The sequence below is a fragment of the Hetaerina americana genome, unplaced genomic scaffold, assembly GCF_022747635.1.
Source record: "Hetaerina americana unplaced genomic scaffold, ioHetAmer1.1.p SCAF_8, whole genome shotgun sequence".
In the NCBI taxonomy this organism is placed as follows: domain Eukaryota; kingdom Metazoa; phylum Arthropoda; class Insecta; order Odonata; family Calopterygidae; genus Hetaerina; species Hetaerina americana.
Genome location: NW_027287427.1, coordinates 38,819,107 through 39,066,750, shown reverse-complemented (window position 1 = coordinate 39,066,750; position 247,644 = coordinate 38,819,107). Strand labels below are relative to the sequence as shown.

The window sequence follows — 247,644 nt, the reverse complement described above, 5'->3', positions numbered from 1 at the left end:
TATATTTCAATGTTGTCGAAGGTATTTAAATCAAAACTTTATTTATTTTCCTTTAAAGTCAATAGGAAACAATCATAATAAATTGAATCACGCCAATACAACGCATACACTTAGAAATAAAACAGAAAGTGCATTACCATCATTTTTTTCGTGAATCAATCAAAAGTCTGATTGATGTACTGACTGACTGAGACTAAGACAACGTTCGGCCGTCGAATCATTACTCAGGCTTCTCTCCGAAAAAGTTTGTCTCTTTTCTACTGCGATTAAGGTAGATGCATATGTAAATTTTAAAATGCAAACATTTTTACCGATAGTTAGTTAATTTTAAAGACCAAGTAAACTTAATAATTCGGGCAGTAATGAATATTTGACACATCAAACAGAGAATTGGATACAAAGTTTTCCCCACGATCACATTGACTTATTACGCATATCGAGCTTTTGCTTTTCAAGGTGACGACGAACACCACTTATCGTACTTCCCAAATGCAAATTATAATAACGATAGACCAAATGCTCGAATTTCAAAATATTTTTCCCTAAATACATTTCGGAGAACTTTCGGGAAAATGTACCTGAAAAAACTTGTTTCTATTTGAGCGCTGTCTGTCGAAGTATAGAATTCACTGGACTCCCCCCCCCCCCCCGCCCCGCTAGACTATAAGCCCCCGGCAGTAACCCTACCTCATTTTCATAAGTCAAGCGTTGCTTTAAGCAGGGAAACTCTTTTAAACTCCAATAAAATCCAATGAAGCAGCAATAAATGTGGCCAAATTTCCATAACGCCGTAAAGTTTTTGTTATTTTCATAGCAAAACAGACCTTTCAAAGGTGAATTTGAAACATTCTTTTGGCCCAGAGACAAAATAATAAATTTCAATGCCAATAAACTTCTTCATTTCCAAAATCGTAATTCTGAGCATTTTCTCCCAAAACCACAATTTTTCACGGGTAATTATGGGTTTTCAGGGGATACATATATCATTTTTATACCGTATTTCGATAAAAGTTTGCACATGCAATTATTTAGAATATTTCAGCTCATTTAGTGATTCAAAATACAAAAACTACAGCTCAATGAACGTACTCATTTGAAATTTGATACGTCTGATGATTATTTCGAAGAAAAAAGTCACTGAAATCTGTTGAGCTAAGGGAGAAATACTGAGAAGTTCCAGTCTCTACTTTTAAACATAAAATGAACAAGAGTTGGCGGAACGTTATAGGTTTTCGCTGATACGAGAAAGCCCCTTTTTAATACCCAGCCTTTATCTAAAAATAATCACCACCATCGCCTTTGCAGTGCTCATGGCTTCAAGCCACATTTAATAGTCACTCTTAACCATCCATGCACTTCAAAAATAGTTTAACTGCCATTTAAGCTTGCACTGCCTATTAAAAAGACCTCCATCATAAAATACTCCTTAAAAAATTACCACAAGTGTTCAAAATTTTATCAAATAATGAATATTTTATGGTCGAAAATCAAACAGCTATAAAGAGTAATAATCAGCGGGCAGCGAAAAAACAAAATTCCGAGTTTGGCAACAAACTCAATTTATGGGTCAGTGTTGTAAGCGTTTTCATGGTCGCCATCCGAGACTCCATGAAGCATTCCAGACCCATAAACACAGCTAACCTTCTAGGCTAGAGATAACGTGGCTCATAAACTGGTGAACACATGACAGGGATGGGAAAATTCCATTTGCGAGCTCGGTGAAATTTTTCTGACAGGTATTTTTTCCGGGTCATTATTTTGAAAGAAGATTCATACTGCCATCCAATATTCTTTGTTGCCATGGACGATAACAGCAAGAAAATTTGGATTTAAATATAGTTCCATCTCCGTTCCCCGTTTGATAACTAGCGGGGAAATACATCTTTTCTTGAAACAATAATGATAGAAGATTAAATGACACTAAATTTGAATAAAATTGTCTGAGGCGTCACTTTGTGGAAGCGATTCATATCGGAAAAGAAAGAAATACTTAGTTGTTCCACATATATTTTATATGTGGAACAACTAAGTATTTCTTTCTTTTCCGACACTAAATTTAAGAAAAGGATTCCCATTACGCTCCAACGGAAGGAGGAATATTTCGCTGTAAAGTTTAGCCGAAAAAAACGCTGATTCATTTACAAAATTAGCATTTGGTTTCAGTTTATCCCTCGGCTAACACATTTTTTTCAACTTTAATGTGGTGCTTAATTTTGCATGCCTCGCAAACTAGGTCGTTGAGGTAAGAGGGCTTCATTAGATCGGAGGCTTTCGAGAAGCGGATTTGGGGAAGAATGAAAAAACAAAATGAGAAGGAAAAGAAAACCAACGATTTTATTCTGGGATTGATAGGGAGAGAGAAAGTGTTGAGAGAAATTCGAAAAAGGCAGGACAAGCGAATGCAGGAGATACTGAGGGGAGATGGGAGGCTGAAGACGGCAATAAAGAAGAGAATGCTGGGAAAGCGAGGTAGAGAGGAGAAAATGATGGGCATTGTTGATGGAATTAAGGGAAGTAGAAAGGAAGTTTGCAGAATTAAATAATGAGTTATAGTAACATACGGTTTGGGGTTTAATGATATGTTTCTCATGTTAGTTTAGGGCTCACGAATGAAGTAGTGTGTACTGACAGGGTCCATCAAAAACCTCCCGTCAAACCATTACTTCACCGCTACCAATAAAAACACATTTTATCTCAAGCACACAGTCACTCATGAATGAAATAATTTCGAGACGGTAGAAAAGGGAAGGCATGGGTGGATGAGGATTATTGAAAAATTAAGTATAATACAAAAGCGAGGAAGTAGGCTCCGTGAAGTTTTTAATTTGTTCAAATTTTCATATCATCAAAAAAAAGTCGTCTCTCCGGAGGAGACCGGCTGGGAAAATTTTTTCCCTTCCTTCGCAATCGGTCACCTGAAATTAGGCAGAAAAAGAAACGCACATCCAAGGAGAAATATCATCGACGATGAAATATAGAAATTATATTCAATAAATGTAAGATGGCTGACAAGAGGTCTCAAAGGAAAATCGATACCAGAAGTTGGAAAAGAATACGATGTAATTAACGGCACTCAATCAAAAGTCATTAATCTCCTTGGAATTGAGCGCAAGAATTCAACGTAATATATGGGCATTTGAGATCAAATTTTAACGTGCTGAAATGATATTTAATACGACATTGCTTTTGGTGTAAGAGTTTCTTCGATTCGTAGTTAGATATTAATTCGAGCATTCTCTTGCTGGGAACTACTTTCTTCTGAAATTTTCATATACACAATCCCTTTCCCTATGCATCATGTCGCAATGCGCGCGTGTGAGTACACACTGTCCATACAATGTCGAGAAGCTCCTGAGGGTCGCAGCTGAGGGATGCGAAGGAAGATGAAAAGAGTCTAGACGTGAAGGAGGAGAGAGAGAACTGAGCCAGACACCCCTTTAAGCGGGTTCATCTAAATGGGTGCACATGCAACCCTATCTCCTAATGGACTCTGACTTGAGCTTGAAATCTGTGTCTGAGCTATCTTTATCTCCGCCCCTTCTCCAGATAAGGGACAGAAGGTTTCACTACACGAAAAAGGTAGGTGATTTAAGAAAAGTCTCTTTCTATCATCACCACCAACGCCTGTACACCGAGAAATTTTATGCCCTCGCCAAACGTCTGAACAAGCAGACAATGTCGAGAGGCAGCCGGGAACTACTTCCTTTTAAGTCTGTGCTGATGTTAATGGAATTTCTGGTACTAGATCTCGTTCGCGTAATTGTTCTTCTGAGCCTATGCATTCCTTCGCCATTTAACCACTCAATGGTTCGTCGTTCAATCTTGTTTACGTTTAAAAGCTGAGGTAACAAAAAAATCGTATAGATTTTTAATGCGTTCTCGTTGGAAGTGTAAACAGCAGTTTTACCGTCATTTTCATTTGTCTATGTTCAATAACTTTCAGCAAATATTAAATTGATGGAGATAAATAGAAGCAGTTGAAGACAGAGACTCAGGTGAATTACTTCTGAGAAGAAGAGACAAAGTCGTGGAGGGATTTCCACGGCACATTAACATCCGGGAGAAGAAGATAACAAAAGGAAATTCAGAAGAGAATATAAGAATGAATCACGAAAATACGTAAATAAATGAGCCAATTAAATTTGAGTAGGTTAAGTATATCAGAGAAAAGGGAAAAGATAAAAGAAGAAAGGAGGCTGGAAAAAAAGTACCAATACAAAAAAAAATTCTCAGATGGCAAACTGCTTCATTAATCTTGCCATGGCACTTCAAAAGAAATTTAATAGAATATTGCAGTAGTCTACCGGCTTAATGTAGGTTTTGAAGGGCCCTGGCTTTACTCACAAATGTACTCGTAAGCCCTAACTGAAATAACACCAAAATATTCTTCAATCCCATTCCATATACCACGATAACTGGTTTTTTAGCACAGCATACTACCTGCTTACCATACTTCTATTAGAATTGCCTATCTTTCTCCCACTCTACCTCTCTTACCCAGCATTATCCCCTCTTTTGCTGTTTTCTTCAGCATCTATTTGCCTCACATTTTAGTATCCCTTGCATACAATTGTTCAGCTTTAGAATTGCTCCCGACAGCCGTCTCTCTTCCCCTGCCTTGCCTAAGACTACATGTTTGATTTTCCTTTCAATTCATTTTTCCACCACCACATCCTGACCCTCCAGTCTACGTTTAGCCTCTTCTCTCAACGACTAGGTTTTCGAGTCATACAAAACTAAACTCCATGTAAAGTTTTCACTAGCTTTAATGTCAATGTGGGTTGGAATTTGCCTACATCTTCCTCCTCGCGTGTGATAAATGTAATGAAGCGATAGAGTTGATGGTCGTCCTCCTCAACCATGACTGAAGAAGTTGCGCTGTTTCTCATCAGTTTTGGTTTTTGAGATTGGTGGGGGAAGAGAGGAATGCGTGTTGGACGGAACGAAGGGAGACAGAAAGTATGTGAATTTTAAGAAAAGTTTAATGAAGTATAGGATGTCACCTTGTGTATCGAATCAGATAGATTTAATACAGCAACGGCTAATCAGTCAGCCAAAACCTCTCTACTCTTATTTGATAGACTACCATTAATAAAAATGTCGGTTTGGTAATGGGTTTATGTGTACCTGAACCCTAACATCCCTAGGGCAGGCAAGCAACTCCCGACGAAGCGCGTCCATCGTCCCATAACCTCCAATCGAGAACTGAGAGAACCAATCATTAGTAATGAGAGTCACCGTCGAGACTAGGATATCAGGGGAAACTTTGCAATCCAAACAGAAGGTATGACAGTTGGCATCCGTATATTTTTCCTCACTTCACCTCCGAAACGACCTTTCCACTCGATAGAAGTAATTACGTTGGCGGAGATGTGTTCGACCTTCCGAGTCCTTTTGAACTTTGCCAGCAAGAGGAGACGCCTGCGTACGAGGGGTATGGGAAAGCGGAAATGTCAGGTGCACGAGGCACACCCAGAGGGATAAACAACGAGCCTGACCCTTTCCAATCGGGAGGTTCTCACGCGGCATAAATTCACAGAAACATAAGAAGAAACATCTTCACTTCCAGAAAAAACGCCGCGGGCCATAAATTAAACTTGACGGCATCAATGTGAGAGAAAAATCTGACGCGACCTACCGATGGCCACTCCCCCCACTCTTAGAAACGATGATAATACAAGTATGCTCCAGTTAAGAAGCCTGGCGACTGAACGAGTCATTGGGTCACCTTGTGTTCATGTATCACTGACGAGTGATAAAATTAATTTAAAACCCATTTGGGTACCTTCCGTAAAAATATTTGAATGTACGAGACTTAGTTCAGTCTAGTTCGGAGGTGGTAATTTTTCTAATTATGTTATTTCCGCTGTTTTTCCGACTAATTACTTAACATCATTTAAACGAACTCGGGGAGGTGTTGTTGTTAAATTAGCACAATTACAACTCTTATATAATGGTGAATATGCTATTTTTTCGTGAGAACGACATGTATTTTTGCCCCATTAATCCACAATAATTCTGGTGGTAGATCTCCACTGCCATAAAAGTATACATAAAATCTCATATTTCCGAAGTCAATTTATATGAAGACTAAGATCATAAGACCCTATTTATCAACGTCATTTCATCGAGTGCACTTGGGAGTTTTATTAAAATGTCATATATTTTGACTTGTGTCCATCATAGAATCGTGGTATAAATAATTAAGTTGGTTTCGCGTTGCCTCCCTCGATAGTGATTAAACATGTGTATGGGATGAGAATGCATGTGAATAAAACAAAATTTATGAGATTTTCAGAACAGAGGAAGCCTAAGTTAGACGTTAAAATTGGAGGGCATAAAAATAGAGAAGTTAAAACAGTTAACGTACGTATCTTAAAAGTGTTCTGGACCGAAATGATCAAAGTAGTTGGGACAGGAGAACAAATGCGAATAAATTAATTGGAAATTCCATGTGATTGATGTGGGGTGATCAATGTAAATAAACCAAAGGTTATGCGGTTTTCCAGAAAGAGGAAAGCTAAGTTGAACGTTAAAAGTTAAGACCAAAGCTAGAGTAGGTGGAACCGTTTACCTATCTACGCTGTCTTCTAGAACAAGACGGACCAGGAGTTATGGACATATAGAGAAAAATTGCGTTAGGGAAAGAAGCTTTCATAAGAAGGAGGGCATTTATAAGGGACGATATACAAGTAAACAGCCTTGATCAGAAAAGGGAAAACTTTGATATGCCGCTGAAACGTGGTCTTGGAAGCAAGTTGATAGGAGTAGATTGGAAGCTTTTGAGTTTTCGGCGCGGAGATTCGATGAGATAAAATGGATGAAAAGGAAAAACGAATTACTAGGAACGATGGTGGAGGAGAGAATTTTTGGGAGAAATCCAAAGTAAGCAAAAAAGGTGGAAGCAGATAATTCTGACGGGCGATAGGACGTTGAGGATTGTGATTAAGGGGGGAACGTTAGGCAAGCGAGGGAGGGAGAGGAGACTGGAAATTCGGTTCGGGAAAATTTCCGGCAACGACTGCTATCGATAAACATTGTTCAGTCTCCGTTTTCACTCAAGCCTTCACACGCTTATATGGGAAATGTGGCTTCCTAAGCCAGGGGTATGAGTACGAACATTTGGGGTACTTCATTCATCAAAGGCGAATATCAACACTGGGTTTCACGAGGCCCTTCCACCGTCCTCTTATCAATCCAACCTACCCTACCTAAGGATATCTGGTGACTTGTTCCACACCCGATTGAGTTAGATGGACAATTATTATTCACTTGCAAGATTAGTGATTTTGAAAATTAGTCAGAACTGTGACTACGATACCACGGCAATGCCGTAATTTTCTTATGAATAAGTTATTTACAGAAATAGGTATAATCGATTGCTTTGTTCGAGAGTGACGAATTAATGGCATTTATGACTGCGGTAGAAGTCAGCGGAATTCGTTACGCATGCTAACAATGATGGTCGTGGTAACCGTGGAGCATATCCAAAGGACGTTCGGAACTCGATGCAATTTTTCAGGATATTCACACAAACAGGAGTTAAACGCTGATTTTCAAATGTGAATCACACACAGTATCACCCGATAAAACCAAACATATGTAGGTGCAATTTGAAAATCTTCTGCAGTCACTGAATAACTGCAGTGATACAGTTCGTGATTTCTGTTTCCTAACAACACAAAGATACAGGAAAATGTCGGTGATCGTAACTTACACTACAATAGCGTAATAATCTATCACTTTTCTACAATTGGTGGTTAACTTATTTTAGTCAAAATGCATGATATTTCACAGCTCACCACGAGTAGGCTTTTGTTTGGCCCCGGCATTATTACGTATTGGTTGCCTCCAGTGTAAAATCATGTTCGTCCAAGTAATCAAAAACTACAAACATTTGCAAAATAGATCCCTCTCAATCGTAACTTCGTAAAAGTCGTCTCATAAATCGATTGCCTCTCGTTATCAGTAAATAAACTACGGGGTGTCCACTTGGCTTTATCCCCATGCCATTGACAATAAACATCACTGAAATTTTCTAACGCCGATACGAATTAAGTAAATTTTTTTCACTACTCACCATGTTAGCCGTTTTGAAAATGTAAACCATGTCTGACTGGAGACCTAGGCACCTTCCAAACAGCTTTTCTGGGCAGACTTCAATCTCTCGAGTTTAATTCCCTCAAAAACAAGGATGCCGGGTAAAATGAATAACAGTTGCGCAAATTAAGTTTTGAATTCCACATTATATTACATCTTGATAAAAATACAGCTACACATTCCTGACGCTCCACATGATTCCATCTTTTCAATTATCGTCATGCTAATTTATTAGGATTATTTTGTTGTGATTCGCAACTTAGACCATATCATGGATAATATTAATTTACCGATTATTTTCGCTTAAAAATGCTGCAAGGTTGGTACATCCAAGTTTTTCGTTTGAGAACAATAAAGCAAAATGATGGACAGGAAAAAGGTAATAACCTTTAATTACGACATTATTCGCCAATAACCGAGTCAATTTTAACTTAACTAGGGAGGAAGATTAAAATAATACCTTTGACGAACTACAGTCAGAAAAATGCTATTTCCAATTTTTTTAATTAAACTGCATAGTCACCCAGTATTTGGAAATATTCCAAATATGACCCCTTTTCCTGAATCAATCATGATCAACTTGACCGTGTCTTTGGTATGGTAGCTCAGCTGAATGCCTATATTTCTATGAACAATCCAAGTCTATTAGTTTACCTCATTTTTATTAAAAATATTTTACAGGATAAATATTAAAAAAGGAAAGAAAAGATAGCACATGAATTTCATTCAGCATATAAAAATTGTTTCATTTTTCATATAGAATTATAACCTTAGTGAATACTTTTTCAGGTAGTGAGTTATAAATCCTTCCTCATATTTCTTGAAACAGTCTGAAGAACCTTCTTAATATTTTTCCCAAGTGAGTGACAAAATAACATCTATGACAGTAGTCTTATTGACCTGGCCGTGCAAGTGAGATAGGCTAAACAGCACCTAAATAGTCATAATCTTGAGCTAGAATACAGAACAATCATTACGGGAAGGTGTATGTGAAAACATTTAGAACTTTCCCAGTCGCAAACATACAAAAAGTATCTAAAAACAGAAAGATTTGGTAGCATACAATTCTAATAGCCTAAAAGATATAATATTGTGGAATGTAATTCTAAAGATCCATTTAAAGTTGTGAATGAACCAAAATAAACTTTTGCTGGAAACTCTTGCAACTAAAAAATCAATTTTCAGTAACTTTTCTTTCAGCTCACAATGAGTTGAAAACAAGCAGTAATCATGTATACACTTTTTCATAGTAGAATAAAAATATAGGTCACATCCACTTCCTCACCATCAGTCGGACCACTGAATCAATACGAGAAAGGAACCTGACAGGGAAATGATAGATAGAGATCTTTATTTTGGCAAAATTGAGACCTAATGGTCCCTTCTTCCATTTGACCCATAACTGAATAGGAAATCAAGCGCCTACAGATTAATGATATGTATGCCAGCACTTAAGGATGTATGATTCTAATCTTTAACCATGTTAGATGAGACTGCAATGAGATAGAAAATACAGAGTTTGTTGAATAATACAAAAGGAATTCTTCTCATATTTTACTATGTGATTATGACTATGGAAAAAATGGAACGATTAAATCACAGATACAATAGAACTTTTCCACAGATCTTACAGGAATAAGGTAACTCAAGAAATGTCATTGTAAATGTTTTACTATGTATAACCAGAACCGTAAAGCCTGATGCCGGGTTTATTTAGAATGAGTAGAAATCAAGCAACTTAAGAATAAAGTTTCACCTAATTTCATTATAAAATGATAGATACCCCTTATGGGTGGGAAGGAGTGCCACTTTACAGGCTCTTATCAGGACTACCAATACAGAATATGCCTGGCTGTTTTCATTACATAGGATAGATTACTTAATAATTAGTTTCTGGGACATATATGGAACTGTACTTACACTAATGTATATTAAACAATAATATACACCCTCAGTTAAGGATGGAAAAAATTCATATAATAAGTCTCAAAATTTTAGAAACTTCTTCTTTCATTAACAAATGATTGCATGTACAAACTGCAAAAATCATATCATGTTCAGAGTAAATCAATAATCATAACAAGATCATAAACTTACAAAATGCAGAGGATGTCAGAACAGTAAACATAGTAAATGACACAAAATAGTAAAAACAGTAAATATACAAAAAGTAGATAAAAACGATTCTTCATAAAAAGGATGAAAAACCTAAGCGTACGAATATTTTGGCAATATGAAATTCTTGCAATACAAAACATTGCACTTTGTCTCACAAACAATCACTTTTATTATTGCTTTCCAAAAGAAGCACGAGCACAAAATAATTGACACTGAATACACTAGTCCAACCATTGGCATTACACAGTACTAATGTAGAATGAAAGGATTCTAAAATATACCATCAGAGAGAAGAGTCCATATGGTTAAGGGCCACATTACTCCAAAAACTCTTAGGTAATCCAAATCATATAGATCTAATTTTATAAATCTTGATATCTTACATGCAACATGTTTGTACATATGTATGCATACATGTTCGAGAAAACCTGTCCATTAAAAAAAATGAGAAGATTCATGATTATGACAAAGGAAGTGCATGTATTACAGCATTCCGCTACATTTCAAACAGGACCAAAGGGAATACGCTGGCATTCAAATTTAGCAGCCATAATTTACCAGCAGTAAAAGAGGATACCAACTAACATCAGATGTTTAAATGTAGTTTAAAATCTTTTTTGATCAAGAATTGTTTTTAAGGCCAAATTAATATTTTTCATCGAGGTATTAGATGTATTAATTCTATTATAACCAGCTCTCGTTATGTACGTATACATTTTTTTCTGTTTTTGTGGGATGTATCTTATATTTTACCATTGCAAAACAACAAGAAGAAATAATAATGAATTAATTAATTAATAATGCAAGTAGTGACTCCACATTTGGGCAAGAAATATTTTTCCAAAGTAGTAATCAGCATTTTGCATTATTGGTTTATGTATACTCTCTTAATCACAAGTAACGGGCTGCTCTCATTCTGTTCCCTCTTACCACCTCCCCCTCTTGTAGCCAATACAGGCCTGAATATCAATTTCATGCAAATGAAAACAACCACGCTATTTTAAGAAATATTTTTTTATTCTTTCTTTATATATTTTATAACATAAGAATAGAAAATAACTAATACAATAAATTTAAAATGATTTGCTTATAAACAAAGGAAAATGTTTTCTTGCGTGGCACATGACAACAAAACTTATGACTTTACCTTCCTGATTGGCACATCACTATAGCCATTCTCTTCCACTAGTCTGAAATTAAATTAAAAGGATATGGTAAATTCAGAAATTCATATGAATCAGGTAACCCCCCACACAGAAATTGAAACACAAACTAATATGGTATCACTTACGCAGTTCCAAAGACTGGCCAGGTTAGCCAGAAAATAAAGTACTAGTGATTATAAAAACTCCAAATCCAAACAATTTAAAAGTGGTTCACCACAGTTTCATCATTAAAGTCATAACCAAGTCTTCACTGGGGCATTTATTAGCCTTCAATTACAATTTATTTATTCAAATAATGGTGTATAGTCATGAACTAAAAGACCAAGTTTCTTTCGTTTCTGTTATACATGATTAACAACTCCACTTACCTATCTTAATTGTGAATAAATTAAAACATTTTCATATTAAAATTTCTTAAAGAATACTAAAATACCCAGGTCTAATGAATTACAGACAGATATTCAAATTAAGTCGCCAAATCGCAATTCCAAAGATACTTTTTTCAAAAACAACAACTCCAAAAGTGATGCATCTAATAAAACTGTACAAGGTTGAGAATGTCACATCCCTCCAATTATCTCACACAATGGTCCCCCTTAATTACATTTCCAGTTGAAAATCCTACCTAACAAACTTTAATTCAATTAATTATTATTCAACTGTAATTAAAATTTCAATTTATTAAGAAAGGAATATTTGAAAATATTTGAGTTCCATGAGATATGTTTTCCCAGTTGAAACAGGAACGCATAACGATGTACATCTTTCCTGCAACTAACTCCAGTGTAAGAGTTTATACAAAGACAATCGTGCATAGACTTAACATATGATGAACAAAAATAATTATGTACCTTGAATCGAATTCAAACGGAAAATATACTTATTCTAACATTTTAAAAAACTACCATAGGTTATTCTACATTTATAATTCACTCAGAAATAAAAATATCAATGTCCAGACCATTTCATCTTTATTGTGAAAAAAACTACAGTAGATACAAATAAACAGACATATACTTCAAAAGACAAAACAGAGAAGAACATATACCATTAAATTTCCATGCAGGAACACAAACAGATTAAGCAAGGAATGTGCAGGTTCTATCTCCATGCATACATACACACTAATCACAATCAATTTCACAAATAAAGCAGTGAATAGGTAAATGTTTACAAAATCATTACAACAAGAAAAAAGTATTATGCATGCAATACAAGTATGGCCTTTTGAAATATATTGGCAAACGCTGATGATTACATTTTTCAGGACATCAAATAGTTGCCTCTGATTGAAAGACCTCCAAAATCAGCACCAACCTATTGGAGATCATATTCAGATAATATTTGCATTTCCCATTCTTATTATGACAAAATAAAATTTTCTGGCTCTTTTATTCACTTTTTTGACAAATACTACATGAAGTTTTGATATTGTAAACCTAAATATTCACAACTAAAAATTGTTGATATTGCCGTGCGAAAACACATGCGTTAGTAGCAGGGTTGGAGGGGACTTTAAGGGTAGAGAATATGAAGAATCATGCAATGTTTAGTTCTGTTTTGTAGCAAACAACTTCAGTAACACTTGACGAAAGATGTCACTGAGCAAAGCAAATGCAAAAAGAGCAAAGGTCACCGACAAAGTTATAGCATACCTGTACACTGTTACACAAAACTTCTGCAAAGGTAACGTAATAGGAAATTTGCTTTACTTCATTTTCTTCACCGAAAATGGGACATTTATTAAATACAACTCATTATATTACAAATGTGGTCCGAGTACCTTTTGAATGAATGAAGTCCTTAAAAAATAATCCAGTGAAGTGATATACCTGTATCTCTATCCAAAATCACAAAAAGAAAATATAACTTGATATCAACACAAAAATGGGAACAATCATTTTTCACAAACCCATTTCATAGGATCAATGCCTGGGCTATTATGTTGTTGACTCTATGCAGAATAAGAGTTCACCATGTTAGGCTATCTTTTTCCTTGGATTATATAACATAGGCAAAATATTCAATTTGCAAATAGTCATACATATTTTTAAATGGTGGAACAAAGGCAAAAATTAGAAAAAATAATTCATGCTTCACTCAAAGACATTTCATGCAAATGCTTAGGAGAATTTAAACAAAATTAGAATTATTTTTTAAAGTGATTTTTACATGCATTCAGAACACAGTATTTTTCAGACTATAGCCTCCCCTTTTTTGCCCAATATTTTGTAGTAAATATAACATTCGCACCCAAAAAATAACAAAAAATATCAATATCAGCAATGATGATGGGAAATAACTAATGTTCTGACTTGATTTTAATGTTTTATGAATAATATCTACGGGCAAAGGCTTTCAGAGTTAGAGCTTTAGCTGCTATATGACATGAAGAATTTTGCAATTCAAATTGTTCCTGCATAACTAACGAATTTCAAAGGTATTGAAATGTAATGAAATAATTGACTTTGTAATTCCACACACTTTATTTTAAAAAACACGACCCAGGTTTCGACGTTGAACGTCATCATCAGGTGGTCCTCATAGAAGCACGCTGGCTATATATACCTTCTATATATACGCTGGCTATATATACCTAGAAGGTATATATAGCCAGCGTGCTTCTATGAGGACCACTTGATGATGACGTTCAACGTCGAAACCTGGGTCGTATTTTTTAAAATAAAGTGTGTGGAATGACAAAGTCAATTATTTCATTACATTTCAATTTGTTATGCCAATTCCATAAAGTTATGCCTGACACAACGAATTTCAAAGGGATTGGATGGTTGTGATGGTAATTTACTTCTTTCTTACTTGCTTAATACTCGCTTCCAATTCCAAGGCCTGGATTCAAACCTCAACTGTGGTTTGCCATTCCATGGTATTCCCACTTCTGGGCACTTGACGATGGTTAGAAAAAATAATGCTCACATTTCATGCATAGCGTGCGTTCCAAATGTAATGCAATTGAATTTCCTGCACCACTCCTATTGGTCTGAGTGGGATCGAAACACTTGGATTAGATGGGAGGGATGCTAAGCTTTGCCGCGAACCGGTCTCAGTGCTCTTCAAGCTGTGAAAGGGGTGGGACGTTAGTTACAGTAAACCACTGTGTGCCGACTGTGTCACGAAAAAAATGGAATCGATGATCAAGCAACGTTATGCGATTACTAAGTTTTGTGCTTAACTGAAAAAATCTCCTGAAAAAACTAACAAAATGATTCATGAGGCTTACAAGGACCCGGCTCCGTCTTACTCAAAAGTTTTAGGGTGGTTTAAGGCCTTTAGGGAGGGCCAGAAATGGTTCACGACGAACAACGCTCTGAGCAGCCATGGTTGCCAATTAACTGAACTTGTCGTCTACTGTTGCGTTTGCATTGTTACTGGAGATTTGGCGATGAGGAAAGTGTGCGTCAACCTCATGCCCCAGGTGCTGTCAGATGACCAAAAGACTAACCTAGTGGAAATTTCAAGTGAACTTTGGCAACAAATTGAAAATGAACCTGATTAGTTGGACAAAGTAATCACTGATGATGAAACCTGGGTTTTTGAATACGACCCAGAAACAAAGCGCCAAAGCTCTGAATGGCACACCGACCAGTTCCGCAAGCCCAATAAGGCAAGAATGAGCAAATCAAAAGAGAAAACAATGCTCATTGTCTTTTTTGACAGTAAAGGAATGGTCCATTAGGAGTTTGTTTCTCAAAGACAGACAGCGATGCCTACTGCATGGATGTGCTTGAAAGACTCCAAAAAAGGGTCATCAGGACAGGAAAAGACATCTCCGCTACCTGGCAACTCCATCACGGCAACACACCTTGCCACAACGTGCTACGAGTCCTTGAGTTCCTGGCCAAACACCAGGTGCCAACGCTGCCCCACCACCCTATAGTCCTGATGCCACCCCCAGGAGACTTCTTTTGGTTTCCTTGGATTAAGGTAGCCCTAAAAGCAACCAGTTTTTCATCCATAGAAGAGATCCAATCAGCCGTGACAAAGACCTTGCGAGAGGTCCCCGAAGACGCCTTCCAGGGCATGTACCGGTCATGGCAAAGTCGCTGGAAAAAAATTGTCAAGGCCCAAGGACAGTACTTCGAAATATTTTTAGTGTTTGTGCAAATCTGTTCAATGAATTAGTTTTAAAAAAAATAATTGCATTACTTTCCAAATGCACCCGGTACAAGAAGCTACTTAGGGGGAAGGAAATGGCCCTCATCTTCTATGCATGAATGGCAAAGAGTTCAAGAGAAGCTTTTACTCTATCAAAACCACCCTTCAGCTTGATTACTATTGGATAAGCATAAAAGAAGAGAAAATGTACTGTTTATGATGATACAAAGGACTCACTTCTGGGTAATTTCAAATCTAGTGTAAACTGCCTCACTGAACCTTTACTTCACTAATTATTTTTGGTTTAAATATCACATTAAATAAGAAATGAAAATAAAAGCACCAATAAATCTAAAAAATTGTCAGCTTTTGTAGGTCACTACACCCATTAGTAATATTTGGTGCTTAGATTTCAAGACCTACTGTTGACTAGAAAACTATCCTATCATAGTTGTGGACTTTTGTTGACTAGAAAACTTAAATGACTAAGGCAGCTGTACTGCAAAGTGTGGTATTCTTAAAGATGTTACAACATCTTTTTTAACTTTCTCCTTCCTCAGGAGCATCCTGAATGGATAAAGATAACACAGAAAACAGTAAAGTTCATTATCCTAAAAGTATGAAATAGCATAATATACTAAACTGTATTAAGTTTTCTCATTCAAATTCCCTGAATTATGAATCCTTGAAAGAAGCTAATGAGCATTGGCAGAATTCCAAAAAATTCCATCCAAACATGCTTTTCTTTGCAATCATTACACCTATAAAAATATCAAATTCTTAACTGTGTACTTCAAAGACATTTTTACCACACAAATATATAATTAGCAGCAGAAACATCAACATCATGATCTTTTAAATGAAATAAAAGTATCAGAAAGGAGTATCTACAGTGAGAAATGAATGTCATTAGAATACACTTTGCGTGCAGTGGATGTGAGCCATCAGACCAATCATTCCCCCTGTTTTTAGAAAAATAATCGTAGGAGGAAAATTGGACAGTCACACCTTCTCATAAAGGGAGAATTAATAAAATAATTGGCTTCCCGTAAAAGGACAGAAAATAAAAATTTCAAAAATGAAAATATTTAAATCAAGCTGAAAAAACATGAAAAATGGCAAAAACATTCTCATTAAAATGAAGCAGAGGGGCATCCTTTGTGATAGGATCACATTTGCCAATAATTACGAAAAATCAAAAAGTTTTCCAGAAAATAAATTGTATGCCAGCCATCTTTGAGGCAAGCCATAATTCTATTTTTTTGCATTTTTTCTTCTCTGCTCTCCTTCCTTTTATATTTGATGGAAAATCAGTAGGGATTCTTAAATTAATCCTTTGGTGCTCAACAAAGGATCACATAAAATAAAGATTTAAGTGACTATTTAGATCCAAGCTCAGCTCAGCACAACTACCAACAGAATAATTTCAAAATACTAATTATGTTAACCTTTCAAATTTACCGCCATCTTTGCTTAAAATTTGCAAAATAGTATTACCATCATAACAAACACAAGATTTTTTATGGTAAGCTATATGCACTCATTTTCCTAATTTATGATGCATGACCTTGGGTAGGTCAGAGGCTGATATACCTAGCATACTTTGCCAAGCAGATGTGCACCATGTAATGGATGGTTTTGTTTCTCTTTGACAGCATTGGTGCTTAATTCATTACATTGCCAGCATAAAATATGTTCAGAAGAGTGCCCACAGGCCAAACTTAATGCAAATTAAAAATCCAAAAATGGACCCTATAGCCAATTACCAATATTGATATTTGATGAAATTAATTCCAAGTAATATAATTGTACTGTTATGCATATTTTATTGACTCAGTTCTCTGCTAAGATTACATTCCAAATGATGGAACACAGGTGTGCGGAAAAAAATGTAAGATGTTGATTTTACATGTGCCCAGTCTCTAATTTACAGAGGGCATGTTTTAAGCTATAACTGACATTTCAACTAGTGTATAGTTCCAAAGGCATTTAAAACATTTTTGATAGAATATTAATCCACTGTTAATAATTACAAGTTTATTAGTTTTTACTGATCACAAGCATGTTTTTGAAACAGTCAACAGCAGAAATAAACAAAAAGAATATGGTATTACCATGATATTATAGCAATAATGATAATAAAACTGAATTTAATGTTTAATTGAAGAGTAAATAATTTTCAGTCGCAAATAATTAACAGTTTAATAATTCACCATAAATTTGTTTTTCATGAATTCAAATCAAACACTTATGTTCCCGGTTAACCACGGAAAAATTCTAGCCAAAGCATTCCTTAAATCAATGGTCCTTTTCTGAATTAACCAGTTACATCATAAATTGCAAAAAATTCAAAGGTACCAACATACATGTATTTGCTTATGAATTACTTCAATGCACTTATTATCCCTTGCAATTTAAAGCAACTTGGAACCCCTTAATTTGCAAACTAATTATTTTTCTAATTTTCTCTAAGTTCAAGAACAGGGCCGTTTTTACGGCAGTTTCCTAATTATGAAGTTAATCCCATCAAATAAACAGCACTTGAAAATCAAACAGCCAACATGGGCAAAATATGTGAATTTACATGATAGTATCCTATTATTCATAAAAGAGAGAATAGTTAACATGCATGTCTCAGGAATATTTGAACTGGCTGAAATTTCCAATCAAATGTTACCGCATGCACACATCATGATTTAAAATATTGGACACTTACTGAGACTATGAGAAGGTGTAGAAAACCAGTCAACCATTAAAATAAAAACTGTTAACCAGAGCAATTATTAACCAAGGGTCCATTGAAAATCCACTTGTTTTCAGATTAAATCTACAAATTCACACACTAATTATGACAACAGTAAACAATATCAGCGGACAACAAATCTAAGGGGATATTACTGGTTGCCTCTGACATGGAAACAATTGCATGAACAGAACATTATTAATCCTATCACATCATTTTCAATTTTTCAAATAAAAGTTATTAAGATATTACTAGATAGCCTACCTCTCCTGGTAGGGTTTGCATGGGCGTAGAATGAACACAGCTACATGTCTAAGCCTTGCCTGGCAAGGCAACCTGACACTTCACATTACAATAAATCAGTATTGCATTCCACATTATATAAGCATTAGGATAATAGACATGCACAAGCTGACATGTTCATGCTTTAATTCAAATAATCACCTCACACAGACATGGGATATTGATATACCCTCCACCGGCCTTTTTGGATTCATTTAATTACCTGTGAAATTTCTTCCTCCACTGGACCTAATTCTTTACTGGCTCCAGAGGTTGCAGGGGCTAGCTGACTTTGAAATGGTGTACCTGGTATCCGATCATAAGGTTTGGATAACTTTGCTTTGCTGAAGTCAAAACCAGGATTCTATGAAAATAAAAAAAATACGTTAAATATTGCCCAGATGACCCTAAAACATGCAGATAAATCTTACACTTTCAACGTCAGACAACAGAGAATTACAATGTTCTATTACAAAGAAAAAAGAACTTGGTATCAAAGGACACATTGTGGAGTTAAATTACCCCTGCTACGGAGTAATTTGTAGTCAATACAAGGGATTCGGGTTATTTAGGACCCTGGGGAAAAGAACATTTTAGCCTAAATAAGCTGTTGCTCCAATAATTAAAGTTTCACCTTCATTTGTATATGCATACATAGATATGCACATGAATAGCTGAAACGATATATAGAAGATAAAGCTCATCTTTAATGAGAAAAAGAGTATTTCTTCAGTAACATATTTATTGCACCGTAAATTGGAGTCATATTAAAAAAACAAAAATCTTCTTGAAATACTTTAATTCTTCCCTTAACACCACTTATACCCAGCAGTCAGCCGGTCAGTTATAGTCAGCAATATGCCCTCCTATGCCATATCGTTTCTATCCTTCTAAATAAATAAAAGAGACCTTTGCAACATTTACTTTACAAAATACATGCTTGAACTTAATCTTAAATTTGTAATTAGATGGGAGGAAGTTTTTTAATATACTCTACACCATCCTCTTTCCCATCATTAAAGAATGAATTTTGCTGTAAGCCTTAACAGTCAATTTTTCAAATTGATAAATATGAAATTTTCATGGGCAATTTTCAATTTTATTAATTGGTAAATCAGGTATCACAATTTGTTCAAGAATGATTAAATAATGCAAGACATGAGGAGTCATTTGATCAAATTACAAGATAGGAACATACAGATCACACACTCACAGAACCTAATGGTAAAAGTTAAATAATCGTTTCAATGCACATTAGCGGATGACTCCGTTAAAAGTTAATGTTGCGGCATCTCCCGCAGTTTCTTTGGAATTTTTAAATAATCATATTACCTGAAAATATCACATGATCTAAATGATGAACCTGAGTATTTTTTCAATCCCATTCATTAATTATCCAGTATCAGGGTGGTTACGATGACAAAAATATTTCACCTGACTTTTCCAGGACTTGCCGATTGGGTCTGAGTGCAAAGGGGAGGGAGTGAATTCCAATATGGGGAAAGGGAAGAGGCTACATGGATGACATCATATGAAAAACACCACAATGGTAGGACATGTATGCACCAATATTACAGGTTACCTCTTCATTCTCTCCACCACAGACAAGGGCCATCATACAACTATTAAATATACTTGAATGAATCATATTTGAAAAACTTGGATCTTGAATGGAAGAATGGCAGTTAATAGATTGTTTTCTTCTCCTCTGCAACTTATATGAAGCAGGAATAATGAAAACCATTTCAAGCAATACCACCGCACTATCCCAATACTAGTACTCTGTCAACTCCTCGCGGATTACGAATTTTGACTTACTTCTATTTGAAACCATTCCAAGTCCATTTTCTTCCTCATTTCGTGCAATGTGAATGGGTCCGCTGCATAATTATCCTTCAAAAGGGCTTCCCAAATTTCATCTTTCCTGTTCTGAGGAATTTTCGAAAGTATAATCCATAACTTATTTCCATCTTCAATTGTCCATATCATCTCATCTGACCGGACAACTCCAAATAGTTTTCCCTGAAATTATAAAGAAGGTGTCGAGTATTACTTAACCTGTAAATTCCTAGTAACACACCGGCATGAAATGTATCCTCTATTCGGTAACAAACCACCTTGATTTTACCATTTACATAATCACAAATTATTTTCTCTCGAGCAGGTGGTTAACAAATCAATTTCTTCCAAAGTTAACAAAAATACGAAAACTTGGCTTACTTTGAAGACTAGTTGATTCATAACTAAACATTCAATTTCGTTTGAGGAAAGTTTAACTTTAATTTCCTTGCTTTTCGTTCCATTGGGTATGTTTACTTCAATGTTAACTTCTTGAACTGTCTGCCACCATCTACCCCATGGTGTTGCGCATGGAACAATACCGCTCCTTTCATCAAAATGACTTAAATCTTCTAAAGGCATTGTCAGCTGGAACAATTATAATCTTCAATTTACTATTGCCGACTAAAATGATATCAAGATAACTCAGAACCTACAAACGTACCTGTAAAACAAGATAAGATTTGATATAATTAAATTATGGAAGTCATTTGTCACGATACAATTCGTCACCACACCCAAACATAACAAATTCTAAAGTAACAAGTAAAAAAAATGTTCACCAGGAGGATGACATACTGGAGAAGATACAGCTTTCAATCAATTCATACTGATTAAGCCAGAGCAATACATCTCATAAATGAAGAATTAATCAGAAAACCTACAACCGGAATTTTGACAAACGGCAACACAACTCTGCCATCTATTGAGCAGGTCGACTTCCGGTTAATGGAGGCATTGTTGTCATATTTTGCATCGGTGCTCTCGTACTAATGGCTTGTGTGTTATTACAGACAGCTATTTTCATCAAATAAGAGGAAATCAACATTTACAAATGTTCTAAATTTAATTGGTGCTGTAAATTAAAAGGTAAGCATTGCCTATATCCGCAAATATAAGTGTCAGTTTCTATGATCATCCTACACAAAGTGTGACCTTGCAACTGCACTCGTTTGTCAATTGTTAATTTTGATGGCTTTCTTTGGGCTACTCTACACGTTATGTCAATGTTTACATTATGATTTTCAAAATAAATTTTATGCTAACATCAAACCTCCCTATCTTGACTATAAATATATGAAATTCTCAATTATTGAAAAGAGATGCCAAAGGCAACTAAGTGAAGATGGTTTTGCCTCATCGCTTGGTTTTATAATTATATTTACTGTAATGTCACTTGTTAGCTCACTACTATGAATCATGACGAGAGTCTTACAGCTGATGATGCTGTTTCTATTATGATATTTTGTTAGAAACTTGAACCATGATATTACGGAAGGGATTTTATGTTTTAGGTCTATTGGCCATTCCAAGATTTTTATGGGAATGAGGACACCAGAATGGAAAATCCTGAGAGGTCAGGCGAGTTAATGACGAACGTGCAACTTGTCTCTCACCTTAATGAAGAAGTAAAAATAGTCCATGATGGAGTGAAAGGTAGTCGAGAGGTTGGTCTCATATCATCACATGATGTTGGCTCTCAGTATATAACCATTCATCCTGAGCCTAGTATTTCGAAGGAACCCCAAGAATCTTTGGGGGATTGTGATTCGCAGTCCGACACTTTGACAGCCTCAACTCTGTCCGGAAATGGAGGACAAGGAGAAGAAATGCTTGCTCACGTTGTGCAGATGCCTTTGGGCCAACATGCCCTTGTTGAGATTATGGAAGCTGTTCCCAGTGAAGCCAATAAGAATCAGCCTCATGCTTCATCACAGCTTAAGGAGACTGCTTATTACACCACAGTTCCTAGCAGTGGAACTTCTGTCAGCAATCGCGTGACACTCCTTAGTCCTGTTTCTGCAGGGAATACTGACCACCACATCCAACACCATTCCGTGCATCACAGTACTGAATCTTTGCCTGTCGTCTCGCGGGCCTACATTCCAGATACAGATGGTATGGTTGTGGCCACCAGTAGTCATTACAGCGAAACAGCAACAACGGGTGTGGTAGAGGAAGACATATTAACGCATGACTTGACAGATGATGATCGAAGATTGGCTGCTGCATTAGTTGCCGTTCAGTTAGTGCAACAACAAAAACAACAGCTTCATCAGCAGCAACTGCTGCAGCATTTGCCTGTTTGCGTTTCTGATTCCACGAATGTCATAATGAACACCGCTGAGATTCAGGGGTTGATTGGAGTTGGCAAGGGTCTCCACCCAGAAGACACTCATGTAGTGGTCACCACTGATAAACCAGTGTCGTCCGCAATGGTAGCAGATTACATTCAGGCTGTGGAAGATGGTAGTGTTGTGAGTGGTAATCATGACAAAGCTGATGAAATGGTGGTTTCTTCTCCGCGTATTCGAACGAGGGATGTGGATGGGCCTTATGGTCAACCTCATCAGGATGACAACACTTATGCAAAACTTCATGTCATCCTGCCACACCCAAAGAAGGCCATTATGGGGCATGGTTCCGCTGTTCGTAATCGACTCAAAAGATTTCGGACTGAAATTGAAGACTCTTCCGTTGTGCATATGTTAGATACTAACTCTCCAGTAGTTGATGGTGTTCAGTATGTCACCGTATCAAATTTAGGGACCACCTTAAAAAATGAACACGGGGAGGTCATGGAAATGATGGAGGTCGGTGAGGAAACAGATGAATTGGGCGAGGGGATTGTTGAAGAGGGAGACGAAGAGGAGATATTGGAGGAACTGGAGGACGAAGATGAAATGGAAGAGGTTTGCACAAGAGAAGATCTTGAGGCTTTAGATTATGAAACGGGGGCCTCCGAGGGCATTTTGGGCCCCTCTGATCGAAGTTTGCCCCATAAAAAGAGGATCCCGCCTAAACTCAAGGGAAACACCTTGGTCATGGACAGCGACGAGAAAAAGAAGCTCTCCCAAGTCCACGTCAAGTGCTACAAATGTGAGATCTGCGGTGAAGGACTGGCTTCCCAAGGTGACTACGAGGCACACAAGGAGCAAATGCACCCGCAGGAACAATCCATCGACGGTGTTAAGAAGAACCCATTCACATGCCTACTCTGTGGCCAGACTTTCCCTAGCCAATTTAAGTTCTTCGAGCACCTCAAGTGTCATTACGAGCCCCTGCTCGAGAACGACAACTCCCAGAGAAAGGTCAAAGAGGAGGACACCGAGGTGAAGCACGAAGACGAACCTCTGAACCAAGTCGAGGGAGTGGAGATGACCCTGGTGGACGACGGCCATCACAGCGTAAATCGTGCGCCGGAGGAGATGGCTCAGAAAGAGATACACATCATTCACCATCAGGAACAGCCCCCTGGCGTGGAACTGCCGGCCTTCCTGTGCACACACTGCAACAAGACATTCCGACGACAGAAGGCTTACGAGACCCACATGAATCTCGTGCACGGCCCGGAGGATGAGGACGACGAGGAGGAGCAACAACAACAGCACACCATCACCCACGGGACTGTCATGGAGGAAACCGTGGTCGTCTCCAAGAAGGACCAGCAGACCGATTGGATGCCGGAGTTCCTTGGCGACGATGATGATGATGATGACGACGAGGAGGACGACTGGGCGGACAACGATGTGCTCGACCGCCCCGTTCGGCGCCGCCAGCAGCACTCCGGGAGCGGCGATGCCACCAACGACGGCACTGGTGACGGTCAAGGCATCGGGCTCCATCACCACGTCTGCGACATTTGCGGAGGCGCCTTCCAGAGCAGGGCCCAGCTGAACCATCACATGCAGGAGGAGCACCCGGATGCGGCACACTCCGGAAACCAGAGGAAAAAGGCTAGGAAGGGCGGCGGCGGATCGGCCGGGAGTGGCGGTAGCACCCGGAAGATAGAGCACATGACGTGCTCAACTTGTGGTCGTGTCTTCAACCACCGAAACTCCCTCGTCTATCACATGAGGAGCCATACGGGCGAGCGCCCCCATCAGTGTGAGGTCTGTGGTAAGAGTTTCTTTGCCGCAAGTGCCCTCAAGGTACACATGCGACTCCATTCGGGCGACAAGCCGTACAAGTGCGAGTACTGTGGCCGCCACTTTCGCCAGTGGGGTGACCTCAAATACCACTGCATCTCCATCCATTCGGACGAGAAACAGTACCAGTGTGAGTACTGCGGGAAGGACTTTGCTCGCAAGTACAGCCTGATAGTCCACAGGCGAATTCACACTGGAGAAAAGAATTATAAGTGTGAATTTTGTGATAAAAGCTTCCGTGCCTCGAGCTATCTTCAAAACCATCGCCGCATCCACACAGGTGAGTTGTTTTTGCTGTGCTTTTAGTCAGCTGAACGATTGGTGTGTATTCCTCTAGTCATTACCCATTTATTGTCTGTAAAAGAAATAGAAAGCATCATTTGGATATTTGATACCCCATTCAATTCATATTTAAGTAATTGGATCCGTACTTGAGAAATTTAGTACCATATTCTGGTATCTTGTTTTCAGAAGACACCTAATTCTTTGTTTAATTTGATTTGTCCTCATTAGTAAATAGTGAATAGTCATTCATTAAAGGCCAGTCTTGCCAGTCACTTCTTATTTCATTGTCAGAAATGCTGATGTCTGCCATTCAAATCTTTTGTGGAGTTTTTTTTATCAGGGATTTTTTTCATTCATACCTTACAAATTTTATTTGTTGCAAATATAAAACTTCTTCCTAAAGCTATTATTTCTCCTGAAAGAAGACATTCCGATCTTTCTTGTTAACAAGCAAGCAAACACTCGACTCAGCTTTTGGTCCTCCATCAAGACGTTCTGGACGTTAAGTGCTGTTACATAAAACCCATCTTCTATTCCACATAAATTCTATCCCCCTACATGCCATCTAACATGTTCATCCTTTTCCTCCCCCTTTCTTACTTGCATAATGTTCTCTCCTATGTCACAAACTTCAACATTCCATTGCCAATCAAAGACTGCATCCACATTTCCTGCCTGCTTTGGCTTTCTCTCAAAAATCCTCTCTTCCCTCATGCCATTGGTACTTGATTAATTGGCACTATTGTGACCATCTTGTTCTGAAACACTTCCAAGATATGTAAACTTTTCCACCTTGTCTTGTGTTTAACCTCAGCTTGAATACAAAATAACAGAATACTTTCAGTAAAATTGAGGATGCATTGAATGAATGACAAAAAGATTCAGTGATGGGTTGTGTAATTCAGGGCATTTGGTTTGATGCTGTGATAAACTAAGAAGAATGAGTTTAAGAAGCTATTCCAATGTTTTTGCCTTCCAATTTTATTAAAATTACCTGATGTAGAAATATGTAGACATGAAGAGGTTTGCAATAGAAAGATTATCTTTGAGTAAAGAGCTGTATTAAACTGTCTTAGAATTGGTCTATTTTTTATGATAATATTTGAGCCCAAAGAATATTTTGCCCCTCTTAAATATATGGTATATTTATTTCACTAATTTTGCATTTTCATTGTTACTCCCTTGTGAGTTAATATAATTTGTGGATTATTTTGGATAGTTATACCAATGTAATGCTATTACTAATATAGCCTTATTCAAAAATACTATCTCCACCATAATGAATTAAGTCAGGAAGGTGATTAAAACTCCTCCATGATTGTACATGTGGAAGTAAGAGTTAAATAAACAAAAACTCACTAAATGTTTTTGACAGAACCTAAAGCATTTATATTCAATGTGTAAACCAATTCCTGGCATAGTTCAGGCCTCATGAAATGCTTAACATAAGCCCAGAGTATTAAATGTTTGGTTTGAATGAGCACTTCTATCAACACTCAGAAATATTCATTAATATGACCTTTCAGAGCAGCAACAACATTTATTCTCAAGGCTTTCATGACATTAAGCTGGTGAAGGCTCAATTTCTCTTCTGGGAGTTTCCTTCACACACGTTGTGTGACAAAAGAGCCCACGGTCGTGAAGTCGTCTGCTTATTTAAGTAGAGATGAAAACTCCTGGAAGAAGGATTGAAGCCTTCTTCAGCAAAGTTATTCATTGCATAATTCTTTTAATCCTTGTTTCCACGAAGCTTTAATTTTACTTAATAATTCACAAAATTTAATGATGAGAACTCTGTGAGCCAATGAACTGGTTTTTACGAAGACAGCTCCTATATCTGTATTTTTAATTTCATAAAACCATCAGCTCTCCTTAATTTCATTCTCCAAATCACATCTGACCCAATAAGGTGGCCATTTATTCATGGTATCACGATTGAAAATATTATTGAGTGTGGCATCACAAAACTATCTCATTCCTGCTGAAAATGAAGAAGATATTTGGCTGTAATGTTTCGAGTAATTACTTATTGCTAATCATAAAATCAATAAGTTACTTTTTACTCATTCTGATGAGTGATTTTATAAAACTTAATCTCCTCTCCTTGCCAAAGTAGACAGTTGCCTAGTTGGCTAAATATTCTGGGCAATTCATAGTATTTGTTGATTCAGGAAAACAATAACATTAAAATATATAAAGCAACAGCCTGACTGAATCATTCACTCCCTTATTTATTCCTAGGTACTTTTACTTAAGTTAGAAATTTTCAAATTTCAAATTATTTCCTTATTTATCCATCTAGTAAGGAAAAATATAAAATTCTAAAGACACCAGGGTTTTAACTCATAAAGCAGTACTTTTTCAATATTAATATATTAAAATACGTTGCAATATTATAACATAAATGAGTGAAATCAGATAAAGTTAGTCAAGGTTGGGAGGTGATTCCTCAGCCAGACGAATAGCATAAAGATGTGTCCAACTGGAACATGCTCTATTCTAATTACTGTGTACTTCCCGACATCTTGAAAGATAATTAGTGAATGATTTGTCGATGCTAACTCCTTGAGGTTTCGTAATCATTTTCAATGGTTAAGGATTTCACGTTCTTAAATTACTTTCACCTTATTCACAAAGATTCATTAAATTTTTCGTTAGTTGACATTTCTTAATTTGCTATGCCATTTAATTATGACTCATGATGTCTGATTCTGTCACAAAATTTAAATAGTGAGGTGATAAATTCAAACAGTTTTTCACAAACAAATGGCAAATCATGTCAAAATATTTCTGTGTCAAGAACATAATGAGATTGCAAAATTCGATGAAGCTAGCCGAGGAACTATGAAGAAATTAAACGTTGCCCAACGTATGTATATCTTTTATGAATGCTAATAAGTGATGGCTTCTTACCCTCATACCCTCCTATTAGAATTGTGATTCTCCGGAATTTTTATGTCAGTAAAATTGATAGGGATATGGTGATGTTGGCAATTCACCATCCCAGTACACCTCAGAGAGACCTAATTTGTTATAACCTTGGAGCAGGGAGTAGGAACCTTGGGCATTCACCGTGTGGTGAATACCCAAGTTAATTGTACACCAAGCTTGTCCTTGATGAGGATAAAAAAGAAATTTTACTCTGCCGCAATAAAGATTTAATATTTCACGACCATGGTTTTGATGCTGCTCATCATCATCAGACAACATAAATCAAAATTCTTCAACTTATTTAGTCTGGCTCAAGAGGGGAGTAAGGTAGGGGAATTATGGAGAGGGGGTAAGTTGCGTGCAGATGTAGCAACCTATTATTGATTAAAAATTTTGATGCATGTTGCCTGAAGATGATGCGCAGCATCGAAACCATGGTCATGAAATATTAAATCTTTATTGTGGAAATGTAAAGTATCTTTTTTACCCTCATCATGAAGGAGTAGCATAAAGCTAAACCTAAAACTGTTATGTTTCAACTCGTCCTTGCCTTTGAAAGTTGGTGCCCTGAGTGGTCACCAACTTAACTTTTCCTGCTGGCTCTCAATAGACGCATCACCACTTTGCCATTTGGTGTATACAAATGGTTTGCCCTTAAAACCATTTGATTTATTCTATGAACTATTTTGTTTTTACAAAATAATTCTGATTTACCTCTCATTGTGTAAAACTCTTGGCTTATTGTCATTGTCACACGTTAAGTTAGTCTTCTTATCACTCTTGCAGGGGAAAAGCCTCACCCATGTGAAGTGTGTGGCAAGCCATTCCGTGTGCGCTCTGACATGAAGCGGCACATGCAGACGCACAACAGGGAAACAGTCCAGACCATGACTACCCACCCACAGGCAGCAAACGGAGGCCCAGCCATGGCCTCTGATGGTGATCCATCTCCACCCCCAGACAGCCAGGATCACCAAGTTCGCCATTCCAGCCTGACAGGGTCCCCGCACCACCACAATATTGACCCATCTGGCAGCCTCCTAGGAACCGAACTGGTTGTGACCACGGACACCAGCAAAAATGAGCAGATAACAGAGGAGGAGGTAGAGAGTATCTTGCCCGACGATGGTCTTGGGAACCACCAGGCCGTGACAACAACCGTGACCTCAGCTCAGCATACCGTCTCACAGCATGTTTCCACTCAACCCATTGACTTGAACTTGGTTCCAGGGAGAGCGGGCGTGTCAATCCAACAGAGTCACCTGTCAGCTGCCGTGACAGAGCAGGTTGTTCAGGAAGTGCTCCATTATGCCAGGGACCCCCTTGAACAAAGGGACACAGCCAACATCTATGTGTGGCCCATATACATGTCATAGCGTCGACCCCTCCCCACTCCCAAGTGCCAAACTGCCACACTCTCGGGTTCCCCATGCCAGAAGGGCAATGGGAAAGAGGTTGCTAGCAAAAGTGGACAAAAGGGAGGCACACTGAGGTGTGGAATTCTGCCGTCTTAAAACTCTCCGTCCAAGAAAGGGATGTGGGGAGTGCAGTCCCAAAACAGAATTTAACTTTCCCTTTCCAATATCACAAGTGCCACATTATATGTAGAGAGAGAGAGAGAGAGAATATCGAAGATAACTGCTACTTCAAAATATGTGATGCCTGAAGAGGTTATACACATTCAAATCAGTGTATTCATTGTATCCGTAACTAACCGAAGTGCTGATCTCAAGTGGTAATTCTCTTGATGAATATACTGAAAAGTGAATATTCAGAAATGGTAAGGAGTGAATTTTGCTTGAGAGTTTCAACAGCTTCCATCTTGACTAAATATATACTTCCCTGACTGGTCCTGAAGTCAGGGTACATCACAGACTTTATCACATGGATTTTTTCATCCAGGGTAATACAATTTGTTCCTGATATTTGCTTGAAATGTCTTCCGCATCATTCATAGTTTGTTGTAAAGTATACTTTCCCCATGATAAGGCTCTCCTCATTTGTTTTACTATTACATGCCACTCATGTAATTAAAGTTGAAACTTGCCAAGGTTAAGTTATTCCATAATTAAGCACAATACTCTTCAATTAAGTAAGTCAATTGTAATTGGCTCTTTTTTTTAAAAAAAATTATCCTCGGTATATTTTCATATTTAACATCACTTTATTTAGAAATTTAGAATATATATTAAATAGCAATATATAATTATCATACTTAATTTTGTATATATAAAATCTTGGTTGCATAGTTTTTGAACTGATAAAATCAACATTGTGTGTGGGAGATGACAGCTACTGCTAAAAAATGGCAAAGATAGTGGCGTGATAATGTTAAAATATCAATTAGATTTTAGGGTATTTTATGACCCCACTGAAATAATCAAGAAAGTGCAAGGAATAAGTTCTTTCTTATAATTACTTTCATTTTTTTCTATTTCAGTTGCGTAGTTTAAAATTTGCTCATATTTTTTTATTATATAGAAATAGCTTTAATACAGATGAAACTCATGGGGTGATTGATGACTTAAAAAATTAAGAAGGCACATTTTTTGTCACCTTTTGATGAATCTCATGAAATTCATTAGTGAGGCCCTGTTGACATTGGCCTAAAATGATAATCATTTTATTGCATGTTGAAGCTGTCAAATTCAAACAGTGGCAAAATTTACTTTATTTCTTGAGACTGATATTCGAATATTGTTAATAAATAAGTTATTCAATATATTTGTTAGGCAACAGAGCAATATATGACAAAATTATGTACATGAAAAATCATATTAGGTTGTATGCTGCCAACAAATCATGTATGTGCAAAAAATGGACACCGAAGTAGGACCAATATCATTTATTTATAATGATATTATGTGGTAGCAAGTTGAGCTTGCTGTCTGATGACATTTTCGTCAAAAACCTTCACTATGTAAAAGAAAATTTAAATGGTGTAATACATGCAAGGAATCATGTCAGAGGGGAAGATTTTGTAAAGAGATTATATCTTCTAATAATATAAACATTTTGGTAAATGCATGTTTAATTTATTTCGCAATAAGATCAGCACATCACTAACTAACATTATTTAATATGAAATACTTATCTCATAGAAAAACTTATATCTTCAATTGTAAAAGAAAACTTAAACTTGAAAATTTTTAGCATCCTTATGTGAATTCCTACTGCTAGGAGCGTAGGAACAGTGCTACACCAGCCTGAATCCACCTTGGTCGGTCTCCAGAGTTACAAGGAACATTGACATTGATGACAACTATCTCCCGTCTTTCATTCTGATAAATTGGGAGAGAGATGCTTTCTTCAGAGTAACTTCTCAGATTCTGAAATTAATATGCGAAAGATGAATAGCTGATACAATAATGTTTAGAAGGGTAGCGGACCATGGGCAATATATTGAAATCTATCATTAAATTTTGTCAGTGATAATCATTGTGGTAGTCATATATAAAATACCTCATCCAAAGGACATAAGTAATTGTTGGAAGGCAAAGGTTAAAAGTGCTTGTTCAGAGATTAATTGGATACCATTATCAAAATAAAAATTTTGCCTAGTCATAAAAGGTATGGGGATGATCCAAATTTAATATTTTGAAAAGGGAAGTTGGGGAAGTGCAAAGAGTAGGTCAAATCTAATGTCAAAATATCATGATGTAACAAAAAGAAGAACCTGTAAAATAAGTAAAAATGCACTTCGCGAGACTATTAAAAATAGCTACAATTAGCCTGGTGACTTAAACTTCTTATGAAAATTTAAAACTATTGTGCCACATTACTGCTTACATTTGAAAAATGGTGGTGTAGCTTTGCCCTAGAACGCAAGGGTGAGGACATTTAGAAGTACAAAGCAATAAGTAATTCAAGAAGTATTTCAAAGCAATCAGAAAGACTGCGGAGTGAGACTGTGCTAAAACTAAAAGAAAGAAGTATGCATCATAGCTTATGCTAAGGGACAGTAATAACATAAGAAAAAGGATACTGAAGTTAATGTTCCCTGATTAACTTAGGCTTAACAAGCATAGTGACTGACTAGTACCAAATATGAGCACATTTCGTGGAGTATTCAAATGATTAAGTTCTATAACACTACTTTGAAATTTCATACATATGTGAAAATAAAATTTATTAACTGGACTGTTGATCACACCAAATTGAAAGTTGACTTCAATTTTTGCCTAGACAAATGCTTTCTTGATTGCTTGCTTTATCCAGGGGTAGAAAATATTACATAATACATAGATTGTTACATAGGTTTGAATAAATATAGATAGTTACTACACCATTATAAAAAGCAACATATGGTCATAAATTATTTTTTGGTAATGTTGTGGACAGGGAAGTTAGCTTGTTGAGTGAATAAACATCCAAGTAACAAGAGGACTTAAACCAAAAAGGGTAGGTATCCTTGCAGTGCAGCATTATAGCTCTCATGATTATGATGCAGAAGAAGACCAAACCTGTTACCATAGGAATTTTAAATGTGAGGAAAACACTAATGACAGAGAAGAATTAATTACAGAGATTGAGTTAATAAACGCCTAAGGGAAATGTTAAGTTCATAGAATGCAGTGTAGTATCTTTACAATGCATACTCAGTTGATTCTGAGCTTTCTAGGATTATGTTACATACTTATTTTACCACATTTAATATGGATGACCCTTCTACGGACTAAAACCATGTAGTGGTGGAAGGGCTTGCACGTTCCGATGATCCATAGAGATGTACTGGTGGGGGAAATGATTATTAATCCTGGTAAAATCTCACCCATGCCAGGTAGGTCAAAGGTTAGGAGCCAGACCAAGGTAGTCCACCTGGTGTCTGTTCCCCAGAGAGGCAGTTGCAAAGGTACCTGACCCCAGAGGGTCAGCCATTATATGCTGGTGTCACGTTAGAAACACTATGAGGAAGGCAATGGGAAACCACCTCAATTATTATTCTTTAGATTTATATGATGGACAGGATAGAGAAAATGAGTCTTGGCAACAATGGGACTCCACCCAAATGGCCGTTGGTCGTGCCCAGCAGCGGAAGAGGCAAGGCTTCTATGGTCGTCATTTCATGAAACCCTTAGAAAGCAATTTCGACAGCCACAATAGAAGATGAAGATCGAATTACTTAGCATCGGAAATTGGAATGTGAGTGTCACATATAAAGGGTGAGTGAGAAAGAGGAAATATAGATATTTTAGGTCTATGCTATGTGAGTTGGAAGGACAGCAGAGATTACTGGAGTGATAGTCATAGAGTAATATACAGTGGAAGGGATGAGGGGTTGCCATTATACTGAATAAAAAGGTAGGAAGAAGCATAGCCAAATTAGAGCATATCATATAATATATCAATCGTAAGGGGAAAGAAGTCAATAGAGTATACAATCATTCAGAGAATATAATATGTTGTTTATCTGCAGGGAAATATTTGATAGTGATTGGGGATTGAAATGCGATGGTAGGTGAAGGAAGAGATGTGAGAAGAAGTGATGACATGGGGGATTATGGTTCAGGTACGAGGAATGACCATATGGAGAAAGCAATTGAATTCTGTAGGAGAGAAGGGTTAGTCATCACCAACAATTATTTCAAACACCACAAAAGACGTAGGTATACATGAAAAATGGCAGTTGACTCAATAAGGTATCAGTTCAATTATATTGTGGTTATGCACAGATTTTGGAACAGCATTATCAATTTGTGCAGTTTACCCGAAATGGATGCAGACTCTGATCACAATTTAGTGCTCATGAAGTGTAGGGTCGGATTCAAAAAGATAAGCAGGGGGGGAAATGGAATTCATAAACATTAACTGGAATGAAAAGGAAGGAGTATCAGCAGGTTGCAGAGAAAATCTTGGGTGATGGAAAAGAGCTGAGTCCTATTGATGAAAAATGGAATGGTATCATGAAAGGGAATTCAAATGCCACAAAAGAAACTATTGGAATTGTTAATATGAAAAGGACAAGAAAACCAAGGATCACGGATAAGATGATTAGAAAGATAGATGAAAAAAGGAAATGCAAGAATGTAAATGCAGACTTAGGAAGAACGAAGTATACAAAGAGTTAAATAATAAATTGAGACTGGTAACAAATAAAGCAGAAGAAGAGTGGTAGAAGACTCTATGCTAGGATACGGGAAGTTTGCAGAGGAAAGGTGGAATTGATGCTCTTCACAAGAAGGTTAAAACACTATCGGGAAGTAAGAAGGGAAGATCTACATTAACAGTTAGAAATAAGTTGGGTAAGATAATAGTTGACACAGAAAGGGTTCAAAAAATATGGAAGGAATATAAAGAAGAACTGTATGGTAAAGAACTTAGGCCAACAAACTTAGACATAGAAAGAGAATATGATGTTGATGACGATTTCTTAGGTCCAGGTATACTCAATGATGAGATAAAAAGGGAATTACAGGAGATGAAATCAAATAAGGCCATGGCAGTAGACAGCATTCTTGCAGAACTACGAAACGGTTTAAGAAAATGTGGAAGGAAGTCTGTATGGACTGATTCGTAGCATCTATGAGAAAGGAATCTGGCTGGACAACTATGATATCAGTGTTAGTTCCTATTATGGAAAAGATAAAGGCTACATCATGTGAGGAATACAGAATGATAAGTTTAATTTCACACATTGGGAAGTTGTTCCCAGTATCATCAACAAAAGTATAGAGAGGTCAAATGATAGTTTAGAGGATGAGGGGATTACTTATATCACTGATTGAGAGGATTATAGAATATTATCAGGACATAATTGCCTGTTTTGTAGATTTCGAAAAAGTTTTTGAAAGAGTGAATTGGGATAAACTAATGAGTATATTGCAGAAAATAGGAATTGACTGGAGGGATAGGGGGCTCATTCGTAACCTGTACATGTATCAGACTGCTAAGGTGTGAGTGGGGGATGGAGAATCCTGATGGGCAGTGTTATGAAGAGGCCTAGGGCAGGGTCGTCCATTATAACCAGTGCTGTTGAATGGATATGTGGAGGAAATGATTAAAGAGGTAGGTGAAGAACTGGAGATAGGAATGAAAGTCGGCAGGGAATTCATAGTTGGTTCGGTGTACTGTTGACTAAGTCTGGATTGTCAGTCAGTCAAGGGGTTGCAAGCATTGTTGAGTGAATTGGAAATTTAGTGCAATAAATATGGGATGAAAATCAATATAAATAAAACAAAGGTTATGTGGTTTCCCAGGAAGAGAAATCCTAAGCTTAACATTCAAATAGGAGGACAAAAACCAGAGCAGGTGTGACATTTTACACATATTGGAAATGTTTTGAACCAAAATGGTATTAGAAGGGACGGTTTGGAGAAGAGTAAGTAGTATGGACGTAAGGAGAAGAATTGCACTGTGCAAAGAGGCTTTCACAAGGAGGGAATTGATGATTGGGGCAGTAAGGATGTTAAGAAAAGGCTCATCATAACTTTGTTATGTAGCACAGTTATGTATGGCATGGAGACATGGTCACTGAAGCAGGATGATAGGCATAGATTGGAGGCTTTTGAAATGTGGGTGTGGAGAAAGTGAAATGGACCGAGAGGAAAACAAATGAGAAGTACAAGTTATGGTGGGTGAGGAGAGGGGATTTGTTGGGAGAAATTATGAGGCAGGAGAAATGAATGAGAAGCATATTAATCTGCAGTGGGATGTTGAAGACTGTAATACAGGGTAGAATGTTAGGTAAATGAGGGAAGGGAAGGAATTGGATAAGGATGCTGGATGGAATGAAGGGAGGAAGGAAGTACACAGATATGAAGAGGGACGTGTTGTAAAGTAGGATGTTGGGTTGCGTTTTTTTAGGAGAAACAAAATATTTATTTGGTAGTTGTGTCCATCCAAAACCTACCATAACCAGAAGATTACCAAACAATAATAACTTATTGCATATGAATGGTCAAATTAAAGAGTGAAATAGAAAGGCAAGGTGCATACCTCAGGAATCCAAGCGATAAAACAATCAGGAGCAACAGAAACACTCGGAGAGTCTTCACCACATGGAACAAGCCCTTGATCATTCAGTACTGCACCCTCAATTTGGATACCTGTTACTTTAACAGGAAGTTTTGCTGATCCAGTGAGACCTGCTACATTTTCACCCCATGTACTAGCCAGCTTCAGAGTATCAACAGTTGTCCCATATTCCCTAAAAATAAATGAAATAATTGTTATTCAGAGCAGACAATATCACCATGGCATAAGAAGAACAGTGCACTGAAAACATTTAGGATAAGAAATTTTCCCATCTTGCATTTAATGACCTGCAACCATTCATTTTTTTCCTTAAAGCAGAGGGTAACCAATTTTTTAATTCCTTTTTTTCTTTCATGGCATATAAAGGAAAACTCTGATATAGTTTCAATACCTCAATAATAAGCATTTCCATAGAAGCATGCTTATAATAGAGTTGTCACAGAATGATTAGAGAACCCTAACATTTGAAATACTTCAGAAATTAGAGAGCAGTTTATTGGTCAGCAGCTAATATAGACCAAGTTCAGCAAGCCAAGTTCTCCAGCTCTATGATATGAGATACCTATGATGGCATCAACCCATTTAATATCCATTTTAAAACACATATCCAATCACAAAAACATTAACGCAAGAGTCAATTGTGTAACTGGAGATGCATGTCTGCTAGATGCGCTTCTCACTCAAATGGAAAATAGATCCAAAATTGGGTTTTCAGTTGCTGAAAGGATCATTTGACTCTGCCTAGAGACTCTCCTTTCATGATTTTGACTTCTGCCTGCTTTTGAATCGCTTCCCTCCTATTTTTCAATCATCCGCATGGACCTTCTTACTTTTCTGTCATCGACCTTCGTGCTTCCTTGGACTCTCAGGAGAGAAAAATGAAAGGTATTTGAAGTACTCAGGTGAGGTGACTAGCAAAGAACCACCTTCTATCCCTGAGTGGCACTCTTTTGCCTCTACAAACCCTGGTCACCTTGTTGAAGGAAGAGGGGTTGCATCTCCAAAACACACCCTTCTGATCTGGTTGGGACCACTTGTCAGGACTCCTACCCCCCCCCCCCCCCACTACCCTTTTACTACATTTGAAGAGATAAGCTGTTAATTCTACAGAGGAAAAAATTGGAACTCAAGAAGTTGAACACATAATGCTCAACTTTTTCAACGTCAATGGATCATAAATCTCCTGGTTCCCTGGCTTCAATAGCAAGTGACAACTCTTCATTAATCAAATTCTTGCTAAACACTGCCCGAAACTATGGCACCAGCATCATTTGGAAACTGGGGGTCAAAACATGGCAAATTTCCCCTTATCTACCCTTTTCTCACTCCTACCCAATGTAACTCCTTCATTAACAACAATGTGCAACCTAGTAACTTTCCAGGTGCCGACTTACTTTCTCAGTGACCCCAGGGGATAAGAGTTTGTAAAACCCGACGACACCACGCCGCTGATTATAGACCAAGGCTCTTTAAAGAACTATTTAGCTGGGGTGTGTATACCAATGGAAAAACCAGCAGTGACTTTAAAAATCTAAAATTTAACCAATCACCATCAGGCAAGAACTCATAACACCCAGTGCAACTCCATAGTCTGTGCAAGAAATCATGAAAGCCTAGAATGATGATTTCATCAGGCCAAACAAGTGCTAAGCTGGATGCCTCTTCCCCAACATCCTAGTTAAAAAGCTAATTACAATGGCAAATTCTTTCATTGTTCTTGCCGACCAAATCCCATCTCCCTCTAAAGCTAACCTCTCTCATTCAATGGCAATTTCTAGTACCTTGCCTCCTGCCTGTTATATAATCAAAAATCTTTCCATATTCCTTAAGGATACGAGGAGCTGGCCAGAAAAAAACGAGGCTATAAACACTAAATGTGTATACACGCTAATAAGTTGTCTGACCAGGAGGCAAATTGAAATTCAATGCTTGCATATCCCTGATTTCAGGATCATTGCAAAAATGTTTACTGGGAAAGGCAGGGAGTACTTTACCTACCAGTTAGAAGCTGATAAAGAACAATTTCTCATGCTCTGAGGTCTGCTTGAAGACACATCCATCCAAGATATTATGGACAGCTTTGCTTCTTAAGGACTTCAAGTAGATGACATCATTCAGATACATACCACAAAACCAGCCCATTTAATCCAACAAGAATGCAACAACTTAAGATTGCTAGATCCAAACTGCAAACTTCATCAGTTTGCAGTCAGCCTTCTCCCACTATTCCTAATAAAACTACACCCCAAACTAAATGAAGAAAAATTCCTCAATGTCACAAACATCTTAAGCCTGACGGTCACATTAAAACCTCCATCTGGTGCACCAAAATGATCCAAGTGTCAACGCCTTGGCCACACCTACAAGACCTGCGGCCTTGAACCAAGATGCATCCACTTTGGTGGACCACACAGCCATCAATCCTGCCAGGGTCAAAAACCTGAGCCCACTAAGTGTGTCAACTACCGAGAAGCACACCAACAATTATCAGGGATGCACGCATTACTGAACCTGTGCCAAAAACTCAGGTTTTAACTTAAAGGGCCGCATGGAACTCTGAACCCAACACTACACCAACTACCCAGCCACCACCTGTAACTAAATCCCCCTCTCTACCAAACACACTGCAACCCTTCCCATAAATTAAGTTGCATGTTCATGAATGTTTACTTTACAGCATGTAATAAGAATAAAATCTTTTAAATAAATATGATGAATACGGCTATACATGGTAGTACTTTACCTTGCACTTTTTTGCTTCAAGGCACTTAGAAACCCCACTGGATGAAGAAGATTAGATAGATCGATTGACCCAGATATGCTAGAATTAAGGTCCTTAAAAAATTTCTGGGCAATAGCAGTTCTAAGAAGTAATCCTTGTAGGTAGAGAGAAGGATCTTTGGGACCATCCCATTGGGCCAACCAAGATGAAGGTATCTGAAATTGAAAGCAAAATAAGACATCACTGATAACTAATAAAATTTTCATATGAATATTGTGATAGGAAACTTTTTTACATTAAAAGATAATCTATTAGATAAATAAGAAAAGCTAAAAATTATTAATCAGAGAAACAAAAAAGAATATTTTTCTTTTTCCACCACCCTCCTCACTGATGTTTCCTTTACCCATAGACAAATAGCATCTCCTCACCCTTACAGACCACCACCCAGATCCCTCTTCCCCCAACCAAAGATCTGAATTCCTTCTAACTACTTCATGCAAAACCCAACCATAGGTTGCACTAAACTCAATCCATTAGCTCCCAACACTGTCCAACCCACCCAGCATGCTCGCCAAGGAGTAAGGTGGGGAGGAACCTTATTCTACTGATTACAAGTATAAATGCCACATCAAGAAAGCAGGGGAGGTGAGTAACCACAAGACAAAAGGTTGTCCGCAGCATTATTTATACTTCTAATACAGAACTGCAGATGGCCATAATGTGATATCGTTGCTATTTATTATACACCTACAACAAAGTACAGTTGAACATCAACATCAGTATTGCAATTCTATGAACATTAGTGCACTGAAACCCTCTATTCTTCTCTATTCGCTTATTCCCTCACCCCCTGATATTTTCTCTTTCATGTCTTCCTTAATGTATCCTATGTATATGTCCCTTAATCTTCCCTTCTCTTTATTTCTAGCGCATCCATTAAGCTTGTGTCCAATCCATCTATTTCTTCTTTGCGGCATTATTCTCTACATTGTCCATTCCTCTTCTGCTATCTCATTTATTGCAAATTAATCCGAAAACAGTAATTTGGCATGTACATCAGACTTTTAAAAATAATATTTATTGAAATAATTTAACAATTGAATTAATTACAAACACCCACCCCCTAGTTGGAGAAAAACCCACCACGACACTAATCAAACCTGTGGCCTCTGTCTTGAGGTGAGGATGTTACCTCTGCGCCACCGACGCCGGCACATATACTTCCTCTTTCTTCACTTTCTCTGTCTTTTAAATGCTCAGCACCATATTTCAAAGGTTTCTTCTATTCTTTGCGGGCCCATTTTCCAAAGTTTCATGTTTCTGATCCGTAGAGTGCCACACTCCATGCGAATGTTTTGATGAACTGCTTGATTGATTTCCTCATAGCAGCTTTCTATCCATTCTTCCCAGACCTCCTCGCATTCCCTCATGATTTGGCTCCAAAATTTCTTATAAAGTGTTTCCATTTCTTGGATCCTTATGTTTTCTATACCTCTCTGTGAGGTACCTTATTTGAGCTGTCATTCATGGCTATTTCGATTTGACCACCTTAATCACGAGTTGCTCATCTGCTCCTTTGATTGTGTTATACATGGATATAAGAAAATTTTCTTATTTCACTCATTAAAACAGGGATGTATTTACTATTAATCCCTAGATTTTCATGATGGGCAATATAGGAAAAATGAGTCCTGGTGACTAAGGAACTAGGCCTAATCAGCTGTGTGTTGGGCCCGGCAGAAGAAAAGGAAAGGCTTCCAAGGTTGTCATCTCACAAAAACCTTGCAAAGCAATTTCGAGATCAGCAGCACAGACGATGCAGAAGAAGAAGACCAAATAAGTTAGGACTGGAACTTGGAATGTTAGGACAATTTTGAGAACTGGAAAATTATAGTATATAAAGGGTGAGTGAGAAAGAGGAAATATAAATATTTTAGGTCTATGCAATGTGAGAAGGATAGCGGGGAGTACTGGAGTAACAGATATAGAGTAATATACAGTGGAGGGGATGAGGGCCAACAAGGGGTTGCCATAATATTGAATAAAGAGATAGGAAGAAGCATAGTCAACATAGAGCAGACAATGGATAGTGTATTACTAGTTTAGATAGAAGTAGAACCGACGAACTTGGTCATGGTTCAGGTATACATGGCACGAAGCAACCATAAGGAGGAAGAAGTCAATAGAGTATACAATCATTTAGAGAATATAATAGGGTGTGTTACTGCAGGGAAATATTTGATAGTGATGGGGGATTGGAATGTGACGGTAGGTGAAAGGAGAGATGCTGTGAGAAGAAGTGATTATGTGGGGGATTATTGTTTAGGTATGAGGAATGACTGTTTGGAGAAAGCAATTGAATTCTGTAGGAGATAGGGGTGAGTCATCACCAACACTTGATTTAGACACCACAAAAGGTGCAGGCATACATGGAAAATACCAGGTGACTCAGAAAGGTGTCATTTAGATTATATTATGGTTAGGCACAGATTCAGGAACAGTGTGATCAATTTGAACAGCTTCTCCGGAGAGGATGCGGACTCTGACAACAATTTTGTTGTTATGAAGTGTAGCATCCATTTCAAAAAGATAAGGCAGGGGCAGCGGGTTAGGACATGGAATGTAGAAGCATTAAATGGATCAACAAGGAAAGAGTATCAGCAGACTGCAGTGAAAATCATGGAGAGAGTTAATTGCTAAGTACTACTGTGGAAAACTGGGAATACATCAAAAAAGGGATATTGAAAGCCGCAAAAGAAACTATGGGAACTGTCAATGGGAAAAGGACAAGGAAACCATGGATCACCGATGAGATGATTAGAAAGATAGAGAGAAGGAAATGGAATAATGTAAATACTGAGTTAGGCAGTAGGAAGTATAAAGAGTTAAATAATAAATTGAGACCGGTAACAAATAGAACAAAATACGAGCGGTGGAAGACGTGATGCTAGGATATGGAAATTTTCAGAGGAAGGCTGAAATTGGTGCACTATATGGGTTAGAGATAAGTCGGGTAAAATCATAGCTGGAACAGAAAAGATTCAAGGGAAATGGAAGGAATATATAGAAGAACTGTATGGTAAAGATCATAGGCCAACAAGCTTAGACATAGAAAGAGAATATGATGTTGATGACGATTGCTTAGGTCCAGGTATACTCAATGATGAGATAGAAAGGGAATTACAGGGAATGTAATCAAATAAGGCCATGGCAGGATACAACATTCCATACGGAACTACTGCAAGGTTTAGGAGAATGTGGGAGGTAAAGTCTACATGGACTGATTCATAGCATCTATGTGGAAAGAATCTGGCCAGAATACTTGGTGAGATCAGCGTTAGTTCCTATTCCAAAAAAGGTAAAGGCTACATCATGTGAGGACTACAGAACAATAAGTTTGATTTTGCACGCAGCTTAAGTAGTTCTTAGAATCATCCACAAAAGGATATTTAGAAGAGCAAATGATAACTTAGAGGATGAAGGGATTACTTAGATCACTGACTGAGAGGATTATAGAATACAATCAAGACATAATTGCCTGTTTTGTAGATTTCACAAAAGTTTTTGAAAGAGTGATTTGGGATAAACTAATGAGTTTATTGCAGAAAATAGGAATTGACTGGAGGGAAAGGGCGCTCATTCGTAACCTGTACATGAATCAGACTGCAAAGGTGCGATTGGGGATGGAGAGTCCTGATGGGCAGTGTCAGGAAGAGGTGTAGGGCAGGGTCGTCCATTATCACCAGTGCTGTTGAATGTATATGAGCAGGAAATGATTAAAGAGGCATGTGAAGAACTGGAGATAGGAATGAAAGTCGGTGAGGAATCCAATAGTCACTTAGGTTTGCTGATGATTAAGTTCTGGATTGTCAGTCAGCCAAGGGGCTGCAAGCATTAGTGAGTGAATTGGATATTCAGTAAAATAAATATGGGATGAGAATCAATATGAATAAAACAAAGACTATGGGATATTCCAGAAAGAGCCTAAAATTAGAATGGGACAGCAAAAACTGGAGCAGGTAGAAAAGTTTATTTATCTCGGAAGTGTTTTTGAGCAAAATGGTCAAAGTAGTGGGAACATAAGGAGAGGAATTGAACTAGGCAAAGAGGCTTTCACAAGTGGAATTGATGACCAAGACATTGAGTATGGATACTAAGAAAAGGTTCACTAAAACTTTGATATGGAGCGTAGTTATGTATGGCACAGAAACATGGTCATTGAAGCAGGATGATAGGCTTCGGTTGGACGCTTTTGAAAAGTGAGGGTGGAGAGGAATGAAAAAGATTAAGTGGACAGAAAATAATACAAATGAGGAAGGGCTAGGGATGGTGGGGTAGGAGAGGGGAATGTTGGGAGAAATGTTATTGAGACAGAAAAAAATGGATGCAAAGCATATTGATTATCAATGGGAATTTGAATACTGCGATAGAAAGGAGAATGCTAGAAATTCGAGGAATGGGCAGGGAAAGGATAAATGAAGGGAGAGAGGAAGCCTACAGAGATGAAGAGGGACTTCGTTGTACAGTAGTATGTTGGGTAGGGTTTTGTTAGGAGAGACCAGATAATTATTTGGTAATTTGTGCCCATCCAAAACCAATCTTAACTGGTAGATTATCTAATAATAACCTAGGAGATGTTCCAATTGCAGTATACATACTCCATTCATCTATTTACCATTTACTTTTCAGCAAAATTTCATTTTTCAATCAATTCTTTCCATCCAATTAACAAGCAAACATTAGTTATTATATAGTTTGTATAAAATAATTTACCTGTTGCCTCATCAAGGAATCAGCAATATTTAGGGTTTCAGAGTCAGCAGAAGTGAAACCCCTGATAACCTTGCTGATACTTGTCAAACATCTATGAATTTCTTGGACCAAAGTAACACCTTGTGCATATTCAACGTGAAAGAAGTCCGCAATCGGGTCACCAACTATTTCTGGACTTTCAGCCTTAGCCACTGCTTTGCTAGAAAATATCTTCATGTTACTCTGCAAAAAATATTCAGGGTCAATTAATAATGTATATTCCCTCACAACTTTTACAAGAAAACCAATCAATGCTCTACTTGTAGCAAATAATTTAAGTGATAATTTTACACTAGATTCTTTTTTAGTTTTAAACCAGTTTTAATATTCAAGTTTATTTTACACTTCTGAAGTAATAAATCCCTGTTGAAAATAGTGCATACATTAAATGCCTGATGAGTGTCTTTAAATGCTCTTTTATACAATGAAAACGGGATAGCTAAGACTGTAAACTTGATTGGCACAAAGCTGAAAGGAGGTGGGGAAAAACAAAGTTATGAGTAAAGGGTGGGACAGGGAACACACACTAGGTCACTAGGGTGTGTTTAAGAAACAGTGACCTGCGTATACCTGAATCACACACTAAAAAGTCAAAATAAATAAAAAATAAATAATAAAAATTAAAACAAACTCACAGCCTCTCGATCACTAGGGTGTGTTAAGGATTAACAGCACTCCCGTAAATTGCATTCACACACACAATCAGGGTTTGCAAGGATCTCTCCTCTGACAGTGAACCGGCAGTCACACAAATGAATGCCAAGTAACAATACAGATGTAACAAAATAGGATGGGCTTAAGTAAATAAGTAATCACTCAATCACTCGGGTGTGTTAGACCTTTGTGAATCACATTTACACACATACTCAGGGTTTACAAGGATCCCTCCTATGGCAGTGACCCACCAATGGCACAGATGAATACAAAATAATAAAACAGATGCATGCACACTTTCACTCATTCAATCAATCACTCAGGTGTGTTTTTCTCCGAAAACAGTGACCTTTGCGATTCACAAGTACTCACTCTTTCAGGGTTTACCAGGATTCCTCCTAAGCCAGGGACCCGCCAAACATGCAGAAGTAACAAACGAAACAGAATGGACGTACATCAACACGCAATCACTCAATCACTCAGGTGTATCAGACCTTTGTGAATCGCACACACTCACTCTTTCAGGGTTTGCAAGGATTCCTCCTATGTCAGGGACCACCGGTCTTGGCTATCCCGTTTTCATTGCTTCAAGACCGTAGGTTCGTTCATTTTATATTTACACTCTTTTATACACTTTTTATTCATTCTTAAAATTTATATTTTGATTTCCAAAGCTCACTCATTAAGCATAATTAATATTTTTCGGATTCCAAGAAACTGGAGGAGATACCACATCAATAACTTTTAACAGAGTCATCCGCTAAATGTGCATTACAACGTAAAAATTTCAGATTGTAAAATTGTCTCTTCTTTTTCCCTCTTCACCTACCGATGATAAATTAATGAATGCACAAGTGTTGCAAAAAAATTACAACTATTCAGTAATATGAATATGTACAGTGCAATGTGATAAGATCATAATTTAAATTTAGACACAGCTTAAAATAATATATTCTCAATGATAAAAAACCAAGCACTCATAGCTATAATCCTTATTTAATTCAACCTCAAGTAGTATTGCAGTAGCTTCAAGAGGAACTACATCATGTATACCTATCAACATTTTCTCCATTAAATTTGCACACCAAGCTAATACATAAACTCACATTGTGATTGAAATGAATAATAAAAGAATTATTCTCACCTGAATTAGTTTCTTCCACATAGTTAAAATGGGAGACATTTGTGCTCTTAATTTATCCCTGTCAACATCTATCTCACTTTTGTTTGAGTGGATAAGACCTAAAATTTACATAAAGATGCACACATATTAAACAAGCTCATATTTTGCATGCATGGAAATTTTGTCATTCATAATGTTATGTTGTTGTTGATTACACTGGAATGATTAATATGGTATAGAACTCATAGGTAAGACCATTAGTGCAGAGATTTTATGCGGTATCATTGGAATTGATGAGGCTCCAAAATTCACCAGGGCAAATAACCACTGCAGCAAATGTATTCAAGGGCTGAATTAAAAATTCTAATGATAGCAATAAATGAATTAAATTACATATTACATGTCTATGTTAAAATTACCTTTTAGTTTTTCAATTATTTTTTGGCTTGCAATTCTTTGCCAGGAGCATTCAACATTTTTTGGCAAACCAAACTGTGAGGGGTTGTCACTGTCTGGGAGCTTCTGAACCAAATCCAAAAATTCCTAAACCATGTATCATAGAAATTGAATTAATATTTTGGTACACTTATAATATAGACCCTTTCATCAATAATTTTACAATTTTTTAACTGAGCAAATATTAATTGATTGTTACAATTTTGGCCAACTAAGAGTAAATTTCAAGATTAAATTAAACAGATAAAAAACTTCTGAGAGAGTAAAATAATATAATTACCTAATTACAGCTTTGAGAAAAATTTTCATAACACTAATAACTGACTGGGTTACATGTATAACTGGGCTCATGTTGTAAATTATAAGTTTGGAAAGTAAGCATATAATATTAATAATTATCTCAACCATAAAACTTAAAAGTCATGCATATTGCCCAAGACTTAGCAGTGCCTTGTATTTTTGCTATTTCAACTTACTGATACTTGGATTAATTGATCATTAAATTAGGTAATCACTATGAGGTAGGCTTCATATAAAATAAGTTGACAAAAAAAAGATTGACACACAATGTAAAAAGCATCATCCATGATAATTAAATCAATTAAACTGCAATCCAGCTCTTATTTAACCCTTGGTCCTCACTCCTCCCTTGCTCATGAACCCAACCTAGTTTGGACACTTAAGTTAAAGCTTTGAAAAGTGACACTATTGTTTATATGTTCCCATTTATCATTTTATTTGGTTATTCTAGATCAGTGAAATTTCAAAAAATTTCCTGACCACTCAGTTTCTATTCAGAGTAACTTAACATACAAGGATGCTCATTGTCCGAAAATCTAAGTTGCCAACTCTCTTAAGATACATACTCGATAATTTTCTTTCAAAGGCAGATCTAATGTAGGGCCAAGGAGCTTTTTTTGGCCTCTTCCTGTGAGCATGTTGTATTCAAAATATTCATGAAGGTAAGATAATAATACTTTTAGGTCATACACATTATCAATATGACCTCCATAAATAGCAGTTCCACATAGACCATGAACACTTTCCAATCCAACCTCCACATCTGTAAGTTGTAAAAATAAGAAAAATCAGGAAAAAACACTTGTTAGCTTTCAAATGGAAAAGTCATTTTTAAACTTAACATGACTTTTTGTCATCATTAAATTTAATCTCAGTATACATGGAGCATACTGTCACACACTTAATTTAAAATAATAATTACTATTATTTATAACTGATAATAATGAAAATATTTTTTAATTTAATTCTTACAACTCATTCATCCATTCTATTTCAATTCATCACACCCACCTTTGCTAAATATGCCATCGAGTATGAAAGAGGCAGCACGCAAATCACTATCGCCAAATTCATAGTGCTTATACCATCCTTGCGGTATGAAATTTCTTCTCTCTTGCACCACAGCATGAAACCATGCCAGTGTAAAAAGAGCTCTAGCTCTAAGCACTCCATTGCTGCCTCTTCCAGGACAAAGGAAATTGGATCCCCAAGTTGTGAGGGTTCGTTGCATATTCTTCTTCACTCCAGGAGGTGACTGAGGGTAGAAAATCATTAAATTTTACATATACTTAAGTTGTAAAAATATCAATTGCCATATTATCAGATGTTTGCCAATGTGCATTAGCAATTGGGCAAACTCCAGGCAGATCAATATAAAAGATGGTCCACATGCTCAATAAAAATGCTATGCTCTATTAAAAAATATGATCTGTAAACATATGCTCAGACATACTAATATTAAAATGCATTCACTGGAATAAGGGGCAAATAAATATTCAAGGGTATTCTACTCAACTAAATTGGGCTGAGTTAGCCACAGCTATGCAGTTCATTGCAGCCTCAGTTCATTTTGTTCTCAAAACATTATTACCATACAATTCATTGGCTCCTCAAGTAAACATTTGAGCAATCAAAGGGATAATTAGTTAATTAAGACTAACATGGCTTTATTTCTAATTTCAGAATGATATTTTTAGATATTCAGAGTTAAACTTGATGAACTAAGGGTTACCAAGAGACCATGATACCTATGGAAGACTCTTTTGGTTGGTAAATTTCAATAAACCATGTTTTTTCATACCACATGAATAGATTTATTATTGCTCATCTTCCGGACCCCCTACAACTATTGATTCATTATAAAATTACAGAGGCACTAATGCACATTTTCAGCCCAGTCTAGATTAATCCCTAAATATGCATAAATTGATTTGAAGTGATAAACTTTACCACCAAGGCTGTTTGGACCACATCACTCCGCTAAAGACATCCATCTAATCAGCCTCACAATTCTAGATGATAATTCTAAAAAGATTTTGATCCTTACCTCAAAGGTTACTTTCAAAGATGACCTTGCTAGAGTTTGGGAGAACTCTGGATGAGGTTCAGTAATCAACCACACTCTGAAATTCTCAGTTTGCTTCTTCGATGAGTAAAGGGATCGAAGTTCCCTTTCCAGAAAGGGAAGAAATTCAGTAGCTAGGTGCAGATTTTTTAGGCAAACCCATTCATCCATACTATGGGCTTCCCTCAGCTGCTGGGCCAAAGCAGTCCAACCAACACTTCCTTGCTGCCCCAGTGCTACCTGTGAGTTGATTTTCAATCCTTATAATTTATAAAGAAAAACCTTTACAGATTTGTGTGTGTGTGTATGTATATACACACACACACACAAAATAAATATATATATTTATATATATATAGATATATATATATATACATACGAGGGTCATCCGGAAAGTAGTACCCGTTCGTGCCGCATGAAGTGCTGACGACGCGAGTAGCCGCTGGACGAGGTCAGATAGCTTCAGTGGCTTGTCTGCCTTCTCTGAGCCAAGTTGCGTGACGCTAGTATTGCCTGTGTTGTTTCTGTGATTGTTTACAATGTTTAAAAAAATTGAGAACGCCGCCAGTTGTGAAGTGAGGGCAGTGATTAAATTCCTCAATGCAAGAAACGTTCGCCCATGTGATATTCATCGCCAATTAAAGGAGGTGTATGGAGACAATGTAATGGACGAGTCGTCTGTTCGGCGGTGGTGTCGCAACTTCAACATGGGGAGGGGGAACACACACGACGATGAGCGTTCGGGGAGACCATCTGTCATTACAGACCAACTGGTGAGCTCAGTTGACGAATTCGTGAGGAACGATCGGCGCGTCACAATTGATGACATCTGTGAGCATTTTCCCAATGTTTCTCGAACAATTGTTCATGAAATTGTTAAACACCATCTGCATTATGCAAAAATTTGTGCAAGATGGGTCCCTCGCGTATCTCAATGAGCTGGCGGCGAAGGACTATGCAGCAGGAATACAGAAACTTGTCACACGTTATGACAAATGCCTTAATTTGCTTGGAGATTATGTTGAGAAGTAGTTTAAAGTATCCTCTTTCAAATAAAATTTTTTATGTTTGTTAATATTTACTTTTGTGTCTTTATTTCACGAACGGGTACTACTTTCCGGATGGCCCTCGTGTGTGTGTGTGTGTGTGTGTGTGTGTATATATATATATATATATATATATATATATATATATATATATATATATATATATATATATACTCATTTACATAGAAACAGATATAAGGAAAAGGGATAGGAACCCATATAAATGACAAACACAGGAGAATTGGGGAAGGGGGAATCAGGCAGATCACATATGTAAAAATATTTCCAAGACCGGGACTTGAACTCCAGATCTTTCCACTTGCCGGGAAGAGGCTCTTAACCCGCCCGGTAAGTGGAAAGATCCGGAGTTCAAGTCCCGGTACCATTTTTTGCCTTGTCACACCCTCAACCCCTACATTCCCACTTACCACAACAGTAATCAACACATGTTTAATTAAGACATCTGGGGTAAAGGAGCCAGGTCCCTTCCTTAGGCCACATACTAGTTCTCAGTATATTCTTGGATCCACAAAACTGCACAGCTTGAGTATAACTGCCAGTATTCAGGGTAATCACTTAGCTTGAAACTAGGGACCCTCCAGTTAGATAGATAGTTAAACAATATCCACTGGGCTACCATACCCAGCCTCACTTAAGTATCCACCCATTGGGCTCTCAATCAGCCATACATTTTTTTTGCACAATAACAAAATATTATTGGCCATTTTCGGGTTATTAACAGCAAGGCTTAACAGCTTTTAACCATGGAACTTCTAGCTGGACATATTTCTAAGTCTCTTCAACATAACCTCTTCTGTTCAACACTACCATCAAGAAATAACCTCATCCAGCATTACCAAAATGAAACTAGTAACTTCCTCATACACCAAATCTTCCATTTCCTATTCCCATATCCCCCATTATTTTACCTCATCCGAGTGGTCTCTTTTGTCTACTGGAAAAACTGGCTGGTCCGTGGTTGAGGCTTTTAGGGTTCATTATCATACAATGTCCCACCATCTTTGAACTGTGGTACCCACAAATGTACATTTTTCTCATCCATAACATCACCACCGCATGCCTCACTCAATTGCTGATTGATTTCAATGGGCATTATACCACACAAGTAGAGAAAATGGATGATGCACTGCTGTTGAACTCTAAACAATGCCATTTTACAATTGAAAATGCTTCTCACTCTTGCAACAGCTATACAAACCCTGTGATCTGTATGGTGAAACCTTCTATTTCTTCATCGACATCAAACCACACAAGCTGCTGCAACAATATGTGGTAGGGGTGTCAGGGAACTAGCCATACATGTAGAAATATAAGTTCATGCGTACAATTTAATACACGTCTTCCACTCACAAAGATTATTTTCAGCTCACCCACAGTTTTCTATTCTGTCCTAGTCCATAGGATAAAATTAAGTGATCTTAGAACTTATACCTCATAATATGTCAATTTACCAATTATTAAACCCTATAATTCCATCAATAATGAATCAGAATCGTCAGCAGTTAATAAAAATGATAGATTATGAGATTGAACACATGCCAATGAAATTGCATAAATTTATTTTGGCAGAACAAAAGTATCACAAAACAAATTTACCTCATGGTAGTGACCATCTCCAACCACATCATGAGCAAGTGCTCTTAGCTCCTCCGATGGATCTGTTCCAGGGGAAACAATAAACAATATTGGCTCTGTAGGAAGGGCCTCTCTTAATAACCTTCGCAGGCTGATAGGAGGTGGAGAAAGGTCATTCAGCCCTGTCAAAACAATGGTTTTTCATTACTTAAACTAAAACTAATGATGTCAAAAAGAAAGGAATGATTGGCCAGTCCCAGGGTTAAGAAATCTGGTCAATATTATAAAATGAAAGAACAGCATACATGTTTAAGGGCAGAGTAACACTTTGGCAAATGCAGCTTCCAACACTGTAGATTAACATGATTTATATGGTACTTGAATGTATGATGAGCTTAAATGAACACAAGAAGTAATTTACTTTTGTGTGATTTCCTTGAAGTGAGTACCTATTTGCACTTTAAATGCCAAGCAATGGCTGCCAAGCCTACCAACTCTCAATAACAAATAATTCAGTGCTTTTCACGACTATTTTTAATTTCAACTTCAACCTGAGTTTTTTTTTTAGTTTTTATATCACATTATGCTTATCAGATAACTTCCATCATTAAAATGACATCACATTCTTAATGCCAAAGGATTTCTTAGTCCCAAGGATTACTTTGCGTTGAAAATATCTTTCTTCCTAAAAATGTAATGCAATTATTGCATACTGTATAAGTTGTCAAGGCTTACTGTGAAGGTACAATATGATTTATGAACATTCAGCACTTAGCAAGATGTCCAAAATGTTGGCCCACAGTGACAGCTATCCAGAGAAGCAAAGAAGTTCTACTCCAGAGCAATCCTAATATCTTTTTATCTCTTCCCCCTCCTATCTTCCTCCAAGGGAGAGAAATGGAGGGAGAAGAAAAATATATAGCGAGGAATGAGCTTTCTGCCCCAGAAATATGTAGTGATCGACAAATGGATGGCCCAAAACTAATGGGTGTAGTCATAATTACCTACCAAGAGCATGCTGTGAAAAATGTGTCATAGCAGTATGAAGCTGATCTGGAATCAAAGTTTGGGCAACAAGAACTTTCTGGAATGGTGTCAATTTGCTCATTTCATCATCTTTCTCATTCTGTTCCATGTTCAACTTTGGTTTGGAAGAATCTTTACTGAGATTTAACTTAGCATACAAATTTGGGAGCAGTACCTATAAAAAATAATGACAAGGTAAAAATTCCATAATAATTCTAAAGTTACATAAAAAAACACATTCAACACCTTGAGTACAGTACAAATTATTGCTAAGAAAGAGGAAAAGATTGCTATGCACACACACACACATACATACATACATATATATATATATATATATATATATATATATATATATATGTATATATATATATACACACACACACACACACACACACACACACACACACACACGAGGGTCATCCGGAAAGTAGTACCCGTTCGTGAAATAAAAAGACAAAAGTAAATATTAACAAACATAAAAAATTTTATTTGAAAGAGGATACTTTAAACTACTTCTCAACATAATCTCCAAGCAAATTAAGGCATTTGTCATAACGTGTGACAAGTTTCTGTATTCCTGCTGCATAGTCCTTCGCCGCCAGCTCATTGAGATACGCGAGGGACCCATCTTGCACAAATTTTTGCATAATGCAGATGGTGTTTAACAATTTCATGAACAATTGTTCGAGAAACATTGGGAAAATGCTCACAGATGTCATCAATTGTGACGCGCCGATCGTTCCTCACGAATTCGTCAACTGAGCTCACCAGTTGGTCTGTAATGACAGATGGTCTCTCCGAACGCTCATCGTCGTGTGTGTTCCCCCTCCCCATGTTGAAGTTGCGACACCACCGCCGAACAGACGACTCGTCCATTACATTGTCTCCATACACCTCCTTTAATTGGCGATGAATATCACATGGGCGAACGTTTCTTGCATTGAGGAATTTAATCACTGCCCTCACTTCACAACTGGCGGCGTTCTCAATTTTTTTAAACATTGTAAACAATCACAGAAACAACACAGGCAATGCTAGCGTCACGCAACTTGGCTCAGAGAAGGCAGACAAGCCACTGAAGCTATCTGACCTCGTCCAGCGGCTACTCGCGTCGTCAGCACTTCATGCGGCACCCACGGGTACTACTTTCCGGATGACCCTCGTATGTATATATATATATATATATATATATATATATATATATATATATATATATATATATATATATATATATATATATATATATATATATATATATATATATATATATATATATATATATATATATATATATATATATATATATATATATATATATATATATATATATATATATATATGAAAGAAGTCCGGTGGTGCCAAGTCCGGGCTGTAGGGCGGGTGCGGCAGCGTTGCCACGCCGTGCTTGGCCAAGAAGTCCGACACGACAAGCGCGGTGTGAGACGGCGCATTGTCGTGATGCAGCCGCCAGATGTTTTTGATCGCTGGCCGGACGCGGGCGACTCGTTTTCGAAGCCTGTCGAGCACTTGGACGTAAAATGCAGCATTTACAGTTTGTCGTTCAGGTACAAATTCGTAGTGGACGACTCCCCTTTTGTCAAAAAAGACAATGAGCATCGCCTTGGTCCGAGATTTGCTCATGCGAGCTTTCTTTTGACGGGGTGATGATGGGGTGTGCCACTCCGCACTTTGTCTCTTCGACTCCGGGTCGTGCTCAAAGATCCACGTCTCGTCACCCGAACCAACGTTTTCTAAAAAATGTGGATCATTTTTGCAGTGATCCGCAAGTTGTGTCGCGATTTCCAAACGATTGAGTCTTTGATCATCACTGAGCACTTTCGGCACCAACTTTGCACATGTTTTTCGCATCTGTAATTGCTCCCTAATAATCTCGTGCACTATTGTTTTTGGCACATTACACTGCTCTGCTATCATCCGAACACTAAGACGACGATCAGACTTCAGTAGGTACATCGCGAACTTTTCGCACATTTTCGTCGGTGAGTGTCGTTGATGGGCGTCCAGGCCGTGGTTCGTCGTCGACCTCTTCTCTGCCCTCCACGAACATCTTGTGCCACCGAAAGATCATGTTTCTGGACATGGCTGACTCCCCGTAAGCCTGGTTAATCATACCGACAGTTTCGGTAGACGATTTCCCAAGCTTTACCACAAATTTGATGGAATAACGCTGCTTCGGCATCGCGTTCCGTGACGTGGGTCGAGCGTGGAGGTTCGCGTTAACAGAGCTCCTCACTACACCACAGCTCAGAGCCGACTGCCTTTTTCAGCGTCGCTTGCCAACATACCCCCCTCCAATCGCAGCCCGTCAGAGCGGTGCTGGGCGCACCTGGAGCGGCGGGAAAAAATCAGTACACTTATTTTCCGGACGATCCCTGTATAGTTGCGTTAGGTAAAAAAGCGTTTACAGAATAGGGTAGTTACTGACTGGTGCTCTAAGTGAAGATGTAAAAAAAGACCCGTGAAAACTGTAATTTTAACAGTTCTCATAAACAAACATAACTTGGAAACTTGGTCGTTATGACGAAAGGTTCAGCCGTACATAAATGTATGTGGATGTATTTAGGAATGAAGCAATACATATTATGGACGAGCGGAACACAAGAAAACAAGTTTTTAGCACGTTAAAGGTAGACAGACAATGGGTGAATTTCGATGGGTGACGATAGTTGATGGTTTAATATATATATATATATATATATATATATATATATATATATATATATATATATAATGGGTTCGACATTAACGCAAATTGAAATGTTTCAGAAAAGCACTTCGATTTTTTAAATAAATAAATCAAATTGATCAAATTGGACAATATTTAGACAATGGCATATAAAATTACCTTCGACTGACATAAATTATACACTCTATCTTCTTCTACCCATTCAGGGAGGTTTAATTTCACTTTGGCCATTTCACCTTTGACATCAGCAACAGTCTGGCTGGTAAAAAATTCCCATTCCTAAATTTTTGGATAAAAATCAGGATTAGTGAGAGTGCATGCCTACACATGACAATTAAAATATGTAGCAGATGTCAGTGAATGATAATAATAAGCACTTATTAAAAATAAAATCACAGAAAATTATAAATAAAACCACAAATCAAAATTCCTGACCCGAAAACTAAAGTCGGTAGTACATAAATGTAGTTGTTTGCCTTGCATTGATGTCACACAAATATTTATCCATCCTTAAAATATAACTATCCAAAGAAATATTACATGAACATGGTATGGCTTGAAAAAAAAGAATAACATGAAATGAAGTTTTTGCAAAAAAGAGATTTAAAAAATTACTTTTACAATTTTCCTTAAGCATAACAACTGTATTTTACATGTGTGTGGAGTTTTTGCTCTTTGAACTTAAGATCACTTTTACCAATGTATTAAACTATAAAGTACTAATCAATCATATGATGATTAAAGGAAAGTCATTACATGCCACAGAATAGGAGTTTAGCAAAAAGTAATGCCTCTGAAAAATCAAGGGCTTGAGATTTTCTCAACTAGAAATTCATGATTAACATTACGTTTCTTCTCAAAAATGCTCATAAGACATAAACAGTAGCCAAAGAGGATAGTAATGATTCCAAAAACTTCACAACCATCTTGTTAATAAGCACCTAAATCTCCCGAGGACAGCAGACAAATCTAGATTAAGCTAGCAGAAAGAACAACTCTATGTATGACGCTATGCATATGTGACCAACTGCCAAAAATCAGGTCTGGTTGATACTATTCAGGACGAGTGTGCAAAATTTAGGACTGGCTACCATAATTCAGGACTGGGTGCCATTATTCAGAGTATACAGTATAAGAATGTCACGCTAAGTCCAGCTGGTACAATAAAATTCTATTTGCACACTAAAGGGAGGAAATATTCTGTTCATGTTTACTCACTTTTCACACCATGTCAATTATTTACTTGTATTCAACTAATTCCTAAAAAAAGGTACACACAAACACCTACATATGCATAGAAACAGTATAAAACCATAATTATACATAATGATGATAGGCATAGCACATAACATGTTAAGGCTTTTAACTAATGATTCAGTCACAATCAGAACTCCAAACAAAAGGAAAGAATTAGTACATGAGAACTTTCAGAATTGAGAGAGAATAACTAATACCATGATTTTCATGGACAAGAATTGACTTAGCTTCCATGATGTGGGAGAACACCAGTAAGAACTAATAAAAATCTCTAGGGGACTGTAATAAGCTCAGTATGTACTCTAAAATGATAAAAAATAGCTATAATAAGAGTGGGATAAACATAAAGTACACATTTGTAAGAACTTACCTTGTCCTTAAACATATACGGAAACATTTTGTGTGCCAAATGAAGGGCAAACATTAGCCTATCACATTTGAACAGTGAACGACTTATATAATAATATGAATGGCCAATTAATTTATTTTGAAGGTCCTTAGTCCTCAAATCTTCCTTGTCCTACATTTCAAAGAACGATAATAAATGAAAATCATATTAGTGCCATATAAATAATGATCACATTGCATTTTTCTAGCTCAAAAAGAAGCAATTAAAATCTAAAGTTTAATTAATATACACTTTTACCTCATTTTCTGCAAGAGCTTTGTTCATTAAAGACATCAATGCAGATGTGGAGAATTGATATATGGAATTTATCCTCCTTAGTTCAACAGTGGCAAAATACAAAGCACTGCCAAAATCTGCCAATGGGCAATAAACGTCATACTCCTTCTTGAGTTCAGCACGGAGATTTGAAGATGCTGAGAGAGACTGAGTCACTGCAGAACTGCTAGTTTTTGTTTCATTTAGTGAGTGCAGGAGCTCCTGTGAGTAAAGAAATAGAACAGAAGCATTTCTAAACTGAAAACTGAATTCCTACAACTCACACCTGTATAGCATAGTTGAAAATACATAGCCTCCACTGGCCACTTTCTTGGATCTTTTCAACTATTTCTTTCTGTTTCAACTATTATTTTTCCTGACTTATCTCTGATTGTTAACACAGATTTTCCCGTCTTGATTCCTGACGGCCAGTCTAATTATATAACTCAATTGGGCTAATGCCAGGTGCATAAGGTATCAACCAGAATATATGCCAAAATATATGATGATGTGTTATCATTATCTTTCAATGAAGTTATTTTGCCTGCACTGTTGTGGCTAGTTGTTAAGAAACAGGGAAAGAGATAAAACTATACAATAATAAGGCAAAGTGATCTACAAGATTTTTATGCAAAGGGCATGACAATGGTCAAATTCCTGAAAGACTAAAGAGATAAATATAGTGGCAATGATGGAATGTGATCTTGATGTTAATCAATGAAATGGAATATGAATACAAAAATGTAATAAATGGGAATGTATCAGAAAATTGGCAGAAAGTAGTTTCAGATTGAACACAGAGTTTTACGCATGAAATTCCAATATCACTAATTTACAGTGAAATGGTACATGATGAAAAAGGCAAACAAAAGTTCTCACAGCGACATCCATTGGTCTATGGCTGATATACTCTGTCAATAACATTCATCCATAGAAGCTTCACTAAAATTCAATGGAATCAAATGTCATTAGCCAAGTTGTGAAGCAAAATCAGAGATCAGCTGTAATATTTTTACATATTTTAGCAACAAAAACCAATGTTATCATATATTTTGATGGTGGAAGGCAAAAGTTAAGCATGCAGGAGATCATTGGTGAACACCCATTGCATCATCACAACTGAAAATTACAAAAGGAAACTATTACCATTTTTCTGAAGTTAAGCTCTCTTATATTTAAGACAAGACTTGAGTGATCAATTATCTTAGTATTGGAAAAGATTACATAAATAGGATTATTCATTTAAGTATGCACTATCACTATTATAAGTATGCACAAACATTATTTTTTCAAAGGTAAATAATAAATAAATCACTACTTGCTAAAGTTATGGAATAAATCAAAATTATATTTTATTTCATTTTTAAATGGGATCTTCTGGCACTTTGGGACTCTAATGCATCATATGGAGTCATTAGAAGTTGATGGAGATTAATAAGGCCAACAAGATTAAAGGGGGAAATGTTCCACGGGGTTAGGTGTCAAAATTCCAGATTATCTGGATTTTGCCTAAATTGGACAACCACCAGCCTGATATACTCTGGATTACTGAGTTTTTATAGACTATAATAAATTGTTTGAAATGTTGCCATCATACGTTAGGGAAGGATTACTGGAAAACACTATGACAACATACAGGATATGTTTTACGTACAAGGAACAGCAAAATTGATTTTTTAAATATAACTTGTGATACTAAGTTAGACATCTTTAAGAGTAAAACATTCACATTTCAAAAGGCTATGAGGAACCTCCAAAACCTCATAAAGTTATATATCAGAAATAATGACATTTTTTATCTGAAATTTTCAATGTCAATGACATTTTAGGCAAAACTGACTGGAAAATCTCGGGTTCTGAATCTTGCCTATGCTTGGAATCAGTCAAACATAAGACATCATGATGACAGGTATATTTGATCAGAAAAATCATTATTGTTAATCATTGATAAATTTCAGTTTCATCAACAATGCCTTTCCTGCTGATGGGATGATTTGACACAATAGGTCACAAGTTCCACATGTAGAGTTTTATGGATTTCAACAGACTTGGGCAAATTTTCAACATTCAAATGAATTTCAACACTTTTTTTATTTTGATGCAATTTGCCAAGGTGAATTTAATAACCCATATAATAAGAAAAAACAAGAAGAAAAAATCTTTCCACCAGAGGCATTTGAAAATTCAACAAAAAGTCAAAATTGATCCACTCTTATGAGGATGACATCAAGTAATGTAGTAGCATGAAACAACTTTGGCCATTGGCACTCATAACTTATATTTGTACTTTATAGGAACTATATTTTCACCTTATTCTGCAATATATCTCCTTGTGCACCAGTCAATTCCTGCAAGAGGTTTTCCTGAAGTCTCTCTAATTTTATATTCCATTGTTCTTCTTCCTTTAACAGCTGAACTCTTCGAGCATCCAGTTCTGGCTTCTCATGTTGCAGTACTCCATTGAGTAGCTTTAAAAAATCAATTGGGTAAGTCAGCTGAGCGTAAAAGTTAAGTTTTATCTGTAAAAATCAATGCTAGTTTTTATTACTAGAATTATTTTAAATTTTTAGGCTAAAAGAGAAAATTTGGAAATTTTTATGTTGAAACTGGGGGAAATTCCATTTTTCAGGGGTTCTCGGCTACAGCTAACCAGCTATTGAAAACTTCACTCTACTATCTTCAGCCACTTGGGTCCAAAATTAATATCCTCTTACCTCATGACATCTGTCTATACTGCAACAGAATAGAGATATGATTTTCTTTCCCTTATTTTTTTAAAAGTCAGGGTTTTAAATTTGTTTGAAAGTAACAGTTGGCATTATTCAAGATATTTTTAGAAATTAAATTTTCATTTCTTTTACTTTTTATATCCTTTGTTTCCATCATTAAAAAATATATCAAGTCAATATAAATGACAATGATGAAAATGTTTTTATCATCAATTTCTGAATCCTGATTTTAATCATGTTGTCAAAAACTGGAAAAATGTGAAAAATACTTTATACACATAAATTTTTTAGCTAGCCTCTAAGTAAATCATTCATGTCATCTTTTGCCTGAGTTATCCTAGTGATTTACCAGTAAATGTCATCCATTCTTATTAATGATCACTCCAAGTATAACTTATAAAATCTGTGCAACCTTTCATTCGTCTTAAAAAAAAATTTTGATCCATTTTCTGCCTGAAAAATAGTTCCATTTGGATGAAGTCTTAGAAATAGTCAGAGAGAAAGAGAGTAACATTTAAACTAACAAACATTCCAGATGTTCCCCCTCCTCTTTAGCTGTAGAGAAGTGGGACCATCATTCTACAAGAACTACAATACAAGTATTGCAATAACTCTGTGGTCAGTCAGCTTAATTTTTTGAGTCATATCTTTTCTCATTGAAATTCTAAGATCTTTTCATAACTTTTTCCAAAAACATTACTGAAAGGCATTTTTTTTAAATTCAGCTATCAGAGTTGTATTAGAAACAATGAGAAGGGATGATGAAAAATGAAAAAGCTGATTTCACAGTTATGAGCAGCTATGGTTCAATAATCTAGAATGTGGTCTGTTTAAAAGGTTCCCGAACTTTTTGAATAGTGCATCACCAGTTGGTTATTTTTTAATTTGCTTGGAGTGGGCCTGTTGAAAATTCCTGCATAACCACCTTCAACCACTACATTGATCTCTTGTTTTATTGATTAGTTACAGCTGTTTAGGTAAAGGGGTGTTTGTGGTAAGCAGCAAAAAATTGGATCTGTGGAAACGAGCTATTTGAAGGAGCAGCATTGTTCTGTGAAATTCTGCATGAAACTCTGCAAATCCTCGACGGAAACTTTTGAGTTGATTACCATGGCTTACAGTGAGGATGCTATGAAATGTGCCACATGTTATGAGAGGTTTACCCAGTGCAAACAGGGGCAAAAATCAGTGGAAGACAAGTAGCATTCCAAAAGACCAACAACGTCAACTCATGACCCCCACCTCAAGAAAGTCAATGATCTTGTTCACGCAAATAAACATTTCACTGTTGGAGAACTTGCAGAAGAGTGTGGCATCTTGATTGGTTCATATAATGAAATCCAGATTGAAAAATTGAGGATGCACTGAGTCAATGTCAAATTCGTGCCTTGCCTGATGACATCAGACCAGAAACAAGTACCTTGAGTTCAACTCTATCAAGAACTGTTTGATTGAGCTGAGAAGGATGAAACCTTCTTGTCCTGGATTATAACAGGTGATGAGTCATGGGTTCATAGGTATGACATCAAAACAAAAGTGCAATCTTCACAATGGATTGACAAAACATCCCCCTAGCCCAAAAATACTCAACAAGTTTGCTTGAACATCAAGGTGATGTTGACTGTATTTTTCAATGCAAAGGGGGCTGTGCATCACAAATGCCAACCTAAAGGCCATATGGAGTACTACCTGGGGTCATGAAACACCTAAGAAAGAATCAGGGGAAAATGACCTGAACTCTGGAGGAGCAGCGAGTGGTTCTTTCGTGTCTCAGAACTCATGAGTTTTTAGCCAAAAACAAGACCGCTGTGCTTCCTCACCCACCCTATTCCCCAGACATGGCCCCATGTGACTTTTTCCTGTTCTCTAAACTAAAAATCCCACTCAATTGAAAAAGATTTGCCACCATTTCAGAGATAGAGAAAAATTAGACGAAGGAACTAATGAGCATTCCAAAAGAATTGTTCCAGGACTGTTTCAAAAAGTGGAAACACTGTTAGGACAAGTGTGTACATTGGGGAGGAGACTATTTTGAAGGATACCCTGAGCAATAATTAGTTGGTGAAGTATTTTTTTGGAATAAAACGTCCGGGAACCTTTTGAACAGACCTCGCATAATGGTGATAAAGAGTTAGTTGAATTAGTAATACTCTATCCGATAAAACTTTGTGGAAATGGTTCATATTGAAATGAAAGTTGTAACTAAGTTTTTTCACATAAAATTTATTTCTCGTAACCCTGGATTTATTTAAGTTCCACATCATTAAGCCATGAGAAATATATTATTGGTATGCTAGGGATTAAGTTAGGTTTTGGATGGATAAAGACTATACAATGGTAAAACAATACAATTACTAGCCTCTCCTAACAAAATACAACCTGACACTGAACACTACAACAAGCCCCTCTTCAACTTAATACTTCCTTCTACCCTTCATTCTGTCCTATCTGCCTATCATATTCCCATCCCTTAGTCATTTGCCTAATGTCCTCCCCTTTATCACAGTCTTCAACTTCCCATTGCCAATCAAAATGCTTTGCATCCATCTTTCATGCCTCCTTTGGATTTCTCCCAAAATTCTTTCTCCTCTTTCCGCCATGCCTAGAACTTCCTTGTTTTCCAGAGAAATGTAAATTATGTAGAAATATTAAGTTATGCATTTCATTTCAATTGTTTGTTGAATGCCAAGTTGAAAAATTGTCTCCATAAATTTTTTGAGTCTCTTAGTTGGGTGTCAGGTACATCTTTTGCATTTCATAGCCTTCAACTAAGACCCAACCAAGACTAATTTAGGGACTCTCTTTTCTATTGAAAAGTGAGAATGATTGAAAAAGATTTCTCGGCACCCTAACAAAAATTCAATTTTTTTACTTTTTTCCTTGAAATCACAATGGAAGAAATCATTTTCAAAACTACAATATACTTATTTCTGGTGAATAATTCAACTAACATAATGATATTATTTACCGCAATGGAGTATATAGAGTTTTTCTAACTTGAGTACAATTAACCATGCTCAGTAACAAGTGAGTAATTCATCAAAATTTACACTTAATACTATGAAATGAAACAAACTGAGGACTTTGACATTATATACAAATAATTTAGAACTTTATTTTTTTTTGTTTTTCCAAAAATGACAAGCAAGATATCAATCTAGTTTTATTCATAGAGAGTTTAATTATTTGTAGCAATGGCATTTGAATGTTCAAGGTAATGACCAGCTCAACTGGTGTAGCAATATTCTCTGAGAAGATTTGCCATTCTGATTAGTTCTCAAGAGTGCTGCCAAATTCCAGAAATAATAAGTTTTGCACTAATATTTGCACCATTACACATTAAACCTAAAAAGAGAAAATTATTATTTGAGCATACACAAAAATTATTTCTCACCTGACCAGAAAGTCCTGCTTCTGTCGTAGTAAAATTCACATAAGTGATAACTGCTCCAACACTGGGCAGTATCTTTGGGGAATCATTATGAGTAATTAAGAAGAGCCTGAAATTTTCATTGAAATCCACCAGCTTGTCCTCAATGGGCACAACCCGCCGAGTACCTGAGTAAAATACATAACAATTTTACAATAAAAATGTCTAACCTGATAAAAAGTTTAAATAAAGACATTTTCATTTTCCATTACAACATCAAGTTGCACCATAAATTTGATATGTAATCGCCAAATATTATACTACAACCTTGATATATGAAATCCCTCCGAAGTATAGGAATGAGAAGGGGGTGAATGTATTCAACATCTTCCACAATCAGCACTTTCCCAAATCTGTAAGTATAAAATCACATTACCTATCGCATGTAAAAACACAAGTTATATCACATTAAATTCCTTTTTCAAGAGTATATTGCATTACCTCACTGCCAGTTCTAATGTTGTGTCAAACCTTTCCAATTCCTGAGAGACAACCTCAACAGTCTTGTCTTGCATATGTTTGGTCAGCCAGTCTTGAGCAAGTAAGCCAGGGTCAATCAAAAGAGGACACATTGGAATCTGTAAAATTAAAGGTTTCACTAAGAATATACTTTCCTTGAATGCACAATAGCAAAATTTCTCTCAAGCTGATTAAGGACAAAATTATTTCAAGTACACAACATTCCTTCATAAACAAATACATTTTTAAGTCACTAACATTGTTTTTCATGTTTGTTTGCACACTTATGTCTGCCCAAAAAAGCCATAAAACTAACTATCTTGATGAAAGTTTAAGCAGAAACATTTCAATATTCCGGCCCAGCCATTCATTGTGCCAGCAGAATACCAAATTTACTGAAGGGAGAATTTTCTCCAAATAATCAAAAAAATTCACTTTATATTATACTCTGCTGTTAAAATAAAGATCTCCTATATTAATACACAATTAATTCAATACATTGGCTGTTTGCGCTAAACATAAAATTTTACGGCAGAGAAAGAATGATACCAATGGCTATTTCCCATTCTAATGAGAACATCCATGATAGCAAAGCTCAGTAATATTTTCATTACCATATTTCTTATTCATTTATTGTAGTTCATTGGTACCTTATAGGTCAACTTACCTGCAAATTAAAATTTTTAATCCCTTATTGATCTAATAATATTGCTTTTATGGTATACCTGATAGGTTCTGGACCATCAAGATCACTACTTGCTAATTTATTTTGCACCACAGTAAAAATGTATGATTAAAGGGACCCAAGAAAAGACAATGTTCAAGAGAATGTAATCAGCATCACTTTTTGAAAGTAACTCCACATTGCTAAATTCAAATTCCAAAGTTAATTTTCTCATTAGATAATAAAGACTGATCACAATAAATGAAAACCAAAGTTTGATATTTATTAAACCTAATGAATATTAATTGTGTGATTATATTTAACCAATATGGCAGTATTTTCACAAATTTTCACATTGAGAAGGGGGTTGCACGTACATGGGTTTAGCTTTGTAATGCAAACATAAAAAAGTTGAATAACATCATGCAAGATGAGAATTGGTATGCCCCATTTATTAGATTTACATAGCTAATTAAGTTAAGAAAGCAAATCAACTGAGAGAGAGAGAAACTCATATTCACAGAATTTTAGTATCATTCATTCAATTAAAAGATTTGGATTTGTGAGCTCTGGATTAGGTCATAAATATTTTAAATAAGTTTTAGCACTCCAAAACTTTGATTCTATTTGCTAAGATGTAAGCCAATTGAAGTTTTTATCCTTCTAAATGGTTCAAAGAATGTTTGATCCTCATAAAAAAACAGAAATGAGAACCTTGAGAATAGCCACTGCATTCTCAGAGGAGAGAGAATCAGTAGAGAGTCCCTCAGCTTGCCACTGAAGCAACTCTCTTTCAGAAGACAGGAATGAGCAGAGATCAAACATAACTGCTGGCTGTCCTTGCTCTCCTCTCCATTGAGACACCAATTGTTCCCATCTGCTGGAAATGTTTTTACGCAAATCTTCTGAAGAAGGCAACAGGTATGTTACAAAAGCTGAAGCAAGTAGAGCTTTCATAGGTAAATCATTCAACTCTTGCGATAACTCCTTCACCTGTTAATCACAAGAAAATCAAGTAGATGATTAGAATATGAATATTCTATGAGGAAAACACTGAAATCAAAATTCCTTTACTTTAAGCTTCACCATACAAACATGTTCAATGCATTTAAAATTAAAACATGACTTACTTTTATTGAGGAAGAGTGGTAAGTAAATACATGCTATTTTCTTGAATTTTCAAAGGTATTTGACAAGGTTCCCCATGGTAAACTAATTAATAAATTAAAGCACACCAGCATAAATAGGAGTACAACAATTGGGTTGAAGGCAATGCCAGAACAGGAACAGAGTCTTTGAGGGCACTACTCCTGACAGCATATGATTGACCTTGGGTGTACCTCAGGGAAGTGTAATCGGGCCCTTGCTCTTCTTAATTTTTGTTTACAATTTGAACCATGAAGTGAAAAGCAAGATTAGGATGTTCGTGGATGAAAAAGTGATTTAATAGGAGATTTCTGGGCAAGAGAATAAACTAAAAAAAGCAGGGGATGTAGATTGTATTTTGAACTGGTCTACAAAGTGGGAATTGACACAAAAACATAACAAATGTTTATTAGTAAAGTTCTTTAAAGAGCCCATAGTATTTGTTTACAAACTTGCAGAAGTTGACATGGTAGTAGTTACTTCGGTAAAATGCCTAGGTATGATTATAACTTACAACTTATCATGGGGCCCCCATATACATAAAATATACAGGCAAGCAAATAAAAAATTGGTATTCATTAGATGCATTTTAGGTAGGAGTTATTTTAAGATCAAGGTTCATTGCTACCCTGCTCTGGAGAGACGCCATTAAGAATATGCTTGCAGTTTATGGGATCCAATTGAAAAATGCCTCTTTCAGGAAATTGAGAAGGTTGGCGAAAGGTGGCACAATTCATTAAAAGCTATTACAACAAAACAAAAAGCATCACAGAAATGCTTCTTGAGTTAGTTTGGGAATCATTAGAATAAAGGTGATTTATTGAACCGTTGGACTTATTAAATAAATTCAAAGTTACTTTTTTCAGTTCCAGGGTCTCATTAATTATTCATATTCCAACAAACATTGGTCCTTTAGACCATCAATATATAATTTGAGAAATAGACACCAGAACTTCTTCTTCCAATGGATAAGACAGAAGAGTAACTACTGGGTTGGAGCAAACAAAAATGCTACTTGCCACCTCCTTTGCCAATGGAATCATTAGTTTTACTTATATTCATGCATTTTACACCAATGTCATGTGTTTTGTTGGCAAATCCCTTCCTGCATGGGACTGTCACCTATTGAATTTGGAGCCCATTGCAATATTTCCTACCTTTTTTGTTGCTTTCAAATTCCCCCTTCCATCCCTCGTCCCCCTCGGTGAGGATGATGCCTCACACAGTCTACTGACAACAGCAGTAGTAATTTTTATTTGGGGAGGTGACAGCTGAGGTCATTTGCACCATTAGGGATGGACAGGAGAGGGATAAAGGGTGGAGAGAAACCTGGTGTTGGCATTAGCTTTCTCTTAACAAAAGGTGCCAAGGGGTCCGCAGCTAAACGTCCCATCTGACAGACGGTGTACTCACTCAAAGTGCCCTCCACAAAGCACCTCAAGTAGGGATCAGGATACCACAGAAAAATATCAATATCTGCCGCCGCTGGAATTTGAACCTGGGCCCTCTGAGGTGGAAAACCTGAGCATAAGCGACTGCTCTATCCCGATCCCCCCCAACAGCAGATTGTCACATTTCCTACTTTTGACATTAGGATGGGAACCATAAGTTGCATGGTCATGGATTAACACAACTTTTCCCCTTCTTACTTTCTATATCTGCATGCCCTGTCTTGGTTTGTGGTGGTCTATTGTGTAAGTGGTTGTAGTTCATTTTTATTCTCGCCATTTTAGTATACCTGAGAACTTATAGAGTGGATGAAATTAACACTTGTCTGGAAGAAAGGTTTCTGCTAGCATGTATTTGGATTTGGAACTTTTCAGGGTTTTTTAGTGAATGTTTATCTCTTTTCCTAGACCTTTAAACAACCTTACTCTCGCTCATCCCTGGCCAGTGAAGAATGGTAGGCAAGTGGATGTTATTTTTCTTGGATTTTCAAAGCCATTTCATTTCCAACCTAGTACTTTCACCCCCTGCCACACACATTTTTGATGGAACATTAGGTATTTATGTAGATGTAGATGAAATTTAGAATCAGATTCCTCCAATAGCTAGTGTATGGCTTGCCACCCTGAGGGCCAAGGTTCAAATCCTGGCAGTGGAAAAATTTTTCAGAGGTTTCCTAATCCCTACTTGAGTACCACCTGGGAATCATTTCACTATTTGGATAGGATATTAACTTATGGCCCCTTGATATTATTTGTGAAGAGTAGACATAATGCCAAAACCAAGTTTCTCTCCATTCCTTTACCAATTCCCTGAACATCCTATGTTCCTCATAACAAAAGACACCTATCGCAAATGGCACAAATTATTTCAAATATTGTTCTCCTATGCCAATAATAACAACACGGTATTTATTAAGTTTACAAAATTGAGCATCAGCCAGATGAATTTTAACCAACGACTTTTCAGGTTTCTGTCATTTTTGGGTTTATGATCTAATTGAGCATTATTTTTTCAAACTCAAATTCCTTTAACAGTGCCCATGTCATCACAATATAGTTTAACTTGTCTGGTATATAAGTGCCCTTAGAAGAAGAGTAGAGCCAATTTAATCCAACAACACACTTTGAAGAGATATTTCATTGAAAAATTATTTCAATATTTAAGATTATTATGAATACCTGTAGCTTCCAACGCTGGTATTCATCTTCTAATTGAGAGACCAATCCTTCAGCAGCCTTCAGTGTATTTTGAGCATCACCTAGTCGTACCTCAGTTTCAGCAGCCTCTCGTGAGAAAGTGCTTAGTTGAGCTTGCAGTTTTTGGACATTTCCCTCAACATCAGCCAATCCTGAGGCCAAATTAGCAAGTTGATGCTCAGCAAATTTCAGATTCCTGTAATTAGAGTTCATACACAGTTCATATAATGAAAATATGGGAAAATACAATCAAATCTTGATCCGAGTAAATGGCATGCACATCCATTTAGCGTAGAAGTATGAAGACTATGATGGTTGTATCAAGTTGTAACATTTCAGGGGCAAATAAAGTCTGATTAATAATTTACCAACTCACATCTGTGACCAATTGAAAAGGATTCATTCATGAAGACAAAGCAAAATCGAGTATGATAGCCTTGATTATATAAGTTTGACTGAGGTTACCTTGAATAACCAAAATAACCAATTATATGGATGGAAGGAAATTGTGTATGAATATAAATTATGGCATACAAGATATTGAAAAAAAAATTTGTCTCCAGAGTAACTTTATGGAATCTACATAACAAATTGAATGAAATTATTGATTTTGTAAGGGTGGTCCTCACAGAAGCCAACTTAGTATATATATCTTCTGAGCGGGGAAGGGGAGATTGATCAGAGAGGGAGGGGAAGGGAGGGTGGAGAGGTACAAAGGTTAAAATGTAGATAGGAGAGAAAGTGAATTACAGCTTTCGGTGTCAATCATTGGCTGTTAATGGGGGTTTAGCTTGGGAGGGGGATACACCTTATGGGGAGCACTGGACTTGAAAGAGTAGTAGATCCAGGAGTGGAAAGTGGGAAGGATACACAATTTTGTTGGAAAGTTCATCCTTGCAACAGACAAATTTTAAAATTTCCAACTGCTCTAATGTAGTCTATGTCTATGACTTTTACTTTTCAAATGGAGAATTTTAGCCACTAAGTCACTTTTGTGGTCATGTTTGATGAGGTGGTTTGCAAAGAGAGCTGTTATGTTCTTATTCTTTACATATATTTTGTGCTCTTTTACCCTTTCTTTAAATTTCGGTCCTGTTTGACCAATATACTTTTTGGAACACTCTGAGCACTTTAATTCATACGCTCTACTCCTCTCATCTTTGGGAACTTTGTCTTTAGCGTGGGAGATCAGGTTCTTAAGGCATGAACTATTTTAAAAAGCAAATTTAATTTTTTCTTTTGGTAAATTCTTGATTACTTTTTGAGAAATATTCCCTAGATAGAGAATTCTTCGCCATTCGGCAGTGGGATCTTTTAAACATTCAGGGTTGTATATGCTGATTATGGCTATTTTAGTATGCATCATCAATATCATACAACATATATTTACATTAAAGTAAAAAACATCAAAAATATCACCTTTAAAATGAAAATAATTCTCCTTTCTTTCCACCAAAAGCGTCTGTTTTCCTACACCCACTTACAATTTCTAACATTTGCTTGTCTGAATTGAACAGGCTTCATGCTGCCATGACAAAAATAATTTATGCACTATGCTGGCACACATGGGAAAAGATAAACCTATACCTCAGATAGCATAAATAGAACGTTGGAAAATTGGGACTCAAATAATCAAGACTCTGCACAATATTATGAGGATTGTTCAATAACCCCTTAGAAAATCCAAGAGCCAAGCTTGTAGTATCAGAAAAGTTTTCCTTTTAGTAAGCCTCATCTCTCACTAGACTGCTGTCAAAGGTTCAGCTATAGCCATTCCATGGTTTCATTTTCATAGTAGATTGAAGCAAGAAACTTTTGTCTGTTTATAAAAATTGTTAAAATGAGCTTTGTGCAGTGATTAAATACTTCTATTGAGAAGACTTAAAACTGAAAGAGATCAAAGGCAAGTTGAACAGTTTACATGTCACATCTGCAGCTGTGTTTGCGACTGTTTACAATTGGGTAAATGAGTTGGACTAAATTGAGTATATGAGACAACATCCACCATATTCATTAGATGGCCTTCAGAGACTTTTTTAATTTCTAAACTTGAAAGAATCACTCAGCTGAAAACAATTGATGCCAAATGAGGAGGTCATTGCCAACACAGATGTCTATTTTGAGGATCTTCCAAAATCCTACTTTTTTGGATGGCTTAAAAAAGTTGGAGAAATGTTGTCAAAAGTGTATTGAGCTAAAACGACATAATGTTGAGAAATAAAAAAATATCTACCAAAATAATTTGTTTTTCCATTTTGCCAAAGGACTCATTGAAAGATTTATGTGCATTAGTTACCAGCAGTTAGAATAAAATCGGTTAAAATTGTCTCAGTTTAAACTAGAAGTTCTCATGCATTTCCTAAATAATCAGGAGAATATAGAAATTTTGAGGAGACAAGACCTCACAAATACATAAGTGATCCATCTGAATGCTTTCTCAAGTACTATAAATTACAGACACATCAAAAATATTAATAATTACCACAGTGCATAAAGTGTACATGATTCATTGGTACAGGAATTCATGTCCTCACTAGTTAGTACCACAATACTGATGATTGGGGAAGTTCTGTAGGAAGTTTAGCATGGAAATTTCAACAGATTATATATGCAAACTCATGTACAGGCACACATCAAAAGAGTGAAGAAATTAATTGTTAAGTTAATATAAAAATTGCTTAAACTCCCACTAAAGTATACCGTCTTGAAAACCTTCCTCATCCTTTCAATTTCCTTACTTGCTAAGCACTGCTTGCTCCTTTTCAAGAGGTCGAATCTTCTCAAGGACATGGGCAAAGCGCACATTTGCTCGAACCCAAGTAGCTAATGGGGCAGCAGCTACGGAGGCCCTTTTGGCAACTTTTGGATTGAAAGACTCAGCACGTTCCTTCAACAATTCCTCTACTGCTTCACGATTGTCACGGAGAACAACATGGGCATCAAAGGCTCTGTGTAAACAAGCATGCCAAAAATAATTCAATTAATTAAAAATACCATTCATTCTTAGAGTTAAGGAATAAGAATTAAACGCTCTTTTTTAAACTCAGTTGTTTCCACCAACTCTTTGCTAAATATGGATAGCAAGAATGCCAAACCTATTCATGAGATGCCATTTAGAGCAAAACAACATAATTTTTGTACTCATAGAACCTGGAGCACATGATTTTCAGGAAACAAAGTTCTTAATTTTTCTTGTTACACAACATTGATATACACACTGAGAAATTTATGTTAAATCCTTAAAATTTTATCAAATCCTAAGTTCCCCATAAGTCTAGTGCACACACATGTATTTGACTAGCTAAATACTTGCATGTACATTTTAGAAAACCCTCAGATGGGCAATCTAACAAACATTTTGCTATCGATAGGCTGAATTTCAAAAGCATTAATTGGTAGCAAGGATGATTCAAATTTCCATACAGGAAAAAGGGATTTGAATAATTTGAAATGATTCGTTAAAATGTACAATGTAATATAATAGTAACTCAAACATATGCTGTCATTCACAGTTATAAATATTATTGGTCATATTAAAAGAAGCTGCAGGAGATGCCATGACAGTAACTTTTAATGAAGTCATCCGCTTAATTAATTTAAAATGTGGATTACAATGCAAATATTTCAGAGTGTAAAATTCATGGGCCTTGACTGGGATTTGAACCAGGAACTGGCCAAGTGCTTTAGCCAATTAAGCTATCTAGGCATCCTCTCACACTCTGAACTTTTGGTGGATTTAAAGGAACAAAAATTTCAGTATGTGAGAGGATACCTCAGCAGCTTAATTGGCTAAAGCACTTGGCAGCACATTGAGATTTCCGGTTCAAATCCCAGTCAAGGCGAATAATTTTTACAGTCTGAAATTATTCCATTGTAATTATTGGTCATCTTCAGATGTAATTCAAACAGGCCCCAGGTTTTAACAATCATTTTATGTGATACAACTTGATAAATAATCATCTGCCCTATTGGCAAATGAGGAGATTTGTCTAGTCCTTCTTGACTATGTGAGTATAAAAGAAAGGGGGAAACTGGATTTTCAATAATTCACTAAATGTTTGAGAATAGACATCATTAATTGGTAATTATATCATGGATGTACAGGTGGTTCCTAAACTATAGATGAGATGTTCCTATGAACATCTTTTAGTCAGATTTCTGTGTTAGCTGCATCCGTGATGTGTGTGCATATATGGTAGTAATGAGTAATAATGAAAGGTATAATGTATACAAACGACAAATATTAAATCGACTTAAAAAGGTATGTCTTTTACAGCAGATGTGCAAACTGCGTGATCACCTGATTTCTTCTTTTACACCACGTTTTGCCAAAAATATCTTCATGCTATTCCAAGATGTATCTTGTATTCCCATTAATCTGAGCACTCCTTCTAAGATGTCTCTCACCACATCTGGAGGAGCACGCAATGACCGAATCTCAGACAAAGCCTCCGATTTGATTTCACCAACTGCCTTTGAAGCCTCCCTGACAAGAGGTTCCACTTCTGACAGTTCACTATCAATTGCAGCTTTCCTGAAAATGGAGAAATTGAAATCAAGACATACATATTTATTCCTATTGGTCAACAGAAGTGTCTGTTGAAAACTGACACTTTTTCATTTTACATCTTTAAAAATGTTCCTATTTCATGCACAACACTGTCATTTTACTGAGAACAGTTCACCACAAAAATGCTAATTTTTATTAAAATAGCCACAAGATGCACATATCATTTAGTAGAATGATTATAAAGTCATGAAAGTCCTGAAATAGTGCTGACTTATGTGAGGGTCGCCTTCTGTGAGTAATGATGAAAGAGCCTTTGCTCAAGAAGCAATTTCAATGGAGGGGAGATTAGAACAGCGGAAAACATGACATAAATACAAGAAGCCAGAGAAGAAGCAACTTAAAAAATGAGTAGCTTCAATATATGCTCCAAAAACAACTGTGCTAATTTAATGATTTAGGCTAGTGAACATAGGTCTAGTTTACTTCAATTCACACTCATATCTGGAAGGGGAAAGACATGGTAAAGGTAAATGACTCATGAATCATCAGCTTTAACTCCTCCCCTTTAAAATTGAGGAGTTTTCCACTAGCAAATATTGCTGTTAGCTGCCATATTAACAAATCATAGTGCAGCTGAAATTTATGGGAGAATAAAAAATCTAAATGGACTTATGACCCCTCTATTGGAGGTCATGAATTGAATCTATAATATATGTACATCATATATAACTCTGTGGCATTTTCAGTAATACAGTGTTCATTTATGCACCAAAATGATACAATCATGACCTGAAAAGCCAATTGACTTGTTACTTCTCACCCATGTATTGATAGACTGGCATTATATTTTAACAAAACTTATTCAAAAATGAAACTTTTCACAGAAATTTGTTAGGGAAATCTATCCATGACAAAATGAAAAATTAAGAAATTTCAACAGGTGAAATGCTAGAAACAAAAAAATATTTGACGTTCATAAATCTCTAATCTCCTACCTTTCCACCAGGACTTTGTTTTCTTTGATCATTTTCTCCTGCAATGCTTCCATTTCACCCTTGTGAACATTGGCGCCACGCATAGTTTCAGCAATGGCCTGCAGTGCTTCACTGGCTTTCTCTTGCTTCTCAGACAATATGGTTTTCTGAGCTGCTGCCTTAGCTTTCAGGCCATCCACTACTGCCCTTGCCTCAGTTAGTTTGGCAACTCCGGCCTAATCTCCATAAAAAGTAGAGAGAATCAGAGGACCAACAAATTATGAAAAAATTGCTGAAAAGTAAGTTGGAAAAAACTATCAATGGATAATTGGCAATATTAATTTAATGTGTGCACAAGGCACGCCCCTTATGCCTTGCATTTCTCAATTATCTGTCCAACTCTGTACTTCCACTACCTATTTATCTACTGGCAACCTATCTTCAGATTAGCTAGCCGAAATGGTATAAGAAGGCAGGATGGTCCAGGAAAGACAATCAGTCAGATTCAACCAGGAAGCAACAAAACACTGTATCACACCAAGTAACTATTTTTTATCAATTCCAAATGCAATTTTACAAGGTCATGGTTTTGAAAGAACACACGCCAACCCTTAGTGCATAGAATACTGATTAATTGTCAGGATATAATTATGTGTACCCTGGAGCCATTGCCATAGCATTTGTTACGGCCATTGGAGCCAAAACATCCTTTGACATGGTAAATAACTCTCTCCTCATCAAATGTCCAGATTTTTACAAAATGAAATTCCACTAGCCATGGTGTGGTACCACTGTACACATCAATGGATATTAAAAAGTTGTTGAATGTAACTCTTTATGCCATATTTTCTAATCATACAGTATCTGTAAACACTTCAAATTCCTTTTAAACCATCTCAGATGAAAAAATATGGTAGCTGAACTATAAGGATGCACCAACTAATGACACCTGTGACTCTAGGACGGCTGGGAACAGTTGAGGTAACACTATAATGACATAGTGCAATATCAGTGTGTATAGTTTTAGGGGAGGAGACACAGTTTCATATTACAATATACCATATTGAAATGTAAGTTCACATTCAAGAGCATTTAAAAAGGGAAGATGGATGAGAAAATTTAACAAATATGCTATAAATGGGACAAAAGGGATAAGTCATATGACATACTGAAACATGGAAATGAAACCATAGGAAAGGTAAATAGGAAAAGGATAAGAATGCCGTGTATTACAGATGGCATGATTAAAAATATGGATGCAAAAGGTATTATGAATATCAAACCATAATTGAAGTTGAAAGAAATGATGCGCAGCCAAACAAAAAATAAACTTGAGAAATGAATAAGGATAAATAAACATGGTGAAAAGGGCAGTGTGAGGAGATTAAGTTTATAGAGACAGAGCAACACTTTTGAAATACACATGAAGATGTAGGAACTGCCAGGAAGTAAGAAAGTAAAAAACTTTCACATTATGACAGGCAACACCAGAAAAGTAAAATCAAACAGTAAAATATTTAGGCAAGATGGAAATAAGAGAGAGAACTACAGGTCTACAACCTGCCATAGAGATATAAGGCCAGGGTATATAGAATACAATATGTCAATGAGGACAGCTTATAACCAAGAATATTGAATTGCAAAAAAGAAATATTATTAAAGTAAATGAAATTGAGCAAGGCTGCAGAGCTAGATTATATAATATCTCTATGAAATTACTTCATAGTTTTGGAAAATAAGGTAGGAAGAGTTTTAATGGGCTGCTTCATAGTGCTTATGAAGAAGATCATAGGTCAGAAGACTTGAACTGATCAGCTTTAGTACCATCCCGAAAAAGGGGAAAGCAACTGTATGTGAGACTATATTCATAATGTATAATAGGGCAATAAGGTTGATTTCACATGTAGCCAATTTGTACTGAGGATCAGAGCAGTCACCAAGATTAACTTAAAAAATATCAATTACGTACAATGCATACTATAAAAACCCCATACAGTCATTAAAATGTGTGATTAATGACTATTAAGTTTCTTGGTAAAGTGCCATATCTAACACATAAAGTAAACACAGTGACGGCGACCCTGTCCTGAAAGTCAAGAGGAATAAGAAGTACTAATGATTAAAACAGTAATAATGGGTGCTTCATATAGTGATTTTTTAAGCATTGTGAATACCCATTATATCAAGTTTCAATGGAATATAAAGATGTGATCCACAGGAAAAGGACCATTTTATAAAACTTTATAGCTAAGCTCTCTACATATAAATATAAATCAGTACAGAAATATACCTACCTTGAGCCTCTCCTGCCTGGATGAAATGTTTTCCTTCTTGAAAGCAAAAATATGTTGAAATGTTTTGATTAGTGATAAATATCTCCATGGAGTAGTTAAACCTTTGGGAGCAGAAGAATGTATTGCACCAAATAATTCCCAAGGAACTATTTCCTGAAGTTCACCTAGTTTATTCTCCAATTCTTCAGCGCTTCTAAAATAAAAGTATTTATATAAAAAGAAAATCAACTTATTACATTAATTTCACCTAGAATTTACAAAATGATTAGCCTAGATTATAATTCTAAACCATATTCCTCATTTTCAGGATTTCAATCTCATAAAATCATGTCACCATTCAATAATAAAATACTTAAAAAATTAAGGACAGAAGTGAACTGTCACAGCTTGATTCTGTTTCAGATTTATATGGTAGAAATGAAGAAAGCAATTAAAGGAAAATTCAATAATTCAAAAGTTTAAAAAGCCATAATGGGTTTTTGTCACAATTTTATCATAGCAAATCTTCTACATTATATAAAACTACCTAGAATTGATAATAATAATAGCAGCAATATTGTCTTGATTAAGCATTATGTAGCATTGAATGATCATAACAAAATATCTATATCTCTCCATGGGAATCAATGCATCAGAGTTGAATTTTGGTGACCCCTAGTTGGTATAATGCCATGATTGGATCCCCTGGCACCTTTTTATCTGACCAATTTCCTGGAATCATGAGTCAAACATGCATTTGACTATGGACCAAGAGATAGTGCCATAATTGGCCTGACCAAAACCATTAATTTTTTCAATTGAACAAATGGAAAAAATGCTACTGGCTTGATATGCTTGTAACATAGAGCACTATAATATTAAACAATACAGAATGAAGCATGTATGATCAATAGTTTTCATACTGCTCAAGCTTTCCCATTCACATTACCTGGCAAAGAACCAATAATAATTTAAGTAGATCAGAAGTAATCACTCTAAAGATTTGCTAATTTAGCCAAACTTCAACCAGCAGCTTACATAATACTTATCCCTCGATTACAATAAACATATGACTGATCTTATCTAATATATAACATGCACAAATAGGAGATGCAAGTAATGGCACAATGTTCACAGTGAAAACATACACTTTATGAGAACTAGAACTACAATTACAGTTATCAGTTAAGTGATGAATAATTTTATACTGCGTTCAAGAAAATACAAACAAACTTAAGAAGCATGACCAAAATAATCACTACCTTTCACACATCATTCGAGGGATGGAGGCCATGCTGAAGTCACTCCAGCTATCAAGCCACTGCATGGAGCACTGCCTCACCAAAGCAGGATTGCTTTCTAATTTTGTGACAAAGGAAGGGTCTGTGATGTCCATTACTATAATAGCATGTAGATTACTTCTAACCCCTGAAAATATTAATTCAACATTGAAGAAATGCTAGTTATGAATAAATATTTTCAAATGCCATAAAACATGAACATAGTGGACATTTCAGTTTTCTTCTTTCCAGTTGAAAGTAGGAATTCATTACATTTGAAAGGTCATTAACATTGGTCATTAATGCTTTCACTGCAGGTGACGCACTAGTGCATCCCCCAATATCAGATGGTACATTCAGTGGGCAGCACCTCATTTTGAAATGCTATCAGAATTTTGGCAAGGGCACTCAAGTTTTCTTTCTGCACCTCATTTACTGCTCAAAATCTCAAGGAGTGGCAATGAGTTAAAGTTCCATGCTTGTATATATTTCCACTCAAGAGCTTATGAAAAAATTCTTGCTAATGAGGGAAAAAATAAATTTGGAGCATTTTGAAATGAAAGCATGTTCATAAAAGTTTGGAAGTGAAATTACTTCTCAACATTACTCCCCAAAGCTTTCATTGAAAGGGGGTTAAACTAAAAACAATGAAAAAGTATGAAACGGATGGGAAGGTTGCCACCCTACTGTCCGACACCCCTATTCAAATCCTTTTCTCCCTTCCCGTTACTATGTGGTCAGAGGCCGTGCATAATAAATATCTCATAATGCTTACAAACCTGTGAGTTTGCTGGAGTAGGGAGAGTTGGGAACCTGGGGAGGCCAGTTGCACCAGAAACTCACATATTAAAATAGTCACAAGTGATAATAGACACCCCTGTCTTACTCCTCTATGCAATACTGCCCATCCTGACTCTACATCCCCCACTCACACCTGAGCAGTCTGGGACATGTACAGGTAGTGGATTAGCCTCTTATCCCATCAATCTACACCTATTTTCTGCAACAAATTCATTCATTCCACCCAATTCACTCTATAAAACACTTTATCAAAATCTAAGAAACAGACAAATACATCTTGCTTGCATTCTATACTCCTCTCTATTAGTGACATCATTACTGCTGTGGTATTATGTGTACCTCTACCCTTCCTAAAACCCATAAAATTGAGGCTCTCTGAAAATGCAAATATTCAGGAGGAACTGGGAAAGAAAGTGTGCACACATATAAAGCCATTTGATAATTACTGCTGCACATTTTCAAATACTACTACTATATTAATAATACCAGTGGTAAAAGCGTCACCTCCATTTAGTTTTCAAATTGTATAAAAATCTAATTCTTCTTAGAGCCCTTGGTGACTAAATAAGAAGTGTCATCATGTATTATCATGTAATCATTACATACTCTCAGTAAAGTAAGATGGAACAGATCCAGGGTAGTCATCATTGTTAGCCAACTCTTTTAGAGGAGAAATAATAGATTCAAATTCTTCCACTGTATAAAGTCCAGGAACCTGAGAAAATGTAAATATGAAGTACCAATAAATAAAACAACAATCTAATGTCCAATTTTAATTTCCACACACCTAACTGGTATGAATGCATGAACTTACCTCACCAGATGAGAGAAGGCTATTTATCATATCCAAAGCAAGTGAATCCTCCAAATGGTGGTCTTCCAATAAAATGTACACTTGTTCCCCATCAATACCAGCCAACTGCATGGTCTATGATTATATAATTTGAATGAATCATGAAGTGAAAATTCAGGATGAAACATGCATCCAAGTCAAACAAGTCAAATAAATGGATACAAATGGGTAATTGATTTTTATATTTTCATTATCCTTATTTGACAGGGGATGTTATACAATTTTAGAAGTTGATAATGATCCCTAAAAATGATTGCACAATGTTATCTATTCCTATTTCTCTGAGATATTAAACTTCAAAGCAGGAGGGTGCATTCAGGCGAAATTATGTGAATGTGGAATTCATGCATGTGAATTTTATAGTTTTGCTACAAAATATTTGCTCATTACATGCATAGAGTTTGAAACATACATTTTATAGATATTTCATAATGTTCCATCTTTTTGTAATTTAAAGAGCAGCAAATCATAAAGAGCTAACCAATTTAAAACAAAGGCCTTAGCCCAATTAGGCAATAACTATCCACTAAAACATGTGACTTGATAATAAAAATTGAAGTTCTCCAAATATCATCATCAGAAAATGAGTCACAGTCCATAGGTAAATAGTTTGCATAGCAATACTTTTGAAGAGACTAGAAATAAAACCTGAAAAAAATGCTGCTAAATACCTAGCAACTTTTAGACTAGAAACATTTAGACAGCACATTTCAATCTTTAGACATGGCCAAAAAAAGTTAAGAGTTGACATTTGCCCATATTTATTTCATAAGGGTGTAGTCAACAGGATGCCATATTCTATAGTGTTGCTAAATATCAATAAGCATGAAAAGAATGGAAGACAGTGAAGGAGAATGCAAAACTTGTCCTGTCAAATAAAATGAAAGGGATAACTGACCAAAAAATGGGAAGTCTAGCAAGTATCCAATTCAATAAAAACACTCCTAATTCAGTATATATTAATCATGGTAGTAGTGCAAAAATCATGGACTCTAGGTGGACAATGATTTTTAAAAAATTACTGACTCTCATGGTCTTTGAATACAACTGGAAACATTTCAGTTGGTGTTTTAGGGAGGTATTGACAGGGTAGTGAATACTTGAGATCATAAATTTTATTATTAATTCCTTTTCTGGGGATGATTACAACTCCCACCTTCCCTACCTCATGGTCCTTATGACCCATTGGAATCTTTTGGCAGAGTGGGTAGAGGGGGGGGGGGGCATGGACCTTTAATTAGAATTTTCAAAGTTTCATGCAGTTTCATTCAAAGTTTTATCTCACCACATGTGTATGTATATGCTCCCAGTGACATCCTGCATGAAATCATTGATGTAAAGTGAAACATTAACATTGACACAATCTGAATTTATGTTTCAATCAGAGCTCAAATTCATGTTTCTGAGTCCAGAATTCATTAAACTGTCATGGTTTGGTGCTTTTCTGTCACAACCCTGAAGAGTTTCTTCATCAATAAATAACTGTAAATGAAACAAGGATATACCACTAAACAACAGGAACAAAGGAACAGTTGAAGAAGTGGGTCTCTAAATGTTATCCAGCTCCAAAGAAGGCAAAGATGGTGAAATCAGCTGACAAGGTTATAGCTACAGTTTTTTGGGATGCTCATGGAATCACGTGAATTAATTACTGGCAAAAAGAACAAATGATATTCATAGAGATTTATGCGTTGCTGTTGCAGTTGTTGAGCAAAAAAATCAAGAAAAAACATCCTCAACCAAGGCAATGCAAAGGTGTACACATGCACAGTTTCAATCACAAAGACTATGGAATTAGAGTCTGAATTATTACTTCCACCAAATTCACCAAATTTGGCCCCAAGTAACTTATTTTTATTCCCAAACTTGAAAAATGGCTCGGCGGAAAATTATTCATGTTGAAGGTGAAGGTCATTGCAAACACAGATGACTAATTTTGAGAACCTTCCAAAATCCTACTTTTTTGATTGCTTAAAAAAGTTGGAGGAATGCTGGGAAGTGGGTTCATCTAAAATAAGATCATGTTGAAAAATAACAAATGATTCAGCCAAAATAATATATTTTTCCAATAGACATTTTGATTGCTATTACAGTGAGTGAAGAAAGGTAGCTACGAGAGAATTCTGAAGGCGGCAGAAGGAGAGGGTGAAAGAAATGTTGAAATGGATGGAGAGAACATTGAATGGATTTTGGATGTTTAAAGGTGTAACAGAAGAAAGAATATTAGATGGGTGGGGTATAGAAAGGAAGGGAATATTCTTTTTAGACAGAAAGTAGAAGTTACAAAGAAATGAAGAAAGAAATAATGTAGGGCTAGCAAAAGAAAGTTCTCGCAAAATGTAGAAGATAATTGTCATTATGAACTATAGAAAGCCTACCTTTTTACATAAAAATACCTTGAAAGAAAGAAGTTATCTAAACTAATCCAAGTTTGAAATAAAAAACTAAAAACATGCTCCAAAACATACCTGCTTGAGATCCTTAGAAAAGCGACGTTGGCCAGATCCAGGGAAAATGAGCCTTGCTCCTAGTCTGGATGAAACAAGCCTAACTGCAGACTTACGACCAAAGCCACTCCTTCCAGCCAAAAGCAGTGATCCACCATGGGTCGTCAGAGCCCTTTCTGCTTTGGCTACTCCCTCCATGAGCTCAGGAATCATGAGAAGGTCAAGTGAATGGCTCTCACGCTCTGGTGTGATAAAGAGATTCATTCATGATGTATTAATAGGTAGTATGTCCTGAATGTACATATAGGCATACTAAAGCATGATTTGATTGATACTTAATACAAAAACATCATAATCATGTTCATATCAATTCATGCTTTTGCTTCTATAAAATATTTCATGAAAAAAGTATATGTAGTTTGGTATGGAATGAGTGAGGTCTTAGCAATAGGCAAATGCAAATAACTATTTCTGGGAATTACTTTTCTGGTATGCCTTAAATCTGTTCCACTTGAATAAAATGTGATAATTATTTTGTATAGATTATCAATTAATATAATTATAATTCACATTTTATAAATATGTTGCAAATCATGAAAAGTTTGTTGATTGTTACATTTTTCCAATCTATATCGGTAACTCCTGGGAGAAAGAGAAAATCCAATGTTGGATTTTGACCTTTTTTGCTTCATATATATAACAGGAATTTATATGACACATGATATATCACAAATATGTTGCACATCATTTGCCAGGAAGTTGCCCAGATTTGAAATTAAATAATAGCAGATCCCATAGAAGTTGTGGTATGTCTCATCACAGCTGTTTGGATTCATTTGGTTGGCTGCTTAAAATATCATTAAGTATTAGGCCATTATAATTTTTTGAACTTAATTTGTAGCAGATTTGGGCAAATATTTAGGACTATTCAATTGGTTTTCCATTGACATTTATAATTTTAACAGGATAGGCAGAACTTTCTTTTTCAATATCACAGAAACCCCAGGAGGATTCGAAGCCATGCTACTAAGGATAATAAAAACTTACCATATTGAGAGATTGCTTTTTTCACAAATTCTGACCAGTCATTAAAATGAATTTTGCTCAGAGGCAAACCAACTGATGTTACTCTTGTGCTCTGCCTAGGAAAGGACTTAGTGCTTTGGCCTTCAGTAATATAGAATACCCCTATATGAGGGAATAAACAATCAATATTAGTACAACCGATAAAATATACATTTAAAAAACCAAAACATGAGAGTTTTATACAATCAATACATATATCCAAGCTTAGAAAATAAAATAGACACCTACAAGACTATTCTCTTACTTTTATGCAAAGTTGAATGTAATTTTTTTAATTATTTACAGATATTTCTGAAAAATTCCAAAGAAACTGCGGGAGATGCCGCAACAGTAACTTTTAACGGAGTCATCCGCTAATGTGCATTTCAATGCAACAATTTCAGAGCGTAAAAATCATTCGCCTTGACTGGGACTCGAACCCAGATCCCTCAATATCCGGTCGAGTGCTTTAGCCACTTAAGCTACCGAGGCGTCCTCTTAAACTCTGAAATTTTGGGGCTTTTAAAGGAACTAGATGTTATGACGAAATACCGTACAGTTTTATTTTCTAATTGAAAAGATAAGCAAATGAAACTAAAAGTCAAACAGGATTTTTGGCAAATTTTTTCAAGTTAATTAATCACCTAACTGATAATTTTATCATGTATTTTCATTGATCATCTGGAACCAATGTATTTTGTTCTGAATCTGTTCTAGTCTTGTAAGTATGATGGAAATGGGAAATTACCAAAATGACCATCACAAGTAGAAACTAATCTAGTGACATGGTATATCACAGTTACTGTCAAAGGCATTTATATAAATTTCAAATTAAGACAGAGGGAATGATATACAGAAGTTATGATGTCAGAATCAATCATAATGGAAATTGTGCTACCAGGAGTTAAACTGATGCCTACATGCAAGTGGCTGACTGGAGTATGAAGGAAACCCACACAAAGGGAGTTTTTTATGCACACTACAGTGATGGAGGAGTGTGCGTAAAAATAAATTATATAGCTCCTGGGATAATAGAGGTCCAACTTGGAAGACCAGTGATTCAGGATTGAGGAATATTACACTGGATTGGTGTTATAACACTTAGCTCCGAAACACCTGTAAAGGCATTACCATCATTGTTTGATCGATTACACCCAGAGGAAAATGGTGGCCACATCTTAAAGAGTGTCCATTCAACTCTGGGACAAGGAATAACTAGAGAAGGATTAAATGGAAAAGGAAGGTGTTATCTCTCTGGTGGACAAGTTGACTGAGTGGTGTTCACTGATGGTCGCTGCACCCAAGATAAATCAAATGATAAGAATATATAATGATTCCCCAAGGCTAAGCATATGCATAAAGCATTAATGATACTAGTTACCAATATTGGATGAGATTTTGCCTCATCTTAGAAAAGCCAAGGTGATGAGTAAAATCAATTCCCATTGAGGGCATTTTCAAATACCTTATGAAGAAAAAATCAATAAAATAACCACATTCATAACACCATTCGGAATAAACTATTTCAACCATCTTTCAATGGGTTTTTTGGGAGAGTATTTTCAAAAAAGAAGGTTAAAAGAATGTCATGAACATAAGCTGGGCTAGAGGGCAACGTGGACTCACTTGATATTGTGCTTATTATCAACAAATGCCAAAAGTAACATGATAAGTATAAAGAAGCAATATCATGGGGATTGCTGAGGGAAGGACTTACGCTGACTGAGAAGAAATGCTATTGGATAGTAAACACAGAGCCCAGGCAATAACTGAATTGAATCCAAAGGATCACAAAAAATCACTCAGGAGAAATATCGGTTCAACTTCAAGCAATTCTAATCAGCATCTTAATGAAAATGTCAAAAAATTATTTTGCCAGAGTCAGCATTCACTTTGAAATCAAAGTCTCCAGCGCATAAAAATATGCAAAACCCCAAGCCACCTGCAATTACTTTAAATTAGCATAATATTACTTTCCATAAAATAATATATAAAAACCTTTTAAGTTGTCCAATAAATTTGGCTTATTCCAATCTTCTTTCATTATTTCAATGACAATATCATCAAATTTTGCTCTGTCATCATTAGACACAAGCTTGTCACGAAAAATACGGCATGCTTCAAAGATGAGCACCTGAATTAAATAATGTAAGGTAAAGATTCATCAAGGTGTTTAATAAATATCATAAAATTAAGTAAAGGTGTGTTGCTGAATTTAAGTAAAAGTATTACCACACTAAATTGAATACAAATTTAAATTTAATTCAATGTTTAGTTATTCAAAATGCATACAAATACCGAAAGAGATATTACCTCAAGAATTGGATCCATAGATGATGACAAATCTTTTTCAGATATTTGGTACCTCCTTAATGCTAAACACCAGCGAGTGATATCCACTGGCGAAAACACATAATGGCTTTGATCTACTGCCGAAAAATTATTTTTTACCTACAATTAATGTAAATGTACAACAAAGGAATTAATTTAAGACATATTTATCTAACTGTGAATAAAATATGTTGAACAAAATTCAATCATAAAACTGTAACAGTACTTCTCCCACGCATGCAAATAGTATTCATCATAAAGAGATATTAGCGGTCTTTGTTATCAAAAAGATCTATTCATTAATACCTTAGCAGTAGGTATGCCAAGTATATAATTTATTTTGCACAATATGTGCTCAATATTTAAAGGTTTAAATGAATGCATGGACCTGCTGAAAAGCTAAAATATTTTCCAGGTCCAACACTGTTTTATTAATATTATCTGTGATGCATTTAATAATAATTTTAAATCATGAAGAAAATTAGTGATAATACAGAACATCATTACTTTCAAGTTTAAGGTCCTTAGGTTTAAAATTACCTCTAAGTACACCCTTATAATGCACTCCACCATCAGTGATAGCTTTCCAGAAGATTTCAAATTAGAATGCTTGGGAAGCCAATCTCCAATAACATGTGACATGCAGGTATTGTAGATAGCTGACAACTGCTCTTTATCAGGATATCTAAGAGAGAATAAAAGATTTCACACACAAGCACACCTAAATATTAAATAATGATGGAATTACTTTTGAGTTTAGGTTGTAATAGTTTATTCACCTCATGCTGTAAATATTAACCAGAGACATGAACCGTGGAGACAGTGGAATCCTCTGAGCTTCAGTTGAATTAAGACTCATTGTAGCAACAATTTGCACTTTATCCAGTCCGATCCATTCCAAATTCCCATCATGAAAGCCACTGTATGAAATAACCTGAACAAAAACAAAAATCACATTCATGCTTGTATACACCAGTATGTAAAACTTTCTAGATGACAGAAATCAAAGAGAAAAGTGAGCAACAACAAGAATTCTCACCTGCTGCAAGAAGGCAATGAGCATACTTGTGCCCCATTTATCAGGCTTCACCATGTGCAAATCTTTAAAGTAGAGAATTAAGTTTTCTGTATCGCGAGGCCTATAAACTCTTCCACTGGGATTTGAAATGGCCATGCACACCTAATGGGTATAAAACGTAGTTTAATGATAAAATCATATTAAAATTTCAAATATCTCATTTCATTCCATTATCATATTTTTATAATGTTAATGATTAAAAAAAAACCATAAGCACAGTAATCAACCTCAAGGTAGGTTTTCTAGGTGATGGTAAAGTTCACCCTATACTAAGCCCAACAGAATGTGAAATTCAAACATCAGGCAACGGGGTCAGTTTATTTTCCTGCACCACTATGGTTTCACTGGAAGATCTGGTACCCAAAAAATCACACAGCTGGGGTATGGCTGAGGGTGCCCTAGGAGGCATACCTGGGAATCAAATGTGGGCCCTCTAGTCAGGAGTCCAATGCTCTACTCCTGGACTACCACATCACCAATGTTAATGTATAAGAAAATATAAAAAATTCTCACAATTTTAAAGAGACTATTTGCAAAAAGGTTCTCTTGAATTCAAGTAACACAACATTTTTGACATAAAATCACTCTTGATAATAAGTATTTAAGCAATTTTACATAGTATAACACTATCATAGGTAGACTTTGGATGGATGCATTGACCAACCACTGCTATATTTCTAAGTCATACCAAGCATATGAAAATATGAAACACCACCCAAGAATAATCCCTTTAATAAAATTAAGAATACAAAGTAACTTTCCACTGTCCTTTATTCGCGTACAACCGGTTTCAATGCTCAAGCGTCATCATCAGGTGCAATAATCCCTTTCCCAATTCTGCATACTTTCTGACTCTCTTCATTCCATTCAACATGCCTATTATTTTCCTCCCTTACCTCATCTGAGAAATATTTTTCCCTCAGTTAAAATTTTATCCAAAATTAAATTTGATTATAAAGAACATTGCACAAAACTATGACATTGGATACAGGGAGGATTATACAGGAAGATCATAGAAACTTTCATCATAAGGTAATGGGCTAGAGTACATGAGTTATAAGTTATTTTATAAAATAACTTACCTCTCTGAAGGATGAAAAGTTGCTCTTAAGTTTTAAAATGGAGTTGAAACAATATTTTAGAAATTGCTTTTACATAGTTGAAGAATTCTTAAACCAAGACTAATTAAATTGTATATTACTGTAATTTGTTCAATTATTCAGCATCAGTTGACTTGAATAATGATTATTATTGCTTAATAGTGTGTTGATTATTGCTAATTATCTTCAGCCATCTTGCATGGTGACAATTATTGACAGGTCCTATGTATGTATCTTTATAGCATCTAGAGAATATTTAGCTATTATCACCATTATATTCTGATTAACTCCACTTCCAATGATGAATAGGGAAGAAGGAGTGAGGAGAGGAAGCATGCTGTGAACTTAACATCACATGCAACAAAGAAATGGAATTTGAGCAATAACGAATGAAGAAGGATAAATAAACTGTTTCAATCCATGCTGATTTCATCCAAGTCAGTGAGTAATTTGATTGCAGTGGCATGAGAGACAACATTGACAGCACAGAGCCGTGTTGCCAGGGTCTACCATATGGACAAGTAATATTACCTAATTTAAGTAGGGGCCAATTATTTATTTCATTCATGGGGAGAAGAGTGAGCCATTCTCCACTGCTTTTTAGGTTTAGTATTATTGTCCAATGATTGTATGAAATTGTATCAACTCCTGCATAACTTAAAAACAAAGCATGAGAGAGCAAGCATATCAAATTTTTCAGAAAGGAATTAGGCTTAAAGATCAGTTTATAAATATAAGCTACAGAGTCAATGTAGGATATACATCCTCATTTTTGACAGCAATTATTATTATTATTATTTTTTATTTGCCCAGATATCACAATGCAAAAATAACAGGTGGGTGGTGTATGTACGTGATAAAAGGAACGTCAAATGTCAAGGAATGAAAAAGTGTATCATACAAATCTTTATGCTTTGACTATATATGTTGAAATATCACAAGTTAGCCTTACATAGTGATGACTAGAGTGAATTAATAGCCATATGAGCTCTAAGAATTCAATTTAATAACAAAATATAGGCGACTTCTAAGAATTAAAGAAAACATCATGAATTGCATTTTAATGAAAATGCAACAAATTATCCAGAGTGGGAAAGATAACAGACAACTACTGAGGTTAGGTGAGTTTCAGGGGTATGGTAATAAGCTTTAAACTCAGTAATAAAAAATACATTTATAGCTTAAATTTAGTATTTTCGTCACAGTTAAATAAGTAGTAAGAGTTCCAGGTAACTGATTTATTCAGGTTTCCAATTGGGTAATCATTTCTCATTTGAGATTTGTAGATAGGTGAGACAGCCACTGCAGAAGCTAACCTGACAATCACTAGGGTCTAATATGTGTAATAACTGTGAAAATTTTAGAAGAGTTTAGTTATGCTTAGCTGTGTAGGCAGATTGTTGGGTCTTTTTCAAGATAAAGGTCCAGTTATCTTGCATAATTGGTCATAAAGGGTAAAAATATTTTTATTTCATCATTATATAAGAATGCAGTAAGCATTATATCAATTATTGCAAAGTTATTTTACCCTACAATTTATGGTCCAGGTAGTCCAGGGATGGGGGTAGGGCTACTGACCAAAGGGCCCAGGTTTGATTCCCGGCCTCTCTGGGCACCCTCAGCTCTGCGCAGTTTTGTGATTTTTAAGGTACCAGATCTTCCTGGGTAACCATCGCTCCTACAGGGAAAGGAACAGGCCCCCCTACCCTGATGCATGAATTCCATATACCATCAGGCTTAAAGCTAAGTGAACTCTACCATCACCTACCAAACCAACCTTTGGGTAAATTACTGTGCTTATGGTTTTAAGTTTTTTACTAATTTTGTAAAATATAATAAACACAAGTGGTTATAGAACCAAATGTATGCATTGTCCAGAGTGAAGTACAGGAACTGAACCAAGAAATCTATATATTTCCGAGTTCATTTTAAAATATTTTGACTTTACAATAAGTTGTATGGAATGGATAAATATCATGAAGCAAAGGCACACTGCATTCACAACATCTCAATTACTTTGTCTAAGACAGGTTCTGACACAGTTACCTTTGATTTTCCTAGCTATTATGTGACCTACTACAGTCTTTGAGTGTGCCTATACATTAATCCACCTTGTTTTTAAGCTTGAGATTAAAGTATTTGAGCAAAAAACCCTGAATCAATTTATAGTGTTACATATGCAGTTTACATGAGGACAGTGAAAGGATTTGCTTAGGAAATTGTATTACAATAATGATGATAAAAAAATTATAAGCAGGAACTTACATGGTTCAATTTCTGTAGAACATGTTGTGGGGTTATCTGAGCACTACAATGAATGACTGCTACTTCTGTTGACCTTAGTTGGCTGAAACAGTGCCTGAGCAAAGAGCTGAGAATAAAATTTGAATTAATCAAAATCAAACTTTTCTTAAGTCCAAATATCATATTTAGGTACTATAATTTATAATGGTCACAATTATGACTGAAATGAAGAGGATGTGAACTATTGGCTGCCAGTTTGTATGGTGCCAATCCTACAGCCAATACTGATTGTGGTGGAACTCTGTACCAATATTTAAGTCAAATATTACTTAAGTTATTCACTATTATAAGTCAAGTTATTACTTTTTGCAAGCAGAGATCAACAGCAGTGGAAGGTACTTCATAACAGCAGTCAATGTAACACTTTAATTAAGACAAAAGCCAAGTTCATCGGCAAGAAAAAATATGAGATCTAAATTCTTCCAATGACCAACTAATTGGCTCAAAGGAAATGTACTTGTATGAGGGTGGGGTGAATAGAGATGGTGCCAGCAGATCTAATTTTTGTCTAGTTTCCATGGTACTATATTGCACTAGCTTGTATATTGATGTTAAGGTCAATTGCTTTTTTGGCATGCATTTGAGAGTCGACTGAACAAGATGCCTCGATTGCTTAAGTGAAAATGGAAAAATTGGAAAAGCATGCGGTCATCAAATACTTCTATTTAAAAGGACTAACACCACTTCAAATTAAAGGGAAACTGGATTCCACACTGAAAGACTTCTCCACCATATTCAATGGTTAAACAGTGGGTTTCTGAATTAAAGGTTTTGGATGCCCCGTTTAGGTCACAATTCCCAAATTGATTGAAAAAATTCATAAAATGGTGAGAGGACCATAGATCAAAAGTGAGTGAAATGGCTGAGATTACTAGGAGGTCAATACTATGCAGAGTAATTGCAATGTTTAAAGGAAGAAGAGAAAAATAAACAACCTCACTTAGTGAAGAAAAAAATCATGTTTCGCCATGACAATGCACCTGCTCATTCGTCGGTCTTTAAGATGGCTAAAATCTTTTAATTTTTCCCCCATCCACCATATCCACCAGATTTACCCCTTAGCGACTATCATCTGTTTGTCTACCTCAAAAAATGGCTCGGAGTAAAACCTTTGAGAGCAACGAGGAAGTCATCGATGCTGTAAATGAGTATTTGGAGGGACTTGATGAATTGGACTATAAATCTGGTATCACTACATTAGAACACTGTTACAAAAAATGTATTGTCTTGATGGAGATTATGTTGTAAGATGAAGCACAAAATGAAAACTTTGTCTTTCTTTATCACAATGGAAACTTTTCACCCCATCATCATACATAGAGAGCCAAAGTTTAGACCCAATATGAATGATCCTCAAACAACATTACATGATTACAATATAAGTACTCCTATGATATGATGAAAATAAAAAAGGGTTCTAAAACCTCTTTTCTAACAAAATACTTCCTAGATATGTGCTTCCAAAAGGATTATTCTGGTAATCAGAAAAATAAATTCTGTCATCCACCTTTGGTTTTAGATCTGCATTTCCACATTAAAATAAAGGTTGGCAAATTGATTAAATCAATTTTTTATTTCAATGTTTGCGCATCTAATCTTTGGTCATCACCAATCATCAGGCAGTGATATTCAAGAAGAGTAAGGCTTGGCACTAGATAGCAGTACTGCGAAACATATCAAGCAATGGATAGGATGTAAGTGATTGAAATATAACAGACATATGTTTCTATTTTGCTTGTGTCATTCAGTTAGTTCTATGGTTTGTTTAAACATTAATAAAAGTTTTCAATGTAGCTTTTCAATAGGTACTATTGTGACCGCAACCCCAGGCTTAAGGAATGTTTGTGTCATTAATATGGTGACAAATATAATACAGAAACATTCACCATACCATTTGACATTTTCAAATGTGAATGAATAAATTTAAAATTAAAGTAAAACAGTAAAAATTTTTCACACCAATATATAAAATTCTCAAACTCATTCTATGACACAATATATGAACTCAGGCCAATGACATGTTATGTTCATGGTATCAAATAAGTGCGCCAAGATCAAACATTAAAACTGTTAAAACATATGGCTAATTACAATTTGACAATGTACCATGCAAACCATCAAAAATTGTAAAAATGTAAGATAAATCATTATTAAAGTTTACCTTCCTGATATTATTACACAAGTGATGTAAAATACTTGAAGAGATGGCTTTAATAATTTGAATTCATGGAATTATGAACCTAATAAGTGATTGTAAAATCACTATCAGTAATAAAAAGAACTAGATATAGCATGTAATTTTCTTAGGGAATAACAACATGGGCTCTTAACAATTGTTATATGAAGAATCTCCACTATTTTCTATCAAGAGTTGGTTCAAATTTGGTATAATGTTGCCATTTGATCCAAAACATTTGGTGGTTTGGTTCATTTTGGTATATCATTAATACCTATATTAATTTTCTACAAAAACTGATCATCCTAGTAGTCCTATAATCTTTGGAAATTAGTTCTTAAATAAAACATTCAACCTGTTCATAACAAAATGCATACCAATGTTTGAGAAGTTTAATTATTGAACAATAGCAATTATTACTCCTAAAACTAAACAGATGTCACATTTTTTAGATAGCGAAAATATTTATGATGCATTATATTACTATTTTATTGTTATTATCATTTACAAATGGGGTAAAATTACAACCCCTTAAATAGTCCTTTGATTCCTTCAGAACCACCTTAACTTCCCTGTTTTTTATGATGCCTTCATGATGGATTTTTCATTTGAACAACCAATTGAGAATCTAGCTTAATGCATGATTGTTGTGATATATGATAATGAAAGCATGAAAATTAGGAATACCTGGGAAAAACACAATTACATGAACAAATAGGTGTATCAGACTTTAATCTTTCCTTTCGTAACACATGTTCTCTAAATTTTATTCAGTTTGGTATATGGTAATGCCATTTTTCTCCAATGCATACTTTCAAGAATGAAATTATGCTAATTTTAGTGAAAACTTTGAAATGACTTTAACAGAAGAGTAGCTATGGGAATAAGAATTTCAAGAATGTAAAGGGGATAATGTTGAATCTCAAAATTCATTCGGCTCAAAATATTCATGCACACATTTATTAGGTATACATTAGAAATGTTCTCATGGAATCAATGTAACCAATGAGTAGCTATATTTGAGAGTTGATAACCAGATGCCTCTCATAATAAACTTTGAACTGATAGATTTCACGAAAAGGATATTAAGCTAGAGCAGTCTAAGTCTGAGACAGTTTGAGTTTTCACGGGGCAACTGTGGTTCACACTTCATCCCTCCTGGGCCACAACCTCGAACCCCATTCACCGAAGCCACACAAATTTACCTTTTCCCACATCCTGCAGGTCCCACAAGTATAAAGGGATTTTTCCTGTCCGACTTGAGCCAAGGTCCAACTTGATCCAATGCACCCTTGACGTCAGCTGTCAAAATTAGAGGAAGGACTGCAGAAAATGCAGAGGGAGTGGAAGAAGCTGATGACAAAATGTTCCCAGGGCTTTGAAGCCTTTTCCCTGCTTCCCACCTTTCTGTGTGATGTAAATCAATGCAATCCCTTTCAGAGTTGTAGAAGCAATGCAATGACAGACTAGAATAGTCCATAGGAGCTGATGGATTCTCACCAGCCCATTCAAATACCTGAAAAGAGTAGAAAGGGACTTAAAATTATTTAATTGATCACAACAGTATTTTGCCCATAATTTTCACCCATAGTTATAGCCATATGACATGATTCTATAATCATTTTCAAGCATAATGCTAATAACTTCAGGTTATCCTCAAAATTTAACATAACTTATGTACAACACAAAATCTGAAGAAATCGCCACATCTGTTACCACATTGATTTTTTTACAAAACAATTTTTTGGCATACTGCAGCATAAAAAATGTCACTTATGACAGTGGCTGAAAATATATGTCTACCACTATGATTTACTTTTTATTTTTAGTTTCCCTTATGTCACTATTGTCTTTTATCAGAGTGATTTTGGTGATGTCATCTTCATACAAAACTGGCAGTGTTGATGCACGATGAAGTACATTTTTTACTAGAATGTAATGGAAATTGTGGCGGAGGGATAATGCCCTTGCCTGCCAACCAGGAGGTTATGCCTTCAATTCCCATCTAGGTGAGTTTGCCCCCAAATAGGGCTTGGATATTTATAAATGTCTTTAATGCTACAGTCTCATTAAAAATCTGATCTGAAGACCAAAAAATAAGGCTGTTTACAGATTAGTTCTGAATTTAAAAAAAATGCAAAATTATGCATTTTGCAATTATGTCTATGCAAACTATGATGCAGCCATGCATCCTGACAAAAAATAAACATCTTGGAAGCAAGAAATAAGGGCTGAATAAATGGCTATTTTATAAGCTGTTTACAATCTACCAGGGTCACTAACAAACAAAGAAATCGTCTTCTGTCCTTTCCTTTGCAAAAGGGATTATATTGATCTTTAATGCAAAGGAGGAAGAGGCTCCGCATGTACTGAGTTTGTAACTTTCCACAGACTTTATTTCACCATACAACGCGTTTTACCAACATGCAGCATCATCACCTGATGATGCCCAAAGTCGGTGAAATGCGTTGTACTGTGAAATGAAGTCTGTGGAAAATTACAAACCCATTTAATATGGATATCAAACAATTCCACGAAGTGAAGCCAGAAAGCGTAAAGTACATTCATATGTACTATGCTGTCCAGTATCTTGAAGTTTAATGATTGACTTCTCCCAAGGAGAGAGAGAGAGAGAGTTAGAGCAACCCCTTATTTCTCTGGGTAGAGCGTAGGATATTTTATGCATTACATCTGAAGATATAAATAAAATCAATAATATATAAAACAAATGGTGACAGGACCACCTTGCGATCATAAATCCTTATAGTCCAATCATCAGGTATTCTTCTGAAATTTATACGAAATATATGTGCCTATTGCCAACTGTATTTTGAGAGAAATGTAATGTCAACTTGAATCCCCCTTCACAATGGATGTGCCCTCATCCCACGGTAGCAAGTTTATTTGATTATTGCCAAGATGTTTTCAATATTATTATGGCAGTCTACCATTGAAGGTAGGTTTTTGATGAACACGGACAACTGCTATATTTCTAAGCCTCAAGAGCATGACAATGCACTACAGCCTTCTTCATTTCATCATACCTTCATTCCATCTAATATGCCCATTCTTTCCCTCTACCTCCCTCTTTTGTCTACAATTCTCCGCCCTATCACAGTCTTCAGCATTTCATCATCAATCAAAATACTCTGCATTCTCCTTTGAATTTCTTCCAAGTGTCCCCACTGCCAAGCACTTTTTTTCCTTTTAGTATCTCTTCATTGATCAGTAAAAAAGATATTTTGGATATATTACATATTTCATGTCAAGATGTATAGAATTAAGAAGGGAAACTAACTGCTTTCTCTGCCAATGGTACATGAGAGGAAATGGCACAGTGAGTTCAATGGACAGTAAGCACCAACTATTAACTGTTTATGTCACCTTGGCGAATTTCTTGGGACGGTTAGATAGTTCACTGTACTGAGATAGAAAAAGGACTGTGGAAGAGAATAGAAAGCTGTTGCGCTGAAAACTATTCTTTTATCATTGGTTTCAAGTGGGTGGGCCCTTAGAAGGGGTGAAAGTACCTCTCTGCCCATTCCCAGTTACTTTTTGGGTCAAGACAATTAGCTGGGTGAGCAAGCCTTTAAGCTGGCGAGAGAAGAGAATTAATGTTTGGAAGAAAGGGGAGGAAGGTATTTTAGCAAAGGCATTAATTCAAGTCAACCCCAAAGCGGTTGAAGAGGAAAATCTAAAACTGAATGAATTTAGTAATACTTATCTCATGGTTGTCTGCTTAAATACCAACCTGCTTAGCAAATGCTTCCCGACTGGAAAAGGACAGATTAGATCCCAATCCATGTACTAAAGCAATGGCAAAGTGAGCTTTGGAATTCATATCGCTATCCAAATGAGAGAGCCCACTCATTACAAGAGACACACTTTGCATGCTTCGTCCAACAGCTATTTCTCCTGTACTCATCACCCATTCAATTGCTAAATTCAATAAAAAAAGAGATATTAGACCATACCATTCACAATATATAGCCATTTGATATGATACACAGTTGTTAAAATGGCTCCATTAGGAGATTGTTTTAGAACCAAATTTTGAAAGCCTATGCAGATATCAGTTCTTATTGCTTATAATAATTAGTGATTAAGATCTAATAACATTTAAAACTGCTGTATTGAAAACAAGGAAAATTGTGATAGCACAAAACTGATCAGTAAAAAAACACCAAAATATTGCTTGTACCTTTATAGAAATAATCCTCGATATATCGAGGAAGAAACCTCATATGCCCATTATCATTTTTATTTAGCCAAGATTTAACAATCCCCTTCACGTTCACGTCATCATCACTGTAAATGAATAATAACAAGCATTAACTTGAAACTGCATTTCTCCAATTGACTTTTTAAGCCACACAATTTATAAAATAAGGCATAATAAATGACAATTTTAAAGCAAAACTAAAAGTATGCTACATAAATAGAAAATAAATGGTTGCATGAATATATTAGATTAAAAGAGAACTATTGAACTTAAAATTTTTATGTGGAAAAGCGAAGTGTTTTAAATTTAATTTTAAGTTCAATATGAAGAATTTCCACCAAGTGATGCCAGAAACTATTTTATTTACAAGAGAACCATTAAAAGTAATATTAGTGGCACTTCCGAGAATGAAAAAAAGATTTCAATAAAATGAAAAATTTTTCTTATTAGTCATACTTTTACTAAAAAAAAGAATTTAATCTTGAAATAATTATATAAAATAAATACACCCATAAAAATAAGAAATGAATGCACACAAATTAGAGTTTTTATGCATTGTAATAGTTACCTTAACAGAATGACTCCCATTCGTGAGACTGTAGCTGGAGAAGCTTGACTTAGATCATGTGTTTCAAAAAGAAAATTGACATTAGGGCCAAAACGGATCCTCCAACCAGAGGGCAATGTCAGAAGTCGGTTATCATCCAAAACAGAGTTCAAGCTTTCAATCCATTCAGGGTCTACATCACCATCAAGAACCAGCCAAGACCATACATCTTTGGAATAATTAGATTTTTAATTAGTTTTTCATCATCATGTAGAACAAATATCGAATAAGGTTAATAACAGCTCTCCAACAATTGATCATATATTTTTTACTAGTCAAAATTAAAAACTAATTATGCTACAAGAATATCTGAACTATGTACAGTGGAACTTCATACTACAAGCAAAATCAGTTCCGCGATCTTTCTCATAAAGCAAAACACTCTTTCGTAAAACAAATTTTTGCACACATGTCTAAATTAAAGTAAAATATAATAATTCCAGGCCTAAAAAATTAATTTTGTACAAGGTTATTTGAAGAAAATTATGTATACATTGTTTAGGATCATGGACCACACATTCACCTTTTCTTCTATTGTGTAATGAAGCAACCATGCTTCGATTCGTGAAAGCAAAAAAGAATCAAACTAAGTTTTTAATTATTTATGATATGCTCCTATTTCCTTTTTACTAGAAAGCTGTCTAGAGACATTTGTTTTTGCCAACGCTTCAATAATTGGGTAAAAATGCAACTCAGAAGGATCATTAAATAAATATATGGCATGCATGACCACTGCCTTATTAGGACCTGGCCTCGTGCAATTAGTACGATGCAAAATTTTCCTGTGACCTCCAAATCTCATTTCGTCTGCTGTTTTGGACTTAATACCTCCTAGAAGGCTCGCGGAGTTTCCGAATGGTAAACAAGCAGGGGTCTGATTTTCAAATTGCCGCTCACATTTGTGCAAAATCTTTCAACATCATTGAGAATACATAACCGTTGCGGAGGTACTCCTGTCACACTATTCAAAGCATCTATCTCCTTAGTTTTGTCTGTGTTCTTGAAGAAAGAGCCAATCATTGATGTCAACTGATTATTGATGAGCAAACTAGATCAGCCACTCTCAAACTTTGTTCCTGATTTTCAATTATTTTACCTTTCATTTCTACTGTATTTTTATTCTCTTATGGCTTTCTTCTTATGGATTCTTCTTTAGGGTCAATTTTAAAAATATGAACAAAATATTATTGAATTTTGCACAAAAAAATCACTAATAATATGTTTGAACACGGGTTTGGAAAAATGTATGATCACTAGTGACAATAAGATGCTAGCAGAATGAGTGCTAGAGACAAACCGCAGTAGCAGGCAGGTAATCAATCTAAGAATATCCCTCTCCTTGTCACTTGTCATGCAAAAAGTTGCTCGCTAAGCAAGTAATTTTTGGGATCAATATTTCTGCTTGATATGAGAAGTACTTGCAGTATGAGGTGCTTGTTAAGCAAGGTTCCACTGTAATAGTATATCAAATTTTAAAGAATTAAAGACAATTGCACGATTGAATTACATGTTTTCATTCCAAATCCTTAAATTCTTTAAATCAATCATACATCTTTTAATTTGTTAAAACTGCCATCAATCATTTGAAAAACTTTATTTTCATTATTATGATAACCTGCATGGGAATACCTGGTGTTTCAGCATATATCTGTTGAGCAGTCAAAGTAAGGATTCCATCAGACCACTCCCTGGTATCAGGATCTATGTTTCCAAGCAAGTGAATTTTTGGCATTGCCTTTGGGCTCAGTGTATGCACCTTGACAGTTTGACCCATTTCTACAAGAGCCTGCGCAATATGCATAAATAACATCAATCAAAATGACTTCCAGGTAATGAAGGCCAAAACAGTAAGCCTTCAGTTTTTTTATTAAGTTAAATCAATACTCAAAATATATAATATAAATATATAATAAAGATATTAAATTTACACAACAAGTAATTAGTTACTTTATAAAAAATTAAGTTCTTTTATCTGGAGAAAAATGATCAGAATTATTGAGCTTTAAATTATTTTAATAATGCCAGGAAAAAGTTTCCAGGTGAAAAAGATACCTAATATGGAATTAATTATTTACAAGAAGCAAGTTATTACGAAGAAACATTGCAAAAAAAAGCAAATTAACTCAATTGGTATTGGAGACTCCAGATGCTTAGATTTCATGGTTGAGAGATATTTAAATCTTCTAAAACTAGGGAACTGACTCACTGATTTTAAAAGGTGAAGAATAGTAGATTTCCCCGATCTTGGTGGGCCAACTATGACAACTCCCATCCTTTGTTTCAACTGCTCATAAACTTCCAAACACTTTCTCACCTATCAAGAAGAGATACAATCAGATATTCCAGTTGAATTCCTGTTACAGTTATAATATGAAAGCAAGTACTATTTTTACAGAAGAATTAAAACACAAAAAGTAGACGTACACAATTTAAAAAAAAGCCATGATTCAATTACTTAAAAAATAAGCCATTTTACTAAGGAAATTCCAAAAACATAAAATTTCACAACTTTAATACAGCTGGTCAATAATATGGTATTAATGCAATTCAAGTTACCAACTCTATTATGAAAAGAAAAAAATTACTAGGAGATGCTCAAAACAGGAATCAATGTTACCTGGCGATCATTTTCCACAAGACCAAGAACGGCAAAACATTTTCTAACAGCTTCTGAAATCAAGACATCTTGATGGTTATTGCTTCCTTGATATTCAAAGTCTTTGGTGCCAAAAACATCTGCAACAATGGAGTCAAATCGAAAGCAATCAGCAGAGGTTAGCTTTGAGAGTGTGTGCAGACGCAAGGACCTAATGGACACATTTTCTTCAGAGATGACATCTTCCTCTCTACTATCTCTCCTCCCCCGGCCATCTATTCCAGAACTGTTTAGATCAGAACCACATCCATGAAGAACAGTTTTCAATGCTCTAAGACCCCAGTCATAGTGATGTTGGTGTGATAATACAGAACTGAAAATATTTAAAAGATTACACATTTAAGAGTAACCATAAATAAAATATTCGTACACTCCTAATGTATAATTGTGACAAAAACACTAAGAATGGTACAAGTGGGAAATAAAAAATCCAATTATTGATAAATTAAATCAGGGAAATTATGTATTTGTCTTAATAGTATTCATATATTCTACAGTCATGTATGACTAGTTGAAAGTTTACTAAACTGTTGCTATCTACAAGTAGTAGTAGTTTTTAGGGGAGGCGACCGACAACTAAGGTCATTTGCGCCATAGGGGATGGACAGGAAAGGATGAAGGGTGGAGAGAAACCCAGCGTCGGCATTAGCGTACTCTTTACGAAAGGCACCAAGGGGTCCGCAGTTTAACGTCCCATCCGACGGACAGCGTACTCACTCCAAGTGCCCTCCACAAAGCACCTCAAGTAGGGATTGAGATACCTCTGAAAAATACTCAACACCGCCGGGATTTGAACCCACGCCCTCTGGGTGGGAAGCCAGTACGTTAGCCCCCGCACCATCTTGATCCCCGGCTATCTACAAGGGTACATGTTAGGGGTGGGATAATGGTAGCGTCAACATTTATATGGTGGTGATTCTCTCGTTAATTTAGGCTATTTTACACTAAAGAGTGTCAATTTTGTCACTTTTTGTGCAAAATGGTTAAGAGTATATTATTTGATCCTAATCACATTCTAATTATCATCAAGACCAAAACATATTTCATTTTTGCATCTGTTTGGCACCAATTCCACGTATTTTTACTTTTTATTTGGATCCAACAACAAATTGTGATCCCAATACATTATACTGTTATTTATTTCACAATACTGCAGTTTATGTATGCAATGGCTGTGTGAAATCAGATATGAATTTTATCTTTTTAATTTATCTTAATTTATCCAGCTGCTTTCTCGTTTAACCCAATTTTAGATTTAGGTAAATGAATACACCAGAAGTATGAAAAGAATCTGACTTAGACACACTTCTTCACTCTTCTTTCTTTCCTGATTACTCCAACTTCCTCCACTTTTGTACAGACATTGAATATGACTTATAAGTGAAGTAAGATCCAAAAGCTCCAATGTTCTCATGGCTGCAATGGGAAGACAGGTAGGTCACTGGTAGACCAGCACTGTCCACAGACTTTGGAGTTATGTTGACACATGAGCACTCTGTTGCTGAATTCAATAATGTAGTTTAGTGGTTGAGGTAGACACAACATAGATTGAATTAATTTCTCGTACAATGTCCTTGACCATTTATTGAAATGACATATTTTTACTCATTCCTTACTTTTTTATCTATTTAATTGGCCCTGTAAAATGCTAAACAAAATTTTGTTGTAACACATATCAAGGAAAATCATAATATATAACATTGAATAAATACCCGCATAGTCCCTAAAATATTCCACAATCTTTAGTTATGTGCATACTTACTAATTTACTATATTACAATGAGACTAAGCAAGAGACTTTCCCTCGCCTCTGATCACTCTTGCTCCCTACCCTCTTAACTCAATGTTAGCAGTTAGTAACAGTATAGAAGTTGTTAACGGGAGTACCTTTCCCAAATTAACTAAAATACTGGGCTTTTTGACCTTGCCTTCCCGAAAAAGGGAATAGCAAGAGGGGTATGTACGTATATTTATCATCTAATGTATAATGAATGATTATATTTGTATGCCTCCATTTTTTACTACACTGAATAGCACTGCCCTTTTAGATGATATGGCTCACTGAACACTGCATTTTATGATATCTATTAAAATATCTAAATACTCATACCTTGCCAAATTAAACACCTCCACTAATTTCTTTCCAATAACTCGGGCATTTTTAAATCCTTCAGTTTGGAGAACCACTTCAGCAATCAGATTACTATCTGGTTGAGACATAACAACAGGGCGGAAGAGCTGCTTCAGGTTATTGGGTAACTGACGGCGATCACCATAGCCTTTTCCAGCAGGATTCAATGTGACAAATATCCCACAGTTGTGATCAAGATGAACCTATAATGAAGCAATGCAATCAAAAATTTGAAAAGACCTTCTGTTGTTTCATTTAATCTAAACTTCTCCATGATGTAAATAGTGGATTCTATTCAATGCCTGAAACCAATGAATTCTGGCATCAGTTATAAATCAATTTTATAGTTTTACTCATTTTTTTCATGCCAATTCATTACAATTAATCCTGCAAAATGCTAATTGTTGGGAAAACACTAATAGCGAAGTTTTTAAACAGTAAAAATTATTTGGAGGTTGCCAAATGAAGATGAAGTTGCGTTACCCAGCTACTTCGTGAAAATATCGTATGAAATGGCTGTTGTATAATGAACAGAATGCATAATGGACAACCTATGGGAATAACATAATATCCAGAGAGGGGTTTCAATTATTTTATTAATGGAAAAAAATTGAATTAAATCAGTATTTTTGTTGTAATAGTTATTACAAACTATAGCTAAATGTTGAGGAATGCAACTAAGAATCTTGCCAAAACCTTGCCAGAGGGATCACACTCTCACAAATAATTCCTTTTTATCTGATAAATTAAATAGAAGAAAATACAATTAGCATGTTAAATTCATAAGTAGCCATCCCTTAAATATGATATAAAGCCATATAATCACTTCTAAAACCAAAAAATACCCTAAATTGATTAATTCATTCAACGCTCAATGTAAGACAGAAAAAGTCTTGATTATGATAATCTAAAATATACCTTTCTTTTAATTCAGGACTCTCCAGGAGGTATTCCTGGATTCCAAGAGAGAACACACAAAATTCCACCCCAGAAGCATACACAATAAGTTGAGTGATTCAATATTTTACTGCTCCTTTCATTCACAATAATAATAATAATAATAATAATCTTTATTTGCCCAGAAGACACTGACACAGTGTAATAGATACATCAGATAAGTGTATAGGACACGTCATATGTACATATAGATGTTAAACAATGATGAAATTCAGAAAAGCATGACACAATAATAAATTTTTTGCATAAAATATATTCCATATTCAGTATGGTTATTTTTTCTCCATGAATTCCATTACAGAATAAAACTGTTCTTTCCTTAAAAATGATATTAATTTCTTTTTTAACAGGACTGGATCCTTTACGTACTTAAAATCGTAAGGGAGCCTGTTCAGTGCAAGGAGGCCCATTGATTTAGGCCCCAGGGATGTATTTAAAGTCCTGCAATAAGTTTGATGCAGGTCTCTGCAGGCTCTGGTTTGGTGGCAATGAACGTTGTCATTTGTCATATAATTGGATATATTACTTTTAGCGAAAATGCATACGACATAAATGTAAATACATGGAACAGTCAGAATATTTAACCTTTTGAAGAAGGAAAGACAAGGTGCATTGTAGGGAGCATTGCATATTAATCGTATTAAACATTTTTGAGCTTTAAAAATTGAATCAGAATGAGGGGAAGAACCCCAGAACAGAATACTATAGATAATTAAAGAATAAAATTCTCCGTAATAAATTGAAAGTAAGATATCAAGGCTTACAGATTTCCTAATACTTCTAATAAGAAAGCAAATGGAATTTAACCTGCTACGAAGATTGCATATGTGTTCATCCCATGATAAATTTTTATTTATAACAACTCCCAAAAACTTGGATCTAGAAATTTGAGGTACACACGTTCCCCCTAGGTCAATGGCCAATGAAGCAGGGGCTTTATTTTTATTAGAGAAGTATATGAGTCCAGACTTGTCAGGGTTGAGTTTCAGAGAATTTTGTTAACACCATTCACAAAGAAGTTCGGAAACTCTAGCTGCTGTCAAGGTCAAGTTGTTTAACGATGGTGCTGATACAATTACGTTAGTGTCATCAGCATATAAAATTGGCTCGGCTCCTGGAACTGACTGCAGAACTTTTGGTAAGTCATTAATGTAAAGTAAAAATAGGATAGGGCCCAAGACTGAGCCTTGGGGTACACCTAATGTAACTTCTTTACTAGGAGAAGTAAAATTAGTACCGTTCTTTGACAAAATAACCTGTTGGTGCCTTGCGCTGAGGTAAGATTTGATCCAGTTATAAGGGATACCTCTGATGCCATAGTGTCCTAATTTGGACAAGAGTAACTGATGATTAACTAGGTCAAAAGCCTTGGAAAAATCGAAGAATAGTCCCAAGGTTTCAATTCTATTATCAAGATTTGAAAGTATTAGGTTTACGAGGTGATAGGTAGCTGTAGATGTAGATCTGCATTTCCTAAAACCATTCTGTGAGCCAGACAAGAGATTAAAAGATTCAAGAAATGATGTAAGTCGATTATGGAAGACCTTTTCAAATAGTTTCCCTATCTGGTTTAATAAAGATATAATAACTCCAACATATTTCACGTTGACCATTAACTTCACAAGAAAGTATGGAGTTATCTACTTACTTAAGAGAAAATCAATTCCACCTATTTGAGGAGACCCGTTGCATGAAGACCATTATTCATGCACAAAACATTGCTTTAAGCAAGAAATTCAAGATGAAATCCAGAAGAAATGTTAAATAAAACAATATTATTACATGCCACAGGGCCAGATGATGGTTTCAAATTTTGCTAAAGACATAGTTCCATTCTAATTAAAAAAAAGACATCCATACTAAAAAGTACACTTAGTCCTTTGATTTTGGTTGTGGACTGCTCTTAGCAACCAATTACATGATATTTCAAACTAAGTGGGATAAAAATAATAAGGTTTAAGAATTTCTTGGAATTTTTTAGAGGTGCCTTTCAGTATACTTTCGAATTTATGCAAATAAATGGGTAAAGGCAACTACATATCTAAATTCAGAGTCATTACTAATAAAAAAAATGACATATTTACATAGAAAAACATCCAATGAAACATAAATCATGTTGTCCTGGGATCATCCAAAATATTAGGATACATTCACTCATGAAACATTTGGGTCATCAGATTAGAGAATAACTTGATGGTAAGAATTGAAAAATCAATATTACCTCTTGCTCCATAAGTCTTACTGAGGCTCTCTCACTACGCAATGCTGTCTGGATTAACTGGATCTGGGAAGAAACTGAAGACATGGTGGCCTCTTTCAAGCGATTGAATTCATCAAAACAACCCCATGCTCCACACTTCACTAAACCAACAAATATTCTCTCCATTGACTTCACATCAATGCCCTGCAATAAATAGGATTTCTATATACATTCCTCTACCATACTAAGAGTTAAATAAGTAACTATAAACACAAAGTTTAATTTAACTTATTCATTGTGACACTGTTGTATAAGAATACCATTTTAAATAGAAGTAAGCCATCACTCACAACCAAAACTGATAATAATGATAATGTATACTTAATCGAGGGTAAACCTATTGCCCATGCAAATGATAGTCCAATGGTGAAGACGTATAATGATTTAACAGAGATTATTTGATGCCAATGAAGTATCTTTGCTGCTTGAAGTGTTGAAGGTATTCCATAGAATACATGGGAATGAAAGCATTGGATACATTTCTGTATTCATGATGCTCCAAAAGTGATATAAATTGGCCCAATTAACCTTAAGATTGACGTCCCAGAAAATGAAGGATATTGGCCTAAATGCAGTGAGTGCATTGTTCATAATCATAAATTTGTATGAATCCATATTGGATTAATATGCATACTTTATGAAATTTGCTGTAATGGAACTGTCAGTTATACACTAGTTAGAATAAAAAGAAATCCTCCTCAGAGTATGGTAACATTCACCTTGAAACACAATGCTACTTTCTGAAACTTAATATCCAACATAGCCTTTTATTCTTGTAGAATACAAATTAAACATTAGACATCAAATGGGTACAAAATTTGATGCATGCATATGTACCTGATCACAATTGAACACCAAGACTTGTCTTCCAAATAGTGACCCTAAAGCTTTCACAGTTTCAGTCTTACCCGTGCCAGCTGGCCCATAAGGATTTCCACCCAGTCCCATTTGCATTGCCTGTGAAAAAATTCATATTATTTTATAATAATACTGTGTGATCCAACATAAAAATTAAAAAAAATGATTGTTGTACAGCATAATGAGCCATTAAAAGTTCTTACCTGTGTTAAAGTAAGAAAGCACTTGTGAGTCAGAGGAGTCTGCACTAACTTGGAAGCATTGCCCTGATACTCAAATGTGTACTCAAAATCAGCCTCAGCCATTTTGGCAAAGACTGAACCATCTTTTCGGGAGTAAAATCTAGAATAAAAGATATCCCATGATAAGTAATAAGTAAATATGCATTTCACCAAGAAATTGGTCTAACTTGGTATGCAGGTGAGGGTTTCTAATTCACCAGCCTAATCTTAATATTACATATGTTCTATGATGGTGTTACCACTTTTGTGGTAATTCTAAGGTGGCTTTCAAATTCACGTTACACAAATGACACCCTTGGTTATAACATGAAGGGTGTGGTATTACCAAGTCAATAATTTCATTTCATTTCAATATGTGATGTAAAGTCCATTAAGTTATGCCAGAGAAAATAAATTGAAAAAAAAATAGAATTTTCATTTTTGAAAGACTAAAACCAACTTTACTGAACATATACCTGTACAGCTTTATTGACAACTTTATGCAAAACCTTTTAAGCGTGTGGCTATAAAAGATTTTTTTAAATCATTGCAGGATTCCTTGAGTGAAGCGACAGCAAATACATCAACTTGACTAATTAGAAAGTTCAAAAGAAAATCTTGCACTGGTGATTCAAAGTCTTATATACCTGTATAAATAAATCAATTAAGAGAGTTTCATCCACAGAGAATTTAAGTTGTAAAAACTATCGCTGGGTCCACCTCGTACGAACATTAACTTTTTAAGGAATCGATCATAACATGAACCCAATAATACATTGAAAAATCATTAGGTGAACTCAATAATACAATAATATCCTGTGATTAGTTCTGAATGATCCATTTGGTCCCAAAAATTCAATCAATTGAATTCCAAATGACACAGTCAAAAATAGTAGGGGGATTATTGGTAAAAGTAAACAAACAGGTGGAAACATATAATGCTTATTAAATACTTATTTTTTAAATTATGGTCCATTTTAAATTGGGTGGGTGTAGAAAGACAGTTACTGAGGTTCATTAGAAAAAAGGCAGAGAGAATGGGTAGAGGAAGTATTGAAAGGTAGACTCGGACTTGGAAAGTTAGTGAATTGAGTTCCAGTCCCACTCAATCAGCAGCAAAAAAACTGTTTGTTGATGTAGTGGAGGATTGCAATGAAGACAAACCATCAGCTGAAGTGATTAACCCCAATGAAAGTGATAACTTCAAGATAGTTCCAAACAGGAGGAGAAGAAGAAGTCCTGCGATTGTTGGAGCAGTAAGTGATGATTCCTCGGTGAGAGGGGTCCCATGGAAAATACACATGCATGTATGGAATTTTTACATCAAAACTACTGCCTGAGATATAAAAAAGTATGTTGAACAAGAGTTGAACAACAATGAATTATACAATAAAATACACAGTCCAGAGGTTGAACAGTTAAAAGTGACAAAAGGGCTGTATGTATATTTTTTGATTACTGATAAGGACTTAAAGAACATCATGTTAGACCCTTCCTTTTGGCTGAAAAACTTACTGGAGAATAATTATCTTTTTTTCCTGAAAGTTCACCTAGCAGAAAGACAGAGTTAACGAAAGCCAATGCAACTATAATTTACCCCTTGAATATTCAGGGCCTCCAAAAAAAAGTAAACGAACTTGAAGTATATCTTCAAAGTAATGTACCAGATTTTCTATGCCTATCTTAGCATTGGATGAGTAAGAAAGAAATAAGTTCTATTCTATTCTCCACCAAAATATTCAAAGTATTAGAAATAAAACTTTCAACATGGAAGCTTAACTGGATGTATTGGTTTTGTGCATAAGTGAACATTGGTGCTGAGAGGAAGAAAAACTTTCCACTCAAATAACTAATTATAAGTTAGCTGACTATTATTGTTGCTCTGTTTTTAAAAATGGTGGACCATGTATTTATGTCAAAAATGCATGCCAGTTCAAAATTTTAGAATTTCCTAAGTACATTACCAAAGAAAAAGTATAAATTTAATAACTGTCATACTGAATTTCCAATTCACTCAGCAATGCTTGCAGCCCCTTGGCTGACTGGCAAACTAAAGCTTGGTCATCAGCAAACCTGACTGATTTTACGAAAACCCCACCGACTTTCATTCCTACCTCCAGTTCTTCCCATGCCTCTTTAATCATTTCCTCTGCATACAGGTTGAACAGCAACGGTGATAATGGGAAACCCTGCCTTACACCTCTTCCTTACGCTGCCCAACCGGACTCCCCGTTCCCCACTTGCACCTGAGCAGTATGAGACATGTACAGGTTGCGGATTAGCCTCCTTTCCCTCCAATCTATTCCTATTTTCTACATTATACTCATTAGTTTTTCCCAATTCACTCTATCAAATGCTTTTTCAAAATCTACGAAACAGGCAAATACCTCCTGGTTGTACTCTATATTCCTCTCGATTAATAATCTCATTACTGCAATGGCATCTCGCGTACCTCTCCCCTTCCTAAATCCAAACTGATCATCCCCTAAGTAATCATTTGCCCTACTCTCTATCCTTTTGCTGAAGATCCTGAGAACAAGTTTAGCTGCGTGTGATATCAAACTTATCGTTCTGTAGTCCTCACATGATGTAGCCTTTACCTTTTTCGGAATAGGAACCAACACTGATCTAACAGTCTTCTGGCCAGATTCCTTCCTCATAGATACTACAAATCAGCCCATATAGCCTCTTCCTCCCACCTTTTCCCAAACATCTCAGTAGTTCCGCAGGAATGTTATCTAACCCCACCGGCTTATTTGGTTTCATCTCCCTTAATGCCCTTTCTATCTCATCGTCGAGTATGTCTGGACCTAAGGTATCTTTATCTAAGTCATGTTCCTTTTCTATGTCTAGCTTTGTTGGCCTAAATTCTTTACCATACGGTGCTTCTATATATTCCTTCAATTTATTACATATATTTAAGTCATAATCTCTGGACAAATCAACATCATTATTATTATGTAAGGCCTTTTCATTATTGAAAAGGATATATACCTATACTAACCTTAACTGCTTTTGCCATGCCCACTGGCTTAATAATGTGGTTCCAGCAGCAATAAGTTCTTCAACAATGCCCAAAAAGTGAATAATATCAAGAAGAAGGGCTTTAATCTTGATATTATACAATGATATGTGTCCAGGCTTTTCATCATTTGCATGGGTTTTTTTCGAAACATTTAATTTGGTATATGCATCAATTTTAGCCTAAATGAAAAAATAAGGATTTTTACAATAGCAGCACTCAAACTCACCACTAATTTTGCATAACCACTAATACTCTTGGAAAATAGGGTACCAAAATGTAATTAACTTACACGTCCATGAAGATTTATGCAATGCTCCACTTACTTTGAGACTTGACAGGAGTGAGGGCAATGAGCCATCCATTATTGAGCGTTCACATCTTCCACAAAAGACAATGTATTCTGCCATGCAATGGATTTGTGAAGGGTATCGGGAAGGATCCAGTACGTTATCTTGAAGATCCAAACAGTCTAGTACAGAATCTTTCATCATGTTCTTTAAAGTATTCTTCATTTCAGCCAAGAGTGCTCCAAGCCACTCCTATAAATAGATTTAAATAATGTACTATAAATCATTCAAAATGCTGGTTAAGACAAACATGGTGCTTCTGAAGTTTCATGACAAATCTTTTATCCAGTTTAATGGACTCATAATTGAAATATTATACCAAACCACAAGTTAAACAAGTATTTTTTTCTAAAGTTGACCGAAAATGTTTACGCGACAGGAATTCAAACATGTATGTGCCAATGTTTAGATATACATGCTAAACAACTAGCTATGCCACAAAACCATCTTATTTCAAGGTAACTAAAACAGTTAATATTCTGGGAAGAATGCTAGTCTGCTGGCCAAAAGGTCACCAGCTTGAATACCACCTAATGTATAGATAACAGAGACAAAAACTCTTGCAATTTTCCACTTACTAAGTATAATTATTAAGAAAAATAAATACTCGGTTATTCCACATATATTTTTATTAAACATGACCCGGGTTTCAACTTACTAAGTCATCATCAGGTAAAGTACAGAGAGACACAGAGTGTTATATAGTAGACAGAGAAGAAAAGGGGGAAGGTGTTTCAGAGGTGGGAGGAATGGAAAGAGAAGTAAACTATTATGCATGTTTGGGGGGAGGGGAGGAAGGCGGTTGTGCATGGCATCTGGGTGGGAGAGGTCGGTTGGGTAGGGCGTCAGGGGGGGAGAAGGGCTGTGGAGCAGAGGGAGGTCCCGAAAGAGGGAACGGGAGGAATAAGTTAGGTCATTACCTAACATACCCTTATGATGACTGTTCTTTGAAATTTCCAACCGTTCCAAAGCATCTAATCTTAAGCCTTTTTTCTTTATACATAAAATTTTAGGTACAAAGCCGCTGGAGTGGTTGTTTTCTAAAAGGTGTTGCGCAAAATAGGAAGAAATATTTTCGTTTTTAAAACAGGCATAATGTTCCTTTACACGGTCACTGAATTTCCTCCCGGTTTGCTCAATGTAGGAGGCTGAGCACTCACAGCACAATTGATAAACTCCACTCCTTTCTATTATGGGAATTTGGTCCTTGCAGTTTGATAAAAGGTTCCCTAAGTTGGCTCTATTATAGAAGGTTGGTTGTTGTAATCCTGGACAAACCCGGGTCGTGTTAAATAAAAATATACGTGGAATAACCAAGTATTTATATTTCTGAAATGAATCGCTTCCACAAAGTGACGCCTGAAACCATTCTGTTTATAATTATTAAGTTAAAAATTGCCAGAGTTTTTATCCCTCTTAAAAAGGAACAGTTCTACCGCACCACGCCTGAATCTGTAATGTCTATTATGTATAATGTTATATTGTCATCATTTTGTGGTTTCATCCCAGTTAAATGTATGTTATAACAAGATAGCTATGTACCTGAAAAAATAAAATTAATATTTCTTCAATCAAATTTTAGAATCAGAATGATCTCATTAACAAATCAACTTAAGAGACCAAGTAAATGTGTTACATCAACTAAATTTTAGATAATAAAAACCACAGTTTGCTACTAAGCATGATGATTTATCAAATCATTATCTCAAGACATATATATACCATAATATTGTACTTTTTCATGCACACTGATTTTATTTGCTGTGCAGTAATTCACCATGAAAAGAATTATTTTAAACAATCAAGATATCCCTACTGCCACCTTTGCCATAATTTGATACCCAAACTTTCTCTGAAATAATTTGACTAAAAAAGAATTGAGCTTGCATTAACTGAAATATTGCCCATAGTTAATAGTAAAACATAATGGTCAACAATTGACCATTAGCCACTTTTATGACATCAGCATCTCTAGCAGTATGTTATAAGGCTGGCCTGCCATTATTTAAAAAATATTTTTATGCCTGAAATCAACTATTATCCTCACTAAATAATTATCGTTAGAAGTAAGCAACTGCTGGTGGCTGGCTGAAAAATATAATGAATCACAATTGAAAACTTTATAATAATGAATTATATATCCCATTCCCATTTTAAGTAATGAGTGATCAAGGATATCTGCTTTATTATTAGGTACAAAAAATCATCATGTGCATGTATAAAGAGAAAAATGCTCCATAGTGAAACTGGGTGACAGGTATACATGGCACTTAACTATTTATTCAATTGCTTCCATTCAGTCTGACCCAAACCAAAATTTAACACGATAAGGGTAAAGGAAGAAACTTAGCACTTCCACAAACAGAGTTAACATTTCACAACCATGGTTTAGATGTTGCGCATCATCAACAGGTGATGATGATGTGCAGCATCAAAACCATAGTCTTGAAATATTAAATATTTATGTGGAAGAGCAAAGTTTCTTTCTTTACCCTCATCATGAAGGAATTCCAAAAGGTTAAACCTGAAAATTTAACATGCTTGAAATTGCAGAAGAAAAATGGGCATATCAGGAGTTATTTCTTCAAACCATAAGAAAATTTACATGAATTTTCTGAATGAATGAATACAACTATTCTTTTACATAATTGTCTTGCCATTTGTAGAGGACAAATAAATTATTAATGATCGTATGAAATAAGTTGTCTGTAAATTCAATAATATCTAAGAATTCAAAATCAGATAATATCTGCCTCATCTCCATAGCAACATAAGTCTCATGTAATAGTAAAAATGTCCCTCAAAAAAAGTTGAAAAATTTCCAGGTGAATTCAATGATCATTTTCTAAGCAACATTTTTATCCAAGAACTTGAATACCTGCTTCCAATTAATTATTTCTACACTTTGGAAATGAAGGTAGATATCTGCAAATGTGAGGAAGGCAACGGGAAACCACCTCAATTATCATTCCCAAGATTAACATGATGGACAATACAGAGATTTTGAGTCCTGGCAACTATGGGGCTCGGCCCAATCGGCCGTGTGTCGTGCCCGGCAGCGGGGGAGGCAAGGCTTCCGCGGTTGTCATCCCACGAAACCCTTGCAAGGGAAAACCAGCAGCAGCAGGACAGAAGACGCAGGGGAAGAAGACCAACTTAGTTAGAATAGGGACGTGGAATGTTACGACAATGATGAGAACAGGGAAATTGGAGAATGTTAAGTGAGAGATGGAAAGGGGAAATATAGATATTTTAGGTCTATGCGAGGTGAGATGGAAGGATAGCGGGGATTACTGGAGTGATAAGTATAGAATAATATACAGCGGCGGGGACGAGAGCCAACGAGGGGTTGCCATAGTATTAAATGAAGAGGTAGGAAGAAGCGTAGTCAACATAGAGCAGGTAACGGATAGATTATTACAAACAGAAATAAAAGCAGAACCGACGAACTTAGTTATTATTCAGGTATACATGCCACCGAGCAACGATAAGGAAGAAGAGGTCGATAGGATATACGATCAGTTAGAGGATATAATCGCGTGTGTTCCTGCGGGGAAACATTTGATAGTGATGGGGGATTGGAATGCGACGGTAGGCGAAGGAAGAGATGGTGACGAGGTCGGGGACTATGGTTTAGGCACAAGGAATGACCGCGGGGAGAAAGCAGTTGAGTTCTGCAGGAGACAGGGGCTAGTCATCACCAACACTTGGTTTAGACACCACAAAAGATGCAGGTATACATGGAAAATGCCAGGTGACTAAGAAAGGTATCAGTTAGATTATATCCTGGTTAGACACAGGTTTAGGAACAGCGTGATAAATTCGCACAGCTTCCCGGGAGCGGATGCGGACTCTGACCACAATTTAGTTGTTATGAAATGTAGCGTCCGTTTCAAAAAGATAAGGCAGGGGCGGCGAGTTTGAAAATGGAATGTAGAAGCATTAAATGGTTTGAAAAGGAAGGAATACAAACGGGCGGTACAGGAAATCATGGAGGATGGTAAAGAGCTAAGTACTATCGAAGAAAAATGGGAAAGTTTCAAGAAAGGGTTGTCGAAAGCTGCAAAAGACACTACTGGAACCGTTAACGCTAAAAGGACTAGGAAACTATGGATCACGGATGAGATGATTACAAAGATGGATGAGCGGCGAAAATGGAAGAATGTAAACACAGAATTAGGCAAAATGAAGTACAAAGAATTGAACAATAAATTGAGGCGGTCACCAAATAAAGCAAAGGAAGCATGGTGGAAGACGCAGTGCGAGGATATGGAAAGTCTGCGGAGGAAGGGTGAAATTGGTGCGCTGTACAGCAAAGTTAAGTCGTTATCGGGAAGTAAGAAAGGAAGAGCTATGCTAACAGTTAGAGATAAGGTGGGTAAGGTAATAGTTGACGCAGGAAAGATCCAAGAGAGATGGAAGGAGTATATAGAAGAACTGTATAGTAAAGAACTTAGACCAACAAAGTTAGACATTGAAAAAGAAAATGACGTAGGGAAAGACAGCTTAGGTCCAGGCATACTAGACAATGAGATAGAAAGGGCATTAAGGGAGATGAAACTAAATAAGGCCGTGGGGGTGGATAACATTCCCGCAGAACTATTGAAATGTTTAGGAAAATGTGGAAGGAAGAGGCTCTATGGGCTTATTCGTAGTATTTATGAGGAAGGAATTTGGCCGGAAGACTTTGTGAGATCAGTTTTAGTTCCTATCCAAAAAAAAGTAGAGGCTGCATCATGTGAGGACTACAGGATGATAAGTTTGACATCACACGCAGCTAAAGTTGTTCTCAGAATCATAAACAAAAGGATAGAGAGTAGGGCAAATGATTACTTAGGGGATGATCAGTTTGGGTTTAGGAAGGGAAGAGGTACGCGAGATGCCATTGCAGTAATGAGATTATTAATCGAGAGGAATATAGAGTACAACCAGGAGGTATTTGCCTGTTTCGTAGATTTTGAAAAAGCATTTGATAGAGTGAATTGGGAAAAACTAATGAGTATAATGTAGAAAATAGGAATAGATTGGAGGGAAAGGAGGCTAATCCGCAACCTGTACATGTCTCAGACTGCTCAGGTACGAGTAGGGAACGGGGAGTCCGGATGGGCAGTGTTAGGAAGAGGTGTAAGACAGGGTTGCCCATTATCACCGTTGCTGTTCAACCTGTATGCAGAGGAAATGATCAATGATTAAAGAGGCATGGGAAGAACTGGAGGTAGGAATGAAAGTGGGCGGGGAATTCGTAAAATCAGTTAGGTTTGCTGATGACCAAGCTTTAGTTTCTCAGTCAGCCAAGGGGTTGCAAGCATTGCTGAGTGAATTGGAAATTCAGTGCGACAGGTATGGGATGAGAATCAATATTAATAAAACAAAGGTTATGCATTTTTCTAGAAATAATAAGGCTAAGCTTAACATTACAATAGGAGGGCAAAAACTAGAGCAGGTAGAACAGTTTACGTATCTCTGTAGTGTTTTGGACCAACAGGGTCAAAGTAGTAGGGACGTAAGGAGAAGAATTGCGCTAGGCAAAGAGGCTTTCACAAGGAGGAGGGAGTTGATGACAGGGACGTTGAGTAAGGATATTAAGACTATGTACGGCGCGGAAACGTGGTCATTGAAGCAGGAGGATAGACGTAGACTGGAGGCTTTTGAAATGTGGGTTTGGAGAAGAATGGAGAAGGTGAAATGGACAGAGAAGAAATCAAATGAGGAAGTACTTGGTACAGTGGGCAAAGAGAGGGGTTTGTTGGGAGAAATCCTATGGAGGCAGGAAAAGTGGATGAAGGGGGTGTTGACCGGCAGTGGGATGTTGAAGACTGTGATAGAAGGGAGAATGTTGGGCAAAAGAGGAAAGGGGAGGAACAGGATAGGGATGTTGGATGGGATGAAGGGAGGAAGAAAGTACTCACAGATGAAGAGGGACCTGACATAGAGTAGGATGTTGTGTTTTGCTAGGGGTCACAGATTATTTAATTAGTAATTATGTCCATCCAAAAACCTACCTTAACCGGTATTACCGAAGAAAAAATAAAAATCTGTAAATGCTAATGGCATAACAACAGCACCACTTAAAGAACAGCAGAATCACTTAAACTGTAGGTTAACTAGAATACATTAAAACATAAACAAGTGATCTTCAAATGCAAAGGGACATGAAATATACCTCAATCTGACTGGAAACTTTTACATGGTTCTTGAGTTGGACGATTTCCCCTTCCTGAGATTTCATGGCAACAATACTTTGGCCACTTTCATCAAAAATCACTGAGTGAATCCCAGCAAATAATTTCTTCAGGTGAGCCTGGATGACCTTCTGTTTCATAGACTGTCCCAAAATTTCCAGCAAATCTTCATCGCCAAGGAAATAGAACCTGGGGAAGCATGAGCGCTTTTCCTGAAAATAATTTTAAAAATTGACAAAACTTACTAGGTGATGCTGAATAATAATGTACCAGCAAAGGTAATTTTCAAGTATAATTTACGGTGGTGCATTTGTGCATTTTTAATCAATTATTGTGCAGAGTTTAATTTCAATATGCAAAATCATATGGATATTTTTGGTGCCATCACTACAATTAAAATTAACATGTGAAAGCTTAAGATTTAAATTTCAGGACAGGAACCAGAAAGCCTACCTTTGCAAGCCTATGTGTCTGGGTTACTTGAAGTTTCAAAGATTTTAAGAGCATTATGGTCAATAAATACAATATATTACTAGTTTTCCATCTGGCTAGAGTTCAAACAGAAACCCTTTTGGCCAACGAGTGCAAAAAGAAAGTTGCCCTCTCATCCCACCCCTATTCTTCCCACTTCATTATCATTGGCCATTTATTGCTATCTTCAGAGGACAAAATTCTTACAGAATAACATATTGTTGGTTTTATAAATTTGGGACCCATGATTGGAACATAACTTATTTTATAGATGCCAATAATAAGTTCACAAAAGTATAATTCGCCTCATTTGATTCATGACATTATATCCAATCTGGAAATGTTGTAAAATAAAAAGAAAATAATGCAATCAAATCTTAAACGCAGCAAATTAATTTGAATTTTCTATTTCCTTCACTCAGACATGATTTTTTTGTTTCTTCCTTTAAATTGCAAGTTAATACTTATAACTCTTTCCTATTTTAATACCATTTTTTGAAATATACATATTTTAAAATATTAAAACATTTTTAATAACTTGTGAAATTTAAAAAAGGAGAAGTGAATAAAAGGATTTACAAGACTATTGCAAAAATTAAAAACAAAGTTTTTATTTTATCTTAAAGCAGTATTGATCCCCAAAGTGAGAGCCACTAATAAATGTGCAGCAGTCAACAACTTTCCACCAGGGACATAACTGAAAATTTATACCAAACATATATTTGGTGTCTAAAAACAAATTGAAGTATGGATTCCAAAAGTAAATTGTGGATGCAGGTGCAAATGTACGAGAGGAAAATGACTGCAAGATATCAAAATGCATTTTATGACTTAAAATTAGTAAAATCCAATTTATCTCTGTTGTGCCGATCAAAATAAGAGTGCTATCCATAATTTTAAGTAAAATTTGCACCTCAAGGAATTCATTCAAACTTCGCTGGCAGCGTGCCAATTGATCAACCAAAGAAGTCAAAACTTGTCGAAGACCAGGAATGCGACAGAGAGTTGACACTCGAGTACCTCGGCTACCTCCAAAACCTTCCTGAGCTAACTCCTTAGCAACCCATCGAAAATCTGAATCAATTCGACTGAATCGTGCACCTTCACTAGCCAAAACACCACTGCCAAAAATTGGTTCCAAATACAACCACCTGTCAAAAGATTTATTAATGATTAACAAAATTATGACTCTTACTATTTGGTAGCTCAACAACAAAAATTTAACACCTATGATAGGAGATATTAAAGGAATTCTATCACAAATGGCAAACTCAAGTCATTCCTATCATGTATTATTTCAAAAATAATGCCCTTAATCTATTATTCCAGAAATTATTATTCAAATTCAATATTTATCTAACCGACACATGCGTCATTAATTAATGCGAAAGTCCAATTCAGTGATTCAGGGCTAAAACCACAAAAAACTGACTAAGCATTAAAATTATTACTTAGTTAAATATTTGTGGCAATGATTGGACCTTTGGTTTGAAAAACCTCAAAACTCCGACTAAAGGAAATATCAAATCATATTTTATGCATTTATATTACTCTTATTGGATGCAGTCATCATTTTTGCAATAAGTACAAATACATTTAGAACCATATTTATAAAAAATGAAAGATTTCCATTATTAATTATCTTTTACAGGACAGCAGAGAAATGAAGTTGAAACAAGATGTTTCCTCCCACCTATGCCAAATCTGCTTCAAACCATTTTTTTGATGTAATATTGTACATCTCTAAAACAATAATGAGGTTGTTGGTGATTTCCTCTCGGATACCTCAGCACTAAATGTATGTGACCAAGTATATAATGGACCTGGTTTCTTTGTAAATGCCTTTTATTTTTTCAAAAATTATCTAATTAACCTAAAAATAATTAGGATTAATCAATCATTTCAAATCTGATTCTCACCCCCACATTCTATGGCATGCCATTTTTATTCCAGATACATAACCATATTATCTCATTAACCACTGTGGAAACATTTGCCTTGGAATGACCAAATAAATTATCTTTGGGCAACCACATGGTAAATGAACTTATTATTCTTCAATTTTGATTCCATAATTCTAACTAAATTGCGGTTAATGTTTCAAAAAAGATTATGAAAATATTGTCAGAATTCATGATTATCCATAATGATATCAGTGTCCAGCAACTTTAAAGTAATGCATGTATGATCTGTGAATAGGATTGATCTTAAAGTCAACCCAATAGCACACCAAAGTCCTCACTTACATTCCTAATTACCCATTTTTCTCTTAAATTGGATAGTAAGCATTAAACATACATACACAATCAGGCAAAAATTGTTGGGGGAAGAATAGTTTGATTGAAACTGATTAGATGCTCATTTCATACTGATTTTAATTTTTGCTCAATGGATACCTCTGGTGGCTCATATATCCCTTGGGATCCTGATAAACCTTATGATAGGTCATTAGGTTTCCCATAAGTCGAACTGCTAAAGTTGGCAAAACACCCATGCTCAAGGTTGGACTTAAAACCACAACCTTCGGTTTGGCAGGCAAGCAAGCTTATCTCCTGACCAACCCAGCAGACAATAAATGAATTATCATCAATTATTGATACCAATTAATGAATGAGGACATAATAGTATAATGACTTTTTGGGAATGATAAGGTATGTAGGATCTTCTAACTCCTTTCTTGCTGTCAACTTGGCAAACTGCCCAAATAGCTAAGCACAGCAAAACTCTTCTGATTCAAAGTCATCAGATATATTTAGCACTGGTGGCAGGTAGGCTGACTTTTACAGTAGCCAACTTTCCTCTCCATTGGCCGACAAATTCACTGACTCAAAAGAGCATTGATCTTGAAATACACTCAAAATTAAATCTCTGCATTAATGCTGAGAATTACTCACATGAACATCATAATAAAGTCAATTATATGGTATTCAGCTCAACTTGAAGAAACTTCATGATGAATTGTGAAAAAACTTAAAGAGCTCTTGTTACTTAAGTAATTAATTGTAATGAAAAGGCTAACAAGTATAAGTTATTAATTTGTGGATGGTTCTTGAGTGGAATTAAGGTTTAAAACCTTACCTCTGCAACCCTTTTGAGTATTCTGCTATCTCCCCTAATCCATATTAAGAGTTATATTGTTAAGAGATAGGCACTGGTAAAATAACTCACAATTAGGAGATCAATTGCTGAGAAGAGCAACATGTTACCAGAAAGAGAAGAAAGAGAGTAATAAGAAAGAATGCTATCTCTTTGGAATATTTTAGAAACCTTTCCTTAAGTAAGTTACTCAAATTAGGCACTCAAAATATGCATTAGAAAATGCATTATTAATCCTAACAATATATTCACCACCATATTCTTTGCATAGGTCCAGTATTATTACTGAATTACCAGAATAATGGTGCTGGTGATGGTACAATTGGGGAAAGCCTACCGTAACCTCCCATAGCACCAAGCAGGCAGCAGATTGATTTTTTCAATTCATTTCACAAGCATTAATGCATCTAAAACAGGAAGCTATCCATTGTAACACCTTATAGAAAACAAAAATAATTTCATTGATACATTAATACTTCAAGTGAAGAAATACAATAAAAATTCAATTAAAATGAAAAGACAGCATTATCTCTCCATCAAAATAAAGTTATCGCCACCGCTATCTTTAAATGATGATAAATTGAGCAGACATAGCCATCACTTTGTTGAAATAATTCATATTAAGAGTATATATGGGTAGCTTTGTTTCCATTTCCACACAATCTTTTATTTAACAGAACCAGTTTCACGGTTACACGCCTGATGATAATGTTGTAACATTGCAACTGGTTGTGCCAAATAAGAAGTATGGAAATGGACACAAATGAATTTATTTCTCAATTGAAATGAAGAGTTCAACTCATTTCCTAGTGATAAATGCTATAATAATTAACTGCTAAGAATTTGGAAAATATATTTTTAGGACACTTTTGATAGACTATTTTAAATTGGAATGCTTCTGCATTACCCCATGGGCACATTAAGGGTTCAGTGATTTCAAAGAAAGGGTTTTATGACTATCTTTTCACTAATGCCATTTAGCAAGTAATCCATTTTGTTTAGCATTGCCACACGATCAATATCCTCACCATGATCATAAACAGCCCTGATGGCTGACAAAGATCTCAAAATTTACTTTGCAATCATATCCTGTGTCATCTTGCTAGCAGTTAGTAGTGCTCATCATTCAGTAGGAAAACATATGAGGTTAAGAGGGCAATAGTCCCTTCTTTTACCCTCTAAGGAGTATACTTGGTCACAAATGGAATTTCCCTATTCTATGGGAGGCTGATATAACCTGCATATTTCAGATTTAACACTCTCATGAGAGCAATACTTTATTCACCACAACTAGTTATTTTCACAAGAGATGAAATAATTGCCATGAATTTTCATATCAGCATAGGTCCTCAGACTCCTGAACCCACCAGGCCAAGTTCCTGAAACAATGAATTAATATGCACTTACTTCCTTTGGATTATGGTCAGTTGATGCAAATAGTCATCTAAATCAGAAAGTCTTGATTCCCAAATGGTAACACGATCAGAGAATCCTTCAAAATTTGCACTATTCTTGACAGACTGCAGCAAGCACTGATGATCACCAACCTGAAAAAATTCCACGAAATTTTACATTGAGAGCCAAAAAGCAAAAGACTAAGCAGAAAGTATTTTAGCATCATTATTTCTCGTTTCAAAAAGTATTTTCAATTTTGTCAGTTTTTGGTCTTCATTATTAGCAAGCTTTACAAAGAAATCCTTCATAACCATAACAGCCCACTCAGTGGCATCATTGGTTTCACTGAGGGTTTTGATCTCTACTTAATTTCCTATTTAATATTCCAGGTTGTTTTCCCAGCTCTTGATGCCAACTTGCAATAATGAATGAGAAAGTCCCAGCTATTCAAAAAATATTGTTGACTCCTTGCTGGTATTTAGAGATTCTTTTTGTTAGTACTATATTATTTGATGGCATTTACAGATTCTGTAGGAATTTGAGGATGAATTTCTATTCCATAATGTTCATTTTCTGCAGCCCTTGATCACACAGTCCTACTTTCTCCAAACTATTTCCTAGGATATATAAGATTTGTAATTTCTGATAACTTATGATGCTGCAACATGATGAAATCCAGGCCAATGTGAATAAATTTTATGAGACAAACGGAACTACTCATTTCTTCTGAGTATCAAAGAATTCTAAAATGTGATGCCACAGATTATTAATCATTGGTCTATTACAAAAGTATAATAAAAAAGGCACCTACATGCAATTGCCTTTTGAGGACCATCCACACAAATGTATTCTTATAGATATCACAAAACTTAGTGGCACACAGCTGCAAAAACATGAAGTCAGAGAGGGAGATTTTAATGTACACAGTAATTATGAATGTTGAATTACTATACCTGCACATCAATACATATGCTGCCACATTCCTTTCATTCTTGCAGTTTTATTGTATCCTTTATAGCCATTATTCATATGTGTTAGTATTGGTATTATGGTTGTTTAGGTATTGGTATAAGTGGAAAAACCTATGTCAGATTAACTCAAAGTTTAACTTACAAAAATCAGATGGCTTATTTTCATTTACAAATTTCAAAACTTGTTTAATTCTCCTAGTGGATATCAATGTTATGCCTTTTGATTGTTGTTGTGTCATTATTTTTTCTATCATTTATATTTTTAATCAGCCCCCTTCCTGTATTTTTCAATGTTATATTTACATCAGTAAAAAAGGTTTTGAAGGATAGTTATCTGAAATGCACACAAAGTGTGAAAACAGCACTAAGCCATCGGACACCCATCCTTAATTGACTCCCGATGTGGAGATTGCTAGATGTTGATGAATACATTTTTGTGATCTAGTTACTCATTGTAATGAACATGTTGTTTACATAAAATTATTCATTTATATCATTCCTTTTTTATATGAGAACAAAACATTACGAAGAATAAAATTAGGATTATTTCCACCACATTCTTCTTGTCATTGTTTCGAACTTCAAAGACCAGTGAGGTGCATCATTAAGGATACTACAAATAAGAACTTGAAATAATCTTATAAAAAGAGATCTGCCATATTATAATTTTTCATATTGATACTTTATATCTTCGGATATATTTTATCATTTTTGAAGTGATTATTTTTATTTAACAATTATTCAGTACTTTTGCAATTTATAATATTCACTTCGAAATACATGAAACTTCAGTTAAAAGAATAAGATAAAGGGCATTTTGAACATTGCCAATTGAGATAGAAGCCTCAGACATCCTGTATGAGTATATAATTATGCATGTAGATACAATAAATTGTACTGGTACCACATATTAATACCCATTCCTCATTTTGGAAAAAGGGCAATAGCCTATTAATAACCATTATTATTATTCCACCGAAATGACCTCTGTGCAAGGATCACCAAGTTCTGCGAAACCTATTCCACAAAATTCCTATGGTTTATGCAGGTAAATATGTATGTCATGGAGTCATCTAAGCAGACCTGCATAAGAAGAGACCTCTACAAGTGGTACATGAAGATAGGTAATATGTCTTATTACCTCCTCCAACTATACACCAAGAAGAATAAGATCAGTATTGAGTGGTGGGGAAATGCCTTGATGGCCAGGTGCAGCAATGTAGCAGTATAATAAACCATCATCTTAAAGGAATATCACACCAAATCAAATTTATAAGATTAATGCAAATGCTTGCGGCAATTCCAATACAATCTCCTAAAACAGGGTGTTATGATGAATCCCAGTCAGGGTGCATGGAATGGAATGATAGAGAGAAAGTGAAATAGACATCAATAATAGGAGGTAAAGTTATGCATAGGTATGAATTCTCCACAGAAAAATAAACATTACTTGAACCTATCATCGGATTTTCATCTTACATGATGATATTTTTCCTTTGTGGCAGGATGGAGTCTCTACGTCTTCACATATTTTCTAAGTTCAATAGCACATGGACACAATGGTGTAAGGGAGTAAATCACATCACTTACTGTCAGGGCTAATGCTATTCAACATTTGAGCCTTTATCGATGATAACTTACTTTATTTAAGATGTCCTTGTAATCAGTAACAATATACACAGTCCTTCCTTGTGAATCTCTATGTTCAGTCAATGTGAATTTAGATTCCACGTCCCAAATATCCAATTCATTCAGGGCCTGCCTTATAACAATCTCACTAGCTGATCTTGCATTCAGTTCCTAAAAATAAAAACAATGATTTAAGCATTTAAATTTACAAATTATAATTGGCTCTTGTAACATAAACAATTAAGTTTTCAGGGTGGTAATAGTAATGAATGACTTCAGCATAAAAATGGTCATGCTTTCCACACGAAACTAACAGATAATATTCAACAAATAAATGTCCAACAAGATATCATTGATATAAATATTAATTAAGCAGATTCTTTCATCTGATCTTTTTACCAGCACTGAAGAATTGAAATAACCACCATAAATGATTACATGTTAAATATTTTTCTATGAACTACTACAAAGTATAACAATGAGGCATGCAAAATTCCTTATTCTGAAAATGTGTCAAAGATCAACTTTCATATTGTCATATTGAATTGTTTTGACACCATGACCAGCTCACCACATGTCGCAGCCCACCTAAGCATTAGCCAGTTCTATACTTTTCAATGAGTATGACCATTAACAGAATAGCCAGAAAATTTGTTATTCATTCATGCCTTTTCAAGCATTAAATTAAAGGAGTCTAATATACAAACTATGTAGCATCACCTTTAGGGTTTCTATGTGTTCAACAATTGCAAGCCTTGCATTTAAGAAATCACCAAATGTTATGGAATCTGCAGGTTTTTCCGGTATCCCAAGAATTTTCAGCAACTCATGCCAATGGCTGTCACTGAATGTTTCTCCTCTAATGTACTTAAGAAGTGGTATTATATCCTGTAATTGAAAAATTAATGCATAAAAAATAAATTTATCAGTATTTAATATCCTTTGTGATACTTACAAAGATGCATGATTTACCATAAGCTATCATTTGAATTAATATTTAAAACAAGAATTATCCTTACGACCAAAGATATTATATGGGAAGATAGTGCAGGAGTGATGGTTATTAAGACTGGTTGTCCTTCATAGCATGAAACACCAGGTTATCAGGTTGTGAGGGCCAAAATGAATGCCCAGACCTTCAGAATCTGAGGAGGTGAAAATCCATTTAAACCATTGGATTATGTTCATGAAATCCAAAAAACAAATGTTTTTTTTAGCTCTGAGCAAAAGTATACAACCTGTTTCTCTTGATGAAGAAACCATAGATCGTTGTTGTGTCTGGATACACTTGAAAATTTCCTCATTCCACAGACTGAAATTACTAAAATGAATTGCTTCATTACCAGCAAGATGGGACATTACCTAATTACTGGAAGTCTGGATAAGCTCTGAAGATTCAGGCAATACAGCAGAGAGTTACCAGTAATGAGCCATCACAACAGATAGTCGAGCTCAGAACAAGCAGAGGGAGACAATAAGATGTTTTTGTCATGTATGTTTTCATTCATATAAGTTATATGTTAATCCTAACCTGTCCACCCCCCCTGTACCTTGGCCCTTCGACCATCTCTTCTCACATCCTTCAATTGACCACCAATGACAGTCCATTCCCAAGTTTCCCCCTCCCTCTCATTTCCACCACCTCCCTTGATATTCTGGTGGTTGCATGCTATACTAACCTGATGATCCAAAAATAAGCATAACTCCTAGGTCATATAAGGTCAAGCCTAGTTCATATAAATAATTAATTTGTGGAAATGCACTTTTTGTTATATTTTGTGACCTTCAGTCCTTGATATGTGATGACCAGGACAGTGAATTGGTTGTGCAAGGCCAATTTCAAGGCCCCCACTTCCCAGATTTGATCCCTTTCGATTTTTTACAATGATATAATAATGCAAACACATATTCCCAAAACATTACAATACTATACCCCCTGAATACATCACAATAAATTCATAATCACATAAAAGACAATGCACAACATAGCAACACCTCATAAGGTCACATAACAAATCACCTTAGACATTGAAAACTTCTATAATCCACTGCTAATTTTGTATGAAATAGACTTTAAGTGGGTAGCTTACCAAATCACAATTGATAGTCACATCAAACTAAAATGACTAATGAAAAACTTAATGAATTTTGGCTTAAAATGACAGCTCTACTGATTCTGTATGCTATTTTTATAATATGCCTTTAAAATTGTACATTCCGTATTGAAACACCTAGTATTTATTCAAACATTATTTGGGAGCACACCTAAATTTGGGTTCAAATATACGAATTATTACCTTATGACTTTCAATTTCTTGATATATCCTAACAGTTAAAGATGTTGCACCACCTTCAGGCAAATCAAGTTTTTCACACCAATGAAGAAGGAATTCCTCAAATTTGTAGCACCTACTTCGAAACACTATCCATTCCTCCTCACCCAGCTTTTGGAGTCCTAAAATGATCAAAGAATTTAACAACCACTTGAAATTACACCAGGCATAATAAATAAATTTATAATATTAAAACAGACATGTTAAAATTATCCTCAACATTATCATCATATTAAATTTTAAATGTGCTCTACATAGGTTTGAGAGGTCAGATAACTTTTTAAGGGAGTAAAAGCATTTGTTTTCTCATTTTCCATAATAAACAGAATTTTCTGGAAATTCTAATAATATAACTTCTTTAATGTAAAAAATGGCTGAATAATAAAAAAATAAAGCTGTAGTCCAGTATATGACAGTTATCAGCTATTTTTCCCAATATTCATTATTTATCCAAATTGTCATTCATCTGTTTCTGTGATAGGCTATCCAGTGTCCAACAATATAATAACCAGTACATTTTCACTTAAAGGCTCCTCTTTTCTTATTAATATCTTGAATGTCACCAAGGTCTTCCTCCAATAGCCTATTTCTCCACCAACTTTGATTACTTTTAGTTTTTTTACTTTCCATAAAAGCCCACTACTTTCTGCACCTCTTCACTTCAGGAACTATTCTCAACTACATATATGTAAATGATTACACAGTGAATTTAAAACTTCACTCAGCTGCTAAAAAAATAGTATTTATGAAACAAATACAAATCATCAGTGAAAGAGTGTTAGTAATAGCCAACATGTGATAGCATTTAACAGCAAGAAAGCAAATAGAACACTCCCCACCCTAATCTCATGCTGTGCTTCAGGGCACAGGAGGCAGAGGAGGGGTTGACTTTTCTTACATCAGGGACTTAAGAGAAGGGCAAAGAGATAACGGAGGGCTTGAACCTATGCAAGAATCCTCTTTTTCAGTGGCAGTATCTGATAAAAAAATGTGGGCATGATATGGATGTTTATACAGTATTTTGAAACAACACAGTCACTTTAAAATACATTGTTGACAAAAAAATAAAAGAATTGAGTTCTTCACAACTTCATTCACATGTGGCAGAGTAATTTGCACACAAAAACAATACATACCTTCCAACCCAAACATTTTCTATATCTCACCGAGTAAAAGACAGAACTTCTTCCCGAAGTATTCCAAATATCCAAATTTGCAATGGGAGTTGCATTGAGTTGGGAAAGGGAATGCGGTGAACAAAAATACTAAAATTACAAATGGCTGCATATCAGAAGGAATGGTTACTCCCACATTCTCAATACCACAACTCACAAATTAATCAAATTTATTAATACTTCTGTGGGTAAAATATATTTTTTCTTAACTAAGCACATATCATTCTGCTCAAAAACAAATTAAACTTTTTACATACTAAGTACTGTACTGGCAAATATATTGATACTTACCAGTGTTAAATTCATCGAATAAGGACCACATGGATTCAAATTTCTGGAGATCATTTTCAACTTCAGAGCATTCTGGTATATCAACAGCCTCCATTCCCATGCTAACAAAGTCAGAACTGGAAGATACAAATGTTTTTTAGGGCAATAACTTATTCATAATCATACTTTACAATTGAACACTCCATCAAACAATAAGTGATATAGAAAATATATTTTTTATTCCCAGATGTTTTGTGAGTAACTGTAAAAGTAAATAAGTCCTTCCATGAAAATTTGCATTAAGAATTACCTTCTGTATAAGACAAACGTTTTGGATGAACACCTTGATCAATATATTATCTCCTGTGCAAAGGACACAGGAGGTTCATCAGTGAAAGGAGAACCATGACAGCAGTCAGTTAAGTGTGGAAGCATAATAAATTATGGGATCAAATTCAGAAACCAAAATTAAGGGATTAAAAAATCCTGTTTGCAATGATTTTGAGGGGATATATGGTGACTTATTATTGGCAAATGATGACAAATTCACAAAATCAGTTGTATGCTAAGCCATATTAAAAGCAAAAAATTCTTAGAAATGTGACCCTAGTGACTAGCAAAAGCAGAACCATAGAGCATATCCATTCATCATGAATGATCAAATAACTATCCTGTTCACATCACCATTTCTACCTAGTCACAACAATGAAAGAATGGTGCATGGCCCTCATCCTCTTTTGTCTTCTTTTAACTGAAGTCTGGCAATTTTTTCTTCCTCTGACCTTGCGTCACTCTTCATTTTCTTCACCTCATCTAAATATTAATTGTGCTACCTGTATTCTCCTTAAGTCCTTCTTTTTCACAGGATTTAACAGTTAATTCCCAAACCCTTCCAAATGTTCAATTGCAGACTCTGTTTTTCACTCACCTTGAGAAATGTTCACATCTTGTCTGAATTTTCACCCCAAAATTTTACACTGTCTTCGAGTTCCTTTTCATGATGCTCAAAATCCTTCCATGATTAATCTATTTTCTTAAGTTTCTTCTTCTGGAGCCTTCTATTATCTTCCCTTTGCTGTTGTGCAATATTTCCAACCACTTCTCTTTTGGTTCAAAAGTGCATCTTGTATTTTCTGATTGGGAATCTTACTGATGTCATTAACTTTGCATAGGGAGACTCTCTGATTGTCTGCCCAGCCTTTTCACAGTGGTGTTGACAGTAAGTTTAACATTCAATGTTCCTGCAGACATTCATGTGGTTTCTAGAGTTTGTTTTGGCCCAAACATTTAGAATGCTCTTCTTATGTCTGAGCTACCATGGGCCAGAGTCAGAGTAATATTTATCACTTCCGCAATAGAAAGATATTTGACTTGCCAACTTTGCAAACATTTACCTCCAGGAGTGGTCAATGGTCTAAATGTGCCATTTCGGTGACAAAGGAATATCTACAAGTAATATAATGTACCACAGACCCTGAAGTCAGCACCCCAATATAAGGTCTATTTGCAATTTACAATGTGAACAACCTTAAATCATTCATGAATACAACGAAAGACAAAGTGGAAAGACAAAATAAAAGTGGCATTTGTAAGTTAACTTGAAAGGGCTGTAATGGTATCTATAAAGACTAAATGGGGAGATCATTAAAAACATGAGCGGAGGAACATAAAAGCTATTTCAGGAAATGTGACCTTCCGCAATCTCACTTTGCTAAGCATATGCGGGAAGAAAATCATGGGAGCGATTTCAACCTGGAACTGATACACCAAATGGACAAAGGATGAAGGATGAACAAGTGGGAAGAGCTGGAAATCAAAAAGAATTTGAAAAAGGGTCATTTGGTCAACAAATTATTGTTTAAACACCTCTCCCCAATCCTGGAAGCATCCCTTTCCTTCACAGTATGACCTAATTATCCTTCCCCCCTATAAACCCCTCTAATTGCCTTTCCTGATGCTTAACACCCCTCTCCTCCTTCCCATCAACGCCGATCACAACCCTTCCTTTTGACCCCTCCTCTCCTTCCTCCCCTTTATCCCTCTCTCACTCACCCCTTCCCCCACAAGAATGGTATATAAATGGAACGCAACTTGATTAATTTGTACCTGATGATGACACCTATGCATTGAAACTAGTAGTACGAAAATAAAGAACAGTGGAAAAATAAATTAAGTTCTTCATTTAATGTACCATGATACAGTGTTGGAATGATATGTTATGGCCACATGCTTGCCAAAAATTAATGTCACTATCTCCGAAAACATGCACTTGCAGCACTTTTTATTTCAACATTACTACGTAAAATTTTTTTCAAATGATATTTTAGGATACAATCATCAAATAATATATCTAAAAGATGAAACAAAATCTAATAAAGCTTTCCTTGATTTTAAAAATATGTAATGCCTTAAGTGTGATACGTAGTTTTTTCCCCACTGCAATATCTCTTAAATCAGCAAAAATGCTTTGGCAAATTTTAGCATAGACCCTATGACATTGGTTATCACTCAAAGGGTTGAAATAGAGAAAAATGAGGAATTTGGAGATAACAAATGAGAGGATTTTTGAAGATAACAAAAAAAGTGAACCAGCAACCTTCGAGCTGAGTACATAAAAAAACTGAATTCTTTTAAATTGTTTTATAAGTTTTCATTTCCATAGCCCGAGTGAAAGTTTTGCAAAATTTTACGGATAATATAACACTATGTAAGGTCCATTGAAATTATTTCTCTCTAGAAATTTAAAAAGTGCATCCTTTAAACTGGAGTTTAGAGTTAATTACGAAAGGATGGCTTTGATAGCATCACATTTCATTTACATAAATTTTATTATGTTCAATTACATTATTACAGAAGGATCTGAGGCAATTAAAATATTTTCATTGACAGAAAATAGAATTTTGAAAGAGTAAATTTTTTTCTACAGTTCCTTATTAGAAACGAGTTGATTCCCATGCATATTATATTTTTCATAAATAGTGTTTCCCACGATGAAATATAATAAATTTTGTGATAAATTTTAAAAGTCATATTTCCCCCATTATATATAGTATAACCACTATAATAGCTATATCTATGTCATACAAGTCTACATTCTACTGAAAACATTAAATAGTGATAAAGAAAGAACAACATTGAGTTTAACAACAAAAGTTTGCCAAGTACACTAGTCACTAACTTTTATGAAAGTTAAATACGATGTCAGTTATCTATGGTAGTGTAATGGGATTTACCCGTTCAATAAATAATTAAATACATATTAGAACATACTTTAGTTTCTCAACAGACAGCATTAGCAAATTCCATTCATCTCTTTTCTCTCTCAGAAGATTGAGAGTGTTTTGCAAAGGTTTTTGACTGGTATCCATTCCTCCCAAATTAACTAGTGATTCTTCACGGGGGCGAACTTGCTCCCATCTCAAAGCAAAACGCTTGACCTCACCAGCGAGGTTTTCAGCTTGGCTGTGCAAACAGGCCTTAATGGTATCCAACTGAAAGAGAACAATGTGAAATATTAATCCTTTAACATTTTCAAAGAATTGAGCTCATCTTATATATTATTACAAGGGTAGTATGTAAGGTTCTCAGAATCACCACCTGATGTTAGGGCTAGCGCAACGAGTTTCCCTCATAGTAATAGGTAATCCTTTAGGAGTACACACATTACGCATCAACGCTCCAGGGAAGTGACATTTGAGCAGTGATTAAATACTTACTATAGAAGGTAGAAGGTATAAACACAAAGGAAATTCATGCTGACTTTTAGAATGCTCAGGAGGCCTCTGCTCCTTCATATTCAACCATTTACACATGTAAAAATGAGTTTGGTCAGGATAGCTTACATCATGTTCTACGTAGTGGTCAACCAATACATGCCAATACCCCAGAAGTTATCACAAAAGTGCATAAATTGGTCATAGAGGATCGCTGACTGACAGTGCAAGAAATCGCTGAGGTTCTAGCAAATGACATCTGAATTGGAATATCACATTTCAACAGCGGAATTGGATATGAGAAAATTATCTGCTAGATGATGGAAATTTCTGAACAATTTTTGACTGGTTTTAAGAACAGCCTACAAGATTTCAGGCATCAGTTTGAGACCACAGATGTAACTTGGGTCAGCTAATATACCCCCAAGACAAAGCAGCAGTCAAAGCACTGAAACATGTTGATCCACTACCACCAGAAAAGAAAGGTGATGGCTTCAGTTTTCTGGGATGCAAAAGGGATTCTGTTGATAGATTATTTTTCCACTGGCCAAACGATTACTGGACAATATTATGCTAACCTCCTGAACCAAGTACAGCAAAAGATACACAAAAAAAAGTCACGTTTGGCATAGAAAAAAGTCATCTTTCATCAAGACAATGCACGCCCATACATAAGTGTCATTGCCTTTGCAAAAACACTTGAACTAAGATATGAATTGTTGCCACAACCGTCTTATTCAACTGATTTGGCTGCATCAGATTTCCATCTCTTCCCCACGCTCAAAATTTTCCTCAGTGAACGGAGATTTTCTTCAAACAAAGAACTATCAGCCAAAGTAGACAGGTATTTTGCCTGTCTACTTTGGCTGTTTCTGAAAGTCTGAAGGAATCTCATTTTCAAGATGGGATGAAGACATTGGTGGACCAAGTGCATTAGAGTATAGGGAGACTAAATTGAAAAATAACAAATTTTCACTGAGGTAAGTTGTTTATTTCTATTCCATTTTGAGAACTTTTCAAATTACCCTCACACTATTATAGGTAATCTAATAGTTAAAGTAGGTTTTGGATGGACAAAAATTACCAAATAATTATCTTGTTTCTCCAAACAACACACAACCCAACATACTACTCTACAACATAGTGCCTCTTTAACTCTGTACACTTCTTTCCTCCCTTCAGTCTGTCCAGCATCCCTATCCTTTTCCAACCCCTTTCTTGTTTTCCTAAGATTACCTCCTCTTTCAGTCTTCAATCTCCCATTGCAAATCAATATTCTTTGCATCCATCCCTCCCAACATCCATCCATTTCTCCAAACACATCCCTCTCTTCTTCCACCATACCTAGCATTTCCTCATTTGTTTTCCTCTCAGTCCACTAAATCTTCTCCCTCCTTCTCCACACTCACTTTTCAGAAGCCTCCAAACTAAGCCTATCATCCTGCTTCAATAACCATGTTTCCATTCTGTACATAACTACACTCAAATTCAAAGTTTTAACATGCCTTTTCTGAACATTCTCACTCAATGTCCCTGTCATCAATTCCCTCCTCATGAAAGCTTCTTCGCCTCTAGAAATTATTATATTTTAGTCTCTACACCTTTTTCCAAAACACCTCTGAGATATGTACTGTTCCACCTACTCAAGTGTTTGCCCACCTAATTTAAACTTTGACTTAGCCTTCCTCTTTCAGGAAAACCACATAACCTTTGTTTTATTTACATTTATTTTCATCCCATATCTATCACACTGAATTTCATATTCACTCAGCTATGCTTGCAATCCCTTGGCTAACTGACAAACAAAATTATGTAAGATCTCATTGAATCTAAAGACATTCTCAAGAGCATATCTCATTTGTAATTTGGGGAATACCCAAACATGAAATTCCTATAGTAACTTGAAGTTTGCAGTTATGAAATTTGAGGGATTAGCGTGTTTCATATTGTTATTATACCAAAGGAATGTAGGTCATTCAATGAATATTGGAAGTGATTAAGAGTCATCATTACAGTGAATTAATGTAAAAGAAACTTAACTTTAACAGCTTAACATTCCATCCGATAGACGGCGTACTCACTTAAAGTGCTCTCCACAAAGCACCTCAAGTAGTTATTGGGATATCTCTGAAAAAGATCTGCCTTCTCCAGGAGTAGAACCCAGGTCCTCTGGGTGGCAAGCCAGTATGCTAGCCACCACATGATCCCAATGCCCCTGACCTTTGTTTTTAGCTTTATTAGCTTGGAACGAGCTGGGGCAAAGAGGATTAGAGAACCAATCTTATGTACCTAGAGGCCCTGGAAAGTCTTAATCTGCCATTGACTAAATTACTGTTTTTTCCTATAATATTTGAACATCCCTGCTATTAATAGATATTTTACTTGAAAAGTAAGGCAAAAAGCAGCTATGAAAAAAATTAGGGAATCTAAAGATCAACTCGTGTGGAAATCAACCAACCTGCTTGCTAATGATGACTTCATAGTTGTCTAAAATGGACTGAACACTATCCCACATGGTTGAGACATGCCTCACACGATCAACTCTTTCCTTTGTCCAACTTGCTAGGGTCTTGTTCTTTTTCTCAGTCTCCAAAAGCAACGCATGCATCTGTAAGTAAAATCATGCATTCCATCGAAATTTATCCATCTAAATTCATCCATCTAAATTCACCCATCAAAATTCATCAGAAAAGAAGGAGATTAAGTTAAAACAACACGTTATACATGTCAGAAAATATTCATAGGACTGGTGGTTATTCAAAAAAAAATTAATAAAATGATCCATTGCATAGCACACACTTATAATATTTCAAGCATATATGAAATTTACTGTTAAAGGGGCCTCAAATGTTTTCCAAATGGGAAAACAACATGCCCTCCTAATATTATATTTAAATGTTCAAATTCTCAACTTATAGGTCAAAAGACCGAGTAAAATATTTACAATTAATAAAAAAACCAAGGTACAGAGAGCTATCTTTCTGCTAGCCTAATGAATGGGTTATTATATATGAATAACTACTGCACATCTTCAAGTAATAGTTGTAGTAATTGTAATTATTAGGAAATGCAACTGACAGCAGAGGTCATTTGTGCCAGAAGGAATAGGTGGTTAATCTGGTAGGGGTAGAATGTTTCAGGGAAAGGAGGAAGGGCGGAGAGAACCCCAGCATTGGTGTTAGCCAACTCTAAGTGAAAGGTGTCAAGGGGTCCACAATTTAATGCCCCATCCAATGGACGACATACTTACTTGGTGCTTTCCACATAGCACCTCAATTAGGGATTGGGATATCACTGAAAAGTCCGGCTACCGCCGGGATTCAAACCCAGGCCCTTGAGGTGAGGAGCCAGTACATTAGCCACCACACCATCCCAATCCTGGCTCATCTTCAAGCACAAGCCTGGTATTGTCTTCATTTTAAGATTAATGAAAATTTACTTAATGTGTCACAAAAGGTGACTTCTTTGTCCTAATTTTAAACAGCAGTTTTAGTTCAAATACAAAAATAATATAATTTTCTCACATTTTGAATTTGATTTAATGATTAATTGCCACAGAAATCTTTCATTTTATACACGTCCATTTTTAAAGGTTCTTCTTTTAAGTATGGTAGTGAAAGTGAATGAAACCTATGGCATTGGCATGATTATTTCGTTAACCACCCAAGTACATCCTGGAAAGTAAGAGCAACCTTTTGTTGGGGAGATGCTTACCTTGCATTGGTGAATGAAATGAATGTTTATTGTTGGCAAACTTCAACAGACCCACAGTAAAACAACGTCGCATGACCTAGGTTTCAATGCATCATCATGATTTGACCGTGATGATAATGCATTGTATCCTTTGAAAAAAATTCCCAACGATAAACTGTTATGGATTACCACCAAGTTTCAAAGGAGAAAGCTTTAAATATGGAATGTATCAGTCTTGCAGTCCTACTCTTGATAATGGTAGAATATATGCAACAAATCAGCTAATTAAACACTTAGTTAAGTTGAGACTTCAACTTGTTCCTTGTTTTTATTTACCCAAATCGATTATCATTGGGAAACCCCTTACGAATTGGTGTCACAAGTGAGATTTTCCCTGCACTTTGAGGGAGATGCTACATCGATGCCATTGTGCAGGTTAGTCAACACGATGCATCAGGTGAGCACATTAACAGGTGATTTTGAAGTACAAAAGCTGATGGATAAACTATGTGAAGTTGGAAACAAGGAAAAATGAAAAATTTATGGCCTGAGGAGAGTGAGATAGGATTGCCAATAATTCAGGCTCAAAGAATAGACATGCAATGATTGAGACTATTTAATACTTTCAAGGGGCAAATTAGGAGGATGTGGAATTAATTATAATTTACACAAGTAGGACAAACAATCAGATTATGGGTTGGAGTGAAGAGGATAAGTTAAGTGACATGATATTTCACAAATGAGGTGGAGGAGCTCATAGTAGAAGACTTATTAAGCAGCTTATCACATTACAGATTAATCTATTGAAAAGAACAGACTCTACAATGGCCAAAGTTTGAATTCAAATCCATTTATGAGGCACATGAGACACTGGAAAGTATGTACGATTGGCAACAAAATATGTACACCATTTTAAAATTTCCATTTTTAGAGAAAGGTTAAATCATTCATAACATATAATGACCACTATGAGCATAATATTCAAGCTCAGCTATAACTGATTTACTTGGCATGCAAATCAAAGGGTAATGCCAAGAAACTGCAGGAGATGCTGCAACAGTAACTCTTAAAGGAGTCATCTGCTAAGTGTGCATTGCAATGCAAAATTTCAGAGTGTAAAAATCATTCAAATAAACTACTCCAGAAATAATATATTATGTCTGGAGATTATCATAATATGCCATACTGGGACATGCTCAGTACATGGGGAGACTGGTTGTGACCAGTTTACTCTATCAGCTAAACAATCACCAATTAAAATACTTGAATTTTATGTTATCTTAAGATTACAAGTCTGTAAATAGATCATTGTTTCAGTGAATATGAAGTGCTCTCAAAACCAAATGCCTTCATTGAAAATATAGCTCAATTTACATATGAAAAAACCGAAGAGTTTAACTATGTTGAATAATGCACAGTGGACTCATACCCCAGGGGCTTCTTTGAGTATTTGGGCATGATGAGCACTAGCTGTGTTGACATCCTCCAATTTCAGTGAAGGGGATGAATGCTGCAAAACTTCAATGGCACCACTGGCAAACTGCTCTACAGTTGCCACATCATGAAGAATTGCAGCCTGGAGAGAAGATGCCAACAAATCCCAGAAACGACGGTTGTGCACCTCAATGTCTGCTCGCACTGGCAGTACATTCACACAAAAACATTCAATTTTCTCTTCATTACTGCAATAATGAGAGAATTACAGATAAAAACTCCGAGCAGTCAAAATACTACAACACCCAATCATTAAAAAAAAAGCCATTATTATTTGTTTTTTAACAAACTAATAGGGAGGAATTATTGCATAACAATTAATTTACAGAACATATGTACAAAAACTGAAGATATGGACCCCCCATGGACCCTCCCATCCCATCCCATGAACTACTACCTTGTAGTGGTGGAAGGGCTTGTGCATTTTGATGATCCCTGGAGATGTGCTTTTGAGAGGAATGATAATTGCTCCTGGTAGGGTCACACATGTCAGATAGGTCAAAGGTTAGGAGCCTGACACAAGGTAGTCTATGCAGTATCTGCTCAACAGCAAGGTGGCTGCAAAGGCATGTGACACAAAGGGACCATTTGAGGGATGGTATCACATTAAAAACACTATTGAGGAAGGCAACAAGAAACCACCTTTATTACTTATCTGAAGACTTTCATTTGTCATTTCAAGAAATTCTTCCCAAGCAAAAGCAAAATCAAAAGCAGCAACACAGAAGAAACAGAATAGGACTGAAACAGTTAAAATATATACTTGGAATGTTGACACAATGGTGAGGTCAGGGAATTTAGAAAATATAAATAAGGAGATAGAGATAGGAAATATACCTTGTTTTTTTGAGAGCAATGTTTATAGAGTACTATATGGTTGAGGGAACGAGAGCCAGCAAGGGGTGACTACAGTAATGAGCAAGAAGGCAGGAAGAAGGGTGGTAAACATAGAGCAGGCTGTTGAGAGAAAATTATTAGTAGAAATAGAAGAAAAATTAATAAATTTGGTCAATGTCTAGGTCTATACGCCAAGAATCAATCAATGGAGGAAGAAGATGACAGGGTATACAATCAATTAGAGTATATAATCATAGATCATCCTGGAAAAAAACAGTTCAAGAGATAGGAGGTTGGAACACGACAGTAGGTGAAGAAAGATATGGTGGTGAAGTAGGGGTTGTACTTGTATAAACCCCTCCTTAGATGTACTTGTAGGTAGGAGTTTAGAAACAAGGAATTACTGTGGGGAGAAGAAGAGAGAAGGAAATGGAAAAATGTAAACAAAAGAGTTAGGTACAAGGGTAACATAAAAAGTTCTCCGAATGGAATACATGACTTACCTCAGTGAAACGTTTTTATTATTAAATGTCTCCCTGTACACTAACGCACTTGGTTCAGCAATGTTCCAATGCCTTAGTCCCATCTCAAAAATTAGATTCCTTCAGGCCTGCAAAATACATGTCTACTTCAGCTGTTGGTTCTTTGTTTGAAAAGAATCTCCATTCACTGAAGAAAGTTTTGAGCTAAGGGAAGAGATGGAAATCTGATACAGCTAAATCAGGTGAATGAGGTGGGTGTGGCAACAATTCATATCTCAGTTCACATATTTTTGCCATGGCAATGACACTTCTGTGCGGGCCTGTAATGTCTTGATGAAAGATGATTTTCATCCTTGCCAAACTTGGCCTTTTTTCATGTATCTTTTGCTGCAGTCAGTCCAGGAGATTAGAGCAGTGTTGTCCAGCAATTGTTTGACTTGTGGGAAAATTATCTGTCAGCATAATCCCTTTCACATCTCAGAAAACTGAAGCCATCACCTTTCCAGCTGACAGTACTGCCTTTGCTTTCTTTAGTGGTGATCAATCAACATGTTTACACTGCTTTGACTGCTACTTTGTCTCTGGGGTAGAGTAGTGAACCCAAGTTTCATCTGTGGTCATAAACCAGGGCAGAAAATCTTGTTGGTTGCTCTTATAATGGGTCAAACATTGTTCAGAAATTTTCATCATCTAGCAAATAATTTTCTCATATCCAATTCTAAAGCTAAAATGTTATTTTCCCATTCAGAAGACATCCTGCAGCCTCAGTGATTTCTCACACTTTAAGTCAGCAATCCACCATAACTATTTTATGCACTTTTGCTATAATTTCTGGGGTAGTGGTACATTTTGGCCGAACATTGCCTAAGCTGTCCTAACCAAACTTAAACTCATCTGTCCACTTGGCAACAGTTGAATATGAAGGCGCAGGGTGTTCTGAAAGCCTGCATGAATCTCCTCTGCTTTCATACCTTTCCCTGCAAAGTATTTAGTCACTGCTCTAATCTCAATTTTTTCCATCTTCAAAAATCACTACACGGGAACAACAACAGAGAGGTGACCGCACCACAGATCACATCCCAGAGCACTGATGCATTACGTGTTTACTCATAATAATATATATCATGACAATATACCCCACCACCACCGAGGCTGGCCTCAGTGGCAGCAGGTAACATCATTGCCTGCCAACTCAGAGGTCATGGGTTCGATTCCCACCTAAGTGGGTTTTCCTCCACCAAGGGCTTGAATGTTTGTAATTGTCTTTAATGTAATGTTTAGGTTAGGTGGAAGAAGGGACTATAAAGTCTCAATCTCACCCCAATGAAGTCATTAAATAAAGAAATAATGGATTACCTAATACTTACATGGGAAACTCATTGCACTAGCGCTGATATCCAGCGGTAGTTCCGAGAACCTTTCAAACTACCCTTGTAGAAGAGTGTTCAAAGAGTCGAATAATGGAGCAAGGTAGGAAAAAAATTGGATGAAATAAATGGTGGAATAAGCAGTGCAAGGATATGGATATAAAGAGAAAATAAGGAAAAATATAATAAGAAATGAACCATAGCACCATTGTGCCCATCCAAAACCTTCCTAAAATGTTAGAATACTGATAATAATCACACACATTCAATAAAGTTAATATATGATTAAAATTACATGTATACTGAATGAAAGGATGCCAAAAATATGTGAAGTTAAAAAATGGAGCCTTGTAATGTAGGGTATTACAATACATATTTACAGATGTGTTTGCTGGGACTAGGAATGAAAACCTATCCTGGGTTTTTCACAACTATTAATTAATATGATTGAAAATGATTCCATAAGTTAATGTTATTTTTAACAACGTCATATATTTTTCTGAATTAGATACATTACAGCAGAGCAAAGCTCATTTCATATGGAGTGTTTTGGTCCAAATTTTCACTTAAACTATTAAATTTTATTTTGTCATGACATACCTTCAAATAAGTACTTTAATTTCATACAAATTAGAGGTATTTCGTGAAATATAATTTGATACACAAATATTTTCTTGATATTTTGGAGTAATGTGTATTAATCATAATTGTCAGGAATTTCTATGTCCACTAGAGGATTTGATAAACTTGGTACATGTATTATGTCATCATGTGCTTATTTTTGACAGTCATTGGTTTCAAAAGGCAAAAAAATGCTACACTATGACATTCTAGCATATATACTTACCACGGCAGCTTGGCAATTTGCTGCTCCCATGCTTTGGAAGCTTTAAAATTCATATCCCAATCTTGCCAAGTCAACAAATTTTCTCTAACAAGACGATCAACATCAACTGTTCCTAAAGCAACCCAATGTGCAAACTTTGCTTTAACTTTCTCTAGCTTGCTCAATAGGAGTTCTGCCTTTTCAAATACTTTTCCAAAGCAATGAGCATTTCTGAAAAAAAGGGAGAGTGAAGTATCAGAGCTAATCTACCTCAAACTTCTTTTAAAATATGCAGTATTCTTTTCAAGCTAAATCCAATAATATGTAGAGTTCTGCTACCTCTTTTCCAAACATTATATAACATATTTTACATTCAGATACTAGGCATTGAGAGTACTATGTCCCTATTTGCTTCTATCAATATTAACTGCAATTAATTAGTTAAAAGGGGTGAATTAATAACAAATAACATATAAATACTTCAAAATATTTGTATGAAACCTAATGCTAATATGATAAAAATTAATTAATAAAACATTAACAACATTCAAAAATTGATTATTAATTAATTAAAACCCCTCTTATGCATTCAAGCCAAAAATAAAAGAGAAATCAAATCGATTGATGTCATTTCCACATGCTCGAAAACTTGTCCAAATTTCATAAAAATGCCCAATACCCATCCCTTATGCATCCAAGCCAAAATTAAAGGTAAATCATATCGATTGACGTCATTTACAAATTAAATCATGACTTTCCTTTGACTCTTATCAAGAAAAATTCAACAGTATTATTCTTACCTCTCTATCATGATGGGAAACAAATGTTCTTCACCTCCAGCACCACGAAAAGTGTTGGGAATAGAAATGAACCGCTTTATCTGTCCATAGTAGCGTGTACGAATTTCTTCAATGGGAGGTTGGAATTGCAGCTTCTGCTGACTAAGTGCACAGTATTATATTTATGTAGCAAGCAGCAGTAAAATATAGCAATAAAACACCAGTTAATTTCACAGAGAGAACTGCTTTTTTCCAAAAGCAAAACAACTGAACCACTATTACTGAAGAAACAAATGAAAAAGAAGCACATGCAATTAATCGGGAGTAATGATGGAAGCTACCACTCTAGTATCAAATTGAAGGAATAAAAAGAAAAATAAATTAAAGCCTCCCAAAATGTATTCAATGGTTTCTGGTTTAACTTTGTGGAAGTAAATGTTAATTAAATGAAGAACACAATTTATTTTTCAACTGTTCTTTATTTTGGTACCGCTGGTTTCAATGCTTAGGCATCATCAACAGATACAAATTACTTAAGCTGCGGTCCATTTATATACCATTTTTGTGGGGGATGGGGTGGGTAAGAGAGGGGGAAGGGGAGGGAAGAGAGGCTATGATCAGCATTGATGGGAAGGAGGAGTAGGGTGTTAAGCATCAGGAAAGGCGATTAGAGGGGTTCACAGTGGGGGAGGGGGGAGAAGGGTAGTTAGGTCTTTCCGTGAACGAAAGGGATGGTTCCAGGATTTGGGAGAGGTATTTAAACAATAAATCATTGACCCAATGACCCTTTTTCTAATTCTTTCTGATTACCAGCTCTTCCCACTTGTCCATCCTCCTTCCTTGTCCATTTGGTGTATCGGTTCCGGGTTGAAATCATGATTTTCTTCCAACAGATGCTTGGGGAAGTGAGATTGCACAAGGTCACATTCCCTAAAACAGCATTTATGTTCTTCCACTTGTGTTTTTAACTATCTTCCCATTTGGTCGATAGAACAGTGGAAAAATACATTGTGTTCTTCATTTAATTACCTCCCATAATGGTTTGTAAATGACTTTTATGCCTATGGCATTGCCAATATAACCATGAGTGATGCTATGTTTAAAGTACAATTTCTCATAGTCACCAAGCTGGAGTTTATCTTTCCTGAACTCATTTCAAAATATCTATTGGGTCTTTTGAGTAAGATGCAGTTTTGATCATCATAGTTGAAACACAATGTCATTTTTATACAGGTTATTCATACTAGTTACAGGTTAGTTAGTCACAGTCTCAGTATGAATTGGCTGGGACACAGGATATGATTTTTATATTTTCAATATCATGGATTCCATTATGATCCATTATGTTGTGAGAGTGGTTTATCGCTGAATAAAAAGCATCAAATAAATACAAAAATATACATACAAATAAAATTTATTGATGTGAAGATTGGTATTTGAGTGGTTTTCTGCTGAATAAAAAGCATTGAATAAATACAAAAATATACACATAAAGAAATGTTAGAGATATGAAGATTGGTATTTGAAGGAGAATTGCAAACTACGAAACATAAGTAATTATACTGATATAAATGATACAGTCAATAATAAACCAGCCAAAGAATCAGTAGTGATGGAGAAGTGCTTATAACCCTGGGAACAGTCTTGAGTGAACAGCTCACCACCAAGGTAGGAGGGAAGCTAAAAAAATCTTAACTCAGCAGATATGGTGTCCAGAGCTAGGGGAATCCAAGGTCTAGGTTTATTGTTTGATAATCCCCAGATAAGGAAGGTTCAGCCCAGTGCATCAAAATGGGTATGGGGAAAATAGTCCTTACAATAGTATTACACACTCCAACCATAATCATAGAAGGAGCACGAGATAACTCAAGTGAAGGGGAACTTAAGTTTCCATTCGGCCAGCAGGACCCAGTTGTTTGATAAAGGTTAAGAAAGGCCAGTAAGTCAATGGTGGTGGAATGGAGGGTCAACATAACCTGCCTGAGTACACCACTGGCTGATAGAGGAAAAAAAAGCGATTCTCAGAAAAATTCTGTATTGTTGCACTCAATAAGGAATTTTGCTCCATGGACAATATTTCAATTTACACACTTAAATACTAATAAAAGTTAGTATGAGTGAATGGGAAAACAAATTATAACTATCACAAATATATTTTTAAGTACTCACCGAAAAACTAAGTCCACTTTCATTTCAGGAAGATGCTCATTCAGCGCCTCCAAACCTATCTGATATTGATATTCAAGCACTTTGTAAAATTGTCTATCCCAATGTATACGCCATGATTTCATGTTGGTAAAACCCTGAAATTAGTATGCTAAGTTAGCTTGGTTTACAGAACAGAAGCACACAGGGGCTACATAAGAATGAAAAACTATTTAGGCTAAAAGTTCTCAGTATGTCATTCAATTCCAAAAGGAAGGGAGATGACAATCCTGGAGTGAAGTGCATTCATCCTACAACATATCTGAGCACTGTCCTCAAATTGCCTCATGAAGTCTAAATTTTTTATATTGATCGACAGTGCTTTATGTCACAGAGCGAAAATTGTTATAATTACATTCCGAATATTATATTTTGCTGCATTATTTTTTATTATAAAGGCCGCATCATGTGAGGACTACAGAACAATAAGTTTGATTTCCCATACAGCTAAAGTGGTTCCCAGAATCATTAACAAAAGAATGGAGAGCAGGGCTAATGATTTCTCAGGGAATGATCAGTTTAGGTTTAGGAAGGGAAGAGGCATGTGCAATGCCATTGCAGTGATGAGATTAATAATCAACAAGAATATAGAATACAATCAGGATGTATTTGCCCATTTCATAGATTTTGAAAAGGTGCTTGATAGAGTGGATTGGGAAAAACTCTCAAGTATATTGCAGGAAATACAAATAGATTGGAGTGACAGGAGGCTAATCCACAACCTGAAAATGTCTCAGACTACTCAGGTGCGAGTGGGGGATGGAAAGTCTGATTGGGCAGGGCTGTCCATTATCACCGTTGCTGTTCAACGTATATGTGGAGGAAATGATTAAAGAGGCATAGGAAGAACTGCATTTGGGAACGAAAGTAGACAGGTAATTCGATTTGGCTAGCTGATGTCCAAGCTTATGTTTGTCAGTCAGCCAACCGCTTGCAAGCATTGCTGAGTGAATTGAAAATTCAGTGTAATAGATATGTGGTGACAATCAATGTAAATAAAACAAAGGTTATGCGATTTTCCAGAAAGTCAAAGGCTAAGTTTGATGTTAAAACAGGAGGGCAAAAACTAGAGCAGGTGGAATAATTCACATATCTCAGAAGTGTTTTGGACCATAATGGAAGAAATCATACGAATACAGGAAAAATGAATGAAAAGCATATTAATTGGCAATGGGATGTTGAAGACTGTAACAGATGGGTGATAGTTGGTCAAACGAGGAAGGGGCAGAAATAAGATAAAGATGTATGACGGAATGAAGGGAAGAAGAATATACAGAGATGAAGAGGGGCTTCTTTTAGAGTTAAATGTTGGGTTGTGTTTCGTTAGGAGAGACAGGATATTTATTCGGCAGTTCTGTCCATCCAAAACCTACCTTTACTGGTACATAATAATAATAATGTTTTTCACAGCCACAACCTAACCTTTAAAGTGCTGAGCGGGTCATCCATTGGCATGTTCACGCAAAATTTTGCTACTCCCAAATATTTATTTTGTTTATTTATTATAATTTTCTCTTATTATTTTACAATGGTAAAATATTAGATTGATAAATACATGTACCGATAAATAATATTGAAAACACAATTCCTACTCAGTGGAATATTTTTAGTGGAAAAATTACTAGTTATGAGGGCAGGCTTTATGGGTATTTTTGCCATATTTTCAACAGTCAATCACATTTCGGCAGGGTAGGATATTTATTGGAATTTGATTAAATTTGACATGATTACCTATCAGAACAGCTATAACAATTTTTCTGCTTTATGAATCTGGAAATTAAAAACAAAATTAAAATAAATCTATCATACTGAACAATGGTCATCACAAAAGATGTAGGTACACCTATTATAAAATATATTTGTAGAAATAATCAGTGATACTCACAACTGAAATAAGGGTAGTTAAAATAAAGGCCAATATACGAGGGTCATCCGGAAAGTAGTACCCGTTCGTGCCGCATGAAGTGCTGACGACGCGAGTAGCCGCTGGACGAGGTCAGATAGCTTCAGTGGCTTGTCTGCCTTCTCTGAGCCAAGTTGCGTGACGCTAGCATTGCCTGTGTTGTTTCTGTGATTGTTTACAATGTTTAAAAAAATTGAGAACGCCGCCAGTTGTGAAGTGAGGGCAGTGATTAAATTCCTCAATGCAAGAAACGTTCGCCCATGTGATATTCATCGCCAATTAAAGGAGGTGTATGGAGACAATGTAATGGACGAGTCGTCTGTTCGGCGGTGGTGTCGCAACTTCAACATGGGGAGGGGGAACACACACGACGATGAGCGTTCGGGGAGACCGTCTGTCATTACAGACCAACTGGTGAGCTCAGTTGACGAATTCGTGAGGAACGATCGGCGCGTCACAATTGATGACATCTGTGAGCATTTTCCCAATGTTTCTCGAACAATTGTTCATGAAATTGTTAAACACCATCTGCATTATGCAAAAATTTGTGCAAGATGGGTCCCTCGCGTATCTCAATGAGCTGGCGGCGAAGGACTATCCAGCAGGAATACAGAAACTTGTCACACGTTATGACAAATGCCTTAATTTGCTTGGAGATTATGTTGAGAAGTAGTTTAAAGTATCCTCTTTCAAATAAAATTTTTTATGTTTGTTAATATTTACTTTTGTGTCTTTATTTCACGAACGGGTACTACTTTCCGGATGACCCTCGTAAATATAAAATTAAAATTACAAACATTAATATTTGATTTTAAAAGGCCTATCTCTAGCCTATCACAATGTTCCCCCCATTATTTTGTGCCACTGAATAAACAATTTTATGGGATAATAATGAAAAATGATACACAATAAACTAAGCATTTCTGGTTAGTCTAATGTTATTAATTATCATGCAGAGTGCGCCCAATTTTAAATAAACTCACCTATTTAATAAAACAGTAACTAACCTGATTTTCCACTTGGTTCATTATACTTCTTACTTCAGACATAGCTTCTTTCCATTTTTGCTGATGATGCAGTAGGTCAGTAGACATCAGCATAATAGCCTGGTGAAAAAACCATGCAGCAAACATAATTTAATTCGCAATTTCTAGAAATCAGCAAATACTTAGGTGCTATAACTATAGACTCTACACATCTAACTATTGCACTGTACTCTCACTATGAAAGGCCTTGGATGGCATCAGAAATGTCGTGAATTTTGATCTCATACATTAACAGGCTGTAAATTAATTGTATTTACCATTAGGGTATAAAATTACATGAAAATTTTCACTTGATCTACTGTTGAATTCCAAAACAATTGAACTCATTCCAAGTTTTTGAGTTAAGCTAGCCATTTTAAACAGTATTTGCTTTGTATCTGCACAATTTTATGTAAAATTCCAGATTAGTAATTATATAGCCGCCCACTCACGGAATCTTTGTGGGTGTATAGAACAAAGCGATTTTTTCTAGTAGATAGCTTTCACTCGACATTAGGAATATCAGGCTTTGGAATCATTTTGCATGATTTCAATTCTCACTAAGTGCTTCAAAGCATCAGCATATCAGGCTGGTATTGCAGTCCATTATTCTTACTTCACAGTACCCTTATGTACAACCACTTCAACCCTTGGACTGGAGTGTTGGGTACAATTTATGCAAGGATAAATTTTTTCTTCAGAGCCATGTGATGTGAATTTTAGAGCATATTCACTTGAGAATCAAAATGCTAGCTAAATACTTGACACACATTAAGCATAGATTGGAATATATCCTGAGAATAGATTTTCTAAAAGCTAGTCACTGAATGCGTTTAAACTTTGTGTTTATATTTTGTGACCGCACTTTTCTGCCTGATGCTTATGGAAAAAATACAGGTTCCCAATTATTTAATAATTTTTACACAAAAAAAACAACTTTAAAGGAGAATAGAATGAGTGTTCTGCGTGAATTTCAACAACCCAATCAGAAGCCCAACAAAAAGACAATTAGAGAGAAGACATGAAATATGGTGAAACAGTGACACCTAGAACCCTACAACATAGAAATATGCTGAAAACAAAATTCAATTAAATTTCTGTTTAAACAGCATAGTTCAGATTTTTTCCTACCATTATGAATATTATCTAACATCTAATACTTAAGCAAAAAGTACAATATACATAATTTTCATTTCTAGTAATTCACAGATTTACGAGCTTGAAATATCAGATTACTTACAGTAAGGAACAAGTAAATTTTCAAAATCATATTCTATCAGGCAAATTGAACAAAGACACTTAATCAATCAAAAAGATTACCTTTTCTTGAATCTCCAAATGATAGGCAGCCAAACGTGTATTTTCTTTTGAGAGTCTGTCAACTGCTGATTTGAGTTGGCTGAGATAGTTGTTTACAGCTGAAGTATCACTCCAAGTCACCTTCTCCACAGCATTACCTTCTCCTTGAACAAGCCGAGAGAGTTCTAATGCTGCTTTCAGCATCATTGGTCGTTGTGATGGTATCATTCTATCTCCAATTGTATTATGGAAATTGGCAACCTAAAATATGCATGTAGTCATGAAATTCATCTAACTCCATAAAGGTAGCCTGGGTGAATTAGATTTCTAAGTCTTCCAAAGAATTAAAATATGACACAGACTTAAAAAAAAGTCAAAAGTGTAAAGAGGTTCTTTATGGATGTAAGATCAGAGTTAAAAGGAACTCTAATCTCACCTCATCCTATTCTCATAGTATGCCTACTCTGGTTAAGTCTACTAGTAATCAAGTTAATATAAAAGCATTGTTTGTCACTTGTACGGAACATAGAGGATACACTTAAACATGAGATCCTTGACATAATTTGAAGACCTTGGAGGAATGTACAAATGCAGAGGTGAGGCCAAGAAGTAAACTCTGAAAATGTGCTCTACTATTCTCCATAAGATCACCAATTGTTACTCTTGTTTCAAATGGGTTAATGCCAGAACAATATGATTTCCTGTTAAAACAAACTGAGAAAGGACTATAGTTTAATATATAGGTCCAACCCATCAATAATTTACCTAAATAATTCATATAATTCCTTTTGCTAAGTTTGGTATTGCCTCCTTCAAACATCAGTAGGTTTAGTAAAACTGTTACTATTTTGTTGGTCAATTACAAAGAGGCAAAATGTGAATATCTTTTAAAAAATTAATTCTTCATTGAATTTAATAGAGAAACATGAAATAAACAGCAATGAACAAAAGGTAATCCTTCAATTATTATCTCTTTTATCTGTATCCATTTCCCAAAGTACACAAGTAGCATCTAAGCAACAGTAATATTAAAAGAGCCAAACCTGCTCAAGTGCCTTGGCTTGATTGGAGAACTTCTTTGCCTTCTCAGACATAGCTTTGATTTCTGTAGGGATTCGAAAACCAAGAAGAGAGAGCTGCCTGACTTCACGTATAAGTCCAACTAGCCTTTTGTTATATTTCACATGCATGAACTGATGGTTTTCTTCAAAAGTTACCACAGGCTCATCAGTTCGGAGACTTTTGCAAATAACAAGAGAACATATATTGGTATAAGAAACATGATGAAAATTGATATATTTAGGTTGGTTCACAGATAAAATTTGAAAACCATTAAAATTGCAATTGGTATAACATGCTTTTAAAGAATCTTATAAAATAACATCCCAAAAAACCTATAAACTCAAACATGAAGGAGTAACAATTTGCTATAAATGCAGGGTAGAACTTTGATAAGAGCGGTATTATAACTGATAACTGAAATGATTTTTACCAATGACATATTCTTATCATTTTATGTTTCAATCACAAGTCACTGTTAAAGAAGACAATTCAAATTACAAAAAATGTAGCTTTCACATGATACACAAATTATTTCTTGAAAAAAATTATGCAAAAAAACAGCTCAACTAACCTGAGTACTTTCTGCTGCATTTCATACATTATGTCTTGCACCCATTCATCAAACTGGTTTTGAGAATACTCCCTCAAATCCTTTAACACCTCACTAACTTTTACCTGAAGATCCCTGTAGCCATTCAGATCACTCAGTATTTTGGAACTGGTAGCATCCACATCAACTACCTACATGATTGTAAGTCATGAAATATGGAATAAATTATGTGCATATTTAAACATAATACTAATACATAAATAGTGATTAATTTAAAGAAACTTCAAGGAATGCCATAACAGTAATTTTATCTGAGACACCCTTTGATTTGCGCACACATGAAAGAGTTTCACGGTGCAAAAATGACCCACTCAGACTGGCATCCTGGTCTAAGTGTTTCATTTTTGCACTGCTAAATTCTTACATTCAAACAGTGATCAGTTCAGTGCGGATATTAATAGCCATTTCTTATCTTCCTAAATTGGAGCAATACAAGAAAATATGCCACATTTTTAGATGAAAATTATTCCTCGGACATGGCTGTTTTAATCCATAAGTAATGTATGTAAGCAATGAAAACACTATCAGTTAGTCAAATGAGCAAATCATCCCAACAGTAATAAGTGTGAAAATAAACTGGTGTAACAGAATGATAAAGGTGGACCAATGTTTTACATGATAATTAAAATAACCTCAGTATTGAAGGAATCTTCTTTCTGTACACTCACAGAAGCACAAAACCACTGCACAAAAGAAAATATTCCCTGCCACCACACACCAGCCTACTACACCCTTTCAAAATGCTCTTCTGCATGTTTATTTGGCAATTAACCATGAGAACTTGTTCAACTTTCGAAGAACAAGTCATCAAAAGATGGCCATTTGGTGGCCTCACATGAAATAGTGCCAATTGTTAATAACAATTAACATTGGAATTTCATTTGCAAATGTAAAATCCAGGGTGTAAAAATTCTCTTGTCTGAAAATGCTTTTTTGATATGGAACACATAAATGAGTCTGTCATCATTGAACTTGGGACTTTGAAGTAAAATAAAATATAAAACTTAAAAATAAAAAGAAAACTTGATGACATCCCAAAAAATTAATTACAGCGATCACCATTAATATCTGAAAAAGATTTTAATAACCAAATAATATTGATCATGAAAGGCTTTTCCCAGAGATCTTTCAAAACCAGAGGGAAGTGATTCTCAAGGGAGGACATTATTATTTTTGGTAAACCACATTTTAATTTGAACCATACCTTCCACATTTCCTACTAACCTTTGCTTCCAACTGCCGAGCCCAATAAATGCTTGAAACTACTCTTGGCATGTGAGGGAGTGAAAGGGGGGCAGCTGAAGATGAATGATGTGTCTCACTTTTTCGGAGTTCTATTTCCACAGAATTGACATAATCCATTAGAGAGACAAGTAGATTCTCCCTTAGTGGTAAAAGAGCTCGTGCTATGCTGGGCCTCTCTACTGCACCTAGATATCGCTTGAACTCCTGAAAACAAAAGAAAACAAGAACAAGACTTTGTGAAAGCTGTCATAGAAAACTGATAATATTTGTTTGAGTTCCATGTATGCAGTGCATTATGTTCTTCATTTATTTTAATTATTTAACGTCTTTATTGGGGCAAGATTGAGACGGTATAGTCCCTTCTTCCTCTTAACTCCTAAACATAACTTTGAAAACAATTAAAAACACCCATTCCAATGCAAAAATTTCAGAGTGTAAAAGTCATTCGCCTTGACCGGGATTCGAACCTAGATCCCTCAATGTCTGGTCGAGTGCTTTAGCCAAAATTTCAGAGTTTAAGATGACACCTCGATAGCTTAACTGGCTAAAGCATTCGACTGGAAGTTGAGGGATCTGGGTTCGAATTCTTCTCAAGGCGAATGATTTTTACACTCTGAAATTGTTGCATTGATTTCCATATAGACCTTGGATCTCACAGGATTATGATAAAATAAAGTTTTTAAACCCCAGGAATTTGTTTAAACAACAAATTGATTAATACAGTAAAAAAATGATACACATAATGGACAATTTGTAAGTGCAACTCGGAAATACAAGAACCATTAGAAATGCATGTTTAAGGAGAATACCATTAGTTCAACCAGTGATGAGAGATCATTAATGATGATGTGCATTTTGACCAGGACAAGGATTTTCAAAAGCTGTTTTATGAATCATTTCCATATACATATCTGATGCATAATTATTTTTTTTACAATTTTACCTGAAGGAACTGCAAAGGTGATGAAGGTGCCAAATTGTTCAGTTGGGTCCTTAGCTTAGAGGCAACTTTTGCCTCAGCCGGCGCAAGCACATCTTCAAATCGCTTCATTGCCACTTGCCAGAGTGGATCAGTATATGGATTAAACTGCACAGGATTCATGCCTAGAAAAGGGAATTACATAATGTTAATTTTACATGATCACACAATGAAAAAGGAAGGATTGAGAGCGGTCCAAATCAGAGAGTATCGAAAAACAAATGTGAAGGATCTGAGACAAAAATGAGACTGCATAAAGTGGTTATCAGATCCATCATCACTTGCTCCTTGGGAACAACAGCACAGGTAAGCCAAACAAAACAAGTAATGCAAACTGCAGAAGTGACTGCATGAAGAAAAATAGTAGGAAAGACAAGGAAGAGTAAGAGGTGAGAAAGCTAGAGATTTATATGATACCAACAGTAACTGAACACACAATTAAAACAAAATATGAATTGATTGAATGTGCCAAAAGAATGAATAAACCAGACAAGAAAAGTAAACGAAACTAAACGAAATGAAATAGAAGTATTGACTGATCACACAAGAGATGGTCAGATGACCTGGACAGAATAAGGCCAATATCAGAAAGAACAGGAAAAACAGGCCTTTGGATAAGAAGAAGAAGACCAAAATAAAGGCTACCCATTAATCACTGCAAGCTGAAATTTTCTAAATTGAAGAATTCTGCTAATGAGACTATAAGGCACATAAATTTCTCCAATAAATAATTAATGATTGTTATTAATACTGCCCAAGCAGATGAATTCCAAATAATGAAGAGAAACTTGTTGACAAAGGTAATTTAGCATTAATATGGTTTGTGGTAGTTTGGTAGTGGTATGGTATGGTTAATAAGTTGAGGAAATGCACTTTTTCAGTGATGGAAATTTTTCATCTTCTCTTGGGCTTTGAAGAATGGCCATTTTTACAAGTTACTTTTATCTCTAAAATCCATTAAAATATAATAATTGGTACGATTCTGATGAAAAAAAGAACTGGTCATGAGCTATTATTATATAAAAATATATAAAATCAAATGAAAAGACATTTGGCTCATTGTTATAAGTTTTAGGTGCAGGGATGGGTTTCACCACGCATAATGTATTTGAAACCATTTTGATACTTCCAATCAATATTTCCAAGGAGAGTGAACCATTGAAAGCTGAACCTGCAGACATGTCAATTCTGCTCTCAATAATGAACGAACGTTTTATTCTTATTGTCCTAAGCACTGAACAAAAGTCCAAAAACAAATTGTTACACTAAAAATCTTACCTGAGAAAGGTAGGAAGGCATCTTTGGTCCTAAGATTTTCCTGCTCACTCGAAGATAAAAGCCTTACAAGCTGGCGATGCATTGTACGAACCTGTAAGATCTAATACAAATATGAATTTACAAATTTACATTATAATTTATACATTGATATGCACCAATTCCAAAATTTGATTATATTATGAACTCATTTTCATATTTTACTGTATTTCTTACAAGGTTAAATAATTTTTTGTGGCACAAAGTACTTAATCTCATTAATATGGGGCTACTTTAGTCTGATGCTCTGGGCAATCTGCTCTATTGAACATAACACACAATTTTGCATAAGACCAATGCACTTCCTCCAGAAGGAAGCCCTAAAATGATGTTTTCAAAGCAAGACTACTGTTTTCAGAATGGGGATTCTGGTTAGAACAGTGGCCATTAATTTACCCATAAAGCCAAACTCATTGTTCAATTTCTGGTTTTAAAACTTTTTCAATGTACTCATGTACATTCATTGGATTTCCGTACACATTATTTTAAAGGGACCAGAAATTTCACACTAAATAGTAATATACAAACATTAATTAACAGTGGCACAGAGCAGTTTAATTTGCACTTCCAAGGAACTACTAACATTATACAGCTTACACAAAACCATGTGTGTGCTGTACTCTCAACCCATTTATAGAAAGTTCCATGTGGATCCAAATTAATTATTAACATTATTGGTATTCTAATGGTTAAGGCAGGTTTTGGATGGACAATGACTACAAAAAGGTACAAAAATACATATACTTGCCTCTCCCAGCAAAACACAACCTGACATTCGACAGTACAATAAGCTTCTCTTCGATTTTATGTACTTCCTTTTACCCTTCATTCCATTCAAGATCCCTATGCTATTCCTACCCCTTCCTCATTTGACTAATATTATCCCCTATATCACATTCTTGAACATCTCATTGCCAATCATTATGCTTTGCATTCATTTTTTCTGTCTCCTTAGAATTTCTTCCAGCAATCCCCTCTCCTTCCCCACCATGCCCAGCTGTTTTCCTTTCTGTCCACTTCATCTTCTCCATCCTTCTCCACACCCACTTTTCAAAAGCCTCCAATCTACATTCATCATCCTGCTTCAGTGAACCATGCTTCCACACCATAAACAACTATACTCCATATTGATGTTTTAAAGAGCCTTTTCTTGACATCCAGGACTCATTTACTCTATACAGTCCATTATGAAAATCTTGGGATTAATAATTAAGGTGGTATCCTGTTGCCTTTCTCAACAGTGCTTTTAATGTGATACCATCACTTAATGGCCACCCCATTAGGGCCAGATGCCTTTGCAGCCACCTCAATGAGAAACAGACACTGCGTGGACTACCTTCCGTCTGGCTCTTAACCTTAGGCCATAGCTGGCATGGGTAATCCTACCAGGAGCAAATATTATTTGTCCCACCAGAAGAGCCCTAGGGGTCATCAGAACTCACAAGCCTTTATGCCAAAATAACCAGGGTTGTAGTTCATGGTAAAATTACAAACCTGCATGAAAATAAAATTGCTTTGAAAATAATAGTAATAGTAAATACTTTTTAAACCATTACAGTTTTCAAAATAATAAACCATTTCAACCTATTTAGATGTCTCAAAATATCATGAACTACAATTCATTCATTCTGCAGCAAACATGTTGTGTTGACATGAACTTCTTATCAGCAACAGAACTTCTCAAGTGATTCAGGTGCATTAAAAATAAAAACTTTACTACAAATAATACAATACTGAAATGTTTGAAATATTTTGCACCAAAGAGAAAATACTAAACTGCTACATTTTTACAACTCTTTACCTAAATGAATATAATCATAAAAAGTGATTTTGATATTTTTTTTATGAGCATCATTTTTATGCTTTTTTTACCCTTTGTTTTGTCAACTTACATTTGGACAATTTTCTTTTTGTCAAGAATACAAAATAAGTAGCAAGGGACTATAAATTAAATATTTCTAAACATGAATGTTTACCAAACTGATAAAGGATTTAAGTAAAACTGGAAATATAATATATATTTGAGTAAAACTGGAGACCTCTGTGCACAGGAAACACTTTTACTGACCAATTTTACCCTTTCACTAAAGATAGGTTCCAACAAATGCCACTCCAGGGCTGACGCAAGAAACTCAGGTTTTAATCATTTAGGACATAGTAGTAATGAAGCTCCACTTATTCACCCACTGAGTATTAACACATGCAACACAACAGACCATGCATGTAATGAAAGATTATTCTTACTTCTTGGAGTCGTGTTTTCAACTTCACAAGAAATACTGGAATGCAACAACTTCCACGCCACGGATGGAACTTGTAATTAGGCCAAAATAGAGTAGTAAGATTTTGACATGCTTCAACCCACTTGTCGCAGACTCCAATTGCCTAAAAAGAAATTCATTCTATCAGTCAAAGTAATCTAGAAATTCTTTAGATTACATGAATACATAATTTCTAATATTTCACTATGCCATTAGTTCAATCTTTGAAATTTTAACCATCACCTCCGATATGTAATCTACCTGTTTAAGCCTCTCAAATCATCAATCCATGATCAATAACTTTTAGAGTACCTTGAATCCAAAGCCTTAATACAACTCGTACAATGCTGCTTCAATTTTAAATTCATAAATATCCCAGTTCTGCTAAGCTTTTCTGACCAATGTTTTTTCAAAAGGGTATTTTAGTTGAGTGATTTACCAAGGAAGGAATTCGACACCATAATAATTGAATTTTGTAACTCATAAAACATTTGCATAGATTTTAATCACAATGCACAATCATTATGCACCCATGCAAACCCAAATATATCCCAAATAAAGGGAAAAATCACTCAAGAAATGAAAAATATTTTCGTCTTTTTGGTTAGTTTGCATTGCATTTTATCAGATGAAACATAGTAAGAATAGCAAAATTGCTTGATTTTCTACAGTGATCAGTTTTCTAGGATATGTCACCAATACAATTATTGAAGCTGTATTTGAGGTAGAGTTTGGTTAATAATGCCTTAAAATGGAAAATAATAATGACTTGAGATCCAAGATTATTCGGGTCTCCCACCGGGTCCACGTTCGTAGGTTTGCCGACGTTTCGATGGCCGAGTCGTCCATCGTCTTCAGGGCATGTCGGTACTCAGGTATTTGGCCACCTTATATAGTTTGGTCGGGAGTTCAGGTCACGTCTGATTGGTCGGACGCTTTCCGCCTCTTGTTTTCCTTGATGTTCCTCAAAATGGGTTTCCACGCGTTACTGAGGGAGTATCCGCTGTCTCGGTTAATGGATTTGTTTTCGAGCCGGATCGCTATTGCTTCCTTAGTCAATCTTTCCCAAAATTTCTCTTCTAGGCAAAGGACCCTTGTCTCCTCCCACCGAATGCTATGGTTGGAGATGATGCTGTGCTCTGCAATGGCCGACTTCTCAGGTTGGCACAGTCTGAGATGTCTCCGGTGTTCTTTTAACCTTGTAGCAATGGTCCTTATGGTCTCTCCCACGTAGACTTGGCCGCACTCGCAGGGTATTCGGTATACTCCAGGGGTCATGAGGCCACAGGGGTCCTTTGCCCTTACTAATTCGTCCCTGAGTTTGTTACAGGGACGGAAGTAGGTGTCGATGTTGTACCTCTTCAGTATTCTCGTGACCTTGCCCGAGACCGTGGAGACAAAGGGTAGACCCGCCCTTGCCAGTGGTTTTGGTTCGGCTTCCTTCGGTGTGGAGGCCCGAGGCTTGACGGTCCTTTTAAGCGCCAAGGCGATTTCTCTCTCGCTGTAGCCATTTTGCCTGAAAGTCTTCTTAAGGTGCAGCAGCTCCTTGCGAAGACTTTCTGTGTCAGATATTGCTCTTGCTCGGTGTATAAGCGTTGATAGAACCGCCATTCTCTGGGAGTGGTGGTGATGGGGGTGATGGTGACTTCTTCCGTTGAGGTAAAGGTCTGTGTGCGTCGGTTTGCGGTAGACGTTGTGTCCCAATGACCCGTCTGCTTTCCGGTGGATGAGTATATCGAGAAATGGAAGGCTATTGTTGACCTCCACCTCCATGGTGAACTGTATATTTGGGTGCAGGCTATTCATGTGCTCCAGGAACTGCTTGAGGGTCTCCGATCCATGCGGCCAGATGATAAATATACCTGAGTACCTGAGTACCTGAATACCTGAGTACCAACATGCCCTGAAGACGATGGACGACTCGGCCATCGAAACGTCGGCAAACCCACGAACGTGGACCCGGTGGGAGACCCGAATAATCTTGGAAAACATTATTCGCCGGGAAAGTACCAGATCATTCTTCAATGACTTGAGACTTTTCTAATAAGCTGGCATCATATGATCACAACAATTTTATTAATAAAAAATTATCATCAAATGAATTACTGTGATCATCAAGGAAACAAACTGATAAAATATACAATTAATGGAAAATTAGAAGATATTCTAATTATAGAGTCTACCATGTATGAGTACTATCTGTTTTCATTAGTACCTATTGTACTACACAAATCAACATGCCAGGCCAAAATTTAATCTTAAGAGGGATCAAAAAAATGAAATGTTTTGCATAAAATTCCATATAATAGTTGAAGATTTGATTTTAAAAAACAATTCTTGACACTGCATCTAATTATGAAAGCAGATTCCAATAATATATACAAACGGTTTACATGCATGACCATAAAAATGGCAATAGGTCATGTTTATCTTCGGAAATGAACTTTTATTTTATTAGTAAAATAACATGTCAATATTTACATTAACCTTTTACATGGAAGAGGTATAGGCATGGAATGCAATTTCTATTCTCTCTTTGAGCACTTTAATGAATCAGCAACAAGAATGCTATTCCTTCTGTATCCTCATTTTGAAGTGTTAGGTGTATACCTCAACCACTTGGGTCATCAGGCTGGAGCCTTTGGTGCATTGATGCAAGGATATATGCTACATTATGAATGCATCATGAAAACTTCAAAACCCAGTCGATGCAAAAGACAGAGAGGTACCAAAGTGCTTTCATGTGCTTTTAGTGAGGAATAGAATGCACCCCAACTAGTTGCTCACGATGTAAGGAAACTTGTAAACTTAGTCACTTCTCCACTACTTCCACCACGGGATCTATTTAGACCTTTTTAAGACAAACTCTCAGTTCTGATTCTGAAGCCAAGAATTGATAAGCACTACCAACTGTTCTTTACATTTAATTGAGTCAATTACCCGAAAAGTGACAACAATGTGTTGATGACCCTCAGTAATTGAAGAGAAGATTCCAAGTGACAGATGATCAGAAATATGACATAATTTATGATTTTTTTAACATAGTTAAAATCATTCGCAGTTGATTACTTACAGTTCCAACACCCTATTACAATGCAGAAAAATTGACTGGTTTATTCCACAGGGGAATATTTACACTTTACTATGTGTAATATAAGAGGCAAAATTCATGCTAATAAAACTACATAGATTTACATTAATCTGGCAGAAAGTGCTTTGAATATTAAATGGTAAATGTTTGCACATATTGAATAACATTTATTATGTATCAATTGGAGAAACAGCCCCACTGATTGGGACTCCCAAAAGTACAGTTACATATATATTATTGGTGCAAACTTGTGTTACTGATGTTACCTAGTAGTGTCCACTTCCATCCTCCCAAAATCAAATAATTTGGTGCATATGGCAGTAACAACCAATGGTCTCCAGCATTGATGGACAATGGAATAAGGTCCATTGTGAGCTGGCCCAGATCCCAGTATTCCCCAACATTCACAGCCCATAATCCTCTTTGCCACAACCCTCTCCCCTGGTGCAAATCTAACAAATTAGATCAATGACCAATACCCCAAAAATTTGGTTAGGATTGCCTCAATCCACATATTCCTGGAATACATCATTTTTGTGAGATTAAAATTCAATGAATGGTTTCCTCATAATTTTCATACTAATTTCGGAAATAAACCTCCTCATTTTTCAATAATTCTGAAGTAAATGTACTAAATATTGTGCAAAGTTGGTTCTTGTAGCATACAAAGTCACTTTCTCAGGCCATATTAAAACAGAGTGATATATCATATACAGAGTAGCTTGGGAGACATATACATAGCAGAGGAGAATGTCTCTTGCTGGGCCCTATGAATCACCCAACTAAAAATTAATGAGACATCAGATAATCAATATTCTATAATCAGTTCAAGATATATCTTGTACCCCACCTGATTCATTAATTCTTCTATTTCCATGAATGAGTCATTCCACAAGTTTCTCTGCTTGAATTTTGACTGAACGCATCCAGTTACTTCATTCCCTGTAAAAGTATAAAATGCAAAATTATCAAGTTAACACTACTGGCAGGCTTGCATTGAATGATGAAACTTCACCTATGAATTATGATACATGCACAAAAGACTGTATAGAAAGATGAGCAAATACTTACAATACCAAATAAAACATGCCTAGACATTGAAGAAAACAATGATACAGAGAAACCTTGAATTTACATTTGAAATGGGGCTGGTAAATATATTTAAAGTCAAGGTTTTCGAAAAAATGAGGTGAGGAGCAAAAAAATTCTAAAAGCATTTCTTCATGTTTTACAAATAGCACACAGGATCATCATTAAATGAAGAATACAAACCTCACCAATTTATTTATATGACCAAAAGCTAAAATAAAAAAAAAACTCCTCATGCCAAAAAAATCTTATGACCAACTACTCAACAGGTATAAGGGATAGGCAGACATATTTGAGAAATACCCTGTCATCTTGCATGCAGAAAATAAAGAATGCCACCTGGACACACTGGAACAGTTAAAAATCCTACAGCACACAATTCTAGAGTAGATTTTTTCACCAATGAATTTCTTCATCCCTCTTGCTCCCCATTATTGCATTTCCCTAGGACCAACCCTTTAACCTTACCACCCCCACCTAGCACATGACCAACCCTCCCTCCAGCAGGCCATAAGTATATTCTCCTTGCCTTCCACCTAAACACTATGCCATTAATTCATTGAGTCATCCTTTGTCACACCTCCGACCTTCCTTCCTTTCTCCTTTTCCTACCCTCCTCCCAATCCAGCTTCCCTCTCCCCCCCCCCTTTAGCCATTGGTTCGTTTTCTCCTCCCGTTCTCTCTTCCCTAACACAAACATACATTCTCTAAGGATTGTAATTTACCTGAAGATTTCACACTATAACAATACCTAGATCATAAATAAAAGTATTTTATGTGGAAAAGCTAAGTGTCATCTTTCACATGAAAAAAGCTACCCAACTACATTCATGCCAAGTTACATACATATGAAACAAATTATTTCATATATTGTTAATGTTTCATATGCTCATAACTTACAGGCAAGTAAACACTATTTTATTTATATGAAAAAATTCTTCTAATGAAATGTCATGTGTTTTCATTACACATAGTGCATCAGGGTTATGGACTCTCCAGTAGTTTTTCCACACCTACCTATACTACAATTATGGCAGATGTGGCTATAAGGTTCCTAGTAAGTACACAGGGCATCAGCATCACCAAGATCAGAGTATTCAGAAAGCCAAACAATTTGGCCTAATTGTAAACTATCATTATACATCAGTCAAAAACATAAGTGAGGTTTTAACTTGATAATAACAACAAGAGAATGCAGAATATAAAGCTGTGGCATTAGTGAACAAATCTATGTCATATACACAGGATTTTATACCCTGATTTCAATTATTTTGTAATGAAGTTCCATCCTCAACTCAATTTAGTCACCTATTATTTCCATTAAATGCTCCATTCGTTGCTGTGGGTAATACATATCTTCCAATTTCCAAAGGTCATCCAAAGCATTTTGAATATCATCTAAAACCCGCTCTCCATCTAGCAAAGAGGCAGATTCAAGAGAACTGAAATAAAACATTAAAAGAAAAAAGGAATGGATAAGAACATAATTTCCTATAACTTGCACTTAAAAAATAACAGAGTGTAATCATAATTTTAAAAAAATCTGATGATGAAATATCATTAATTTTAACTAATTACTCTTCAATATATTACCTCATGTCTTTTTCAACAAGCTTCAAGATTTTCAAAAAACTTTGAGCTTTCAATTGTTCTTCCTTGATATCAGAAGTTCTGGCAAGAGCAGACCAAAACTGAACTTCATCTTCAATAGTGATTATTGCTAAAAGAGAAACATAAATATTGATAATACGTATTCCCTTCCTCTTGGATCTTGATGTGGTGGAAGGGCTTCTGTGTTTCAAATTAAACCTAGAGCTGTGCTGGTGGGAGCAATGATATTTGCTCCTGGTAAGGTTACCCATGCTAGTTAGGTCAAAGGAAGAAAGGTTGATCATTCAGCATCAGTTCCTCAGTGAGGCAGCCAAAAAGGCATCCCCAGTGGAGTAGCCCATTCAGTGATGGACTCACATTAACAAATATTATTGAGTAAAGCTACAGTAAAGCACCCCAATTACTTATCAAACAAAATTATAGAAATATTAAAGAGAAAAGGGACAATGAAACCATGGATTAAGGACAAGATAATTAGAAAGATAGACAAGTGAAGAAAAAGGAAGAATGTAAACAGAGTTAAGTAGTAAGAAGTATAAAGAATTGAATAATAAACTGAGGTGGGCAATAATAAAACTGAGGTGGGTTACTATTAGAGAGAAACATTGGATACAATCAGGATGTATTTGCCTGCTTTGTAGATTTCTTAGAAAAGGCATTTGATATATTGAATTGGGTATAATTAACGAATGCATGGTAGAAAATAAGAGTGGATTGGAAGGATAGGAGACCTATCCTTCCCATCCACAGTCCAAGTGTGAGTGGGGAATGTAAAGTCCAGATGGGCAGTGTTAGGAAGAGGAGTAAGACAGTGTGCCCATTATCACGAGTGTATTTCAAGGTACATGAAGAGGAAATGGTAAAAGAGGAATGGGGATAACTGTAGATAGCAATGAAAGTCGGTGGGGAATACATAAAATCAGTTACGTTTGCTGATGACCAAGCTTTAATTTGTAGGTCAGCCAAGGGGTTGCAAGCATTGCAAAGTGCATTAAAAAGTCAGGAGGATAGGTATAGCATGAGAATAAATGTAAAAATCAAAGGTTATCCAGTTTCGAAGAGAAAATTTAAGCTTAATATTAAAATAAGGTCTTAAAAAATTGAGCAGTTGGGACAGTTTACAAATCTTGGGGGTGTTCTGGACAAAATTGGTCAAAGTAGTACGGAAATAAGAGAAGAATTGTGTTATGCATAGGAGCTTTCACAAGGAATGAGAATTGATGAATGGGACATTGATTTAGGATGTTACGAGAAGACATGTTAAAACTTAGATAAGGAGTGTAATGTATGGCATGGAAACATGGTCATTTATGCAGGATGATAGGTGTAGATTGGGGGCTTTTGATATGTGGATATGGAGAAGGATGGATAAGGTGAAATGGACTGAAAGGGTAACAAAGAGGGAAGTGCTAGGTATGGTGGTTGAGGAGAAAGGATTGTTGGGAGAAATCCAAAAGAGGGATGAATAATTGATTCTGAGCATTCTGACAGGCAATAGGATGTTGAAAACTGCGATAGAAGGGAGAACATTAGACAAGTGAAGAAGAGGTAGGAATAGCATACATGTATGTCGAATGGAATGAAGGGAGGAAAGAAGTGTATAATCTGAATTTAGGGACTTAGTGTAGTTGGAAATGTCAGATGTTCTATTGCTAGGGGAGTCAAGTAATGTATTGTAGAGTTGAATAGACTGGGTCCATATATCATTACTTTTTTCCTTCCTTTCCTTTTCCTATCCCCTGAAGACGAGAAAACTAATCAAAGCTAAGGTCACAGTAGTACCTTTAAGTGAATTTTCAAATTGTGTATCACTTCTTCCTTGAACTTTCATATTTAAATTATAATCTAATGAAAATATATACATTTTTTTCAATTCTCATTGATATTCTCTACAGGTAATGGATCTGCACTTACATGTAAAAATATGGGACAAAGAGATTTACAGTACAGTGAAATTTACAAGGTTCTTATTATTTCTTCCTCAACTTCTTGGAACTTCCTTACTTTCTTCTTGAATACTTTTTCGTGAAATTTCACTTACCAATGGATAGTACATCATATTTCATTTTGAGTATCTTTACTAATCTAATATTTGATACTCACATTATTCAATGACATAAGTTAAATATACATAAATATGTATTTCATACCCACTGAAAACAAAATATTATTGTTGACCAAAGTATTTCTTAAATTTTACATTGAAAATTAGCACAGGCACATGGAAATTGAAGGTTGATTCGGGTCTAATTTTCAATTACATTAACAAGTAGTGGTTGCATACATGATTTCAAGATTGAAAACAAACTTTCAATTATTAAAAACTATTCCCTTGCCTGGCAAGTTCAACATCTCCTCTGGCTGACTACTTTGAGGATTCTGCTTCAGCAAAACTCTCTTTAAATTCTGTTCAAGTTGACTCATGAGTTGCTGCAATTTTGGATCAAAACTTTTCCCCCAACTATCATCCTGAGAGAAATATAATAAAGATGAGCTTAGAAACAACACACTTCTTTTTAAATTAGTTACATAAAAAAATGGCATTTCTATTCTCAGACTTACTTTAAGGACAGATGGTGCAAATACTTTCTGAATGGTATGATACAAGGTAGACACAGGAGAATCAAACATAGATGATATGAACACTGTATCATGCATGTTATCCCCAGTTATTATCATAGGTTTCAGCTTGAAAAAGACAAGTACATTGCATTTCTTTTCCAAGTTCACAGCCTAAAAATGATTTTTATATATTATCATTAAACAAAAAGATACAACTATAACATGCTTCTAATGATATATGGCTAATTTATTATGTACTAATAACTTATTATTATGACATCAACTTCACATCCTTAGTCAAATAAACCATATTTATCACCCATGACAGATTTATTTACCTTTCACATCTTGTAATAATAATAATAATAATAATTTTTATTTTTCCAGAGACCATCATACAAAAAAATTGTACATACTATAGGACACGTCAATATATACAATAATACACAATGTAAATACGAGGGTCATCCGGAAAGTAGTACCCGTTCGTGCCGCATGAAGTGCTGACGACGCGAGTAGCCGCTGGACGAGGTCAGATAGCTTCAGTGGCTTGTCTGCCTTCTCTGAGCCAAGTTGCGTGACGCTAGCATTGCCTGTGTTGTTTCTGTGATTGTTTACAATGTTTAAAAAAATTGAGAACGCCGCCAGTTGTGAAGTGAGGGCAGTGATTAAATTCCTCAATGCAAGAAACGTTCGCCCATGTGATATTCATCGCCAATTAAAGGAGGTGTATGGAGACAATGTAATGGACGAGTCGTCTGTTCGGCGGTGGTGTCGCAACTTCAACATGGGGAGGGGGAACACACACGACGATGAGCGTTCGGGGAGACCGTCTGTCATTACAGACCAACTGGTGAGCTCAGTTGACGAATTCGTGAGGAACGATCGGCGCGTCACAATTGATGACATCTGTGAGCATTTTCCCAATGTTTCTCGAACAATTGTTCATGAAATTGTTAAACACCATCTGCATTATGCAAAAATTTGTGCAAGATGGGTCCCTCGCGTATCTCAATGAGCTGGCGGCGAAGGACTATGCAGCAGGAATACAGAAACTTGTCACACGTTATGACAAATGCCTTAATTTGCTTGGAGATTATGTTGAGAAGTAGTTTAAAGTATCCTCTTTCAAATAAAATTTTTTATGTTTGTTAATATTTACTTTTGTCTCTTTATTTCACGAACGGGTACTACTTTCCGGATGACCCTCGTACATATGCCTATTCTAAGTTTCATGTTCCATGAAATTCCTAATAGAATAGAACAAATTCCTTTGAAGAAAAGCTCTCAATTTTCTTTTAAATAGATAAATGTTTGTGCTGGATTTCAGGTCCTCGTTTAGCTTATTAAACATAAGGAGACCCATAGATTTAGGGCCTAGTGTGGTGGTTCTAGTTCTTACGTAAGTTCGGTGCAGATCATTTTTAGACCTGGTCCCATAGTGGTGAATACCACAATTTGTGTCATACATTGAAAGGTTTACAAAGGTGTACACCAGTAATACATAGATATAAATACATGGCAAAGGTAGAATGTTCAATTTATGGAATAATGGACGACAAGGAGCATTATGCTCTGCTTTGACAGTACGGCTCGCTTTTGAATTTTAAATATTGTGTCTGCAAGCGGAGAAGAACCCCAGAAAAGGATACTATATACTATACTGGAGTAGATATTTGCATAATATATTGACATGAGGACATCCATTGTTACGGTAAACCTGATGCTTCTAATAAGGAAGCAAATGGTATTCATTTTTTTGCCCAGGTGACAAATATGCTCCCACCAGGACAACCGCCCGTCTAGAACTATTCCTAGGAATTTTGCATGGGGCGCTTGGGGAATTAGTTTTCCACTTGATTCAATTGCAAAAGTGGCCATGTTTTTGTTTTTATTAGCAAAGTAAAGTAGTTGGGACTTTTCCACATTTAAATTCAGCTGATTCCTGCTACACCATGAGTTCAGATGTTGAACGGTTTGTTTAGCATTGTTTGTTAAACTTTGGACTGTAGAGGCAGTGAGTATGATACTGGTATCGTCTGCAAATAGGAGTGGATCATCCCTTTCGTTGGTTCTTATATTCTCAGGTAAGTCATTAATGTAGAGGAGAAACAGGATAGGACCCAGAACTGAACCCTGTGGGACACCTTTGCATACAACTTTACCAGGAGAGATGAATTTTTTTCCATCATTGAGCAATACCACGTGCTGCTGACGGCCCTGAAGATATGAGACTAACCAGTCATGTGCATTGCCCCTAATGCCATATTTATGCATTTTTTGCAATAGTAAATTGTGATTTACTGAGCCAAATGCATCAGAAAAATCAAAGAACATTCCTACAGATTCTAACTTGCAATCAAGAGCTGTCAATATATTATCAATTGCCTGATAAGTAGCAGATTTGGTGGACCTATTCTGCCGAAAACCATGCTGAAATTTTGACAGAATCTTCTCAGATTCAACATATGGGATGAGGCGATTGAGAAACACTTTCTCAAATATTTTGCTGAACTAATTTAGGAGAGATATTGGGCGATAAGAATTCATTTCGTGGGGGCTACTTTTCTTTTTATAGAGCGGGATAACTTTTGCAACTTTCAAAGGAGGTGGGAATATCCTTGCAGCAGGGATTCATTTATAATATGTGATAGAGGTGTCCTGATCAGATGAAATGAGCGTTTAAGAACTGGGCTGGGAATCTCATCCAATCCTGAACTAAATTTATTTCGTAGATTCTGAAAAATATTTTTCAATTCTATGTCTGTGCAGGGGTAAAGAAATAAGGATTTGCAAGAGCTGGTAAAGCTTGGCTCCAATGGGTGAGCTGGATTTAGGGGGGCACTTGTTTTGGAGAAAAATTCATTGAAACTATTTGCTAGGATGCTGTAGTTGGAGATAGGATGGCCTTTGGGGTCATTGATATTGAGTTTGACTCTTTGTTTTCCTGCTCCCTTGGCTTCATTAATTATTTCCCATATGGCCTTAGTCTTATTTTCTGCCTGATCAAGTCTATAGTTGTTACACGACTTTTTAGCATCATTAAGCATTTTGCGGTATAATTTTTTCAAGATTTTAAATTGAACTACAGTTTCCTTGCACATCGAGGATTTACAGACCACAGCCATTTCTTTAAGATGAATCGACATCAGACGAATTTCATCGGTGATCCATTTTTTACGCATTGGCTTTGGCTTGACTTTAATTTGCAGATTAGGATAGGCTATATCAAAGTAAAATAGAAATTTGCTGTAGAATGCATCAAACTTGGTTTCTACAGTTTTTGCAGAAAAAACTGCATCCCAGGTTTCTGTATCTAACATTTGTGAGAAATTAATATTATTCATCTCTGAGAAGGAGCGGCGAGTAACTGTATAACATGGAAAAGAGAGGCCTATTTCTAGGCTTGTTAGTAATAATAGTTGTAATAATTAGGTATTGAACAAAATCTCAAATTGCATAATTTGGGTAATAATAGTAACAGATAATAGAATAGTAACATAATAATAATAACAGATACATTGAATCATACTTATAATTAGATAATATGCACACATCACTGCAAGAGAGAGTACCATCCACAATGGTACCCAAGCACCATTTAGAATTCTTAAAAGATAGTCAAATTTTTAATATTTTTTACCATTCCATATTATTTAATACACAGCCATCCTCTAAATACAATTGAGTTTGCGATATTGTATCATAAACATAAGAAGCATGAAAATTAAGATTGCTTCAATTTATGCAGTTCTTAAATCTTGATAGGCTGTATTTTATTTTAAAATTTGTCACATCCTCATTTGTTCGGCCACATTTCCACTTTTGAATGACAGTTGTGACTTGAGTTTTGAATCTTGGCTTAATAAATCACCTCCTCTAGTTTTTTAAAGATAGTAATCATCAATTGAATTTTATAATTATTACAGAACATGCATTGACTGAAAAAAATAAACAATGCAAATTTTCACTGACCTGATTGCTGAGAACTATTTTCTTTTGGTTGTTCCTCTCATCAATTGCAACACACAGAGAATAACAACTTGCATCATCCAAGAAATTATTCAGGTCTGCATTACTTTCAAAGGATTCCAAACTTTCATTTGAAAATGTAAGACCAAAGTAATTCCCTGAAATTTTCAACAAATGCAATAAGGTTATGATTATGCATGGTCATGCAATTCACCAATGCCTTGACTACATCAAAGAAATATATAATTCATAAATTCCAAAAAACTAGGTAATTTCTTTATCTGTACATTAAGGAGGCCAGGAACTCATTTGATATTTTCAATTAGGGTTTGTCAACTTGACTACTTCATGGGCCTAAACTCACATCTTTAATTTAGACAAAAAAGTCACAATATTTATTATGCTTTTCTATTTTCATATAGGTAGCATAATTGACACATGGGGTCCACAATTTCCATTTGTATAATGCCCAGAGAGTGTAAGGTCAATATTTTTTTAAAACTGGCTGAGAAAGAATAAATTTGTCACACAGAGCCTATTGGGTATACCATATAGCTTACAGAGGTAGCCAAAGAACTTAATCAACAATTTTTAGTTTTGTTTCATAACATAAGGTGTCTTTCAGTGGCTAAACTCTGAAGTTCCAAGCAACATTCTTCACAGTACATAATGGTATGGCCCCTACTCAGACACTTTGTCACTACATGGACAAATGTCTGGTTGGTAAAAATCTTTTGAGAAAGTCAAGGTGTGTGCAGCCTATTAATCATTTCAGGCATTACTCTGTGGATGTTTCCATGATAATTAGTATCAAACAAAATTTTGCATGCATCAAAGTTTATTTTCTGTGTGTTATTACAAAGTTTCATTTTGATGTCAACCTTCATGTACAGCCAAGTTTATGCACATGATAAATAAGTCTAACATGAAGTAAGAATGAGTGATGCATCCATTTTAATTAAATATTAAGTGAAGTTATGAACACACATAAAAGTTGCCTTATTTTTTAGGAGAATATGAACATCTATATCATATCCTTATAGTACAATTAAGTTATGCACATGTAGATACATGGTGGAGTATGTTAGGACAAAAGCCTCTTCATATATAACAGTGGGGAATTATTAATCCCATGCATATTTTTTATCCTACCCTTATCCTGTTTCCTTTAACAATCCTGAAATTTTACTATCTTCATACAATTTTTCACAACTTAACTGACATTTGAATATCATTTAAGTAATTCCATAACTTAAATACCCTCCACTGGGTCACCATTACTTGAAGCAAATTTTAAATATAGCCAAACTAAAGTGAAGTAGGTACCAAATATATGTCCTGCATTTTTTCATTTCATTTACTAACAGTCATCTAACAATGCATAACTCTGGTTTAAAATGGGAGAAAATGTTCCAATCAATGCACATACACCTGATTGATTTAACAGTATACATAACTGAAAGAATTAAATACTGGATGAAATACTGAAATAAATGGTCAACACTTAAATGCTGAGTCATCAGACGAATTAAAGGGTAAAATTTTATTTACAGATACTGTATATGAAGTCATTGGCCTGAACAAATTTATCAACATCATGTACGATAAAGACTGAAATCCCATCAATGAATTGATTAGCAACACAATCATAAAGGTGAGCCATGGTCTTATCTCCTGCAACCCACTCTCCTCCAACCTGGGCTCTAACCCATCTCCACTAGACCTCAAAAAGGTGATGAAAATCTTGCCAGAGTAAAGGGTTTGTAGGACAGGGATTTTAGATTAAGTGTTCACATGGTTTCTGATACACTTGGACCTGAAAGTAATGTGCATCGACTTGCAACTGAGAGCATGGGCATGAGATAGGTGTGTGCGAAATTAGCACCACGAGTGCTCTCAGACAAACAAAAGGAAATTCACATATGGATCTAACAAGAGCTTCTTGACTATGTGAGTCAGGATTAAAATTTTCTTCAAAAAATTTTGAGTGAATATATCAATTCTGGCAATAAATTTTTTTTATCGACTCAGCCCTACAACTTTTAGGAAATACCTTGTATATTGCTCATGTGATCTGTATGTTAACCTGATGATGATCTGCAGCAAAACCATGGTTTTGTTTAATCAAATGTAGCAAAGAATATTCAGTGCTCCTTTTCTTTGTTCTTTCAAGGTAAAAGAATTTCATATACAAGCCAAGCAAGATAAAAGAATTTGATCACAAGTAAACCCTCAAACAATTTCAGAGGCAAAGAATTAAATGGACCATGACCTATACTGCAAATCTGGAAATCTCTAATGTTAGTGCCTGGTCTCCAGAGTAATATCTCCAATAAAAAGTATGCTTCAATGCATTTCTGTAAAAAGAAATCCAATCACTACGGTGTTAGATCTTACACCTAGAAACTACTTGGGGTAATACGCAAGCACAGTGGACAAAAGCAAAACACTTGCAAGTCGGACAAACATTCAGTCTTATAAGGAGGAAACTCTTTAGAAACATTGGTGTGGCTGCATTGAAGAATTCAGGCTCCATCAAATGAGTACTGGAGAAATATTCAATTGAAATGGTTTAAGTAAATTGCTTTTTTGAATTTATGAGACCTTACCTTGAATACATATCAAGAATTTGCAACCCCATGCCCAGCGAACAAATTTCTGAATTTAACAAGATACACAGAAAAGCTGCCCAATTCATGAATAATTATTATAAATGAACATAAAGCATTTTATAATCATCTGAAATGTTGGGTTTCCCACTGGAAACATGAACATTCTATGCAAGAAAAACTATTAGACAAATACAAATCATATGAATTCAAAGCTGAAAAAAGGGAATCATCCTATCCCTGTATTGTATCAGTTGGTAAGGCCACAATGAGAAGTGAAGGAAAAATGATTACTGGAAGGAATCTATTTCACCTCCCACATCTCATAGCCATAGCAGTAGAGGTCATGATTTAAGATATTTGAACCACCTGAACTAAATTAATGCAAAATGCCAATAAGCACATTACACAAATGGCTAGTGATATAACAACCCTAACTACATGGCAGCTTGTAAGGAAAATTTAGATAAGTATTTAATGATGATAAGATTCTTAAGAGTAGATCAGCATATTTTTCTTGTATTTGTTCCCCACAAGAGAAGGTCATATGAATGACCATTTACATAAGGACCGGGCCAGGTATTCTCTTCCACCATTCCAAAAAATTACTCATTTATTCCAAATAAGTAATAGATAATCAATTGTCAATGGAGGAACAGTAGACCAATTTCATGTGCAGCATTTGTTATTCCTCACTAATTGCCAATTGGGGGAGATAGGTAAGACATATCCACATTCTCTTCTACACTATCTTCAAAAAGGGAAATACGGGAATGAGAGAGAAAATACCAAAACATGGAAGGAGTGTGGACAATGGTGCAAAGAGGAGTTATTGGAGAATAGTCAAAGAAATAGGATGAATATGCTTCAAATGGAGGCACTTAGGCTCATGGAAAGAGTAAGGTATCTAAGGTTGCCTTCTTTGTTTGCCACGATTTGCAGTAAGTAAAGGCTAAGTTGGGCATATAACTCTCCGAACAGGTCTTGATTATTATAAAACACAATTGAGGTTAATTAGATGGCTAAAATTGGGTTATGAGATTAAGAGAATGAGTTTTGAAAGGAAATGAAAGTAGAGGTAAGTAGGAAAGAGAAACTCACTTTTTAAACAAAACTAAAGTTTAATCCATTCATGGAGAACATTTTGTCAGATTGTGACAATGCATAAATAAATGATCTTTATTCATTCGTGCCATGGAGATATCCATGTGGATGTCTTCTGAACAATACACTGATATGATACCTGATCTATAGGCAAATAAATATATTATCATTATTATAGGAAGCCATATGACAACCATAGTCAATGAATAAAAGAACTTGAGGTGAATTCAGATTCAGGTGGCACAAAAATTACCCCAACTGTACTGTGTTGTTATTTGAATATCTTATTGGTCATTCAGGTAATGATTTACATTATAGATTTTTATAGCATTACTCTGGAAAGTAAATTTTTTCTTGGAAGTTTCACTGGTTTGGGTATTCATTTTCATGATGATATTTTGGAGAAATTTAAATCAATAATAAATGACACAGTTTCAGGCGTAACATGGTGGAAATCCTTCATGATGAACGAAGACACTTCACTTTTCCACATAGATTTTTTTAAATTAGACCTAGGTTTCACTACAGCATAACATCTTCAGATAAATTGAAAATTTCTGAACACACACATAAACACCCAAAAGCTGGGAAAGAGGGTAGGGGAGGAGATGAGAACAACCAAAGGGTAATAGGAGAGGGGGGAAGGTGAGAAAAAAGTCACGGGAGGGAAGGAAAAGGTTAAGGAGTGAAGGGAGGAAGGCTCAAGGAATGTCATAGGATGGTCTACCAGTTAAGGGCTTGGTGATTAAGTGGAGGACTACGGGATTAATGGCCTGATGTAGGGTGGATTGGTGATGGGCTGGTTGGCCCATGGGTGGATCCCTTAATTTTTTAGATCTAATTTTCTCGATGGTAAAGGATAAGCTTGATTTATCTGTGTTTAGGAAAGAGGGCTACACAGACTAGGTTATTCCCATTAGCTCAAGAAACCATGTCTCCTAAAAGCTATCGGCCTTTCACTATATGCTGCATTGGCTAATTTCTGCCCCCATGTCTGAAGATAACAAATTGAAGGAACTAAGCACTATAAAAACGATTGCCAGGAATAATGGCTAGAGCAAAGGCTTAATCAAAAACTATAAGAGAAACTTGTCTAGGCTAGCCAAGTCAGCCATTTATAGTAGTTCCACAAAAGAAAAACCTGAGGTGGAATTTCCCTTTCATAGGACACATTTCCTTTAAAGTACAAAGAATCCTGCTGAAAGACAAAGCGAAACCTGCCTTCTACAACAGGATTAATCTAAAAAGCCTTCTTTGCCATACCAAAGATAAGTTCAACCCGTTACACAGGGGTGGATTAAAACTTCACTGTGGTGACTGCAATGGGATATACATGGGCCAAACAGGAAGGAAGATGGAGACAAGAGTAAAAGAGCACAAAGTGTGCCACAGGAAGAACAATTTCTCATCCCTCTTCACCAAATATCTCATTGAGTGCAGCCACGGAAGTGACTTCTCCCCAGTCATTCTGTATGCAGAGGGGAAGGGATGGCACCTGGATGCTCTACTGGGAACAGCTAGAGATCCTACACATACAAATATGGGAAAATAGATTTTCACCAACGAATTTTTATATCCCTCTCACTCCCCTTTGTCGCATTTCTAATGTCCAGTCCTTTGAACCCCCCCCCCCCCACACACACCAGACAACCAGGCCATCAACAATCCACCCTACATCATGCCATTAATGATCTCCCATAGTCCTCCACCTATTCACCAAGCCATTAACTGGTAGACCATCCGATGACATTGCTTGAGCCTTCCTCCCTAACCTTTACCTTCCCTCCCCCTACCCAGGCTTTTTCCCCTCACCTCCTCCCATTTTCCTCCAATTATCCTTTGGTTATTCTCTCCTCCTACACTCCCCTTTTTTCCAGCTTTTGGGTGTATATGTGAGTTCAGAAATTTTCAATTTAACTGAAGATGTTACGCTGTAATGAAACCTAGGTCTAATAAAAAAATCTTTTTGTGGAAAAGGAGCGTCTTCTTCCATCATAAATCAATACTGCAATTATTCACTCCAAATTTTTCCCAGAGCTTTTATCTCGATTGTGAATTTGAGTTTTACATGGATGTTCCTGATTTTAGAAAAGAACCAAGATTAACAATTTGCTAAGATTGGGCAAATTTCAAATTTTTGGAATTCCATTACTTTGTAACCAATAGACATGTTCGGTGAAGTAGAATTTATAGCTATTCTGATGGACAACAGCATCATGATGCATAGTAGTCATAGCTTACTGGCGACATTATTGCTTCCACATTTTCATTTTGTTCTCATTAGCTAATGTGCAAGCCATTTCTTAGAAATTACAATAGCACTTTTGCCTTAATTCTTCATACTTATATGTCATTTCATTACATAACGATTTAGGAGATTTATTGAGAAATTTCTCGATTAGTTTTAAGTTCTTAATATGTAAAAGAAGTATTATCTATCATGGATTTCTTACTCTAAATTCAGCTATCCGTTATTGGCAGTGCCCTAAGAGACAAAATTTTCATCTTCGACATAATCAAACAATGCTCACATCATACAAATAAAGCTTTGCCTTAAAATAAATAATTTGGCACACTTGAGTAACATTCTTATTCTAGCTTCTTCCATTACCTGCCATTGAAAGGATATATCACTACATTGGTCATTGTTTTTTAAAATTTCATCTGCACACGACGCAGTTTATTCAAAGACTAGTCATGCTATCTCGATTATATACTCTTCTGGTATTAACTTTTCTCAACCATGAAAATACCTTCAAAAGATAACATGCGAACTAAATTTACAAAAATTTATTCCACATCGGTATAACCTGTTTCAAGCCAAGCTGATAAAATTAATCTTGAAAAAATGCAATTTCACTCAAGTGTATTTAGCATTACGGGAAACTTAATACTATAAAATTTTCTCACAGATAAAATTGTGTAAAAGCAAATATAAGGTGAACCATAGGAAATGAGTGCACAGTGACTGTGGAAGATATGTGCTTGCCTGGGATAATATTCAGACGTTAACATGCACAGTTATAAACTTACATTACAAATAGCTCTAAAATCATAATAAAATATTGGCAACCAATTTGAAGGTGCGAAGATAAAATCGTGAGATTTCATTTAACACAAACCTGAGGTGGTTAAAATATAATCTTTCCTAATATCTCTCCCAAAAGAAGACATAGTACTGAATAGGTGAACAACTTATTCAGATCAACTATTTTAAATCGTCGAACTCGTTTAAAGTAGATTCATTTTACTGAATGCCACACACAATCATAAGATTGCTTGGGACAAATACCATTAAATGACATATGCAATGAATTCCAACAACGGCAATCTTGGCTGTTTAAATTAGCTTTGAAATTTTTATTTTCTGCACTTCTGCTTTGATCAATTGTAGGATCCACAATAGGTGCGGGACGGAATCAACCCGTAATTCCCTCAACTTGCCTTTATAAACTGGGTTGAAACAAAACAATGCTTTCAAAATTTGTTACTATCGATCACACTCGATTACGATATATCGTTCTAATCGTTACTCTACAAAGTACTATTCCCGCCGATTTCTGTATTTCGCTGTTAAGTTTTTGAAATCGAAAAAGTAATGAAACACTGACAATGGCTTCATTAGCATCACAAGTTACGATCGCCGGTGGTTCCGGAAGTCCCAGTAATTCTGAGCCAAAAGAAAATGGTGAGAAAATCCTTGGAATTAATTTTTAATACCCTGAAATTGTTTTCGTGCGTCTTCTATAATCATGAATTTTTTTTACCACGTCATTTTTCATGCCAATGAGAGTTGTGGGTATCACAAGTTAAAAAAACATTGAGCACAGTAATCAACTCGAAGGTCGGATTGGCCAATAATGATAGAGTTCACCCAGCACTAAGATCTACAGCGTATCAAAAAGTCACACATCAGGGAAGGGGGGGCCTGTTCCTTTCCGTGCCAGTTATGGTTGCCCTATCACAAGTTATGGAAGACATTTTAATGGGTGTCTCAATTATATTTGCTGTTTTCTGGGGCTGACATAGGCTTACATTATATTTTCAGGAATCGAATCGTAGATAATAAAAGATGTTTAAAGTTTTCTCAAAGCCGTGCTCAGTCTGGTAAGAGTCAACCTCATCATGGTGGTAGTTTGTATTTCTTGCCTAGATTTCCGAGGGCACAGATAGTTAGTTGAAATACATTCCGAATTTCAAGGGTTATTTATCACCCTGAATTTAAGCCCGCAAAGCGAAAGGGATTGTTTTTTAGGGATATTCTACAGCTGCGATAGCGGGTCATTCTTTGTTTAAAAAAATCACTTTCAACCATGGCTCAGGTGCCCTGCGCATAACCCGAGAAAAGATTTTTCTCTCCTTGCCAATCGTTACGTTAACATGTGTTTATATGTTGAATTGTGTAATATTTGCCATGAAAGAATGTTAATGGCACCAATGGGTATCATGCCATTAATCACAATCACGAATTCTATTGTGGTCATTGCTCATTACGTAAACATTATGAGAAGCAGAATGCTGGAGACACTCATTGCTTAAAAAATGTGAGGAGCAAAATGGTAGACGAATGGAAACCTGTACCAGTGCAATATTCCACAGCTCCACAATGTATTGACTAGTACCACCTACATTGTTTAAAGAAAGTAAACTTAAAAGCACGCCTACTCATTTACACTAAAATTATGACTCAGAAATAATTTATCTCTAAACCAACTGGGAATGTCCCAAGATATGTCTATCCTAATTGGTGTCCCCAATGGCCACCTGATAATCAGAGTGTTGATAATGTGTCATATTTTTAGCATGGGTGTAGTTTGTCTTGTGTGTGGGGTGGAAGTGAATCGAAACTCATATCAAATCTTGGCCAAAGACCCTAGACATAACTCATTCTAACACATCTGTGTGTTTCAAATACTTATGGTCATTTTATTCTTCCTATTTAATGGAATAAGGATACTGATAAAATTTTAGGACAACATTCCACATGGAGTAAAAAGGTTCACTCAATACATTAGGATATGTAGAAATACCCGGCCAAGTATCAGCATGGTACACAAATTTACCTTCATCTAAAAATCCCCATCCTGTATGGTTCTACTTCCACCCCATCCACTTGCTGCCTAGCTTGCTTATGTACCAAAACTATTCACAAAAAGGTGTAGATATACATATGGAGTTGGCTTGTTAATGGCTCTTTCCTGCGCTTATATCTTTACTCCATCCCTTTCCATTTCATCCTATGTCTTAAGACTACAACATAATAAACACCACTCCAGACATCATTAGACCTCTTTGCTTGAACATGTGAAAGAGGTTTTAAGTACTTTAATACGGTGTGTTCTTTGGAATTTCCAAATATTTTACCATATCTGATGGAGGCATCATCTGTCTTCATTCCAAAAGTTCTGAGGTTTCTCAGATATTTCACTCGTTTGGGTTTTCCATTCGGAGTGACAGTGATGCTATCAACGATGAGTGATGACTGAATAAAGACCCAATGCGACAAAAATTATCAGAAAACACTGAATTTCCTATTATATGACCAATCATTTAAAAGATTAACAAAGTATTTTATATGTTAAAATGTTCATCTCCAATTTCGATGGGAAGAACTAGAGGTAGGCATGATACTTGGTGGGGAATTCATAAAATCAGTTTGGTTTTTGGATGATCAAACTTTAGTTTGTCAGTCAGCCAAGGGATTGCTAACTTTAATGAGTGCTTTGAAATATCAGTTTGATAGATATCAATAGATATGGTATTACATTAAATAACTAGAAATAACTAATATATGGAATAAATGAAACAAAGGTTATGCAGTTTTCTGGAAAAAAAGGTGAAGCCAAATGTTAAAATAAGAGGGCAAAAACTAGAGCAGGTGAAACAGTTGACCTATCTTGGAATTGTTTTGGACCAATGGTCCAAGTAGTAGAGACAGAAGTAGAATAATTACTACTGGCAAAGAAGCTTTGATAAGGAGGGAGTTGATGACAGGGATTTTGAGTTAAAATGTTAAGAAGTTCATTAAAATCTTGACATGGAGTGTAGTCATGTATGGCATGGAAAAATGGTCATTGAAGCAGAATGATGGACATAAATTTGAAGGCTTTTGAAATGTGGGTGTGGAGAAGGTTAAGTTGATGGAAAGGAAAACAAATGAGGAAGTGGGAGGAGAGGAGATTGTAGAGAGAAAAAATAAGGAGACGGGAAAGATAAATTGAGTGTTCTGATTTGCTGTGGGATGTTGAAGACTGTGATAGAGGGGATAATGTTTGGCCAGCGCAGAAAGGGTATGAATAGTATTGGCACGTTGAACAGAATGTTGTTGGAAGGAAGTATTCCAAATTGAAGAAGGGCTTTTTGTACGGACAGATGTCAAATTATGAATTTTAGGAGAGGCGTGGAAATTGTCACAGTACCGTTTGGTATCTTGTGTCTGTCAAAAATCTATCTTAATCTGTGGATTATCAATAATTATAATAATATGTATTTTGTATTTTATTCAATTCATCTCAAATTTTTTCTTTAATTATAGGGGCTTGTGAAAATGGTGAAGGTAGACATGAAGAGTACCAGTATTTAGATTTAATTCGCCACATAATTTCTAATGGATGCCATAAAGGAGATCGAACTGGAGTGGGCACCATTAGTATTTTTGGACACCAAATGAGATTCTCTTTAAGGAATGGTATGGTTTTAATCTGTTTGGAGAATTTATATATTAAGTTATTCTTTGCTCAATTTTGCTGTCCTAGTGTTGTGAATAGCTGGATATAAATGTTGACCTATAATTTAATGTTTTATATTATAGGCTCTTTCTAAATTAATTGTTTTCTTAATTTTATTGCCCTAGTGTAATGAATAGCCATGTATAAATGTCTGCTCATTTTATGTTAAACCACTGGTTGTGTGCAGTGCCTGAGAAGCTCACTGTACCAACAGCTTCTGTATTAGTGTAGAACACTTCAGCTCCCACCCTTTAGGTCATGGTTATGCTGAATTATGAAAATCAAAGGCTGACTTCTTGCTAACCTATAGAGGTGAATCGCAGTAACGTTGTATATCCCTGTATCCATAATTAGTTTCATGGAATCATACATGTGGACAAAATGCATAATCTTAAAAAATGTATTATCTGTTGAAAAATAGAAAAAGACATGGATAGTCTTTAAAAAAATGTCAGAAAATAATTTTTTTCGTGGTCTGCAGCCACTGTGTCTTTTGTTTCATATTTCTTCATTTACTTACTGTCAATGCATTTTGTGGCCACATTATATAAAATTTATCTATCTGCTATGCGTAATTACTAAACTTGGCAAAAATGTGCTGAGGCCTTCTGCTTTCCGAAATTGAGAATTGCCAACAAATGACTATTTTCTACTATGGTATATTTCTTTGCTTACTTGCCCATTCAGTAGTGACCTTATTTAATTAAATTATTTTGCACCTGTAATGAACTGTAATTTTAATCCTTTAGAAACTGTAATTACCCTGGTTAATATTTTAGGGGCTGATATCAGTAATTGATATTCTTACACTTGTCTTTTTTTCCATGCTCAACTCAGTCAGTATGCAGTTACTAGTAGTCTTATTTAGACTAGTATACTCTAATAGTGGCTTCAAAAACTCACTTCCCCCAGTTGATAGCCCTTCATTAATATTGTATTACTGTTGAAATCATGTTATGTACACTACTTATCTAGCAATAATACAGAATTTCATTGCAAATTTTACTTTATTAGTTTATTATTAAACCAAAGTAAATAAACCTTTTTAAAAATTATGCCCGCAGTATTAATTGTATCTGAAGTAAACTAAGGTCCGCTGTTTACTATTTTCACATTAAAGTGGACATTAATCAGTTGATAGTTTCTCCTGGAGTATGTACGTGCAAACATAGCTACTGCTGTTATATAAACAAGTTTATTTTAAGGAGCTATGGACTATTTTAGACCTACATCTTTCCTTGTTCTAATTTGTCTCAATAGAGAGTAATCAATGATTTTTTTAAATTTGCAAGGTAATTATTTTATATTAAAGTTTACTCCCGTGCTGCACATTGTATGTATACATTCGGATTGCATTTATTCTTAGGTGTGTTTCCTCTGTTGACTACCAAACGTGTCTTTTGGAGAGGGGTAGCAGAAGAATTGCTATGGTTCATTCAAGGGTCTACCAATGCATTAGAGCTACACAACAAAGGAATCAACATCTGGGATGGGAATAGCTCAAGAGAGTTCCTTGATAACATGGGTTTTACAGAGAGGGAAGTAGGTAAGTTAATGTTATTCTCAATCCAAATATATAACATTTGTGATTGTTTCGCATATATTGTGCTGAAATTCCACTTTATAAAGATATGCAAGTGTTGTTTGTTGGTAACCCATTTATTATTTTAAACCCATTAAAGGTTTCATTTTTTTATTTGTTTGTAGATTGTTTTTCCAATCTTATGTACTTGCACGTGCTGAGTGAGCATAGTAAAATTTTCCATACACTTACTATACTGAGTAACAATTTGATACATCCTTTATTTTTCACATTAATTTATGTCCATTTTCCTAAGCATTCAACCCAGCAAATGTTGCATTAATTGCAGCATACTCTTTGATTGTAAAGAAAATACAATAATATAATTTATATTGATTTCTTTCAAAGATTTTGTATTTCATGGCTATTTTAGAATTTTTTAATGTATCCTTGATTTTCCTAACATTTCTGAGATGGGGTTATGATAGGGTTTGATGTTGAAGATCATGAATTTAGTCAGTTACAGAAGTTAATGAGGTGCTTGTTAGAGTTGAACTTCAGTTCAGGAAGCCTTAACTTTCGATGAGAGAAGGAACATTTTGCATTGCACTTGCATTGGCAGTCAGTTCATGACAATTTTAATGTAGCTTTCTTTCTGATGGTCCATCAACAATAATAGTGTATAGCATGGATGTGTAGCAGTGACGTGACACACCTAATGTTGTTATCGCAAAATCCTATTCTGATGAAAACTACTTCAGCTATTTCTTAAGCAGTTCTGTCCTCTTTCTATGCTTAGTTAAAATCAACATCTCTGTAGTTTGTAGAAGTTTGCAGCAAATTTTGGCCACATTTTCCTTTAAAATCTTACATTAACACCAATCTGATGATCAGCTTGTGCACATTCTCATTACAGGGGTTATAATTCAAAGTCGTACAAATATCCAAAAGGGGAAAATGCTGGTTTTTTGTCCAAATTTAATGTTAGGCCTACTCAGTGGTCACCACTTTTACTTCGGGTTACACTTGCCGATAAAATAATCCACCCTATTGAGTTAACACCTTCATTCTAAAATGTTTTGCTGGAGGAGTAACTGAATATTCTCTTCTCTCATTTCTTAGGTGACTTGGGCCCTGTGTATGGCTTCCAGTGGAGGCATTTCGGTGCCAAATATAGGGGGATGCATGAGGACTATTCTAAAGAGGGTGTGGATCAACTTGCACAAATAATCGAAACCTTGCGCAACAATCCAAATGACAGAAGGATAATCATGTGTGCTTGGAATCCTATTGATGTTCCCCAAATGGCACTTCCCCCATGCCACTGTCTTGTACAGTTTTATGTTGCAAATGGTGAGTTGTCGTGCCAGTTGTATCAGAGGTCTGCTGATATGGGACTGGGTGTCCCCTTTAATATTGCAAGCTATGCCCTGCTGACGTATATGGTTGCTCACATCACTGAACTCAAGGTCAGGGGAATGTATCATCTCTTGAATTTATTTAAATTAAATTAGAAATATTTGTACTAATGAATATTAATTTTATTTTTACTCAGCCTGGAGATCTAGTGCATACGATGGGAGATTGCCATGTATACTCAAACCATGTTGAGGTTTTAAAAAAGCAACTGGAGCGTACACCAAAGCCATTTCCCTCTCTTAAAATAAATAGGGATGTCAAGAAAATAGAAGATTTTAAGTTTGAAGATTTTGAGCTTATAAACTATAACCCACACCCAAAACTGGATATGAAAATGGCTGTGTAACTGGATGGCATTCATGGAAAGTGCAGATGAAAATATACAGATATCGTGCAATAGCATTGCTAATGCTAAGTGTAAGGTAGCCATTTTTAAAGATGATACTTGGGAAACTAAGGAATATGTAAACTAGTTGTCTTATTTCTGGTGAAATTCAGAGTTAACCTGAATTTACCAGTTTAGTTTCCTGTGTCATGAAAAAGAGGACCAAGATTATTGGTGTAATTACCATTGTTGTCACCAATATCACCTCTAAAAATAAACAAGTACCCTGTGTGATCTGACTGATGTTTGGATCAATCACATTGGCTGTTCGGCTGTTTTTTATTGCAGTTATTTTCTGAATAGTGCATCTATTAAGAAAATCAATGATATCTCATGAACTGTATTTATATTATCTTTTGCAATAAAGTTTCAATTTTGAAATGGAAGATAAAAATATGTTGATTTTCTAACTGCATGTATATCATAGGTCCAATAACCTATCAGTTATTCTTGATTCCCTTATTAAAAATTTAGAGGCTTCCCACTGAAAGGTACCAAGTTCAAATCCTAGAGACAACAAATATTTTTTAGAGGTACCCCGATCCCTACTTGAGGTGCTTTGTGGAGAGCACTTTGAGTGAGTACGATGCCCATTGGATGGAACGTTACACTGTGGACCCCTTGTCGCCTTTCACCAAGAGTAGGCTAATGGCATCGCGTTTCTCTCCATCCTTCCTTTCCCACCCATCCCTTATGGCACAAATAACCTTAGCTGTCGGTTGCCTCCTATAAAAACTATTACTCATTTGAAACTCTTAAAATGCAACTTCCTGGCCAATCCACCATAATAATAGTACATCCAGTCAGTACCTAGACAGTCCTTATCATCCTGTGATTAGTCAGTTGAGTCCCTATACTCTCATATCTCCACTCACACTGACTGGATACTGAAATGAAATTATAGACTTGGTAATTCCACACACTTAATTTAGAGCATAACCCAGGTTTCGACGTTGAATGTCATTATCAGGTGGTCCTCACAGAAGCCAACTTAGTACGTACAGGGTGCGGCGCTTAAATCCAGACAAGCACGTGCTTCCTTGCCGGGTTAGCGAAGCCTTCCCCAGACTTCTCTGAAGCATTATACTTGTACTGAGCCTCTATATCGTAAATAGTTGACCTGGGGTACCATAAGAATCAAAATATAACACCCAGCGCAAACACTTTTGATAATAACGGCTCTTCGATTGTACTCCGCACTTGTATGTAACATCTCAGGCATTTTGAAGTTATGACTGTTTAATAGATGCCTATAGCTTCCAAGAATGCAAGAATGTCAACCACGACCTCCAGTGGAGCTACAATGTGGCAGGAAATTCCAATTGCAATTTGTCTGGATTTAAGTGATAGACCATTTCATGAGCGGGGGAGGGAGGATTGGTCAGAGAGGGAGGGTGGAGAGGTTAAAATGTAGACAGGAGGGAAAGGGAATTACTGCTTTCGGTGTCAATCATTGACTTTTAAAGGGGATTTGCTTGGGAGGGGGATACTCCTTATGGGGAGCACTGGACTTGAGAGAATATTAGATGTGGGACGTGGGAGGGACACAATATTTTGTTGGAAAGTTCATCCTTGCAAAAGACACATTTTAAAATTTCCAACTGCTACAATGCATCAAGTCTATGTTCTTATTTTCAAAATGGAGAATTTTACTCACTAAGTCACTTCTGTGGTCACATTTGATGAATAGCTTCACAGAGAGGGATGTTATATTCTTATTCTTTACACATGTTTTGCGCTCTTTTATCTCTTCTTTAAATATCCGTTCTGTTTGCCCAGTATACTTAGTGGAACACTCAAGAGCACTTAAATTCATACACTCCACTCCTCTTGTCTTTGGGAACTTTATCTTTAGTATCGGAGATCAGGTTCTTGAGGCATGAATTATTGTAAAGGGCAAATTTAATTTTTTCTTTTGGTGGATTCTTGATTGCTCTTTGAGAAATATTCCCTAGATAGTGTATTTGTCGTCATTTGGCAGTGGGATCTTTAACATATTCGGCATTGTAAATGTTGCTTATGGCTATTTCAGTAAGTTTCTTCAGGTAAAGTTTAGTCAATAGTGCTTCTGGATATCCAATGTTTACTGCTATTGTTTTAATTACGTTAAGTTTCTTATTTATATTTGAATTGGATATAGGAATAGAGGCTAATTGGTACATCATTGCATGAAATACCAGAAGCTTTTGACAAAGCAATGGCTTGAAGAGGAATTGATTAATTGGACTGTATACATTTCCTTCCAAAAAATGGAGTACTATAACCCATATTTGCCTTAAGAAATGGATAGATTGAGGTATTTCAGGGAACTTTTTTACATGTGAATTGTATATTAGAGTTGACAGAATTTAAGTGAGCGAGAAACTTTCCTAGTTGCCTTTCGGAACCTAGCCACAAAATAGCCAAATTAGAAAATATAGAGTGGGAAATGGAGTAAGGAAATATAGATATTTTAGGGATTAAATGAAAATGTGAAAAAAACAGGATACCGAAGACCACAGATGAAACTATCAGAAAACACTAAGGAAACCGTGAACTCTGATGAAGTATTGGGAAGAAAGAGGAGAGAAGGATATGGAAGAAAGTAAACAAAATTGGATAGAAAGAAGAAAAAAGAAAAGTAAAATAAATTGCGGTGGGAAACTACTTGGGAGAGAGAAGCGTGGTGGTAGATGTAGTGCAAGGACTTCCTTTGACAAACAAAGGAAGCAGAAAGGGTGAGCTGTTCAGAGGTGAATTAAAACCAAATAAGACTTTCAAGGGAGATAAAATTCCCATGAAACTAATTGAGGGTTCAGGAAAATGTGGAAGGAGTTTTTATGGGCTGATTAGGAGCTATTGATAAAGTAGGATGGAATTTGATTGGAAGATTTCATTAGATCACGATTAGTTCCCATCCCTGAAAACCGAAAAGTAGCCATATATAAAGAATATAGAACAATTCTCATTTCACTTGTAGAAAAAGTGGTTCAATTAATTCAAATAACTGCGGGATATGTAGCAACAGTAACGAAGTTTCATCCACTAATGAGCATTAAAATGGAACAATAAATGATTGTAGAAGAGACCAAATGATTACTTAAGGGATGATCAGTTTGGGTTCAGGCAGGGGAGAAGCATGCATGTTGCCATTGTAGTAATGAGGTCACTAAAAGAAAGGAACATTAAAGTTCAATCCAGTTCTATTAGTTAATTCCATTGAAAAAGGTAAAGACTACATGTGATGACTACAGAACAATAAGTTTGATATCCTACGCAGCTATAATTGTTCTCAGGATCATCAACAAAATGATAGAGAGTAGGGCAAATGATTACTTAGGGGATGATCAGTTTGAGTTTAGGAAATGGAGAGGTATGCATGATGCCATTGCACTTATCAAGAGGAATATAGAATACAACCAGGAGGCATTTGCCTATTTCGTAGATTTTGAAAAAGCGTTTGATAGAGTGAATTGGGAAAAACTAATGAGTAGAAACTATCTATTGCAGAAAATAAGAATAGATTGGTGGGACTGGAGGCTATTCTGCAACCTGTACACGCCTCAGACTGCTCAGGTGTGAGTAGGGAACGGGGAGTCCGGATGGGCAGTGTTAGGAAGAGGTGTAAGGCAGGGTTACCTATTATCATTGTTGCTATTAAACCTGTACGTGGAGGAAATGATTAAAGAGGCATGGGAAGAACTGGAGGTAGGAATGAAAGTCGGCAGGGATTTCGTAAAATCAGTTAGGTTTGCTGATGACCAAGCATTATTTTGTCAGTCAGCCAAGGGGTTGCAAGCATTGGTGATAAGAAAATGATTGTGATAGGTATGGGTAGAAAATCAATTGAACAATACAAAGGTTGTGTTTTCAAGAAGGAAAAGGGCTATGTTAAGTGTCATAATAGGAGAGCAAAATTGAGCAGGTGGGACAGTTTATCTACCTTTAAATAATTTTTTCGAGTTAATAGGAAATATTTCGAGGAAATATTTTCGAGTAAGGGAGATTAAGTTGTGAGAACATCAGAAGAAAAATTGTGATAGACGAAGAAACTTTCACAAGGAGAGAGTTGATGACAGGGACTCTTGATTAAGGATGTTAAGGAAACAATAATGAAAACTTGGATATGGAATGTAGTTTTATTAGGCTCAGGAACTTGGTCTTGGAAGCAAGAGGATGTTCATAAATTGAAGACAGCTTAGCTATTGGTGTGTAAAAGGATGGAAAAGGTAAAATGAATGGAAATGAAAACAAACTAAGAACTACTAGGCATGGTGGTGAAGGAGAGTGTGTTATCGGGAGAAACCAAATAAGGCAGGAGAGAGGGTTGCAAAATCACTGTGATTGTTGATAGAATGCCATGGACTGCGATCGAGAGGAGGACGCAAGGTAGGGGAAGGAAAAGGATAGCTAAGTTAAATGGAATGGTGACAGAATTATTAATATTATTATTAAGTAATCTACCGTTTAGGTAGGTTTTGGATGGACACAGCTACCAAAAAAATATTTTGTTACTACTAACAAAAAACAATCCAGCAACCAACTCTACATCAACTCCTTCATCTCTGTATATTTCCTCCCTTCATCCCGTCCAACATCCGTATCCTCTTCCTGCCCTTTCCTCGTTTGCCTAATATTCTCCTCTCTATTACACTCTTCAACATACCACAGGTGATTAATACGCCCTTCATCCATTTTTCCTGCCTCCTTAGGATTTCTCCCAACAAACCCCTCTCCTCGCCCATCATAACTACGACTTCCCCATTTGTTTTCCTTTTGGTCCATTTCACCTTCACACCCACATTTCAAAAGCCTCCAAGCTATGTCTATCCTCCTGCTTCAGAGACCATTGTTTCTGTGCCGTACATAGCTACGCTCCATATCTAAGTTTTGAGAAGTCATTTCTTAATAATTTTACTCAGCATCCCTGTCATCAACTGTCTGCTCCTTGTGAAAGCCTCTTTGCCTAGCACAATTCTTCTCCTTACATCCTTATTACTTTGACCATGTTGGTCCAAAATACTTCCGAGATATGAAACCTGTTCTGCCTGCTCTAGTTTTTGCCCTCCTATTTTAATGTTAAGCTTAGCCTTTTTCTCTCTGGAAATTCGCAAAACCTTTTCTTATTCACATTGAATTTCATTCCACATCTATCGCACTGAATTTTCAAATCACTCAGCAATGCTTGCAATCCCTGGGCTAACTGACAAACTAAAGATTGGTCATCAGCTAGCCAAATCAAATTTCCCGTCAACTTTCATTCCGATCTCCAGTTTTTCCCATGCCTTTTTAATCATTTCCTCCACATATACATTGAACATCACCGGTAATAATGGATAACCCTGCCTTACACCTCTTCCTAACACTGCCCATCCAGACTTTCCATCCCCCACTCGCACCTGAGCAGTCTGAGACATGTACAGGTTGTCAATTAGCCTCCTGTCCCTCCAATCTATTCCTATTTTCTGCAATATACTCAACAGTTTTTCCCAATTCACTCTATCAAATTCCTTTCTGAAATCTATGAAACAGGCAAATATGTCCTGGTTGTATTCTATATTCCTTTCAATTAGTTATCTCATTACTGCAATGGTATCACGCGTACCTCTACCCTTCCTATACCTAAACTGATCATCCCCTAAGTAATCATTTGCCCTACTCTCTATCCTTTTGTTGATGATCCTGAAAATAACTTTAGCTGCGTGGGATATCAAACTTATTATCCTGTAGTCCTCACATGATGTAGCCTTTACCTTTTTCGGAATAGGAACTAAAACTGATCTCACAAAGTCTTCTGGCCAGATTCCTTCCTCATAGCTACTACAAATCAGTCTATATAGTCTCTTCTTACCACATTTTTCTTAATCTTTCAGTAGTTCCGCAGGAATGATGTCTACCCCCACGGCCTTATTTGATTTCATCTCCCTTAATACCCTTTTGATCTCATCGTCGAGTGTTCCTGGTCCTAAGCTATCTTCCCCTGCATCATGTTCTCTTTCCATGTCTAACCTTGTTGGCCTAAGACCTTTACCACACAGTTCTTCTTTATATTCCTTCCATCTCTCTTGGATCTCTTCTATGCCAACTATTATCTTACCAGACTTATCTCTAACTTTTAGCACAGATCTTCCCTTCTTACTTCCCGATAGTGATTTCACCTTGCTGTACAGCACACCAATTCCACCCTTCTTCTGCAAACTTTCCATATCCATGCACTGCATCTTCCACCACTCTTCTTTTGCTTCATTTTTTGCCCATCTCAGTTTATTATTTAACTCTTTGTACTTCATTTTGCCTAACTCTGTGTTTACATTCTTCCATTTTCTTCTCTCATCTAATTTTCTAATCATCTCATCGGTGATCCATGGTTTCATTGTCATTTTTCCATTAATGGTTCCTATAGTTTCATTTGAGGCTTTTGATACCCCTTTTTTGATGTCATCCCAGTTTTCTCTGATAGTACTCAGCACTTTACTTTCTCCATGATTTTCTCTACAGCCTGGTAATACTCCTTCCTTGTCAATCCATTTAATGCTTCTACATTCAATTTCCTAACCTACAGCCCCAGCTGTATCTTTTTGAAACGGATGCTACATTTCATAACAACCAAATTGTGGTCCGAGTCCGCTTCCAGGAAGCTGTGCGAATTGATAACACTTCCTGAATCTGTGCCTAACCATAATATTATCTAACTGATACCTTTCTGAGTCACCTGTTATTTTCCATGTATGCCTGCACATTTTGTGGTGCCTAAACCGAGTGCTGGTCATGACTAACCCCTGTCTCCTGCAGAACTCAATTGCTTTCTCCCTGCGGTCATCCCTCATGCCTAAACCATAGTCCCCGACCTCAGCACCATCTCTTCCTTTGCCTACCACCGCATTCCATTCCCTATCACTACCAAATGTTTTTCAGCAAGAACGCATGCAACTATGTCCTCTAATTGATCGTATATCCTCTCGACTTCTCCCTCCTTCTGATAGCTTGGTAGCATGTGTACCTGAACAATGACCAAGTTCGTCAGTTCTGCTTTTATCTCTACTAGTAATATTCTATCCGTTGCTTGATCTATGTTTACCATGCTTCTTCCTATGTCCTTGTTTAGTACTATGGCAACCCTTCGTTGGCCCTTGTCCAGTTATTCCAGCTATCCTTCTATCTCACCTCGTGTAAACCTAAAATATCTCTATTTCCTCTTTCCATTTCTTGCTTAATATTCTCTAATTTTCTTGCCCTCAACATTGTCCTAATATTCCAATTTCCAATTCAAAATAATTTTTCTTCTGCGTCTTCTGTCCTGCTGCTGTTGGTTTTCCTTTGCATGGGTTGTGAGATGGCAACCATGGAAGGCTTGCCTCTCCGGCTGCCAGCAACATCACATGGCCGATTGGGCTGAGTCCCATAGTTGCCAGGACTCATATTCTCTGAACTGTCATTATATTCTTGCGAATGACAATTGAGGTAGTTTCCCGTTGCCTTCCTCAACAGTGTGACACCATCACTCAATGGCCATCCCACTGGGGTCAGACACCTTTGCAGCCGCCTCACTGAGGAGCAGACGCTGCATGGACTATCTTTTGTCTGGCTCCTAATCTTTGACCTGTTTGGTATGGGTGACCCTACTAGGAGCAATTTTCTTAACTCCTGCCAACACAGCTCTAGGGGACATCAGAACGCACATGCCCTTCCACCACATCACGGTTGTAGTCCATGGGAGGGGGTGATAGAATGTATGTAAAAAATAAAGAACATTTTACTTAAGTGCAGGGTGTCAGGTTGTGCCTTGCTAGGCAAGGTTGAAAATTTTAGGCAGTTTATTCTGTGTTTAGTTCCACTTTGCAAGGATTTTGTGGGATGACCAGAGAAGTCTTGTCCCTCCTGCTACGCCCAGCCCCAAGGGGTGGGTCCCATAGTGGCCAGAATGCATTCATGTTCGTATCATGACAAGTTGGTGGGATAACTAATTCAGGTGTTTTTAATGTTGCTTTCCTCAATAGTTTTTAATGTAACGCCATCACTCAAATGGCTACCATACAGGTGTCAGATGCCTTTACAGCCATCTCACAAAGGAACAGACACTGCACAGACCATCTGGCTCTTACCATTAGACCTAACTGGTATGGGTGACCCTAATGCTAGTATTGCTCCAGCATATTGCACAGCTCTAGGGGACATCAGAATACGTAAGCCTTTCCACCAACTGGGTGGATGGACTTCCATCACACATCAGGAGAAGAGAGTAAATGATTACGGAATAAAATTTTAATTGAATTGATAATTTTCTTATTTTATGCAAAAGTAAATAATTTCAATATCATTGTCACATATTTTAGAGATTATGTTAGATGATAAAATGATAAAAGTTGCATTTTGGAAAAGTTTCTTTATTGCAATGTATTTGCACTTGCTATACTTGATTAAAATATGAGATTGTACATCATCCACTGGGTGCTTGTAGATCATACATACAGTTCTGGCCATACGAATACTATTAAATCACTTAATGTAACTTCTCCAGCCTGAATAAATTAGAGAAGTTTTTCACAGCACATCCCATACAAAAAAATGTCAAAACTGTATAGAATAAAAACAGCAACACCTGCCAATCTTATGATCTGGGGATAATATAAATTATGGCTTCTGGACATCGAGCTTTTCCACAAACATAAAACTGAACTTGGAAATTATTCTATATTTGAACCTTAACAGTTCCAATGCTGAGGTCATCTAACATAATGTAAATGCATGATAAATGGAGGCACTTAAATTTTACCCATTCAACAAAGATTTGACCAGAAGTTTACTTGGCCAAAGACATTAAAAAAATAAGGCTTACACATGAAATGTAACACTTTTTTAAAATACCTTATGGTCTTTAATTCAAATATTTAGTAAATTAACTTTCATATAAGAACTGCAAATTTACTTCCATAGAATAACCTACCCTAACACATAAATGTGTGCCCCTCAGTTTTGTTAACAAAAACAATTTGGTTACATGATGAGAAAGAATGCATCAACCACCTAGCTAGAACACTCAGTTAAGCTTAGTTGAGAGTGCTGCAACCAAGGGTTTCAATTGAATAATCTCTTATTCTCTTTATCATGTATTGCCTCATTTTGCATAAAACACTGTAACTTGGCTCTTTACCATTCATAATCTAGAGAAAAAACTAACAAAAATACAGAATGGGATATTAACCCAATACTTAACGCACTATGCCAAATATGTTGTTCATCCTAAAACCTATGAAAAACCATATCAAACAAATGTTTTGGCAGGTGTTACCAAAGAGATACTATGTATATGGATTGCATGGTAACAAAGGATATATGTTAGTTACTCCATACATTCAGCAAAACAAAATTAGTTGCATTAAAATATATTTAATATCACCCTAAAATAATTCACTAAAATGCAACAGTAACACCCTTAGATACATAAATCAAATGCAAGATTAATATTCTTGTACTAGCCTGACTTATATTTTTTTCCAGAAAGGAAATTGGGAGGGAAATATGATATAAATTCTGACAAAGCTATCTTGCTGCCAATTCACTAGAATTGCATGAATATTAAAATGGAAAATGTGAAATTGATGAAAGCACCCATACAATGGCATTTCTCATTATTTATCATTAAACTGGCCTAAAATATTTAAATGTTGTGCTTATCATTTAAGGAACTTGATCATAAAGTAGAAAAAGTTGTGTCTAAAATTTTTCAAATTATCTTCATGCGGTGTTTAACATTCAGTATTGGTTAGGAAATACTCATACAGATGCTTTCACTGTATGGAAGATTCTATTTACATTTTACACATGATAATAAAAGCAGAAACCAAGTGCAATAGCTATCAGAAAATATTGAATCTGAACCTGTTGCAATTGCAAGATTAAAAAAAATATTTAATGACGATTAGATAAAAAAAAAATTACTTCTAGTAACAAACACTTTAGGATTAAGAGGTTTAATACCTTATTAGGAAACTTCATAAATTAATAGGAAGTATTGTTAACAATACTTATAGAAAAAGAATTAATGAAAAAGTTAAAAGGTTTCAACAAAACTATATGAAAATCTCTTTTCAGTTCTACATTTTTAAGTAAAGCATTACCTAAAAACCAAACCAACTAATTTCAACAAACTATATATTAAAAACAAAAGGTTAAAGATAGGCTAAGTACATATATGATCCAAAGTAATTTTCTTCACCCCATATAAACACAAAAATTATTAAACTCCTATACAATGCATCACTTTTACTCAAACTGGAACAAAATTTTCAGAGGCCACCAGAACACTCGCTCGTTTAAACACACTGCCCCTCAGGTGAACAGGCTTTACAATTACACTTGTAATTTGTGTTAAAATTGCACCATACGCAATAAATACACTGCACCCTTTTATTTTTTTTTTGATTCACACAATCATTTAGAATTTTATTTTGTTGTAACAATTGAGTCAAAATTTTTAAGATCTTGACATGTCTGAGATGTCCACATTATGACTCCCCTATTCAGAGGGTAATAAATCACATAAATGTCAACAAGTCATATTAGTATCCCCATCCTGCTGCTGTACTGATTCCTGCAAATTCATAATTTCATTTTAGATTACAACATTCCAAGGCCACATCTGTGACAGCAATATATTTTACACATTGGAAAAGGAATATATATATATATATATATATATATATATATATATATATATATATATACATCAGAAGGTACGCTAACACAAAGTAAAATTCAGAACAAAAATATTGGAGTGTGGCAGGATGAACTCATTAATACAATTATTTTATAAAAACTATTACGATCTCCATGTCCCAGCATAATTAGACTCAAGATTTAGGCACAATGTTTTAAAAATGTACAAAAGAAGCTTCAACTGTACCCAAAGTGAGTGAATGTACTTTGAACTAACTCTCTTTCTTCCACTTTGAGAAAAAGAATGTGTTTTGACATAGGACAAACAGGGAACACGGACGATGTGCCCTTGAGGTTTGACCTTCCATTAATAGAGCAGTAGTAATGATGCTACAACAGTAATGATAAAGACTTCTGATAATGAGAAGATTCATTACACTGTGGTTCTTGCATGATGTGCAGATGGTTCAAAACTCCCTACTTCATTGATCTTAAAATGGAAAATGCTGCCTAAGTGTACATTTCTACAAGGAATTTATATCCACGTTCATCCTTAAGGATGGCTGGGTGTATGACGCTGTGATTATGGAAAGGGACAACTTAAGGGAAACTTAACTACAGAAGTGATTTAGGAGCATGTATTTGCATGATGATGAATTTCTGGGATTCTATTACGAATAAATTTTTACATGTATAAGTACTAATTTTTTTAATCTAACGATTCCATTTTCTTCCAATATATTATTAATATTTAAATACTTGTCGGAATTTTTCACAAATTCTAAACTGGAAAATCATATTGCATCTTATGGGCCAGGAAATGCGGTAACTGCCATTTTTATCAAGTGCATCAATTATTGAACAAGATCCTTTAAGCTTAGATAAAAAAGATCCAGAAAGAACAAAGCAACAAAATTTGATTTAAAATCAACTTTGATGATCCACAGTCATGCATGCTGGCACCACCAATAGAATAGGATAAATAACTGTGCCATGCTGCACATAAATTAACTGATACACTCAAAATACAATCACACAACAAATTTTATGACACTATAATTTTTAATTTCAGTTAACTAATCCAAGTCTGCCCATTCTACACCATGCAATATCTCAATCAGTAATAGAAACTATTGAAAAGTGGCTAATGCAGTCTTGGCCTACCTCATAATGTACTCTAGACAATCAGGGATTAATTGCCCCTTTAATTTAATGGGTAACTCAGTGAATTACTGATGAAAAAATAAACATTGCTGAGTGATATTTAACATATTTTTTTATTAAATTATTAAGGGTTTCACGATAGAATAAAGTTTAGCTAATTTTTTGGTTTCTGCATAAAAATTTCTGAATAAAACTGAAAATATGGTTAAAAGTGAAAGATTGCTATTTCAATAATATCACATTTTAAGAATTTAAATTAATATCTGATTCCAGGGCAATCAACCAACCGTTGCACTTTTTCTATCTCGTACTTTCTTCTTTGCATTGAGATTTAAGGTAGATGTCATCCTGATAAAATGTTCAACTGTACAAATTAAATTAATTTGTAGTTTTCCATCAAATTATTACAATAAAACACTAACTTCCCAACTTAGTTTTTATGAAAATTGACGCTGACAATCCAAGATTGTATACATGCTCTTAAGGGAGTGGAAGATTACTATAAGAATAATTATGAATTTATGGAGCAGAAATACATGTCTTTCTCATGATTAAATAATATCCAGTGCGCAATTATGTGAGTGTTGCAATAGAGTCAACACAACTACTCTTTCCTACCCACCTCTGTTTAAATGATTTTAATCAATTTGCGGGAAAAGCAGACAAAATCTCAGTTTCAAAAATTGGCACTTCAGCACTATACAAAAATAAGCTTAAGAGCATTTTTAATAAACTAATAAGAACTTCAAAGTTCTTAAAAATTGTATTTACAAAATATCTGTCAATGAACGATGCATTAATAGGTGTCATGGGTCAGATGAAACAAGGGACTTCGACAGTGTCAATCTCGCCCGAATAAAGTCGAATTATTACTATTAAACATTACTTTTCATCACTTCTCATTAATACATGAACTTCAGTAGTCATTACGACATGACTGGTCCGTCACTAACCTTCTCAAATCTATTTACTACTTCTAATTCAGTATAATCAATACAAAAAACTTCTGCATATATGTTCCATTGAACGTTACACTATCCAAATTCTAAACACTATATTATTTTTCCTGCATAAGTTTTTTTTCATAACCTTGGCATTTCCTCCCCACAACACACTGGTATCTCATAAATGGCCCTTACTTCACTAAAACCCCAAAAATGCATTCATTCTAAAATAAGATGACAGAGCCATTCAAACACTCAGTTCCCCCATTCAATGACACTAATTTAACAATATAATAATATATTGGTCAAGGAAGGGAGATGATAACCTCCTAATTGTACATTTTTTATTTATCCGACTCTGTTGCCAATTTCTAATTCCATTTCTTTTAAAATCATTCTCAAGCCATTATTTATTGAATGTCTCAATTTTAAGAAATTGAAAAATTGACATGAATTTTTTGCTGATTGGTAATGCCAATATTTTTATCACCAAAATGTTAAAACCAAAATTTTTAGCCAAGGATCAACTTTGCAGATATAAGAAATAATAAATTCTCATGGTAGACTTAGCTATCAGGTGTGATATAAAAAATAAACCATTTTATTTGAGATTGAAAAATGCAGGCATTTTAGAGTAACAACAAAAGTATCCTATTTTAAGAATCATTGTGCTGTGACATTTAGGTTTAAGACAGCTAAAACTTCATGGCATGGAATTCAAGGCATCACAGGTAACAGTAAAGTTAACGCAAATAATGCTAAGGATCTGTACATTTTATTTTCCTTTGATATGGTGATTAACACCTAGAATTTGCTATTTTCTAATAACAACTGGACAATAAAAAAATATCTGATGTTATAATATAATACTAAATAAGTTTCAAATCATAAGAATATTGCAAATAATTCAATATTCTGGTTGATATAATGATAGCAAAGGGTGAAGTAATACTTATAAATGTCAAGTAAATTTTCCCTAATAATATTATCCATATTCCCAATAATATCATCTACATAAGGCATTTTTATGACTAAAAATGTCCTCTGACTAGAGTTAACCTTAACAGGATTTATCATGAAAAATTCCAGTTACTAAGAGTCAACTCTTCTAGAAGTCTGATTATCAGTAACTGATTATTACCACCAGCCTAATTTCCTGCATCCTTGCCTTATGATATAATAATAGCTTCCTTCAACTCTAATAACACTGTCATTTATTTTATCAGCTTTATAAACTTCAAATTAATGCTTTAAAAAAGGCTTACTAGATATGAAAGAGCAACTTGGGGCAATGTTTATGGCTAAATCGAACTGTAACACACCAGAGCACACTTAGAGTATTAAGAATTTAAGGAAATTTGCCCACTCACATTCACGTTAAAATTGAAATAAACCATTTTGAAAGATTAATGCCTCTTTTGAACAATACGTAAATACGTGTTTACAACTAAGTAGCCAAGAGTAATTTGGGTACACAGTGGGAAGAAGGGTCTGTATGCTTACACTATTCTCAAATTTTACAATCACATCATTTTTACTGCCTTATCCGATGAAAAGTTGCTTCATAAAGCTCATTATTCAATGCAAAGTAAATATGCATAGTTTCTAACTATCACCTATGCAGTTAATGCACTGTTCTCAAAACTGTAACACTACTTACAAATGAGTAAAACCCGAAATACATACATGTAATGAGCAAATTAATATGTCACTCATGATAGCTGCATTTACAACAATGCATTTTCTGTGAAATGAGAAGAATGGGAATGCTTATCGACCCAAAAACATGTCCACGTGCTTTTTACTTGCGTTCCTCCGACCGTGAGTAACTTTTTAAAGTAAGTAAAGAAAACTTTTTCTCCAACAAATCAATTACTAATTGGTTTTCTAGTATATGATGATGACTTACACACATTTTCCTGAGATAATCATTAAATTACCTAAATATTTATTACTTATTCGCAGACCTCGAGAAAAAATTTCATTTGGCCACCATCAACAAGTTTGCTCTCAAATGCTGAAAGGCACAAATATTTTGAGTAACTTGACAAGGGAGGAAACAAACTAAACCATTTCCGTGATATTTGCCGAAACGTGTCTGACATCAAATTGCCAATCATGGATGGTTATACGCATGGACACTGTTATGACACTTATAATAAGAACCACACAGCAGACCTCATTTAATAACAAAATGCGCTACCTAGCCTTAATTATCTAAAATAATGTGTACTCGTACGCCATTTCCTTCACTTATAGACAGCAAAAGATGTGAATAAATAAGGAACCTTCTTCTATGTTATACAGTGCAAAATACAACTTAGAAAAAGATCATTGGAAACATGTCATCATACCAACCCTGTAATTTCGAAAACAAATACAAAATTTTCTAGGTATTAACACTAAAACATTCCAAATGAATAGATAATGTACTTTCCAAGAAGCCCATCATTTTGAGAGTTATTTCATACCTGGAAAGGGCTAAGACTAGTGGCGACCGCTGTTGGACTAAGAGTACCAAAAGGATTTAGACTTGATTCCTCATTCCTTGGTTGAGATCCCAACTCACTCAAATGACATAACTGCTGAGTCACAGCCAACGTACCACCTTCGGCCACAGTTAGAATAACCCATATGATTTCTGAAAAGTAACGTATAGTATTAAACGTCTCATGTAATACTTATTTGGCACTGATAAAAATTTGTTCACGGTCATACCGCCAAAAAATGTGCCCGTAGCTGTCGACATCCTCCATTTGCTTTGGTAAATGCCTGCTTCTTGTGGACTCACCATTTCTACACTAATGTCCGTGCAATGTTTGGGATCCAAAGCATCTACCAAAACACGGTCGGGAGCACAGAGTTGGTCCCCATGAGTAAATCGTAAACAACACCCTGGGGGCCAACTTTCATCTCCTGAATTTTGGATTCTCCAAGTTTTTGTGAATCTAGAGAATATTGTGCAAGTTTCAATTAGATTCAAGCAACACATTTCAATAAATAACAAACTTTTAACAGCATTACCTTGTACTAGGAGGCACACTCTCGCCTTCCCCAATCGTGACATCTTTAATAAACGCCATGGCAGGCAATTTATTAGGGGACTCAAAGTCAAAATATGAGCATACAGCTGCCTGTAAGTTCCTGAAATTTAATGAGAATAAATGTTAACCTAAATCATTGAACAAATCGATGACAAAAAGCTAAAATAAGTAAACATGAACAGAAATGTTTGAGTGATTAGACGCAACGCTAACCAATTGTTCATATCAAGGAAAAATGATGCTGTTGATTCATTTAACTGATTTCCAACTATCTTTTGTAACTGAGAAATTAATACATCCTTATCTGTTGTCCCCATACAGCTGAATTGCTGTAAGAGGCTTTGCTCTACATCATCCACATCCATTGTAACTCATGTATTCACACCAATATTTTTAAAATTTAAATCGCAAACTATCACTAAATGATATCTGTTACAAACAAATATGCGTAGAAAACCAATTCATGAGTCACTTAATCATTAACCGTTTCACAAACATTCACTACCCATTTAATAATATAATCTCGACACCAGCGCCTTTCCATGACGTCACGCTGAAACGTTGAGATGAGATTAACTTGAATGTCGTCTGCTTCATTCGAGGGAAGTTCGTAATACCGTTCTGTCGAACGTGCAGCAGATGGAACGGGAAGTAGTTCTTAAACCACGGTAAATCTCTTTAGACTTCATTATAACAACTCATCAACTTCAAGGTGTGCTATAAATGGGTATTAACGATACCTGTGGTGTCTTTAATTATTGGTGTTACAAGATTCGAGTGAATAAGTGACGCTTGTGCTACAGTTCCTACCAGTGATCTATGGGATGCAAAACGGTATGTTTTTTAAATAATGCAATTGGTGCGAAATATTGAAAGAGCCTATCCTTGTATTTTTGAAGGAAAGTACTTTTTAACCGCCGTAAGATTAGGTTGAAAGTGTGAGAAGTTCTTATGAAATACATGTTTATACCTTAGGTTTTAATTTCTTCAGAAGAATTTGTAGTGCTAAAATGATTGGCCCGTCAATTGGTCAGGAGGAAAATATTTCAGCCAATTCAAGGCTCTACGATGATTTTCGTCTTGGCCACGAAGAAGACGTTTCTCAAGAAAATATTGTTATACTTGACGGCAATAATAGTCTATCATTTTCAGAACTAAATAGTGAAGGCCAACCAACACGCCTGGAAGTAGTAATTGTTCAAGGAACATGGAACGAATCCGATGAAAACACTAATTTGACCTTAACATCGGATATTTTTGATAATTTTGAAACAGTAGAGTGCAACAATGGGAAGACCACGACGAATGTTCTGTCAGGGATAGAAGCAAATGGATGTGGCCTTGATAGAGAATTCATTTTAAATAATGGAGATATACCAGCAGTAACAGAAAAGGACCCACTCGCAGACGATGTTAGCGAAACGGATGAGGAAAACAATCTTCTTTGGCTCTTAAACTACAGATTGGATTCCATGTTCAACGTCGATGACGTTGGTCATGATCATAACTATCCAGGAAACGAATTCGACGAATATGGGAAAAATTCTTCTTATATAGGTTAGAGTCATGCTAATAATATTCCTGTAACTATTCCATTTATTTCTAAGTTTCAAGAAGCCTCACTCTTATTTGGCGCCTTTTACTTATTAGCTCTTGTGTAAAATGCGATTATTATAGCAGATATAAAAAATTAATCGAAAATAATATTTTTTCCATTCCAAAATTTAACATTATAGTGAATTGTTAATTTGTAATTGAGTTACTGGCACCGTACAAAGATGGTGATGGCAATGCTATCCTATGATGGTCATGATTAACATTATGCAATTTCTCAAAAAGCTTTTTTAGACACATGAAATGGTTTTATTCACAGATTCACTCGGAGGGAGATCGTCAGTGACCGGAGGAATTTTTGGCACAAGAATCTACTCGGGAGAAATGTTTAATGGTAAAGTTCGACGTGGACCGAACACCACTCTATATCGTCGCTCACTTCCTAACGTGAATAATCCGCCAGGCATGCATCCTTCTACTTCTTCTCCGCTTATCTCAGCAAATGTTCATACCAATCACCACGGTTGTGCCAATGTTTTACGGAAGCCACCATTCACGTACACGGAAATGATAGAGCAGGCTCTTTCAGAGAGCGGAGAGCTTACAGTTTCCGGAATATACAACTGGATATCGTAAGTGAATAATCAAATTACTTCATGAAAATTAACGCTAAACCTCTTAAATAATTAATTTATTGAAATTACTAAAGTCAATTTAATCTTTAATTCAAATGTCTTTGGTGCCTGGAACCAGATACCTTTGGTATCTGGTGAGACCATTTTTATTTTGATTTCTACCTTACCCCATGGGCTTGAAAACTTGCAATTTGAGTTGAATAGACGAAAAAATAACAAATTAGTTCGAAGAAAATTTACTTTCATGGAGTGCTTCTATTTTTCAATGTAACTTTTTTTGATAATAATGCCGAGGCAATACGACCACGGTACGTCTGCACATTTAAAGTAAATATATTCCATACATTTTTAGAAACTAGAAAAATATAGTTCCTACCGAGAATAAATACATCTTGTAAAACATTTCGAATGACCAATCCGAGGAGAATTTTCTTAGCCGTCCGTTAAGGTCTTCCGGAGATATTTTGACAATTTTTTCATATTTGAGAATGACTTTGCTTTTTGATGGGTAGGTGTACATATCAGTTAAATTCCTGTTATTTTATAAGAAATTATCTGCAATTTTCTTTTTGTTTACGGTTGCTGACGTAATAAAATACTAGCTACCTAAAACTACATTAGGAAAAATTTCCATGGTGAACGTAAAACCAAAAGTACCTCTGTAAGCGGCATTTTTATAATGTTATCCTACTTGCTTGGTTGCTTCAAGACAGCGGAGGTCTTTAGGCTTCTCGGGATTCACCAACAGCTTGAGGTGACACTGATCCTTTACACTCGGAGTTCTGGGTATGCACCGTGGTTCTATGTATAGCCTGTTATAGTCGATAGGTAATTTAATCGATCATTGTAGTTTAAACACATGGTATTGGAAGGTATTTTATATGTGCTTAGTTTTATTCCAAATGGCATTTATTAGTTGCCAAGTTATTCACTGTGTTTTTAATTGGCCGTCAGTAATATGAGAATCGGCATTATTGCTTTACTCTCGTTGTTGTTACATAAATCTATATAAAGCCTCCTGTATCTATAGAAATTGATTATTAGGTGATCGTCATTGAAGAAAATTAAAATCTGTATTTACTACTTTCAATTGCCGAAATTTTCGCCGATTTATCATTTGCAATAATCACTATGCGGTAAAAATTTGCTGCGCAGAGAAATATTGGCAGTAATAAAAGTAGCTCTTGGATTGCGAATACGGTACTCGAACCCCTGGGGAATTTTCCTCGTGTTGACCGTATGGAATGCTGACACTTCAACAGATGATACGATTTTCGAAATACATATTGATTTTTATCTACTTATATATGCCACTTCGAGTGGCCAAGAAGTGTACAAATTCTATTAACCTTGTCTAAATTTAGAGTGCGACCTCGGCCACCCTGCCCCGAAAAATTCAAGTGAAGCCTTTATATTTTAAAAATCCATTTCCACGACGAAGGCCAGGGGTGTGTTGAAAAAAATGGCCAGGTGTGATATCCCGACGGAACTTGCATATTTATTAATTGTTAACTGTAGCTCAGAGAACCGTATGGCTCATAAATTGGTGGCCAAATTGTGTCTGGGGAAGGTGATCAGAAAATGCAGAAGGTGCCGCTCTGCAGATAACAGGGAGAGGGGGCGTAGAGGAGAAGATTGCGGGGACTGGGATTGGACTGGGTTTCTCGAAGGGTTGGTGGGTCAATAGGTGGTGCCTGGCACGGAGCGAGGTCTCATTCAGAGGGTCACGTGCATTAAGAAAGCTTCCATCGGAGACCAGGCAGCGACATCTGCTGCACGCGCCTCCATCAAGCGACAAGAGTTAAGAATTTCCTCCATCATCTCTCTTGCAACCGCGCCCTCACCCCATATTCCGAAACGTTTTGTGCCCCTTCTCTTCCCCCCTCTTTCGCGGTAAAGCTAGCGGGGACGTTTAAAGAGCACCACCGCCCCTATTCCACCTTTGATTCTAGCAAGAATACCTTCGTGAGTCACGCAAAATAAAAATCAACCCTATATTTTTACGGAATAAATCAGATATTAATAGCACCATGACACTACGTATACCTATATAGGCTAAAAATTTGACAGATGTGTGAATAAAAATGGGCTAAATTCAAAATGTGACATACCAAAAAAGTAATACTACAACATTTAACTCTTCTTTGGACTGAGACACAGTCTTCATCTTTTGTTATAGGTTGGGTAGTGAAAACAACGAAAATTTAATCCAACTAAATACCTTGAAATACTTAAAGGAAGACAGTCCTTTTCTGTTCCCATAGAAGCTATACTTTATAAGCTAATATTCTTTCAGAAATTTACACGTGTGATAAATGCAATAGATAAACAATTATGATCACGAAATGTATTTGAAGATGTGGGAAAGAGTAAACTAATAGGTTCAATTATTTCCAAATGTTGTTGTAGTCGTAATTAATTTAAAAAATAATATTTTCATACGGAGTTAAGGATTATATGTTTAAGGAACTTAGCCGTCGGGGTAAGACGACAATTGCAGATTTGATGATAGTGAGATGTGAGTTTGGAGAAAATAATGAAGACGTGGAAAAGAGCACAAACTAAAAACGTGGTAACATTGTGAGGGCAAGAGAGGACTTTGCTGGATGAATTTTTAAATAGAAGGGAAATTAGATGACAGATTTGATATTGGAACGGTATGCTGTAACAGAATGGGGAATATAGGTAATACGGAGAAAAGAGAGGAATTAAATAAGAATTTTGGAAAGCATTAAGTGAGTAGCACACATGAGGTGGCGAAGAAGGGAATGATGTGGGTAAAAGATGATATTTTGTTCCACAGATGCTCACAATTTAGGAGTTGACGGCAGGCGTGATGGTTTCTAGATATCATATAAAACATATCCACAATAATACAGCATAGCATTCTGATTAGAAGGGTAAATCAAATCAGCAAATTATTCTGCCGCACCCTGTACTTTAATAAGGAAGACGTTTTAACAGCTCAGTGAGCATTGCGTTTGGGTCCTGAACGAAGGATTTCGGGTCCGAAATCGGTCGATGCCTACGGAAACCCCTAGCTAATCCCAATCTACATGATCCTGTGAGTGCGAGAACTTTCTGGGAAGTCGTCGGCGGCAGTATGAACTGGCTCCACCCGAATTCGAGAAGTTCACATGCTTGAGGCCTTGGAATCGGTTGCACTTTGCCCTCAACTACCGGATCAACCTCTGGGTTGATTCCTACAGTGTTCGAAGCATGTTGAAAACAACAAATGACAGCAAACTCCCTCCATACCTAATTTTGGTTCTCATGGACAAAATTGTTTATTAAAAAACATTATTCTCCGTTGTCAACGTCGCGGTTTACGAAAAACATTTTCTTTTAATGCAACAATTTCAGAGTGTAAAAATCATTCGCCTTGACTCCGTTAAAAGTTACTGTTGCGGCATCTCCCGCAGTTTCTTTGGAATTTTCTTTTAACTTTAAATAGAGGTAATTTTTTGAAATGCGCATAGTTAGATACCTTTCAGGGGCATTACTAGGGTTTTTCAAAGGTGGATGCTGTTACATGAATTAACGAGGTCGAGCGTTGGAAAATATAGGACTGCTTTTATTAGCCAAGAGTTTGATACGCCCATATTGCTCTAAAGTCTCGTCTGAGTTTGATTTTTTCATATAAATTTGAAGGTTTAATATTCAATTTCGTATTTTTTTTAGAAGATAATCAATTGAAACTAGCGCGTAGTAGTACGAAAAAACACTCCAAAATCCTCAAGTAACGGCTATTAGTGGCAGTAAAAAAATCTTATTTTGTTCACGTGTTAGTTTCGCTGGAATAAAGTGGTTTAATTATTAATCGATAACTAGCCTAAACATAATTTCCGAACATAGTATTATATATTTAATATTTTTTTCGTCTGTGTCTGGTGTCTGTCCTTACCTTTCTCGTTAGTGCTTGTGCTTATAATTTATATAATTAATTGGGACCGATGTCGACTGCAGCTATTTCGCTCCGCAATTAGCCCCAACTTAAGAAATCAAACCCCTCCGTACTGTTCCCACCCGCAATACGGGAATCGAATCGGCGTCCACTCGGAAGAATACAACTTAACCGAACACGCCAAACACCACTCTTTACAGTCATGCCACGGCGGTCAGTGGCACACATGGCTTGTATATTCAACGATCCAGCACCCTTTCCAAGGAAATATGCTGCGCAAGCTGCACCCTTTCCCGCCATAGGTCTCACCAGCAAATTCTGTTTCCGGATAGACAGGTGGAAGCAGTGGTCCGTGGCCATTCGTAGTGGGGTGCTTGCTGTGTATGGTGGGGGGTGCTTTTAAAAGGGTAACTCAACGAGTCTATTGGCCATGAGGGAATATGCGGTCAAGGGGCACAATAAGGAGGGTGTGTGGAGAGAGATCGCGTGATGATCGGAATTGGGACTTGTCTAGACCTTACGCGTACATGCTCAGAGCTCCCTCCACAGCGCAGAAAGGGTTTATACCAGGGGATAAAAATGAGACCTAGGGGAGGGAGGGTAGTGTCAAACACGGCGAGATGAGCTGGTAAATAAAAGTCATCCTACTGACGATAAGGTCAATAATGAATAACCACTGAAGCAGAGAGAAAAGGCTGTGGCTGTTTCTCCTACGGGCTTTCTGTTCTCCACAAAAGATCTGTGTACATGTTTTATTATTTCTAAGTAAGTTTGTACGATTTTTAAAATCCCACGATACATAACGTCTATATCTAAGATATCAATCAGTCAAATGGAGGTTTATTGATGCAAGGAATAAAAGATTTTCAACGAAAAAAAGGCAAATACGTCCTCTCCATTGTCCATGACAATGTACTCCTTTGTCTTTCATTGGCGCTCTGTAGTTGAGTTTCGTAATATTTTAAGAATTGTCCCTGATTGTATGAGTAAAAGCCATTATATGGTTTAGTATCATTATTTGCATTTGAATAATTTCGAATATCTGCCTAGATATTGCCCTGACAACAATTATTATTAATTTATTCTGCCGTTTAAATTGCATCTAGATTCTACCTTTACTGTCGCAGAAAATACCAGCTTGTGCGCTTCCTGTCTTATGCGATGTTGGTATGGGTCAGAATATCAATAAAAATTTCATTCCATATCGGGATACTTACCAATCGTTTTCGAAGTTGCGATAATATATAGCGATTACAGGGAAAACTATATTCATACTGTCGATATATCGTTATGAACATTAAATTCTCGTTCAACTTGACCGTTGACTCAATCCTTTGAATATTTGCAGAGTGATTGGAATTAGATATATAATGCTGAAGTCATCCTATGTTGCCGTTTACAACTGCTTTTTAAGCGCATATTTTTCCCGCGCCATCAAAGTAATTAATTCTGTTAAGAACAAATTGAGTAGCTTCAGGCGTGATATGGTGGAAGTCGAACATAATGAATAACTGATAGAAGCACTTCCCCACTTGATAATTTTTTTTTATTTTACGACCGGGAAAATATTTAAAAAATTATTGAGTGGAAAAGTACTTCGATCAGTTATTCATTAATTCATTCTGGTTGACATTGTTTGTCCCAATCTCTGAATGGGAGCTGTTTGAAGAGCTCAATAGATAACTATTTTTGCAGGTAATCTGGCTGCATAGGGGAAGGTTTGAGCAACGTCTAAGAGGAATTCCATATTATTTTGGACATATTGACTACTTATGATATATATATTGCAATACAATGCCGCGTTATTAACCTCCTAATGCATTTTATTCCTCTCCAATATGTCCTCCATGAAACCCGTCTTTCTTTCCCGCTTGCTTGGATGCTCTTTTCCATAATGGCCTCAAAAATACCTCTCCTTCTCAATATATCCTACATCTACTAAGCATCGTGAAAACAATAAAATATTTTGGTTAACTAAAATGGAGATTAAACAGCAAAAGAAACAAAACTTCTTTCAAAGGTCTCTCTACCTATCTTTGGTTTTAGGAACTCAATTCTTTTGTTGAAAATCCTCTTCATAGTGATTCTGCTTGTGAAATGAATCTATACTTTTCAGGTATGAACGACGTCAGGTGCATAACATCGAGTGGTATGCAAAAAAATGACCGGCTAAAACCCGAAAGAACCGTGCGCTGTACATACTATATAACCGTGGACTATAGAATAGATTGGGTTAATTTGCATTTATAGTTAGTGGAAAGCTTGGAAAAAAGTCGTGATATTTTTTATCGTCTAGAAAAATTAATAGATACATTCCTAAAATGCAGGCCTACAATTAATACGATCCCTTTTTCATGCTCTATTGATGAACCTAAATTAAGAGAGTTTCATTGAGAATACTTTGGATAATAATTCATTTCCCTCCCGTTGTTACGGTCTTACTTGCTGTCATCTCATTCTTTGACATAACACTTCATTGGGAGGCTTGTAAAAAATGTACGACTCCGCTGGTACATGAAAAATAATGCATTTCTTCCATGGAGTGATATCATTTCATAATTTCATAAGTATTAATTTCACATTTAGATTCTTTTTTGTTTATTTGAAGCCATCTTAAATTCTCTAGTTCATAATTCAATCGGAAAAAAACAAAGTTTCAAGAATCTATTTTATGGCTGTGCGGTTTTCAGCACGGAAAAATGGAGGTGCTAGTAATTTCATGCCATGGTGCCTCGACGACTGAAGTCAGGGAATATGGAAAATGAGTGTTGAGAGCACGTATTTTCTTCCTAAATGAGACAGAAGGGTGCAAGCATTAAAATTCGAGTGCTTCACTCAAGAGAAAAACTAATAGGAAAAATGTTGAATGTTCTCCCATATATAACCTCACAGCAGTCACTCCAGCGAAATAGGATTGGATGTACATGGCTATTGGGAATATACTCGTATATAAGAACAAATTATCAGATTTCGAGTTGAAATTAATTTTTAAAAATTCAATATGAGATTCAATTTGCTCCACCGAAATTTTGGGTTAGTCCTCCCCCTTTTTCTTCTTCTGGCATGATTCTAAAAATCATTTCGTCTTTACTCATTCCACGATTTTCAATAAATTCATTTTAACGGAGTTTTTAAAAAAACCTACATTTGAACCTGCAAGGCGAATAATATGGTGTAACGTCTTCGTCGAGGTAGTCGAGTTTTATCGATCGACTGCTGGAACTCATTGACGCAATAGTCTAAAAGCAACCTCTTTACTCCTATATGCAGGTGTCTTTTCTTGGAAGAACTAAACCCACAAGCGATGCATTTAATGTATTCAATGGAGGCGATTGACATTTGTCTTTGATTTCGCCCCCCTTTAGGAACACGTCGTTCTTTTTTAACATCATTTACTATAGCTTGCGATATATATTAAAGTATTAACATTGATAAAAGATCGGCTCAAATTTAATCATCGCATGTGAAGTAGGTACATTTCGTCAGAGCAGTAATATTATGGAGAAATGGGGAAAAAACTCGTTTGTGTTTTTTTCGCATCGTCTTCTCCTCACCAAAACATCAGGAAAATTGCTCTGAAAACCCTGAAGGAGAAAAGCAATACAAATAGCTTACAAGTTAACCCTATTACTCTGGTGATATTTTCTTATTTAATCATAATTGAACTCCTTTCGATGGAAAATTGATTAATATTTTTATCAACAGTTTTTTAAATAGATTAGTAAAAATTATGAACCAAAGACAGTAGATACGTAATGCAAACGTGCATCTCACGTAGCCGCAGCACACCACGAATATCTCGAATGATCCTATCATTTAACTGTTCCTTCCTATAGCTCAAATTTTCTCCTCATAGCACTAACGTAAGGCATCCACCCCTGCATATGTCAATGCGAGTTGCCACGATGGGGGGAGGGGGGGTGGGAGACCGGAACGGTGACAGGGGTGCCAGGACACTCCCCATACAACCAGTAAAAAGAAGCAATCAATCATAGATACCTACTGAAACACTCTTCTTATTCAGCAGCCTGGATTACAGATATTTTTCTGATTAAAAATGAATAATTCGAATTTAAAAATGTACACACTTTGCGAAGGTGTGCATGATTTGCTACTCTTATTCGATTGGATAAATATTAAAGCTAAATGTTTATGTAAAGTTGTGATATTAGAGTGAACAATATTGCCTGACGGCTGAATTATGATTAAAGTCTTGAAAATGCTGTACGAGTAAGCTCTCTCTCATCATAACTGCATATCATTAGGGACAGTTCGCAAAAGATAAGTCAATTTATTCATTCCCGTCAAACTTAAAATAATGCTGCAATAACAAACTTTACCAATGCGCAGATTCAGTGTCACAAAAATACATCGTCAGAGGAGTCTTTCATTCATTCGCTCGACATATCCGATAATATAAAGGGGGCGAAGACCGGGATATCGCGACTGGCTCTCCCCTCGTCCCATGCGTTCCACCGAATAATAATAGATTTCCCTGGCCAGTTGAATCCCTTCAAAAATAACATCATAATATTTATAGTCTGTAATTCTTAGATTGATTTGGAGCAGCGATCCATTCCAACAATTCAGATCGCAATTTTAGTAAAAAAATCTGTCGAACACCTGTCGTGGGCAATTGCCTTATTAGTGTATTTTTATACATTCAGAGTGTTGGAGGGAGGGAGAACGTTGGGTAAGAGAGGAAAAGGGAGACAAAGAATAATAATTCTGGACGCTCTGAAGTGAAGTGAAAAGTACGCATATAGATTTGAAAAATTGAGTGTGATGGGAATAGTGTTTATGTTTCTCAGCGAGTAGCAAGCCTTGGTTTGCTTAGTCTTTAAAATAGCGTAATACTTTTCCGGATTCATCTAACCTTTGGTCGATTGGTCACAAATACGCAATATAAATTGTAACATATAATTAAACGAGGATATCATGGATTATTAGAGGTGACGCTATTCGGAATAATTAGATTTTCTGGAATGATTATTTTGATCAATTCATAGAATAGTGCTCACGAGTCTTGACATTTCCGATATGCGTAAATAGGCGCACTATTATTTTTCATCCTGACGATTCTAACTTTTTCAGACGCCATATTCGTTTTCCCCATTCAAATCCAGAGGAGGATTTCACCCAACGAACCTGGGTGTGTTATTCAATGGACTTTTTACCATTGCAATGGACATTTCAATTCAGGCGGATGTGTTATTCAATGGACTAACTCAAACGGTTAAAAAAATATATTCCTGATAAAAAAAAGAACGTAAATTTAAATTGGCTATCGGTGTTTAGTAATCGGAGCAAACGTTCATGTCGAAATCGCGTTCATAGTCTTCTTCAACTTCAACTGGAGTAATGCGCTCGAAAAGGCTATTGTCTGAGTGTTGACTTAACGCCCGCGATCAACCACTTAGATTCAGTTCATAAGAAGTAACAAACTGAGAAAAATCTGTTTTTGGATGCGAATAGATGTTGGACTTAATTCATTATACTGTTTCATTGGCTCTTTATACTTTGCACGGAGCATGCCTGGGATCATTAACATTTCATTGAGCTCGGATGTGAATACTCGCAGCTTTATTGTAAGGTGAGTGGATCGAAAAAGAATAAGTATACTCCATGACCGAGGGTTAGGTTTATGAGTTTTCAGTGAAGGAGTTCTTTCAATGACCTGCTACCAGGGACATCTTAATCCCATATTCATGTAATATTAAATCGGATGACTCTCATTCGACGGAATGTGGTAAGCATTAATGATGTATTTTCAACAGGGAGCACTTCCCCTTCTACAAGGCCAATGACGATCGGTGGAAAAATTCTGTCCGGCACAATCTCTCCATAAACCCTCACTTCAAGAAAGGAAGCAAGGCTCGACACGGAGCCGGCCACCTCTGGACAATAGCTACTCAAGAAGATAGACCACGCACCGCATCGGTAAGCTCATTGGGACTAATCTTCAGAATGCCTTGGCTAGTTCCTTAGTATGAATCAATCGTGAATTCCTTATGGAGATAAAATATAAAGAGTGTCTCTAATACCAAACCGAGTAAGAATTAAAATTTTTATCGCAATATTAAAAGTTCTACTAAATGGCAATGCATGAATGCTTTTATTTATCCTCTCAAAATATTAAAATAAACTTATTTTTATTTTTGATCGCCATTTTCATTAAATGCTTACAGTGTTCATCTCAAAAGCATTTGATGTTTTGAAAACCGTTCATTAGTTCATAATTCTTCCCTGTGGTTAACTTCTTGGTTTCCTAAAACGGTATTTATTTCTGGGATCCGTAATATTTTCCAACCTAAAAATTTTGGGAGCTCATATGTTATTCCACGTTGTACTCGTACGCGTGACTCGTAATGAGTTGACAGTGGTAATCCTAGGTCACACCACTTTCCCTTTTACTCTCTTTACTATGCCCATATTCCTCTAATTTACTGCCCAAATACATAAACTGCTGCACTTGCTCTAGTGTATTCCTTCATACTTTAATTTTAACTTAGCTTTCCTACTTCTCGAGAATCTTATTACATTTGTTTTCTAGTTCTCATCTTCATCCAATACTCCTTGCATTGTTCCTGCGAAGCACTCAATGTTAAATGCGATCCCTTGGCTGTCTGACTCACAATTGCTTGATCATCTACAAACTTAACTGTACTTAAATCTCAAAATTTTTCCACAGCAAAGGCCTTCCTTCCGAAGTCCTACACCATTGATTGAGGTTAATAAGCGATTACAATTGATCAGCAATTTAACTTCGAATACGATGGATCCCCTAATTTCTAACTCAACAGTGTCGGTCTTGTCGCATTCTTTGAAGAAGACAGGGAAGTTGCACTCAATAAATCTGTCCGAAGCTAAATTCGTAATTGTATCCCCATATGTGCTTCCGTGTGCTCTTCTGGAAATCAATTGAGAACTCACTGCGACGTCATTTCCAGTGGTTACGGAAATTGACCTTTGCCACGGTCTTTGAAAGACACAAATATCGCGCTTCGATTTGAACGATAATATCTGTGACGGACGGAGAAGTTTACAAGTTTTAATAGTAAAACTGTATTTTTATTAAAAGTATCACCGTATGTTATTTTAGATATAATAAGACTAATGTATATCTTGGAATAATGATTGAATCAAATGATCGAGTTAGCTGATTGAGCATTTTATTCCCGTAAAAATAGAAGCACAGTGAGCCCTCAAGTAAATGCGAAAGCTAGTCTATTGCAGATGGTTCGTGTTTGTGACTAGAGAAACACTAGTTCGTAATAAGTACTTTTAGCGATGCCAGATCGATGCTTCCTTTGGTAACTTCAAAACTTTAGAACCAAAACACTAATTCGACTTCTTATAACCAGGCTTTTTTGGAATTTACTGCTGCGATAAATTGACTAAGAGAGCGCACATTGGTAAGCAGGACAGTTTTTTGGGTAAAGGAATTCTCACTCTAAACTGCATAAAATCTCGTCATAAATCAGGTTTTGTCTGGTTGTGGTATTATTGGCGTCTATTAGGTAACTGTTTTGGAGATTTTAGTGGCTCTTCAAAAAGAGCGACTAAAATCTCCTAAACAGTTACCTAACAGACGCTCTCTTAGCCAATTTATCGCATCAGTAAATTCCAAAATTCCTTGAAATACTCCCTCCGAACTATAGCAACCCGCCTCTCAAAACTAAAGTCAATTTACGAGTTCTCTATAAACAATTTCCTAACTCACTCAATAGTGATATTCTATATTGAACTAATTGCCATTCGAAGGCTATTTTTGAGCAATCTCTAAGAATTTGCATATTGAACATTATGGTATTGAGAAACGCGTATCAGTTTTAATTTAGGAATAAATAGGTACCGAAGCGTGAAAGATTACATTTTCCTTCAATGTAATTTAGTTTGTATGATCATTTTTTCAACGTAAAGAATACTTATAATCAGTCTTCAGTGAGTTGACACTGACTGCAGTGAGCGACACGTAACATTCGAGTATTATGGACAATGGTTGATAGGAACTTAAGAGACGCAGGGAAGCATGGGAAACTGTGAGCACCTAGCTGATTGACTGGACCTCGCGGACGTACGATCAGAATAGCTCGAATTAGTGTGAAGTGGTGGGCTAGCTCAGCATCTCACCCGGATTAATTAGCTTTGGAACAGACTAGATGCGCAATGGATCCGTGTCGACAAAATATAAGATCAGAAATTAAAAAAAATGAAAAGACCCAAGTGTACTAACGTTTTAGGATAAATGAGGAACCCTAATTATTTGAGAAAACTAGGAAATTAGAGACTATTTTGGGGATGGGGTCAGAATAATTATCTACTTCACAAAGGAGTGTTTTTTAGGAATAAACACTGGTATTTTTTTGGGTAAAGGATCCGTTAAACATCGGCGTATTGTCTCACGGTCAATGGAGCGTTAAAGCACCATTATTTCACCACCGAGGACACTCCCAGATATTCCTGAGTGTTGCCGAACCTTCTTCTCCCCCTCCCTGAGCATTCCCCCTTAAAACGAGCACAATAGGTACAAGTGCGTGAGGAACTGAAGGGGAATAGAAAAATAAAGCTTGCGTACCAGGCACAGGAGTTTACAAGACGGTGACTCACTCGAATTAAGCGTGGGGTGCATGGTTCACCCGAATCATTTATACACGAAATGCTTCGACGCCGTCTTCAAAAAAAATATTCCCCCACACGAGCTCGACCTGGCACTGACGGATATTTTTCGGTGACCAGCCAGCTATGTGCTGAGAGCGGATTTGTCTACTTCAGTTAAAGTACCTGCCTGTGGACACCTGAGGTCGTTCTACTGTCCTAATAATGTGTTGCTGATCTGAGGAGCCAGCGTAAACAAATAAAAAAGGTTATCAGATGAAGAGGTGATAACGAAGCATTCCGTAAAATTCACTGTTGTCAATTATACTGAATTCATATTCCTTAAAGTTACTCAATGGAAACAAAGAGGCAATTATTTATATATCACAGGAAGCATTTCTAACTAGGTTTTCGGGTCCATTTAAAGTATAAAATCATTGTGAGATTTAATGACAGTTTTTGTGTGGAAAAATTATTGCTGTGAAATTATTATTCTTTGATTTTAAAATCTAATAACCGGTGAACCAATAACAGGTTACTTAAAACAGTTCGCTAAATTTTATTGCTTGCGCAACAGAATGATGAAATTGAAATGAATAGGGAGATGCACCTCTGTGCTTATGAGGATAAAATACCAGAGTCAAGACAAGTGGTACCTTCATGCCATTACCTCTTTAGTTTTTTGCTTTGCCAATGTTTTCCTCTTTCCTTCCTTAACACGATGATGAAATAATTAAAAGGGTAAAACCTGAAGCATCTCTGAGCTGATTCCTTTATATTCTTGTATTTGAGAATTAATTTCGCAATGGAGTGAACTGACGCGTCCATAGTAAATGTATGCCAATGTTTGAAGTTACGGTTGGAAGCGAAGGTAATGCGAGACGCTGCTTAAGTGGCTCCTTATCACTCGACTGGACAGGCTACTCAAACAGCACGGAACGATTCTCCAAGATGACCTTTCGTGTCTGATGTGATTTCTCACTTTCCGATCTGATTCTTCAAATGTTTCTTGGCCGAGAAAATATTTTGGCCACCAAACATTGACATTATTGAAATGCACCCCGTTCTTCTTTCTATGAATTAACTATTATAGCTTTCTCTTTCCTTACTTCTTGATAGTGGATGCTGAAAAAATAGATATCGCCAAGTACGTGTATTAGCTTCACTTATTCACAAACGATGATCGTATCCCTTGAAGCAACTTACTCTAAACAGGAATTATGAAAATATCTCATTATCTTGTATGTTCCATCGTTATCTATGACGCAATATCATCAGAAATGAGTTTTCCAATAAGACTCTACATTCGACAGCCTTTGGAATCTAATACCAGCGTAAAGATTAATAGGTTTTGTGTGGAATGGTGATTGTTGGAAAACTATTATTCTTAAATTATTTATACAAATAATTGGTGACCGATAAATGGTAACTTTGAGCAGTTCCCTAAATTTAATTTAGAATTATTTTAGAATACTATAAAGCGATTGAATTGCATAATGCGCGCTCTAGGATAACACCTCTAGACTTCCATATATCCTATAATAATACCAGAAAACAAAAGTTCGCGTTATCTCAGCAGTTCTGTACACATTGCTTGCAGAGTGCAATAAATCACTTGCAGAATATCAAAGTTTACGCCGGGTAATCTTACGCGGTACTTCAACCGTATGCATTAACGAACCATTTTTATGAGTAAGTGCGCGTTTCACATATTCAGTGATCATGATCTGCCACGAAGTAGATCCTGAAATCATCCAATTGAGTACTTCTCTTTCCCTTACCTTCACCCACTCAGCCCCTGTGTACCACCTCTTGGGACCTTTCATATAACCAATCAATCTCTACCTCCCGCCCACTCAAACCCTCCAACCCCCCCTCGTAGCCCTCATCAACAAGGGTATATATTTCCCAACATGTGTGTGATTTTCACCTGAAGATGACTCGAAGTGTTGAAACCCTGGTCTTGTAAATAAAAGTAGTATAGTGTAATTCACAAGTACTAAATATCATTTCACTCCATATGCATTAAAACAAGGCCCAGCCAAGCTTATAATTTCAAAATAGCAAAAGCACCCCGTAAAGAATAATTCTGTCTCCTTCCTTTATTTTGTCCCAATGCTTCTCTGTTAGCCACCCTTTGGTACTAGGTCGAAACAAACGGTTGAAAGAGCAGAGGATACGCTTGTCAGGAAGATGACGGAAGAGGCGCGCCGCCAGGAAGTAAGAACAAAAAATCCGTGCACACTATCAGGGATACGACAGGAAAACTATTCATTAAAACAGAAATGATCCAGCAAATGTGGGGAAACTGTATGAAAAAACTGCATGGAAACGACATTAAGCCAAAAATATACGAGTTGAGTATTCTTAAGTCAGATATATGGGTTGAGAATGATAGTTTGTAATGTCTGTTACAGTGACTGCGGTCAACAATTGCTAAAAAGTCCAGGCAACAATTGCTAAAAGGTCCAGGCAACAATTGCTAAAAAGAAATTGATTAAATGCAATTAAAAAAGGTAAGGGATATGGAAAACATCCCATCAGACTTCTCAAGGGTTTTAGAAAACACGAAAAACTTCTCATCGTCTCCTTCGAGGTTTTTATGAGAGAAAAAAATGGTCAGATAACGTCGTTCGTTCAGTATTAATTTCCATCCTAAAAGATAAAAAAAGAAGTTAATGAGGGCCAAATGGTCATTAGTTCGATTTCAATCTCAGTAAAGGTGTACGGAAAGGATCTTCAATATAAAGATGGAGGGGAGGACAAATAAGTATTTAGTTGAGGTAAAATCAGTTAGAGTTTAGAAAGGGGAATGGTACACGCTATGTAATTGGAGCGATGAGATCACTGATATGAGTATCGAATACAATAAGTTCTATTTGCTTGCTTTGTGCGTTTGAAAGAGTTATTTGACAGAGTAAATTGTCTCAACTACTTATTGCGCAAGATAAATAGTAGAAGGAAGGAAAAGGCCACTTATCGGAAACCTGTAAATGACTGTAACTGCACAACTACTGGTCGCGGGTAGAAAATCGGAATAGGAATGGTTGTTATGGTGAAAGACAGGTTGTTAGTTATGACCTAAGTTTTTTTCCATTTCTTTGCAAAGTATGTGGTTAGAGAGTACTGAGAAAAATACTGGAAGTAGGAATGAAACTAGGCGAAGAACTAGTAAAGTCAGATGATGATCAAGCTTTAGTTGGTCAGTCTGCGAAAGTATTGTAACTATGTATTTCTGAGCCACTTACAATTAAATATGAAGGTATGAGATGATATTAAATGATAGGGACATGAAAGTAATAAATCTTTCAATAGAGCGAAAATCTAAGAAAAACATCAAACTTAGTAAGGGTTATAAATTAGAGGAGGCAGTAGAGGTCATCTATACAGGAAGTATAAAACGGTTCGGTTCATGGCCATAGCAAAATTGAAAGCAGCTACGGATGATGTGAAGAATAAGGGGGGAGGTGATTGAAAAGGGGGGAAGAAAAAGATACCTCTTGCGTGGTGCCACTTTCTTCTTTAAAATGCTAATGGATGAAAAACATAGAAAAGTACTGTAGTCCATGGATAGAAATGACCGTCAAGATGTTGAGGGATAAAGGGTGTAGGGAAGCACATTAGCTTATGGACGGAAATGTCCCTTGAATGTATGATGAAGGTTGGGCGTAGAGAAAATTGTTATTGCTTGTAAAATTATGAATATGATTTGCGTGTAGCTGCGATAGGTTAAAGATTACGAGTAGAAGTAATATTACCAGTTATCATGGAAGGCGAACAATAGCTGAGGTCATTTACACAATCATCAATACGTTGGTGATTTGGTAGTGGTATGACTTTCAGGTAATAGGGAAAGGGTGGAGAAAAACCCAGCGCCGAGGTTAGCCTACTTTGAACTAAAGAGAAAAGCACAAGAGGAGGAATATGTAAGAAGATATAGGAAATATAAGGTGGATGGAAAAGACAACGTAATGGCTGGAGAAAATAAAATTATAGGCAGTGATCGAAAGGAAGGTAATTACAGGGCCACTATCCTTGCTTTTCAAAACATACGCGGAGGAAATATAAAGCACCGGAAGGACGTGAGTAGGTAACTGCTCCTGTGAGATATGCGGACGATCGCATAGCTTTAGTTAGCCAGCCTGCCAAAGGTTTGGAATCATTGCTGACCACTTGAATTGCTGAGTTCTCAATAAATTGGAAGTGTAAGATAAAGCTTTTAAGTTAATGCGCCTCGACTTAAAATCTTTATCTTACACTACTGCTACTATCTTTAAAACAGTTAATACATAAGTGTTTTAAACGAAGGTGGAAAAAGGAAATGAAAAGGATAACTACATTTTAGTAAATGAGCATTTATAAAGGGAAAAGAGTTGCTGGAGGACCTTGTAAAGGTGCGAAGAAAAGACTCAGCGTAAACTCCGATGTGGAGCGTAGTATTGTAAGGTTCGAAAATTTGGCCATTGGGACCGTAGGATAAGAATGAATTGGAGACTAATAAGATGTGGTCGTGAAGAAAAATGAGAAGAGTGCAATGGATGGAAAGAAAAACGAGCTAAGCAATGCTGGACATGACGAGACGAAAAAGGGAAGCTAGAGAAATTCGAAAAAGGTAAAAAAAATGAATGTAGGGCAATTTGAGTGGAAAGGGAACTTTGAAGAGTGTAATAGGTGAAAGACTCTGTATTCTCGGGATGTCTACGCGGTGACATCCCGAGAATAGAGAGTCTTTCATCTGAACGCCGCGAAAATCTATGATCCCAGTGTGATAGGTGTAAGAATGCTAGGTAAACGACGCGGGTGGAGAAAAGGATGAATGAATGAAGGGAGAAGAAAGTGTGTGAAGTTGAAGAAAGATCTATTGTAGTGCAGAACGTTGTAGGGTTAAGTATCATGTTTTGTGAGACTTAAAAGGGTTTCAGTGATTAGTTTCTGTGGTCATCAAAAAACCTGATCGGCAAACTACCATTAAAATAAAAAAATGAGCCACTTAAGTCCCGCCATCTCTCCCCGTCGGCCTTTTGATAGCACTTTTGATAGCATTAGTCAGTCAACTGGCTTTGCCTAGGATTTCGGTGGATTATGGCACGCCACACTACTGCGCTCGTAAGCCTTATCTAGCATGACACAAAAAATCCTTAAACCCCATATTAACTTTATTAAAATAGGCAATTCTTTAAGATCTGTATACTCACTGCAATCTACCATACTTAATCTACATTTCATCGGATATATGATCAGGAATGTCTGATTGGCATACTAAATAGAAGGGTGAGACTGACGTTATTAAATAGTCAATAATTTCACTCGTAACAACATTCTAGAAGATCATATATCTAACATCCAAAGTGATTTAGTAACGATGTTACTTCTTCTGTATCGATTTGAAGTAAACGAGGAAACTGGAATAATTCACGACGAATATGCGCGGCCATATGTAGAAGCATAAATTATCATTATCGTTGACAGTGGAGAGCTATGTGATTGCGGTTCAGATGCTAAATAATCGACACCATAACTATTTCTCATCCAAAGGAATAAATGGAAGTAGGAAGAATTTACTTGGCGACTCGAGGGAGCTCAAAAGCAACAAAACAGACAGCAAAGGAGATAAAGGAACAACTTTGCGAATAAAGAATTTCGATGATGCAATGCCAAGCACAGAGATAGTTCCGTCTATTTCCATAGGAATATCTGTTCCTAGTTAAGTGTACATGATGGGTATACACTTAGATTATTATCAGGATAAATTTGACCCTGACTCGAGTTCGCATTAGCGGAAGGCTCAATTTTAAGGTCATCGGTTATAGATTTTCTTTCGCGTGCCTGATGCCCTAAAAGGTAAGGATATTCATCAAACAGAAATAAATGTAGGTAAAGGTTATGGCGTTTTCAAAATCAATCTGGAATTCTTAAAATTCAATGACATCCATATATGCTTTCAATTCAATCCATATATGCTTTCCCGACTTTAAATCCGGGGTATGCCCGTGAAAATACTCCAAAAATCTAGACTAAGCATTTTTTTTAAAGAAAATTGCCGATACTTCTCATCAAAACTGGATAAGGCATACTTGAAAATAATATGTCTAAAGTAAATGTATTGCACAAATCTAGAGAATATTTTTAGCGGTTGTCTCTGCGTGTTTTTCCCGTAATCACTACCACGAACAAACACGGGGATGGAGCTACATAAACGCAATGCCTGAAATACAATACATTTAACTCAAAATCTCTAATATTTCCCCATGGTTCAAAGAGAGTTCTACTAGTGATGTAGTGACATGAATTTTTAGTAGTCTATCAATGAAAAGTATTCTTCTATAATCTTGGGGCAATAATAATTTACATCCTCACTTGCCGGTATCCAGTTCATCTTTCATCATAATATTTAGTGCTGATTGAAATCCAGTGGATGAGGGGCGAACGTTTTTTTTTTGACATAGGCATGTGACCTTCTTCACTACATGAATGTTTTCATATGCCGCAGGTTATAAGATCGACCAGGTAGAAAACAGTAAATGATACCCACCACCCGCCACCTTAATCCCCGTCATGCAATCAGCAGTAGCAGGCAATTCACAAGTCAATAAGACAGTATAAAGGTCTAAGTACAACCAGAAAGCTCATGGCAATGGAGCATTCGACCTGTTTTGGAAGGAAGATCTGGATTCCTTCAAATGGATGGAGGAGTAATGGATGAATGCAAATGCTTTCCTGGATCAGTGATCCTCTGTGGGAAACACGAAAGTTCTACTTAGCCTAATGTGGGTGAGGAAAACTGATCAATAGGAGTATAAGGCGGAGACTGCACCCAAATATGACAAGTGAATGGCCATTTGGCAAGATAGTTAGGCTTTTTTTGGAATTCCCTACTGGTCTTTCATCTTTGTCTTCCCCAATCCCTTTTCTCCTCTCCTACCTTCCCCACACTCCAACACATCTTAGTGTCCAGAGCTTTGCATTTGTCTGTGGGCAAGAGAATCAGTCAAATATGAGAAGAGTTTTATTTACACAATAGTTCTGCAAAAACATTTATCAAAGCGGTGTATACTAAGTAGCTAGGTAGGACAGTATGACTGTCTTAGACACACCAAAGGCAATTCAAACGTGCACCCAAATTCCCATCACCCATGGTCCTTGAGCCTAGCTGGATTAAATATTGTGCTGGAACAAATCACAGTCCCACAGTAATAATGCATCAGCGAACTTCTAAAACTTAAATAATAAACCTCGAGTTCACTGAATAAATAAACATGGTATACTTTCATGCAAAAAAACCTTATAATACTACAAGTTTCGACGCAAAGGCAACATCATCAGGTATGATTTCTGTGACAAACCCTTTCTCCCTCAACAACCCCCTTTCTCCCTCAAAATACATCTTAGGGTCATTCGGCATCACAAACCTTTCCACCAGTGTTAGTATTTCTGAAGCAGTGAATGTGGCTGAGAAAGTGCTAAAAAAATTCAAATGGTCAACCCCCATTTCTAAAAGATTTTGTGTGTCCCTACTGAAGCTAGGTGCAGAGCAAAATTATTCTCAATTCAATGGGGAATACATGTACTACCAGCAAACAGAAGGATTCACGATGTGTTCACCTTTATCACCTCTCCTAGCGCACCTATGAATGGATGATCTAGAAAAAAAACCTTTTCTAAAAATGCTCCAACATTTCAAAATATATTTATTGCTGGCCCATGCATGTTGACAATGTATCCACAGCATGGTCTAGTGTAGATAGACAGCTTGACATTTTTTGAGCACTTTAAATTGAGTAAACATATAAATTTCACTTGTGAGAAAGAAATCAAAGAAAAGCTTAATTTCCTTGATATCGCAGTCTCAAAAACCAGCAAAGGATATGATTTTTCTATTTACTGGAGGACAACCTCTACAGACCATGTTATCCTCTTAAACTTTCATCACCATATTTCCCAAAAGCTGTCCACGTTTGATTTTATGCTGAAGAGATTGCCAAAATTACATTTCCAAATGAAATTTATACAGAGAACTTAATATATTTAGACTGAATCCAGTGAAAAATGAATACAGTCAGGACTTAATTAAAAGAATGCTTAATATTAACGCTCCATCAGAGCAAGAAATCTAATATATTCATCCCAAGATAATAAGGTAGAAAAATTTTGCTTGGTGTTGACATCCTTATTATGGACTCATCTCTGAAAAAATAGCTTTTCTATTCCTGAAAGACAAATTTAGGACTGCATACAGCAACAGAAGCAACTTGCGAATGTTCTTGAATAGGACCAAGGGTAGAGTGGAAACTTGGAAAAATAATGATATTTACAAACTTAAATGTAAAGATTGCCACCCAGTCTATATAGGGCAAACAAAAAGATCATATAAGCCACGTGCCAAGGAACACACCCAAACGGAAACGGAATGTCACCTAATCCCATTTTACCAAGCACCTATGCATGACAGGTGGACCATAAGAGTTTTTGTTCTGGATATATTTCACCTCAAGGAAGAGGGACAAAAAATAAACATGCTGGAACAGTTAGAAATAAAAAGAGTGTGTATTACCAGGCATTTGGTTAATGAAAACATCTTTGTAAGATGCTCACCTCTGTTAGAAGTTTTATTGTCCATCCACAAAGTGTATTCATAACCTCTGTGTCTTCCCCTCCTCCTCTCTGTTCATAATTCTTTCCTTCCTACACATTGACTCTTCCCCTCCCCTATCAGCCACCTCATTTTAACAACCCATGCACATCCCTCCCCATGCAGCCAGGTCCTAACCGATACATACCCTTCCATCCCTGCCACAAATTCTCTTCCATAGCCTACTTCCCCTCCTAAAAAAAATACCAGATTATGTTGCCTATGCATTGTAACCAGTAGTATTATAAAGTTTTTTTTTAATGTGAAAAAATAGCATGTTGATTTATTCAGTGATCATGAATTTTCACAATGTAGAGCCTCAAACCATCAAATTTATGCCTTGAGTTTATTTGAACAGCAATATATTGCAAGAAATTTTAACGAAACAAATAAAAATTAATGTAAATTAACTATCTAAATTCTCTCAGTAAATTAGTCTGGTAGCGATGAGAATTATAAATTTAATCCTCGTGTCTGCCTGTGTATGTATTATGGCCTAATTTACTTTTCATTCTTCAAAGTCTTTCACATATTCTATCTAGCCCCACCACGTGTGTTTCAGCATGATTCATAAATATCCTATCTAATCAATAAAATTTATGGCTGGGCTCACTCTTCAGTTTTTACCTGATGACAACTCATCCAACTTCTTGCCCACTTCTCCAAGCTTTAAATTTCATAACCTTTTAGCATTGCTCACTCCATCATGCTGCTTTTCCCTGTATTGATTCATTAACCATTATTAGCTCTTAATGAACTGAATAATTGGTGGGCTATTTATATGCTGAGTTCCAATCTCACTCATTCATAATTTGAGTCTGAAGTTGAAAAATAATTTCCTTAATGATATTTTCAATAACAGAGAAAGAGAAGACTGGAGCAGTTCTGGGCTCAAACACAATGCTGCCACCCACAACCTACTGGGAGAACTTCTCCAACCACTTTAGCCGTGGAGTCAATCACAATCTCAGAAGACAATGCAGACTGTACAACATTGGGTCCTAAAATGGAGTTTGAGATAATGGAAGATGTAAAAGATGACATCACTATGGCTATAGAAGAGAACAAGGAGAATTCAGACAAAAGAATATTTATGCCACAAGTAAGGCAAACCAATAATAGTACTCATTTAAGACTCATTCACTCCTCATTTTTAAAGAAGTCCCAAATCTACAAAGCAATAACTCTTGAAATGACATAAAGAAATCCATAACAATATGGACTGCTATGTATATATCATTGCAAAGCAATATTTAAAAAAGTATGGTACACGCAGGTGCATTGGAATGAAAAACATTTTGTGAAAGGGCTTTAGACGAGAGAACCAAGGTTAATCACACATTTATATCCAATTATCTTATCCTTCCCCTTCCCTATGAAGCTATTACCCATGCATTCACTGTCAAATATTATTTTGTTAGTAAAAATGAGGTGGTATGATGACCAAGTAGGTCTGTTCTGTTCAGCTACTTATCAGAGGGTGGGAATAGGGATAGGGACCAGCCATTCTACCCTGAAATTGTGAATTTAAAATTTAACACACTACAAGGCTAGTTGCAGATGACATCCACCACTTTTGGTGGGTAAAAATGAATGTGGGTCATCGATTTTGTAATATTTCATAAATTCAAATGAAAACTCAAAGCAAAGCTTCTTGGTGTGATAATACATGCCCAACTCTCCTGCTTTTAGTGTCTTGGGGTCTATGACAAGAGTGGAATATGTAAATGATAAAAATTGGGTTGATAAGTTTTGGAAACTAATATGAATGAAAGTCCAGAAAAAAACATTATATATACATGTTCCATATTTATATACACAACTCATGGGCAACAAAACATCTGAGCTGATCTTTTTGTGTTACTAACTTGAATTTTTTAAATCTACATAATATAATGGGAAGTATAATGTGAGTAGAGAAGCAAGGTATTTTTTTGGCCACAGAGAAAAAGTTGGTGGAATTCAAGCAGGAATTTAGAGGAAAACTAAGGTGAAATCCACGTAATTTTGAACATTAGACACATTGAATTACCATATGAGGCCAATCTTATACCCATATAAAGATCAACTTACTTTCACAAAAGTATTTCATGGATACAGCCATATCTGTAAAGCATTGGAAGGGAAACACTCTTTCAACTTTTGAGAAGAATTTAACTCCCACAGAAATTTCTGCCTACAAGAAGTAGTTTCTTGCTTAAAAAGAGAAATATGTCACATTTCATGAAATTTTTCATTTCCACCTTCATTTCACATTGAATAATTAGTAGCAATCAAGAAAATTTCCACCTTCACACATTACCCACACCTTCTGATTGATTTCATATGGATTCATACACCTGATCTCAATGGGTTTGTTTCATTTTACCCTGAATTTAAAATTTGAAAAAGTTCTCCCTTGGTAAAAGAGCATATTAAATACCCATCAGATTACAAATCCTTAAAATATAGTAGTTCAAATATTAAATTTCAACATTATGTTAAATAAGAGTTTAAATCTAATAACAATAATATCTCTACATGTGTAACTGAATATAATTCCATAAATGACTTAGTAAAGTCATAATAGTAACATAATATAATGTATGAAAGTCATAATAGTTATAATCACCCCATAACTAGACTTTCAAAGAATTCTGATAGTTGAGGATGTTCTAAATAATAAACTTGGTACAGAATAATCATTTTATGAAATAACACCCATGCTCTAAGAGGGATTTTAATCCATGGCATTCAGATTAGCGGATGAGTGCACTAATTAGGTTGGCTTCATGAAATATTGAGAATTCACAAACATAATGATGTCTGAACTGGCATAAACTCCAATAATTCAGGTGAGTAGTTCGATAAATTAATTTACTTCATTATTTTGTTAAGTTTTCGGGGTGCTCTCAGGGTATTACCAGATGGAATTTCTGAACAAATTTGTTAGTGATGGAATAAGTATATATGTATTGTCCGAGACATTTAAATCAATACCTAATCTATGACCTAAAATGGCAGAAATTCCAACAGTTAGCTTTATGGACATGTTTTAAAATAGGCAACTACTTAACACAATCAATTACTACAGGTATTCTGCCCTATAATACACAATGGTCCTAGACCTCATATTGTGTCATTGGAACAATCTGCAGAGGAGATTCTTTCTGGAGTGAAAAGAGAGGTGGAGGTGGAATACTTGACACCACTGCAGCAGAAACGGGCTTCAGCAGCAGCTGCTGCATCATCCAGTTCATTTTCAGTTAATGCCAAGGATACAGGTGAGTGCTTTGTTTAAAAAATGACCATATAGTGCATATTTTGACTTATTGGTGTATAGATAGAACATTATTTTAAAGGATGCAATAGCCAAATACTTAAACACGCTAAAGTTAAAAATGTTGTATGAGCAATTGAAAAGAAAACTTAAGTTCAAAATTTGCTTACCAATAGCACTTGTGGCATAAGAAATAAAAAAAGAGCTACCATATACCATTAAAACAGGAACAAAATGTTAGTGACTATAAGGTACAAAGTGAACACTTTGCTACATACATATGGGTATTAATGGCAAAGATTATTGAGGTGACAATGAAAAATGAAGGACTTATGAAAGAAAACTATTAATTAAATACACCTTCACCACATTCTAAGGCATTATTTAATATTTTTTCAATTTATAATGTGCAAAATGTTGGAGGTGATTGAAGAAGAAATGATTTGTTTGACTGGAATCATGGTTGTTTTCAATGGATACTTACTACCATAAAATCTTTATTCAAATCATATAATGTACCCAAAACCTTCAATACTCTCTCAGCAGTTCTCTCATGTTTCCCTTTCCCACTGCAAGGAAACCTATTTATTGTACATCCCCTAGGTATGTTCGCAAAGGTTCTTCTAAAAGTTTATCATGGGCAAGGATTTCTCAAGAATGAAGTATTATTTCTCTTCTGTGCTGACAAGAATTTTTTTGGTCCTGGTTCTCTAAAATCTAGAATACCCTTGTTTGCATGACATCCTAGAGGTATGCTTAGACCACTCATTTAAACTGTAGCACCGTGATTATTTCAACTCGAGACTTGAATAGGAGAAAAATTTTTCAAAGGTTTTTCAGGGAAAACATCAGTACAACTAAAACTACCCCTTCCCATTGCCTCAATGAATAAGCAGTAAATATTAAAATGCACTTGGTTAAGATATTTTAAAAAAATTGCCCTTTCACCCTAAAAATGGCTGAATCAATTGATTTAACTGGCCATTTTACTTACATTTGTCCAATACTCACAATCCCCAAACCTATCAGTAATAACTGACAGATTCATCATCACATTTTCTAAGTATATCAATATAATTGACCATATAAGACAGTAGCTGACCAGGAAATTTATTTTCAAATTTGGGACGGCTGATGTTGTTTTAAGAAATGGGATCTTTTTAAAACCCAGATTTTAACTACTTCGTTTACATTATTGAGATTGAGAAAACTTAAAAATCTCAAAACACGTGAAAAAAGGAGATGGCAATAAAAAGTTACAGGAGTGTTGACACAAAGTAAAATGCGACCTTTATTAGATATCAAAATCTCATGAAGAGAAAATCCTACAATCAGGCTTAAGTGGTTTAGAAATATTCAGAGAATCAAATAATGTTCTTGAATTCCACAGTTCATTTAAAAAAAATTGGGCAAATGGTGCAAAATTTATTTTCAGTAAATATAATGACACCTTATTATGGGTCAAGGTATTGTACCAACTGCCATTGTATTCTGCACTACTGATTGAATGGTGGAATAAAAATTCCAGTTTCACATAAAAATGTCCCAGTTGAGCCAATGAAAATTATAATTTTTATTAAATAAGCCTATAAAGTAATAATAAATACATTCCTTTATAATACTCATCTATATCTTACCCTGAAAGATGCCACAGTAGCATATAGAAAGGGGTGTTAGTTAACCAGCTAATCGAGTAGGTAATGGTTGATTGTTAGTATTCTGTATAATTTTATTTGTGGCAATTTCAAATGGCTCCACTTCCGGATTCCATTGTCACTTTCACTAAATCGTAACTAATTTCATCAATGATCACATTGTGTTCACACAGAAAGGGAAAATGAGGACCTGGCTCACTGGAATGTCATTAATTCCACATAATGTATTGAATGAATGCGTTGAAATTCTTTTCTTCTTCCTCAAAGAGATAGGCAGTACACAAAAAGCACATTAAGGTGCATTTTGAGACACATTATTTATCACAAATAAAAAGTTGTTGAATGATTATTTGAATAAAATGTTTACAAGTTGCATTTTTCATGGAATTAGATTTTTACTTGGATTGATGACTTAAAGACTAACTTTCGTCACTCAGACACATGTTTGGTGGACATTTTCTTTTAAATAAGCTCTGAGAATCTAGATAGGAATCTTCCTCTACTCTCCAGATGAATTTAATAGTCTGTCTGCTTCTTAGATACCAAAAAGCCATTCATGGCTGATTAACAGGCATCCCAATGGCCGAATCATAAGAATTCGCAACACTCATACCCAAGGTAAGAGGACTTGAACTCATGACCTTTGGGCGAGTAGACAACCAAGTTACTCCCTTGACTAACCTGACTTGAGATCATTGCCATGCAAATGACATAATTAGAGCAGTGAAATGAATTTTAGAAAATCTGTACCTGCCAACATGGCCTTGATAGGTTTCTAAAGATTAGGCACTTTTCTTACAAGATTCCTGGTATTATTGATGAATGTGATTTAAATATTTTATAATAAAATCCCCTTCCATGGACTACAACCTCAATTGGTGGAAGGGCTTGTGCGTTCCGATGACCCCTAGCGCTGTTCTGGTGGGAGCAATGATAATTGCCCCTGGTAGGGTCATCCATACCAGATAGGATTAGGTTAGGAGCCAGACGAAAGGTAGTCCACGCAGCATCTCCTCCTCAGTGAGGCTTCTGACTCCAGTAAGGGGGGGGCATTGAGTGATGGTGTCATGTTAAAAACACTATTGAGGAAGGCAACAGGAAACCACCTCAATTATCATTCCCAAGAATATAATGATGGACACTATGGAGAATATCAGTCCTGGCAACTATGGGACTTGGCCCAATCAGGCATGTGTTGTGCCCGGCAGTGAAAGAGGCAAGGCTTCCGTGGTTGCCTAAACCGTTGCAAAGGAAACAGTAGGAGAACAGAAGACGAAAAAGAAATAATTTAGTTACAATAGGAACTTGGAATACGAGGGTAATCCCAAAAGTAACCAACCCAACAAAGAAAACTCCAAAATTTTGGAAAAAAAATATATTTATTTTTCAACGTAATCTCCTATCAGCTCTATACACTTTTCCCAGTAATGTTCAAAAAGTTCGATACCCTTTTTATAATGAGAACTGCCTTACTCCTCAAAATAGCCAATAACTGCTGACATCACTTCTTCACGGTTGGAAAATCTTTGACCACCAAGCCATTTTTTCAAGTTTGCAAGCACAAAAAATCCAAGGGAGCTAAATCTGGCAAATAAGGTGCATGAGGTAGCAATTCAAACTTTAATTCATGAATTTTGGCCATTGTAATTACAGATTTGTGCACTGGTGCATTGTCTTAATAGAGGCATGTTTCATCCATGGTTATGAAAGGGTGCAAAAATTCTGCTTTATTTTTGTGAAACTTTGCTAAACACTCAATTGAAACATCTACACGACACTGGTTTTGCTCGAGTGTGAGCAAATGTGACACCCATCTTGAACACAGCTTTCTCATGTCCAAATTTTCAGTTAATATGCAATGTAAAGCACCTTTTTCAAGTGCATACAACGTCTGCTAGCTCTTGCACTTTCAGTCAATGGTCATCCAGTATCACTTTGTGGATTTTCTTCACCGTTTCTAGAGTCATCACCTCATTTGGTCAACCAATGCAATGCTCGTCTTGACAGCTTGTACGGCCTCTCCTACCCAATATTTTACTGTTGTAAATGAAGGAGCACACTCACCCAGAGTAGAATCCAGTTCAGCTTTTGTATTGGTTGGGCTGAGGCCTTTCAAATAAAAGTATTGTAACACGTAACCATGACCAATTTCTCCATTTTCACAAATTCACTGAAAACGTTTACTATTGATGGATGCCAAACAAATACTAAACAACGTGGCATCTTCAAACTTGAAACATATGGCTTATAGATTGCATACTTTCTAATACAGTGATATTTTTCAAACAACTACCACAGTCTCTAGGTCAGACCGGGTACTTCTGGACCTTCCATTTATTAGGACAATGTTGAGGACAGGAATATTAGAGAATTTTAAGTGAGAGATGGAAAGAGGAAATATAAATATTTTAGGTTTAGCTGATGGCCAAGCTTTAGTTTGTCAGTTAGCCTAGGGATTGCAAGCATTGCTGGGTGAATTGGAAATTCAGTGAGATATGGGATGAGAATAAATGTAAATGAACAAAGTTTATGTGGTTTTCCACAAAGAGAAAGGCTAAGCTTAACATTAAAATACGAGGGCAAAAACTAGAGCAGATGGAACAGGTTACATCTCCCGGAAGTGTTTTGGGCCAACATGGTCAAAGTAGCAGGGATGTAAGGAGAAGAATTGTGCTAGGCAAAGAGGCCTTCACAAGGAGGAGGCAGATGATGAAAGGGACGTTGAGTAAGGATGTCAAGAAAAGGCTCCTTAAAACTTATGATATGGAGCATAGTCATGTACGGCACGGAAACGTGGTCTCTGAAGCAGAATGATAGAAGTAGATTAGAGGCTTTTGAAATGTGGGTGTGTAGAAGAATGGAGAAGGTGAAATGGACCCAAAGAAAACCAAATGAGGAAGTACTAGGTATGGTGAGCGAGGAGAGATGTTTGTTGGGAGAAATTCTAAGGAGGCTTGAAAAATGGATGAAGAACGTATTGATCAGCAGTGAGATATTGAAGACTGTAGTAGAGGGGAGAATGTTAGGCAAACGAGGAAAGGGCAGGAATAGGATAGGGATGCTGGATGGGATGAAGGGAGGAAGGAGGTACACAGAGATGAAGAGGGACTTGATGTAGAGCAAGTAGCTGGATTATGTTTTATTAGGAGTCACAAAATATTTATTTGGTAGTTGTGCCCATCCAAAACCTACCTTAACTGGTTGATAATGATAATAATAAAATCAGTCATCACATTGAATATCTCCATAACCCAGTAGTTGAATGACTATGATATAATGCTGCAAAATCATCCTTGAGTGAAAAATTTGCTCCTGGTTCCAATATCTATCAACATACTATTAAAATTCATTTTTATAGCCATTCAACTCAATGTATCTATTATTACAAAAAATGATAAGCATTTTTTCTGATTTATCATTTGTAAGGTGATTCAGAAACCAGTATTTCAAACAATTTATCAGTTTCATTTTTTAAAATGATATAACTCTTGCAATCCTACTCGAGAAAATGCATTTTGAGCCTCTAATGATTTCTAATGCCATAAAAGGGTCCTCTACTATAAAAGTCAGCAAAAGGCAGAAATAGGCAAGCATTTTATCACCCTTGCATAATGAATGAAATGGTTGATGCTTTTCATATACATCTGATTGGGGTCATTTTCAAGTGTTTTTGGCAAAATGTCAAATCCAATGTTTGTAGGCTTTGCTGTACAAGAACATGCTAACATAAAATCTCAGGTAATGCTACTCATGCTAAACTAGATATATATGGATTTTTCCTTAAGGATTCCATCTTGTGCACTGAATGCCGGGTTTAATGATAAAATGTTTAGTTAATAAAATAAGGCTTCATTGGAATTTTTATTGAGGGTCCTAAATTTTGAACCAGATGTCAGATTAATGATATCGTGTATATATATATGTTTACCTCTTCCATCTGTATCTAGCTTTCTCATTGCATTAAGAATGCTTTCATCCCTAGGAATATTAGTGGGACAAGATATTTTAGAAGGTATGTCCTAATTCATTATTATAGTTCTTTTTAAAATGGTTCATAGCTTTATCCATCAATTTTAGAATTAGCTCTTGAATTTAATTACCCAGATTATCTCCATCAAAATATATTCCACATTTCTTTCACTTTCCAACAAATATTTCCATTAGGGCAGATATGGTATAATCATGAGCTGTTACATTTACAAAATGTAGCAAATTACAGCTGTTATTACACATAAATATTTTCAAAGGGTTTATGTGATAGTCCTTGAAATGTCATAATAGTTGTAATGATGTTTCAATGGACTACAAAGGCACCCTGATTTGCATAAACAAATTTTATGTACTTTTTACATTCACTTTCAACTAACAGGACTCATCCCATTTCCAGCTGACTTCTTGAATCCAGTGTCAAAAAGAGAAGTGGTTGAAGAATCTGGCCTCTTTGTCCTGGATGATGGTACAGTAGCTTCATTTATAGTGGCAGATGAAAATTTTCCGGCAGGAGTAATCTCTGACATAGAAAATGGGGAAGTGATAGTTTCTGATAACCTTTTTGGAGAGGACTTGAACTTCCAATACCAAGAAATGGTCTCACCACAGGCAGCTCAACAATTGCATGTTTGATTCTTCCTACTGATTCCAAAATTCATCTTCAATCCCCAATGGATGTCTACACATGACAGAAACATTTCCTGACAACTAATGTAGCATACATTTTCATGGAGGGTTGAGGATTTTTAAAAATACAATGGTTATAGAACTTAATATTTTTGTTATTTTTGAGTTTGAAGAATTTGTTTGTTTTGATTGCATGAATGTATACTTCCCATTTAGCAGGAATCATTGCTCATGTTCTCTCTAGACTGAGACCTAGTCAGGTAATCCATTATAAGCAATAATTAATAAATAAACAAGTGTTTAGTTCACCCAGTGAATATAGTTTTGATAATGAGATGGATATACATATGAATATAATTTAATATATGTGAGTCAATATAATTTATAGTTAGTTTAAGGCCAGAGTTTAAGAAAATGAAATTTGAAGTTACTGCATTTGAAGCGGATGAGTTAACAGCCCTCGAAAAACAAATATTTATGATGTAGAAAATTTTGGTAATGCACACTTTTACTTGATGTCATAGTTGAATTCATAAATAAAATATTGCATGCCAAGTTGTGATGTTTGAATGATTGTACTTTAAATGTATGCATGTACTCTACTTGTATTAATCTAGTATTCATTTTAGTACTACCTGTAAGAAGTATTTATACTTTGAGATGGCTGTGAACGCTATGGAATTAATTGTACACACTTTAAACTTCCAACTCACCATTAATATCAAGGATGTAAATTTTGCTATGGGATTAAAGATACATTTTCATACTGTTCTTCTCACAAAATGGAATTTTTTATTGGTGACTAAAAATCTATTGCTGAAGAATTATATGCTCATGTAGTAATAGTTTTTTTTTAATACTACAAACGGACTTACCATAGGCCCACAAGATCTATACATATGCATTCCCTCCTAACTCATGTGCCACATGAAATTTCCATGCAAAAAAATGTTTACCTCTTCTTCGTTCTTAACAATAACCCCCTTTCTGAGATTGAATTTTAAAATTCACCAGATAAAAATTGTCTACAAAACATCAGTAGGTGTTGAGAATCCCTAAGTAGTTTACAGTGAGTGCAAGTTTACACTGAACATTGAAAGGGGATTGGAAAACAGAATCTAGAAAAGAAATTTGAGGTTTTAAATGAGAGCTGATGTTGAAACCATTGAGGTGAGAAAATTTACCTCCAGCATATACATGACACTCAAAGAATTCAAACGAATATGGTGTATAAATAATAACTGTTAATAATAATAGTTTACTGGTCAAGATAGCTTTGCAATGGATCAAGGGGCTAAACACTGTTGCACTTACGTGCTAGGAGGGGGGGTTAGGAGGGGTGGTGAACTTGCACAATTGGTGTATTATCAAACATAGAAATACTCTATGGAGAGCCGGGTAGCATGGCATTACTCATTTGCTGTGAAGATACTTATCAAACATGATGAATCTGATGTCCAACTAAAACGGTATAATTTGAAATTCAGCAATGATGTTCCTATCCACTATGAATTATCGCCAAAGATTGGACTATCATTTTCAAATAATTTCAGGACTGAGAGTGTGGCCCAATTTGTTAGGGAGGGGATATGGAAAAGTGACTTAGTAGGGACAAACTTGAACGCAGATGAGGCCTAGCCTCTCAAAACTTCTACAAGCTGACCTGTTGCGTTCCCTTTGTGAATCTACATGCTATGCAACACCTATTGTCTCATGTTCTTGGTTTTCCCAACAGCTATTCCTATGTTTATATTTTTTCCAGTTCATTTTCTCCCTCCAGATTTTCTATCCATGTATCCTTCTTCTCTTCTTCCATTTATCTTGCCTTTCTATTACTTTCCTTTTTTTTGTCTCCTTGCTCCTCTTACCATTATTATTTGTATTATCCTCACCTCATGAGAAGTTCTATATGAATCCTTCTTCGAGGGCTTATAGAGGATTTTGAATAGGATTGAGACAAATTTGATACAGCTGATTTGTGCACTGTTTGGATTTGATACAGTCGATTTGTGCATCAATTATGTCATCACAAGAAACATGATTGTGAAGGAACACATTATAATTTATAAACACTATATAAAAGAGAAAAATTAAAATTTTTATTTTCAAAAGTCTAATTTCTGACTCATTGAGGCAAATTCTCCAAAAAATTTGTTTATTGCTAAGAAAAGCTTCTGCCATGAAACGAATGACAACCCTCACTATTATTTTGCAATCGGTCTAGGAACATGGATGACTCTTCATCTGGGCCAAGGAGATGAAAAATATGATGTGAAATGTTACAAAGTAACTAAGTGTGCTGTAGTCTCAGCCAACATGTGCATCCCAAATAGAGGACCTTGGCTGAGTTTAAGCCAACACTCTCATAAGTGTGCCCCCACCTCCTAGCAGTAGTATTGCCAAATTAATTCCTAGCACACAAAAAAGGGCCAGTTCCAAAGATATTTGAAAGGATAAAAGGTAAATGAATTTTTCACAATATTTGAAATTAGGTGAAGGGTTAATGGGCATATTTGAGAACTCTGCAACTTTTCTTATATTACATATGTGAAACTACATAACTTCCAATGATGCTGTCATTTAAAACAATTTTTGCAAAATCGAACTTGTGATCATATATATGTTTTCCTTCTATTTTTTTAAGGGGGGTAATCAAAACTGAACAAATTACATCTTCAGACCATTTTCCTCTCCTTTAAATACCATCACTTAGTCATTAAAAAGTCTTCCAGGTTTCTCTCAACCTTAGAGTCACCACAGGCCATACTATATATCTCCACTTACATTTTTCAAATATATGAAATTCATTTCATATATTCCTAATAACTCCAATTCATTTCTTCAAATACTTTTTCTATTTCACAACCAATAATCTGGACCTCATATACCATCACAGACATATTCTTCCTTTGTCTAAACTTGGTGAGCTAACATTTCCATGTAGTTCTTTTATGCATTCTTTCCTTCATGGATCTTTTTTGCTTTGATTAATAATTTTATTATTATATGGACGATGGTATACATGGATTTTCTTTTCTTATTTCTTGGCAGTACCTCCATCTTCCTGTACACCATATTTATTTCACCCATCATTAATTCTCCAATTTTTTCCACCACATTTCCTTCGGCCTATTTTTTTTAGCCTTAGTTGATTTCTTTCTTTGAATTTTATTATTCTTACTTTGCACTCTACTATTTCCTTCTTTCTAATCATCTCTTTCAGTAAATGATGACTACAATATCCTTCTAATTGCTCTCAAATGGTTTATTGTCACTTTTATTATTCCTTCTTCCTGATATTTCCACCTGTCTTCTACGGCACCCTTCCTCTAGACCTTATTCAGGATGTCATCAAGTTTCCTGGTATATCTTCCTTTTTCCTCAATTATGAATTTTTCATTTTATTTTCACATTACATCTTCCCTTTTTCATCCTCTTGAATTTGCCATTATACCAAATGAAGAATGAGTTGATTTGAACCTGTTTCTGCTCCCAAGGAACTGTGCAAATTGAAGATACATTCCTGCTATCTTTCATCATAACGTGATCTAATTTCTCTTCCTCCTAGAATTTTCCAAATATAATTACATCTAGAGTTACTGTTTATATTATCAATGTCTATAGTATATGTATTAAATAAATAAGCTGTTTCTCCTGCAACACTCTATTTTTCCTTCCCTCGGTCCATCCTTGTTCCTAAACTCTACTCTTTACCTCACTCACTATTACATTCCAGTCCCTGTCACTATTAGCATTTTTTTGCATGAAGACTTGCAATCATTAAATAAAGAGCTTTTACCTTTTTCAATAGTATTATTTTACTTACATACTCTGTTTACTATTTTCCTTCCGATCTCTTCATTTTACATGCACTACTGCTACCTCCCTTTCTTTCCCTACATTATACATAAACACTACTCTGAAACTATCATTATAACCGTTGCTGATATCTTTCCATCTCATCTCACATTGTTGTAGCATATATTTCCTCTCTCCATCTCCTGCTTGATGTTTTCTAATATGACAGACCTCACCAAACATAGCAAGTGCCTATTCATGGTGACTCTTCTTTTGGGGTCTTCTTTTCTGCTGCTCTTTATTCAGCTGCGCTAGCATTTCGTGTGATGATGACCCTGAGGTCTAGCTTTCCCAGCTGCCTGATGCAACACCCATCTTGATGTGTTGAGCCCTGTAGTCACAAGGACTCGTTATCATAGTTGGTTCCATCATATTTGTTGGAAGTAAACAATTGAGGTGGCTTCCTGTTGCCTTCCTCAATGAAGTTTTTAACTGGACAAAATCACTTAAATGGCCAAACCACAAAGGTCACATGCCTTTCCCGCTGCCTCAGTGAACTTATGCAGGTATCTGAAGGTATGCAGACTACCTTTCATCTGCCACCTACTAGCCCAGATCTAGAGGTCATCAGAATGTGCAAGCCCTTCCACCTGGTCAAGGTTGTAGTCGGTGTGGAGGGTTTTGATCATGTATGGTCTTGATAATGCTGTATATTTATGGATTAATATACCAATTGCTACTGAAATTGGTGTTTTATTTGCAATACCCATTTTTAATCCTGAAAATAGTTTTTTAAATGATAACATGCAAAAAATAATTAAAATTTTGCTCCTGCTAATCACCTATGTAAACATGATGCATTAATTCAACTGTTTCACTTGTCCCAAAGAAATCCAACCATATCAAAAAAATAATTTAAAAAAGCATTTCCACAGCTAATACACAATTCTACTCTAAACTAGCAATCCAATGTAACAAATACTGTTACTGAAAGCTCATGCCTATGATATACACCAGTTCCTATATTACTTGTTTTTCTATATACATCCTGTATTGTTCCTGTATTATACACTTGTCTCAACAATGTCAAATGCACAGCCAGGCTCAAAAGGAATAGTTAGCAGTAAGACCAGATGTAACTGTAATTTCATTAATATTGTAGCTACAGATTCCACTTGAATTAAATACAGAGATCTCAATGAAACATTGAGTACGTTACGTGTCTATGACTCAAGCAATATTGGTTAAAATCCAAACTTTCTAGATCCAAGAAGAAAGAGGGACCAACTGAGTGTAGTCAGAATTTAAACTAGTACATCACCACACATTTCCATAATTTTCTACCACCAAGAGAGGCTATTAGGTTTAAATTTAATTCGAATGAATTTTACACCCTACGAAGAATTACTATGAAATGAAAACACTTTGTAAGCTCACACTATACAATTAAAGAACCTAAATGCTTTTGAAAATTATTTATGAAAGAATAAGATAGAAGTTTTGATCAATTATAATAGAAAGTTATTACAAAATTAATACCATACCCATGAATAACTGATGAATATTCAGGGATAGGTTTGGACACAATGCTTAACCGCCCAACTTTATGTGAACAGGCATTTTGTTATATTGCGGATAACTTTAAAATATGAAATGAAATTACTAAAGAAGTGAATAATGTAAAGACTGGAACAAATATGCTTTTGTCTTGACTTATCTACATCCTTCCTGATGAGCTTCCCTATATTGCAAGACTTCCACATGATAACTTAGGAAGATTACCAAACACATACAAACTTATTTCTCTTCCTTTTCAAAAGCTTATGCCCATAATTCATAATAAGGCATTACTCATCAACAAAATTATACAACTCAACCTTTCAAATGAATTTATCCAGCTGAATGTGAAAAATATCAAAGCTTTTAAAAAAAAATGTCACTATGGTGTCAGTATGCCCTAAATGGGGATTAATAAAGGGAAGCAGAAAATATTCCAACAGTACAACTTTATTCAATTGAGACGAAGATCATAAACACATCTAAAATTAATCAACAATATTGACACCATGTTGTTCACTGATACAATGATGGCACAGAGATGAATAGTAAGTTATGACAAGACAACACCACATGTATCCCATAACACAAAATTTAAGAGTAAAATGAGGTGGAAAATATACATGGGAATGACGATGGAAAAATAAATATCTAGAAATGTGATTTTTCCAAGATTTTACCAATTATTACCTCCCGCCCCCAGCAGCACCTTCAGGATTGACTGCTCCAGTCAGGAGCAGAAATATTACTGCTGGGACAATATACATCCACTGCAAAGGAAATAAACACACTTAACTAAGAGATAGATTTTCATCATGATCGCCATATGTACCTATAAGTGTCTAATTTGTATTCATGTAAAGCTTATCAACTTAATAAACATAACAAATGTCACACTGTATGGTCCTCATTATGTGAGCTTGTTGGAGAGTGATTTTTATGAAAACAGCTGGGAAATGCTGAATAAGATGAAAATAAGCAATTTAAGCAATTTTTGTTAATTAATGGGTGAATTAATCTGACTCCTCTACTTTTAATATCAAGTTAAAAATAAAACACACCTAACAAACAGTGACTCTCAGCCATCACTCAAATCAGGTTATTATGATTAATGGTATTATACTGGTTAAAGTACTAGTAAAAACTAGATTATTCATATATAACAACTCATGCAGCAATAACCTCTCAGAAACCCTGAGGAAAAATAATACTGTTGATAAATGTTGTTATTATACATCTTAATAATCCATATATTGAACGTATTGAATATTATTTAACACTAATCTTCACCCATGCGTTACTTTTACACATTTCTAATCCCCTTTCCAAATTAATTTTATGCCCCATCTACTCATTCTCATAATCCAGGATTTCATATTTCTGAATTATTTCAATTCTACCTAGGCTACTGGATTTTTCATAAATGGGAGTAAAAGTAACTTAGTTAATATTAAGATGTCATAGGACAAAGTTCATGTGCTTTCCATCTGGTATCAAAACCTAAATGTAAAGCTCCATTCACTCACATTTAATATTGATCAGACATCTCCCACTTTTGGATGTTATGCAATAAGTAAAAAAATCCATATTTGACTTATATATATTTGAGATTCTGATGAATTATGAGTCAGTGGTAATTTTCATCATGATTAATGCTTAGGAAAGAATGGTTTCACTCTTGGTGGCATGTTTTCATTATTTTCTTCTATTTTTTAATTTTTCTAATTGTTTTTTTTTTATGTATGCCCCTCTTAACCAATCTAAGAATTTCTTGTGATTTTCACCTCTTTGATCCTACTTGTTGTGGCAGTTGTTTTAACTCTGCTTGTCATGGCAAGCACAAGAATTACTTCGTGCACCGCAGATTTAATTAAAAGTGAAATACCCAGATTCCATCATATATTCATGGGAGTAAACAGAACTGCCCAGTTAGTTCTACTGTAACTGATAGCAAAAATGTAAAGGGTCATCAGAAATATAAGAAGGAAAAAAATCAATGAGGAAATGGACATGGGCAGTTACATATATTTTCTGCCATACTGCCAATGGTGGTTGGTCAGCAAGATAATTCTGCATTTCGAATATAAATGAATATGCTACTAGTAGCAAGACCATTAGCATGTAAATTAGAGTGAATGTAAAACATTATTAAACTAGAATAATTTAGGAAGGCATTAAACTTAAATGAGGCTTTTAATAACTCAGAATTTTCATGACAATACTCAAGACAATGATATTTCGACAGAGTCATTCATCAGCAATTCTTTCCCAGTTCCCCAAGTAATTGAGAGTTAATAATTTAGAAAACAATGTCACCTTCAGGACCTCACCCAATGAGTGATACTATCCCATCTTTGACGAAACAAACAACAGCCAAACAATACAAGAAAAATGTTTGTATCAGATCACTCACAAAGTCAGAAAAAACCCATTTCATCCATCTGGTCTATCCATTTTAGCCAGTGTTTCACATATTTATCTTTAAAATGATCCTTTTCCATTCTGACATGAGTTTTTGTTTGCTTTAGTTTGCTTATGAGCCTTACAACCACTTGTCGGAGCCACTGGACAGTTTTTATGCCTTTTGTGAATAATCAGGTTCATGTAATCATAAGTATGGAAGTGTGGGAATGTATCAAGAATGAGTTGGTGGTACGTTGGTACTTCTCAAGTGGATAGGCAATATGAGAAAAAAAATAAGGAGGCAACATTTTGAAATAGAAAATAAACAACTTGGCTTTCAACATAGAAATTTTTTTATTTGCGACCTAGGTTTTGTTATGGTATAACACCTAACATAACAAAACTTAGGTAGTAAATAAAAAATTTTCTATGTGGAAAAGCCAAGTTGTTTATTTTCAATTTCAATATGAAGATTTTCCACCGAGTGATGCCAGAAACTGTTTTATTTAAGAAGCCAACAATTATTTAAGATGATCAACCATTCCTTTTTACCACTTGCACAATAGTTTATTCCCCAAGTAGAAAATAAATAAACTAAAATGCAGGCTTTAAATTGTTTCATTTCAAACTAATGCCTACAGGCACAAAATCACAACTTAAATATCAATATTGATCAACAAATTTGAATAATTGAAAGAGATTTAAGAAAATAATGACATATCGCAGGGACATTTATTCATTCTGTAACATAAATTTGAAAACAAGTCTAAGTACAGCGTAAACATTCATAACTAAGCATTCAAAAACTGAGCATTATCTTTCAAAAATGAAGTCACAATCCACAATGAGAAGAAGAAAACATTCCTGTAAATGAATCATTTGCAAGACCTTTCATTGATGTTGTCAGCTAAATTGAGTTTGATAAACCTCATCTTAAGTTTCTTTTCCGGTAGTTTTGCTGACCTGATTGCAAATAGGTTGTTGCAATTTGATTACCTGACCTCCAATCATGTACAGATTAATTGGTCAACTTCAAAAAATGCATTCAGATACATTAGAAGAAAAACTACTAGGAAATACATACAATATTGAGCCAAAGAACATATTTTCCTGTAAACAATTGCCTAACTGATACACCAAACATTGAAAAAACAAGTGTTATGTGGTCATTAACATTGCTACTCACATATTTTGCCAGGAAAGATCGATTGTCTTTTGTTTCTCCTCGCTCCCTCGCTTCTTTCTCTCTTTCAATCTTCTGTATATAAGTTGCTGTGTCAGGCCTGATGTAAAAAGCATGTAAATGAATAAAACTAATAGTGTTAAGATAAAAATAACTTTAACTTCCATCAATCCTTATCAATCAATTCATTAGATGTTTTAAAGTACAGCAGACACTGGATTTCACAGGATTATATGCATCGATTTAGATTTACTGGGATCTTTAAGAATCTTGAACGCTGACCAGTAATATTTTCATTTCTATCTTCACTTGGGTACATCATTACAGAATGTGTTGTGTGGATTTGATATTAGTTTCTAAGACACTTATTTTTTTAAAATTATTACAAACACCACATGGCGTTGATACCATTTTATTTAATGATTGTTCTACTACCAAGGATCAATTGAGGATGGGGCACTATTAGATTCACAGACTTTATTACCTCTTCAAGCCAATTAGCCCTGTTCTGAAGCCACAAACACAGCAGAGAGTATTCAGAATGTCTAGGCGCATATCTTGAAAGTATTGCAGCACCTTGTATGTTATGGCCCCTTTTAACCATGGAGAGTTTAAAGCATATTTTTCAGCTTAGTCTTTCCATATTTCTACTCCTAAGTTGTCAGCTTAACTAAATCCCTTAAATTAAATATAATGGTGTGCCAATTGCAAAATATTTATATGCATTAATTTAAGAAATAAATATTACCTAATTACCTAGTCAAAACTTTCCAATTTAAAACCAATCAAACTCTTTCCTTAAGTTAGAGATTATAATAATAATAAGAAGAAATATAAATTTTACCTACACTTTCAATCAATTACACCCTTAAGACCTAGAATATAAAAGATTGTGATGCAGAAGAGTATATGTACTTACACTGGCCCTTGCTCCATGTGTCGAATGAATACAGTGGTGTTGAAATTTCTTAAATCATTTGGATGTACTATTCTCCCATCACAGTAAGGAGGATTAGTCATCATGGAGATTCCAACTGGCCATCCCGTGTGATCCAATGAAATTGTTAATGAGTCAGACAGACCTGATTCATACAAAGCACACTGAAATTTTAAGAGAACATAACTATTATAGAGCATAGAGATAATGCAGGACAAAGTGAGGTCATTTTTCATTCAAAATATTTTTAAATTAACCTTTTAGAAATGTCTGTGTCATGCAATGAGATGGCAAGAAGTAGAACACACTATTCCACTAGATAGGGTACACATAAAACGTGATAACTAACACTTCTAAACATTATGCCAGTGATAAGTTGCATGAGCGTTGTATTTTTCACACAGCAACATACTGGATTTTAGATATTTGTTATTGATTCCCAAATAAAAATAAATATCATGAAACAATGCATATCATAAAACTGATAAAATATTATAATAATCATTAAGCATTAATGATAATTGATATCTTCATTTCAGTTACGCCTACTAATAATGCTCCAAAAGGCAATATACCTTTTAGAGTTGAGCATTTAGAAGTCTTTAGGAACTGATCACACTTTCTGCCCTGTCCATTCAACCTGAAGTAACTCCACTACTCCATCTTCTAACAGGCTTACCTAAAGGTCACCCTTTCTATCCAGACCTCCAACATATGACTTCTCCTCACCATTTCCTTTACCTATTTTACTGTCTCCTTGAAACTTTAACCAGAATCTTCTCTTTCCCTACTCTATATGACACTATCTGCCAAGTAGAGTTAACAAAGAAACTGTAAACTGGGTTCATGATTTTATCTTTAAGCATAAACAAGAAGTAATAATTGATAAAATAAACACAGACTCAGTGAAAGAAGGTTCTGGCATCCCCCATGAAGTGTGATCAATCTCCTTCTTTCCCTCATTTACATCAAGGATAATATTTGTAAAATAAGCAACAATATATGGTTGTTTGCTGATGATATGGTTATATCCTAAGATGCAAGATTCACAATGGACTGTGAGTCTCTTTTCATCAAATCACATCAATATTAGTGTATGATATCAGGAGTCAAGCCTACAGTAAAGCCTGAAAAACTATGGTCACATGTTTCTTGGAAAATATATTCGCTCACCCTGACACTCATAGTGAGCAACACATAAAAATGACAGAGATAATAGGTATTATACTTGGGAGTTACACTAACATCACTCCTGACTAGGGCAAACACATCTGCTGAGATGCATGGTTGAAACTTGGCTTCATAAAATAAGGGGTAAAACATTCAAGTTAACAGATTAAGGAGAGATGTTATTTTGAGTTGGTTAGACCTCCCTTTGAATGCCACACAACCATTAGAGACCATGTAGGAATAACCACATTTCAGAATTAACACCATCAGCCAGGACATATTTTTTCAAAACGCTTCCAATTTGGGGAATTTTTGTTTTACTGTTGAAATTGTTTGTCAATGTAGATTAGCTAATGCATAGTAAAATCTTGAAGTGAAAGTGAAGTGACATGCACAGTGTCAATGTTCATTTGAAACTGAAGATAAAGGTGAGGACAGTGATGCCAATCCTGGAAGCATGAGTAAGCCTTGAAGGAATATATTATCATAAGGTATAAAATGCAAAAATTTTCATCACCCATACTTGAGAAGCATTCACCCATGATACACACACGTGTCTTCTGGAATTATGGAAATGCATTAATTGTGACACAAGGAAAATCTTGCAAATAAAGCGCCTTACAATTTTTGGAAACCTTTAACCATGAGTACTGGACGCATATAGATTACTTGCATAACTGAAACTATTAGATAAATACAAATTGTAAAAATATGGCAATAGTTAAAGCTGCAAATTCAACTGATGGGTAAGAACTAACTAAAAGGTGAAGAGCAATTAAATGCTGAACAGACTAATCCTTTCTTTCTTACAATTCATGATCAGAACAGACGGGAAAAAATCTGGTAGTGAAATTAAATTTATATGGAATACTAATAACCACTAATACCTTAACAATTTTTGATCTAGCATGATAACTTTAGGGTAAGATGTAGACATCAAAAATTGCATTCAATCAAAGGGACTCCTTATCATTAATTTCTATTTAATTTGCAATAGCTCTTCTATTAACAGGAGTTTTCCTCTATTACTGAAAATAGGCACTACAACCAAATGATGATACATGAATGGTAGTAGTAGTATTTAGGGGAAGCGGCCGACAGCTGAGGTCATTTGCGCCATAGGGGATGGACAGGAAAGGATGAAGGGTGGAGAGAAACCCGGCGTTGGCATTTAGCCTACTCTTTACGAAAGGCACCAAGGGGTCCGCAGCTTAACATCCCATCCGACGGATGTCGTACTCATTCAAAGTGCCCTCCACAAAGCATCTCAAGTAGGGATCGAGATACCTCTAAAAAAATATTCAACACCGCCGGGATTTGAACCTGGGCCTCTGGGTGGGAAGCCAGTATGGTAGCCACCGCACCATCTTGATCCCCTACATGAATGGTTCCACCAGGTGTAATTGATCACAACCTATTCAAATATTTGATCTAGCTTTCGTACTTCTAGAGAATCTACTCGACCAATGCTATCAATTAAAACTCAAGCATTCTACTCCACTTCTTTCACTAAATTGCTATTCAATAGGATCTTTTCCCTGTTCTCTACCCTGTTTTTGGCAATACAAGCAATGTTGACAATTCAGCAGTACATGCGGGTGATAAAATAGAGGTTTCATCTGCTGATTTGGAAATACATCTGGTGTAAGTTTCTAAATATATAATTCGTGACTGAGTATTTATGTAATCCATGTTCCCATACAGTCTTGTTCACCAACGTTGTATGGACAGTTTTATTTTTCCTATGCAGGACTAGAAGACTTGACAGAACTAATAGTACCACAGCTTAGCAAGAAACAAAATGTATACTACCCTATGTATGATTACACCATCTAGATATCATATGTGTCAAGGTTACATCCCTACATAAAATGGGTGTTCTTTCATTTCATTTGATTAGTCACACCTGAAGTGCAACTTTATTGCATTTAAATTTTCTATTTAGAGTACCAGCCAACAGAAACATAATCTATAAGTGAGTGAGTTGAGGATGTAACCTATACATGTACAGACCCCTTTAACAAATGTCCTGAGTTTAGCCTCTCTGGAATCCCCACTGCTGAATGTGGCCTTAAGTAAATACCATCCATCATCATCAGAGAGTGCCTGCAAAATATAATTAGAGATGAGACACAAGAGCTTACGACTCTTTTGTAAATGAATTAATAGATAAATATAATTCATGATCACATTTCAATGCAAAGGTGAACAAAGCACATGACAGGGAAACAGAATTTTAAAATGTTTTCAAGCTGAGCACAATTGAATTAACTAAGATCTAGAATAACTTTAGGATTTTCTAGATAACTTAGGTAAATAATTTTGAGCCTTCAACTTCAGTGGGATAAAATTTTGGGGATAAGAATTGCTGACATAGATGAAACCTTTCTATTCTTCGAATATTTATTAACACCTATGTGTTGATAAATTTTCAAGGATATTACAATCTTAGCCAGTTCTTGCAATTTGAAGTTATTCAAGGACAAGTGAAAATAAACATGAACTAAAAGGATAAGAAAGCTATCTGCTAAAAAAGCAGATGAATTTGTGAAAAACTTTGAATAAATTGTTAGTTGAAATCGATCCTGTAATTACACTTGATGAATTCATAAATTATACTACAACTACAGATGTGGACCATTAGACATGATCAACATAATGGAGGGAAATCAGGAGTCAGATGAACAACATTTTGCATGAAGCAATAAAAGAAATAAAATTGAAGGAAGCATGGTAGTCTGAGTTCATTGATGTAAAAAGCATTTTGAATGAAGACAATCAATGTAGCAGGGCCATAAAAAATAATTACATTTGGCACAGTATCATTTGCAAGGATAAAGTTTATGACAGGGACCTTGAGTGAGAATGTAAAGACAAGATAAGAGAAAACTTTGACATAAAGTGTAGCCATATCAAAGCTTTCTTTGCAGTAAAGGTTGGAAACTTGTTTGGTCAGGCAAGATAGCATATACATGAGAGGTTTATGAGTTAAGGTGGGAAGAAGGATGGAAAAAATGAAATGGATGTAATGGTAAACAAATGAAGAAGTACCCCAGGCATTGCAGTTGTAGGAGGAGAGGGTTGTTGTGAGAAGTCCAAAGGAAAAGTAGATGCAGGCCATTTTGATTGGTGATGGAATATTGAAAGCTGCAATTTTGAGGAGAAAGCTATGCAGGAAGAGGAGGAGGATGAAAAGAATGGGCATATTAGTCAGTATGAAAGGAGGCAGAAAAGTAGGCAGAGTGGAGGAATGGTGTATTGCAGCGTAAGGTTGTGTTATGATAGGCGAGGCTTAGAAATGTAATGATATTTACACTGGACCCATCCATTACCTTACTTAATCAGTAGAATACCAGTGATAAAAAATTGCAGTCTGATCCTTTGTGCAGATGCATGAATCAACCAATTTACCTCGGATGAAACAACCCTCGCAAGGACAATTGATAAAATGAGATCCAACATCTTATCCTTAACATTAAGTATTGCACTGCATTGCTTAAAACCAGGGAAGTTTACAAAATTTAACAAATGAAATGGTTCATGATCTCTGGAGTTCATACTATGTTACGAATGTTAAAATATTCTATACCTATAATGCTATAACATTTTTGTTGCTAATTAGAATGCTGAAGAGTTAATCAAAGTATAAATCATGTATCTCACGCAAAAAATCAGGTCGAAAATAGAGTAGACCAAGATATAGCCACTTCCTCCCATTTTAAAAATATTTTTAACCACATATTTTCATCGTCAATCTCAAATCCCTTCATTCTTTCTGAAATTAGGCTGTGATTCACGGTTCATTCATCATGATAACACCATCATAACAGCAACTAATGGATAACTATAATTTCTCTAAACAGGAAAAGAATCATCAAAATGAGTTCACTATCACAGCTAGCACTGTTTAGCTAAGTTTCAGAAAGACACACAACATCATGATGAACGTTTAGAATAGAGTGATTCAAAATATTGGTTTTGCTGCATAACCCACACACGTTTTGGCAATATTAACTGAACTTGTTATTTGAATAAGCCATCAATAAAAATAATAAAACCACAAAAATTTCTAATAATTCCTAGAAGGAACATCTGATAAAACTTTTGCAATTGTGGTACAAAACTTTTCATCCTCTTTCATAAATACCTTATTTCAAGACCAAACAAACCCTTGTCTTCTTCTGACAATGGTGTACTTCTAAATAAAAATACCCTTATCAGCATTAAGCATATTTAAAGTTTTCTTAGAGGTAGATAAAATTGCAAATATATACTGATGCAAACAAGCTCTTGATCCTGTACCCACACATCTAGTTGTGAGATAATATGAGACTTAATCAAGAAATATGAAAATTATTAAGTAAATTTTGCAGATTTTTAATTCATTTCATTCTGGAACATATTCTGACAAAAAACTTTTTAAGTTGATGAAAATTCACTCAAATTACTTTCCCTCTCCTCAAGCTTTTGTAATGCTATGGAATCATTTCTGAAAACAATATCATTAGTTGAACAAATTGCTCAAGATGTCAGCAAGGATTTTTATTAGATATAGGTCTTTCATAAATACGCTAACTAAATTGGCATATTTGGAGGGTTGACAACATTACATTTATTTGCCCCATCCCCCTAGCCCTGTCACCCTGGCTGTGCCACCGAAAGGATGTAAGATTGAATTTCCTAATTGTATGTAGAGCAATCAGTCTTTTGAGTATGCTGGCAGATATATTTGATAAAATGTTGTTGGAAAGACTGTATACAGCAATATTAGACAAAATCTGGAAAGTGAAAAGTAATTTTATGCCTTGTGGGAAATGTCAAATCACCTATTTCCAATTCAGAAAATACTGAAAAAGTTTAAGAACCTTCAAAAGAAAGTTTTATTGTAAATTTGATGACTTGGAGAATACATTAAACAGAGTAAATTAAGCAAAGATTTAGGTTTTCAGAAAATGCGCAGATGTTGAAGCTAAGCATGAAAATAATATGGATAGTTCACAGTTAAGGAGGGGTATAGAGTGGCTGGTTTGATACTGTTTATTAATAGTTGAGCATATCTCTGTAGTCAGTATAACAGGTAACTAAGCATGAAAGTATAATGACCATTCATGTACACTTTCAACAATGATTAGCTTCCCTCAACATGAATGCCATAACAACACACCCAGTTTAGCATTAGGGTCATAGTTTTGATCATACAGGCTCATTTGGAAAAACTGCTGTTTGAATAAAATTTGTGGAGTCATTCTTGCAGGAGGTTTGCTATCGCAGCCGGTTTTATAAATTCTATAATATTCCGAAAATCATTTGTAAGCAAAATCCAATTCTTCATCAAGAGGCGGAAATGTCTTTCAGAAGAATAATTTCATCAATATTCAGTGAGTTGTGTCCTTATAAGTTTGTCTAAAACCAGTATTATTGGATAAAAAGTTAGGGTTTCCGATATATATATATATATCGCCATTTGTTCGCAAAATAACATACTTAGATAATTGCTTGCTTATCACGTTGTATATGACAAGCCGTTAAGGTGAGAAAGGCATTAACGCTCATTTTTGGATCTCAGACGCTATAAATACTTGATTAAGTTGCTGTCTTACCTTCAGCTGTCGTCTTTCGTCGTCTGTTAGCTGATTTTGCTTCATTACCACTGCTGCATTCCTAATACTGAGTATTTCAATCACACCTCTATCTGTAAAATCTGGACTGGCTTCCGTGCCTAACGCGTGTTCCAATTTCATCGTCATCTGCCCGTCATACTCCACCTCCAGCTAAAATATAATGCATGCCATTCTAACGAAAAACATTACACCGAAATGAAATGTAACCACTTGCAAAAACAATGCTTGTAATATTGAGGAAAATTCGCGACGTTCCTCAATGAAAAACAATTACTGTTTAAGTAAGTCCAGAAGTGGCCCAATGCAAATAATACATCATACTTACTGTATAAACATGATTGATGTATACCATCAAACAGGTTAGTATCAAACTAAGCCACGCCATAATTCCTTATCTTGTTATGGTAGATGCTAAATTGTAGGTATTTTCAATTTGTGTCCAATAATGAAAGATCACAAATCGGTACACATAAGTAGAATTTCTACAATACGATAAATCTTAGAGTTAACCGGATAGATTTCATTCGCATTCCCTGACGTAAATAACAGCTGACAACCGAAACTCACAGGTTCTGTTGCAACCATTTAGAAAAATGAAGTACAATGCGGCGGTGAAACAAAGTAAATTAAGAGGCAATGTTTACCTGAAGTTGTTCAACATCAATGTGCGGTGATCGTAACGGTAAACAGTTCCTCTGAAAGACATTAGCTGAAGTAATAAACATGGCTGATGTAGAAAATGCTGCAGTTTCAATACTAACTCGTGCTGTCAAGTTAGACAATGGAAAGCGGCACACTGAGGCACTGGTGTGTTATCAAGAGGGATTGGAACTGTTGATGAAGTCCATGAAAAGTAAATTCTAAGTTCATTCATTGCTGCTAGAATTTGTTCTTTGTTGTTTACGCTTTTCATCGGTATAGTTCAATTGAATTTTAGGTTCGAATTGCCCTGCCAAAAAGGCAAAACTCAGAAGAAAAGTGGAGGAATTCATGGACAGAGCTGAAAAACTCAAAACTTACGTAGAGCAAGAGAAGGAAAGTGGGAGCTATCACGAGCAAATTGTAATCGAGGAAAATTCTACCGGTCACAGCTATCAGAGTCTTATAGGAAGATTTCTTGATGATGAAGTTTCTCAAGTTATAGTTGAAGATCCTTATATTAGAAACCCTCATCAGGTGATTTTATTGAATATGTGTTAAATATTTCCCTGCCTTGATTTATAAAATGCGAGATTTATTAACCTTATTATTTTATTTCAGTGTGAAAATTTTGTGAAGCTCTGTGAGCTGCTGGTGAAAACCTGTACGAATTTGAGGAAGGTACGTCTGCTTACAGCAAGTGACCGCAACGCCCGAGATCAAGGAAGTTCATTAGAGATGACCAAGACAAGCTTGAGGAAATTCAACGTTAATTTAGAAATTGATTTTTCGCATACACTACATGATAGACAAATCAGGTATTTATGAGAAACTAATGGGGGCCCTTGTCATATATATCATTGATAGATGCCAAAAGTTTTAATTATGTACGTGTATCTTACTGCTCTCTTTCTTAATTTTTTGATCAATATATTATTGCCACTCAAAAATATTACTTGGAATAAATCATGTCTCATCAGCCGTGATCCGGGCTAAAGAAACATGGTAGAATGAACATTGAGAATATAAATAGATTTACAGATACGGGGAAATTGGGGTCAGATTAAGGGAAGAAATAAATCAATTTACACCTGTGGAGATGCCGGCGTAAAAATATTGATCGAAGTAGAAGATATTATGACAAGATCGAAAGAATGCATAGAGTCAATACATGTGGTAGAGATAACAACCCAATGAGTTTGGATACAGAGAGGGAATATGTAGTCGCTGTGGGTAGCGTAAGGTTAAGAATAGTTGGCTGAGAGAAAAGGCATTGAAGGAAATAAAATCGAAGAAGTCTGTGGGAATAGAATCATTCCTGTAAAACTACTCAAGGATTAGGGAATGTTGAAGAGAAGGCTTTGATGGACTCACTATGGGGGAATTTGGTCAAAAGACTTTGTTAGATCAGTATTGGTGTCCTCTTAAAAAATGGGAAAGCAGCAGTATGTGAAGACAGGTTGATTTTACAATCAGCAAGGGGAGTGCATGTTGTGATAAAAAAGGATGGAGGGGAGAGAACATGATTAATTAAGAAAATATTAATTTGGTTTGAAAAAAGAAGATAATTGTGTGTGATTAAGTTCAACAGATTCAGGCTTGAGGTCGTGGAAGTTCATCATAATGAAATAAGGACAATTTGCACTTTTCCACAGTTTATTTAACATACGACGCGTTTCAACTCACAGAGTCATCATCAGGTACAAGACTTGTACCTGATGATGACTCTGTGAGTTGAAACGCGTCGTACGTTAAATAAACTGTGGAAAAGTGCAAATTGTCCTTATTTCATTATAATTGTGTGTGATGTTATGGCAACAATGAGGTTACTAGTTCTACTGGTTGGTAATAAAAATAATGAATGTTTTGCATAAAATAGGAGTAGATTGCAGTGATAGATTGTGTCCTGAAACCTGTATCAGCCTCAGAATGCACAAGTAAAGTGAATCAATAGTCAGGATTAGCAGATAGCCATGGTCAAGACAGGGTTGTTCATTATCACCGATTTTTTCCAACTTACATGTAGAAGAAATGGTAAGAGAAGCATGGGAAGGGCTGAAGGTAGGATTCAAGGTAGCTAGGGAACTGATCAATTTCAGATTAGATGTACAGATGATCAAGTGTCGATTAGACAGTCCGCTAAATGGTTAATAATTAATTGGTTGGTTATATGAGTACAGAATCAGTAGGGTAGTAGTAGAGATTGATTTATCTTGGTACACCAACTGATTAAGTAATTTAGCCCTTTTCACAGGTATGGGGTGAGAATTAATCACAAGAAAACAAAGGTAATCAGGTTTTCAAGAAAGAGAAATACTAAGATAAGCATTAAAGTTGGGGGTGATAAACTAGAACAAGTAGATCATTGAAATTATGTAGAATAATATGGGAATTAAAAGAAATATTACCTTTGGTAAAGAAAGTTTTATGAAAAAGAGAGAAACATTTCAGTTTCAGGTTTAACTTTATGGAATTCCCTCATGATATGGGTAAAAAAGAAACTTAACACTTCCACAATAAAGATATAATATTTCAAAACCATGGTTCTGATGCATCATCATCAGGTTAAAATGCATCAACCTTTTTCCCACTTGTATAGTCTGGCTCCAAGAGGGGAGTAAGGGAGAGGAAAGGGGGTTAGTTGAGTGCAGGTTCAGTGCAGGTTTTTCCGCCACTATTTATAAGAACAGTGGAGTGTTACATTGTGTTCTTCATATAATGATCATTTAATTAACATAAACTTTCACAAATTTGAGCCAATACCTTACAATACATACCCTCCCCTCCCTTAGCCCACTAGTAGGTTGCTGAACCTGTACTCAATTTACCCCCTCTCCCGAACTAACTTAATTTAATTAGAGATTAGGAGCACAACAGTGTAGCACCTGTGTCTACTGAAAACCTATTCATACTAGGTACACTATTTCTAATAATAATAATAGTTAGATGATTCAATTCACTCATTAATGGCCTGGATTCTAAGCACCTGTAAAATGACTGGGAGAGAGGGTGAATGCCTGGTAGCTTATTTTATTTTCATGTCCCAACCATTTGGTGAGAAAACATTACTTTTCTTCGTAGGAATAGTATAGATATAGTTTCTGTCACACAGGAGACTTGCTAAGTTAAATAATCTCTCTCTTAAAGACTATTCATGATGAAACAAACAATTCCCTTATCAATGTTGGAGATTGAAGGAATGTTTGCCTTCCAACGTTTTTTCAGTGATACATCAATCAACATTTGGTTTACTCCTATATAAATGTCTTTCATGTTTCCTTTCCCATGCATCATATTCATCTTCATGT

The 247,644-nt window shown here is 35.8% G+C and overlaps 7 protein-coding genes across 12 annotated transcripts in view; 3 read left to right on the top strand and 4 right to left on the bottom strand.

Annotated features, from left to right (window-relative positions):
* Nucleotides 1-11,140: 11,140 nt before the first annotated feature.
* LOC139697873 (nudC domain-containing protein 2-like) lies at nucleotides 11,141-21,276 on the bottom strand. 5 transcript variants are annotated; one of them, XM_071596736.1, is made up of 5 exons: nucleotides 21,144-21,270; nucleotides 20,743-21,025; nucleotides 20,341-20,544; nucleotides 18,746-18,886; nucleotides 11,141-11,408 (listed from the first exon to the last, which is right to left on the bottom strand). In XM_071596736.1, the coding sequence occupies exons 2-5, from the start codon at nucleotides 20,941-20,943 to the stop codon at nucleotides 11,385-11,387; spliced, it is 570 nt and encodes a 189-aa protein (XP_071452837.1). In that variant the 5' UTR covers nucleotides 20,944-21,025; nucleotides 21,144-21,270; the 3' UTR covers nucleotides 11,141-11,384. The 5 variants fall into 5 exon arrangements, with proteins under 5 accessions (XP_071452837.1, XP_071452835.1, XP_071452833.1 ...); XM_071596734.1 differs by lacking the exon at nucleotides 11,141-11,408 and adding an exon at nucleotides 14,053-16,064 and having other exon boundaries at nucleotides 20,743-20,949; nucleotides 21,144-21,276; XM_071596732.1 differs by lacking the exon at nucleotides 11,141-11,408 and adding an exon at nucleotides 14,053-16,064 and having other exon boundaries at nucleotides 21,144-21,274.
* A 50-nt stretch (nucleotides 21,277-21,326) lies between these two features.
* On the top strand, nucleotides 21,327-30,752 carry LOC139697872 (uncharacterized). Its single transcript, XM_071596731.1, has 3 exons — nucleotides 21,327-21,450; nucleotides 21,876-24,789; nucleotides 28,512-30,752. Exons 2-3 carry the CDS (start codon nucleotides 21,921-21,923, stop codon nucleotides 29,099-29,101), a joined length of 3,459 nt encoding a protein of 1,152 aa, XP_071452832.1. The 5' UTR covers nucleotides 21,327-21,450; nucleotides 21,876-21,920; the 3' UTR covers nucleotides 29,102-30,752.
* On the bottom strand, nucleotides 30,727-166,286 carry btv (dynein cytoplasmic heavy chain beethoven). The gene is made up of 77 exons (XM_071596847.1): nucleotides 166,175-166,286; nucleotides 164,627-164,781; nucleotides 160,652-160,822; nucleotides 160,426-160,558; nucleotides 158,072-158,198; nucleotides 157,787-157,920; nucleotides 156,240-156,331; nucleotides 152,282-152,422; nucleotides 150,002-150,101; nucleotides 148,688-148,848; nucleotides 147,724-147,948; nucleotides 146,461-146,630; nucleotides 145,871-146,066; nucleotides 144,849-145,088; nucleotides 143,511-143,609; nucleotides 140,565-140,698; nucleotides 138,417-138,557; nucleotides 137,638-137,847; nucleotides 134,040-134,292; nucleotides 131,376-131,525; nucleotides 128,475-128,695; nucleotides 125,226-125,341; nucleotides 123,724-123,881; nucleotides 122,147-122,314; nucleotides 121,439-121,597; nucleotides 118,839-118,978; nucleotides 115,249-115,486; nucleotides 113,846-114,076; nucleotides 107,659-107,874; nucleotides 107,315-107,514; nucleotides 104,293-104,431; nucleotides 104,069-104,188; nucleotides 103,193-103,375; nucleotides 99,994-100,217; nucleotides 97,845-98,196; nucleotides 97,434-97,541; nucleotides 96,857-97,013; nucleotides 95,189-95,396; nucleotides 94,600-94,706; nucleotides 94,150-94,337; nucleotides 91,604-91,914; nucleotides 88,184-88,289; nucleotides 84,780-84,920; nucleotides 84,520-84,674; nucleotides 84,281-84,425; nucleotides 83,723-83,860; nucleotides 83,408-83,543; nucleotides 81,392-81,532; nucleotides 80,366-80,586; nucleotides 77,859-77,972; nucleotides 77,651-77,759; nucleotides 76,226-76,391; nucleotides 74,985-75,177; nucleotides 72,712-72,926; nucleotides 71,507-71,740; nucleotides 69,945-70,154; nucleotides 67,189-67,402; nucleotides 64,280-64,408; nucleotides 64,130-64,249; nucleotides 62,734-62,870; nucleotides 62,560-62,645; nucleotides 62,257-62,420; nucleotides 58,443-58,601; nucleotides 56,116-56,355; nucleotides 55,840-55,989; nucleotides 54,372-54,491; nucleotides 51,485-51,677; nucleotides 50,498-50,658; nucleotides 47,817-48,074; nucleotides 46,781-47,024; nucleotides 46,336-46,532; nucleotides 45,433-45,556; nucleotides 45,035-45,132; nucleotides 43,198-43,419; nucleotides 38,443-38,636; nucleotides 35,661-35,871; nucleotides 30,727-31,054 (listed from the first exon to the last, which is right to left on the bottom strand). The coding sequence occupies exons 1-77, from the start codon at nucleotides 166,284-166,286 to the stop codon at nucleotides 30,902-30,904; spliced, it is 13,086 nt and encodes a 4,361-aa protein (XP_071452948.1). The 3' UTR covers nucleotides 30,727-30,901.
* A 5,608-nt stretch (nucleotides 166,287-171,894) lies between these two features.
* Ts (Thymidylate synthase) lies at nucleotides 171,895-178,751 on the top strand. 2 transcript variants are annotated; one of them, XM_071596687.1, is made up of 5 exons: nucleotides 171,895-172,024; nucleotides 174,872-175,024; nucleotides 176,431-176,610; nucleotides 177,709-178,055; nucleotides 178,142-178,751. In XM_071596687.1, the coding sequence occupies exons 1-5, from the start codon at nucleotides 171,949-171,951 to the stop codon at nucleotides 178,349-178,351; spliced, it is 966 nt and encodes a 321-aa protein (XP_071452788.1). In that variant the 5' UTR covers nucleotides 171,895-171,948; the 3' UTR covers nucleotides 178,352-178,751. The 2 variants fall into 2 exon arrangements, with proteins under 2 accessions (XP_071452788.1, XP_071452789.1); XM_071596688.1 differs by lacking the exon at nucleotides 176,431-176,610.
* Nucleotides 178,752-186,743: 7,992 nt separating this feature from the next.
* On the bottom strand, nucleotides 186,744-194,697 carry LOC139697825 (protein ILRUN). The gene is made up of 5 exons (XM_071596681.1): nucleotides 194,391-194,697; nucleotides 194,158-194,277; nucleotides 193,852-194,081; nucleotides 193,605-193,774; nucleotides 186,744-188,960 (listed from the first exon to the last, which is right to left on the bottom strand). The coding sequence occupies exons 1-5, from the start codon at nucleotides 194,540-194,542 to the stop codon at nucleotides 188,916-188,918; spliced, it is 717 nt and encodes a 238-aa protein (XP_071452782.1). The 5' UTR covers nucleotides 194,543-194,697; the 3' UTR covers nucleotides 186,744-188,915.
* Nucleotides 194,698-232,813: 38,116 nt separating this feature from the next.
* Nucleotides 232,814-244,254, bottom strand: EMC10 (ER membrane protein complex subunit 10). Its single transcript, XM_071596750.1, has 6 exons — nucleotides 244,023-244,254; nucleotides 243,677-243,847; nucleotides 240,090-240,182; nucleotides 236,889-237,070; nucleotides 235,973-236,069; nucleotides 232,814-233,153 (listed from the first exon to the last, which is right to left on the bottom strand). The coding sequence occupies exons 1-6, from the start codon at nucleotides 244,080-244,082 to the stop codon at nucleotides 233,070-233,072; spliced, it is 687 nt and encodes a 228-aa protein (XP_071452851.1). The 5' UTR covers nucleotides 244,083-244,254; the 3' UTR covers nucleotides 232,814-233,069.
* Nucleotides 244,255-244,317: 63 nt separating this feature from the next.
* The window catches only part of LOC139697886 (MIT domain-containing protein 1-like), a 5,214-nt gene continuing 1,887 nt past the window's right edge, over nucleotides 244,318-247,644 (top strand). Inside the window, exons 1-3 of the mRNA XM_071596749.1 lie at nucleotides 244,318-244,550; nucleotides 244,635-244,873; nucleotides 244,958-245,154. Of these exons, the coding sequence (XP_071452850.1) occupies nucleotides 244,421-244,550; nucleotides 244,635-244,873; nucleotides 244,958-245,154 (566 nt within the window). The 5' untranslated portion in view covers nucleotides 244,318-244,420. The remainder of the gene's footprint in view (nucleotides 244,551-244,634; nucleotides 244,874-244,957; nucleotides 245,155-247,644) is intronic.

Excerpts from the sequence above, each read along its gene's own strand:
- LOC139697873 (XM_071596734.1), bottom strand. The coding sequence starts at position 20,943 with ATGCCTTTAGAAGATTTAAGTCATTTTGATGAAAGGAGCGGTATTGTT. Across the intron at positions 20,545-20,742 it reads TGAATCAACTAGTCTTCAAA|GGAAAACTATTTGGAGTTGT; the intron begins GTAAGCCAAGTT and ends TTATAATTTCAG. Across the intron at positions 18,887-20,340 it reads TGGAATGGTTTCAAATAGAA|AATCCTGGTTTTGACTTCAG; the intron begins GTAAGTCAAAAT and ends TTATTTTCATAG.
- LOC139697872 (XM_071596731.1), top strand. The coding sequence starts at position 21,921 with ATGGAAAATCCTGAGAGGTCAGGCGAGTTAATGACGAACGTGCAACTT. Across the intron at positions 24,790-28,511 it reads CCATCGCCGCATCCACACAG|GGGAAAAGCCTCACCCATGT; the intron begins GTGAGTTGTTTT and ends TCACTCTTGCAG.
- btv (XM_071596847.1), bottom strand. The coding sequence starts at position 166,286 with ATGGCTCACCTTTATGATTGTGTTGCTAATCAATTCATTGATGGGATT. Across the intron at positions 83,544-83,722 it reads CTATGGATCCAATTCTTGAG|GTGCTCATCTTTGAAGCATG; the intron begins GTAATATCTCTT and ends TATTTAATTCAG. Across the intron at positions 43,420-45,034 it reads TGTGGAAGAAACTAATTCAG|AGTAACATGAAGATATTTTC; the intron begins GTGAGAATAATT and ends TATTTTTTGCAG.
- Ts (XM_071596687.1), top strand. The coding sequence starts at position 171,949 with ATGGCTTCATTAGCATCACAAGTTACGATCGCCGGTGGTTCCGGAAGT. Across the intron at positions 175,025-176,430 it reads GAGATTCTCTTTAAGGAATG|GTGTGTTTCCTCTGTTGACT; the intron begins GTATGGTTTTAA and ends ATTTATTCTTAG. Across the intron at positions 178,056-178,141 it reads CTCACATCACTGAACTCAAG|CCTGGAGATCTAGTGCATAC; the intron begins GTCAGGGGAATG and ends ATTTTTACTCAG.
- LOC139697825 (XM_071596681.1), bottom strand. The coding sequence starts at position 194,542 with ATGGATGTGGATGATGTAGAGCAAAGCCTCTTACAGCAATTCAGCTGT. Across the intron at positions 194,082-194,157 it reads AGTGTGCCTCCTAGTACAAG|ATTCACAAAAACTTGGAGAA; the intron begins GTAATGCTGTTA and ends AATATTCTCTAG. Across the intron at positions 193,775-193,851 it reads TACGGGCACATTTTTTGGCG|AAATCATATGGGTTATTCTA; the intron begins GTATGACCGTGA and ends GTTACTTTTCAG.
- EMC10 (XM_071596750.1), bottom strand. The coding sequence starts at position 244,082 with ATGGCGTGGCTTAGTTTGATACTAACCTGTTTGATGGTATACATCAAT. Across the intron at positions 240,183-243,676 it reads ACGAAAGACGACAGCTGAAG|GCACTCTCTGATGATGATGG; the intron begins GTAAGACAGCAA and ends TATATTTTGCAG. Across the intron at positions 237,071-240,089 it reads TCAGGACATTTGTTAAAGGG|TGTGCTTTGTATGAATCAGG; the intron begins GTCTGTACATGT and ends TTAAAATTTCAG.